The sequence below is a fragment of the Meleagris gallopavo genome, chromosome 2, assembly GCF_905368555.1.
Source record: "Meleagris gallopavo chromosome 2, MGAL_WU_HG_1.1, whole genome shotgun sequence".
NCBI classification, from domain to species: domain Eukaryota; kingdom Metazoa; phylum Chordata; class Aves; order Galliformes; family Phasianidae; genus Meleagris; species Meleagris gallopavo.
The window spans coordinates 10,960,456-11,248,813 of NC_139405.1; the positions used below are offsets into that span (position 1 = coordinate 10,960,456).

The 288,358-nt window shown below is 36.8% G+C and overlaps 1 long non-coding RNA gene and 1 pseudogene across 9 annotated transcripts; one reads left to right on the forward strand and one right to left on the reverse strand.

Moving 5' to 3' along the window:
• Window positions 1-23,643: 23,643 nt before the first annotated feature.
• Window positions 23,644-213,727, reverse strand: LOC116216293 (uncharacterized). Of its 9 annotated transcripts, XR_014881865.1 has the most exons (10): window positions 213,588-213,713; window positions 66,045-66,161; window positions 65,633-65,801; window positions 63,677-63,805; window positions 62,952-63,102; window positions 42,970-43,043; window positions 34,208-34,993; window positions 30,413-30,519; window positions 25,017-28,764; window positions 23,644-24,553 (listed from the first exon to the last, which is right to left on the reverse strand). It is a non-coding gene; the product is annotated as an uncharacterized LOC116216293 (long non-coding RNA). The 9 variants fall into 9 exon arrangements; XR_014881864.1 differs by having other exon boundaries at window positions 25,017-25,232; window positions 28,658-34,993; window positions 213,588-213,727; XR_004158775.2 differs by having other exon boundaries at window positions 30,413-34,993; window positions 213,588-213,719.
• LOC146544864 (uncharacterized) lies at window positions 70,392-159,375 on the forward strand (annotated as a pseudogene).
• Window positions 213,728-288,358: the final 74,631 nt, after the last annotated feature.

Sequence of the window (288,358 nt, forward strand, 5' to 3'; positions counted from 1 at the left end):
GTGGGGGCTTTTTTAAGAGCAAGATCTGTGGGGCTGAAATATTCTGACTTGAAAGAGTGTGGTCAGATGTATGAGAACAGCTCCCTCAGGCTGTCCATCTTCTCCTCATCCTACATCCCTGGTCTGCTGGCATACTTACTTCTTACGGTTCTTCTGTAGCTCACCTGTACAAAAAAAAAAGTCTCAGCTTAAACAAAAGCCAACCAAACGGTTACTGTTGACAGTGTTTATGCTAACCTAGAGCATTTCGACAGGAGCAGGTAGGGCAGTGACTACATTACAGGCACTGGCCAAATGAGGTGGTTTCACTGAGAGCATGGGGGTGGTGGGAGAGGTGATATAGGGTCAGTGCTGCTGCAGCTGACCCAGAAGGGCATGTCTAGTTGCCAGCAATGACTTCATTTTTTTTTTTCAGCTTCAAAGGTGCTTCTAATAATTTTGTCTCAGCAGCCGTAATAGTGACTTCTGTCATCAATCAAAATACTTGCCAATTTTTGTGCTATCTGAAATTCTGAGAAAAAGACAGCATTTTTGAAAGGTCACTTCCACACTAGGGGTGAAATGAAGATTACAAATTCAAAGAGGTTGGCTTCGTCTGTTTCCTTACAGTGTTAATCAATGCTTCAGAATGCATTAATTTTTATGTTAAGGATTAAAAAGTGCTGGTTTGTTTAGAGCTTGGATGTAGTAGGATTTCTGCACAATCCAGCATCTTCCTTTTTCATTCATTCAACAGAATTAAGTAGTTTTAGTCACTGACAGCAGTTTTATTATAGCCAACGAATGCATTCTGTGAAGGCAACTCTTAGTTCCATACAAGAAAGAAACACGCATCACCAATCATAAAACTGAAGATGACTTGATTCTTCATCTGTTTGTTTTTGTTTGCTTGTTTTTCATATTCCCAGCCTGTCAGTTAGCGGTGATAGGACTAAACAAAGACAAGCAAGGAGAGTAAATTAGCTGTGAAGCTGTGTCTGTGTACTTAGTATTTTTTTTCTATCAGATTAATATATGCGCTGTCATGCATCTGCAGTTTCTCAGTTCATTCAGCCATTTTGCCCTACTGAGATGGTTGCATCATTCAAAAAAAGAGAAATGAACAGGTTGCATAGGTGAACCAATATACACAGTTCATATATAGCTTATAGTGTATAAAGTTCAACCTGCAGAACCACTAAGCTACCTTAATAATTTTGAGACAGTGTCATAGCGTGGTGACAATGGAGGTGGGTCTTCTGAAATTTGTAAGTTTCTGGATAAGGTAGAAATCTTCTTCCTGGTGAATTGAAATCTTTATTATTTGAAAATACATTTCAAAAAATCTTGGCTCCATCTGCAAGTTGGTGGAATGAACTGCCTCGTAAGTTAGCCTGGCAGCTACAATAAGTAAGTTCATCAAAAGCTATTTTCTCTAGTAAATTCTGACCTGGTAGTATGAGATACTATTAAAAAGAAATAAAGCTATTTGATGGCTTAAACAATTCAAGTATTTCTCAACACAGAGTAAATCAGATTGACCAGTTTTATGAAATCACTGAGTCCCCTGAACAGCTACTATTTTCTGAGATTGAATATTCAGTTTCAAGAAAAAGTTTATCAGTTTTACAACACACTTAGTGCAATTTTTACATTCAGGCTTATGCAGGCATTGCACAGAGGGCAGGATACAGAAGTAGATAAGGCAAAGACAGACAGAATTTAAGACTCCAAGTTTTGTTTCAAATATTCAGAAGTAATTACATGGCAGAGATTGTGAGTCTGTGGAATAGGCATTTTCTATTACTTATGTGCTGTTTTCTCTTGAAGTAAATTTGAAAAAGACCTTATAAAATGGAACTTTAAAAAAGGAGATCTTCATAACGGGGAAAAGTGTACGCATATTCAAGCATCTCCATAGAATACAACACAAAAAGTATCTTGAATGCTTCCATGGTAAGAAACCTTTGAAAAGAAGGCAGAATCAAGATTTTACCCAAATGCTTTTATTGTCAGTAATGCCTTGATTTGATTCTACCAGCATGTAAATTAATTTAGCTAATAACTTTACAACTTAAATTTCCTTCAAGTGTTTTAGTTTGTCTGACCTTCACAGTCTGTATTAATCTAAAACATGAAAGTTTTTATCCAACAATTTTTTATCTGAGATACAAGACAGACGCGGACATAGTAGAGGTATTCCAGTGGAAGTTCCTAAAGATGTTTAAAGTATTAGACTCTTCTGTCACATGAGAATAAGCTGAAAAGCTGAGGCTGTTCAATATTTAAAACATGCCTGGACATGGCTATGGGCAGTCTGCTCTACCGAACCTCCTCTGAGAGGCAGTTTGGGCTAGTCCCTCATGAGGGACTTCCAATCTCAGCTATCACATTGTTTTTATGGTAACTTGTCCAAAAATACATATTTCTAGATTCTTAACGAAGCAGGAAACACAGTCATATATGCTTTATTATCATTTTGCATTTGGTTAGAGAATAGGATTAGCTTTGAACAAATCAATTGGGCTGCCTAAAAACCACAGGGTTGACAGTAATCCAGCCAGGACTGTTGAAGTTAATATAAAAGTGACAAAGAATGTTACATCCTGTGGCCTCTGTTTTGCCTTCAGATTCAAAACTCTAAACTAAATTTAATTCTTTGCAAGTTATTATGCCCCTTGGTTTGTGTAGGTACCTATTTCTTGCATAGGACTTAAATGTAGAACTCAAAGACTGCGTACATTTTCTTTCCTGTTCTAAATGTTCACAACAAAATTCATAAAACCTTGCTGAATGTTCATAAAAGTAAATCTTTTTTTAATTTACTGAAAACAACACTTTGGTTTGAGTAGTAGAACATAGGGTGGCAATGTTCTGTTTGGTAATAAGTAGTTATTTGCATCTCCCAAAATTAAAGAGATAATTGAAGTTTAGGTAAACTAAACTTCAATCTCTTCAGTGGCTTTGGAATATTTCCCTGTGTTTACTATGATGGTTAATGTTAATGCAGATGTTTAAAACAGAATTTAATTGAAAAATTTAGGAAATGGAGTTGTGTATAAACCATGAAGAGACACTTTATTATGTGAAAGTCATTCTTTTGAGGAAAAAAAAAAAAAAAATCATGACTACAATTATAATTGGATTTTTTTAGCAGTCATCTTGCTGACTGTGACCGAGACCATTTTGTAGCTATGCAAACCATGGCAGATGGTCCTTTCTGATTTCACACCATCTCACAAAGTGCAATATAACCTTCTTAATCAATACCTTGTTAATCCTCATTTGTTACCAATCTGCACAAAAATTTGGCAGTGTTTTTGCTTCCAATGAGCAAAGTTTTTAGATGAAGAAAAAGTGCTGAGATTCATTTATTTTTGGAACATAATTATTTTTAGAATGTACATAGTACATACGTACATAGTAGGACAAAGTACAATATCAGATAGCTGACGCGTGATATATATTCCTATTTTCTTTTCTGCTTTCTTGCATGATAAACTTCTAAGGTTGATACAGTATATTAGTTATTGTAAGTATGCAGCTTTACTGCATAGGATTCTTTATTCCTTATTGCAGAACCTATGTGTAAACTGGTCAAACTTTGGGGATTCTAGAGCACTTTTTTAAATACAATTATTGATAGGTGTGTGTAGTTGTGGCATGTGAGCTAAGTACTGGATCTGCTTAATTATCAATATTTAAATGTTAGAAGTATTCAAGAGATTCTTCCATTTATTTCTAATTTTTGCAGTAAAAGTTATTTCTAGGCTGTTGCAAGAGACAAATGCGATCAGAAATATCTGCTTGTAGATATTATTTCTGTAGTGCTTTTTTCTCTTTTCCCAACACACATTTTAAATATTTGAACTGATTGTGCATAAGACACTCAAAACCTATTTCAGGATGGGATTTTTAGGTCTTTAGTATTGGGAGGTACAGTCAAGTCTTGCTCAGACTCGGTAGAGATTAGCAGTCCATTTCAATTTAGACAACAGTTCCTTATTGTAGTGATCAATATGCCATACAGGTGATGTCAGGTCAAAACTTTCGTAACTCTCCTCTGGTCCATCCATCTTCATAAACACTTTGGTGCAATTACTGCTTCATGTATTCTTTACTGCACAAATGCACTCAGGAAGCACGTCCTGGATTTAAAATATTAGGCTTAAACATAAAACCATGCCATTGAGAGGGGCTTATGGGGAGACGGGGTAAGAAAGTTTCTGTGAACAAGTTGTTATATAAATATGAGCATTACTATTTGTTTTAGTAAAAAGCAATCAGTGCCATTTTGCAAAACCTGTTACTGACTAAAAACATACGTTACCTGAACATTTAAAGGGGAAAAAAAAAAAAATTGAGGAGAAGCTCTTTGATGAAAGTAGTGCACAATTATGATGGTTCCAACTGCTTGCTCACTATTATGGCTGTGTCCAAGAAAGTACTATACACTCCAGCATTAACAAATCAGAAAAAATGAACAAGCAAGCTCTTCAGTCAGCCATGATATGGTCATGATATCATTATTAGAACTATAGACTGGCAAATATTAGAAGTGCATGAAGGTTTGAGACCAGTAAGCAGATAAGCTCCATCCTGCTGCTCTCTCGCTGCTCTTCCTCAAAGGATCAGGAGAAAGAACCCCTTTTCATTGTATTTCAAAGGTTGGGATAAGGTTGAGATCATGAGCAAAACAGACTGAGTGTAGGGAGATTAGTATAATTTGTTCCCTATCGCTAACAGACTTGAACAATCAGAACTGTGCAAGGGGGCCAGTGTTCTTGGGCTGCTCCTGCCAGGGTATCCATGGGCTGCAGCCTTCTGGTGTCATCCACTGCTGCACCACAGGCTACTCTGTGGCTGCATGTGGAGACCTGCTTCACATGGTGCCAGTGGGCTGCAGGGGGACAGCCTGCTCCTCCACGGGCCTTCTCTGGGCTACAGGGTGCTGCTGTCCCCCTTCTGCACTGACCTTGGGGGCTGCAGGGCTGCTTCTCTCTCGTTTCTCCCTCCCTTCAGTCTGCTTTCCCAGAGCACACTCAGTGCAGCTTGTGGCTCAGCTCTGGCAGCAGCAGGTCCCTACTGAAGCAGTTTGAGCTGCTCTGTTGTGCTCACAAGGCTTCTGCTCACAGAAACCAACCCTGTAGCTTCCTCCAAAGAAATCTTGCCCTGTGAGCGCAGTACAACTTGCCACTTTCTAAAAATATTGCTGTATAAAGCAGGGACTTCATATCGAATATTGAAAGAAGCAAGAATCTCTGAGTGTGTGCTCCTGCAATGCCTAAAGTGGCACTGGGGAGCCACAGACAGATGTGGAAGAATGTCTACTTCTCCCAGAGAAGACTTCCTGGGTTTCTAATATATACTGAATCCCAGTCAACCACAAAACCCGTGACCCAGTGCCATGGGGGTTCAGGGAATGGGAATTAAGAATAAAGAGACTTTACTACTACAGAGGGTTCTTAGTGGTTATCCTCCAGATCTTTGAGCAGGTAATGAAGAGCATATGGTCTTCAGTCAAAGATGGGACTGTAGAATCTGATTAGACTGTATTGTTCCTCCAACTATATCTTGCTATTCAGCTATGCCTTTTTAGTTATCTAATGCTGTCAAATTGTATATCTCCCATTTTCTTTTCAGAAAATTATTTTGATTGGCTGAAACAGTCATTGGAAGTATATAAACCTTGGGAATTTCTGAAGACGCTTTATGGAAAAACACAGATGTTTAAAATTTTGCTGTGAAACATCATTAATGACTTATGTAGTATTGGGCTATTGAATTTTGAATTGGGCTTTGAAAATCCTAGATAGGAATTCTTGGACTTCAAATAATGATTTAGAGTGGAGAACTGAAAGAAGGCAGTAAGGTAATCGCATTTTTGAATTATTTAAAGGCTGGGAAATGAAACATTAAGTATATTTCAGGAAAGGAATAATGATATCAGTTTGATAAATTGAAAAAAGTAGACTCATGTCAATTATGAAGTTGAATTAAGATATATAACAGGTATTTAAATAGAGATAAATAACGAAAAATGGAGAAACAGTAGAAAACAGGATAACTGTCTCAGCATCTTGAATAACAGATTATTCTTCAAAAAAGGTAGCAAGGAAGCACAAGCAGACTTTAATGGTATTATTAGGAGTATTATGTGTAAAATGAGCAATTAGTATACTTCCCTTTATTTCACACTGTTAATGGCCTGGCTCCAGCATTTTTGTCATACATCAAAAAGAACAAAGAAAGTAGGGAGGTTAAAACCTTGTAAGACAGAGAACGGAGAACGATTAAATGTTAAAGTGAAGCTGATGATAAGAGGTGTGCTTAGATTGGAGAAAAGACAACTAAAGGAAAGACAAAATTGCTAGAAAATAACAATAAGAATGTTAGAGGAGAAGCATAAATTATTTTGACTTTCAGACAGGACAAGAACAAAATGTGCTCAAACTGCAGCACAAAATGTTCTGTTTAAATATTAGGAAAAATAATTGCCAAATGCTAAAAAAAGTTAGAGTAGTCCTATATATTGCGGTAAAATCCAAATGAGTCTATCTAGAATCTCAGAAAGAAATGTAAATAGTTGTATGGGGCTGCTGAATCATGGCCTGAACCTTTGATTGATCATCTGAGGCGAGCAATGAGTCAGCCATGGGAGCACAGGTGAAGGCAATTCGCCTGTGCTGCAGGAAGGGGTGGAGCCAGTGGGGAAGGATCTCTCTCTGGAGATCTGCTCCATCAGGAGTTCATCTCGCGAGCCCAGGACAGGGTGAGTGGCTTTCTCTCATTTCCTCCAATATAAATTATACTAGCCAAGCTCCTGGATATATATATATCCATCTGTATATCTATTGACTATATGCCATCTGTATATCCATTGATTAAACAATAGTAAACTAATGTCTGTGAGTATTCTTACCAGAGATAGTTGCTAGGTGTGCCTTAATATAAGATTCCATATTGAATGGGATATATCTTGTTGCTATAAAGGGAAGAGTAGCAATTTAATAAGCTAACTTTTATTATAAAATATAAAAGAAGAGAGATGCTCTTTCAGCAAACACTTAAGATTACTTAAGAAAATATTTTAGAATGAGACTGGATGAACACTATGAATCTCAATTTGATGAACCCTATATAAGTTTTGCATGGTCTATTCTAGTTACCTTGGTAAAGCAAACATTATAAAGTTTGTCAACTTTATATAAAAAGTTTAAATTTCCTAATATGTGAGACAAGTTTGAGTTTAAGTGCAACTTGTAAAAACTTTTTTTTCAAGTTATTTTAAAAATGGAGCCTGATTAACTCAATTTATGTTAAGGTTGACCACATGATAATTTCTAACCTCACATTTAATTTCTATTTGAATTGTGTTTATAATTTTTATGGGAACTATGGCTGGAAGTTTTTGCTTCAATTCATTCATTTTATGGAACAGTTCAAACCCTAGCTGTCCCCAAATTACTTACCAAAACAACCAATAAGACTGTATTATTTCTTGAGTATTTAATCCTGATAATTTTACACATCTAGTATCTTAGCTTAAAGAATCTAGTTAAGTATTCACAAAAACGTTATTAGTGTTGTCTATTTTTCCTTTAATGTTGAGAATTCCCTTGCAATTTAGAAGCTGTAGTAGATGCAGTTTTTTGTCAATTGCCTATATGTCAAGCTACTGCTGCCCACATGGCTATAGCAGCACTATGATGATGCCACTTACATGAGCTTATGTAGAAAAGTTTTGGTAGCAGGGGACTTCAGAAGTGGTCACCACTGGCCTGAGGGCAATGCTGGTTGTACCTGTGGAAGAACAGATTTAAGATAGGGGAAAAATGCTGTGTAATAGCAGCTAGGAGAGAGGAGTGAGAAATGTGAGAGAAGCAGTGCTGCGGGCACCAAGTTTGGAGAAAGAGATCAGGAGGTTCTCCAGGCTCAGAGCAGCAGCTCCCTCAGCCCAGAGGAGGCCTGTGGAGGAACAGACTGTCCCCCTGCAGCCCATGGGGAACCAGGAGCAGCCCCAGGCTGGAGCTGCTGCTGTTGAAGTGGAATCCCCAGAGCAGTTCTCATTGCTCTGGTCTGTTAGCAGACTCCCTATGCTCAGTCTGTTTTGCCCATGATGGTAAATTGGTGAGTGATCTTCCTGTCTTTATCTCAACTGTTGAGCCCTTTTTCATCATATTTTCTTCCCCTGCTTCTTTGAGGGGAAGCAGTGAGAGAGCAGCATTATAAGGTCAGACATTTGTTGGTGAAACCACTGCACAGGTGTAGTCATTCAGTAATAGCACTAGCCTATCTTTTCTGTGGTGGGGGGAAAAAAAAACAAACAAAAAAACCCAATTCTCTATGTACAGTTCTTGGCCTCTTTCAGGCAGCCCAAGAGTGAAGTAAGTGTGGAGTGACTGGAACGTTATGCTTTCCTTCCTGACTGCTCCTGGATATGTGTAGCCAGTGAAAGGAGCAGCAGGGAAAGGCAGTAATGTTGATGGGGATACTTGGTGAATTACAGTGCAAGTACCTTCCTTTGTCTAGAGACTGTGAACAAGACCAGGTCTGACCAGCATGTCTTATGGCAAAGATGGCTTTCTTCTCTTCTGGGAGGAGTCTGCTATTTTGATATCTTCAGTGCAGTTTTTCCCTCTGAGTGACTGGGAGATTCTCCTGATTCCTCGATGAAGCCTCTATCTTCCTTTATGACAGTGCTTAACAGTAAAGATTCTTAAGAGAGGTATGTCAGTAATTGTTAAGCAAAGCACACTTTGTCATAAGTTTCTTCTTCCACAAATAATTTATTTTTACTTCTTTTAGAAAATTTTATTGTTAAGACTATGCTAAAAACAGGAAAGCCTCTACCATGCAGTATGAAACAAGAGTAATACTGACTATTGTGCTGGCAGCTAATTTTTCCATTCTATGTCTGAATCACCAGCTTGCCAATTAAAGTCTGACTTGTGAGGCAGAATACTTGAGTGAAAGGATGTGCTGTGGAACTCAAGAGCAGCTGGAGGAAGGAGGGAAGCACGGCTCTGTTAAAATACACTTTGTTCAGGTATCTTTGTTGTTAAACTGAAGTGACAGCTAGTTTGGGCTGCTAGTGTGTAAACAGGTTAGGAAAGTAGGAAGGAAAAGAAAAAGCAATAAGGGATATTCTGACTTGCAGCCTCTTTGAAGTAAAATAAAAATCAGATGTCTTCCATCAGTAGGTGTGCTTAAAAGGAACTTTAAACCTTAATGGGCAATATTTTTCTTCATACTTTCACAGAAAAGAATGGACCAAACAGTTGACAGGGATTTCCGTATGTTTCAAACAGGTAAAGAAACTTTACTAGAAGTTTGGCAAGCTAATGAGAAGGTTTGAGTATAATACAGTGGGAAAGTTTTTCACATAAATTCTGCAACGGTCATTTTGGAGATGCTATCCTGAGAGTTCCAAATATTTGACAACACAATTAAAGAAAAACAGAAAAATCAATACAGGTGTTGAAAAGAGTGTTCTTGGGCTTACAGTAGCATATAGACTAATTTTTATTGTATGTCTTGCTATAGTTCTTCTTAGAAATTTATTAATGACATAGGATTTTTAGATGATAACTAATATTGTTTCTTTATTTCTAATAATACCAGCAACTGGGTATTTTTCAAATCATAGAATCATAAAATGGCTGAAGCTGGCAGGGACCTCTGGAGGTCATCTTGTCCAACCCTCTGCTCAAAAAGATGTGTAGAGCAGGTTACCCAGTACTGCTTCCAAATGGATTTGAATATCTCCAGGAAAGGAGATTCTACAACATCCCTGGATAGCCTGTTCTAGTGCTCTGCCATCTTCACAAGAAGCGTTTCCTGATATTCAGGTGGAACCTCTTATCCTTTTCTTAAATAGTATGTCTTCCTTTAAAAAATTTTATATGAAGGATTATGGAAGTAATGGTCAGATTACATATTAGCCCTGCTTAGAAAAATTAAGTAAAAACTTGTCATTGGTTCCTACGTGGGAATTGGTACATCCAGAGGCTTTCTGCCTCCTTGTTCCTGCAGGACCTTCATCTCTTCATGAATCTGGGTGGCATGTAGACTTCTGTCACCAGGAGTGAAAGGGGGTGGAAGTTCACCAACATTAGTGGATTTCATTCCCTGTGTAGTAAAAATACTAGGGAGAAAATGCTAATGGACATTTACAAGAAGGTAAATCTAAAAAAAATAATACCCTGCAAAAACTGAATTTCTGTAAATGTATGAAGTTGAAGGCTTTCTCAGGATTTGATTTTTCTAAAGAAAATAGCAAGAGTGTGGCTGAGATTAGTTTCAGATGCTCATTATCAACCTTCCTGGTCTGTGTACCAAAACGCTGGAAAATAACTTCAACAGAGGATAGGAAGAAGTGGGGAAGAATAATTCAAGAACAAAGGTAAAAGCAATCATCAAGCAACACACGGTTGTTAGACTACTCTGTTAGGTTAGTTTATTTCAATCTCCTATATCACATTGCAAAGGATTCCATGACATCTCACACTTTATCACTATTCTCAATTATCTGTTGTAGATCAAACAGTTTTTATGCAGGTTAATGTTGATCATCAGTTAATATTTACTCTGTCCCCCTCCCCCCCACTCCCTTCTTTCATTTCTTTTCTTGAAGTGAACTGCAATATAAAATCTTGTGCTTAAAAGAAATAGATATGAATGAGAATGCTTTGCTGTTTTGCTATTGCAGTATCAGACATCTAGGGAGAAGCTCAAGACAGGTGATATGAGATATTTTGACATGAGAAATTATTCTGCCCCTTTGCAAATCTTTTGATATCAGAGAATAGCAATAAATAAGATATGAACTTATTACTGTAGATATGTGAATTAGAATTTGTACTGACACAAGTGAGGAAAAGGAACTTTGTGCAATATGAACGTTTAATTTGTTTTCACATTAGGTGTTTCTGTTGCACTCGCTGAAATTAATGACTGAAGTAATTTCAAGAGAAAGCGTTGTCTCCTTAAAGGACTTTCTGCAATTAGAGAGAATGACAGTGGATAACGTCAACCTTGACTTCAACAAGGCTATTGACAGTGTCTCCCATAATATTCTCATAGGTATGCTTGGGAAGTTTGAGATAGATCAATGGACTGTGAGATGGATTGAGAATTGGCTGCCTGACAGAGATCAGAGCATCACTCTCAGCAGCGTGTAGACTCATTATTGGCCTGTAACCAGTGGTGTTACACAGAGGCTGCTGCTAGGTCAGGTCTTGTTCATCAGTGGCCTGGGTGCAGGGATGGAGTTCACCCTCAGAAAGGTTGCTCATAATAGAAAGCTGGCAGGAGTAGCTGACACGTGTGAAGGTTGTGTTGCCATTCAGTGAGACCTGGACAGAATAAAGAAGTGGGCAAAGTGGAACTGGGTGAGTTTTGACAAGGGCAAGTGTAGACCCATACACCTGGGGAGGAATAACTGCACACGTCAGTACAGTTAAGGGGCTGACCTGCTGGAGAGAAGCTCTGAAGAGAAGGACCTGGGTGTCCTGGTGGATAACAGGCTGACTGTGAGCTAGCAGCATGCTCCTGTGGCTAAGAAGTCCAACAGTATCCTAGGGAGCATTAAAAACAGCGTGGCCAGCAGAGCAAGGGAGGTGATCCTTCCCTCTGCTCTGCACTGGTGAGGATGTATCTGGAGCGCTGTGTGCAGTTCTGGTCTCCCCAGTTACACAAAGACAGGGATCTCCTAGAAGTAGTACAGCGGAGAATCACAGAGATGATTAAGTGCCTGGGACAGCTCCTGTACAAGGAAAGGCTGAGAGACCTGGGGCTGTTAAGACTGGAGGGTCTTGTCAATGATTATAAATCTATCAAATGGATAGGAATTAAGAGAATGGAGCCATGTGGTGCTCAGTGCAGGACAAGGGACAACAGACACAAACTGATACACAGGAATTACCATCTGAACGTGAGAGAACTCCTTTACTTAGAGAATAAGCTTCTCAGTGATGCTGTAGAGTCTGCTCTGGAGATACTTAAAACAAACAAACAAACAAAAAAAACACCCAAATGCTTTCCTCTGCAGCCTATTGTAGGGAACCTGCTTTAGCAGAGGTCTCTTCCAACCTCTGCAATTCTGTAATTCCATGATAAGTGAGAGTTACCTACGATGAATTGATCTGATGTTTGCTGTTTACGAATTAAATGTTGAATTGCATACTTTGTGTAGAAATCTGAACCCAAAATATGGTAAATGATCTGCAGGACTGCTGCAAGTCCCTTCTACTTAATCAAAATTCATTCCATTAGAAGTTTAATTTTTGAAGGTGGCCAATGATCAAGAAATGTAGGAAGCATTACTTTAAGCAGCCACAGCAGATGCCACCTGCTGGCAATTACTGTTTTAATTGACAAGAATGTCATGATTAATGAAGCAAAGAGTATTGTAATGTGATGTGTTACTGTCCTCTAGTATGTCTGAGATGCTAGAGGAAACATCTTTTCTGGTTTTGAATGTCCATCTCAAAAGTGATCACTTATATTCTAATAACAGTGTAATTGCCACATTGGATCAGATCAAATGACCATAGGTGATGTCTCTGACAGTAAAGCAAGGTGGGATAGTGTATGTGTATTCATACATTGTTGTTTCCAAGAATACTCTCCACGTATCAAATGACTTGAACAATAAATATTTTTTATTTAGTGGATATATAACAAAGATATTACATAGGCATATAGAAATGTGAAGGCACGTAATGTATAGCGGGATCTAAAACTTGCATTGTTTCTGTCTTTATGAAAGCTTTGAAGCCACAGCTGTGTTTATCTAAATGAGTGACAACCTCTTTAATGGACTAATTAATGATAAAGGGGATGGGGGCAATGACAAAAATAGAACTTTAATTTAGGCAGTGTCATGGTTTTTTGCCAGGTTCTTTATCAAGGTTGTTATTTTCCCCTTTTTCAGTGGAACAGCATCAATCCTCAACCCAAGAGATTATAGTGAGGCAGGTGGTGGCAGATTTATACCACCTGTCTCCATAATTTCTCTTATTCAACCTCCTTGTGTTGTACAACCTGAGGTGTTGTTTCAAAATGTCTTCAACTTATATGTTGCTATTTGTGCTAATGGAATGTAAAACATATTACAAACTACATCACATTCTTTGTAACTGCAATGCAATTTCTTCTAAAAATGCAAATCAAGGTGTTTTCTTTTTTGTTGTTGTTCTGCGGTGAGTAGAATGTGGTCAGAATTAGGGACTGTATACAGTAAAAAAAAAAAAAAAAAAAGCAGAATGCCCCTCAGGATGTATATTTGGACTGGGTATTTAGAGTTAATAAGAAAAACACTTTGAATTATTCTGGGACCAATGGTACAGTTGTTTTAAAGTGTTTTCTAGGTATACAATAGTACAGTAACTTGATGTTTTCTCTAAGCAGTATATGGAAGATTTTTTTCTAAAAAAGTGGATTTAGGCATCTGTTCACTTTATACTAGCCCTCAATTGTATTTAGGTACTTAGTCTTTATCATGGTAGTTAGCTGCCTATGCCCCACTTCTACAGGCATCTGGTAGAGGCAGTGCGCAGCTTCTGCCTATCGGTTTTTCCATGGTGTAAACTCGAGAAAGAAGAGAACATCTCAGTTTTTGCAGGGCCTGCCTATTTGCAGTAAATTGCTGAATCAGCATTTTCCTTTTCCCTGTCAAATTAAGCTTAATAATGAGTTAGAGTAGCAAATCTGATTCTGAGGTTCAGATTCTGTTCAAATATTGAGAATAGTATAAAAACAGTTTAGTTCCTCTGAATATTCTTGTGTTGCCGTACTTCAGTTGCTTCTAGCAACTTATGTTTGAAGTTGTTACATCGGTATTGAAAAATAAGAATGTTATGTATAAAGAACTTCACAACCAATTTACATATACAGTCCCACTGAGCAACATGTCATTACTGAATTCTCATAAAAATACATCCTGGGCTATTTACAGGATCAACCAAAGTAATTAGCTATATCTGTTGTAATTAGCAGTCAGTCAGTATGTCATCTGAGATAATTATATTGCGATGCAGATAATTTTCTTGAATACCAAATACTACATGGAATTTTGCCTACTAGCAGGAAAGTGTTTTTCCAGATTAAAATTTCAATGACGTCTAGAAAACTAATAACAGACATAGCAGCGATTGAAAAAAATAATGTGAAATTAATTTTAATTCAATGTTTTTGTGTTAGTTATATGATTATAGTAATTCCCCCTTTGTTTGATGTTTTTGAAGCTTTTACTATAGAAAAGTAGCTTAGTTCTTTAAAGACTAATCAAATTATTCTCTTGGTAGCACTTTACTGAAGTCAACAAAGGTACTGCAAGATTGACTATTTTAAAATCTTTCAGGTATGTAATACTGTATATAGTTTGTTTATTGAAGGACAGAGAAAAATAACAGAATTTCCCCTTGGAAATAAAGTTTATATAGCAATAAGCATCTAAAACAACTAATGGGTTCTTACTGGAACACTTACTCAGTTTTTCTGTATAATCTAAGTTTGATTAGATCTCTCTTTCAGTAAAAGATTTTTTTCTTTAACCACAAATTAGATAAATAATTATCAAAGTCACAAGTATTTAATTTCAAGATTTCCAGGCTTGCACTCGGGCCCATCCCAGTAGAAGGGCTGGGACTTGCAGAGAGGCAAGAGGTTGAGCTACAGTGGAATGCAGCTGGAAATGGGCTGCACAAGGACAATGTGGGCTGGAGAAGGAATCTTCCCGTACGAAATTTCTCATCTAGAGAGTCCCCTGTGGTCTTTGACTCATGCTCAGCTAGCTAGAGGGTTCTATCCAGAAATAGTCCTACCTTAATTTATTTGAGCTGTCATGCCTCTGGCTGATGGATGCAGCTTAAATTTAAATATGGTTTATTTTCATGGAGGCTTTCCCAGGTATTCTTAATTCAGAGTTCCTGGTTTTGGAACCAAAGGACTCTATTTTTCTGCCAGCACTCGATGTCTTAAATTAAGCAAGTCAGTTTTTGCCTGGTGAAGACAGACATCTGTGGTCTGAATTCAACATCAAAAAGCAATTCAGCAGGGTGCTACACAATGGTAGAATAAGATGGCCACTGTCTGAGGCAACAGTCAGGTATTTCTGCAGGGCAGTGCAGGGAGTTTATGGTGTACACTGGAAACTTCCATGGTCTACTGTTCACACACAGTGATTCCATGAATTCTTATTTCTCTCAAGAACCAATGTAAAAATTATGCACTTTTGTGCATTCCCAGATGTTGGGTAAGAGCTCTGAGATTAGGTGCCTAACAAAGGAGGAGGTAGAAATTTGCACCTCCTGTTTGGATGTTCCTGCTATGGCTGGCACATAGAGAAACATAAAAGGGAAACACTGGTTCTGAACTGGCCTCCAATTAAGAAAATGTGAATCTGAATCCCAGCTTCTATATATCAAGCTGGTAGTGTAACTATCCAGCTGTGGCAAGACACAAACAAAGAATACAAGAGCCAAAGGGATAGAAGGAGTCAGACAACAGAATGAACATTTCTCCCTTTTTTTTGGGAGAGCTTTGAATAAGAAAGTATATTAATTTTTTATTCCCTATTTATTTGACTCTGCATAATTTTATCCAGTTTCAATATGATTTCATATGTTCTCCCTGGATAGTTGGGTAACTGTGGCAAACTTCTGTGTGATATAAGAATCTGGGTCCAAAGCCATACAAGTTTTGGATACCAAAAGTTCTCCTTTAAGGCTACTATGAAAAAGGTGAGAACCTTTTCTTTCTTGTTAGTCATGCTTTGATGGAGAAAAAATAAATAAATATATATATATATATTTTTTTTCCATCAAAGCATTCCTCATAAGAAACACTATATATATATATATATATATAGTGTATATATAGTGTTTCTTATGAGGAATTAGTATTTGAGTAGGTTCCTGCAAAACATGGAATTGCATAAGCAAGCTACTGCTGAGCACATGTAAACCCTACAAATGCAATCTGAGTATAACACTGACTGTAATATGGGGTTGGTTTTCAGTAGGGAAGAACTTTTTAAATATTAAAGGTCAAACTGAGGTCAGAACTGAGAATTACACAAAGTGTGCAAGCATGAGCATCTGTCTCATAGAATGGGAATCTTCTGTTGTTACTTTAACATATGTATAGGCGTGTACTTCATAGACTTGCTTTTAACTCTTAAACACATCACTGAGAGAGCATGGGGAAACTGAATTGTGCTCAAAAAGCACAGCAGGTTATAAATTATGTAGTAGCCTGATGATATGATCTAGTTAATTTACTTTATGAATAAGCTGCTAACAGTTTGGTCTAAAGAGAGCTGATAACACTATTTGGGGAAAAATCCCAGCATATATGAAATTTCTTATATAAAACTTACTGCTGAGTCTGATAGACCGTTCACAACTATTTGGCTACCAGGGCAGGTCTGAAAGTAATGCCTCCTATTTTATCATGTCAGCCCATGACGTCAGAGGTAGATGTAGGTGGTATGGCAGAAGAGGTTGAATCTACCCACCAGTATTCTGTTATGTGTTGTTGCTGTGACAAATGGCAGCAGAGGGGTGATCTGACATAACGGTGTCTGATGTGGAAGTGCGTATGAAGCAAAGGTGTGGAACTGTATTCCTCCATGTGAAAATAATGGTGCCCATTGACATTCATCAATGCTTGCTAAACACTTAAGGAGACTGCACAGTGGATATGAGCATAGTGAGGTGGTGGGTGCTGCACTTCAGCAATGGTGACAGTGGGTCACCTCTGCTGGTGAAGATTTTGACAAGGGTGACATGCAGGATTTTGTTCATCACTGGTGAAAATGTACAGCTAATGGTGATGACTATGTTGAAAAACATTGTTCTGTAGCTGGTAATATTCTCTATCAAATAGTGTCATTGTTCTTTTGCATCTTTTGTGGCTGTGGAATTAAATAGGAAGCATTGTTTCTGGAGCTACAGATGTATATTCTGTTATGCTGACAGGAATATTCCTTCCATTAGCCTTAATTTTGTCTCTGTAGCATCACACCATACAGCCAGTTAAATCACAGCCTACCAGAGAGTAGACTGACCTTTACCACATCATCTGTGCTTAAATGAGCTTTGGAGGAATTCACAAATGACCTTGTCTGGATTTCTTTTGGGCTCAGTTTGTGAAAAAATATATTCATTCTTGTTTAGGATTCTTTCTAAGAACTGTGGCATATACTTGTATTGTTTTCATTCCATTACCTTTGAAGTGTGATGCTTGATACCAATTGTCTCCACTGTTTGTAGGTGCATCTGCTAGGTCTCATCTCCGATACCTAATGCTGCTATCTGTCTTCTTATATTTTTTTATATTACTCAATTAATGTTTGTGCTTTAAAACCCTCATGGCCTATGTGATGACTCAGAATTTTACTGAGCTTGTGCCGCACATGTGACAGAGAAGCTAGGAATATGACTATAAAGACCCATTACGGTCACTTGCTCTGTAGGCTACCATTCCTCATTCCACAGCAGTGGGACTCATTTAATGAGATGTGAAAAAATTGTTGCACCGATGCAGGCAGTGTAATTGTCAATCTTATAAAATATGGTGATGGTGAAATAGTAGCTAAGCTGGCATAATTCCAGTCCTTCCTCATATATTCACACCACAAGCATTTACAGTGCTTGCCTGCGATTTTCGCTTCTGCCTGCACTATGCTCAGAGCTAGAAAGTGGGTCTGAAATTGATTCCTGTCAAATTTTAATGTTTTGTGAAAAAAAGAATAATGTTAACCTGAAATATTTATATTTGCTATTTATTGTGATTTACTGAATAATGCTTACTATTGAATCTACTGGATATTCATAGAAATAAAATCTTCAGATATTTCATCAAAATTCCAAGACAACAGTTTTTGTTTTCCTTCTTTTTAGCACAAAAATATGAATCTTATGGTGATACACCTTTGTTACAATAATAATGACAGAAAAGTTAAAAAAAACAAAAACAAAAACCTGAGGTCACATATTGCAATGGACAGAGAGGGAAGCAATTTGTACAGTTCCTGTCCAACATCTTGATGCAATTTTTTGCCTCTTGAAGTAAAAGTATTTGTCATGCTTTTCCCGATGAGTGGTTTAATTTATGATAGCACTGGAACCCATTTCTCTATTAATTTGACTTGTAATCTATTGACATTGATGATATTGATTCATGAGGGTTTTTTTTTCAGGTGTGTAATTTTGTGGAGATGATTGGAGTTTATTTTTTTTTTAACTTAAAAATGAATATTCACATATGGGTTCAGAAATGCTCTTTATGCTTTTAACATCATCTGGGCAAATCTAACCCATTTAGAGGGCTAGGTTTCAGATATTATTCATGAAGGCAATAGCTAGAAATTGGCCTGGAATATGAAAGTCATCATTCAGTTTTACAGGCTCAAGAACCAAAGAGATTTTGCCATAGAATATTAAAATAGCATCTCAGTGTTTTGACTTCAACCTCTCTAAATTTCAGTAAGACCTGCATGTCTAATTCATTTATCCTGTTTGCAACCCCCAATCTCTATTAGTTATGTTAATGGTTTAGGAATGAAAACAATATTTTTCAAGAAATGCATTTTCTGTTTACTGCTAACCTAAATGGTTTAAAATCTTCAAGTCAGCTGAATCATGTTATCAGAGATAACTTCGGATGAATAAGAAGCTGTTTTGTTTTATCTTGTCTTGTTTGTTTTGTTTTATATGTGCCAGTCACTGGAATTACTCTTTGAAAGTAATGCAAGAGGTGGATCTGTGATACTGTTACTGAGTGAGAGACCAAGATAAACACATTTTTATCAAATTTTAAAGGAACAAGAGGAGGGGAATATTGCTTGACTCAGTTCCTCAATTCTGAATTGTTATTTCATTTCTTCTGGGAGAATGGAGGAAGCTTTTGACATCCCACCTACTCAAAAATGGTCTCTTATATAAGTATCCCGTAACTTAAAAAAAAAACAAAAACAAAAAAAAAACCACAACAGATTGTGTTTTCTGGTTTTCTAGTTTTCATATGAGACTGCATTATTTGACCTAGTGTAACACAAGGCTAATTTTAAATCTTCTCTACTTTTCAGATTTGGATTGAGTGTTAATTACATTAAGAATGGTGTATGTGTGTGTGTGTTTATATATATAAACATATATACTATATATGTTTTATATGTATTATATATCTGTTCAAGTATGTGTGTGTTTGTTTTCCTATATTGTCATTTCAACCTTGGTAGTTTTGCACTGTGAGTTCTTTTTACATGTGTATCTATTCACATAATAAGCATTCAAACTGTAAATAATGTGGGAAACATCAGATATAGGGAGAATGGTAAGAAAGCAGATTTTTAAGATGGTGAATTGCTTTATTACTGCAGTCTCTTATGAACTTATCTATCTGAATTATATGGATAAAATAGTTGAAAGATTCTCAAAAGCTCAATACCAAAAATTGTTTTTAGCTAAACTGTCATTAAAAAAAAAAAAAAAAAAATTTAGAAATGTTTTTTACATTTTCAAATATAATACAATAAGGATGTATTAGTCAATATGTAAGTAGATGCCTTGTTTTTTTCTATTCTAGAGGCTTCTATTTAATATGTACCGTGATTCACTGTAGTATGAGAGTCCCACATATATGTCAAGAGAGTGTTTGACCTTTGTAAGAGGGACTTATAACATTTGTCACCAAAATGGGTGCTTCTGTGAGGCATAAACTGATCAGTAAGTCAACTCAATTTAGGACTGAACTTTTAGAGGCTTGATTTCTTTCTTTTCTTTTCTTTTGGATTTTTTTCCCCCTGAAAAGTTGATCTCTGGCAAGCCCCAAAAGACTATTTTCTGCATCATTTTTCATCAAAAGCAAAATATCTGGTGTTGCATTAGAAGTTAAGTATCCCTAGAAGCAATGTGAGTGCATTTTTTCATCTGCATATCCTCAAAAGATGGGGAACTTCTAGTATAAAACTTACAGCTACTTTCTAAAACAAAAGTCTGGGTACAAAAGTGGCTTTTGTCTCAAAGTTTGGTAGTTGCCAGCAACGTAATTTACTTTAGGTCTGACAAGGACAAGAGTTGAATTAACTGAAATTGTGAATCTTCCTGATACCTTCTCCATTGCTGTTCACCATTGCTGCAATACTCTGATGCCCCCAGGGGAAAGTCACAATCTAGTGAACCTTAGACAGGAGAGACAGTCCTGAATGCATATAGGACTCTCTTCTCAGAACTTTTTTTAGGAGCTGAAAAAAAATATATATATATATGTCCCAATGGATTCTGACAAAATAAAATAGAAAAATGTTGTGCTTAACAAAAATATTTTTTTTTTTAAGGGGAAATGGTATGGAAAATACTTCCCTCTGACAGAATGGAAAAAAAAATTATGGCAAGAATGAGAAAGTTGAGACTGCTTTGAAACAGAAGAAAATAATGAGCCCAAAGGAAGTAAAAAATATGCAGACATTGAGGGGGAGGGGAGAAAGCAAGCAAATCCATAGCACATTTTGAAGTCCTTTCAGAACAAATGTTGTACAGCTATTCTGCAAGTCTTGATTGAGGAACTTGAATCTTGTCTGGTTGGTGAAATGGTAGGTTTAGTTGTTACAAAAGTCAACTGACATTCATACTGTGTAACTCAGGACTAATGACCATGTAAGACCTCCTAATATATTAATTATTATAGAGCCTCAGACTGTGGAACTTTTTACACAAAGTTAATTATTATCTTGTTAATGAGTGGTCTAATGATAAACAGTGTATAAATTCACTTACTGGGTGGATTTGAGGAGCTAGATACTCATTATATTGCTCAAATTAGAAGTGAATAACCTCTATTTTCCCACAGTTCTTATCCACACTGCTAACTTTAGTGATTGTTTTGCACTGTGAATGTGAATAATTGTAAGCTATTTGCTAACAGATACTTATTAGCTGTGGTTCTGTCCCATCTTGTGTTAAGGCGTTGAAGAATAGTGCCATTCTTGTCTCTCATTTCTGTACACAGAAAACATTTTTCTCTTTCCCTAAATTTTTGCCTCTGACATGAGGAGAGAAGTCTTCACAGCTGTATGACCTCTTTTTATATTCATCACAGGAGAATGTTCAGACACTGGTAAAATAGCAGGCTGACTGTAGAAATGCCTTCTTTTCAAAAGCTGTGGGCCTGCTGCTCTATTTAATCTTTTTAGTATCCAAGAACTGGTTTGTAAACACAGCTTGGTAGATTACAAAGCATTAAGCCTCAGTAATTAAAAGGTATAACAGCATCAAATTCCTCAACAAATAAAAGATAAAACTGGCTTCGTAATTGTAAACCAACTTTTGAACATGGTGATGGAGGAGCAGGACCACATGGCATGAATGCAGATGGATGATAATGTGCCTACAGTTTTTTGGATAAAGGTTATAACGCTGATAACTGGGGAGGTGAAAAAGGTGATAGAGAATCCCACCAGGAATGGTGACCTGAGCTGTCAGAGAGAGGGATGTACTGGATAAAGGTCAGTCCCTGAAAACATCTTAATTTAGAATGGTGGGGATTGGAATGGTGGGGCTTGGATAATTGCATGTCATGGTTCGATGCATCTTAGTGTAGTCACAGACTGAAGTTATAGGCACAGCAGAAAAATGGTAAGCAGCTAGAATCCAAGGATAGTACAAGGTGACGCCACTATCAATAAGCCATTTGAGGAAAAATATAGTTTATTTAAATATCATTCTATAAACTGCCCCCCCACTTAAAAAAAAATAAAAATAAAAATGTAGATACATCTTGCGCTACACACTGGCCCACTGCCTAGACTACTAAAGCAGGAAGAAAGATGTCTTTGTTTCTTACATCATTAGTTTTAGCAGTAAATCTGAAGGATGTTTTTTTAATTAGAAGTAATACATTTTAAACAAGTATTGGGAAAACATTTAAGTCTTTTATTATGCATGTGCAGGAAGTTGCCTTTTTTTGTCCACAACAGTAAGTCATGCTGCTTGCACTGAAGCAGCATAGTGACAGCCTAGGGCTCTGCAATACATTTTACTGCATGGAAACATAACATTTCATAAGCAAAAAATAATGGGCCTCTGCAAGAAATAGACTTGGAGTGAAAAGTGGTATTCTCTGAAGGAATTGTGTGTATGTGCATCTCTGTACACACCCATGTAAATGTGCTATACTTAAGTAGTCTATTTCTGTCCTGCAAAGTAAGCTGAGTTCATTGTGAATGTCTGAGCTTAATGGGGAAACTCTGTTCAGGAAGTCTTTTCCCATTAAAAATAGTAAAAAAATATCACTTCCTCCATGATCAATGGAAGCTTAACAAGAATAAGTTCTTGACATTTATATACTAGATTACAATATTAATATTGCTATTTTGGGAAAACAAACAAACAAAACCCAAACCAAAAAGAAACAACCCAACATAATTCTGCTTGACTCTTTAATCACTGGGTTTACCTCTTTTACTTCTTTTATCTTGTCTGCAAGAACTTAGGGACAGGGACTTGAAATTCTTTATTAGGCTACCTGCTATCAAATTTATCCAAACTCTATACTCTTAAGAGGTTACAGCCAGGCAAAAAATAGTGTTGCCACTAAAGTATTTCAGATAAATATCAGGCTTTCTCTTCTAGTACAAATTGTATTGCAACAAGTATTACTTTCTTTTCATTATCTCACATCAGCCATAGGTTGTTTTCACTTAACTCTACGCATACTTTCAATCTTATCTCCTCGCCACCTAGTGTGAGCATGTTATGTGGAGCAGAGTCAGCCACCTACATGTTCAGTAAAAGGAAAATATGATAACCTTTACATTAAATTAATTCCCTCTGAATCGCCACCATAACATCTCTGACCAGAATTTAGCCTAGACATACTTGGTTGTCAAGGGCACTGTGTGTTTCAGGAAAAGCTATTACAATTGAAAAGCAGCACATCAAAAACCTTTTAGTTTTGGTGGAATTTTACCAGTTGTTAGCACTAATTTTCATGTATTAGAGGCCAGTTGAAATTACTGATGTAAGTAGTGATGATTTTCTTGATGAGAAACTAATAGCACCTTTTAAATTTAATACTAAGGTAGAGAATAACTTAGTTCTCTATTGTAGAAGAACATGCTAAAATTAAAAAAAAAAAAAAAGAAGAAAAATTAATTTGTCAGAGTGTCAAATGCCTATGAATTGTGGAAAGGGAATGTAAACAATTAATTACTACAAATTACTATCAGATTTCGGGATGAAGTTAGATGAATGGAGAAAATGACATCACTGCAAAAGCCTGAAGCAAACTTTCAAATAGCCCCTTTCCTTTATGTGTTTGCCCAGGTATTTTTTGCGGTTTTCTTCTCAGTTTGATAGTACTTATCCTGAATTTTGAAATGAAACAGCAATTTAAGCACACCCACGGCCTGAGCTGCTTGTTGGTATATGTTTGTCTATCCAGATCTGAAGGAATCAGGAGCAAGTAAGTAATAGCTTGTGTAGGGTGTTATTATTATAAGATTACCTGATCTTATTTAACTATCACCTTGCCTTGCACTAGCATAAGAACACTATTTTTTCCACTTCAAACTATTCCTGTCTAATCTTACATGTAGTGTTAAATCTTACAATTTAATTTTGTTACTAATGCACAAATGTTATCCTTCCGCAGTGGTACTGATGGTTCTGCTTAGTATCTTTATTAACTGCGACAACATTAGGTCAAAGAAAAACAGCGAGATCCCCACTGCACACGGTAGATGTCAATGCACAGTCTATCTTGTGTGCAGCTTCTGATTTTCAGGCACTCTGCAGAACTCACTCATACTGTGGGACTTGAATTTTCACTGCCAAGAAACTTATTTTTTTTCCTCAGAAACTCTTTCAAGGATCAAAGCTTCTCAATATTACATTTTCCTTCCCCAAATATTGCCATATGTTGTGCCAAGGTGATGGGTGTAGCAATTTTAATATATATATATTATATATATTTTTTCAAATTCTATACATACTAAATCTTTCTTATTAACCCAAATCAAGTTTATACAAAAGCATACACATAAACTGTACACAGAAGATTAAAACATGTATTTGTGTATAAATTTTCCATAACTAAAAATGCTTAAATTATTTTCTAGCTCTTTTGGAGCAAGGAGGAGTATTTTTATTTATTTGGTGATTTTCCTGGGTTGTCTTCAAATGTGATTTGCCAATCAGTATTTCTGCTTATGTGACGTATCTCTCTTGAGTTGCACTTTCTTTTGGCTAAGCAGTAGATTAATACCTGAACCCTTTCAGTCCTATTTTTGAGCCATATCTTTCCCTTTCAGGAAGGAGGAATGAATAACTTGAAGTTCAAATGCATATTTATTTAACTTATTTCTATGCAGAAGGATCAGCGTAGTAGTCCAGGTCACATGGTGTGCGTTTCCAAGATGCAGCTATGATTGCCTGCCTTGGTACTCTCCCAGCTGAAGATAAACTTGACTTATGAATTTTAAGGGTATAAGCCAGGGTCTGCAGTCTGACATCAGATGACCAATGTACAGTCTTCAGTGTTTTATCCCTAGCAGTTGCAGCTTCTTCTGTAGGCATGCAAAAAGACGCTGTATTAGAGTTCTTTCCCTGATTTCTCACTGTTCAAAAAACTAATAAGAAAACATGACAGAATATATGGCTATACAATGACTGGGATAGTTTTGAAGAGTAGATCAGAAGATTCTAAGTTCTAGAGCTACTACTGGCAGGACAGATAAACTCTTTTTGCCTTAGTTTCCCTGTATAGAATAACAACATGTACCTTTCTCACTGGGGAACTTTAATTAATCAACAACTGTGCATTGCTATATAGAGCAGAGCAATCTGGCATGAGCAGTTTATTCAATGAATTTAGCCTGCTTGCAGATAATCCTTGAGCAGATGGTGTTATTATCAGCCACAGAGGAAAAGAGTTAAAATCACCCCAGCCTGAACAATTCTGCTCTGTTTTATTTCACTTACAGAATCTTTGGGCCCAAGGAAGTATTTCTCAAAAATGAGGAACCTTACCTTTTCAGCTGTCTGAGAACCACTTCAAAAGACAGCACCCATGGGACTGCTGGAGCTCTTCCCGATCCCCAGGGAGACAGATGGAGGAGGCTTCCATACAGTTTGACTGATCGAGGTCCATTGGGATCTGTCCACACTTCAGAAAAGATTTTACCTTAACCAGAAAGCCTTTTTTAAATGTCTTGGATGAAGCCTTCAGATAACGGACAGACTTTCCTTGACATCAGGAAACAAAACATCATTTTGAAGGATAATACGGAGTCAAGTCAGAATGAGTTTTACTTCAAAATATTCAAGAATTCTATCTATCATTCAAGGTAACAATTACATACCACATAAATTCACTGCTTGCTATTCAAGAGAAAAACTGCTTGTAATTAGGTATTTCAAAGCAGTGTTTCTCATTGTTACTTTGCTTTATTTTTTAATTTTTATTCCCCTGGAGACTAATTTAAGGTTTACGTGAATCTTGAGAAAGGAATATTATAAGCCATAATGTTACACTAGTCATTGCCTAGAAGCCACCACTTCTAAACAATGAGCACAAGGCTATATGGTATAGCCTAATTTATATTTATATATTTATTTAGATATTAACAAATGCAATTTTTAGCCTTGCAAACGAACAGTCACCTAATGTTTGACAGCTAGTGGTTGGTGTGATTAATGGGCTGTCAAAGACAGCCTCTGTTCTGATACAGAAAATATACAACTTGATTGCTCACAGCTAGATAACATAAAGGATGTTGCAGTAGGACCATATCTTTAATTTATTAAGTCAGAAATTGGGTTACATTTCCTTGTCTCTATTATTCCTGTCTACAGCAAACCATCTAACCCTTGAAGTACCTAAATCCCACAGATGTCATAAGTATCACAGTCTGATTGCGTGAGAGTTTTAACGTTCTTGGGAGAGACAGTTGGTATCTGCTTGCACTTGAATGTGCGGTGACTGAGATGATGATGCACTTAGTGCCATCTCCTATTTATGACAGTTTAGATGAATTAAATTGTTTGTATTTAAAAGTTATTTGTAGAATTCGTGATGAAATGCTTGGAAGTAAGTTCTTCTTTTAAGTGCTGAACCTAAAAATACCAGAGAAACTTAGAAAAGATGCCTGTGTTAATACCTTAATCTGAAATTTCATCATTTTTCTAATTTAATGGTGCCAAACATAATGGGCACAAAGTCAGAAGTTGGTTTAACAGGAAAGTCGACACAATCGGAATTGATTTGTTCTTAAATGTAACTTGTGCGGCGTGCAGAGCTGGGGGCGATGGACACCATGCTAGATGCATGGAGGTGAATTGTCTGCATCTATTCTATGATCCATCTTATGAATTTTTCAGACAGGTATAGATAGACCTTCAGAAAGCCATGGTACATTGCGCAGATAAGTTGGGTACACAGAAAATTTATAGCGTTTATGAGGAATAGATTACTTGGAAGAAAAGTAACACAAAGCTTAAATGCTTATAAAAATCATGTCAGTTCCTTTTTAGTAGGTTTGTTGTAACTGTAAGTTACTGTACAACTGTACTGCTACTTTAAAACCCACATGAAGTCTCAAGTCATTTCAGTTGTCATATTCATTTTCTTTCTTGTGTTCTTGTTTATTTCTTTTTGCTGTGCGCTCATCATATTCCAAACTTTGTCTTTCTCATTTGGATGTATTAAGAAGCGCTACCTATTTTGAACATTGTTTTTGTTATTCTTCTCTAACTTAGGCTGCTCTAACTCTAAGGTGGGCAAATATGCCAATGCCCGTTCTAATATATGGGTGGAATAGAAGTATGATCTGCTGTCATTGAGAGGAAATGCTAATTTAAGTTAGCATGGGAATTCATCAGAAGGCTTTTATAAGAGGGAGGAAAATAAAATGCCCTCTCAAAGGAATGTTATATTCTGCCTCCAACTGCCACTGCTCTGGCAATGATAACAAAGAGTGCAAATTGTGTGCTGATATGGATGTATAACAGCTGTGTCCCTTGCAGTGAATCACAGTGAATGCATGAGCTCATGTGTAATATCTCAACCAGCTCTTACAGACTTGGTGTAAAACTGAGTTATATTGACTGCACTAACTGAAATGTGCTTGGCTCTTACCAATCATAGCACTGGAAGACTTGTAGTCCTAGTTCTTCCATTTCATTATCTTTCAAAAGCTTTATGCTCACCAAATGAATAAAAGGAATAAACTGAAATATCCCCCGAGAAGTCTCTTGTGGATAACAAAAGTCAGAGGTGTTAGACTTTCTGTAAGCACCAAATGAAATGTATCTGTTTATCTGATTACTAAATGCACGCTGGGAAATTGGAAGGAGTGATCAGCACAGAAGTGAGAGATGCAGATACTACAAGTTAAATTGGAGGAAGATTAAGCAGTTTGTGTATGAGTGAGCACTGAATAGCTAAAAGTATGCACAAAAATTAGGAAAGCAGAATGAGGAGGTGGATGGGCCAGCAAAGGAGACTTGGAGCTATGCTTTGGCTTTATGCAAAATAGAATTTCTCTTCGTGTCCAACACAAGAGGAATATTATCCCTGTGTGAACCTCTGAGTAACATTTATACTTTGCTCACTGGATCACTTAAATAAAGAACTCTGTCACTTATTCAGAACAGCATTAACTTGAGCCACAGGAATTAATGACCTAGATGGCTAAGGATGCCCATTAACTTCTCAGCCAAACCACAATACAGTCACCCCCACTTCCCCAGAACAAAATGCCAAAATCCCCATCAATTTCAGTGGTGACAGGTGTTTCCTTAGCAGACATCTCTGTGTTGCAGAGGGATTGTACCAGCCTGTTTGTACTGAGGAAGATGCCTCCCTCCGTTCTCTTCACATGAAAGCAAGCAACATGGGAGAGGATCATCTGTTTACATAACGAATAAAAGAAGGTGCACAGTCTGGACTCAAAAAGTGAAGACAAATCATGAAAGACATATAACATGTCTAAACAAGAAAAAGGACAGAGGTCAGGAAGACCCATGTCCTGTATTTAACTGGTGCTTTGTGTTCCTTCCTCTCTAAGCAGAGAGGCCTTTAGACATGCTATACCATCTGAAGTCCTTCACTTCTTCTTTCCAACACTGTGTCAGTTTTGCTTGTAAAGCCCCACCACGAAATCACCCTTTTCAATGTAACTTATGATTATTGTCTCCAATTCCTTCTGTAAACTAATATACGAAAGCTTCCATAAAGAAACAAGTTGTACAGCCCTGGCAGCTCAGTGCTGCGGACATTACTAGGAATGAATTGAAGAAAACAGAGAAAACGTGAATGGTTTCAGACTCAACAGCCCTAATTAACAATGTTTGAAAGGGACGTTAACTCAAATATTAAAAATAATCCACTCATATACAAATCTTTGGTGATTGCCATTAATCAGCAAAGAACGCATAAGCTTTCAGAAGGGCTTGTGTTATCCTGCAAGATAGTAGCAGAATCGTGGGCAAGAAAATGAACCTGAGAGAAGTACGGGCCCTTCTCGAGACGCTGCAATGGCATTCTCACACCACAGCACACGCAAAAGAATAATTGAACAACACATTAAAAAAGACTCAGAAGACTGCAAATATTACTGTAAGTTACCATAAGAGAAAGTAAAACTTCAACATTTGTTCTTTCATCTCACCATTCTTTAAAACAACCTGCAAGACAACAGCAGAGTTACAGACTGTCCCAAGTTGGAAGAGACTCATAAGGCTCATCGAGGCCATCTTCGGGCTCCACACAGCATGACTGATTAAAAAGTAAAATAAAGAACAGAAATCAGAAAAATCATGTCAATATGAAAACTCATTAATTAAGTTGTAAGATAGCATTTGGCAATGAGAACGAGTTCAATTACATCAACCACAGAACCAAGAAGGAGGATAAAGAAGAATTTTGTACTTACTTAAAAAAAACACTGAAGACAAGCAAAGCACCTTATCTTCTTTGTCGTTTAGGATTTGAATCTGCTAAAATTTAATTTACATCCTGTCTGATTTATATTCTGGAGTAGTTGTTAATCAGACAAAGCTGTTCCTCTTTCTATGAGAGCTGAGAATAGGGCCTAGGTGTCCCCGGTGGATGCTCAAACTATAGATTCATTTTCATTTTCTGCCTGACGCTCTAAATATTTGAACAACTTGAGCAAGAGTGCAGAGAGAGAGGCACCCTAGAATACTAATTGCCTTTGAACATTCGTTACAAATTGGTCAGTTGTTTGGGAATTCATTTAGAAAGCATGAAAGGTGGATGTTTAAGTCATTCATTAATAAGGAAGGTGAGAGAGGAAGCTGGCTTCCACACTGAAGAGGTTTTTTTTTTTTTTTTTGCTAATCTAAAAACCTAAAGTTGTACCTAAATGCGGAACTTACTGAATATAACCTAAAAAAGAATTTTGGAACATGCAAACTGTGAGAAAGGGCAGCATGTATAAGAAAAAAGAATTAAATTGTATGTAGATCCTGATCTTTATGAACAAACATTTGAGATGTAGTCACGTATGCATACACAAACGTGCTGTAATTTCGATGCAGTAAGTAGACTTTCATTCAGAAAACAAAGTCCATATCACATAGAAGCAAAGGCTAGAATTAAATAAGAGGAGAAACAAAAAACTTGATATTGACAAAAGGGAAAAATTTTAAGTTACTCAAGTAATACAAGCCTCAAGTTGGCATTATTCTGTACAGTCTTGCAACTCTTCATTAGCTACATTCATTTTTGAAAATGCTAACATTAGACTCTTAAGGTCTTGTTGCAGTGCTCAATGCAGATGAGCTGCTCTGTTTGCACTCTAATCTGACCAAAAAAACTGTTCAGTGCTGAATGCAGTTTTACAGGACGGATCTCAAGAGAGTGGAGAAAAGTGTGACGACCATGTCCCTTATCCTGACAGCCACTCTTCTTACAACACAACCTGAGATATAGTTGACTTTCTGGGATGCAAGCACATATGGCAGGGTTCACTTTCATAGACGGAACATCAGAAAAGGTCTAAAGCAGATCATACGGGCCAAGCTTGATACAGTTAAATTCTCAGAAGCTTAAGCAAGCCTAAAGATGCTCAGTGTTCCTCACATGGCTATTTTTGATGACTTTTTTCACCAATATCAGCACTTCTAATTTTGACCAATTTAGCTATTACTACATTTTATCTCCATCAGAAAAGATAGAAAGAAACTGTTGCAGCACCGATGAAGACGGAGTAAATTCAGTCCTAAGAAGATAAAAACATGCATAGGTACTAATTCCAGTTATATAGCAGTTCAGAGGTCTTCTCTGTGCTCCTTGTGATTAACCTGTCTAGTGATACAGGTTTAGGCAGCCGGTCCATGTACTTTATCTTCTGAGAACTATGAGAACACCCAGTGAGTCCCAGCACACCACTTAAAATTACCTGCAACAGCCTGCTTCTGTCAGAGGTTGGAAGCCCGGCCAGCATGACCACATTTCCTCTATTTTCTTTCTGTCAGTCACAGGCCTTCCCTGCCAGAGTCCAGAACACTTCCAAGTAATAAGAGAAGAGTGGAGATCATTTCATCAACTTCTGCACAGATTTCAAGATGATCCATTGTGTATTTTGCACTTCCAAGTAAAACACGGACTAAGAGTAAGGAAGGATTAACCATACAAAACATTTAATGGACATTTTCACCCCGTCACTGAGAGTTTAGCATGTAGATCACTGAAATCTATTTTTACATTTCATGCATAGAACAAAAAAAATTGTTAATTTTTAATTTAAAAATTAAATTCCAATGAGATTATTTACTCTTGAATCTTATTCATTGTGGGATAATAATTAAAAGGGATCACGTGTAATGGGTTTTCTACTGAATATTAAATATTGCTGTCCTAATTTTTCTATTATGTATTGCCATCGAGCCAGTGGTGCTCTACAGGAGTTAGAGATAAAGTTGCTTTGGATTGGATAAAACAAAAACTCAATAGTTTTAAAACAGAATATGAGATATCTTGTCCTGATGTAATTAAAATTTACCTACTAAAGAAGCTGAAAGAAATAAACAGGAACATATTTTTCTATTTCATTTCAAACGCATGGGCCAAAGCTACGCACTGGCTGGGAAGGCTGGAATCGGAGTACTGAGAGAGCTAAATGAATTTTGTTTATTCATTAAAACCCAACAGTCAAGACGCAAACAGAGCATCGTCTGCAAAATTACTGTTAATGGAAGGATCGGCATTAAAATCCATCATTTCCTTGAGACTACTCTCATGAAAAAAGATCCGCTAGATTGCATTACTGATTGTTCTCCTTATTCCTTTCTCATCTAGCTGTGTTACAATCACACTGATTGCAATGGCAGTTGATGTAGATTCATAAAAAACCCAAGAAGGTACATATACATAAAACAAATAGTTGTCCAGAATGTTATAGACTGATATAGCCTTCTTTTCAAAAGCTTTTGGAATTACACACATTCTCCTGAAGACTCGCAACAAACACAGTGACTGTGAAACGCTCATTTAAATTGTGCCATAATCCTGCCTGAGGAATTCAAAGTGTTCAAACCACTTAGAGCGCACAAAAACAAGGGAACTGCTGCTGTGCTGTATGCGTGTGATTTCACATTTAGGAAAAAGATCAGCATCAAGACAGTCTCACTTCTGGAATGTGATTTTTCTAATGCTTCTAATTTTTGTGCATGGGAGAAGATGGGAAGAAAATCAAAGTGTTTATAAGGCAAAGGAAAATAAAATGAAAACTTACTTAGCATCAATACCTACAAACAAAAAGGTTATTTTTAAATCTGCAGGACTAAATGATCACTCCCACGATATAATGAAATCCAGAAAATATATTAAAAACCTAGAGAAGGAATTAGCTGTGAATGTAGTGAAAGCTGAAGAAGATGCCTTGAACACCTTAGCAAATAGTTTCAAGTCAGAAGAAACTTACTTTATTTAACGGAGGAAACATACAATTATTTTCAGTTCTCTCCTTCCATTGTATTAAACAATAACAACAAAATTGCCGTGGACTGTATTAAGTTGTCAGTGAATGACAAACTTTACTTAGCTTAGATTTACTGACTCATATTAGATCCCATATCCTTCTCTTTCTCCATAAAACTGGCAGGCCTACTCTGACAGTAGGCTATGTTAGGTGTATGCATTATTATGCAGTTGCCTTTTTTAAGTTTCGTTTTTGCTGTCGGGAAAAATATTCATGCAAAGTCTTGTGTCAGAGATAAGTTTGATTTTCCCTGCATCCAGGTTCACTGTTCACTACACACAGCATCACAGAGAATCGGCTGCTGGTGTATGTAATTACAATCATGCACAACAGATATGCCATGACACCAATAGTGAGGCATACAATTTTGCTTGTTTCTTTACCATATTAATATGGAAGTCATTGGCAATCAAACGGAAGACAAATGACTCGAAATGAAAGCAGGTCATCGAGAGACAAATCCATTTACTAGAATTTAACAAAATACTACTAAAAAAAGAAAAAAGTATTCTAAGAAAAAAGACACTCGTTAATTTAGAATTTATCTCGCAAAGATGAAAGGATATAAGATTGAAACACTGTTTAGCAATTAAACTTTAAGTTTTTTAATATAATACTTTTAAATTACTTAAAATGCTTCACAATAGATCAAAAACAACAATACCATTTATTATTACCTTCTCACAAAAAATAAAAAATAAATTTCTTCAAGCAAAATACAATTAGTCGAGTGAACTGATTTTTTTAGTTAAACGCTATCCACCTTGGACAAGTAAGGACTAGTAGTCTCCTATCTTGGCTAAATATTCACAAACCAGACCTTTGTAACAGGATGATCTATCTTCCAAGAACAAGAACGGCAGTCTTCTCTATATGGGATAAATAATGGCTCTTCACATTCGTTCACACTTGCTATTTTCAGTCAGAAATTCAGACTTTCCCAACATCTTTAGATTTCAGTGAGAAGTACTACTGACAGATGTTGGAGACATCACACAATTTCAGACCGCCTGGATTGTTAGTTACTGTTTGACAACTTTTAAGCCAAAATGTTCATCTGCTGATGGTACTCAGATATGCACGAACAGGTTTCTCTGTCAACAACACACTAAATTCAAATCCTTATTTTTGTTTTTCACAAAGATCTTTGTGCTTTGTGGGAGTTTTCCTAACTTCTGCTGTCTACTTGCTACCAAAGGATGTCAAGATGCACAAATCCAAATTACCTGCAAGTTTCAGGCTCGGTATTTTTCTTCCCCCCACTTGTTTGTCATTTTTTAATGTGAAGACTTGTAAACTTAGTGCTGTTTTGTCCTCATTGTGTAATCCTAACAGCTTTTCTCTTGAGCATTGAAAAGTGCAGTTTTATCTCCTCTCTCCTCTCCTCTGGCACAAATGTACACAGATGTGCACACACACATGCAAAACTATTTTATTAAGGCTTACAACTGCCTGCATTGACACTTTGGGCAGAAGTTCACACTAACAAATAGTCTGATAAGCAATGACTTGCGATTGCAGCAGCGGCATGTGAAGGTAGTGACAGCTCTGAAGTCTGAAGTGCTGATTGAAAATATGCATTTAAAAGATGCAAACTTCCAAAAAAAGTGACAGTTGCTGTGTTGACAGCAATTGATACAGTGTTAAGCTTACCATCAGAACAGGTTAAACAGCAGGATTTCCAGTTCATTAGACTTTTTTTTTCCCCCCCAAGCTCTTCAATAAATAACCTTTTCTTTCAGTTGGCGACATGGAATATTTGCCCATTTCACTGCTAATAGCAAAAGCAAAAAGCACTTAAAATGTTTTCCAAACCTTGCCACAGGCTGCAGCAGCGGATTGAGACATTCAACCTCCTTCAGACCCCAACTATCCAAGTAACACTCTGTAGACAGAACTTACTGATAGCAACAAGCGGGCTGAAATCCACCAAAGAACTACATATTGCTCCTTGCCTTACTCTATTCAAGTATACATCATGTCCTCACCTTCTTCTCCCTTTGCATTTCCCCAGTACATCTTTGTCCAAAGTAGAAATCACATGCTGTTGCTGAAGCTACACACTACCCCAAGCATCTAGGAAAGTATCTAGGGACTCTGCAGTGCCTATCTGAACCATCGAGCTTCAACTTGAGATCCTCCAGTTTCTTACAAGCTACTCAGACGCCACAATTCTGGCGTAGCAAAGTACCAGATATCGAGATTTTTCCTCACCTTTTTTTTTCCTCTGGGTCACCTTTCTCATCAGAGGGTCTGTCATGTGCAGGCCGTGGAGATGGATCTGCCACTTGCGTCACTCTTCTGATGTCAGAGACCTTCCTAGATTGCACCCTGCACAGGCAGCAGAGCTTTTCACAGTGTGCTTTAGGCCCAACAACAGGGCTTGCTCTTCCTAATTTCCATTGGGTTTCATTGTTTAAGCCCTGAAAACCATGGGTGGACGCTGCATGAAGTGTGAAATCAGCTGTGGTGCTGGAGATGGCTGGAAGGCCATCTTTTAAACACAACTAGAAAGCATTCCAAGAGCTCGGAAGGTTTGCCAGACTCTCTGTGTAAGACATGCTTTCTTATATCTTGTTGATTTTGGAGTGGCAGCTGCTTCAGTTTGTTTTTTCACTTGTGTCTTCAACTGACTTCTGGTAAAACTGTGATTTCTTATTCCCAATGCAGCTCTGAGCTGCTCATCAGTCAGCAGTAGTCGTCAGTGCTAGAATTTGCACACATGTAGCAAATAGGAGAGAATGGAAGTTACAAGACCTATTTCTTTCCATCAAAAACCACTGTCAGTGCGTCACTTGCACGCTGTGGCTGGTTTCTCATGGCCTGGAAAGGCTGTGTCACAGCTGTCATTAGCATGCTGGAGAACAAGCAGTACTCACGTAAGCATTCTGACAAGCTGCCTCTTCTGCAAACGCCAATCAATTGCCTTCCCTGTTGTAATTCAGATTCCTCCAGCCTTGGCAGCAGATATGTAATCCAGTAGATGAGGCATACTAATGGCTGCAGAAGATTTAGTGCAACAAAAGAAAATAACAGTCAGTGTAAAAAGCATTCCCAAGTACTCTCTGCAGCCACACCGAGGAAGCTAACTGTACAAACGGAAAGCCCCCTACTGTCTTTCTCATGTGATAATGAGAATGAAATACTGAAGATGAATATGAGGTGTGCATCAATTTATCTTTTGAGAAAAACAAGGAAAGAGAGGTGTTAGTAATATTTCACCATAAACTATCCAAAATCAAGAAGCACCAAAGCTAAGATGCATTCTTAAAATCCAACAGACAGCTATATCTATGTATTTTAAGTGTTTAGTCTCAAGATTATTTCAATATTTGTCTGAACTTGTTGTACCATATATTTCGTTCAAAATACTAGCTAAACTGTCTACAAGAACGGCATTAAATACAGGATCTGAAATCTTCCTGCATGCATTTCGTGCTTCTGAGTTATTGTCTCACCTTGCATGTCATCGTTACTGTAGTAAATATGCACAAGAGGTTGTCAAAAAATAATATACAGAGGCTAAGGGAACAAAACAGCGCCTACAGAGATGTTCGGCGCAATGGTTTAAATGATCCAGAACAAGGCTGGCGTATAGAATTTAACTCTGAAATAAGACTGTTCTATATATTATTCCCTCTGTCAAAATACTGTATTTCTCAAAAGAATCACAGCTCAAACTTAGAGATGAAAAAGAAGAGATGCTTCAATCCATTAAACTGTTATTATGAAATCGAGGCATTATTATGAAATTGTTTGTAGTAGGTAGAGCTAATACTCTGTCCTATACATTTAGAGCCACATTAAAGAATTTCAAAAGTCTGTGATCTGTACTAGTTTGAATCCTTCTTTTTGAAAATAATTTCATAGGGGTCTCGATATTCCCTCAACAGATGGGAATTTTGGAGGCACAGACAGTGTGCAAAATATTTTGTCAAACTAAGAAAATAACTAATGCCAGGATGCTTTAGGTCAGTGGACACAACCACCTCTGCTCTCAAAGAATTTGCGTGGTTGCACAGTTTTGCTCGGGATAGGGAGTATTTTTCCAAATAAGCAGACGTGGTTCAAGAATTAACACAAGACCAGGATTATCACCCATTGTCAAATTGAGGCAGTTATCCTGCTCTGAAGGCCGCAAGTGTAAAAGCATAGACAAGAGCATAAGAGCATTGCCAGACAACGAACCCAAACAAATATGCTAAAATAGGCATAAATATATATACACACAGATAACAAAAGTAAGGTACTCAGCACCTTTATTTTTCTATGTCGTATCCAATTACTAGAAAATTATGTCAAATGCTAAAACCAACAACATTATTCTCAAGCCTATTTTGTTGGGCACTGTCAAGTACCTACAGTCATCTTCATAATCATAAGATGATGATGTGCACTATACATCACACTGTAGTATTATTCTACTAATTATTGAACTTATTAAAAATTGAGGTGTTCCTTCAGCATGGTTCGGGCATCTCCTCTAGCATATCAATGACACATCCACTCAACCTGGAATAGTAGATCTTCTTATTGATTATGGCAATTTACGAGTAGTTAAAACAAAAATTGTAAACCTGTTCCCTTACCAGTGCAAACACTGCACGTGTGTGCTATAATTTTTGTTGTGTCCTGCCATTCTAATATTATCCAAGATGGGAAAAATAATGGCAAACAAGGGGAAGTTTAAAGCACAAGGTAACGATGCTTCCAGTAGTTACAGGCTGCGAGCAGATCATCACAGAATAGTTACAGAGTCACCAACGCTGGAAAAGACCTAAAAGATCATCCAGTCCAACCATCCACCTATCACCAACAGTTCTCACTAAACCATATCCCTCAACACAAAAACCAAACGTTCCTTGAACACCTCTAGGGTCGGTGACTCCACCACCTCCTTGGACAGCCCATTCCAGTACCTGACCACTCTTTCAGAAAAGTAGCATTTCCTTACATCCAGCCTAAATCTCTCTTGGCACAGCTTGAAGCCATTCCCTCTAGTTCGATCACTAGTTACACGAGAGAAGAGGCCGACCCCCAGCTCACAACAACCTCCCTTCAGGTAGTTATAGAGAGCAATAAGGTCTCCCCTGAGCCTCCTCTTTACCATCCTCAGAAAAATGAAATCCCAACTCCAGAATATGAAAGCTGTGTAAGAAGCTATTTTTTGTCATTTCTGCATGAATCAAAAGTCACCAAAATGTGCAGTGCCAATCAGCAGGACTATTTACATATTTGAATGTAAATTTGCTGAACAGAATAAGCCTGTAACAGGAAAAGATTAAATCACATATTCTGACAGTAATCATTACGAGAGTTGGATTGAAAACGTATATGTGCACATAGCATATATATGTTACGCACAGCTCACACTGAAATAGGGTTGCCTCCTTTTCCTTAGATTGTTAATAACATCAAATATTTGCATGTGAATTAAACGTATTCCAATAACTATTCAATATGGTTCAAAATATCACTACCGCTTAGGTGCGTTAGTATTAACATCTGTTTGCTAATAGCATAAAATTTTAGCTGGTTCCTCAGGACCCGTAGCAATGCAAGCTGCTTCCTTGCCCAGTGAAAAGCACATTCAATTTTGTCTTTTGACAAAGTCCCACAGACTAAAACAACACAGGTTTGTTCTCTGCATTGAAGAGGCTTTGGATTACTATATTCAGATCCCAAAAGCATAGAGTTTGCTTTTAGCCATGGGAAGAATCTCAGACTACACTGCAGATGTCCTTGGAAAATTCTGGATAACAATACTGTTTCTGTCTGTAACTTCTAAGCCAAACTTGGTTCTCATTTACATGCATATGTGCACTTGCAAAGAAGAACACGCCAGTGTTTTCACAACTCAGTTTGTACATACCATTGTTTCCCAATACATAAAATTTTCACTGGTTAAGATGAAGCTAAAAGTAGAATTCATCCTATGACTCAAACGGTCATTTTTCTTCTTCTTTTTGATAGTACGTTTACTAGGCAGTTTCAAGATGTAATCACAACTTTATGGCAGTTGCTGCACAAATAATTTCAGCTGAATAATAGTAACTTTTTCCTAATTTTGCAGGTCCATTTAAACAATGTAATTAACTATACATACGTATATATATACACAGAAGGAATAGCCTTCTATGCCAGATTCAATGCAACACACTGAAATCCACAATGCATCACTGAAAACAAAGCTGCTGTCTAATTCATATTAAAGCACGTAGATAATTTCATACCTAGTTTACCAGAAACCATGCATAACCTTATCCTTTCATGGAGATGTGAAGAAATGGGGGCTGATACAAGGAAATCGCTTGCTATTCTGGAGATCTCAATTGCAGTTACGTTTTCAAATATATTTGCCCCTCCAAACGGGCCTTGATGGAGGTTACTATTCATGTACTCATATACCTTCTAAGATGGATATGCACGCACAGGTGTGTTGAAAGTGCAGCACAGAGGCCCATGGGCATGTTAAAGCTCAAATACGCACGCAAACTTGCTCCTACATGATATTTAAAATGAACACATATATAAGACAAGTAGATACTTACAGGTTTCTTCAACTTGAAGAAATCCACATACTAGTGTCTGATCTTAATTTCTGGTGTTATTTAGATAGCATATCAGAAATTAGATCCACGGGGTTATTGAACAAGTTCTAATGAAAATGCCTGTACTTTTTTTGCTTTTGGCACCATAAGCAATGGGCAACCGTGAAATGTAGGTAGCATATATATGAAGTATAGAACTAGTGGAAAATTTTCTTGATAAAACAGTTTTCCTCTGAAAAATACATATTTGACTAAATTATGTTTTGCAGAAACACTGCTTCCAGAGCAATTCAATAAAATTGTCAAAACTTAATTTCAATTGGGTTGAAAATTTCATTTTTTACCACAGATAGATAAAACATTTTCAAGTGAGTTAACATGGATTTCTACATCCACCTACATAGCCCTAATGTCTCAAGAGAACATATTCTTCTTACAATTTGGGTTCAGGCTGCTACTGGAGTGCACTAACAACGACTTTCTAGTTCAGAACAGACCCACCAGAGGTGCAACATTGCCAGACCTGGTGCTGATCACCGCGGAACAGTTCATTATAGAAGTTAATATCAGAGGCAGCCTGGGCTGCAGCACCCTGGATGAGTTTGTGTTCTTAAGGAAGGTGGGCATGGCAAATATTGGAGTCAGGATCTTGAAATTCAGGAGAGCAACCTTCAGATCGTTTAAGGAATTGCTGGATCAGATCCCCTGGGAAACCAGGGTGGCGAACTGAGAGAAATAAAGGAAAAACATAAAGGAAAAACATAAGCAATGGAATCAGATATAGGTGGCCTGGAAGGAATGTAGGGGTGCTGTTTGGATGTGCAGCAATGCGATCAGGAAAACCAAGGTAAGAGATGTGAAAAACAAGGCTATCTTTAGCTATATTAGGCAGAAGAGACAGGCAAAGGAGAGTATATTTCCGCTGATAACTGAAAAGGGAGAGCTGGACTCAAACATGGAGAAGCTCAGTTACTCAACATGTTGGGCTTGTTTAGCTTGGAGAAGGAAGGTCCTGAGGACACCTCATTGTGGCCTACCAGAACTCAAAGGGAGCTTACAAGCAGGAGCGGGATCAACTTTTACATGGTCTGACACCGATAGGACAAGTGGGAATGTCTTTAAACTAACAGAAGGGAGATTTTGGCTAGATGTTAGAAGTTATTGCTGAGGGGGCGATGAAGCCCTGGCAATGCTGCCCAGAGATGTGGGTGCCCCATCCATGGAGGTGCCCGAGGCTAGGTTGGATAGGCCCCAGACAACCTGAGCTGGTGAGGGGCAACCCTGCCCATGGCTGGGGTTAGAACTTTAGGGACCCTTCCAAACAAAGCCATTTTGTGATTCTACAATTCTATGATCATCATTAAACTAAATGCCCTACTTCTAAGAATTATTGGTAATAGAGACCATAATATGTGCATCAGAATTTAGGAAGTTTCTGCAGCGTAGACTTTTCATCCCGATGCATTTTATAAGTGGATTTATCTATAATAAATCTATGAAACAAATGCATGCAGAAACAGATTTCCGAATTTATTACTTCGTTTAGTTAAGCTTCAGTAAGGTTGCTGAGGTAAAGCTAGTATCAGGACATGGCATATTGTACAGGCTTTCTAGATTTTTCTAAGCAATAAAAATAAGTCATAGAAATGTTTCTTGCTGTGTTGAGAAGGCTTATGGGTAATTACCAGTGCGGCCATTCTCACAAACTTCAGTGTTTTAGGATTACTTCTATATTTCATATTTCTGTACTAACAGGCATCAGCAATAAAAATGTGGAATCCAAAGAAAAATGTAGTAGTCCATAAAAAGAAATTGACATTATCAGTATTATTTGTGAAGCAGTCATACTTTTTGTTGTTTTTTTTTTTTTTTTGTTTTGTTTTGTTTTTCATTTCTAAACATTATAGAGATCCAGCCTGTCAGATCTACAACTTTCAGAGATCTTGTCACAGGACTGTGAATTTCTATCCAAACTACACAAAGAAAGACATAAATCCTATGTAGAAACCTCATTCCTACAACAATCCAGCAAAAAATTGAGACAGCTCTCTCTCATTGTCTTGACCAATTACCCATAAAGGAGAAGACTTTCTTTCTACATACCCATACAGAATCCTTTAATTTTTACCCTTACCCCCTTTTTGGAAAAAATAAGACTTTTCAAACTTTCGTAAGATGTCAAATTATGAAATCTTACACCTCAATATGATGATAAACCAATCTGAGTTTTAAATATTGTCTGAAAATATTTGACAGCTGAAGACTTAAGCTCACTGTTAGAGGTTATCTTCATTTCTAATGCTGTACTTATTTCAAGATGAACCAATAAGTTTTTCTGTTTGTACGCTGCTAAACACTCATCATAATATGTAGTTGTACTTTTAAGATTAAGAAGATTAGAACTATTTAAGGATACCCTATTTATCTTGCTGTCCTTGTAGACAAAGTTATCAGAAGTTATGGATGTCTGCGAATTATCAAAAGAAAAATGTCTGTAATGAGAATTACAGCAAAGACATGTAATGAGTAAGGAAAAGCAATTTAAATTCAATAGAAAAAAAATTAGATTCCATAATGAAAGATGCTGTCATATTATACGATGATACTTTATAATAAAATGACAATATATTTTCGTTTCAGGAGTGATCTGGACCAGGCGGAAATAGAAAATGTTTAAGGAAAACACTGTGTGAACACGATGACTCATCATGTTTCTTTTTGGATAAAGATATAAGCCAAATCTTTATGTAAAAACTGGCAGTTTTCTGTTATTCTTTCAGAAGGGTCTTTAGATTTTAATTTGAGCCACATTATACTAGCATAACTCATTGTTTACAATAACTTAATGATATGGGCAAAATACTTTTTTTTTTTTAATAATTCCAGTTCTTTTTAAAGAAATTGCTCTTTAAAAGCTTAAATAAATGCTTAAATAAATGTCTTAATAGCGCAAGAAAGGATCAAAGAAGTTATACATTCTACCTCACAGCATCCATACTGTAGCTGTTATGGACAAGAGGAAAAGCCTGGCCCTTTGGAGAGAAGCCTGTGTATTATGTATTTTTAAAGGCAATGCTCACTGAAGAAAGAAATTCCCAGAGGCAAGTCATCGCAATACCTTGAAGTCTAGCTAACTTCAGATTATATTATCACGCTTCTCTTAGCTCAAGCTGATGAAAACCACACAAATACTTATCTGTATGCAGAGAATACAGTTTTTTATGCTAATTAGATTAGAAAAGTTTGCATGTGAGCAGGCTAAGGAGAAAGCTAGGAACCTTGCAGGCTTCTCAGCTCAGATGGTGCTCCAGATGAAATTACAGAAAAGTTTGGAATTGCAAGGGAGGAAAATAAGAAACAGGTGCAAATATATATATATTATATAAATATATATATTTGTATATTTTATATATATATTTATATATATTTCAGATCCCCAGAGACATGCTAATTAGTGTTTATGTAGTGCCTCGTGATTCAGTGAGAAAACAGCTACTTCAGAGTGTGGCTGTATTTACCTGTTCCTCTCTAGCTTCCCTCAGGGCAATAGATAAATTAATTTTAAAGAAAAAGAGGAAGGACAACTATTGCTAAAGAATGACTTAATCTTATTTGTAACTCCATTTTAAATCTTCACCACATTAATTGATGTTCTGGATGTGTTCTCTGAAAGTAACGCCTCTTATTTTACTATGCTGGCCCACAGCGTCAGAGGTAAACATTGGTGGGATGGCAGTACAGGCTGAATCGTCCTACTGGTATTCCATTACATTTTGTTGCTGTGCAACAGATGGAAGTAGAGGGGCAGTCTGACAAAATAGTGTCTAACACTGAAGTGTGTATGGAACCAAGGGATGTGATTGAATTCCCAGATAAAGGAAAAAAAACAGCCCCCACCAACACTTCCTGACCACTTAGGAAAACCCAAGAACAAACAATGGATATGAGCAATGGGTGGTACACGTCACCAGGGGTGACAGTGACATGAAAGGTAAGACATGTTCTGGACAGCCATACAGATTTCCCTGAGCACGGCACGCAAGCTCTTGTTCACCACAGGCAAAAACGCACAGCTATCGGTGGTGACTGTGTTTTGTAGCTGAGAATTTGTTCTAATAGTGTTATTGCGGTCTTTCTATCTGTTGTAGTTTCCACTGAAATAAATACAAGGAATTACTTTTAGAGTGACTTACACAGAACGTTAATAATACTGATAAGAAAAAATATCTATATTCTGCGGTCTTCCTGAGACAACTGGGTTTGCTAATAACATTGCAATGTGAAATGTTATGGTCCATGTCATGCAGGAGGTGCCCTGATTCAGGAAAAAACAAACAAACAAACAAACAAAAAAAATCAGCATAAGCCTGCAGCCTTAAAAACCAAAGGTTTTATGAATAAACAAACAACAAAATAGTTTATTACCTTTCTCAGCAATCTGCAAATGAAAACTGCAGTTTGATCACAGATGTTGCGGGCAATGCTGAAGTACCAACCTGCTGAATTCACAGAAACAGTTTAATGTGGTTTTGTTCGCTAAGCAAAGTAGTCTGCAAATAAATAATTGGAGCCCTACCTCAAAGTTTAGCAGAAGAACTAAAAGACATGGTCTGGGCTATACACAGCCTGCTGTGTTTCCTATTCATTTAAGGAACAAGGAGTGTAATTTGCTATTTATCTTTTTCAGTTACTGCTTTTTTATTTCACTGAAGCATAACTATGAAACCAAAATATGTGTTTAGTAATCTGATATGAAAAAAATCAATCATGCTGCAATTATTTGTACCCAGGTATATATATCCAACAATTGTAAAACAAGTAGTTAATTGTGATTAGTTTCTTATATAGTCTGAACACAAGAAATTAAAGTAAATTCTAATGTTTGTCTCAGAATTTTATGCTGGTAAACTACCTTAAAGATCTGCAATTCAATCACATTTGCTGTTCAAATAAACTATGTTATTTAGCTCACAATTATAAACTATGTTGTACACGACTGCATTGTTATCCTAGATTTCCTGCGTGACGAGAATTAATGTAAGCCATTTAAATGCTATTCTTTGCATAAACTATCAGAGTGGGACCCCTAAAATAGGAGACCCATAAGTATCTAAAATAACAATTTCATCTCTCCCCAATGTGACGTTATTGTATATTAAGATGAAAGCCTAGATAGGCATCTAAAATGAACACCTGAGTAACTTTTAGACTTTCTTTGCTAATGATATGTGGAGCATCAGGAAGGAAGTGAGGAAAGATCTTGCTCCCTATATTTTAATAAAGATGTTAAAGTTTTCCCCAGTGTAACAGTGAACAGTCATTTGGTTTAGAAAGTCAACTTCCTGCAATAAAATAAATTCACATTATTAAAATATTTTGGAATTTCTTTATTAAAAAGAAGCTAAATTTGTTAACTTTTACAATCGTTTATGTCATGAGATGACATCTTAGCTACCAATACCAATAAACTTTGCAGACACTGACTTGAGAAATTATGGCTATGGACATAGATGGCTTGGTTGTTTTTAATGTAGTCACATCAGCTAATCTAAAACCATATGCTGAACTATAAAAAGCTCACCTGACTTCATACATTACTAATCTGTGTTGTGTTACTAAAGGTTTTGTTTTGCTTCTTGCAATGAAAGGCCTCAGAACCACTGAATGTAATTTACTAAGATGTCTTTTAAATTTCCCTCATGATCTAGAGCTGGTGATGAGAAAGAAATATGGAGGCTCCACAATTCTTGAGAACCTATAAAACACTGTTCCTACTTTAACATTTATCAATTTTTAACTACTACTACAAGGCTTCAAGCAATCAATTATTACCCAGTTCAGTGAGAGACACAGAGCTGTACCAGATAAACCAGAAATCAATTTTACTGTCTTGTGGCTGGTTTCTAAATACATTTCTCCTTACCACACCTAAAAACGAATGAATCTAGACTATAATTATTGTTATAGTAATTATTCATTACAGACACAGCAGAATTTCCTAATTACTTCAAAGGAAGTTAAAAACTCAAAAATCAGATAACTTTGTTTGTTGAGATCTAAATGTACTGTCCTTTTATTATTCCCCTGAAAAAAACAGAAAAATCTTTTATTTTTATTTCCCAGACTATTGCAGTGAATCTAAGAGATTTCTCATGGTAAAGAGTCTCATAGCTGTTATTATATCATCCTTTTGGACTTCTCTCACCATACAGAAAATATTTTTCGAGCATTAGGCTGCAGTATTCTGTTTATGAACCATGGAAGTTACAATCGTAATTATCAGCATTTTAATGGAATACAGAATGAAACCTTACATGAAATTCAAAGCAAATGCTGAGCTTTTTAAAGAGACAGCGATATGAAAATACAGACTTGCTTCCATGCCAGCCTCTTCCTGTGGATTTTTGTACCTGAGTCTGACTCTGCCTGACATCAGCTGAAATGCTGTGAGCAAATTTGGAGCTTATATAACTTTTAAGACATTATTTTTATACCTTCCCTGCAATTAATGTCGAACAGCAGTAGACAAGTTTTAGTGAAATTTTTCACTCCAGAATCACAGAAAGACACAGAAGGGACCTCTGGGAGTCATCTGGTCAACCACCCTCTGCAATTTAGACTATTTAGATTTGATCGCCCACACAGAGGTAGCTTCTGAGTATCTCCAAGGGTGGAGACTCCACAGCCTCTCTAGACAGCCTTGTCCAGGCCTCGGTCGCTGTCACATTCTGAAATATGGCCTTCTATTTTATCATTATTTTTAAACACCCTCACTTCAGCTATTTGTACACACTGATGAGATTCACCCTCTGAACTTTTTCTTGTCCAGTTCAGATCCAGCTCTAAAACATCTGACAATTCAGTCTCTTCATTAGCCTTGCCTCACCAGTGCTGAGGAGCTAGGAAGAACCACATCCCTTAATCTGTTGGCATACTCCTTCCAGTGCAGCCCAGGATGCCTTTTTTTAATTGCAAGAGTGCATGCCACTTGATGGTCAACTTGATCCCAACAAGGACACTGACAACCTTTTCTGCCAAGCTGCTTTCCAGCTAGGTGCACTTGTTCTTGCAGATTTTTCCACCTTCAGTACAGAACTTCACACTTCTTCTTGTTGAACTACATGTGGGTTCTGTCAGCCTACCTCTCTAGTCTATTGAGGTCCCTTTGTACAGTAGCACGACCCTCTGGCATACCAGTCATGGCTCTAATTTTTGGGTCATCTGCAGACTTGAGAGGGTACACAGCCAAACAATCTGTATAAGTGAACTTTTGGACACTCTCATCCCTTTGACTGCACCACTGATTGCTGGCCTCCAACTAGATTTCATGACACCGATTGCCACCTTCCTGGTCATTCAGACAGCTTTCAGTCCACCTCACAGTCTGCTCATCCAGTCTGCAACTCCTCAGCTTCTTTGTAATTGTACAGAATACGATGTCAAAAGTTAGTTAGAAAATACATAAGCCCACAGGTCTCCTCTCATCTAATAAGCCAGTCCCTTCATTGTTAAGGGTTACAAAGGAATAGCTCCTATGTAAACTGCATATAGAAAAATGAAATGTAGAATATATTCAATCTTTCACAGCATTTTCCACAGCTTTTATGAATGTTGAAATCAAAATGCCCAAGAAATAGATATCACCCCATACAATATTTCTCCTTTGCCTAAAAATTTAGTAATATTAATTTGAATAGTATAAACACCAAATTTCACAAAGCCTGGGAAAGTAATAGATCTCTTCCAAAGCCTGTGAAATACCACCTCTTTTTGATCGTTTTCCTTTCTAATTCTTCGTGTTTCTCATCAGCTGAGTCTGGATACTTTCTAAAGGACAATGACGCTTCCAGGTGTAATGACAGCAAAGGACACCAATGGCAAAGCCCATTTACAACAGCTTGAAACATTTTCCATGGGAATGCGTCACAGGTTCAAAGCCACAGGGCTCTGAACCAGCTTCTTATATAAACTAGGACATGCTCTAATATTTAAGTCTGTCATATCAGGAGATTCATTGCTACTAAAGAGTCATTATCTACTCCAGTAAACTCATAAAGCACATGTTGTTTACCTGCAAATATTCTTACAGTGCTTTCCAGTGAGGACAATGCTGCATTTACCTTTTTCACAAGCTGAGCCATTTGCCTATCAGCAATAATTCATCTGTATGTTCTTTCTACTCAGCTTACGCATTAAAAAACAAAAAACAAACAACAACAACAAAAAACAAAACAAAACAAAAAAAAAACCCACACAACTCCTCTGATCTAACTTGTACAGCTGTGTTTTGAAACTTTGCCATCATATTCCAAAATAAGTTTTTTTTTCTTTATACAATTTGACTTATGGAAACTTTATTAAATAACTAAAATACAGAGACAGAGTAAAGGCCTATTTATTTCTACTCTTCCACATGCACAGAGAAATGGCTTAAAGAGCTCTATATTCTCTGTTCTTTATTGGACTTCATTAAAGTTTAAATTAAATGCTAGGGATTTGTAATTTCATATATAAAATTTATTTTTCCTCCCAGAGAGGTACAATACACTCTATCAAACGTCACATCGTGTGAAAAATAATATCTTTCAGCATGCATAAAACTCACAGCCGATGGCTATAGCTGCATTGTAGTTAGACTATATTATTGCCTACTGCTACCTGAATGGAGCCACTAAGGCTCAGTTTCAGTATAAATAAAGCTGACAACACTGTGACCACATTTTCCAGCCTGGTTACTTTTGTGAAGGGTCTGCATCCTTGAGTACAGAACATAATGCAGAAATATACAAATATGTTTGTGCAAGATTGATAATTTTACACAAGGTTTAATTTCGTTCCAAATCTTCATTTCTGGGGAAAGCTCTTGTGAGAGTTTTATGTTTTTCCTCTTTTGAGTGGTTTACATGGTACGCATGCTGAATCTAGACTTTACTAGAATGCATAACACTGAGTTAAAAGGAAAATCTTACACCATTAAAGTTGGAAGTGAAGCATATAAAATACTAGAGCAGTTTGCTAATTCAATTTTTAAGTACCTCTACTCACTATGAATCCACTACATGCGTGCAGATGTTAACACGCACTCCTTTACAGACATAAAACAACACCAATCAGAGTATGCTCACTTTAAGAGTAGACCCTCCAACTCTAGATTTTATTTGCCTTACACTAAGTGCGTTATCCCACACCTTCGTTTTACACAATTAAAGAAATTTCTATTATTGCTAAGGTGACCAGTTAATAAGTACTCATTTATTTTGCAATACACGCACAAAGATTGTGCACTAACATTTTATACAAGCAACAAAATATCAGAACACTAAGTCTGGAAAAGAAAACTGTTTTGACTCAGTTCTTCAGTCTCCACAAAGCTGCATTTCCTTTATGGTTTACAAGCAACCAGGACCTTAACAACCCCTTCAGACTTTTTTTTTCCTGAGAGCATTAACAGTGACAGTGTCGATTTCTGCAATTCAAACTTTTACTAGAATTACATTAAGAAAAGGTGGCAAATAACAAGAGGCAAAATGCTGTAATTTCAGCGCACCTACAAGCACTGCACATTTACAAAGGGAGACTGAGACTAAAATGCTTGGAACTTCCCAAAGCCCAGACATCAAGGACTGAAATTAAACAAAAGCAGCTCTGTAGAGAGTAGTAGCATGCTTCAATTATCTTAGGACATCGAAAAAAATGCTAAGCAGAAGGAAGTATATTTTCCAAGGTGGACAGAAGCTTTGGCCTGAAGATAAAAGGAAACAGTGCTGTTGTTATTTTGTGTTCCATTAAGAAGCTCTATATTGAGCTACTTGCAGAATCAACAGCTCCAACAAGAAAGTGAAACCAGAAGCATCTTAATTTGATTGAGAGGGATGCTATAACCCTTCTGGTTTTGAGACACTTGTACTTTTGGTTTTGAGATGCTTTGACACTGCATGAAGGATGCCTCCAGAATGTAGGCAGCTTCTAGAGTTTCCCTGACAGCTTATTGATCAGACGCACCCTTTATGATGATCTTACATATCTTTGTAGTATTAAGTACCACACCATCAGTGGAATTCCTTTCCAACACAAGACAATGAGACCAACCTTCATGCAGTCTAAAGAAAAGAGCTAAGCAGAAGCAGAGAGACGCTGGACATAGCAGATAATTTTCAACTGATACGCAGAAGAGTGCTTTAAGGTCAGTGCAATGGAAAGTGTTTTGATTCACACTAAATATATACATCATTTTGGATGTATATTATTAAAATACATTTAAAAAAAAAGAAAAAGCACACATCTGCTTGCAATTACTGTGCAATTGTGCCAATAGACCTAAACCGTCTTAGTCTTGTTACATTAAACGAACTGAAAGATAGTACATGAAGTCACTGGTCTCCTTTGCAAATTCTACCTACTTTCACATTTCCATCATTCTGCAACTTGAACAGGAACATCTGCAGTGTGTACTTTCTAAAGCACAAGGTATTTTCTTTTTTTCTTCATTATCAATTCATTTTTAACCCAACAGCCTTTGAAACAAGCTTTCTGTCATGAATCTCTACTTTCTCAAGTGATAGTGGCGCATACCCTGTTACACTAGGGTTTTTCTGACACACAACAGTGCATGCCCTTGATTTATGACAGTGAAAACACAGTACTGATAGGAAATAAAAATGTGCAAGAATACTGACAGACTACAGAGAAACTTGTAAAATTCAGATATATCTGCGGGGCTGATGGAAACTAAATAATTTACCTATCTAGTTTTCCATGAGCCTTTCTATTCCATGTGTTCAAACATATCTCTGTACCAAGAAATATCTGTATTTTTTGGTTGCTTTTAATCTCCACTGTCAATGAGCCTTTGAAAAGAAGTTTTCCTTCAGCCTATGATATTTATAGGAGGCAGCGAATAAAACAGAAGTGAGGTTTTGTTACACTAACCAGTTAAACTGTTAGTAAATTAAAACACTTTGAAAGCAAAACAAACCAACCAAGAAAGAAGTCCATGCTGGAAGAGCAAAATGATAAAGTGTTCCTATGGTATCAACATCTCAGTAAGAAAGAACTACAAATTCTGTACTTACAGCAGCCCATCCAGTAATATTCAAACTTATTAAAGGTTTGAGAATGGTCAATTCTTTGAAGAGTAAGAAAATCTAAGCATTTTTTGAATAAGCCTAGTAATAAAGTGGATGACAAATATAACCTCTTAAAAGATACACACACTACATTTAAGTTTCTTGGTTTTAAGCAGAATAGAAAAAAGAAATTGGTGTTCTTTAGCCATAAAAAAAAAAAGACGAGTATTGCAGCAACGTGTTGCATAGAAACACCAGTGCAACCAGTGCACTGACAGCACTGGGATGAGAACTTCAGGTGCTTTTTGTTCTGTGAACAGCTCCATACAACCACAGAAAGAATTAACCAGTTGTCCAAGGTATCTTGGTAGCTACAGGAGAATTCAGGCTATCCTCCACAATGTAAAGAAAGGACTAAATTAGATTAGTGAATCCAGAAGTTTAATGTCTTACGCTCAGAAAATTTGGCTCATCTGTGCATACAACTTTTCTGAGGAATAACCAACAGCTCTGACCCCTTAGACACTTCTTAAAATACCTTGGTGCTTCATAATGTATTCCTTGAAAACAAACAAACAAACTTTACAATAGTGCCACAATGTAAAACTTTCCAAAAGCGTGACCTCAGAGGTGCTTTCACATAAAACAGCAATGTAAAGCTGATTTATACCAAAACTCAATGCCTGAATAAAATATCCTGAATAAAAACCACACGCAAAACTCCAAACATGCACTACCAGGATCAGTCTACAGTATGCAGAAATAACATACAGAGTGGCTCACTTAAACTGATTTCTTCCATCTCAGAGCTCCACTGTTTTGCTTTTTCTTTCCTGAGCAGCATTTCCAGAGACTCAGTAAATATACCTTCAGTAGAACTGGTTGAGGAATGTATTTGCTAATAGATGAAAAACCTCAGAAGATCATTTCATGGAGTTAACTTACCATACTGCTGCTTCCTGAGCCTCTAGTAATCTGCCACTGGGATAGATGCACATGATTATGCCACATTAGTTCTTTCTTTATCTTCTCTTTCTCATCAATAACTTAATCCAAGCACCTTCTCCTCTACATATTGCTGTCCGCTGCTCTACTATGTAAGAAGTGTAAGAATCACAGAAGACAGAAACTGGAAATCAGTTTGCAAGGCGGCCCTCAGGTTGAGAGGAATAACAGGAATCTTGTGCAGCTCAAGACAGAACAGCAGGCTAGAGAGTTCCATAGCATAGCACGAGAACGGAACTTGAACTTCCTTTTAAAATATGTTTTCATTTTAAACATTGTCTTGCTCCAATTCATAGGAGGGAGAGTAGATTCTTTTAATATGTATATACCCAGCATGAGATTAAGAAACAACGGTTCAAATCCGTCCAAAGGATTTTGCAACTCTTGTCCAGGACCTGCTTGGACTTGTTCATCTGTGTCCCCAGCAAGCACTGAGATAATAACATAAAAGAATAATCTCTTACAAACATTCTATAGGAAGACATTAAAGAAGAAACACTGAGAACTAAAAGACCTTTGGGCTGGGGAAAAAGGCTAGGTAAAGAGGGTCTTAGTAGATTTAGTTACAATCAGCTCAAAAGACAATTCAGAGATGATATACGATCTTACACACAGTTATGCTGAGAGGATCTGCCAGCTACAGAAGAACCAGCATCCTGAATTCTCAGACAATTTCAGAAGAGACATTACAAACTGGAAGCAAGGATGGTTAACCACTGGCAGCAAATAAAAGAATCTGCTCCACATTTAAACTCTTGATAAGAACAAGGTACCTTGTCTGAAAACCTAGACACCACGTAAACAGACTAATCTGTGCTCAATACAAAAATAACTGGATGAAAATCTACGTTATTCTACAAGGAGACAAGATTGCCTGACTTCATAGGCTCTATGCTTAGTTTCTATTTCATGTTCTTAAAGGAACGTGAGGTTAATGCCAATGGTGTAAGTGATGCCTGCGATATTCAGCCAATTCAGAGCATTTCAAGTAGGATTTAGTGGAACTTTGGTACTTGGAAGAAAAGCAACTGAGAAAAGGGCTAGACCCACAAAGCAGATGGAAAGAAAAAACAGGATGGAGTCCAGGGCTTAAAAAGATCTAAGAAGGAAATATTCATCAGTTTCCTTTCTCTTAACAATATGCTCAGAGACCTCTAGAGAGCTGGAAAAACCTTACCTAGCCAAGCAGGGTATTTTAGTGCTTGTTTTGTTATAAATATCAATAGATCAATCTATTCTTTAAAGTGATCTAGCATTAAATAGTAAAGCAACTAAGCAAACTGTAGAATTATCACAGCCTCTGGACAAAAAACAAATGGACAAAATAGACACACTATTAATAGCATCAATCAATCAGTCTTCATTACACTTGTTTGTCCTGATTTGCTTTCAGTACATTTTATCCATTCTAAATTAGCTGCTCAGTTTTCCAAATGTCACTGCAGTCTCACTCTAAGGGAGCAGCTGCATGAGGTAGAGGCTACCACCCAGCTTGGTGTTCTGTAGAACAATTAATAAGACTTTCCTAAAACAGACCTCATGCTAAGGCAACTGAAGAACAGCAGGTTAAACTGACTATTACCGACAACTTCAGTTAGAGAGACTTTTTCTATGCCTGCCTCTGAGCACAGTGCCAGTCTTCCCAAATGTATGAAAGACCATAATTTATGGTGGTTTGTCGTAGTAGTCATAATTCATTTTAAAGACTTCTAGAATGAGATAAGCATTTTCAAGTCCTCACACCATGCTTTTGAGCTGCTATTAATTAACAAATGCTGAAAATACACACAATTAAAACCAGCGTCAATGACAAAGTGGGAAGTGCCTTGATGACATTCACCTTTATACAAATAGACACAACTGAGATTAGGATTTGAGGCTGAATCCTTCTATGAAGTTTCAGCTTTTGTATAAACTGAATTCAGGCATCCTCTTCCTATATGCAGTCTCAGCTACTTCTATGTGTTAGGACTACCACAGGTGAAGCAGATGTGCATACCATCCTTCCCTTCTGCTGTACTGCTGTCAGATTACAGATGAACAATTTCACAGATACCAAAAATAAAACTAAGATATGAAAAATAACTACAATTGCAAAATTTCACTGAATCTCAGGCTTAATTTAAGTTATATGTTTCTCTTGACTTCATAGAAAGTCTCTCATCATTTTTCCTATGTTAGATTTATGTTCAAGAGTAAGTGTAACAGCTACAGGCAACGGAACCACTACGGCATTTTTTGCATGCCCTGTGTTTAGTACAGCCATGTCACAGAGGAATGAAAGACTCAGTCATGCTCCTTTAACCCATGAGATTTTGCAAGATCAGTATCACTTAAGGTCTTCTTGCTTGAAATTTACAATTTTACAAATTAAAGTTTTAAAAATATCAAGTTTAATTCAAATTTAGATTTATTTACTTTTTTTTTAATTCAGTCGGTCCATCTATGCCTTACCTATGAGTTACTTAATCCTCTACATTTCTCTTCTGATGGCAACTGCGATAGGAATGGGAGTTTTAATAGCATAAAAACTTAGCAGAGAGAGGGATGGCAGATGTGGGACAAATGAAAATGATACTAGTGAGTTACATTCTACTGTTTCCATAAAGTAGTGAAATACCACTATATAAGACACTTCAATAGCATCAGAATATGGCTTTTTTAACTTTTTTTTTTTTTTTTTTAATAAAGTACAGAAAAAGTTCTTAAACAGTTAAACTTACATAGTGGCTCTGAATCCGTTCTTCAGAACGAGATTTATTTTGGGCCTAAATCTATAAAATTAAATAATCAGGGAAAAAGCTGAGAGGTATTTTTACAATGCCTATTTGCTCGGTGAACAAAAGAAAAATCAAGTTAAAAATCAATGATGCTTCCTACTCTCCTAAAAGATAACATGCTGGCAATATACTATTGTATAAAATGGTACTGTCAACTGAATGTGGGGCTCTAATGGCTTTCAGTCTTTGTCATATATCACACATCTTTGGAGTTAACAAAGCAGAACCAAGATCCTAAAATATAGTGTTAAAAATCCTTCTGTCCTCTGCAGATACCTGCCTCAGAGAGAGGTACAAGGAGAAATAAATTTGGAATTGACATTAAGCCAATTCTACTCAAGGCTACATCAACTACACAACACACCTTTGTATACTGGAAATTGCTGATGGAGACTGGAAAATTAGAGGTGGTTTTACATGAAACGTGAAGAAAAATATATAAAGACAGAAAGCAAGGAGTTCTCTGTTGCAACTTTATGATATATACACCAAATAACCATATGATATTAGTTTACCACTCTTAGGAATATGCTAGTAGGAATTAGTACAATGCTACAGGAGTTGGTGTAGCATAAATTGAAAATACCCTCTCTGGAAAGGAAGAGGCTGCACGATGTGCAGAAGTGTTAGTCTCCCAAATAAGAAGAAAAAACCTATTTCGATCTCTGTTTCTACTGGATTGAAGAAAAAACTAAGCTTAATGGAAAAGGTTTTTTTTGTTGTTTTTAAATATAAGAACATATCACTAGTACTTCCAGTGGACAAACACATGTAAATTACCCAACATTTGACAACAAAATGCAGATATTTTCCTCAACTACCACATTTCAGGTGAAAAGATAGTACTTTTGTTCTTATTCTAGAGATCAGAGATGTAGCAGAGGCCATATTTTCACTTCTACTTGCAAAAGCAATATGTTCAACACTTGACATCACGAGATAATGGAACTTCCTTTGTTTCAGTTAGTACTCACCTGAACATCAGGAAACACTTTCTTCTACTGTGAGTGTGACCAAGTCGGCCAGACATATCATGGAATGTCCACCCTTAGAGAAACTTAGAAGCCATCTCATCATAGTTCTGAGCAATCAGCACTCAGTGGTACTGCCTGAGCAGCAGCATGGAGCAGATGACATTCAGTATTTCCCTTCCAACTGTTTTATGATTCTATTACTTGATAACAAGGAAAACAAAAGTATATCAAGATGAAATACTAAGTGGTGATTTCTATAACTACCAGATAAATCCAGAAGAAAAAAAAAAAAAAAAAAAAGCAGAAGGCGAGAGAGTCTTGTACTGACATAGTAACTACTTTCAAGATCTGTTCTGACTTGGCAAAGCCTGGCTCCAGCTGGCTGCTCAACAGTACTTACAACCCTGGTAATTATAGGCCTGTCAGTCTCACTCCAGCACCTGGTAAAATTACAGAGAAGAATTCACTCCAGCACCTGGTAAAATTACAGAGAAGAATTTTCTGCAAGCTACTGAAAAACACCTGGAAGACAATGAAATAACTGGTCACAGCCAACACAAGTTCAGGAGGGTTAAGTTCTGTTTAACCAATTCAATCTCCTTTTATGACAAGGTTACCTACCTATTTGGCTAAGAAAAGCTAGTTGATCTAATCTTTCTGGATTTCAGCAAAATCATCAATACTGTCTCTCTCAGTATCCTACTGGATAAAACATCCAACTAGACAAAATATAAAGGGTTATAATAAATAAGACTGCATCAGTCTGGTGGCCTGGTCACTAGTGTGGTTCTGCAACAGGACCTGAGGAAACAGCACAGAGACGGATCGGGGAGGGTGAGGTCAGCTGTTAAAAAAGTGGGCAGTGGGCATGGAACAGGTTCTCCAGGGGAGTGGGTACAGCCCTGAGCTGCCAGAGCTCACAGGAAGTTTGGACACCTCTCTCAGAAACACAGCTTGGGTTTTTGGTGGTGCTGCATGGAGCCTGGAGTTGGATTATAGGATCACTGTGCATCCCTTCCAGCTTGGGATATTCTGTGGTGTTATTCTTGCTGGGTAAACTCTAACTCCTACAGCACTGGGTGAATACCATTGCTTTCTCACCACGGAACAGTCTAGTAAGGTACTTTCCCTTTTGCAACAGGAATAATTTGCAGGTTTTAAACATCATAAAAATGCACCTGTTCCATTCTGTTTCCAGATCCCAAACAAAGCTTTTTCCAGTTAGTCCTGCATTCCCTCCAAACAACAACTAAGTTTGGTATATTACAATCATTTGGCTTAAAATGCTTCTTCAAGCACAGTTGAATTTCTCTTGCTTTTTACCTGCACTTTAGAAAGAAACAGCAGTGCTAGAGAACTAACAGAATGCATATAACCTGAGACATGCAATTCTCTACATTTGGTTAGTGATGCAGGGGAAAAGAGCTAGAGGAAAACCCAGTCAAAATGGATTGCAAAATAACCAGAATTCTGCTTTATTTGGAACATTGTAAGTCTTCCACCCACCAATTTCCAATAGCAGAGCAGACCTGAGTGCAGGGTATATTTGCTTTTTTGATCTGATCTGCCAAGTCAGGTTTCTATTTGTAAATGAAGTATTTTACACAAAGATGGTACTCTGCCATGAACAGCAAGTACTTGGTTATGTTTTGAGTTGAAAATGAGCAGTCAGCTGGAAAATTCAAATAAAGAATCACTTCAACCAGACTAGATTTTAGGGAATGTAAAAGAAAAAATATATGGAATAAAGAAGTTTCAAACAAGCATACTTATTCTGATGCAAATCCTTGAGCCACAACAGCCACTTAGTACATCTTACAAAAACCCTGAACAGAAAAGCCAATAGAGAAGTTCAACATAGATTAACGTGTCTTCCTTTCTTTTTAAGCAATAGCATTTCAGATCATTATTGCAACCTATTTATATAAAGATCACATCATATTCAAACATATAGAGAACACTAGAAAGGAAGACAGACGTTTTCCCATCAAACTAGGATGATTTCTTAGCATGCACCTATACTACTTAGATTACTTAGGAGTTTTTGTAGACTGTAGAGACATTCCCAGCATATTTGACGTGTGTAATTGTTTTGACTCCTCCCTGACAGTGCATCAAAGAAAACTCGATTATTTTTTCAACATTAACCATCCCAACAATAGCAAATATTTGCTCCACAGAGAAAGTCCATGCATCTTGTCATATGTATACATATTTCACATAGCATGAAGTTATAAACTATACGCATTCTCTCTAGGTTTCTTGTTTACTCCTGTATGAGAATGTCACTAATTAAAAGCAAAAGAATTGCAGATGTAACACACATTCAGCACAAGGTAAGTGGGAATATGGCTGCTGATTTCTTAGCTGCAAAAATACTGTGGTAGTATTTTAATAACTTCACTATAAATTACATTCTTAGAGAACTCATTAAAACAAGTGTTTCACTTCAGTAAGTGATAGTAATGTAATAACCACGCCATGCAAAGAATCTTAGCTCTACCCAGGATAAGTTAGAAAAAATTGCCTAAAATAAGTTAAACTGAATACCCAAAATAAAAGAAAAAGTTTACTCTTCTAAGCTGAAATTACAGGAAAAAAAAAAAAAAGTCCACTGCTGTAAGAAGTACTGCATTAATGTTACTTAAGGTCAAAGTAAAGGATACATTTAATGAGCATTTCAAACACGCATTCTCATCAGGTTATGACCTATTTTCCCAGCTTTTTGTAATAATTGGCTTGAAGGAAAAATGAAAGATTGCCACAATTTATTCAAACTTATCATAACAGCACTGCACTACAGACGTGTCAGTTGTATTTCCTGTTTATATTAAAAACTTTAATTGTCTGTGATATTTCCTTAAACTCGTCTCTGAAAACTTCATTTTCTGGTTTTTGGAAGTTTTAATAACAAAAAAGATCTCAATTACCTCTATTCATACTGAAAGAAAAAGCAGTCTATAACTCTTTTTATGAGTGTAAGATTGGACTGCCCTTCTCAGCCACGTTCCTCTCTAGTAGCCATGCAGACACAGATTACTCACATCTAATGTAGGGAGCAGATTCACAGCCAATTCACAGTATCTACAAAAAATAGCTAGATTTTAAGAGCATTTCTATCTTCAGATGGTTAAAAACACCTTTTAAAGTTCCCAGTTAGCTCTCGTAGTCACACGCACACCATAGCTCAACCTTTTCTAGAATCACTGCAATCTAGCTTCTTTCTGCAGTTTCCTCAACAGCTTTGCAGACTAGCATAGATGAACAAAGCCACATTATTTGGATTTGTTTCTGATACTATCTCAACAGACTTCTGAAAGAGATGAGTTGAACTCACCCAACTGATGAAGAAAATCTCTAGCTACGCAGCACTCCTTCTCAAGAAGCAGTCTAGGTCCAAAAGGTACTCTCTCTTCAGTGGCTGGCCCTTATCTGAGCCTGCGCTGGCTCCATCCTGCATCCACCCCTCTGGGTCACATGGGGAGCATAGGTGCAAACATTGTGCCTGTGCTCCCTGGGCCAGCCACACCCCTTCACCAGATGCTCAATCACCAGTTCAAGCTGCAATCTAAAAGTTTCCTTAAATATCTTAAAAGTGATTGAGTGCACCCTCAGCAAGTTTGCAGACTACACCAAACTGAGTGGTGCAGCTGACACACAGAATCACAGAATAACCAAGGTTGGAAAAGACCTTCAAGATCATCCAGTCCAACCATCCACCTATCACCAATAGTACTCACTAAACCCAGGTCCCTCAACACAAAATCCAAATGTTCCTTAAACACCTCCAGAGTCAATGACTCCACCGTCTCCCTGGGCAGCTCATTCCAGTGCTTGAATAACAGTATGACACAATAAAAGGGACACGATACAAAGGGACGCTGACAAACTTGAAAAGTGGGACCGTGTAAACCTAATGAGTTTCAACAAAGCCAAGTGTAGGATATTGCACTTGGGTTGGAGCAATCCCAGAAATTAGAAGTCTGGGAGAAGAAGTCTGAGAGCAGCCCTACTGAGAAAGACTTGGGTGTTCTGATGGGCAAAAAGCTGGACACAAGCCAGCAGTGTGTGCTTGCAGCCTGGAAGGCCTACGGTGCCCTGGGTTGCATCAAAAGAGGCATGGCCAGCAGGAGAGAGAGGAGATTGCCCCTTTCTATTCTGCTCTTGTGAAGTCTCAGTTGGAGCATTGCATCCAGGCCTGGGGCTCCCAGCAGAGGAAGGATGCACAGCTGTTGCAGCAGGTCCAAAGGAGGGCCATGAAGATGCTAAGAAGGCTGGAGAACCTCTCCTACAAAGATAGGCTGAAGGAGCCGGGCTTTTTCAGTACGGAGAAGAGAAGGCTGCAGGAAGACCTCACTGCAGTCTTCCTGCATTTAAAGGGAAATTATAAAAAGGAGGGAAATAAACTTTTTACATGAGTGGATAGTGATAGGAGAAGGGGAGATTTAGATACTTCAGGAGGAAGTTTTTCATTGAGAGGGTGGGTAGTGAAGTACTGGAACTGTCTGCTCAGAGAGGAGGTGGATGTCTCACCACTGGAGGTATACGAGGCCAGGCTGGACGGGGCCCTGAGCTTGATCTAGTGTTCAGCAATCCCGCCTGTGGCAGGGGATTTGGAACTAGATGATCTTTGAGGTCCCTTCCGACCCAAGCCATTCTACGATTTTATGATTTCTAATGGAGGTAATATTTTAACTTCAGACATAATATTGAATAGCTTTGTATACTGTCTAAAAAACAATATCTGTGATAGAATTTCCTTTCTTTGATAAGTTCCCTTTGAGACGATTGTAATGGAACAGAGCTCTTGTTAGTGCTATCATGTGGAAATATTCCCCAAACACAAGCAAAACACAGCATCTAAAAATTAAGAGGATATTTTAATATCTACTCAGCAGTTAGATATTTTAAAACTTAAAAAGTATCTATGTTGAGCTGTTTGTCCATCCCTTCCCCCTTTTCCATTTAGTAGAGAGAAACAAAGTAGAGAGAGATGAAGTCGAGATATTTAGCTATCTTCTCATCCAGCTTTTCTTAAACTCTCCATATAGAAAGCTGCTGATACTCTAAATCTCCAGGTATTTGTACTGATATTTCAAATGTACAGGCCAGTCATAAAAGCAAATAAACAAAAGCCCCTGAGATAGTGTCAGGGATCTCCTATGATAATGCAGTGGAATTGCTTTTATACTACAGCATGAGACACAGATAAATCATGAGCCCTACATCAGTTTCAGTCTTTACATTAGTAGGAAGTTCTGTAATGTGAAGTCCACACTAATGAAGTCCTATACATCAGTTCCAAATTTTTACCTCTTTTTTTATACTAGGGCTTCATCAGATTTCAGTGAGGCATGTGGGAATTCTTGTTTGGTCAATTAGCCCAGAGCCAGAATCTCTCTAAGTCTCTGGTGTCATTGGATGTGTCTTATGCCAAACAAGAGGAAATATATAATCAAGGTAGAATTAGAATACGTCTGCAGTGATATTCAGGTGTCTAACTTCTTTCCATCCAATTTATTCCAAAGCTGAATTCTGCTGAAGTCTTTACTTCACAGAATCGTAGGGGTTGGAAGGGACCTCTGGAGATCACCTGGTCTGTGCATTCAGGACCACACTCCAGGCTCCTTCACACTGGTCTGAGAATAATCTTTCCTCCATCTCTGTATTTACTAAAATACAGATTAGAGAAGTTTAGTAATGAAACTGAGAAGCCAACAAGCGGAATTATGAGATGGCTGTTGTCAGGATCAAATTAGTATAATGATGGGTGGTTTAGAGAAAGCTGGAGTAGGCTAAAGTTCAAACTCAGAAATTCATCAGGGCTCTGTTATCTGCAGTTCAGACAGAGGGGTATACAATATATCTTGTCAATGAGAATTAAACAGTTTGATGAGGAATTTAAAATTGGCCCATGCTATGCAAAGAGAACATTCTAAAAGGCTTTAAGAATGAGGAAAAAAAACCAGGGATGTGGGGGATAGAGGAACTGTTCCAGGGACACAAAATGAGCTGTTATTCTAATTGTTCTGCTTATTATTCTGTAAACACTGTAGCAAATGTTCTCTGCGGTTATCAAGCATATGTTTTGAATGCATTATGTGAAACAATTAGAAGCACCTGCTTCCTTTTCTATTCATAGAAAAATATCAATATTTATCTTATTCTCGATGTCTTGCCAGAGCTCTCCTTTGACTGTAGTGGATCTTGCTCTGATTGACCTCTTCATACTTAGCTCCCCATTGTCTATGCTGGTTATAGGACTGTTGCTTCTTCTAGCCTTCCTTGCATATTTTCTCTGCGCATCTTCCCACCCCTGTTAAAGAGACTCTGACCCATATAACTTGAGTACACTGACTATATCTTCTGAATTTCCAGAAATGTCTCATCTTGAGGAATCTTTGGGTTTTACAGGTCCAGGGTAACTCTAACATTATGTACAATGAGGTTTATCCCACCAAAGCTTGACTGAGGATTACCCTGATAAAGTCTTACCTGAATTATTTCCATCTCGCCTTAAAGGAGGGGTGGCAGCAGCACAAATGCCAGCACCAGACAGGGCACCACAGAACTCAAAGTGCACAGCAGAAGCAAAAGTACCTCCTGCCTGCATAGCATCACTCTGTGAAGAAGATACTTGCCAGCTTAAAAACAGTAGACCAATCACTATCTGAGGTTAACTATTCTGCAGGGCTTGGCATGTGACTGGCAAAGCAAGAAAATGGGAAGGCAAAGGGTAACCTTATGGGTAAATGAAAAAAGACCTCGCAGTTTATAATGTATTTTATTTTCTTTTTCCGTGGACATGTATATGACCTGCTAACAACAGGCTTTCTTACAGAAAACCTCCCCAAGAAAGGGATATATGGGAAAATCCTAAAGCCCGCTATCATAATGATGATTAATGTGATCCTATGCTCAACGAATACCAACATTCTTTTTATTCCAACACATGCTAGTCAGAACACTTCCAGGATGAAAAAGCAATGTGGAAAAAAAATCAGTACTAACCCCAGGTGGAAATATAAAAAGATCTTAGAAAACTAATGATCTCAAAGAGAATTTCAAACAGCTTCTCCAGCCATCATAATCATCTGATAACATTCTCAGACATTCAAAAATCTGCTAGGCTTTTTTTTTTTTTTTTTTTTTTTAGAGGTTTTGAAATTTGAACATGCTGATCATGAAAATGGGGAAAAGTGTTCATGACTTTTACAGAGAAAAATGAGTATAAAAACACAAATGTCTGTGAAGGAAAAAAAACTCAACAACATTTAGAGTAGCTTTAAACTAATCTGCTTACTTCTGAAATAGCCATTGATTTGCCAGTTTGTCACACAGCTAAAGGAGTGTTTGTTTGACAGCCCATGGGCAGCAGAGCAAAAATGGAACCTTTTATAGGGAAGTTATAAGGGGCAACAATGGCGGAAGGACACCCTGGACACTCCTGCCATCACTCTTCAACAGCGTTATAGACAAAGCTATCAAGTCGATCTACATAATCAATATTTTTACTTTGGCAATTTTAATTTATGATCAAAATAATAGAAATTCAGAAGAGAATATAAAAAATGCAGTATTGCTGCAAAATTAATGAAGGCTTGTTTTGGATCTGTCGTGGCTTGTAATTTATGCCTCTCAAAACTAGAGTGAGTGACAGAAAATCAGTGAGCTCTGGATGCAGCTATTTCCTTAATGCCTTAATAGCTCTGAAATTCCTCCCCTATTACCACCATTCCTTTCCAAACTGTTGGGCTGAACCATCTAACAAAAGAAAAACAACCCTGAAGCCCAGTAACTTCAGATCTTATTGTAAAATTTTAAATAAAAGAGCACACTGCCTCTAAGCCATCAAGAAAAGACAGTTTCCCAGAAGAAAAAACAGCAGTGGCAAAAGCACAGTCAAAATTCAAATCTGGATTAGCACTGTGAAATGTGAGTTTGCATTTCTCATGAATTATCTTTAGTGTCTTGATTTGAAAAAATATATGCTGTGCTAATATGATTATTATTTAAAGTAAAATGATTTTAGTGTCTTAATGTTAGCATATTGAAAAATATTTTCTAATTTTCCTCAAAATCACATTCTTAGTAAATGGAGTGATGTTTCTATTTCCAAAATTGTTATGGAGGGCTAAGTGTGGTCAATCTCCTCAAACGAGGATTAATGAACCTCAGAGCTAAAGATTATCTTTAAAAGTATCTTATTGTTCTTTTATGTTTAAAGACTAGACCATAATCTGAGCAATCAATTTTAGTATATTTTGGCAAAGCCTTCGGTGTAATCTGTTTGGTTTAGAATCGGTCTAGAAGAAATCTTTGGCAATTATGAGAGAGGAAACTTTTTGAATGATGGTTATTATATTAAACTAAGACAACAGCATATGTCCCTGCTCTTGAGACAACAGGATGATGATTTAAAAATTCATCTCATCTACACACGGTACTGTGACAGACTGGAAAAGGTTTGACACAAAGAGGACACAGAGAGTAATTCCTTCCATCACAATGCCATGTAATAATTTATTTTACGTCTCTTCTATCGCTTACCTCTTTTCTCTAGATAAGAAGATAAAACTTACCAATGCAACAACAACTTCAAGCCAGGCATACATGTGGGAGTCTGGTGGATGTTTTCCTACGAGACTGGCATCTAACTCTCGTTTGCTCACATCATTCATACCCAGAACTGCTTGGGTTTCCTACTCCAATTGGGTGACTTAACAATACCGCCTGAAAAAAGATGATTAAAAAATTTCTATGTCATGAATGACTTGCAGTATTCATCTGCAAGGGAAAACAGTTGCAAGGGAAGCAAGAAAAAGTTTCTGATGTTTTGCTAGCATTCTTTTATATCAAATATTCATTTCAATGTTGACACGAGAAATCGTTTTACTGACACTTTGGATGATTCATGTAATTCACTAATAGCTCTCCTATTTGTCAAATAAATAAAACAGTCAACCAGCACAGACAATAACATCTAACTTTTCTTGGAGTAATCAAATCATACTTTAGATTCAAGACAGTGTCACTGTTATGACATTGTTATGCTTAAGTCTCAGGTGGAGAAGATGGAAGTTAAAGGCACTCTGTACCTTGCAGAATACTACATGGTATTACATCAAAACCCACCAGCTTACTGCAGTATTAAGAAAAACACTTTCCACGGATTTCTGATTTTGTTTTTTGCAGAGAGAATAAGGCAGTTCTCGTGATCTGTGAATATTCTACCCATGCTGCAGAATACTGCAGAAGGCAAAATGTCCAATATATGCAGAACACTGAAAATAGAGCTACCTCAGACCTTAAGCAGAAGAGTATCCAATATGTGCAACTATTGATTTTGCAGCCGCAATGTCCTCTAAGCACGAATCCACCTTTATCTTCAGTACGACTACCAAATTCAGGCTGATCAATGTCTGCGTACTGCAAACTGCTGCCGGAAAAAATTAAAAAAAAAAAAAAAAAAGGATAAAAAAGATAATTAAACCAATATTTACACATGTTGCATGTTGTTTGTAGGTTGTGATCATGACAAGCTGAGAAACATGTCAAAAACTGACTACAATTTATGTGGATTTAACAAATCAGATAGTATAAACTATTTAACATAGCAGCTTACCAAGATAACAGTCATCCTCCAGTCTCCAAGGGCAATTTTGGAGTGTCAATTAGTGGTAATTCTAAAGGTATTAGTGGACACAATTCTCAGTGAAAAAAGAAATTTGAAATGTTGTATTGCATACAGATTTACATGCTGATATATGTCAGAACTGCATGTAGATCAAGGGGGAAAAAAAGATAATTCAAGCTTCACTAATTTTTGTATTATTAAGTTTAGTTTATAGTAACTTTCATTAATATTCCAAAGGATTCTAAAAAAAATATATAATTCAGGCACTAAAACCAATTCTGATCTTCACTTTCTAAAAAATTTTTGAAGCTGTACTTTTGTTCTTTGGTTTCCTTTCTGACTTTTGAACTTGCATGACACATTTTCTGAGGTTTCTTTTGCAGCCGTTTCTAAATAAATAGCAAGAGACTCACATATTCCCAGTTCTACAGAAACTATCGCATTAATAAACACATCAAACAACCCGCTATTCATTATGACAAAGTAAGTTTGTTCATAGGTCATAAAATCCCCTCAGAAGTGTCCACATAATGCTGAAGTCTTGTTTAGATTAAGAAATTTAAGTAGATCTGGTAAAATTTTACTTCTTTTGTGTATATCTAGGTATAGACATTTTGAAATTAGCAAGAGCTTAGCTAATGCAGAGAATCTTCTAGTGTCTTTGTCTTCTCCAAAACAGTAATATTTAGCCTTGTAGGTCCATAAAAATATATCTGACAATAAGACGTCATTAGTTCCCCCTTGCTTAATGTGAAAATTTCAGAGAACACATTAAATGAAGTCATCTTCTGCTCTCGCTTACATCCCTTTAACCCCCATTTGAGCACGGTCATATAGCTGACGGGAAAAATGTCCTTTTTGCTAGCATCCATCTGTGGAAGGTTTTTCTGTTTCTTTTTTTTTTTTTTCATTCTATATTTTGTCATTTTGAGCAATAATAGAAACTGAAATCTAGCCTCCTGGTGTACAGTGGCTTAAACATTTGAAATGCTTTTTGCTGGAGGGTGCTGTTAGTGCTTTTGTGCACTGTTTTGGTTTTGTTTTTTTTTTGTCTCCGTACCCGTATCCATTCCTTGCTCTACTGCATAACAAATATTTTTGATGAATACATAGTCAACCTGCAAATTCTCTGGGTTCAATAGTAAAAGCAGCAATGGATTCATAGTTGTGTACACACATTACTGCCTATGTTCATCCACTGAATGTGAAATGTGGTTCTTTTAAGGGATGGCCTTAATATGGTCCTAGTGTGGTGCAAGAGTAAATTGTGTGGGGAAGATATGGGGGTGTACCAGAATCACCTGTACACTCTTTACAGCAGTAGAAATTCTGTCACAGAATAAAATCACCAGATTGAGGGGACTGATCATTTCCTTCAAAACAATCTCTTATTTCATGGTGTAGGGAAAAAAATTTACTATCTCCAGATGGTATAAGCGCCAGTGCCACAGTAATTTGCCTCTGTAGTAGGAGTCTTTGTCCTCCCCTGTACATCTGTGTCAGAAAGTGAGCACAAATTTTTTGTGATCTTTGATCTCCTCATAGAAGAACAAGGAGTTGCAAAGCAGAAACAACATTATCCATTGAATTCCAAAACCAAATGCAAGAACAACAACTTGCCCATACGTTCTCCATGCTTGTTGCACAGCTGCCATGAAGAAATTTAGGATGTTCCTTTCCATGAAGGAGACACTGCAAATATCCCATGCTATAAGGACTGCACATTCTTCTACCACGTGAAAGCATCCAGCTGGTATCTTGGGGCATCACAAATGTTAATTTGTATATAAAACAGCTATGTAGGACATAGGAAGAAAGGAGAACATAAGTGTACCATTTAGATTAAGAAACTAAAATATTTATATATTTAAAAAAAACCATACACACACACAAAAAAACACTTTTCATGTGAAAACAACAATGGTGGACAAATCCCATGTTCTTTTTCAATACAGCATTTTCCTACCAACCTCCATCCCCCAAACCAAAACCAAAACAAGCATTGTTGCTATAAGCTGCATGATATAACAGAACTTGCCAGTCTTCTGTTTTTTGCTGCCTGTGGCTATTGCTTGTTCTCATGCCTGAGAGCAAATAGATGATCCACCAGAACAAGTCACTCAAGAAGTTCTGTTCCTTTCACTGCTAACAGGCCCTGGAACAAATCACATAGAACAAGATTGGAAGTGATGACGGAGACCATATATTTTCAAATATTATTAGGCATCAGGGCAACATCGGGACTCAGACTGCAAACAAAAATACTTTCTTTTCTATGGTGTCTAGTTTGTAACAAGGGCATAAAGACACTTCCTAACTCGTATGTATTTTTCAAAATTCAATACGTTAAAGACATAAACTGTGGTTTAAGTCTACTGCCTTCATGAAGTGAGACTTAGATAAAATTGACATCATCATTTAGCTTGACATCTGGCAGCCTGGGCATGAGCCTCAGCTCCCTGGGCTGGGCCTCAGTAGACGGACAGGAGCCTGGGCTTGAGTGGCTGGAGGAGGTAGCCACACTCCCTCATCACTCTGTAGCTCACTTAACAATATCCATGTACAAATCTTACAGAGAGTATAACAGAAAGAATAACATTAATAACACAAAAGCCCATGCATCCTCAAGAAGTGAAAAGCAATCTTTACAAATGTTACATGCTTTTCTCTGTAGTGTCTGAAAAAATTGCAAGTATCCAAAGCATGAATGAGATTAATAACTTTCTTTTTTTATTTCACTTCATTCTTCCTTGATTGGTCACATGAAATAGCTTCTCTGGTTTGGATACTTTGGCTTGTTTGTGTGAAAACAGAATGTTGAGTCAGAACATGAGAGTTCTCAATGCTGTTCTCAGAGTGAAAAGGCACACGGTCTGTCCAATCTCCCAGGGCACTGCTTCATAGCAATGGGATACCTCTCTGAGTGATTTACTGTTCACCAGTGTGAGCTTTCTTCACAGCTAACAGTTTCAATTTTAAAGCTGGAAATTCCTCTCAGGAAAAATCTCCATGGAGATTTTTAGTATCAGGTTGAAAACCTTGACTCAGACACTATTTTCAATATGTACACGGAATAATGGTGTGGTTTTTTGGAGACCAGATGGATTTCTGTCCTTGAAATCATTCAGGCTGTTCTCAGAGTGAAGCTTCAATCCTAGGTGTAAAAAAATTCACCTAATCTAATAGTTCATTCTGAAGGTATAGAAAGTATGTGTCAGCATGTCCTACTCTGTGCTCACAAGAATAAAATTCAGGCTTGTTTTTTGGCTTTTTTTGTTTGTTTGTTTTGAATTGTTTACACTGCTGTTGGGGGAATTGGTGGGCCGAGGGGAAGGTTTAATGATTCCTTGCTTTAGGTTTGTTCTACTCACCTCCAGGAAGGATTCAGCATCAGACAGTAATGTAACTAAATGGTGGTAAGGTTGATTTATGGTGGAAAAGATCTTGGAAGAAAACCATTTCTTCTTACATGTTTTAGTCTCTCAATATCTGCCATCCCTGTGGGCTGACTTAACATGCAAAATGTGAGCCACTATGAGTTTTATACGCAACTCCCAAAATCTCATCACAAAAAACCTTGTTGCTGAGCTCAGCCTAAAATCAGTTTGGAATCAGTTGTTCATATATACGTCTGAACTATCACTAGTTAACAGTAAGGCCACTGATCCTTCAAGTGTTCTGTTAGGCTACAGACAATAGACTGTGGTTGGAAACAGAACATCTTAGAGCTGTCATATTACACAAATTCCATCTTTTAATCTCAGAATGCTGACAGAAAAAGGTTGTTTCTTTGACCAGCATACTAGGTACATGCAGCCTTGGTTGCTTCATGGACATGTTTAATACTACCTCAAGAGAAGATTAAACGTATGAGACATTGTTTGATATTTTGCTGTAACCAATTTTGTTTCAATTACTGTATCTCATTTTCCAAATGAGAAATAAACCTCCATGAATACAAAGTTTGATTTAAGAAAGAAATTAATCAAAATCAACGAAAATATTTAGAGTTAAATAGATAAAAAAATGTCCAGAAATCAGAATTCTCATTTCTGGAAATTTTTGTTAGTACAGCCACTTGTTCTTTATGGGGAAAAGAAGTTTCTAAGCTGTATATGCTGCACTTGAAAGATAGCTATGTTCTCTTTATCAACGTAAGAACATATAATTTCATTCTGCCAAGCAGGTCAATAGTTTGCCAGTGACAACAGCTACTTACACTGCACTTAAGTTTTACATCTGCACAGTATCACTTTCAAGCTGAAATAATGAAGTCTTGCAAATGTTCTACTATAGTATCCAGTGCAAAACTACCAGTTTTTAACTCACCCATCTCAGGAAATGGAATAGACTGAATTCACTTTATAAATGCAAATACTGGTAATAATGATCTTGAACTTACACGATCCTAACAAGTTATTTATAGCTGGATACCGTTCTTAAAAACCTCCCTTTGAGTGCCAATAGTTTGTAAGCAAACAAATCATTGTCATAATCCTGTCTATGCTTTGACGGAGTTACAAGAGCTCTTGAGATCCAATTCAGCCTAAGTGAAAATCCCTTTACTGGAGGAGATGTTCTGCCTCTGTTTATAAGGTCGGTGGATAGTGATCTCAGCTTTTAGTATGCAAAACCACTTGTCTTAATAACTCTGATATATATTAAAGATCAAAGGTGTTCTTGATAAGTACACTTGAAAAAGATACAGAAGCAAGTCCACTCAAACTTTGCCTTAGAGAAAAAGAATTCCAAAGCAAACAAGCAAACAAGCAAGTAAACAAACAAATGAAAAAACCTACACTATATAATATCCACTTCTGGAACTGTTACTGAGTGAACAGTTTCCTACTCTGAATTAGGAATCTTCTACATTAATTCATTTACATTACTTAACATCAGTTGCTCCAGAAGTAACGCCCCCTGTATATTTCCATGGAAGTAACAATAGATACAAAGACCACCATAACACTATTTAGTAGAGCAAATTCTCAGCTACAGGCATCACCATTAGCCGTGCATTTCACTGTAACAAACGAGCCTACATGCCACGCTTGTAAAAACCTGCATGGTTACCCAGAATGTAAATTGTCTTTCGTGTCACTGTCACCACCGTTGAAAGGCACCACCCACCACCTCACTGTGCTCACATCCACTGTTTGGTCTCCAGAAACATTGTGCCACCATTTATGTTTTACTTAGATTATGCATTTAAATTGTTTACACATTTTTAGCTGTCACGGTGGTCATTTTTAGCTTCTGAAAGGCTGACTGGCTTACACTGAGCTTTAAGATATCTAAGGCCCCAAACACATTTTTCTACTTAAGAGTTTCCAACCTTTTTCTGTAACTTTATTGTTCACTGGGGAATGTGAGGCACAGCAAGTTGTCCAAATGTTCTGGCATTTGAAGTAATGGATTAGTAAATATTTAAACTGTCATGCAAGACTACTACTCTTCATAAATAAAGCATCTCAAAGTGTTTAGATGGACTGTTGTTTAGGACTCACAGGCTGTTCCCTGCCTTTGCCTTGTGAGTGCTTCTGTCATGAAGGATCAGTCCCTCAGCACTCCAATGCCTTCATCACTTTTGCAGTAAATCATATGCTCAATTTTGCCTCCTCCCAAGCAGGGGAGAGACAACACAGTAGTCCACTGTGTGAATGAGAGTTCTGTGGTAAGGAGCTCTGAGTGGAAATGGGCCAAGCTATTTTTACTTCAGTGGATATTATGAATATTCATCCTAGGGCTTAGAGTAGTACCTATGCTATAAATTTACATTCCACCATTCTGCACATCACATCTATATACACCCAAGACCTCTGACCCACATTGGCAACAAGAAAGATGCAGTTTTTCAACCACAGTTATACTGGCCTGTAGATGGGTCTGCCTGTCTCACAAGCAAAACAAACAAACAACAACAAAACAAAAACAAACAATTCTTGTGTGAAAAATCTTGAAGAAGAAGAGATCCAAATTAGGATTTATTGTTACTTCAATCTTAGGCTTTCAAACAATGTTTTAGTAAAAAAAACCTAATTTCTAGCTTCTATTTTAAATTTGGAAGCAATGTTCTTAATTTTGTTTAAATAACTGTCTCTTACGTTCTATTAAATTCTGGCTGTTAGTTTAAAAATAATTATTATCTACAAGTTGCATTTCTGCACTTCTTATGTAAATACTATTTTTGCTGCAGTACAAATGTATAGTTTGCTGAAATTAATGTATACATTTTCCTGATTTATAAGCAATGCACATACATATCAAATACATTGTAAAATCCCAACAGATCATCATAATCCAACGTTAGGAGTCTGTATGGCACTTTGTTCTCAGGAAAGAAACAAATGCATATTTTCTTCTTCAGAGGTTCTCTATCTGGTCGATGGGGTCACACGTAACTAGGAACAATGAAGAAGAAAAGTCTACTGGAAGTAAGGCCTAAGAAGCTGTATTTTTGAATTCACTCATTATTTTTTTACGTCTCAGATGAGAGAAGGCATTGATTTCAGGACTCTTTTTCCACTTCCAATTATTTAAAAAATGTCTAACGAGGTGAAAATACACTTTATAGTGTTAACTGCAGTTTAGCTATTTTCAATATATTCATTCTCCACAATAAATCGAAGAAAGAGAGACAGCTTCATTACATGTAGTATGAAAACACTGCATTGGTACTATTAGATAATATTTGTAATAACTAGATAGTATTTGTAATGTTTTTATAGCATACATTCTTGATACTGATAATACCAAACCTTATCACTCATGTGGCAACACTAAAACCCTTACTAAAACAGGTATGTTTTCCTTAATCTCTTTTGTAAGAAGAGCAATTTCAAGCAACCCTCAGGACACTAGAGCAGACGCTCTCTGTCAAAGCAAGGCTCTCACAGCACTAAGGCAGCTCCCTACCTACTACTGACCCATGCTCACAGGGTAAGTAGAAAGGCAGAAGAGCGTTACGACTGAAATACATGTTACTAGTACCTTAAACAACCTGCATGGTACCAAATGTCTTTCAGGTTCATTAAACTTATTCTGAGAATCAAATGATCACAGTATTGCTCAGGGCTATGTTTTAAATAATACTGACATGCCACAAGATTCAAATGCATGCTCAGTGAGGCTGGTATGTGTGACTAAGCATCTGAAGTCCATTAGCCTCCTGTTTTTCATGTGTAAACATACACAATTCTGTGAATTTACCCCAAAAGTTATTTGTGTGTGTGAGTGAAGACCACATGTGCACGTATCATCACTTGTGTACACACTCTTCTGAAGATATACTGTTTCCTGATCAGCTGCAATTGAAATCCCAACCCATTTCTGTCTTTCAAACAAGTAAAATGGTGAACAGCTATGAAAGCTGTAAGCATCACTTATTATGTTCAGCTGAAAAGTTAACAGCCTAAGAAACAACTAAAGATAGAAAGCTGTGAAACTTCTTTTTTAAACCAGGAAATTGTAATCGACATTTTTGAATCTAATGCTGAAGGCAACTTTTTTGCTCAAAGCTAATGTCACATATGACAGAAACGATGGCAAACAGCAATTTAAGACAGAGAAGTCAAATATTAATACTGAATATTTATAAAGCATTTGCCTGCTTAACTATTTCTTCTTTAAGTATCACTGAAGTACTAAAACACAGTTTAAGGATGCTTTCAGTGTGTCAACAACAACAAAAAGAGAAAAGTGACAGATCTGATTTAGTCTTTAGACATCAAGGCCTCTGTGAAGAGATTACATGTAAGAAGCACAGAGAGAACACTGCACAATTTCATCTGAACTTCAGAACCATGAAGCTCTAGTTTGTAATTTTAGACAAGTAAAAACAACATTTTATTTACTTATAAATTGCTTTTCCATGTTGTTTAAATAAGACAACGAGCAGATCTACATTATTTCCATAAATTCCAATCAAAGTCAGCTTCAGTTCTTTCTTATTTTGTATTTATACGCCATATTTCTGCAAGCAATGCACAACATATTCCTGGGTATTTGATTGTATTATGTTTCATTTGTCATACACATTGCTAGGCCAGTCAGAAACAATTACACAAAATGGTACAGTAACACAGAGGAAACAATGCATCTTTGATGCAACAGTCACATTGCAATAGCATAAATTATCTTTCATATACAAAGTCGATATTTGTCAAGACTTTAGTATTCAAGAGCTTCTATTAGTATTAATAGAATTTAGAAATTCAGAGAACTGTAGCAGTTAATCAAGTTTCCATTACTAAGGTAACCTTGATTTAAGGAAATTACCCTTAAAGCTCTGACGAATCAGCAATTTAGATAAAACTGCTAAGTCAGTAAGTCACTGGTCTGTAACTGGATGCTTAGAGCTGATTTATGGAACAATTTCCATATGTGAATCCTCCTCCTAACACCTTTAAAATTCAAATCTACCTACCAATCCAAACAGTTGTTCATCAGGAGATGAACAATCAGGATAAAGTGAAAATCTCTTAGATGGCCAAAAAAGCAAAAACTAGATGCCTCTTGAATTTAAGTCTCTTAGAAATGGCTCTGTCACACTTGATGTCTAATGATGTGTAATGTGCACAGACAACGTCTATGTATTTTATTAGATTTTAAAATCTATGTCAGAATACTTTGCAAGAAAATCCAAATACAGCATGTCAAACAATTTTGAAATAGGACTCAATAGACAGACCGGAGGTCTCTGTTTGGAAGAAAGAGCAGGGAAGGAAACAGATTTAGCTTCATGACCATAAAGTCTCCACTTTCCTGATTGGATTTTATCAGTGATTTTCAAAAAGCAGAATAAGCCTCTTCCACACATCCCATTTCACATAACAACAACAACAACAACAAACAGAGTAAGAAAATGAGACTATGATTAGATAATGGAAAAGAGGAAAATATCTTTTTTTAGCTGAAATTCAGTGTAACTGGAGTATCAGTAAAACAGAATGCTGAAAAATTACCATCTCAAATAAGATTGAAAGTTTTGTTATCAGAACAGTGAAACAGCAAAGCGAAAAAGAGTGTTGGTAAAAGGTAAGAGAACAAAGTAGAATGGAAACAGTCAGGAACATAATCCACAAGGTAAAGCTCAACTACAGCACTGAGAGTTTAGAATCATACAATCTCTTAAGTTGGAAAAGACCTATAAGGTCTTCAAATTCTTATGACTGAATTTACAACCAAACTGAAAAGTCTACTGAAGATAAGCACAAATAATAATGCTAAAATGAATAACTGCATTCTACAAGAAGGAATCCTCTTCAGCATTCATAACCACACAGCACAATGCATACTTGACAATTTAAAAGCAGGTACTTCTTCCTGTGTGACAAAACCAAAACTACCCAATGAATTTTAAATTTCACGTCTTATAAGAAGACATTATCCCATGCAGGGATTTGGCAAACAGTTTAGCATGATTCTCTTTAGAATCAGATGTATTATTTTTATAAGCAAAAGACATGCATATCTGAGTAGTAATACGCTGTTTCCCATTGTAAGCAGTTCACAACCTGACTTGATGTAAAGATAATATATCTGTAAAAATAACAGACCACTGATTTTTTGAAAAAATCAATTTTAAGCAAATAGGGACCTACACAGTTTCAAGACTAGAGGTAATTGACAATCTATCACATCACTAGATATGCTGTTCTAGATGTTGGTAACCCCCATTACAAAATATCTGCAGTTTATTTATAACCTGATTGTCTAATGTTTGCATCTTTTCCAGTTCTTTTCTGCGATGCTTAAATGGTCATGAGATACATAAGAACCTCGTACGTTCTTAAAGTTTACCTGTAAAAAAATTACAGGTCACAGATCTTACTCATCTTATGAAAAGACACCATTTGGAACTTAGATCAGGTAGTTCTTACTTCTTCTCTGAACATCTCCCACTTAAAGACAAACACTGACACTTGTCATACTTATTTCATATATGGAGATAAATCTGAAATCATACTGGCAGCTTTATCCTTGCTACCATATCTAAGAATTTAATTCACAGTCTTAGTTATGTCACCGAAATAAAAACACAGGCTCAATTGTTAATGTCGTTATTTCATAAAACTTCAGAGTGCTGAACTCCTCCTACAGTTTGTATCTACATTTCAGGTCAGGTCTAGAGAAGTAAGGGACCACTCTGGAGCAGATTAAAGATGTTGTTCACCAGAACAGTGATCATGGAAGTTGGCATTTTGGTTTCTTTCTGGAGAAAGTGAGAATGCTGTTTTGACTTAATTATGACTTATTGTAGTAACAGAGAATTTTCCAGCAGGAACAAAATTTAAAGCTCTGTTTGTCAGCTTCTCCAGCAGTAGGAAATGTCTGTGTGATGCAAACCAGAAGTCCTGTAAAAAATGAGTTGATAGATATGTGGCAGAAAAGCAGAATTTCTGAGTTCTTAAGCCAGTCTGTCTAGACATTGGTCATCCTACAATCCTGAGTATCACTCCTCGCTTCATTAGTCCTGTCATACCTGGATCACTCAAAATGAATCTGAATTTCTTCATTCCTGTCACTGTAGTGTTAAGATTGGTAATGTAACCTAAATTTAACACTGCTGCCTCCACTGGTACTAAATGGAATAGTTAAAGTAGCTTTATACAAGAAGCTTCAGCATCCCTGTAAGAAAAGAACTTGGTTTTCAATTGAAGTTCTATTTTCACATAAAGTGCAGAGTTAATACTCACTCCTTTAAGTTTTATGCTAAATTGATACCTGTCATCTGCTTTGGTCCTTTTTCTAAAGACGTATGAATTTCAGGCTTCGTATGTTCTTTGATTTGTAAAAGAAAAAGGCAAACAAGCAACCCCTCCTTTGAAAGCTACTTCATTTTCACACCTTTGATTAAGAAAGGGTGGAAAGAACATAAATGACTTTCTACAAAGATTTTCAGCATTTTCTGTGTGCATTTCATGTAGAAATAAAGCAAGAACTCTTTTCTGCATGAGATTCTGGCATTTCTTTCTTCACTATTAGTGTCTGCTAAAGGGAATGGAGATGATTAAAAATGAATAAAACAGAAAATTATTCTAGGACGTTCTTTATCTCAGGACAAGTTACATGTGACTTACGGCCAACCATTTTTCAATCCCCAAATCAAACTCATTCTATCTTTTAATGCTATTTCTGGTTATGACATAAAACAGATTTTTAAGTAATTTATTCAGAAAAAAGGAACTATTAAAAATCCTGAATTTTTTTTGCAAAATAAGCATATAGACATAGAAGTCAACTAAAGATGAATAACAATTTAACATCTCCAGTGCCTACACATGACTTATAACTGGTCCACAAAGAAATTCCTATTTAATTTATCATTTACAGGAATACACTCCTATAAATTAATTCAAAAATTATCATTAGTTAATATTTCCTACATGCACTGAAATTGGACTTGTTAAAAGGTGAGAGAAAACATTAGAACTCTCAGGTTTACATGGGAAAGCTTTGATAAAAAGGTAGGAACTGTATTAAAGTGAAAATATATATTAATTAAAGGGAAATGCGAGAGATACGGCAAAGTTCCAGCACACCAACAGGAGTGACAAATTATAACAGATTTTGTGTCACCACATAAGTGTCTGCTTATGCATATATAGGTTAATGACTAAGTACAAAAAGCATTTGTACTTTGAATAAAGTTTCAGAGCAGAGAATTGAATCTTTTAAGTAGCTTTCTTTCCTTTAAAAAAGGCAATTATAATGACACCTTGTGTAATTCAGAAATCACACAATGAAATGAAAAGACTAGACGGTAAATACATAATGTAAAACAAAATTATTAGAGGTGCTACTTAATTTTTTTCACAGGCTGTAAAACTGAACAGATGGTGACTTATCACTAATGTGATCCTGCTAAGTAACTTAGTATGATGTACAGCTCAGTGAAGGTCAGCTAGCATGAGCAGAACTGTTGTTATGACTTAAGGCAACAAAAATATAAGCTTTATAGGAGCACCAGTTTCATGAATGCAAGACAAACACGAGAGCCAACAGATGACAAAAGTCAAGTCAAACACTCTCCACACAGCTCTCATTAACAGAAAAATTCAAACACTTAAAATAAGACATTAGATTCCTTGCCCCTTAAAACTCTTTTATTTGGACTGTTTGAAATTGGGCTAAGTGACAAGGAGTGACGGAACCTAGAGTTTCAGGTAGGGTGTGGTCACAAAGGGGCTTTCAAACAAAACCAATTTGCCTTCAGCCTCTCTCCAAATGAAGCCCTAGATTTTGTCTCTTTCCTGGAACTAATTATAAACCTAACAAGAGGCAAGGGGTGAGTCTAAAACCAAATACCGCAGGCCTGCTCTGCATGAAGAAGTCATAAGGGGACACCTCTTTCTCCAGCCTACCCCCCATTTGGCAGCCCCTTCGTAAGCCGACCCAAGCAGGCCAAAAGTGCTCTCCCCTGAGAACTTAATTTTGTGTAGAGTTGAGGGGCTTAGGTTAAGACTCAGCACAAGGCAAGAAGTATGGCTAGTGTTAGGGGATGTAGACAGACAAAGGCTCTAAGGCTTGGCTGCACAGAACTTTCAAAGGGAAGTGGTAGGCTACAGAAGAGTTTGATTCTAAGGGCTTCTTCAACTTGATAGGAATGGGTAATGTGGACAGAGGCTTTGCCCACTTCAAGGTTTATAGCTGGGAAATAATAGGTCTAAAATATATTCTATATAAGTATCTAAATCAAGATAAGGCGAAGCCTAATTAGTAATACAATGAACGATAATTATGACTTCTACTTATAACTAGATTAACTAATGATAATAACTGCTAAGTCAAAATTAAGCAAAATTTTAATTTTATCTATATTTTAATTCTATTTTTTTTATTTCACTTATATTAACTTTATTTTATACTATTTTAATGTTATTTACATTATTCACAATTAATTATTAAACTTAGAATTAATTAATACTATTAATTTATATGAACTTATATTTTAAAAATTGAAAATGTTAACCATAATCATGGAAGAAAAAAATTTAGTAATATATAAGGATTAAAACGATAAATGATTAGTTATATTAATTTTAATGAAATGATAAAATTTATTTGTTTTCCTTTCATGCTAACTTTATTCTATTCTGTTGATTCTCCTATCTAGTAATTTGTAATTATCTTTTTCATTTTTCAATCCATGCAAGTAATCTAGTACAATGAAATTTGTGGACATCAAGAAAAAAAGAAGGCTATAAACTAAAAGAAAAGTATGTAGGATTTAAAAAAACAACTATTAAGAAAAGTTAATATTAATATACTATTATTAGTAATATAGATAAAAGAGAAGCATAATGTAGTTTAAATAATGGAAAATTAAGACTAGAAGATAAACTAACATATAAATACATGTTTCTATTAATAAAGTTAATTTTAAAGTATTTAAAATTTAAAATTTTAAATGTAAATTTATTTCATTAAATATCTTATAAATAATATATCTTCTATATTTACACTCTCTTGTTTCTCAATTTTTATATTTCTTTTTCCCACCACCACTGAATATCATGATAATATTAAATTACTTATTTTCTGATAATAAGTTTAAAGATTAATATATAATTTATAGCACTCTATATTTAATGAGTTTACATATTATTTTATTAATTTTTTTTTATTTTAATTCTCTTATACTTTTACATTATTATTTATATATTTCTTATTTTACTTATATTTTTTCTTGTATTATAATATTTTTTATAGCAATTATCTTCTAATTACTCTATTATTCTCAGAAGTATAAAAATATTATTTCATTATAATAATTTAATATTTAAATTTGAATGTATACAATTTATAATGAAACACTATATACAAAAGTAATCTTCAATTTATATTAATATAGAATAAAATTATTTTCTATTATATTCAATTTAAGATAATTAAATTAATTAACTTAATTTCAATTTATAATTATACCTAGCAGATATATATAATCAAAAAGTTGTCTTTTCATCTGAATATTCAGATTTTCGATATTCTTGGAATTATCTTATGTAATATTATAGTAGAGTGATGATAGAATAAAAATAGTTATTAATATTTGAAAAAAATATGTAATTTTTATTATATTAAGTAAAAATTTAATTTAATTGATTGCATGATTAATAGATTATAAAGATTGTAAATTATAGAATTATATGAAATATTTATGATAGAATACAAAGTATTAGAAGAACAAAATGATTTAAATAATATAATATAAAATTTCAAAAATCAAAAATTATAAGTTATATCAGTTATTTAAAATGGCATAATAATATTTATAAAATTATAATAATTTATAATTATTAGAATGATTGTATAAAAGAATACAATATATTATTTAATAAAACATCACCAAAGTTAAAAGTATAAATAATTTTGTAATATTTTTTTGTTGTTAATATCTAATTTAGAAATATTTATATGATAAATTTATCAATCTTAAAATTTTTCATTTTAAGAAGTATCAACAAAAACTATATTTAATTTTGTTTATGTTATACAATATTTATAAGCTTGTACTGTATGTTGAAGATATTCATTAGAATAGAATTATACATCTAAAATTAAAATTATATAATGTCAAGTGAAGAAATACTCAAATAATATTTATTATTCATGAATATTCAGCACATAAATAAAGGGTCACTGATATATTTCTCATATAACAATTTTCAGTAACTAAAATAATTTATATATATATAAAATAAATTATGATTTTAATTCTGAAACTTCATTATAATAAGTCTTCAAATAAGAACAAAATTATACAAATTACAAGTCATAGCTTTAGAAGAATGAAATATAAATACTTCAACTAATAAATCTGAAATTTAAGAAATATTAATTATGATTGAGAATCATTCAAATAATAGTAGATATAAATATTTAGCAGTCACAATTTATATAATGAATTATTATTGTGAATAAAAAAAAGGATAAAAAATAAAAAAATTTTCTTACTAATAAAAAATATCAAAATTTTATAATCAATACATTCATCGATTTATAGTTAGTTGTTATAAAATTGGTCAAATATTTAACTTAAGAAAATTTTATAATATAGTTATTTTTTTATTAAATATACTACATTCATAATTTGCGCTTTTTTCTTGAATTGCTTTTCTTTTTAATAAAATCCTCATTGAATAACTATCATTTTTCATTTTCTTAACTATTCATGATTTATAAATTGATGTATTTCTTTGTATGTGTTTTTAGATATAGATTTGTTTAAATACTTGTTTTAAAGTTCTTTGTCAAATAATTTTCTATCTTGCAAGCATATTGAGCTTTCTACTTGAATCTTTTTTTTATTATTGCTTAGAATCTTATTATAATAACTTAATTGTTTTTGTGATATTCTTTGAAATGTTAATTGTATACATCTGTACATTGTATTCACAATATGTTAGACAATGAAGATTAAATATTATCTTAATAAATAGACTGAAAATTGTGTTTTAAATTTAAGAAAATTTATAAAGAAATTTTAGGTTTTCTATGAAATCAAATTTTCACAAGCAGATCAGAATTCTTCAAATTAACACTCAATCTGTTACACAAAATAGTCTCTAGAAGCATTCATTGAATCAAAGAGTTTATTTAAAACCATCTAGAGGAATCATTTGAAATTTATGAAAACAAAAATTATTGAAAAAATCTTTATCATACACTACAGACATTTTTAGCTTAAACATATTTAGTTTATCTCTTGAAATTCAGGTCTCGGTCTATTACAAATTAAATTATGTACAATTAAAATGTAGGACATTAAAATTTTTATGTCATAATTACTTTTTAAAATCTATAGTTTATTTAATAGTTAAATGATTAGTATTCTGACTCTCTGCGTAGAATAGAGGAGTCAGTTAAAACTTATTGTTAGAATTAAACATACAGAAAAATGTACGTTATGTAAATTCAGTACTAGTAATTTTTTATTGTAAATTCTTTATTTTTGAGATTATGATGGCTATGTTTTATAAAGCAATTTCGACCAGATCCTTGTGTTTACCTTGTTCCAACGTATAGTAATTAAATTGTTTAAGTAATATTCTTCGATAGTTTTAGTGATCTAATCAAATTTGTGCATTGGATTTCTACTGTTCATTGAATGACATTTGAAATAAAATGTATTCTTTTTAATTTATTTGGATGTGGTTTGTTGGAATCATAGGAAGTATTAGTGTATATTGGAATTGGAATTTATTTATCATTCTAAATTTCTATAAATACACAATCAAAACGTATCACAATTTATTTAAGTAACTATTCAATATGTTTTACGACATGTAAACTTATAATCATTAAAAATTTAATGAAGTTGTTCAATATTACTTTAAGAATTTTATGAAATCTTTATTAAATTAATAATCTGATAATTAAAAATATAAAATAATAAAAAATGTAGAAATAATTTCATTTAAATTTAAGCATAAAGATTCTTATAAAATATCATCAATAATCATCATAAATCATATTTTATTACATATTCAGCAAAAGAATGAATAATATAATTACACTTAGATTAAGAATGATTTACTCTAATTTTCTGGTCTTAACTGTCGTAACAACTATTCATTCTTGATACTTTATTATACTTATGATTTGTTAAGTGTATTTACATCTATTAATAATCAGATTGTGATAAGTAGATCATATTGCTAAAATAAATAAAAATACATAACATTACACTTCTTGTATTCTTTGATTAATGCTACATGTTTCATACTATATGGAAAAATCAAACTACATATGAAGAGCTTATCACTACAGCTTGACCTAAAACGTCAAATTTGATCTGCACCATTATCCATTTAATTGAATTGTTTAATTTATTAAGTTCTTTTAACTTTATATTACTCAATTTCAAGCACTTGTATTATTTAATATAATTCTTCGCATAAATAAATTATCATGACTATATTCGTATGATTTAATTCTTGATTTGAATAATCATGAACTGTATCTTATTCTCAAAGAGCATTCTTTTTATTCGGAAGATTAGGAATGATATTTATTATTTATTATATGTCTCATAATTGCTTATTTGATAAAATACAGAAATCAGTTAAATAAGCAGTTATACAACATAAAATAAATATAATGAATCATTAATTATTAGTAACATTTAAATATATTATAATAAATCTATAAATTACTTATTATATTAATATATAAATCTTATTTAAATGTAATATGTAATTTAAGTAGATCTATTCTATAAAACAGTACAGTAGATTGATGCAACATTTTTTAGTTAGCAGCGCATCTTTAAAAATTGAGTGTAACTATTATATTATTAGTCGAAAAGAGACTTTCTCAATAAGCGATGAAATTTTTAGTTACATAAATTTTAAAATAAGAAAATCTTATAACATTTATATAAACATAAATTATATATAATATACACTATAAAACAAAACCTTAAAAATTTAATTTAAATTTAAATAAAACTCTATCACAACTTAGCTCTATATATACACTTTAAAAAAAGTACTATTTATATTATACAAATTACAATTTTATCATTAAATATTATCAAATAACAATTTACTATTTAATTTTAATAAATCAGATTATTATATATAACTAATCAGTATATAACAATTATTAAAGTTATTATTACACATTATATTAATAAATTATACAGAAACATTCACATTAATGAATAACTTATTTTATAATCAAATTAATGAAGAAAGTTTTTGAAGAACTTTGATTCAGATTGCTCAACAAATTATACAACAAAATTAAAAATAACAATATAGATGATAAGCTCTTAATTATCATATAAAATAATATCATTTAAACCAAAAATACAACATAACATCTGAAATATTAACAAAAAAATCTATATAAATCAAAAGATTTAAAAAAAAAATATTTAAAGTCCCATTAAATAAAATACAATTATTCATATAATATTATTCTTTTAACATAAATTAAGATCAATATTAAATTTTATTAAATTCTAATATTAAAAAACGAAAGTTTGATCATGATAATATTATAATATAACTTTAATTAATAATAGAAAAAAATTTATTTAAATATCTTATTAGATCAAGTACTTTAATATTAGAAAATATTTATAATCTTTAACTTATTAATATCTTACATTTAGAACTTAATTGAGAATCTAACGTTTAATTTAATACCTAGTCTCTAAATTTTTATGATAAATATTAATTAATCTATTAGATTACATACTGATGTCAATATATGTTATCAAGATATACTGCTAACTAATATTAAAAAAAATTAATCTTACTAAAAAAACTCTATCTTATATTAAATATTCTTTTTATAATCTTAACATCATAAAAGATCAAATTAAATTTTTTGAAGAATCTTGTTGTAAAATAATGGATATAGATTTAAGACAACAGTAATTCCATTAATACTCTTATTCTTGATAAAAATTATATACTTATTTATGATAATAAAATATTATCAAATATATTAAATATTACGGCAAAGTTCCAGCACACCAACAGGAGTGACAAATTATAACAGATTTTGTGTCACCACATAAGTGTCTGCTTATGCATATATAGGTTAATGACTAAGTACAAAAAGCATTTGTACTTTGAATAAAGTTTCAGAGCAGAGAATTGAATCTTTTAAGTAGCTTTCTTTCCTTTAAAAAAGGCAATTATAATGACACCTTGTGTAATTCAGAAATCACACAATGAAATGAAAAGACTAGACGGTAAATACATAATGTAAAACAAAATTATTAGAGGTGCTACTTAATTTTTTTCACAGGCTGTAAAACTGAACAGATGGTGACTTATCACTAATGTGATCCTGCTAAGTAACTTAGTATGATGTACAGCTCAGTGAAGGTCAGCTAGCATGAGCAGAACTGTTGTTATGACTTAAGGCAACAAAAATATAAGCTTTATAGGAGCACCAGTTTCATGAATGCAAGACAAACACGAGAGCCAACAGATGACAAAAGTCAAGTCAAACACTCTCCACACAGCTCTCATTAACAGAAAAATTCAAACACTTAAAATAAGACATTAGATTCCTTGCCCCTTAAAACTCTTTTATTTGGACTGTTTGAAATTGGGCTAAGTGACAAGGAGTGACGGAACCTAGAGTTTCAGGTAGGGTGTGGTCACAAAGGGGCTTTCAAACAAAACCAATTTGCCTTCAGCCTCTCTCCAAATGAAGCCCTAGATTTTGTCTCTTTCCTGGAACTAATTATAAACCTAACAAGAGGCAAGGGGTGAGTCTAAAACCAAATACCGCAGGCCTGCTCTGCATGAAGAAGTCATAAGGGGACACCTCTTTCTCCAGCCTACCCCCCATTTGGCAGCCCCTTCGTAAGCCGACCCAAGCAGGCCAAAAGTGCTCTCCCCTGAGAACTTAATTTTGTGTAGAGTTGAGGGGCTTAGGTTAAGACTCAGCACAAGGCAAGAAGTATGGCTAGTGTTAGGGGATGTAGACAGACAAAGGCTCTAAGGCTTGGCTGCACAGAACTTTCAAAGGGAAGTGGTAGGCTACAGAAGAGTTTGATTCTAAGGGCTTCTTCAACTTGATAGGAATGGGTAATGTGGACAGAGGCTTTGCCCACTTCAAGGTTTATAGCTGGGAAATAAACAAAGCTTGCAGCTGCAATTGGGTGTGACTCTGAAAAAACTCTCAGCAAAAGGGATAATGTGCAGAATTATTCCTAAATTTTCTCAGAACAATCTAATTTTATTCTTTATGAAGACGAACTTCAGCAAAAGTAGAGGAACAGCAGCAAAGAAATGCTTCGATCCTAGCAGCTAATTGCTGTGACCTTTCATTCCATTCTAATTCTTCCTGCAGCATATTTTGAAATGATCAGAGTTTATATTAGAACACTTGTTACAAGGTATACTATTAGCTTACTATGTAGTACTTAATCATCTGTTTATAACGTTAAATGTTGGGATTGCTCTTTCCAAATTTTCCTGCAAGCCTTCATTTCCATACACAGTTATATCAAGGGTTGTTTGGATTTCCTTTCTGGAAGTGGTTAACCTGACTACCAACATTTCCAATTATATTTTTATGCACTTATTTTAGCCCAGATCTAGATTCAGACCTCACTGTGCATTGTTTATTTTGATAGTGTTTAATAATCTAGGAGGCTTTAATACACATGATGAGACTGATCAGAGGCAGAAACTCATAACGCCTTATGAAGAAGGTTGCAACAAGAAAATGGACAAAGGAGACAAAGATGCTGAAGAGAGAACTTCAGTGTCTCCGTAGTTTGTGCACAGCAACATTTTCTAGTTTTTTCTTACTAATAAAAATATGGAGAATGTTCTTCCTGGCCATGACGCACTTGTAATTTACTTTTCACTACCAGCAGTGAATCAGCCCCCCTATTTAGTAAAGGCTACCAAACCATGGGAAACAAAGGTAACAGAATGTCTTCAAGCTGAAACAGCAGGTTTTCTCACAACTTCAGATATCACCAAAATACAGCAAAATTGGTACTTGACATACATCCTGACGTGAAAAAGTAATGCAAGATGCACAGTTCTGTTTTCTGGACAGGAAACAAGTGTGAATCACAGCAGGCAACATGACAGATACTGCAGTGAGGAAAAAACAGTGGTCCAAGAACTCTGTGGCTAGTTTTGATTCTATTGAGACAATGTGAAAACTGAACTCAATGTCAAGAAGCTGCATCAGGAAATTCCTACAAATGATCCAGTATGAAATATACTGTTTACTTATAAATTAGCATAGAATTAACAAGGAAAACCATGAAAGGGGTAATTGCATTTGATTTTAAAATATTAACTAAACCGTAGAAGTAAATCAATCTTTAAACAAGTAATTCATTCTTGCTATTGCTCGTCATGCAGCATCCATTAACTACAATAACAATATGTATATTCTTTTACTGTAAAAATAAATCAGAGGTAAGGGTTCCTCTAGAAATATAATGATAATTTGTCCTCTGATTTACCATCTCATAAGCTCAGTAGTTTGAACCTTTATGAAGATGACCAAGGAGTCAAAGAAGCAAAGGGGCCCCAGTAAACGGATTCCAGGCTGATACAATATATTAGCTATACATAGGTGTTGCACAGATGCAACAAGATCTGAACATCAGAAAATAACAAGTGGTAGATGGTAGCTTCTTACTGATTCCTTCAAGAAGCTGCACTGTACTGAACACCTATACCTGTTCAAGATGTCCTGCCTCCAACAGTATCAACTTGGAAAATGAAGATTTCACAGAGCCCTAGAATAGCAGGCATTTGAAAAACACTAATTACTATATTGCACTGTACAATAAAAGCTTGTTTTCAGACTGAAGGCCTATTCAAAGATCATAGTACCTATTGCTGAATAGTTGTTAACTCTTCTTATTTTTATTTTTTTTATTTTCACTATCCTATCCATGAGGCCTTCTAATATCTCTGAAGTATCAAAGTTTAGTCATAGAGAAAACTCTTACAAGTATTAGTGCTTAAAGCAAACCTAGTTGTTTAATTTTTCCTTTCACTCATTATCATTCCCTCTTCCCACCCTAATACTTGCTTCAGAAATGTAGTAGACATCTCAACAACTCCATGGTAAAGGCAAGAGTTTTAAATTCTAGAAAATGACATCTGATCAGTTTAAATTTCTACAATTTATTGAGCAGACAATACTTTTAAGATTTCTTTCCTTAAGTTTTACCAGTTAGAAAGCTGTTATTGCAGGAAAAATAGAAGTAGAATTAAAAACCCATTAAACTATGACACAGACATGGGAAGTGTGAGCACAAAAAGAAATCAAATGTTTAGTGTTGGTTAAAAATGATCAATGAGGTAGGATCAAAGGCATTTAAATAAATCTTACGTAGTATCTAGGTGGACAGTAATTAGCATTTCTGTAGCAGATGTACCTCATTATTTGAGTCAGTATTTTTTGAGAATTCTAGAAAACAGGAGATGAAGTTGAAAAATGTGCTTAAAAAGTATGCTTTGTTCTTAAATCCCCCCATTTTTCCTATGTTGGCTCTTGATAACCATAACTGATCATACTGTCCTTGACATATTCTCCTGTTAATTGAATTCTGGCTAACCTCCATTACTTCTGTGATCAGAGCAGGTATAAAATGCTGTATGCTTCAGACTGCATTAGATCCCCTTTTGTATTTGCTCATTGATTTTGGCACAATGTTTCCAGCTTATCCATGCCAAGATGCAAAATATATGATACACAGAGTAAACAACTATATGTCAAAAGATGTCTCCAGTTTAGCCTGCATGGGATTTGCTGATCCGAGTGAATGCTGACAAAATCTAAAAAAGGCAAAGATGAAGGGAGCTCAACAAACTCAACAAGCCTAGAGGAAAAGTGAAACAACAAAGTTAACTGGCCTTGTATTGGCTTGGTCCAATCCTTCTTGATTAGATGGAAAAAGTCAACACACAGCAAGTATTCTTGTTTATAGAGGAACAAAAAGTTGCACCACAAACAGCCTGAATTGTAATAGTAATAATTTCTATGTATCTGTGATTTTTTATTTCATGGTCTTCTAACATATACTAATCAAGGCTGCTGACCTAGAAAACTGAGCAAGGAAAATGAGCAGTAAATATGATTGCATGGTTATGCTCAAAAATTATCAAATGGCCGAAGTTACAAAATGGCTTTACTTCTGAATGAACGTAGGCTGAAAAGAATATGGGAATGGACAAAACCTGTAAGACAGGCCTACTCCTTGACTAAGATATTTTAATGATATATTTTTATTTGTTTTAATGCCTACAGTTCTACCTCTGAGAAGTTAGAACAAGACCTGAGATTTCACTGATCTGACTCTTAACATAAAGCAATGGAGGTTTGTTGTTAACAAACTGTAGTTGTACAAAACTATATTTAACAAAGAACTTTACAGTCCTTCCAAAAAGATTTTCTTCCTTTATTTTATGTTACTGCAGCCTACTGAAAAAAATGAAGAGCATTATAAGGATAAACAGACTGTGACAGTTTCTGAATATACTTGAATTACTATGATGAATATACACATAACTCCGTCCTGATCTGAGAGTAAATGTATTTCTTTTCATCATTTATTTTATTTCTATTTCTTCATTTCTTTTCTCTTTCCTCCCTCATCCCACACTGAAACTGAATGTTACCTCCCACCAGTCTTAATAACATGTGATTTTAAGTAACAAAGGTGGACTTCCATCCCCAGCACTATTAATTTTATACATCAATCAGCATTCTCCTGTTGCAGTTGGCACTGGAAAGTTACTAGATTGTTGCAAATAGAAGGGATCTCTATAGACCATATAGGTCAAGGCAACAAAGAATGGAATAACAGCAGGTCACTCATGGCTGTATCCAGGTGGCCTCTGAATATCTCCATAGATGGAGACTCTACAACCTCTGCAGGCAAGCTATGTTTGACCACTCTTATAGTAATTTTATTATTATTTTGTTTAAATTCAATGTCATGTTTTTAAATTTACTTCCATTACCACTTGCTAAGAATTGTAGCACCTTGCTTTCCAACAATATGTTGTAATTTTCATCCTAAATACATTTATAGGCATATGGTTTTTTTTCATATTTTCTAGTATGCAAACACAATCCTGATCAGCTCTTCTTCTACCCTGGTATTTCCCTCGATGTACTTATAATGTAGAATCATATCTTTCCCTCCATCTGTGTTTTGCAAATCAAACAAGCCAAGCTTGTTTACTCTCTTCTTGTGCAATATTCTTTCCTCTCAGTATGCTATTCTGTGCCTACTCCAGTGAATACTGATTGAACTTGTGCATGAAGAGCTGAAATTATATATAATTCCAAATTAATTTGCAGTGTGAAGTAGTACTAACATATAAACTCTTCTAAAAGTCTCTTAACTCATTTATTCTTAATTCATTTATTCTTGGCTGTAAAATGTTAATGTCTAATCTCGACACTGCCTACTGACTTTCATCCAAGTGAGATGATCAGCAAGTGCTCACGTACAAAAGAAAACACAAAAATCAGGTTAATTAATCCTGCTTCTCTAAGAATGTATATTGGAACATACATTCACTTTTTAAATTATACCTGTCCAGCTGTAGATTGCAATGGAACAATTTGAGGAAGGTTTCATGTGCTCCTATCTAGTTTACTTATTTTGCTTCAGTAAATTACTTTGACATGAGAATAAAGGACACCTTTTACAAATTTGTTTAATAACATATTCAAAGTTCTAGAGTCAGTATAAATTCCAATTAAACAAAACATAAAGGTGTTTTCCCTTATTCCTATAATACTTTGGACAACCCCACTAAGGCAACAGATATTTAAAAACACTGATAAATTCAAAAGAAGTTTCTGTGAACTTCCAGTTGCTCCTGCCCACAGCACTTCTCTGTCAACTTATTTTCTGCAGCAGGTGAATTTCAGTAGCATATCGCTGAATGCCATGATTCATTCCCTGTTGTGGATGGTAGCTGTGAATCATCATTTTGAATCATGGTTAATCATCACTTGATAGACCACTGTAAGTGTGCTATGCAGGTAGCAGAGTGGAGCTAGGAAAAGTACACCCAAGACTTCAAGTCCTCTTTATCATCTTACTAATGTCATATGTTCTAGCGGGGAAAAAAAAAATCTATTTGAACCCTATAATTTGTTTGCATTTTACTTCTACTTTACTTTTAACATTAGGTTTACCCAAAACAAACAGATACGTGCCCTTTAATTCCTTCTTATGATACATTTTCTTGGAAATATTTCAAGCCATTGTGCATTTTGCAGAGAATATAGTACATTTTAAAGTAAGAAAATTGATATTTGTCAAATGTAACATACTTTTAATTACGATACACTTATTTCCACACCATGGCTGAAAAGTTCCTGTATATGTAGACGAGTTAATGTGTTAAGATGACATGCAGACACACACTAAATGGTTCTGAACACAAATGTAGAGAATAAGACAGACAAGCTTCTTCCAGAAAAGAAGTGATGATCTCTGTACAAAATTAGAATTACTACTGAATATGTAACTAGTGCCAAAGATTCAATTATTTTCAAACTGACTTCTGAAGACTATTCTAGAATACACAAGAGCTTCTGAAAATTATCAAGTTGTGAGAGTTAATTCAGTGTTTTCTCATCTGTGGTCAGATGGGATGCTGTGGCCTTCTTACAGTGAAAAGATGCACCAGAATTGTGTCATCTTTTTCACATATTCTATAATATGAAACTATCATAATATGAAAATATTATAATATTTCTCAAATATTGCAATATTCTGTACTTGAGGAAATACTTGAAAAGAATTGAATTTTAGGTGCCCCTATTTAGCAGACAAAGCAATATTATAGAGTATTTAGACTTGCTGTGAAAGTCAAGATAAATATTTGCCACAGACTTCAAAATCTTCCTGATGGCAACAAAATACTTGCATGAGTTTCTCTAAATAATGCACACATGTCCAGGCATGCTTAGAAAATTTAATGGATGAAATACAGAAGTAGATGATTATTGCTTCCATATTTTTGCTGATCCCCCTCACTGAATGACCACTAATGTTCTTTAGATCGGGATATTTTACAAGTTTCTGAGATCTTTTACACAGGCTTCACAAAACTGTGCATTTCTAACTCTAACTCCATCAGATAGATAACTTTCAGGCACAATGCCAGCATTACTAAGCCATAGAAATAAAAAAAAGTATGTAAAGAAAAATATATTTAATACTACAACGCTCTTCTATATATTGGATCTAAATTGGCTTATCAATGGAAACCCTGTCTCACAAAAAAAGCATTTTTAGAGTTAACCAGAGTAGATTTGTGAATTCCCATGCAATTAGGACTACTAAGTTGTAATAAAAACAAAACAAAACAAAAACAAACAAACCAACCCCACAGGTTCCATCATTTTAAACCAAAATAACTTTCTTCCATATTCTTTTTAGAGTGGCATTGAGAATCAGCTATATCGATTTGATTAGAGGAATATTTTCATTCCCCTGAGATTGTCATCTTACACATCTCTTACAGAATGAGTCACAGAACTTATCCATTTAGAATTGCAAATGTGGTAGGGGACCTCTTGTCAGTTGACAAACGGGTATAGGCACATTTAAACAAAGAAAGAAAAGATAGAAATTTTCTGTGGAAGAGATGAAACTGCATTCATTTTAATGCCACTGCTTCACTGTTTTGATTTCACTAATTAAGGAACTTTAATGGCTTGTTGGGTGTCTTAGTTCGTACACATCCTCAGAAATGCATCTTGCGTATCCAAAGTAGCAGAAGCCATTTTGGATCATGAAATGTACTCAAGTAGCTGTCAGCATTGCTTAGATGTGAAATTCTGTTGCACAACACAGTGTTTGTGTAGTCAACTTGGAAAAGCAGTGTGAAAATGTTACCTGTTGCACAAACTGAACTTAATTATGCAATAATTGCACAACCAATATACCAAATCTGAAAGAAAACAGCAATTCTTTATACTTACCATGAAAAAATAATGTATTATTCATTCACTTAGTATACCGAAGCACTATTATAGGCATCACCATTTTGCTTTAAAGTACAGTTAGTTAGTTATTAAGTACAGATGCAGATAAAAACTGCTATATTGAAGTTCTGAAACGAACTAATGCAATGAGCACGTGGGACTGACAGTCTAATTCATAGTCAGGTAAAATATGTAGTTATTAAGACTGGGGAGGACTCCAAGGATTCTCATGTCTCCTGTTGCTATTTTCCTCTCATGGTTTACTACAGAGCATTCAGAGAGTTGGTACTGATACATCTGTAGCACTTATAAGTGATGCTACTGCCTCTGTACTGATGCTTCATCTAAATCCTTCCTGCAGTTCATGCATAGCAATACAATATTGTGCTAACTATCTCATCACGGTCAAATTTTATCCTTAAGCCATTGAATAGACTGTTCTGCACTAAATGGGATTTAATGGAAGTCACAACAGGAGCGAAAGCTTACAGAAAGCGGAATAAAAAATACACAATCTTGGAAAAGCAAAGTTATAAACAAATATTGAAAAAATTAACTTATTTGAATACTGTTTTATACTTGTGTCACAGGACAAAACCAACACTTCCACAGTTCTAGTAATATGGTAGCAGTTTATCGTAGGAAGTAGATGATCTTAGAGGCCTATTTCCAACATTAATGATTCTATCCTATGATTCTATTAAACAACTCCCAAAACATTTGCTAATGTACTTTCAGCACACAAGATTTAGTCAGCCTGGTTGAGTGAAACAGAAATGATGAGATATACTCTGAGTGATACTCAGTTAAAATTAGATGCCCTGCATTAATACACATACAACCTCTTCTTAAAGGATCCCATGGTACCTGGAAAGGCCATAGGATGAAGGGCTTGCCAGTGAAGACAGCAACTCATCTTTACAGAGTTTTTTTCTGAAAGTGAAAGTGAAGAAATGAAGTGAAGAAATAACAGCTTTGTGTAACACGTGTAACTGAAACTACATGGCAGATGTGTAGGGCATTATGGAAGTGGCAAAACCACCACTGTGAAGTCAGTATTGACAGCTTACCGGAAAATGTAAGTGGTACCCAAATATGAATTATTCCCTCTGTTGCTACCATCTCTTCCAACATGGATTTATATTTTCCTTCATTTCTGAAAAACTACTGAGTCATAAAGGTTGTCTGTTCATTGGTTCTAAATCTTATGTATATGCTTGCTGTCAAAAGACTTGTTTTAGTCCAGTTTGAGAGAATTTTCCTGCCAAACTGTAATAAAATAGTCAGACTAAAGTAGTAGTAAATGTCATATCACAGATTAAGCATAGAGAACAAAAAAGAGAGGGAAAGCCTCTTAATTCTTCATAAACTTACTGAAAAATCATTTCATTTTGAATAAAGGAAGAAAAATGAGCATGTTTATTAGTTTGTGTGCCTGAGGAAAATGCCTGAACAAACCATGACAATGGACATTTCTCAAACAGATTAAACACTTGATATATACTTAATACAATTTAAGTATTGGAAGTAATTAAATGCTCTTCCATACTCTATTCACTTCTTTTTTCAGATACATAAATATCAATACACTTATAAATAGATTTTTCTATTTATAAGAGAACATGAGTAAATATAAATTACGTCCATCTTCAGATAACTGGAAGGCAGATTCACACAGTCAGCTTTGAACAGTTAGTACATGCCTGAAATTGAGCTTTGTTGCATTTGACCTTTCTCACAGTTGCACAGAAAGGCACTAAGCCATGGATTATTAATTCTTGTGAACAGCGCCCTTAACATGCTACAAACTCCATCTGAGACAGACAAATGGTGAGAAAAGATAAGACAGATATGAGACAAGAAAGACTACTGTAGAGATAAAAACATGTGCAGGTTTCTACTGTCACTTCATGTAAGGAGACTGCTGATATTTTACAGATAGATAGATAAATAGATATACGCTGCATGAAGGAATGTTTTTTAAATTCATTGCTTTAAATCAAATGAGAAGATGGAGTAGGAATAACTTATCAGAGTGATTCAGACCTCTTCAAAATCTTACTTAAGATTTGATGTTTGTGCCCATCTAGCAAAACTCATAGATTCTTTCTGTCACTGCTTTACTAGTTGATAAGGATTGCCAGAGTGACAAAGAAATACTCTGTAAGATCAGCCTCACAAAACCACATAACATATCAAATACTTAAGACATAATTTTATGCTACTGTTTTTATCTCTTCTTAGGAGTATAAGAACTGGATCCTGAAGTACGTATGAAAATTTATGGCTAATTGCTGTTTATATTGTATTGATAATGCCTAGCTTTTTTCACTTACAGGGCTCCATGTGCTTTATATGGATAGTAATTTAACCAGAAGCAGTGACTAAGAGATACACATAGCAAGATGGTTCAATATGACCGTGAGATACAGAACTTGGGTCTTCAGATCCTGGTGTACTGTAAGTATTTGGACAATGGCTCTTTCTCAGGTTACAGGTTGATTGCCCCTTCAAGAAAATCCATTTAGTGTTTTCTTAGAGCAATGTCCTGTCATCAGCAAAAATACTTATTCAATAACATACATGATGTAAAAAGCCAAGGCTTTTTTCACCTGTGTTAGCAAATCTTAGTATAATGTTAAATTCCACACTGAGTATTGGGACTACTGCAAGCAATGTAAGCTGCTGAACGCCCTTTTTCTTTAATAAGATCTACTCAAAACAAAATGTAAATTGCAGAGTTGAATACTTTTTCACCAAACTGATGGAAAAAGGAATTAAGACACACAAAATCAAGAGCAATTTTTAAACTTCACTACACGTCCCTTTTTCCCCTCTTTTTTAAAACACAGTTCTTCGCTCCTTCCAGAAGAGACTGCATGTATGCTACTCATAGAACCTTCTTTAAGTCTGATTTATAATTTAGAAGAAGAACTTAACCCACATAGAAACTGCTTAAAGTATCTTCAATGCAGGATATTTAGATATTTAGATAGATATTTAGAAGACCATTTAGAAGACTAAGAGTAATTTTTTCCTATGCCAGACACTCAGGAGACTACTTTGATTCAATGAGTTGCTGGCTGAGTTGCAAAAAACTCTTATTCCTCAAGTCTCTACCTTTGGTTGAGCACCTTAATCATCCTTATTCAGTTAATAGCCCTGCCATGCAAATTCATCTTCTCATTTTTGATTCTTCACATTTGAGAACTCACCAAGAAAGCACCAACTCTCTATGCACTTGTTTTTTCTTACAGCAATTCAGCATTCCTTTGTTTCTTTACAATATTTTATAATCACTGTAGAAAAAATCCCACAGAAGGTCATGGCAACAGGCTGATACTGCGTGGAGTGTGATTACTCATCCACAGCAGGAAGGAACAGTGAATACCAATTTCATTTCAAATATAATGAAGCTGGCCTCTGAAATCCATCTGATGTATCTACTAATACTAGATAGAGATAGAAATATGAGTCTTCTTCCTCAAGACCTATCATAATCATTTGAATTAGGGTTGTTTAGGGTTTGATAGAGAAAAAGAGGCCAAAAAGGGGAACATGATAACACTTTCAATGACACAACAATCTGCTGGAATGAGGAAGAAAATAATCTTGTTATCCATGCCCACAGTGTATAGGATAAGAAACGAACACTGATTAGACAAAAGACACAGGATACAGTCAGGAGGGGGTTGATTAAAAAATATGTCAGGGTTTTCAATGATAGAGATAATGGACTAATGTCCAAAATTGCCCAGATAAGTGTCAGAGTCACTGAGTTCTGCAATTTCTAAGAAAAAGATAGCCATTCACAGCATTAAGAATGGAAAATCTATCAGGAATGATGAAGTATTCTCATCCTGCACTGGGTGACCTCCTGAAGTCCCTTGCTATCCTATGACTCTATGACTGAGAACTTTCAATTATACAGCATATATTACACTATCAATCTGGTTCAGCATGTATCACAAATTTCCTACGGAAAGATGTATCCATAGACAGCTCTAAGTTTGAAAACCAGAAGTCATTACCTTATACTGACTTTAAAATAAAGCTCTCCTACATTTAAAGCATGAGAGCATTTAGAATGCTTTTCTTTAATAAACTAAAATCAGGTGAGAGGATTGGATAGTTGGAGCACATTCATTTTCCTTTACAGCTGTTAATATTTGTTATCATTAATTTTACTTGACTTTCACAGCACTAAGGCACCTCTGCACTCTGTGCTGTGTTGTCAAGTTATTATTCAGATATTTTACTGACTCCACTGACTATCTTAACAAGCATTAAACAGACTCATTACATATTCTCCATTCAGTTTTACAATCAAGCATCCCAGGATCTTCGTTAAGCTCCAATGCCATTACAGCTGTTGAAGAACTACTTCAGATCCTACACCGCATGACACAGAAATAAGTTGGAGTAAAAGAGAGCACTAGTCACCAATCTTTGATAATATCTTTTTCCAGTTTCTCTTCTGACTATTCTTTTGCTTGTTTCTGATATCAGAACTGAGAAAGGAGACAACACAATGCCACTCTGACAACCTGGTGCTAGCTGGAAGCATGTTTTCTGGAGATCTTTTATCCACCTTACTGTGTGTGTGAGTGCATGTGAACATTCAAGGTGGTTTAAAGAGAACTATTTTAATGAAATGGTTACTGCTGATGACTTTGCTAGCTGTTCAGTTGTTATAGCTTTAGAAAACATTGCATCATTTAGCAAATACAGTAACTAAATGAAAGACAGCTAGTTATATTAAAGAAACAAACCAACACAAATAGCAATAATAATTTAGCTCATAGTATTAATTTATAGCTGGAAAAAATATTTGAAGGTAATGATTGTTAATAAGCCTGTCATTTCAAGCAGAATATTCAATTGTCTTCTAACTCTAATTATTAGCACATTTCAAGATAAATCTTTCCCACTTTTATGGCTATATGGCACCCCAGTACACACCCTGAGCACATCAGATGTCTGATTTAAGTTACCTCAAGCACTTACATACTGCTTTGTACATTATGAAATAAGAAAGATTCTTGGCTGAATATATCGAGTTATTTTTATTAGCACTAGAGACAGCACAGGGAGTCAGCCAGAACTTCAGCCCTAGCAGAATGTTAGCTAATCCTATCAGTGACTGAAGTTGCAGGTGCTGAAACTCCTTGCCCCCCCACTTCTGCTGTGTGAGCCCAACTCTAGCAGGAGCCTAACATTTGATATTTTACCTTTTGGTTTTGAACACTCTATTCATGAGTCCATCTAGTGGATAGTATAAGAAATATTTCTTCATACAAACAGATATATATTGTATGCATATATATAGATAGATAGATGGAAGTGTATATATATAAGTGTGTATCTCTAAATTCTTTTTTTCCTCTAGCCTAGGTGTAACATGTTTTAGAAGAATTAAAAATATGACAGTGTTTGGCATTTATTTGAGTAAAGCCAACTGAAAATACTAAAACATTCATATTTGTATCTTGTTAAGGAGGCACAATCTTCAGCACATGGCTATGGAATCAAAATAAAAACTCCTGTCTTCCACAAGCAGGGAAGTTTTGAAGACTACGGAAACTGCAGAAAACAACAGCTTCCATTTGTGAATGACACTGAACTCCTCCAGTGGTTTGGAACTGTGCAAAGCCTTGTGCAATCTTCCACATAATAGCCTTGAATCCTCCCTAAAAGTTCAGGACTTGTCATATTCAAAGATACAATGGATCACTATAGTCCAGCACTCAAATGGACAAAAGAAGGCCCTCACTAAGGAAACTGCTATAGGCTTTAGCAAGTAGTGCACATTTGTTGGACTGTCTCTCTGACTCCAACAGATTACAAGACGTGATCCCACATAACTATAAAATAACACTTCTCCGTTTCCACTTTCTCAGTTCTCCATTTGCACATACGTGCTGAGTTCACCTCATTTCACAACCTAACAAAATACACTGAATATTAACATATTATACTCATAATTCCTCATTGCTGATCTTAAGCATAAGGCCACTGCTGATTTTTGATATGAAATATTTTAATTTAGTGTGAGAGTTGCATGAAAATTTTCAGTAACTGGTGAAAGAATCTTGTTCTAAATACAGATTTTTTTTTAATAGTTCTTTGTTTCTGTCATTTAAGAAAGAGCAAAAGAAAGCTGTGTGTCAAATTCTGTTTATTATGCCCTAACCTGAACTAAAATCTTTGATTTTTGACATCACGATGAACTGCTGAAACTGTATTCAATATTTCCTTCTCATGTGTGATTTTTGCTTCCATTTCTAACTACAGATCTTGAAATAGAAAATTTATCATCTTTCTTTCATTTTCCTTATGTGCACTTAGTTTTCACTGAGGTTTGAAAGCATTGTGTGAAGAATTTCAGGATTCCTTCACTATTTCCTCAGTGATACAGCTCAGAGCAAGGCTATACAATGACAGAAGCGCTGAATGGAAAGGGGAACAAAGACAGGTGGAGGAAAAGTGGGCATGTTTCTGATCCTTGAAGTGGCTCCTTTATTCCTTCATTCCTCTCATCTTTGGAGCACCCTACAGACAACGCTTTCTGTCAGCCATTGTCCCATGGATGACTTCATTTCTTTTAATGTATATATTTCTTTCAGCAGTAATGTCCAAGATCTATAAATCACTCTACAGTATCAGGCTTAGATCTTTCTTTGTGTATGAAAAAAGATATTGCTACCAATTCTCTGGTCTTGTTTGACCAGACTGAGGAAAAACATTTTACAGCATCACAGATGCAATCAATACACTTTTGTTACAATAAAATGATGGAATCCCTTGCAAAAATGATATGGACTTGTAAATGGGGGGGGGGGGGGGGGGGGGGGGAAATGAACTAAAAGGAATTGAAAATTTACTAATATAAAATATATTCTCATAAAAATGTTCAATTATTTTCACAATTAAAAAAAAATCAAGTACAATAAGTGAAGGATGATGAGGTTTAGATCATCCAAAGTCAACATCGCAACCTTTTGGATTTAAAAATTTTATATTTTATTTGCATATAGTGCCCTTCAGTTAGTCCAGCACAGGCTCTCAAATACAGCTCCTATTCTTATTTTGTGCTTTAAATACATAAAAAGTAATCAATAAAACAAATCCACATTTGACATATGCACAACACTTTTAAAAGCTGTAATGTTTCTCAAAAAAGAGATTTTTTAAAATAGAAGTTAAAAGGAATCGGTGAGATCTTTCACACAGAACAAACAAGCCTGCACTTTCTTTCATACTTTAGAAAATTTACCAAGTTGAGACTGCTTGACTTTTAGAGCTAAAATGTGTGTACATGTGGTGGACTAAAGCAGTCCATGGTGGGGTGGATGATTTGTCATTTCTTGCAGAAGTGACTTGTCTCAAAACAGTTTTCCATTTGACATCTAAGCACTACTTCTGAAACATCTGACGTGAGTTGGTTCAGAGGTATTAGAAAGGAACAGAAATAGTACAATGGTATTTCTTGGCCAACGGTGTGTTTTTCATTACCTATATTCAAATAATTTATCAACTATTAATTAAGAAAACTGCAACACTGATTAAGTCAAGCAACGTTAATTTCCCACACAGGGAAAACAAACAAGAAGTAAGGAAAATAGGAACAGACATTAGAACTGTAATTCCAGTAAAGTTTTTCTACCAGTTTAAAATAAAAGAACAAAAACAAATGAGAAAACATTATACAAAATAGAGTTATCTGACACATACCTGGGCACATATAATCTACTATTTCATTGTCTTTATACTTCATTAAAATTTGCTTGATTCATGCAAATATGCTCTGCTTTGTAGGGAAAAGCTAGTACCACATACAGGTACACGTGGAAGAGATGAGCAAAGACAACCTGAATTGGGTGCTGAAAGCCTTTTAAAGTGATTTAGCAATCAATACAAAACACTTTACCACTTCACAGTTCGCACAACGAACACTGAGATAATTATCACCCCTACTTTACTCTTACACGGACACTATATTTCACATCCTCGACTCTAACTCTTTATGCTTGATTTAAGACTATATCAAACCAGCAGATACAAGATTCATAAGATTTTTCTTTTTTACAAATGACCAGTAAAGCACCTACCTATGAGTAGGATGCTAAGGAAGAGTAGGGAATAAATAAAATGGCATATATACATTCACATATGTGCTACAAATTCAGCCCACAAATCTCAGCTTTACTTATCGTGAAAAATTCTGGAAATAATTGCCACACTACTACAGCTTTATCAGTGCTGGCAGTCCTAGTGTAGATGGCACCCCAGCAGCTGTCAGTAGCATCGTGTCTATTAAAACAGCTCAGTGCCAATCTAATTAACACAGTGCTGGAACAGCTGCTAGCGGTGGAGAGCTGTGAATATTGTAGCACCTCATACACTAATGTCAGTGGAGCTGCAATAGTGGGAATGTTCAGTAAACGATCCCCAGCGCAGAACAAACCTACGCTGGCAGTGATTTGCATTTTCTGTCCTTATTGGACATAATACTTAAGGCAAGGTGTCAAACCCAACTCTGTACAACTAATCTAATTAAAGGCTTCCCATCCTACAAGTTTTCAAATCCCGTGTTTCTGATTACAAATTTCTTCATATAATTGACTTCAGAACTGTACACGATTCCTTGTTACAAAGAGAGTTGTAAGGCAGTGTAACATATGGAATTGTTCAACACTGAAGAAAACTTTGTGAAAAGGCCAAAACTACTCTAGTAATAGGTCCCAAAGGGGTAATACTTCTTTTTACTGTTTCTCAATGAAAGAAGAGAATTCACTTCACAAAAGAGATTAGATTTTAGATTATTACAATGAGGTATGATTGTATATACATGAATCAATAGAGTATGCAGTCTTAAATGTTTGATGCCTCTCCCTTCCATTCAACTGAATTAATAGATGTACTACTATATCACAAGAGAGGCTTTCATGACTTGTCTGAGGGAATCAGTATAATCATTTCTGGCTTAAAAATGGCAATTAAAGAACAAGGCATCAGAATGAGAAAAATAGATTAAATACCAACCAGAAAACGCTTTGTAAAAGAAAAATAAAAGAAATCAGTTGCTGCGTGTTTCTTCTCTAGGGGAATGGCCTCCCCCTGACTGCAACTCATCCATTAAGTAGGGAGTTTAAGGAAAAGACCGGTGCATGCATTCAATGGAGTAGTAGGAGAACCTTTTAATGTTAAGTCATTTCCTCCTTCAGCAGGAAGGACTTGGGAAGATTTCCTCTCTATCTGTGGGATGATACCGTAATTGCATTTCTCAAAGGTAAGCTCATAATAAAGACACAAACAATCCTTAAGGAGAAAAAAAGAATAACATGACAAGGATCCAGAAAGCACTTAGGATAATTCAAATTTGTAGATTTGAATTAAAGGCAGAAAAGATATGCTGGTTGCCAGAAATGAATCAAAACCTTTTCTCTTTGAGTACTACAGAAATATAGCTCTGATTTGAGTATGATCTACCAAAATGAAAACAGATTAAAGACAAACACTGTGTCTTTTCCACTCCTGTACAGTATAACAGGAACTTAGTTATATTTAGATCCTCCTGAGTATTGTCACTGTATAAACATCTGATGACCCTTCAATGTGGATGAAATCTTCACATTATCCCCCATGCACTGCATAACTTAAGTGACCCACTTAAAATATTACCATGAAAATTTTCCACAAGGCAACTCATTCATTTGACAGTGGTTATATGAAATGAGAGTAGAACTCTCATTTATTTTTTTTTGCAGAGAGCACATTCTGAGTCTGTATCTATAATGAGGGACTAAATGACCATTTGTCATTCAGCAAGAGTGAGAAAAGTTCATCTATGGAAAATCTACACCACTGCCTCATCCCCCATCGCCATCATATTGATGGCGAGAATTTCTGGGCACAGCCAAATTTCCATTGTAGTGCTTTAGGAAACGAGAGAGTCTGTCACCAAACACTCAAGCTGCAAGCACAGATGACCTGCTGGCACAGAGTAGAAGGAGAATGTTCAAAGACAGATAGATTTAGGGAAAAACAAAGAGTCCAGGGATGAAAGTTACATCCAGCTTTGTTCTATGTGCAAAAAGGAAGTTTATTACGTGCCCTTTTTATTTCCTCTGTCGCAGGAAGCAAGAAATATTAAAGGACTGAAATTTAAAGACAGATGCTATAAGAAGGTAATTATTTTTCTTTTCCTGGCCCCGTGGAAATCAAGAGCTGTCATTCCACTGAGATTCCTTTTGAAGAGACTTGTTTAATTTGATGTTCTGATTGTTAAGCTACCTCCTGGATAGCAGTAACTATAAAGTCTGAATTCCTGCTTCAATTCCAATTTCTTAGCAGATGCACTGTTTCTAAGAAAAACAAACAAACAAAAACAAAAACAAAAAAAGAACAGGTTCTTAAAGCTCTTCTTCATGTGGATATTTGTCCGCTCTTTTCACTAGATCTAAGTTTTAATCACCGATGTGTCTGTGTAAAAACTCATATATATAAACACATGAAAATATTCTTCTTGGTTATGTTCATACTCACTGAATCTCTTTCTACTGTCTCCCAGAAACAAGGGAACTCCACTTGAGGATGCTCTTGGTCTATGTGGCCTGCAACATTGTCCCCAAACTACACAGAAGATGCAGCCTTTCCATTCAGTATGTAGAATGAGTGGGGAGCTGAATGCTGCTGGACTCTTGGTACCGCAACAACAGAAATATACATATTTCAACCAAGCAGCCTTTTTAAACTATTATTATTGTGATGCCAGAATCAGAATCAAAGTTAAGAAATCCTATCCCTTGAAGACCATACTCCTCAGCCTAATCTTTACTTCTGCTGTGCCAAGATGATGACAAAGTCCATGACCATATACATCATGAAAATGCATCTTTCTATTCCCCTCAGATAAGAAGGCACACCCATTTTTAATTGAAAGCTAATTGACTTTGCTTTGTCATGCTCACAGATTTAAGAAGTAGCAATATCTTCATGCCCTAGACAGAAACAATCAGTTGAAACAGTATTCAAAAAGTTTCTAAAAAATTAATCTAAAACGTGTCACTTTTTTTGTTGTAGTTCAATGATGCCTTAGGGAAAACCACAATAGCTTTAAATAGCCTACCACAATAATACATAAGGCAGGAAATGAAGCAGAACACATATTATGCTGCATCTACATCTGCATCCAACACAGTGTACCATTGCTAAGCAAAGAGAGAAAATTTTACGTATCTATAATTGAGCAGTCATAAATAAAGTATATCCTCATGGTTACTCTGACCAAAAAAAAAGTTTCCTTTATTAGTAAACTTATTCTTTACTAATACACAAAGTATAGGAAAATTCTAACCAAACCCCACATTAAACTATGAAATCTTACACATCAAGAAGAAGACTAAGAAAATTTCATATTTCTGTAACACTCTAATGATTTTGTCATCAATTTCAGTTTCATATTGACATTAATTAAACAGTTAATAATTTTTGCTGTTACTGTTTGCAGTTGAATTCAGCTGTGTTTATAAATACCCAGTAAAAGCATGCATAATTTCCATTTTTAATTTACTATGTTAAAAGATATAACTGCATTTGTTGCATGTGTGATACTGAGCTAACTATATGTCAGACACACTTCCATATAATATAATGAATAAAACAATAAAACATAACAAGAACTATTTTTGTATCTGAGGTACAGTTGGCTACTAGACAGCACAAAACTGTCAAGGAAATAAACAGCCTAAAACCAGTTCTTGGCTTTTCTTTTGGCATACCTAAGTAGAAACACTCTCTGGAAACACCAAGAGTTGATTTAATATTCAATCTTCTGGCTAATCTTTATGGTAAGTCAAAACAAGATAAAACAAGCCTACCTACAAAAATTTGTTCTTGCCTTGTTTGTACCTAGAATAAATATCCCAAATACAAATGTCATGATTCAAAATTAAAGTACAAATGGAGGAATACATAAAGAAAGCTTTTTATTTCTTTGCCACAGGAAGGCAACTAACTAATGGTTTAGTCAGCTGTGTTAACATGAACGAAGGTAAGACATGTTTGTTTATTCTCACTTTCTGAAAATGTTCTAGATTACTTTGGAAAAAAAAAGAAACAAGCTAGAAGTACATTAATATTAAAAAACAGAGCATTCTTATAGTTTTTCTCTTACTAGGCTATGCAGGAATATTCCTTGAACATGAGGGTTTTTTTATTTACTTGGTTTGCCTCTCCCAGAGACATACTTGGAATGAAAGTTTGTTATTAAATTAAATGAGAGGGAAGATAAAAATGAATGCACAGTAAAAAACAAACAAACAAACAAAATCAAGCAGCTCTGGACTCTGCCTCCTATAGGCACTGAATTCAATGTTGAAAGCCACTCTAAAGTAACCAGCAAATAATACTGCTGCAAATGGAGCAATGCAGCAGAACTACTGAAGAACTACGAGACAGTGACAATGGATATGCATTCCAAGGTACAATAAACACCATCTACAAACTTAATACAAGACATCAGTATATGTCATCTTTTCTTTCTATTTGCTTATTTACTCTGAAGCCTGTGTCGAGCTCCTAGCAAAACATCAAGCCCACTTACAGCTCTCGTAACTTAAACCCAGGGGACACAACTGCAAAATGAGAATCACTTAAATAGGAACTACTTCCCTGTGGCCCAAGTCTTACACATACGTGGAAACAAACATACATAGAGACAAAATACAGTTCTTTGAAGAGCCACTGGGATCACACATTTAGATCATGCAAATTGTTGCTCAATATGCTGCCATGAGCCCCAAAATTTTAACAGGAAGTTATGCCAATTCCCTGCACAGCATTTAAGCAAGAGAACACATCAAATAGGTGGATAGGAACAAATCAGAGTCTGCCTGAGACGTGGTTGCATGGAAGCAGCAGGAACTTGGACACTAGCTGTTTTGGAAATTTAAGGAAGAGATTTTGACAGAATAGGCCAGAGATTCAGAGTTTTGATATACAACACTGGCATAGTAGGGTGTACAAAGGCTGCATTAATATCCTATGTCAGCCATACACCATCTTGTCATTTTTCAAACCAGATTTGTGGGACACACAATAGCTCCTCTCCCTAGGTGAAACTAAGAATGCAGAGAGGACAGAATGCACCATGCTCTCCTTTTACTGCGCAGTCTAAATATGGTGAGGGACCACCTAGAGCAAAAAGAACAGTGCAGCACAGTGTTACAAGAAGTCAGAAACTAAGATAAATGCAAAAAAAAAAAAAAAAAAACAACAAAAAAAACCCAGCACTTAACCATCTCACCAATCTGTTCTCAGAAGGTCTAGTCAATATTATCTGCAGTCTTACTCACTGCTTATTAGAGGGATGCTCGTTTATGTACTTACATTGCCTAATCATTGTGCAGCGTTTTGCTCACAAAAGCTCATTCCTACACTTTTCACTCAGGCTGCAAAGTGCATTACTTTTCTTTAATACAATTTTCTATCCCTTCCCTTTTTTTTTTTTTTTTTTAATGTATTACAAAAATTATTCTATAAATAAGAATAGTGTATTCCACTGAGTCATTCCATGAATGGAACAGTCAGCCTCAGGGGAGTGTGAAGGGTTCCCTTTAAGAGACTTCCGAAGAATAGACTTATCTTGCCATAAATTCTTTGTAATTTCCCATTCACAAGGACAAAAAAAATAAAAAAAAATAAAAAAAATCCCCGCTTGTTTAATTCCTTTATTCATGCATCAAAAATTTAACAGAACGGAAAGAATATATTTTGGCTAAATTAGCTGAATGTTGCTTATGGGTTGATCTAATTCTGGGAATGTGTTATGCACATGGCACTAACAGAATATGTTTAACAGTGTCTTGCATCCACTAATACATATTTATTTGCCTATAAGAGCATCATTCTAACAGAATAAGAAAGGGATTCTCAGAAAGGTTTTTTGTGCAAATTCTTAAGCAGTCATCTGCAGACTGATACATAATCGCTCTGTCTCTGCTTACTCAAGAAAAATACAGGACTTGGTGGGTTGGCTGAAATACAAGGTGTCTGGACATGAGCTGCCAAAGATCTGAAAGTTATTTGTGCTCTTGCTGGGGTTTAGTGCATCTTGAGAAGTCTTTTTATATGCTTCCTAGGGACTTATACATGCTTGTACAGCCAGGACACTTTGTGCTAGTCATCTCAGTAAAGAAAGTATTTTCCATGCTGTAAACAACCCCAGAAGCAGTAAAAGAGAAAGCTGTAGATAAATTAGACAGCTGGGATTGAAGACATGGAGCCAAGACCAGTCGGTGTGCACAATTAGCATTCAAACCCCTTGACTTTTGCATGCTAAACATAAGAGACATTGAAGTTTCTTTTGAATTAAAATCTGAAATAAAATATGGAAAAATTGAATGGGCTTTTCTGCAAATATTCTATCTGGATGAAGGAACAATAATTCAACCACGCAATTGTTCATAGAAATAAATATTCCCATAATCACAGCACCTGTATCTGAGAGCACTGTCCAAAGCTCCTTGAACACCAGCAAACGCTGCCATCTTTGAAGACCTCATTTGCACACTAATAGTTTTATCCTCCATGTCCAAAACAGCAGGCAGTACACAGAGCAGGACAATCACTTCACAAAAAATTAAGTTTTTTTACTATAACCTGAACACATTTCATCCAGACATAACAATTACTAAAGATGAAATGAAGTAACACACAAATTAAAAGGTGGCCTTCAGCATAGGGAAATTGTTGTATAACAACCTCAAATTTTCAAATATTGAGAAGATAAATTACTAATAAACTGATGGAAGAGTCTTATCCTACACAGAAGACAACACTACACCTGATAAAATGATCAGGAAAATTACTTCACCTCAGGGAAATGAAGTGACAGTCAATGACTTACAACTGGTGCAGCATAACTGCACATTCTGGAGAGATGGACAGAAAAAATCTAGTGCTAACTAAGCAAACTGAAAAAGAAGAAGAGACAAAGAACTCCAGTTCTTTTAACATTAGTCTTCATCTTAAATGTTTGCTGTCTTCTAGCTCCTTAAGTGCTATTGTTTTGTCATAAAGTTCATTAATGCCACTGAACATTGCCTCCAAATGTGGAAAAGGTTGCAGTAACGAGCAGAGACTTCTATCCTTTGATTGATGATTAAAATAACCTGTCAGTCTGTAAGTACAGAGGCCAAAAACTTTATTTTCTATGATTTCACTTTTCATTAAAGCTGAGATCTTTTTAACAGACCTGCGGCCGCTTAAGTTTGGAAAATAAGACTTCAGCAAAATACTGAACATTCAAAAATGCATGACAGAAATTGCAGTGGAATACTTATCTGATGCTTTCGTGAAATGCATTGATGTGAACTGCATTCTAAAAGACTGCAAAAGATGATTATACATTACATCCCACTATCCAGCACTGCATCTACAGAGGAAGTCAAAAAACAGACTATGTTTAGAAACGAATAAAGCTTGGGGAAAAAAAAGTCTGAACAATTGGCTTTTCATCTGCTTTACTGATGAGTTCTCTACTGTTTTCACTCTTTACAGAAAACTAGAATTTAGAAGAGGTAACTCCTTTTCCATTACTTTTCTTTTTTTTTCCCCCAAAACATTGATGTATCTAAACATTCTTTTTTCCGTTTTTGTAGAATCAGCATGAGTAATTTGTCTCTAAACACAGAAGTCCTTGACAGGTGTAGCAAGAAAACAACATTTGGCTGACTGCTGTAAGCTATCACCTACAATCAAACTTTTTGCATTGCTGATGCAAACAGTCTGAAAGTAAAATTTTCATCACCTCATCCACATTAAAATAGGCAAGGATAGGTTGATACAACTGCCCAGTAATGACAGACATGCCAAATAGTGAATCAGTTATAGACAAGATAAAGTGCTGAAGAATTTTCAGTCTGCTGATTATTTATTAGGATGTGAAGACATAAGCACATACACATGTTGACAAAGCTACATTGGCTTGTGCTTCAGCTAAACTGGGTCATTTTATTTACAGACACACACACACACACACCACACACACCACACACACCACACAGTCAACTCCAAGCTCAAGGCTCTACTGAAGTCAGAAAGAGTTATCACTGGACATAAAAGTCCCACATATAATTTGGCAAGAATATAGGACTGGAATAATAATTTTAAAAATGTAGAAAGCACAAAGAAGAACTGAGAGAGTTTATATGACACTTAAAGTTGTCAACACAAGCAAAGAAACAACGACTACAACACTGTTAAAATGGTTTCTGTCATTTTTAATCTTCACTCTTTGGCTAGAGAGATTTCAATCCTACCAACGAATATTGCCAGACATGCATTTTTTCCCTAGAAATTTTCAAAACTCAGATGTTAGTTCTCTGTTTTGTTTCTAAATGACCCTTACTTGGAAATACACTTGCTTGATCACTAGCTGTGATGTACAGCATATTTCTAGTCCTAGTATATCCCAAATGAATATTAGTTGTTTGGTTTGACTATTGGCTTAAAACACAGAGGTCTTCTGTCTGCACATCTGTCTTTGCTTTAATCACTTCATGAGTCTTATTGAGACACAGGGCTGAGAATAATTTTTCTAAGGCATTTTATATTTCTGGATGAAAAGTAACATTTAAGAACTAAACATTTTATTAAATACTCTTTGCTCTTCTCAGCTAGCACAACACCAGTGCCTGAGCTGCAAGTAGTCCTGGTCAATACTATTCTCAGAACGTTTTGTTCTTTTTTTTTCACCCCCAATCCTCTCCCCCATCCCATTTTGGAGGGTGAGAGAAGTGAGATTGCTTAGATGTCTGTCCAGTTAAACCACAATACCCTAATCATTAAAAATCTTAAATATGGAGTTAGTTTTAAGGAAGCGGTTGCAACAGTTCCAAGGAATACAAGACACGGAATTTAAACGTATTCTGCCCTGATAAATATGTGCATTATTCACAACTGCTATTGAAAAAAAAGTAATCTTTACCCATGATTGCATGTACATTGCTGGTTGATAGTTATCAAGTTACCAATACTTAACTGTTACCAAATGCACTTGTGTGTTTGTACAAAGTTGACTAGACCAGGTCACTGAATAGCAATTACCTCTGTTGTGTTGTTCTTTTATCTAAATTCTATGTCTTCAGTCTTCTGATTTCTAACAGATTCAACATTGATAAAAAAGAAAAGTGCACTTGCAAAGAAGTTTTATTACCATAATTTTCATATTAGGTTGCTAAAAATATAATACCAAAATAACTTGACACTAAGACAAATTTTACTTTTCCAACCTCAGCTTTCACCACAGATAAATTATTTTGAAATAGTGAAGCTGTGTGAAGATTCCCATCCTGGACTTCCTTATCTATATACATTCTGTCCCTCTTATACATACACATATATATCCATCAGGGCAGTTGGTTTCCCCCCTATACTTAGCATAAAAGACCATATATTTCCTGTCACTAAGAGCTCCAAATATTCATGAAATGCAAATCAGGCTCATACCCTCCAATTCCTCATACAACGATGTAAGAGATTTTACATTAGACTACATGTTTTCAATCTGTACTTCAAGATAAGATGATGGCTTTTTCCACAGACCTCCGGCAATACAAAAACCAGTACTAACACACTCTACTAAACACCAAAAGATCCAAGCTGAAAACTGCATTTTTTAATGGATATCACTGACAGCCTGAAGTTTTGTTTCCTGAAAGACATTTGTTCTTCTACCAACAATGTTATTTTCCCATGGAACAAATGTGTTTTAGGTGCTTACTTTTAGTGAATAACTCCAGTTTTGAAGATAGCAACAAAATGATGTTTTTCCTCTTTCCTACTGATATTCCTGACTTTTGTAAGCCTTGGGATTTTATCTCCAGTGCGGGAGAACAATAAAAAACTCCTTGCTTATGAATTTTTTAAATGTGAAATGCAAGTGCAAAATGAATACAACTTTGAACACACATTCTTATACTATGAACGATTACCTGAAGATGTGAGGAGCAAATACACATACTTGCCGCACTTCAGATGACTTCTAGTCATGTCTCACAAAGTCTGTTTCTTTCCTGCTGCTTCAGTTTGTTTTAATCTGCATTCCCTTGGTCATAAGCCTGTTCAATGTATCCTTCTTTCTACTGTAGTTTTTATGTTACTTCAGAAAGGAGGAAAAAATCCTACAAATCTTTTTCTGCTTATCACCAATCATATATCTAGAATTTTCTGTTATTTATATTTATTTCTACAAGTGTTTTTCTTTCCCCCTTTAATTCATATACAGTACTTACCCCATACAAATTACAATTTCCTTTTACAAAGTAATCATTATCCAAAATATTGTTGCTATGATATTTTGATTTATGAAGAAAAGCAGCCTTCAGAAAACTCCACAATGCAAATTTCATGTTTAACTGTCTATGTTATTTAATTATTACCTCAGTTCATTTGCTTCAGGAATTATAAACAAGGATCTATACACTGATTAAAATGACAGTTAAGGTAGATTATCATCACATATCTGTGTGAAACTTTAAGCATTCAGTGTTTTTCATCTACCACAGATAATGTTTTATTTACACGCAATATAACTGAAAATTATTTTTATCATGAAATGTTTCCCTCATACATAGTAAAAAGTACTGAATAAGGCATGTTAAAAAAATGTATAGCCTAATTTTAAGGTCTTTATAGTTTTAGAGATTGTCTACTAAAAAAACATACACAAGTTTTTTGCCTGTGAATACCAGAAATATATGTATTTTTTCCTCAAAAGAAAGCAACACGCCTATCTTCTTACTTGCAGTTGGTATTTGAGGAAGTTTTCTCTTTCTCTTAATAGAAAAGCACGTCTAATTTCAAATCCACAAGTACAATTAATGTAAGGGAGTATGTTTAGCTACAAATTCTTGCAACTCCATTGAAAGATTTCACATAGTATCTTTGTACAGTAACTTTTTTAATGAAAAACTCAGTTTATTAAAATATTGTGTATAGAGATTCTGACTTTATTTCTTAAACTGAATAACTGCTCAAACAATGATTTGAACTATATCTAGTCCAAGAAAACTCACCAAAAAGAAATAAATAATAATAAATAAATAAATAAATAAATAAATAGATCACACTACCAGAACAAGGTCATATTAAAAATGACAACCAGAATGTGTTCAGTTCAGTTCAGACAGCTTTCAGTCTTCCATTTAAGGTTACATATATATAAATACTCTCTTGATTATTTACAGACTTAAGCGCGTGTTTAGACCCCACTACCTCCTCTCAGGTTTGTACATGATTAAAAAACATCTGAACTCCATTTTGAGTAGCACTGCTACTCTGAATCTAGGCTGTTAGTCAGTCTTTTTTCAGATACAGACATTGTAGTATTATCTAAAGGAAATATGAGTCAAAACTGTATGGCTGTATGGGGTCTATTATTACTGATAAATTATAAAGGGTACTGTATGTGTGTTTTCTTATGAGAGTGTAACTGTTTCAATGTGCCTCATTCTATGATACAGAGAACTCCAAATGTAGCTTCAAGCTAAAAAGCTCAGCTATTTGCACACATCCTTATTTTTAACATACCCCAAAACTATAGAGTTGTGAGCAAGAGACATACGGCAGTGTATTCTATAAAGAGCAAGCCAAGCAATTGCCTGCCAACAGACTTGTTACGTTTTACTGCCAGTTCTATAGATGATAAGAAGTTTTAAGGCAAAGGAAAAGTTAAAAAAAAGAGACAGGGAAAATGTAAAAGGGTCAAGTTAACTGGCTTGAAAATTATTTGGTCACCAAGACCAGAGAGAACAAAATGAAGGTGAGTTAATTTGGTAGAAGTCCTGAGGGCACAAACTTGCAACTGCAGTCAGTGGAAGACAGACTGTGGTCAAACATGCATCCCCCTGCTCACTTGCATCCCAGAGCCCTGGAGGCAGGCCTCCTTACAGTAGTGAACATCTACATCTCTGTAGCCCTTCAGTGTCACACGATCCTGCTTCCAGTGTCCATACACTTTCTTTCTCCACCTAAGATCTAGAGGAAGATCCTTGCTCAGAAAATACAGCCTTCTTCCCTATCTGCTTGACTTCCAGTGTTTTGGAATTGCCTATTCCTGTGCTATTTAGAGGGAGTACCAAAAGCAGTCAGTACTGATGGGCCCAAACACCTTCAAAAGCAGATTCCCAGGGGACAATGCTGTTTCCCTGAGCAGTCTGAAGTTTGCTATTCCCATATCCAGGATCAAAATTTTGGTGACAGTTTTCCTCTTATTCCTAAGATTTTAAATTGAAATACATTGTGGTCAATAAGGCCATGAAGGTAGCCTTCAACTGCCACCTCATCCACGAGACCCTCTCTGTTCACAATCAACAAATCTAGGAGGGCATCTTTCCTAGTCGGCTCCCTTAGTACCATTACCAAGATGGGAACAGCTGCTGTGCTCTCCTGGTCCTCTGCTGTGTTAACTGCTGCATACCTATCTGTCTCCTGTGCTCTGGGATGCAAGTGAGTGGGAGAATACACATTTGACTTATGAAGGCTTACGTCTTCCACCAACACCAGTTTCAGGCTTGTATCCTCAGCACTTATGCAAAAATTAGGCGTCCTGGGCACAAAGGGCTGGTGCAAAGAGTGACATGGCCTGATTACAGTAAATGTCAATGCACAGGTTATCTAATGCCTGCTCTCAGAAAAATTACTTTTCACTACATATAAATTAAGAGTGGTGTTTAAAATTCACACTGCAAATTTGATTTTAACTTACTGTAATTCAATAGTCTTTTCATATTAAACAAAATAACAATATACATTTCTTTTCAATGCAGTCAGCAAAGCTTTTCTTGTAAGATGGGTCAAAATTCTATTACAGAAAGACAAGCATTAAATAGTCTGATTACCTCGGATATCCACAGAGCATCTGTGATCAGTAAGGAACTGTGATTAACTGATGAGTGGCAAATATGAATGTATCACACTTCTATAAAATAGCATATTGTAGAAATTCAAATACCTGAGAAATAGCTCAGGCAAAGACAAAGCAATTTACTCATGTTTATATGAACCCCTGCAGAAAACTGCAAACAGAATTGTCACAAGACATAAGTAATGGCTTGCTTATGTTAAATAGCAAACGATTTGACTTAATATTACCTTTCTTGCACCCTTATCCTTGATCTGTTACTGGCATGATTTGCTTACACTTAACTTCAACTCTATAATGACTGTGCTTCTTTAGAGGGTTTCAGTAGATTCAACTCCCAGTGCCATCACCTCCTCATATGATAGGATTTTAACTCTATTAGGATTCACAGCCTATACAACAGCCATGCTTATACATGGCACAGTTTTCATGGATAATCCACATCTGCATATTATATAAGTTATTCATCAAAATACAGTGTGAAACTCTGACCCCATCGAGCCTTACTGGGACAAAATTCTGCCACTAAACTTACATGTATGAGATCCACCTTCAGTAGGTGGTGCAAATTCTACGATAGATAAAGCATGCTAGAGTTCATCTTGTCTTTCAGTTTTTCAGTTCTCTAAATCCAAAGGTAAAATCTGAAAAGGGAATATGTCATACACTGACAAATTAGCCATTATAAAGGATGAAACTGATCATCTTGCCATTTAACTGTGACGTTTCCACAATTTACACATCTCTTGCATAGGAAAAGCACATTTATGAGTTGAGAATGAAACTAAACATTCTTTTCAATTCACTGATGACATTTTCAATTTCTAAAGGTCTTCTTCTATGTTCAAAAATAGTATTACTGAGTCTAAAGAAATATAACAAGGTAAGGCAAACCAGCTGAGGTGGAGCATGAAATTGTATTTCTCAAATATCATTAAGATTGGGTTAACTTTGTACCATTGGCCATTCTTGACTTTAGCCACAAGAGTGGATTCATTTGCTGCTTCTTGGTCAGTAAGTTAAATTTGTTCCTGATGGCTTTCATCATTACTCTACCTAACTATGAAAGGTTAGTTAGTTAAAAGTGATGGGAACAGCTCATAATTCATTTGTGTCAGTTATATATGAATGCTGTGCTTTCCTTCTTCTGACCCAGAAGGAATTTCTGAACAGAAATTCCATTCAGCAGTCACACTCCTATTTACCATTCAATATGGCAATTATATTTTGTCTGCCTTTCTCACAACTATATCTTACCTTGTAGCTAGCATCACAGATGCCTCTATTTTATGAAGGAGAAGGAAAGTCTTTTCTACAAGGTCCTATCCTAGTCTCCAGGTAGTATAAATCTTTTATTTCAAACTTCTCTGAAAGTTTTCTATGTTTCCCACTTATATCTACACAAGTACATTTATATAACTGCATGTAAGTATATATTCATACTTATCCAAACAAAAATTTCCCAACTACACATATGATACATTTTACAAACATCATTTTGCAGATTCTTTATGTTGTCTACAGTATTTAAATGAAAGGACAGCTGGATTTTCATGCAGTGTGCTGATCCTAACTTCCAAGGAAATGTTTCTGCTAGTGAAGACTCACATCAATCAAGATAAGTGGAGGATTTTGCAAAAGATGGAAAATTTAAATCAACATGCCCTTGTTCAACCACTAATTACAGGAATGACCAGTTTACATCACGAAGCCTGCGATTTACAGAAGGTTAAGCAAACTATTTAAGTCACTCTTCCTGGACTAAAAACATGCATATCTAAATGAATAAGAGGAATAGACAAAGCAAGGAAGCAGGTATTTTTTACCACGATTATATGTAAGTTAGATTTATGAATGGTGATAAGATCTGCTAGAATTCCTTTCAATTTTGCTGGGAAGATAAGAAGTGACAGCTGAAAATGTCTCACAGAATCAGAATCACCAAATCACTGAGTGGCCTGGGTTGGAAGGGACCTCAAGGATCATGAATCTCCAACCCCCCCACCTCCCAAGAGAATAAACATTTTGGAGGAAAAAAACAAAAAAAAAAAGTGATTTTCTTACATTTTAATTTCCAGCTAAACAAATCATCAGCAAGTAAAGAATGATGGATATTATTTTCTTAGCGTGTAGCAGTATATATCTTTGAACTCCAGACTCTTGTACAAAGAGCTAAGGCAGAAACATGCATTGCTCTATTTTAATTTGTTCTGGATCAATGTAGGTGAGCACTGAGTATTTCCACTCATTTCATCTTAATTAGGAAGGAAAGAAGGACTAAGACACTTTGCTCATAAATTAAATAAGACTAAATTCAAAACTATTTTTAGATCTGACAAAGTTTGACAAATTTTCCTCTATAGCAAATTTTGAATAGGATTAAGTCCAGAAACACAAGCATAACACAAGACAACCAACTTTCCTACTCAACTTATTCCTCTGAAATTATAGAATACTGTAATTTTTAAATGGGAGTCTAAAAGCATATCATTCCATTTGTCTCTGTTCTTTTTAAAGAGCTTTGTGAAAAGCATAGTTAACTTCTGTTTCATATGTTAATATCATATTAAATTGTCTTATTGCTTTGTGATGTACAGAAACTTTGACAACAGCTTCTCTATTTTATTTCAAATAGTCTTATTGCTTGTAAGCTTGAAAAAGAGGATCTTCCAGTTAAAGAAGTTGATTGCAAGCAGTTTCAGTAATTGAATCCCTAGATATTTGTCTTTATGCTCTGAGGTTTCGTTTAACTTTTAATGGATTTTGAATGCTAAAAATGTTTCATTTAAAGATGTTGCTATAAAACATGTTAGAATTTTCTATTTTTGTCGTGGGATTTTTCTCTAAAATCTTTTAAATTGCTGAGGTTTAAGATGATATTATTACAATAAGAAATACCATAAAACAAATTGAGAAATGAAAAAAAAAATCTACAAAATCGAACTGTTAAGATTGTCAATGTTTTACAGTGTTCACAAGCACTATTTTTTTTTTTAAATTTAAATAATACTACTAGTAACTGGAGGATGTTTTCAGTTGGATGCAAAGCCTTTGTGACCAAAATTTATAAGTCCAAACACTGATCTACCTCAAAGTTAAGAAATCAACAGGTTTACATCTACACAGGAGTCCTGCCACCGAAGTAGATTATCTAACCCTACCACCTATTAAAGAACATCGACATGTTTCTGTGCCTTGCTTTTTTGATGGCACATTCATGAAAAGCTGAAAAATGATAAACTCATGACGCTACATGTGTTTATTGACAGGAACTTTCTTTTTAATAAGCCTGTCTGAGAGGATTCTAAGCTACTCCTACACTCATTTCCTCTGAAGTCAATGTAAACGAATATTTAATGCTAAGGCAATCAACTTCACAAAGAATATGTCCTTAAATCCCTGCATTCTGTTCATCTAATGTTCTGCTTTGGAGTCATAGGAGAAATGGTTGGACAGATGGACGGCTTGTTTTTACTCCTGCTTATTCCACTCAGCTAAGTATGGACAGTCTTGTTTGGTTTGTTGTGTTTTGTTCTTTTTGTGTTGTTTTTTTTTTTTTTTCCCCTGGGAATATGATTTAATCTTTCAAATATCTTTTGCAAAAATAATGGGAAAAATATAACAAGATAGACGGAACATTATTTCTTTCATTGAAGCAAGTTTGTTGCACATGTTTGCACTTGAAAATCTTTGTGTTATACATTGGGATCTTTATAACGTTATATTTTTAATGAGTTTGTGGGATTCTGAAGCAGTCTCATGCCTGCATTCTGCCTTTTCTATACAAAAGATGAGCTGACAAATACACATGTTTAAAGAATCTCTGAAACTACCAGAAAATACATCTATTCTGATCAGAAATATTAGTGAAGGAAACAGAACACTATAGCTTATCCGGAAAACTGCAATAAATATCTGTTTGCTTCTTTAGTTTTAATAGCTCAAGCGTCTTGAGTTCTGCTTGGAAAACAGCATCTCTTATGTCTCACATTTCCAGTCATTCACTCAGAATCATTTCTATGAACAGCACACACTCTCTCACAGTAAATAAATCTCGGAACTATAGCCCGCCCACTTAAAAGCAAACAGATAAATATAACCAACTGACGAGGGTCAGTCAATGACAGTGGCAAACATATCAATGGACACATTTGCTAACCTTAACAATGGAGCACAAGTGTTTGAGCATTCACACCACTTCAGTGCATGTGTAAGTCCCAAAGCTCAGTACAATTACAGAGTCAGATTTACATTAATCTCAGTAATGTACAGTTCACTGCCAAATGAGCACTTAATTCCTGCTTTGGTGTGTACTGTTTGGGCAAGACTGTGAGCTCAATGAACTGGTAGAATCTCTTGAAATATGACCTTGATTTTGTGAGTAACTATCCATCATCATCATTTCACAGAATAAAATTTAGTCTATATTTGTCTTCCATCTGTAATAAGGAGAAAATAATTGTACTTCGCAGGAGGGGTATAAGAATGGAACTGATCCTGTCAGTTCCTATATCTGTATCTTGCTCTATCATTGGAAGAGTTCAATACCTGGAGGAAGGCTAAGCTCGATGTTAACAAAAGGCTTTGGAACTGAAAGTGTAAAGAGCTATTTTTAAAAGATACATTATTCAGCCTTCAACTGTGAAATCCCTGCTGCTGTGTAAAGAAAACATTAATTTTCCTTTAAAAGAACAGTGTGTGGGTTAAACATTTCTGATGGCAGGGCTATGCACTGCCTGTGGCTTTTTAGTACAGATATAAAAACTATCCTAGAATATTGTTTTACACTTTACGAGAAAGCTGGTACTATTTGGCTTAACGAAACACTTATGATGAACTTCGAAGTTCATGTCTACAAATGCACTGTGACACCCGACTTCCTACTGCTACCAGTGTCCAACTCTGAAGTCCCTTGTGTGATCAACAAGATCCAGTAGAGCTCCAACAAAACCTTTAGGCATGTGCAGAAGAATAGCACATATCTCTAGTATTTTTGTCACACAAGTTCCAGCCAAGTCCACAAATTTAGAGTTCTTTTTTTTTCCCCATCCTAATTTGGCAGGCAAGCAACAGCAAACTAAGGAGCTCACGCTCTTTAAAATGCAGTCTGTAAGACAAAGCCAAGGGTAAAGAAATGGTGCTATCCCAAGTTTTAAAACTGCAGTTCTACTTTTAAAGTGTTTATCCAGGGAGACCAGAGTTCAGTTCTTTCTATCTGACAAGGTCAAGTCCAGCACGTCTGATCTCACTAATTACCTGGAATATTACACGTAGCAAAGAACACATAGTCTAAACATTTCTACAAAAGCTGTTCTCATTAGCACAAAATACATAGTTATTGAGACAGCGTGTGCATGGTTCTTGAGCCTAATACTAAAGAGTTACACGTGGAGGAGGAAGCCCTGGGTGCCTGCTTCATTCCCAAAGGCATGATATGTATTCTGCTTGTATGTGGTAAAATACACTAATAGTTCTCAGAACCAAAGGTTTATTCTCCCAGAAAACAAAAAAACAGCAACAACAAAAACTAACTCTGCAACTAGTTTCCATTCTTTTGAAAGTAAAAAGAATAAAATTACAGTCATCTACCTGTAGGAGAATACTATGTGCAGAGCTACTTCTAGAAAGCATTCAGCAAAATATTCAGACTCCTATTTTAGATACGATTTCATATTCAACTTTCTGTTCTCTGTTTTCTTATTAGCAAGTATTTTAAGAATTTTGATTGTTTTTCTAGCTTTTAGGTACTCCTTCCAGAGCTGCACAGGAAACACCAGCACTTAATGTACTCCTGTAAATTTTGCTTCAGCGGAGGGGTCAGGGATGTCACACATATACAGAGCAAATACTGAGACATTCATCTTTCTCTTAATGCTACTCGACAATTTTATTTTTTTTTTTTTTAAATCTATTTAACTTTTACATTGAAGATCCCTGAATTTCCAAGAGACACTCATATCCTATTATCTGGAAATCCTTTTTCATTAAATAGTGGTCTTCCTACTGGGCAGGCTGCTTTCTTCTCCTCCCCTGCTTAATTCAATGAACATCTATCTACTTACCTGAACCTTCACCCTTTATTTATTCTCGACATACAAGAGCAACCCCCAGTATCAATTCACTGTTATTTCCTTGCTGACATGACATATAGTGAACCACGAGTCACAGGAGAGTCAGCATTGCGGCTAAGGGACAGAAATAGCAACTGTTGCTAATTTGCATCTGTTATCAGGCTGATGAACTTATTTGTAGTCACAATGATATCACTGACCTCAGAGGAGAGGAAAAAAAAAAGTCCTGTAAATGCGCATTTACAATTGATGAATACAGTTGTGCAAAACCCTTGGGCATGAACACACTGCAGAGTACCAATGGCCTTTTCCATGAGAAAAACAACAAACAATAAAAACAAGCATTGTGCTACCACGGCTACACTGATGTCTCTACCAGGGATGGCCAATTCAAATTGCTTCCCCATCCTGCCCATGGCCATCTCATGACTTTTTTCAGACTGTAAGTAGTTGGCATTATTTCTTTTTTTAAATATGAGTTTTTCAAGTATTCAGACATATAAAAGAAAAATACAATCAAATTCCAGTCGGTTTCATTTTGTTCTCACAGTGTTTTGTTCTGCATGTTCACAATGTATTTGAACTAGACATGACCTGTCACTGCTAATGCTGGAAAGGTTTGAAAAATGGATGACAGAGAGACAGTCATTCTTCTCTCTGCTGCTGTCTTGCTCCCATTTAGGTACAAAATGACTGCTGATACTATGTACCAAAAATCCTGTCTATTGTTTTATTAATGACTGTATGATCTCTCCTTTTCTGGTCAAATTGGGTATTTCTCTGTCTCAGACTTTGATTATTGCGCTATAATTTCCCCGTAGGTGTCACTCATCTGACAGCATGCATTCAAATTCACTTTCTTTCACATAGAAAAGTCTTGATTCACTTAAAGTATTCATATTTTCCAATCTCTGGAAAAGTAATTGTGTTCCTAAAGTTCAGACATCATCTCATTTCTTTGGGTTGTATGTACCAATTGAGATGGTATACATTATTTTCAGCTATTACTGTGTATTAAACACAAACAATACGCCAACTGCTTGTTCGATTTTTAAGCACTGTCACACTGTATCGCACATATGAATACAAATCAGCAATATAAATTGTCTGAAAGAATGGTATAGCTAATTCCATTACATAAAAGGAGCTTTTTCATTATGGAACTAAAGAAAATTTAATGTCTAGAAAGATTTCTTGAGAACTGCCTAGTAATCATTGTACTCACAAAGAACCTGGTGCACAGTCTTTCTGCTGCTAAAAATCACTCCTTTAAAATCTATCTTATCTGTGTAGCACAGTATGGAAACACACATTGCCACCTGAAACTGGGACCATATGAGCAACCTGATCCAACTCCATCAAATTCAATAGCAGTGATCTCCAGACTTCACTGGGATTTTGCTCAGGTGTGCCTATGGGTCAGACTCTATCAGCGTTTTTGTAAGAGTATACACGAGAGGCTGAGCAATGGGATCTTCTCCATCCACAGCATGGATTTCACTACCAAGGTAAATTTCACTACCAAGGACCACTGCATTTCTCAAGCACTTGGCTACAGTAGTCATTAAACAGAAAAGGACAACATGGGATTTTCAGCGTCACAGTGTATTGTGGTTTAACCCAGCATGTTGTTAAGAACCACACAGTCATTTGCTCACCTGTTCCCAGTGGGATGGAGAAAAGAATAAAAAAAACAAACAAAAAAACCCTCACAAAGTAGATCTCACGTGTTGAGATAGAAATGTTTACTAAGATTTACAAAAGGAGAATAGTTACAACAAATATACATACGAATGCATATAACAAACAATGTTCAAGCAACTGTTCACCACCCACCAACCAACGCCTTGCTAGCCCCTGGGCAGCAGAAATGATGCCTGATGAACTCCACCCCAAATTCTCCTTCTGCATGATGTCATATGGTATGCAATATGCCACTGGCCAGTTCGTCACCTATCCTGATTCTGCCTCCTCTCAGTTCCGTATACCCCCACTCATTGGATAGACAATAGGAGAAACTGAGGAAACAGATGTCTGTGTCTCTGTGCAGCACTGCTCAGCAACAATTGTAAACATTGGTGTATTATCAACATCATTTTTCTCTTAAAAATGTAGCATTGCATCATGCCAGACACTATGAAGAAAAAACTTTGCGAAACTAAGATACAGTGACAAGATGGTTTCCGTTTTTCAGTCTATTATCAGTGCAGCAGCCCTCAAAAATCCCTTTCCTGTAGCTGGCAGATCTGGCCAAATATGAAAATATTGATATCACTTAAGTTTGTAAAATCTGGGACATTCTACTGTTTGTTCTTTAACCATTATCTCTACCAACATGCTTCAGTGGACAGCTATGCGCTGGTTGGTTAGTTTTTAAATCCTAGCCATGCAGCTGCTCACATCACTGATTCACATAATCCTGTATGGGCTGACCCACTGCCTCAGAAACTAGTGGGTCAACTGCCCATATATGCAGCAGATGGCTAAGTCTGAGCTGTGCTTCTCTTTCACACAACACCCCCAAATATATCAAATGAACATGCTACGGCTCTGCTGAAAACATTAAAATGAATATTAAAAAGTATTGGCATAATCAGAGCCCGGCAGGGTTTCACTCTTTACCAATTGCTATGAACAGCAGATATATTTAATCCATGTCTCTGGTTTCTAACCAATTCCTTATCCATCTTAATAATGTATTACCTCACCCATATTTAGAGAACTTTTACAATAATCTGTCAAGGGAAGCTTTGTCAAATAGCTTTCTACAAATCCAGACATATTAGATCTATTAATTTAATAGCTTCGCCATGTAGTAAAAGCAACTACTTCCTTTCTCTGTAGCAGTGAGGGAAAAAAAAAAAAAAAAGCTTCAAATTATTAGCTTAGCTTCACTCTGCTCAGATTATACAACATGAATGCTTCAAAGAACATTTTTTTTAATAAATACTGCCAACTGTCACTTGCAGGAAAACCATGCTTTGCTGGTCAGCGTTCTTACCTCCTACATACAGCATACATTCCCATTGAAGATACAAGCCCATCATCTTAAATAGATCCTTAACACCAGAAAGAGAAAACTGTGGGGAAAAATAGAAAAACACCTTTCGTGCCAAAGAGATCACACTGAGGGAGGTCATTGCTCTCATCTTCTTTCCTTAAAGAACAGACATAGCATAAATCTGGATGGGGCTTTGAGCAACATGGTTTAGTAAACGGTATCCTTGTCTATAGCAGGGGGCTTGGAGCTAGATGATCTTAAAGATCCTGTCCAGCCCAAACTATCAAACCACTCTATGATTCTATGACTCTATGTCTTCCTTTTTTTTTTTTCCTCTTTTTTTTTTTTTCCTCTTTTTTTCTTACAACATATATATTCCAAATTCCTGAACATGCAGAGGAAAATTTTTAACACATTGTCCTTATGTATATTCCGAGTATTGAAAGCATAACTGTAACTCTAAGTACATTACATCTAAAAAAAAAAAAAAAAAAAACCTCAAGACTTTGGAAATTGGACTTTTATTTAATGTTTGCTGAACTATTTTATCAAAAAAAAAAAAAAAGTTGAGATAGTTTGTTTCAAAAGGATAACCAACCTATCCTTGAAAAATTTGTGTTAGCTGAATATTTGGTTAGTTTTAACTAAAAGTAGAGCATCTTGAAGATAAATAGCCAGTTATTTTGTGAATCTGTAATTAGCACGCAACCAGCTGCTGAAAACTGAAATTAATATCAGGCCTTGTAATACTGTTAAGGCTTGATATGTATCAGACGTTGAAAAATATTGAGATTCTTGTTCCCTATGTAAAGTGACAAGACTCAAGGACAGAGCATCCTTTCATCTTGAAAAGCCTGCCATTCATTTTTGCATCACATACAATAACCATTGACTACTGCTAATCCAGATTTTAAGGGGAAATTTTTGCCCTTAAGAAGTTGGTACAGTGATTCAAATTTCAAAGAGATCCAGCACAAACACTGTTTTCTTCTTTGGCTAACTTTGCAAAAAATGTTAAGATGCATCAGTTTAATTTCTGATAAATGAAAGCAGCCAATGCTTGAAATAGTACTGTGGAAATGGCTGGCTGACTGCTCACATGCAGAGTGATAATCAACTATCAAGCCTGAAGGCATTTTAATAACGCTAATACTTTAATGTTGGCTGTTAAACGTAAATGAAGCTTTCTTTTTTACTGCGGAATACAGAAATTTACTTAATGGTTTGACTAGGACTTTCTCTTCTATCTCATATACTCATGCAATTAGATTAAACCAGGAAAATGAGCTATTGGAACATATTAGTCTTTGATGTGGTAAATCCACCTCAAGTCCCTGAAGTAGAAGACATAACTTTGACCCAGCAGTTATATTTCATACAGTTAACTTTAACTATAAAGTCATGTCTTTCTTGTTCACCATTCTTTCAATTCTGCCAAAGAGTTTCAACTTTCTCAGAAATTACTATTATAATAAGTTAATGGCTGAAGTTTTTGTTTGTTTTTTTTTTTATATTGAATGAATTTCCCAATACTTTTTGTAGTTGTTTACTATAATGCATAATTATTTAAATTAATACTGATGTTTATTGTTTATTATTAGGATCCTATACCTTATAGTAGATTTCACCCACTATTTAAAAGAACAGCTTATAGGATTTAAAGGAATAATATAAACAGATCTTTATTTTCCTTTATTAAAAAAAAAAAAAAGAACTTTAGATCATAACAGTTCATGTGAACAACTTTTTATGGGCCTGTATCATCATTTCTTTCCTTCCCATGGGTTGAATAATGTTTTATGCATATTTACTGCTATTAACTACTCAAAACAGTACGAAGAGTTCAATCAAATCACACGTGAGCAAACTTCCTCCTTTAGTCTATGCTACTTCACCTTGAGTCAAGAAAGAAAGTTAGAAAACTCATATTAGAAATAGAATTAATGTCTGAAAGAGGAATTGTAGTGCACTAATGGTCTATATCTGAATAAAGCTGGATGCTTTTTCCACTAACTACTAGTTTTACTCTGGGCGAATCACGTAAGTCTTCACGACACAGCTTTCTCCCTTGTAAAACCGGAGCAAAATGTTGCCTTTGGCTACCAACTCACACTCCAGCTAGGGTGATAACACTTAATGCTAGGAAGCGCCTCTGATCATACAGCCCCAGGAATATAAAAACCTTGATCTCAACTTGGACTTCCAGCTAGTACCAGAAATATAAATAATAAATGTTAATTCAAACAGAGTCCTTGTGTGTTATTATTATTATTTTCAAGTGTTCAGATCAATTTCAATATCACTCTCATTCCACTTGAATAAAACTTTTCTTGGTTTTTAGTTCAATTTATGTTCAAAAACTGTCCGTCATTGTAGTTTTTAATTTGCTCACAAGGGTATTTTACAATCATGAGTCTAAACATGTCCTAAGTTCAAGAAAACAAAAGAAAGCATTTACAATCTTTTAACATTGTTCATCTCTTTTACAGGTGTCTACGTTAGGAAAAAAAAAAAAAAAAGAATCTTCTTAGTTGTCTGCCTCTCATTTGATTCTTCTATCTTAAAGCTTAGCAGGCAGTCTTTCTTTTTTTATAAGACCAACCTCAGTGTTTTGTAATTAAAGTTAATCTTATTTAAACATGCATCATAGAATGCTTTGGGTTGGAAGGAACATTTAAGAACATCTAGTTCCAACCCCCTTGCTATAACCAGGGACACCTCCCTCTAGACCAGGTTGCTTACAGACCCATCCAGCCTGGTCTGTGTCTCACCACCCTCATAGTAAAGAATTTCTTCCTAATATCTAATCTAAATATACCCTCTTCCAGTTTAAAGCAATTTCCCCTTGCCCTGACACTTTCTGTCCTTATAGAAAGACCCCTTGGAGGCCCCCTTCAGGTACTGGCAGGCTGCTATAGGGTCTCCTTGGAGCCTTCTCTCCCCCAGGCTGAAGAGTCCCAGCTCTCTCAGCCTGTCCTTGTAGGGGAGGTGCACCAGCCCTCTGATCTTCGTCATGGCCTGAATATACAGATATATACATCTGAACTGTATACAATCCTACAACTGTATCATCTATAATTTACATGTGGCTAGAAAACTGTAACTTTACAATGTAATAAGCATTTTTATTTTATTTCTTACTCATTAATTGGGAAAGGTCAGCAAGCAGGAGGTATCTGATCTAATACAGAGAAGGCTCATGGGTTTATGCACCAGGAAAAAAAACGTTGACCATATCATTTGTGGACACATTTTAAAAGTGCATACAAGTCTCCTTGTGATTTAACATCATCATCATAAATGCCAACCGTCTGTAAGAACAAATCTCCTAGGCCACAAGTGCACGTAGATCCATAACACATCAAGGAAAGGAGAGACTTGTTCGCAACAACTAATCTCTTAGACCCATACTAGAATGTTAGTCTTTACTTATAAATGAGTCAAGGACTGATGAGATCAATTCAGTTCATTCAGGTTAGATTCTCCTTGGAATCACTTCCTGACAACTTTAACCACTAAATAAACAGAAAAATGTGTGCAGAACAGTTGGTAAATTACATTAAAAAGATAGTTTATTGCTTAACTTTGAGCACCTATCTTTTTCTGAGCATAAACTGGCCTTGTCTGAAATTGAATTCTCTGAAGAAATGCTGAGTACTCTCAGGCATCAATGCAGTGCCAAAATATAAACTACCCACGGAAAGTGTAGTTGCTTCGCTCAAAAATAAATAAGAGAAATACCTTTTTAGAGAAAACGGGAAGCAAATTAAGAACAGACAGACCACTACAGATCTCATTTGTTACATTTTGACCCACAGTAGAAAAATAACTGAAAACAAACACACACACACACACACACACACACACACACACCAAAAAAAAAAAAAAACAAAAACAAAACAAACAAACAAAAAAAAACACCACTTTTTGAAAGACCAAAAAATTAGCCTAAAAAGATCCAAAGATTCCAGGGATTTTTCTTGTTGAAAAGTTCTACATGTCAGCTATTGTGCTAGTTATATCTTTTATAGTAGACAATACATATGCTTCAGAGGAAGCTTGAGGCAAATTACTTGCCCAAGGAATGTTTTTTCCTGGCAGACACAATTAGTTTACTAGATTACATTTGAAACCTTTACATTTAAAGTGTATAGAAATAGTTTCACTTTTGCATCATTCTGCTATTGCTCTACACATTTTGCATGTCAAGAATAAATATAAATAGCAAAGTATGACAGCGCCTGCATCTAATTTGGTCAGATAAAGTTTAAGCAAGAACTCTTCAGATTCCCAGACTAATTGATTCACAAGACAGCACAAGAGAAGCACAAGGTGAATGATATTTGATTTCCAAACAAAAGCTTACATCCAAATCCTGCTCTACTCCACTAATGTAAGAAATAAAAAGCAGAATTTTCCATCTACATCTTCCATCATTTATTTTCTATCTATCTGCAGCAATGGAATCACAGTTTTCTAAAGTACTTTTGAAGTTATGATTTTAGCTGTCACTCATTAGAGCAATTTTATTAGGAATGTATCAAGAGTGCTACGTTAGCAAAGCCTAGCTGCTTTACAAAATGTCAGAAAGAAACCAACAGCAGCAATGGATAGTGAAAACTAAGGCGTGTCCTGAGAGAGCAAGATGAAAAATTAAGGAAAAGACTGCAGTTATTTTCATTTCATGGAATTAATGAAGCCATTGTTGTTTTTTGTTTGTTTGTTTTTAATTTATTTAAAAAAAAATGAAGTCAAAGAAAATATCTGGTTGTGGGAGCAGATTTCCAGAGGTTTGAAGTCGCAACTAAGTTATATTGAGCTTTAAACATTTGGATTTGACTTAATTAACAAAATTTTGCTGTATTATCCACATACAGAAGAAGTCACTTCCAACTACATCAGCCGTCTGACACAGATAAGCATGAATGCATACATATACACACAAACAACTTAAGGTAGAATAGAAGTACACGCAAAGAATGGCACTAAGGTCTTGGCTTCACATCAAAATTCATAAAGAGATTATCCTCCATATCTGTTGTTATCAATTTGCACTATATTGTGATAGCTAAGTCTTAGTATCCCTCCATCCATGTCTATGGGTGCAACAATTCAAGTGTCCCTTAGATGTGTTTGTGTCTCCTGTACAAATACACCTACAGAATGCAATCCTACCTTACCACATAGAACTGCTGTCAACATAAAAACCTAAATGATCTAAATGTTCATCAATACATCAGTTTCAAAATGGAAAAAGGCTGAGGAGGGAAATAGAAAAGAGAGAAAAGCAAACATAAAACACTGTAATACTAGTCTGTGGTTTAGGGCGGGGTGGTGGGGGGGGAAGACACTGAGTTATCTCCTGGAGCTTCAGATTTCTATAAATTTTCAAATATTTTTCACTGATTTCTAAACAAACAAACAAACAAACAAAGATCATCAAGAACCAGAACTATTGCTGAGAAAGCAGAATATTGACATGAAAACAAAGAAATTTCTACTTCACTTCAACAAGATCTTAAGCTATGGAAAGCATTTCTGGATTACAAGTGTGAACCAAACAAATGCTCTGACCTTGCACGACACATGTGAGAAGAAAAAGTCAATTTTAAGATCTTTGACTAAAGCCAATCAATTTGCTATCCTGCTCTTTGTGTGCTTCTGAAGGAAAACTTCCTTGTGAAAAAGACCAGATTAAAAAGTAATAAATAATAAATTATTCATGATCCAGGAATCTTTTAGTGCCAAATATGTATTTTTCTAACGCACAGAGAGAAATCCACTTGACAGCCTACCAAGAATGGAAGAAAGATAACTTAATTGTACTCGGCCTATGCTGTTCTAGAACTGGCCTATGGGAGATTTAACACTTAAATTTGGCACAAAGAACAATTCACGTTTTGCATTTATTCAAGACTTCCTCTGGTTAGGAATACATTTGTTGTTAATAGTTAATTTTTAAAACTCTGTTTGAGATAAGATTTCACAATATGAATTTAAGATGAAGCTGTTGTTTGCTTTTTTTCTTCTTTCAGCAGCTGGGAACTGAAGAAGCCAGTGAATGAGTAGCAGCTAGCTTAGAAATTTGCACTTAAGATAACAAGCAAGCCAAGATTCAATCTACACTGATTCAGATGCCAGAGATATTTGCACTGATGCAGCAGGAAAGCTTGCTATTGGTTTCAGGCTGGTGTTAAGCTATTATTTGAGTTACAGTTACAGAAGAGAGCTCATCCCTAACTAGAGTCCATTGTGATATAGTAGAGAGCACCTGCTAGGAAAAGTCCCAACAAGGGCATACAGAAAGATTTAGTGAACAACTGCAAATTACATACGACAGCTTATGCAGGCTCTCATTCTCTATAGTCACAGTCCAGTGTCACATCCAAAGAGTTACTCAGGGTTGCACAAAGGTTTGGGAATGTTGCACTGTTTTATCTCCTTGTGTCTCAGGATTTTTCCAAAGGCTGTTTCTGTGCTTGCTGAAGGTGTTCAGAAGTTTAAAAGAGCTGGACAATGAACTGGTTGGTCAGCGTACCAACGCAAGATCAATTTCTTTGTGAGAATAAGTAACCCATACAGATCCAATTATGAAAGTCATGGTTATTAAACTGCTTCTGAGTTCAGATGAACAAGCATGTGATACTGAATGAAGCACTTCATCATTTCCTTTTTGTGTCCTAGGCTGATACCACTGCTTATAAATATCGAGTGCATAGTACTAGCCAGATAGAAATCTGTTGCCAGGCAAATCCTAGTCCAAATAAAACTTGTTAAGATCAATGTGGTGTTAAGAAGCAGGAAGTCTTTGATACAGTGCTGGATGTGTGGGGGATCGTTCCACCAATCACACACCAAGGGAACAAAGTTACATTCCCTGTATACATTTGGATAAACTATGTCTACAGTTTTCAGAGAGAGGTCTTCAGCGCTGTTGAATTCTTGATCCCACCCCTCCCTTTCACATATGTTTGGATTGTTAACGATAGGGCTAATCTCCCTTTTAGCAGGCTAGATAAATATGTTGATTTTAAAAGACAAGATTAGCCATTTCTAAGAAATGTTTGCTGCTGCTGCAATTTCCAGATTAAAAATAAAAAAATTCTGCATCAATAGGGAAACTAATTTTTGATGCTGCATATGTCACATTAGTAACAGATAAGTAACAGATAAGTAACAGATGTGATAAAAAGAGACAAAATTTAAGTTCATGGAATTAGATCAAATGCTATGAATCTACATAAAATTTAATTCAATTAATATTTCAGTGTACACTCACACTGTCATTTTAATCACCTCCTCTGGTCCCTTGCCCACATTTCTCACTCACTTGTTCTGTTACTGCTCCTGTTGAGAGCGAATCAGCTGGTTTTCACTGAAGAGAAGTTTGGATGCCAAGTCATCATGATCTGATCGCTGCTCCAAAAGTATATCTGCAGAGCTGCTTCTGACAGTCCTCATGAGGAACAGTGCAAATAAAAGCCAGTCCCTGTTAACTGACTTCAGCAGCAGCAAATGAGTTTTGCTTTGATGTAACTAATATGGCATGAGTAGCATGAGTATCCATAAACATGCAGAGAGTTCACTAGAAGTGTGAATGTCTCTTTAGATAATGATTTCAGAATAAAAAAATGACCTAAAGCATTAAGGAAAAAGAAAGAAAGAAAGGATGCTTTATAATGGACAGTAACTTATGAGAAGGCTCTCTGTGAAAAAGAAGATACTGGTAAAAAGAAAATGTGGAAATAGCTCAAGAGCTGATGCACAATTTCTAAGTGTGCTGATCTGTAGGGCTACATCCTTAGCTGACAGGAATAGGTAGATGCTGAAAGTAGACTCCAGGAACTCTTTGCTTCAAGAAAGATCTCCACTATTGTAATACCAAGCATTAATTCTTAGAGACATTGCTACGTAGTTTACTTTCATCCCCAAGGTAGCTCCCTCAAAGATACTCTTTTATTGCAAGACCATCCATATGGGATTCTCAAGATTTCATAGCATGGTGGGACAAGAGGGACATGAAATATACCTGTTGCCACACTGGCATACACATCAAGGGTTTGTATAGAATATGCTCACTTTCAATATGACAGAGAGATACTAAAAAGGACTTGAGAGTCTGCATTAGGAAAAGTGTAAATGTTTAAGAATAAATTAAATAATGGTGGAAGGGGGCAACCCTTTAATTGTTCAAGTATCTGAATAGCCACATAGATCTGAGTTTTCCTCCAATAAAGTTACATAACAGCCAAAGTTCTGATGCTGATAAAACATAGATGTTTGATTAGCATACATCAGCTTTGTTCAAGCTGTGGTGAGCAGTTGTTTATGTGCCAATAATTAACACATCTGAAAGCTGGTAGGAATAAGCTATTAAGTAAGAAAAGACATATAATGGGAAAGGTTTCAACTTACCATGGTTTTGAATGGTGTCAGAAGGAGAGTTTTTTTGTGTACTCTTTGTTCAGTGTGCTTGTCCTACAAGAATGGTAGTAGTCCTACTGAGCTCTAAAGAGGAGATAAGCCTTTAAAATGCCACTAAATTTGTAGGAACAGATTTTGTTTCTATACCTGGGCACCCATTCACACTAATTCTGCAGTTAATCTAGCAATTTGAAACTAGGAAGAGTTTATACACATTGTTGTTAACATTTGCATGTTTACCTGGTCTTTCGCTATTTGTCTCCAGCAACTGTCCTTTTGAGAAATCACAAGACAGCTATTAAGGTTACAATAGGGAATATTGCATCCTTGCACATCAGACAAACACAATGCAAGTTCAACATTCTTTACAGTGAAAATCAATAGGTCTTATAACAAAGCTAAACCTTCAGCAGTTTCTTATCCAACTCACAAACCCCTTCTGTTCTGCAAATACAAGATGAGTGACAGATAGTACTAAGCTAATTTCAAGAAAACAAGGCAAAAGCAAAAGCCTCAGATGGCCTATTGTTCCTGAAATCACTGACTGAGTAGTTTATTTCTATCACTTCAAAACCAAATGTATCGATAATCTACTGCATCATTATGCAAGCTTATCCTTGCAAGTATGTTAAAATAATTGTGTTAGAATTATTGATGTTGGATTATAAATTTACTTATTTCCCAGTAAGCCATATTTCCTTTTTTCCTTTTTCTTTTTTTTTTTTTTTAAATCTTTTCCTTTGACTTTTCTTTATTACACCCACAGAAAAAGGGCATATCCCCTTCTAAGACTGCAATGAATCACTGTTTTGCCTCCTTATTGTCTTTACACATGTAAGACAAAACTTATTAAAAATTTCTTAAGATTCAATTGCTTTCTGTTTGCACGTGTTCAAGACCTACTGCTGGCAAAAAAAAAAAAAAAAGTACAGTGAGGTGGCTACAGTACAGAACTTTACAGTGTAGACAGTATACTAGCCTCACTGACATTATTTTCAGCAGTTATATTGTCTGAGATTCTATAGTTTTCTCATGAAGAACTGAAGCCAAACATCACTGTTAGCATCTTGTAATAAATTTCTTCTCCATTTACTTTCACTCTACTACAAGACTGCGGAAACTAGTTATTGTGAACACCAATAGAGAAGAAGGATTCCTTATCATTTCTGAATCTTATTCACAAGGAATAATTTTTGTAATCCATGAAGAAGATGTAAGAAGCTTGAACTGATGCTGATATGTTGACTTCACTGCAGTACATATAACTTGATTTATTTAGAATAGTCTTGTGTCAAAGGATGATTACTCACAACTAGATGTTATATATTAATCTAGCCTGTCAGACTCAGAGATGGAATTCAGAAAGAACTGCAGTACCATGAAAACAACATGCCAAGGAAAGTTCTCACTTTTCACTGCATAGTGAAGAACTATGGTTAATATAGCAAGAATTCGTGAAGTAAAACAGATGGCAGAAACATTCTAAGCATTAGGGAGGAAGCCAGAGCAGTAAACACTATAGAGAGATTATTTGTTTTGCATGAGCAGTCATCGCGCTGGTGAGATTTATGGGCCAGATTTTATAAATATCCACTACTATCTTTTTTATTCTATTATTCGTATCTTTATAATAAGACAACAATATGAATATAAACGAATCATAGAATCTTTTGACTTGAAGGGACCACTTAAAGGTCATCTAATCCAACTCCCCTGCAGTGAACAGGGACACCTACAGCTAGATCAGATTGCTCAGAGCCCTGTCCAGGTAGACCTCAAACGTTTCCAGGGATGGAGTATCCACCACCTCTCCAGTTAGTTCCAGTGCCTCACCAACATTATTATAATAAACTTATTTCTTATATCCAGATAGATCTCCTTTCTTTTTGAAATCATTTCCCCTTGTTTAATCACAATAGACTATGCTACAGTGCCTGCCTCCTTCCTTCCTATGGCTCCCCTTTAGACAATGAAAGGATGCTATCAGGTCTTCCTGGACCATTCTCTTCTCCAGGCTGAACAGCCCCAGTTTTCTCAGCCTGTCTTTGCAGGAGAAGTGTTCCATCCCTTGGGTCATTTTTGCGGCCTTCCTCTGGACATGTTCTAACAGGTCCACATCTATCCCCTTCTGAGGGCTCCATATCTGGATGCAGTACTCCAGATGAGGTCTTACCAATGCAGAGCAGAGAGGCAACATCAGTGGCTCTTCCTTTGCCCACTGAGAGAGTTATGCCATTATCAAAAATGACAAAACTGGTCAGGTAAGATTTGCCTTTGGTGAAGCTATCACGTTCCTGTCTTCCATGTGCCTTAGTACAGCTTCCAGGAGGATCTGGTCCAGGATCTTCTTTGGTACAGACATGAGGTTGACAGGCCATCCTCTCTAGTTTTCTTAAAAATTAGTGCTATTTTCCCTTTTTTCCAGTCACCTGACTGCCATGACTTCTCAAACATCCTCCAGAGTGGCTTAGAAACTATGTCAGCCAGTTCTCTCAGTACTCTAGGACGCATTATAGCCCCACAGAGATTATGTCTGGGAAAGAGTGCTTGTCAACTGCCTTGTTAAACTAAAACTTGAACTTTAAAAAAAAAAAAAATCTGTTTTTTTTTTTTAAGTTGTTTCACGATCAAAAAACTAAATCCTAAGAAGTCCATATGGAAGACAAGTGATTTGACCTATGCAGATACAGAAGGGGTGAGGCACATAGGGTGCTCTTCACCAACTTGCTCCCTGACTAGAGAACGTAGTGAGAAGCAGGAATAATCAGAGACTGATAACTTATTAAGTTTCCTGTACACCATTCACTATGCTGCAGTAATATACAACTACAGTTAAAATAGTTTCACTACACCGATAATATGGCTACCATGCACACTAACAAGGGGATAATCAACACTTCTGTTTCCCCAGTAAGTGAGCAGTATTTTAGTTTTTCTGTCTCCAGATAAGTAGGTATAATTGTATTGGAAGCTGGTGCAAATGAAAATCAACATGGTGGTGTTGTAATGTACGATAATTTGAAAAAAAAAAAAAAAAAGTTATAAATCTTTTTTTGTAAACCTCTGATTAGGAACACAGATAAAGATATTAAAGAACAGTAGATTCTACCTATGATTTTTAAGGTCCTCAGAAAGATATTTTAAAACTATTTTATAGTACAAAAGTCACAGAATGGCTTGGATTGGAAGGGATCTTGAAGATCATCTTGTTCTAACACTCAGCCATGGGCAGGTCACCTCCTATCAGACCAGGTTGCCCAGGGTCCCATCCAGCCTAGCCTTGAACACCTCCAGGGATAGGCATCCACTCCCATCACTGTATTCCCTGACAATGAATATCTCCCCATTTTCCTTTAGGCCCCCTTTGATTACTGGAAAACCACATACCCTTCTCTTGACTAAACCCTCATTGAGGGTGCACCCAATCCCACCATCCATGTCACCAGTGAAGATGTCAAATAATAGAAGTCTCAACAATGAAAGACCCACAATGGACATCATTTGTCACTGGTCTCCACCTCAGCATGGAGCATGACAAAAGAAGGCAATAACAGTGCCTTCTAATGGGATACAACCACTATGGAACAATAGCAAATAACAAAGAAGGAAAGTTAGCTCACCCTTTCTGATGACCAATGATAGCTCAAGAGGAATAAGATCTCTATCCAGAAAGATACCGCATCCTTGGCTGCTAACTCTGAAATGAGGATGAGGAGGGCTCCACTCCTTCTGGTCACTCAGGTGCATTGCGTATGCCTGAGTTCCCTGGGTTAGCCACATCTTCTCCCCTGGTGCTCAACCATTGGTTCAGGCTGTGACCTGACAGTTCAACTGCAATGCAGGAGCCATCATTTGCAACTCTTACAGAGCAGCCATCCAGCCAATTCCTTATCCAACTAGTGGTCCACTCATCAAATCTATGTCTCCTCATTTTATAGACAAGCATGCTGTGCAGAACAGTATCAAATACTTTGCAAAAATCCAGGCAGATTACATCTCTGTTTATCTCCCTTTACATTATCATCTTTACCTTTTGTGGCTACTTATCTGAATTACTGCCAAGAAAATTAAATGAATTAGGAAAGGATGATAAATTATTTAAAGCATCAAATTACTCCAGATTTAATTTGAAATGACTTATCTGTGACCATTTCAAAATGCCTCTCAGATACTATCTATAAATGATAGCATCAAGAATGAAGAAAGAAAGAAACAGAGGTTTCAACTAAGATTCAATCTGCTGCTAGAACCTGATTTAGAAAAACCTTTTAGAGAAGTGCTTCATTTGTGTGGAGGGATTTTCTTGTATGTTATGTACCTGAAGTGATCACACATTTAAATCTGCCCATTTAAGTATGAGAGTAACCCCAAGAATTGGGCTTTCAGGCCTCTCTCTATTCTTTTACAGTTCAGTTCAGGTAGTTAGGATTTCCTGCCTCCAACAAAATAATTCAGAATTTCTCCACAGATTCAGGTCAGCATGTGAACAGGCTTGTAACAAGCAGATACCTTCAAACGCAAGGAGCGCCTGACTGAGGAGAGGCTCAGTCTGACCTGCCTTTCAAAGACATTTACTGGTTTCTGCTATGCTGTTTGCATTGACTCCTGTACCATACCAGAAATAACAGAGGAAAATGACAGTCTCAGTGCTGCACAGGCTGAGTGATTTGGCAGAGCTGGAAGGCCTGGGAAGTTTTCAGGCACTAAGTCTACAACATCTGGGAATTTTAGAGAGAAGCATGCTGAAATGTGCATCTGGGCAGGATGGGCAATTGCCTCCGAGCTCCCTCACTTTACTGTAGTACTGCTAGGTAGTCTCCTCTGGTCCTCCTAGTGAGACTGCTGATGCTTCAGCAGGTAGCACTCACAAAATCCAAGCAACCGAGTGCAACAGAGGCAAACACATTCCCTACCTAAAGGTTCTTTTATTTCCACTGCAACAAACTTGCAAAGAATCAGTCTATTTTGGCAGAGTAGGGGCTGGAAAAAGAGCCTTCATCTGATTTTCCAAAACAGGAGAAACCATAAATCATGCTATCTTGTTTCAAAGTGTATTAGAAGGAAGCAGTGATGTATAGTTCAACCTAACACCTTTCACAGTGACTAATATGCAGCTTTCCTGGTGTTCACTAGGATGACTGGTGATAATGATAATGATGAATATCCATGCAAAATATCTGAGGTTTTTGGAAAACAGTTCCCTTTGACTCATTAAACTCACAGGCTTTACTAGCAAGATAACGTGTCAAAAGCTATTTCTGAAAACACAAGCTATTACTTCATTTAAACAAATCAGGATAATTTTAATGACTGAATGTGCCTGGGGATTGCAATTGTAAAGCAAAAGTAATTTTTTTTCTCTTTTAAGACTTGTCTTTATATTAGGCAAGAAAACATGAAGATTGCACTCACTGCAGTCATATCTCAATTTTATAGTCAAAGAATTTTGTGACAGTAATAAATTCTTTGAAAAATTAGTAACGCCAGTACAAAGAACTTCCACTGATATGCTCACCGCATATAGAGAACGATGGGACTTGTAACTTTTAACCTGGAAATGTAAGAAATAAAGTAACTTATTTAGTGTGTAATCTGGACATAAACCAAAATAGACAACATAACAATACACAATCAAATCCGATGCATGGCTACACGGAACAGCAAGCAGCTGTGACTGGCTCAAAACTGAGTTAATGCGTAGGCTGCTTCCTTCACTGAATGGAATCAAGTGGCAGATAGTTAACTTCAGGCATGATGTGTCTCAAATATATTCAAGCTTGAAATATAATGAAACAAGTAACTGGCATTTACCCAAGAACTGGGTAAGAAGTTACTAAATAGATGCACAGAAGTAGGAAGAAGCATAAAGCAAGCATGACAACTAGCAATGCCAGGTGATGGTCTTTTCTCCTGGAGAACTGAAAGAAATTTGGACAACAAATTAACATAAATGCAGAATGAAAGCACAGAAGTAGTATAGTCAGTGTAAAGAATCATACTACAGGGAGAAGAAAAGGAAGAAAAAAACCTATAATGATATCAATAATTGTGTAAAATAGTTTTCTCTAAAAGGAATTGATGGTATTTAGCCTATAAGCTTTTAGCACTATCAAATCAGTCTTTCTGCTCCTGTCTTAGGATAGCTTCTTTAATATTTAGGAAATGCCACTGTCATTTTTTCCCCTCTTCATTATGCTTGCATCAATTATGATTGGTTGCTTGTTGCTAATGTCAGTGTCTGCAGGGGAGAGGAATCATTCTCCCTTCAGTTCCTGTCTGAGGCTGACGAGCGTGAAGAGAGATGGCAGTCTGAGGGACTCTGTAGCATGGAAACATGTCCAGCAAGACAAGAGAAGCAGGGCTGTTCAGTAATCAGCTAGGAGACAAGTGCTGGTGCTTTCATTTTCTCATAAATGGGAAAATAGAGCTATCACTGCTTATATTGTTTCAAACAGAAAATTAGTATTCTTAACGTTAAAATATAGCAACTTTTGTTAATAATTTAAGCATATCTTTACTTGTACAATTGCAGTTGAACAGAAAATTTATCCAAGCTCCACCTACCTTTCGCAGCCTTTTACATATGTATTAATAAAAGCAGGTTTATCAAATAATCTGACAAAACCTAGAGATAACAACAAAACATAATCTGGTTGCACAGCCATTCTTGTTACCCAAATCCTTGTAAAAGCATCATCTGGCTTACAGTCTACCAGCTGAACTATAAAGTTCAAGAAATCCAACTCTTAACAGGGAAATACAAATTTTGTGCATACATTCCTAATACTAACTCGAAGGTCTCTCTCTGCACACAATGACAGTGTCCTCTTTGACCATCCTGCTTGCAAGCCATATCCAAATGCATTTACTGGGTACCAAAATTAATTTGCTGTTCCTGCATAACAGTTTATTCTGTAATACTTGAGGCTGTATTAATGACACTAAATAATATAGAGGTCATGGCTGTGTGCTGACAGAGAAGGGCCCCCTCACTACTTTATGGCTCAAACTTTACATGATACATGATGTCCAAGATAAAAAATTATTTTGTTTCTTAAAGCACACAGGAGATGTGATTTAAACTTCCTGGGTTGGAGTTGTATAATGAGTCACCCAAAATAGATTTTACTCTTTAAGACTTATTCAGAAGCATACAAGCTGAAAATCTGTTTTTATACAACAGAAAGTTTATAATCTTTCGCAAACATTTAAATTACTTCTCTGGATACGTTCTGCATATTGTCTTCCTCTGTTTCACATGTAAGTATTTTTGCCACGCTTTGTGACTTTGCTCAGCAGTTTCTATTTTTAAGTATTCCACACTAGGGTTTTCTTTGCCATGAAGAGCATCAATCTAAAACTATTATAAACATGCCCTGCAATGATAATATCACTTTGCTGTATACGTTTGAATTAACAGAATATTCCAGATAAACTCCCCAACAGCACCTGATTTTGTATAGAAACATTTGATATTGCAAATATGTTTGCTAGATTTTTATATTGTTTTGCTGCAGACTGATGCAAGCAGGTACCAGCTGTTTAGACTATATCTAGAGTGGAGTAGAAAGATTTATTGATTTGCAAAAGTATTAATACAGGTATACAACCTCCACATTGAAGCAGGAGCACAGGAGATGTCAGACCAATGGATAGTTCGTTCCCAAAACATGGCAGCATTCATTGCATGAACTACTAGCTGCTATATGCTTACAGCACAGGCCTGTAATACAATCTGTTGCTGTTAACACAAACATACCAGAAAATACAGACCCTTGATAACATCCCTGATAATTTATCCTACTCAAACTGCAGAGCGGCCACAGCATGTTGTTCACTTCTCTAACAGTTAAACTGGTTTATAAATCCTAGGCTGCATCAAAAGAAGCACTGCCAACAGGTCAAAAGAGGTGATTCTCCCCTAATACTCTGTTCTCATTAGACTACACCCAGTACCATGCTCAGCTCTGGGGCCTCCAGCCTAAGAAAACACTGGGGCTGCTCGAGCAGGTCCAGAGGAGGCCATGAAGATGATCAGATCCTGGAGGATGGAGCAGCTGTCCTATGAAGAAAGGCTGAGAGTGTTGTGGTTTTCCAGCCTGGAGAAGAAGGCTCTGGGAAGACCTCATTGTAGCCTTCCAGTAACTAAAGGGGACCTCCAGGGAAGGTGGAGAGAAACTCTTCATCACAGAGTGTAATGACAGGATGGGGGGGAATGGCTTTAAATTAAAAGAGGGGAGATTCAGGTTAGATGCTAGGAAGAAATTATCTACTCAGAGATTGGTGAGGCCCTAGTACTGCTGCCTACAGCTGTTGGTGCCCCATTCCTGGAGGTGCCCAAGGCCAAGTTGGAGGGGTCCTGGCCAGCCTGAGCTGGTGGGGGAGCAGTCCTGCCCATGGATGAGGGTTGGGGCTGCATGGTCTTTAGGGTCTCTTCCAATACTAACCGTTCTATGTTTCTATGATTCTATAAGTGGGAGAAGTCTCAAGAGTCTCCTCACAATATTTCAGGAAACAACACTGGGACAAGAGTAAATACATGAGCCTTTATTTTTTTTACCAGATCTTACTAAGAAGTTCAGCTATAAACATTTTTTTCCCTGGACGTAGCACTCTCAATCAGTGGAAATCAGCACTCAGAAATATAAAACTTCCAATAAACCTTTTATTGGCCTTAAGTGCATTATGATGTTTTCCCACTTTTATGGAGGAGAAAGATTTTTTTGAAAATTCAGGAGAAAAATAACAACAGCTACAAACTACTAGATATGTCTTATTGGTCAAGGGCATTTTCAGAGAAACAGGCAAACCCAGAATTTTTTTAGTTCATTTAATGCCCTCAAAGGTTAGAAAAAGGAACCAAGTGTTTAAGAATTTTATATTGCACTTAAATGGCTTTTCCCTCAAGATGCAAATCTTCCCTGGAAACACAGACAGAATGCAAAACTTGACAATTGAATGAGGAGCAGGAAGTAAAACATGACAAATAATGTTGCAAAGATGGGAAATAAAATACACAGCCTAGGAGGAGATAAATATATAAAGATTACTGCCACATATATTTACTTCTGGGTAATCTGGAAATGAATAGTTACAGTATTATATAGCTGTTTATATATTTAAATATTTATTTCCTGTTATTTTAAACGATTATAGCAAAATGCAAACAAATGCTTTTTCATGCCATCCTACTAAAATGAATGAAAGTCTTTAAATACCTTTTTTTTGTTTGTTTGTTTACAGGTAGTATTCAGCCTTTACCTTTGGAACTCTTCCTATTTCTAAAGTTACTGTTGTCCTTATTCCCCTTTTTTGATATTTTCTCTCACACTATTTCAAAACTTGCTCTTCTGTTGCAGCTGGAGCAAATTCTACTGAAAGGTTTATCTCAGTCAGATTTCATGGGATGTGAGATGTTTGTGATGCTGCTTTCACTAATTTTTGATAACACAAATAAGAAAAGGAATTTTTAATGTACTCAGAGAATATGCATAGCTCTATAGAAGTTCATTGCTGGATTTTGGAGATCCTTTTTACTTTTTTTTTTTTTTTAAAGCAGATTTTTATCCTGTTAAATTTCAAGTTGATTTTCTTTCTTCTAAGATAAATTCTATAATAATTATTAAAGATTCATGCCAAGCAAGAATCATTTTTCCCCATGCTTACAAAAAACAGTTGTCCCTTAAATGTGCCATATAATTATTCTTCCTTCTTTTTAATTTTTTTTCCCTTTAAAATTGATTTAAATACTTTTAAGTTTGACATCAGCCTTGGAGCTTTTCATAGAAATAAAGATACATAGGTCAGTAGTGTGTCAAAATGACATTTAAATGTCAGGCCAGCACTTATTTTATTGAGATATGAAGTAATGTCTGCCTGTTCACTGAAAAATATTTAAGTCTATTTCAAGTGATCAAAAATAGTTCTTCAATAATGATGCTTCTGAGTGGTTCTAGAAAGAAGTAAAATAGAAAATGAAGTATATTTGATGGGAAGAAATAGTGGGGAATAAAACTGAGGGTTGTCTACTCATCTGACATGAAGTCAACATGACTTCATCTGTAGTTGCACACAGTATTACTAAAGCAAAGAAAAATCAAATCAAGAAACTATTTTTATGAAGCACTGTAGCTCAAAAAAAAAAAAAAAAATCAAATGCCACAAAGCTGGAGATAGATATGACTGATAAGACTTCTTTAACATAGCTGAGCCATCATTGCTCTCACCTATTTGTAAGGAAAAACAGAAGTGGGGGCAGTGACTTTTGTGCCAAGAATCTCGTCAAAATGACTGAGAATCAGGAAGGGAAACACTGCTATCAAAACAGAGATAGATAAGTGAGTCTAAAGACTATTAAGTGAAGGGTCTTGTACGGAGAATATGATGGAACTATGGTGTGATTTTATAATCTCTCAAATGAAGACAGTTTCCTTCATAAATATTAGTTTATGATGACAACAATTTTCTCATTTCTGATCTTCTCAGCAGGAAAGGTAAACTGAAGTACAGCTTCCCAAATTAGTCTGCAGGATTGGTTGAAGTGTCAGAAAATGACGTCCAAGCCCTTACTCTTGGACAACAGCTTTTTTCATCTGCGGTATCCACCATCCCTACCTCCTTCAATTAAATTTTTAAACGTAGGTTTCACACCCAGAGAAAGGCCTTCCTCCCTGGAAGAGGTGCATAGTTTCTCCTTTCTCTTCTAATAACTTTATGTGTGTATGTGCCGGATACATAGGGGTGAGTTCAATTTCCATGGTTAGGACATACTTAATGTGGCTGCTACAGGGCCACTTGAGAGGACATTGACTTGTTCTAGATGAGAAGTGGATACCTGTTTGGTACAAAGAAAATGGGCTGCACTCATTAGCTTATTTCTCCTGCGTAGGTCACAGAACAGCTGTCAGCTAATTACTTTCCCTGCTTGGTAGCCTCAATTGAATTTGAACTAGGAGCCTGTAGGTGAAAAGTTTATAGTCAATTCCAAACCTTATGTCTTTTTTCCCTACTTTATAGGGGTCAGGGAAAGGAGAAGTTGGAAAGTTTACATGCCTTCCTCCTCACGGATTATTATTTTTCACTCCAGAAGTTTGTATTTTAACATTGTTGATTACTTTAAGGACAATTATCTGTATATTTTTTATGATACACAAAAAATGGTCAGAAATTGTAAGCTTGCTATGCTGTACAATAATTTTAAATTATGGTGCAATCTGCATTCATGACGGGTTGTTAGCTGGCAATATATGGGTACATTAACTTACAGGAGGACACTGTCCTTGTAGTCTAGTACACTTATTTTATGCTGGATCTGGCAAATAAAGCAAGAAGATATTAAGCACTGGAGACATTCAAAATCCCCAAAGTGCATTTTTCATCCAGTATTATTTTTCACAAATATGCTTAGCTGACAGCTTGTTTAATATACACTGAATAATATGGGTCATGACATTTGCCAGCAAGTGAGAGAATTCCACCAGCAAACATTTTATGAGGTGCATTATTGTTTAGCATTCACATCATCATAATATTTACACTTTCTTTTTGTTTGGTGAATCACCACGAATTACACTGTGGCATATAGCTTAGCCCTGCATTAGGCACTGTGCAAATGAGAAGCACCAGGAGGTGGAATGTATTCCCAAATAATAAACAATATAAGGGAGAGCACACAGCAGTTTCTCTTCAAAAGGTGCAGGTTCTCCCTTACACTTTTGGTGAATCAGAAGGCTGGCATGAGCACAGAGCCTCTTAGTTACCCCACTAACCCCAGCTTCCTCTGACTAGGGGAATCTCACTAACTCTGAACTCAGGAGGCAATGTGCTGAGATTTAAAAATGTTCAGCCTCAGGTTTACCTGGACTGGTGTTTCTTACATGCAGGTCACTGGGCTAAACCACAATTGTTCTCATGTGATATATGAGACAGGGACTACTTATACTGTCTCCTCTCCAGTGGCAGAACTATCTAAGAAAACATGATGTTATAGCCAAGGATAACTTAAGGAACACACACACATACACACAAACCAAAAAAACTAATGCTTAGTCAAGCATTTCAACATCAGGATTCCAGAGTTCTGCCTTATCACAATGATATACATATCCTAAGATACCTATCTTTCAGTGCCACTCTTGTGGTCTTCTGGGTAATAAGTCAGTTGGAGGCTTTCTCAGGCACAGGATCATGAGATGACAGAATTTTCAATCTTGGGGAAAGCAAGGAAGGTAGTCAGCATAACTGTACTTTGGATGGAAATCTGCCCTTTGAAGGGCAATTTCAGCCTACTGAGGTCAGGGGGTGTTAGCTGACAGCTGGCTGAACATGAGCGAGCAATGTGACCAGGTGGCCACCTGCAGAACTAGGGAAGTGATCATCTCCCTGAACTTGGCACTGGCAAGACTACACTTTGATTACTGTGTTCTGCTTCAAGGCACCTCACTACAAGAAAGATATTCAGTTGCTGGAACACGTTCAGAGAAGAGCAATGAAGCTAGTGAAGGAACTAGAAAACAAGATATATGAGGCTGAGTGGCTGAAGGAACTGGGGTTGTTTAGTGGGGAGATCTCTACTCATTGATCTCTACCTGCCTGAAAAGTGGTTGCAGTGAGTAAGGTGTCAGTCTATTTTCTCAGGTGACAAGTGAAAGTGTGCAAGGAAATGGTTTCAAGTTGTGCCAAGACACGTTTAAACTGGGTATCAGGAATAATTCCTTCATTAAGAGGGTGGTCAAGAATTGGAATGTGCTATCCAGGTCAGTTGTGCAGTTTCCATTCCTGGAAGTATTCAAGAGATGCGTGCATGTGGAACCAAGTTTAGTGATTTGACTTAGGTCAGGCTGATGTTTTGACTTGATGATCTTGAAGTTCTTTTCCAACATAAATGATTATATGACTCTATGACTCTATCTGTTAAGTTAATCACCCTCTTATTTAATTGAAAATAGCTCCATGAAAATTTGTCCATTTTAAAGACTATAAAAAGAAAAAAATGAAACACTTCATTCATAACTTCATAGCCTGTGTTTACCCTACATGCAGACACTCTTATGTGAACACCCATACAACATGTTGCACTCACACTGCCAAGAGCAACACTATGAGGAGATGCTCTCACAGATAAAATGTAATGGAAACTTCTTAATGCTGTGCCCTCTACATGCCAGTACACTAGCAGAACAATCTCTTCCCAGCACTAACTAAAGCAGATTCGGCTTTGGGCTCACAAAGCTATATTGCTCTTGAGAACACTCAAATCAGAATGGAGGTCCCAACAAGAGCTCTATTGCTAAATTCAGAAATGATCACAGACATACAGTATCAGGCTCACCAAAGTGCTACATCAGGAGGTATCCAAAATATTAGAGATAGGGTGAGGAAAACAAAACCTTATTCTGTTTTGTTTGCATGGTTCTAGCTGACATCATATCCACAGTTTTACCATTCTTCTGACAAATAATTCAGAACAGCTGCTTCTTTTATGTAATATTCTTCATTTCTACTCTTTTTTTCCATTAACTTTTGCTACTGTTTGTTTCATATTCCTCTGTGCTATTGCTGGTATACATCCAATGATCAATCATAAAAAAAAACCTCATAATTTTCAAATTCATTTCTCTGGAATTGACCCAGCAGTAGATTTTGAATTTGAGTTGAAGGTAGCTTTTTAAACCCTATTTGCTTCTAACACAACCCCCTTGAGATTGTCCAAAGATAGGAATGAATTGTTTTGCAATGTAAATTAAAACCTAAATTAGTCAGTTTCACACAGCCTGAGATACAACACAACACCACTACAGTTGCTGGTCAGGATGCCGCTGAACACTTGTTTTGGAATCCAGCATACTGCCAATCAGCAATGTTGAAACTAACAAAGATAAAACTCACATTTTTCATGACAAAGAATTTTCCTATCCACTGGTGCTCAGCTGAGTCCTACTGCTCAGACATTGTAAAGTTTGACCCATTTAGGAGAAGACAACAGTTCACACAGTATTTGTTCTGCAAAGCAAACCTCCAAATGAAAACCACAGGTATGTCAAATTTTAGTAGACTACATTTCAAAGATACGTACAAACATTGTGGCTTCTATTACTTCACCCTGCCACATTATCTCATTTTAGAAAGGAAAACATTAGTCCTCTGGTGTTTATTTGCTCTTAAAGATACTGAAAATAGAGATCTAAAAAAAAAAAAAGAATTGTCCTCCGTACACCGTGAAAACTGTCGTGATTGCATTATGTTGACTATTATCATTATCAGCGCCTTATTAGGTTACCAGGAGTGTTGAAGAATATGATCACATATCACTTTCTATTTGTTTAAAGCCTTTTTTCCCTTTTAATTCCCAACCTCCCCTCACCCCCACACACTTATTTTCTAATGCTGATTTATGCGTATATGCACTGAAGCACAGAGAGTAAAACGGGTTGTTGTCCATCCAGCGGCAGAAGCAACAGAGGTGAAAAGAAAATTAAGTCCTCTGGTTACTTCATGGCCACAAAACAACACCAGCACCCTGTCCCAGATTTACTTAAGGCCTACTTGCAGCCATAAAGCCACTTGTATTCCTTCTAACCGCTCTGAGGTGAGGTTTTCTGTCCAAATCAACATTTTGATTTTGAAGTTCTGAAATATCTGTCCTGACATGTGGATGACAAGGAGCTGAAATAACTTGATAAGCATTTGGAGGGCAAATTGAAACCAAAAACTGTGACAATCCATGGGTGGTTAAAACATCTTTATTACTTTATTTGGTGAGCCTATTGATGCTTGGGGACACTAAAGCTGCCTGAATGCTTTCCTCTATTTGAGAAGCTGGTTTGACAGAAAATGACTTTAGGCAATTTTGATGAGAAGCTTAGGTCTTCCTTATATTTTGTCTTTTTTTTTTTTTCTGTGCATACACATGCACACCCTCTGGCTTGTACACAAGAGTCCTCCAACCTTGCCAGTCTCCTTTTTACATTTACATTCTTTCATCCAAATGCCATGGATTCTTCTTACTAAAGATAATCACTGCTAACATTGTAAGTCACCTTGCCTGATCAGGTCACATGGCTCATCCTGCGTCTCTAATTCAAATCAATCTCTGAACTTATATTTTTACTTTTACAGCAGATGTGCAGTGTTGAATTTGTCAGCCATGAATGCATTTTGGATTTTTTTTATTATCTGAATCAAGAACTCAGTTTTCTTTCAACTTTTTTTCTAAAATAATCATGAAAGGAATGAAGCTTTGTGGGTATTGTTCAGAAATTGATTCTTATGCCATATTTCTAACATTACCTTTGAATGCTCTCCTGACTGATATTAGTTACATGGCACAGGAATTTTTTTTTCTTCATCTGGAGGAAACAAATCTTTTTTATTGGAATTTCCATGATAGCATTTAATGCTATAAGAGAATTTTAAAGGTCTTGCTATGGTCAGATATGAAAAAATAATAGCAAGAACAAAGAAGGGGAAATTAAAGCCAAATCTGTTAAAACAAGAAGCACACATTTTAGCGATTAAATTAATAACTACTTTAACATTTTACTGAAGAAAACAGTAGATTTTCTATCTTCAGGTTTCTTCAAGATTGTTTTCCCAGAAGATTTCCTCCTGCAATGAGTGTGTTTCTGGGTCTCAGTAGGAAGACTTGGACAAAATCCCACTGCTTTTATTAAGTGGAAGTCAAACTAGATCCCCCGTTCCCATTAGTAAAGTATGTCTCTCTTAACCAGGGCTTACAGTGCTGTGGCTAGAGAAGAACTTTTCCTGTGTTCTTTGGGCACCAGCACCATTCTGCAGAAGGGCAGGAGAGAGGAGGAAAAGTTGCATGTCAAAGAATCACTGAATGGTTTGCATTAGAAGAGACCTTAAAGATTATCCTGTTCCAACACCCCTCCCACTAGATCAAGTTGCTCAAAGCCCCATCAGCCTGGCCTTGAACACATCCAGTGACTGGGCATCCACAGCTTCTCTCCCTCTGAATAAAGAACTTCTCCCTAATATCTAACCTAAAACTGCCCTTTTAGTTTTAAACAATTTCCTCTTGTTCTGTCACTATCAAACCTTGTAAAAAGTCAGTTAAGATTCCTTTAAATACTGCACCATGGGCAGCCATGCCTTCAGACTCAGAACTGGAGCTTCAGAGAAGCAGGAAAGACTGTGTAAGTGGATAAACTGAGCTTTTTTCTCCACTACAGCCCTATGCCCATGACACCAGATATGTGAATGGGAATAGAGATGCAGAACTGATGAACGGGATCTGGATAGAGATATCAAGCAGGTGACACACCATAGGAGCTGAGGGGACAGTGGTCTGGGACAATATATAAAATGAAAAGAAGACCAGTTTGAAAACTCAGCGTTGCAGAAGGGAGAAAGGACAGAGATTATGACTCCTGAGTCTGGGAACCCTTGTGCTGATTGAGGTTTTTCAGACAGATCCTCATCAGCATCTAACTTCATCATGTAAACACGAGGACTATCATAGACTGCCTGGGCCTGTATTTTCAGTGTGCTGGATTAGCCTCAGCCAGCAGCCTGACTCCTACCCCTCCTCAGCCTTCTCACTCCCCCTTCTCAGCAGGACAGGGAGAGAAAACAAGATGAAAAAGTTCATGAGTGGAGTGTCATGCTTTAACAGCCTGATTGATCTTGTCCTGTTTTACACTGCCTTACCTCTCTAGACCCTTAAATATCAGTCCTTCAAGAAAATCTGGACCAGAAGTTAAGAGTCTGCTCGTTTCCCTTCCTTCTTCAAAGTATGAGGAAACTGGAAAGTGTAAGACCACCAAACTGCAGACTGACAGATATGAGATCCAGTCTCCATACTTTAAGCTTGCTGGACATGAGCTCTGAAATAACTTTAGTAAGTGTCCTCTAATGCCTTATCGTAACCAGTCTCCTTGGGTTTAGTTCCAAACAGGCCTGGGCTCTTTATATGGTATCTTAACTGACTAATGTCTGCATCAGAATAGGCAGTTAATCTTGACTAAAATCAAGAGATTTGCATTAGTACCAACAAGATCTAAATCAAGTAATATCGGCAGAACCCATGCCACAGGAAAATGCAGAGAAATTGAGAGGCTCTCTGCACAAGTGATAAAATTACATAAAAAATTCTGTTCCTTTAACTCATTTCTCACACTGAAAATATTATTGACATAGATTATTTCTTTTTTTTCTTTTTCTAGAAACCCAGATATCCAATTTCTTGTTATAATTTGTCAAACATTAGATTACATTGAATTTGTAGGTTCCTGGAAGTTGATGACTGCCACCAGTGATGAAAAACAGTAAATTCTGTAATTATAGACAATTCATAAATGAAATGCTACAACTAGGAGATGCTTAAAAATTAATGTTGATCTTAACTAACTTTCAGTAGGAAATAATGATTCATAAAAGGTTTTAAGAAAAATGAATGTGTGCAGGGTTTTTAGGTTTTTGTTTAGGTAAAAGATGGTGAAAATATTTGGAGAAAAATGTAAGATGTACATTCTTATCAATCTACTGATTGAAGATCTGATTACACCAAAGAAGCAACTAAAATAAGACAGTAGACATAGAAGAGTGGTTTTAATTTGTTTTGCTATAATATAAATAGAGTAGACAGCAGCACTGCAGAAGAACTCAGTGTTTAACCAGCCTGTTACTGTGTCAGAGGACAGCTTTAAATCCAAATGAAGGGTAGAAGAACTATGATTTTTCCTCAGAATTAGATAAAATATCTCCCTATATCATCCCATCTGAAAAAGGTAGACTATGAAAAACAATTATAAAGATTTTTGCAGATTAAATTCAAAGCAGCTTTTTAACAGAACAATTAGTATTATAATTAAATTATTCATGTAGCTTCCATTGCCAACATTATGAGTAAGATTGCAAATGACTCTATGTGACCCAGGCTGTACTCTTTTACGGACAATTCAGACCTTAACTGTTGGTAAGCTAAGTGCCAATTCAGCCTTTGCACATACTTACCCACCTCCACTCTGTCCTACACAACCAACACTCTTTGTAAGGGAACAGAAGGGAAGACAGCAAGGAGTAGGCAAACAGAGCTCTATTAATTTTTTAAATTAATTTTCCAAAACCTGAGTTCTTTTTACAAATCATCTCAGAGGGTATATCCAAGATAGACTTCCTGAGAGAAAACCAAAATAATAAATCACCAATGCTGAAATTTTCCAAGACCCCACAACTGGCAAATTTCAACTGAAATTTATGACTCATGGAAGTAAATGATTAAGACAGTATTTGTAGACAGACTTTTGTTTCCCCTTTAGGAAAATAAGTATACACACACACACACACACACAGAGCGTTTTGTTTCAGTTCACATATTTCCCTATCTCCTTGTCTTGCTTGTCTTATTTTAAAGGCTTGGCATCCAAAGGTTGTCATGCTGCTTCTTAATAATTTTGACATCTGGTCAGGTCATTTTTCAGAATTAAATGACGCACAGCTTTGATGGTTGTTTTTGTTTGGTTGTGGTTTTTTGTTTGTTTGGTTGGTTGTTTGGTTTGTTTTTTTTGTTTTGTTTTGGTTTTGTTTTGCTTTTCATTTTTTGTCCTAGATAAACTAGTGCTGAAGCTTTTCTATTACACAGGGAATTTTCATACTAAGCTCACCTCTATTCCTCTTTAAGTAAACCACAGTACAACCAGGAACCATCACAGTTTACAATATCACCCATGTCAATAAAATACTTTTGCTCTCAAGAAGCTTAGAAACTGACTAAAAGAAAAATCATACAGTTCTGCATGACTTTTGATTTATGTCTTTTACTAATATACCTATGCAGACATTTATAGGTCATTTGGTAAACTGACATCTCAGGACAAAAACCATCCCCTGTCTAGTAGGCACAGACGCAAACACAACAAGCACCCCTTTTAAACTCAGTTTCTTCTTAGCACTCGAGCCATCTTGAATCTCACAATAAAACTCAGTTCATTAGAAGTAGCATTATAGTCATTCAGCTCTAGATGATATAGTCATGCTTCTCTGATAACACAATATTTTCAAGATACAGTGAATGACAGATTTATTTATAATCCTAAGAGGTTCCAAAAGGAATGTTAAGGACATACTTTAATTTGATTCACATTAGTATTTTTGTACAGGGAGCAGTTCAGGACCCTCCAAAGTGCTGCCACTAAAACCTATTAGTATCCTTGCAGTGTAAGCTGCCATTCACTAGGGGAAAACATCTGTGATCTATTCTTGTAAAATTACTATTTATTTGCAATGCTGTAGATACTTTTCTTTCTGTGCCATTTTTATGCTAATGCTGAAGGCAGAGAGAACAAACTCTGCACTGCTCAGTTTCTCCCCACTGAAGACCGTCCTTCATTTCAGCTGAGAAGAGGACAGCAGCAAGGGAGGGAAGGCAGCTGGGTCTTCTTCAGCATGAGATTATATGCCCCAGGGCACTACCGTGCCCTGACCTTCTAACACAGGGTCACATTGCTGTGTGACAGCCAGGGCAGTTCAGAGACACTGGGCATCTTGACAACACATTTATGAATAGACCAGCTTGTTGCACTTGAAAAAGAAAACCTTTTAAAAGGAAAGGAGAACCTCTCTGTTTCTTGGGTTTGATCTATTTCTAAAAGGGAAACGTAGCATATTAGAAGAGTATGCAAATCCCAGTTTTCTTTTTTAAATGTTAATTAACAGTCAGTGTAACTCACACCATTTATTTGCACCGTGTGACGTTATGTAAAAATCCTTTTCAGTTAATTTATTGTTTGTTACTGATCTCTAGTGCCCTTCAGACACTCTTGAAAATAATTATTTGGGGCTCTATTAAAGTATTTTAATGAATAAAACCCCTGTAGTACTAGTTGATGGCCACCAGTAATATTTTAAACAGGAACAGGCTTGGGGCATTGGGTTTTGCTATTTTTAACATTATTGGAAGTATCTGGAACAAAACTATTAATGAACAAACTTTTTAAAGCTCTCTTAATCTTGGAAGTCAAAAGAAAACTCCATACACTACTTTGTATAGGCACTGTTTTGAAAGGCTCTTGCCTGTTTGCTAGGTTAAATTACAGAAAGCTAGATAAGTAGAACCAGACACAAGAGTTCATCTTTCTACTACTGCAGTGTGTTTTTGAAATCCTTACCACCTGAGATCTCACTGCTCTTGCTGTAAAACAAAGTGATGTTGCTTATATTTTACAGTGTAAATGATATTGCTCTTAGCCTGACTTTCTTTTGACCATGGAAACTTTGATTCCACGAAATTCCTCAATAGAGCTGCACTAATTTGGATTAAGCTGGAGCTCGAGATGAGAGCAGACTGACTATTCCTGTTGGGACACCCATCTAGGAGAAATGGTGTGGGGGAAGAAATAAAGTAAAAAAAAAAAAGAGAAAAGAGAAAAACCACCTTATTTTGGATTCAATTAATGCATTCTCAAAATGGAAAGAATCAATTTGAAAGGAGGCGCTTTAAAACTGGAATTAGAATATCCACACTCCTTATTATGAGGCATTTCTCAAAAACCATTAATGAGAAATAGTTTCTCATAGTGGCAAAGCTTAGCAAAGGTCTGTGGGAAAAGTCAGTCATACAAATCAAAAGTCAGAAATTCTAAATGATCAATAATGCAGCAGCCAGTTTTAGCCTGCTATTTCTTCTTCATCTCTAAATCTGCTCATTTACTGCTGCAAACCATTCTCACTGCATGCTCCTAATAGCAGAAGATCACAGAGTTAATATTACTAGTATAAATTACATTGCAAAACTTCCACTTCACAGTATGTTAGCCATACTCCTTCAGCCACCTCCACCTTCTCTGCTTTCTCTCCTCCCCAATAGTTTGTGCCCATAACAACAGGCAGCTTGAAAATAATATTAAATAGCAGGTGTAGATACACTCAAATTTCAAAACTAGAAGTTTTTGTGAACCTGAATGTTTCTGAACTGCATTCTAGATCAGTATTTTAAAAATGGATGCAAACATATTTCATTATGGCAGGAACAAATAAAATTATTCAAGAGAACATGATTTATTTGCTCTTATTTTCTAGGAAAGAAATAAAAGTATATTTTATTTAACTAAAATGTCTTTGAACTGTTATGTTTACTCATAAAGTCAGTACCTTCTTTGTTAACCTACTGTTTACAAAAAACTTATGTACACATGTACTTAGCAATGATGAACCTAGTCACGTTCTTTTTCTGTGTTGGAAGAAACTGGCATATTCTTAAGAAAGTGTATTAGTAGTGGAGTACCAAACATCTTCATATTGTGATTAATTCTCCATTTTACATCTTAAATATTTTTATCCTGTATTTGTTTAGTCCTATCTCAAGTTAGGTTTGTGAGTGGGTGCTTCAGACCAAATATAAGCCCATATGCTTCACTCTAGTGCAAGAGCACTCTTCTCAGTACAAATCCCCTCCTACTGCCTCTTTTCCATCAACTTCTCAGTGCCTTAGCCTCTCGTGAACTAGACTCCATCAGTAAGTCATTTCACACCCTTCTTCAAGAAGGCTCAGGCTCTGTCACCTTATATATGTGAAACAGCAACAAGATGCCTCCTCCAGATGCTCTCTGAGCTGTCTCACGAGCTAGTCTCCCTATCTCTGGCAATCTCATAAAATGACTTAGATCCTTTTTTATCTCTTTGTTCCCTTTTACCCTCTTTTCTCTTCCTGCTCTTTTTCACCTGATAATGAGTTTGATGGGGTAATGCTCACGAGTCCAGTTGTGTACAAGGCCTTCCCAGAAAAAGTGGTAGAAGACCATATATCACAACGACTCCATTGCAGTGGCGGGCAATCAATGAAAGCACGATAATATCAATAAAATGTGTAGGAAGGTTACGATGTTCATTATTCCTGGGCTGCATCATTGATAAGATGTCAGTGACAAACCACTAGGAGTTACCACAAAGCTGTGACACATTTTCTAAAACTGAGATGCCCAGCTGTTTATCAGTTAAAACCAAAATAAAACAAAAATCAGGCAGACCTCATGGGCACTTGGGAGGGGCTGGTTAAGGAATTAGGTAATTTAGGATTAGCGCTAATCAGTGTTAACACTGCAAACTGTTACAACTCCTGTAAAAGAAGGGCTCATTATGGGCAGAAGTGACAATGAAGGAATTTCCTGCAGCCACGCTTCCAAGACAAAGTGCTTGCATCTAGAAAAATGGAGGGAAGGGCTGCAGAGAGTGTGCTAAAAATATCTGACCATGTTTTCTATATTGAAAAGGGGCTGCTGAATAGAAAACCCTGCAGCATAAGATTTAGTCCTGATGTGCATTTTATGTTGTAGGATTCCAAAATGCAACCTTGCTTCCTTTCTGAAAGACTTCCAGGTTCACCGTAAACAAACCAATTTGCCTATGTACTAAAAAATGCTAAAAGATACAAAATTTCTATGTATAACCAGAGCCAACTTCTGAATTTTCCAGTTGTGAATGGAGAAAGCGTAATTATCATGTGACAATTAAAAAAGGAATGTGACAGCATGTGAATTTGACATCTCTGTCTGTATTCCATGACGATGTCTCTTCTGCTTTGGCACAGTTGACTTTTGATTCAATTTCTGCAAAATTCGGTCTGAAAATACTCTTTTTAACAATCTCCCTGTCTGTGCCATGACGCTCACCCAGCTTCTAAGAAGCAGAGAGACACTTCAACTGTCTCTGTCATGTAGCCATTTTTGGGCTATGCCACATGCACAGAATAAAATAAGATTTTGCAATTTGGCCTGCCTCCCTATTTCAACATTATTTCATCCTCCTTATATACATGTGAATTATGTAGCAGCCTTTAGAAGGTAGCTGAGAGCAAAAACAAATTAGAAAGAAGCTTCCTGAGTCAGGCAGGAAGGAGAGGGTGGCGGGGAGCAAGAGATAGGCTAATGGAGTTGAGAAAAATAAGTGAAGGGCACCAACCACTGCCCTTACTCTTGGTTCTGTGCGAGAACCAAAATGGATGGGAATAAATGACATGACACTGTAATAAGTACTAAGGAGCCTTCTTCTACACGAAGTCATCCAAACTCTATTCCAAGTCCTGTAGTGTACCCTCAATTCAGTTTTACCCACAGTCTATTAGCAGCATTTTGCAGGCTCAAAACAATATTCCAAGATCACTCTTGTGATACCAGTGTTGTCTGTACTACCAGAATATCTTTGACAGTCATTCGGTGGAAGCACAGCTACCAGCAGGTTATGAAACTCCAGAAGGATCCAGTATTTCAAGGATGAACATTCCCAAATAGCAGCATAAGATCTAGGCAGACAAAGAGGCATTTACAGGGCGGGGGGGGGGGGGGGGGGGGGGGAGAAGTCTATGCATTAAAGTGAACCTTGTTTTTCAACACATTTTTTTGTATGGAAAGTTCTCTATGCCATATTAGAAAGACACATTGGGTGACTGAAAGCAAAGGAAACCTGAGAAATACCAACTGACAGCAGTATGCTCAAAAAGCTTTCTTTAAAAGGAAGCTCATAAAATATGTAGCCCAGCTGTTCTTTACTTTCTAATCAGGCTTTCTGATATAATGAAAGTTTATCCAGCATGACACTTTTACATTCATGTCATGCTTCTGGTAAGAAAACAGAAAAAAAGCAAATAATGGGAAAAGAAGATCAACTTAATCCATTTAAGCTTCACTGTGCAGGTGAACTGACGAAATGATATTGAACTAAAATCTGTCAAATTTTAGCCTCTTCAAAAAATATCTTTTAAATAGCAAATATTTATTGAAGATTGCCCCGTATTATTGATGCTGCTAATTAGCTAATGAATCACTCTAGTTGTGCTGCTACTTCTGAAACTTCTATTCCCTTACAGTATAAATAATCATCCTATTGTCCCCATTCATGTGATTATATTTCACGTGTCCTATATTACACATTATGCAGGACTTTCTCCTATAAGAATCAGAAAATGCCTATCAGTCCACAGGACAGACGGTTGTCCTGCTAGCAATAGGTTTGCACAGCATACCAAAGTTTGTCATATACATATGAACATCACCTCACTGACAGCTACCATGAGATATTCAGGGCAATTAGAACGGTGTTATTAGTGGTAATCAAGGATTGACATCACCTCCTGTTCATCCCATATTATTTAATATAAAAAGAATCTGAATTAGATCTATGTTCAGAGTTTGGATTCACATTAAGCTGTGGAAGCAACTATTAATTGAAGATTCTCATTTGGGTACGTTAAAAAAATAAAAAAGAAGAGGCATTTGGGTAGCTGTTCTCACTTATAATGAGAACATATTTTACTCCTAAGGTCAGAAGTGCAATGTGTTCTCTCTTAAGTTACAAAAGTAATGATGTATCAAGTCACCTGAGAGATACAGAGATGAGGGGGAAAAAATGAAGAGCAACGCAGAGAGACACCTATAGGCTTTCTGCTGACTTGCGACAGTCTATTATTGTGCAGCCATTACTAAAATGCCAGGCTGCTAAATAATGTGAAAAATGAAACCACATACTAGAAAGAATTATTTATTGTTTTGGATTGGGAAACAAAAGTTCTTTTGTAGATCAGGCATTTAAAATAACTGTTTTGATATCCAGGGAGTCTCAAGCAATGAGACAGCTTGTCAGTGCTTCCCTTATAGAACACTCATTCCTTAAAAAAACATCACATTTATTGTCAGTTAAAGGGAAAAACGTTTAAATCAACTTGTCTATTTTCGAAATGAAGATCACCAAAAATCAAAACAAAACAAAACATAACATTTTAATAATATCCAACGTCTATTTATGCTTCTTTCTTCACATTTCTTTCTAGAAAAGAAGCACTGTGCATTCCAGAAAAATCCATAAAAAGCACCATGCTACTTTAAGCCTAGTTTACTAATTAGACAATTTTGTCGACTCACAGGCTAGGCAAAGTAGATATGCTAATTTTAAGTTGGAAAGCCATCAGCAGTGTCATTTCCCATTGCTTTCTGGGTAGCGCACCAAAGAGCTGAAAAAGTCTCATGTCTTTTTAGCTCTCATATAGAGCACTCATATAGAACACTCAGATTGTGGTTGTACTTCCACACTCAGAGGCCAAGGAATATGCAGAAATGTGTCTGATTTCACCCCAAAGTGCACAAGTAACCCAAGTCGCATGCTCATTTACAGTTGCAGCAGATCAGACTCCAAAAGAAATTCTTTGCACCTTACTCCATGACATCGATGAGGCTATTTGCAGAGTAAGGGTATGGGCAAATGAGCGAATTTCTGTTGGGTGAACTGCTTTGTCAGCTAAAATGCGTAGAGAAAGGATCAGCATGGGGTTGCTGATGCACTCCGACCTAGTTTAGTCTAAGCAAATTGGTCGAGTGCCCATCTTATATCAAAATATTTTCTGCAGTGACTCACTCACTTATTTAGAAATAGAGTATCTGCTGTTTAATTCATTGACACTGGTGTTCAGACCAGCACTGTCAAAGTCAGTAGGGTTACACAAGTATGAGAAGGGAATTGGGCCAGCAGTGTTTCTGAACTAAAGTGATGGCTAAGACAAAATGAATACAGAAACCTGCATAAAAGCTTGCTCAAGAAAATATTTAAAGAAGCTCTCTGATCTGCCGCCTATCAAGTGGCTTCCACCAGAGAGGCACCAGTTGAACTACTTGTCTTACCATAGGTCAAATCTGTCTCTAAAGGCCAAGTTTGACAGGCTGGCTGCTAGTGCCAAGCCAAGGAATGGAAGGCTGCAGGGCTTTCTCTGCTTCTTGTAGACTGATGACCTTTCTGAAACTTAATACCAAATACAACGTATTGATGTTTGGGAATTGCTCACTATAATTGTATGCTGCAAATTTGTACAAACTTTATACAGTAACTATTCTACTTGCCAAATATGCTATATTATATTTTGTTAAGATCTACACAGTATGAGATAAAGCACAGCACTGTGATGATTAACAAGTGAAGTCCTAACATCTGGTGATTACATGATTTCTTTTTCTCTGGAAAAATCTGCAATCTGCTCCTTATCTGAGTCCCAAGAAAGAAGCAGCAGTGGTTCCAGGAGCATCCCTGTGAAGCTACAGTTCCTGTGGAAGTCCCAAGACAGCTGGCAGCACCGAGTCTCCTGCTGTTTAATCCCCATCTTGCCAGTGCCTCCCCTTCAGTTTCATCCAGCATACTGACTCTAAACATTTGTTGTTGTTGTCATTGTTGTTTTTAAAATGCACAAACAAAAAAGGATCTAAAGAAATTACTTAAAAGCATGGATACAAAAGCAGTACAAAGAGAGATCCTTAAGTAGTAGGTGAAGATGAGGCTCTGAAATCCTTTTTTATTGTCATCTAAGATTTACTGAAACCTCCAGCTAATAAAACATTTCACAGATGACATTTTAGTGAATATGGTATTATTATAATTACACATAACCTCTACTTATGAAATACCAGAATTTCTAGTTTGAGCTACTCTGAACATTTAAGACATTGTGAGAAGGGGAAGAAAATGTCTGATTATTTCTACTTATCTACATCCTTTTATTTTGTCACATAAGAAAAATTTCTTTGTACTATACAGTTATTTGTTAGTTTATTGTGGAGTCCAAATGTCTTCTTTGCATATAATCTAACCTAACCAGATAGGCAAAATAGCCACTCTAGAAAATTAGTATCAATTGAATTAGTAATATCAGCAACATAAAGACATGAGCTAACGTATATCTGTATCAAGCAACAAAGTACTATGTACAGTGCATTCTGCTATCTTTGAGTCGATAAATTCACACGATAGTAAGGTGCTATGAAAGAGTTTGAAAATAGTGTAGCCATCTTTGAGTGGACGTGCATTTGAGGCTATAAATCTTTTGATCAACCCAAAACCAATTAGATCAAATGGACTTAAGCAGGGCTGGTTTATTGAGACACTGTACAAAGCTGCATAGAGCTCCCCGCTACTACTGGTTCTGAGCTATTCTCTGTGTCCTACATTGTAGTGTCCAAAACCTCATTTCTTGCTGTTCATGAATTTTGAAGAAGGAATAGTCTAGGAATAGCGCAAAACTCAAACAAGAAGAAGCCTGTCCCACCTGAGGATTAATATCTATTGCTAATCAGATCTCTGTTGGGTCTTATACAGCTATAATTGTGATCTTCTCATCCTCCTACATGAGATTATATATGCTTCTGCCAAATTAATCGCTCCTAAGACAGAGTGACCTCTCGTCCCCAGTGAGGTGTCAGTGCTAGCAAGGATGGTTGGCAGAAGGAAAGGGGGCATTGCCATTTGCACAAAGGTAATTGTAAAAGTATTTTCTACATTAGGCTTTTTATCACAGTCATGTTCCAGTCTGGGAGAATAAATGCAAGTCAAAGTTTTGGAACAGCCATCAGAAGAGAAATTGTGCTTTTGGCTCTGCAGCATCTTTGTAAGCTTAACATACAGTGAGGAAATAATTTTGCATCTGCAGTAAGTAGTCTCTACAGCTATGGAATTCAGAAATTTTCCCTGCTGAATTTACACAAAGGATCTTACTCAGTTTAGCCTTTAATAGGAACAGTTTTCCTGAGTTGGCGTTTCCTGATATGAATTTGCAAATGCTACTTTCTAACATCATCATGAAAAGAACCCATCCCAAAAACTCTCAAGCAGTATAATTCTATCGCCCATGCACATGTTTATCCAGTAGTCATTTACAAATACAATATCATGGGTCCCAGGTCCACTCCGGCACAGAAAATACTGTCTGGTTTTTTTTTTTTCAATTTCATTTTTCTTGTTTGTTCCTAATAAATAAGGAAGTCAAAGAAGAATTAAAGTGCAAACCAGTACAAAAATAGCCTCATGGTAAACAAGTGAGCTTGAACAATATAAATGATAATCCATCTTACAAGAGTTTTGTTTGTTCAGCTCCTCAAAACAATGTCTGAGAAGGGATATGAACTGTTCCCTATAAAAACATCGGGGCATGTAAACATGAAGTGAGAGAAAAGTTACATAAGTAACAAGTAAAATACTGGCACAAGGACAAATGAACGTAAGTGAGCCATGAATTAAATATAACTAGAAATTAGGATAAGTAGAAGTACTTCTTTCAGGTTGATTTATAAAAATTAAAATAAATTAAAAAAAAAATGTTTTCTAGTTGCTCTGTTTAACCTGAAAAGAAGTATGCCTCTTGCCAAAGTAAATGTGAACGAAAGCACAAATATGAGTACATCTTGGTGTGTATCCCATATCGTTAACCACAGAACTATAAAGGTTTACTTCATCCTACTTGTAAAAAGAAAATGAATATTCTTGTACCTTCTAATTTCTTTAGAATTGATTCTAGATTCTTTGGGTCAAGCTCTTACTGACCTTCCCATAAGGGAAAAGGGTGAGTGTCGGGAGAAAAAGAACGGACTCTGGCACTTTATAAAAGTGATAACAGAGACAGTTTATTGGAAAAAAATACAACTCTTAAATAATATAAAGCATACTTTTGATTGGATGCAGGTGTGAATCATGTGCAACGCCTCCCTAATCGATTGGTTAGTATATGGATGGCACGAGGCAACCACACACCTAAATTTCTACTCTGATTCGTTGGCAATAAGGAACTTTTTACCTCACCCTAAATTGTAACTTCTTGCTCTTTTGCTAATACAGCTCTTGTTGTGCTTATGCATCTCCCTATTCTTGCTGACTCTGTCAAGGACAGTGACAGATTATTGTCAGTAAAACACACACCACAGCATGTAGGCCTTAGCTTAGGCTCACGTAGTCATGTCCTCCACCAACAAAGTATATCTCTGTAGGTGAGTATAAAGCCTACCCCTGGACTCTCGCACCATAAAATTCCACTCTGACCATGGACTTCGCCAAAGCTGAGATCATTTTTTTCCTCTAGGAGGAAAATACTGAATTCATAGAACATCCCGAGTCAGAAGTAACCCACAAGGATTATCAAAGCCAACTCCAGGCTCCACACAGCACCACTCAAATCCAAACTCTACGTCTGAGGGCACTGTCCAAATGCTCCTTGAGTTCTGGCAGCTCAGGGCCATGCCCACTGCCCTCTGGTGCAGAAATTCTCCCTTATCCCCACATACCCATCTCCTGACGTAGCTCCATGCCGTTCCCTCGAACCCTGTTGCTGTCACCAGAGAGCAGAGCTCAGCCTCCTCTGCTCTGGGCTGAGCAAGCCCAGGGCCCTCAGCTGCTCCTAATCCATCTTGCCCTCTGGGCTCTTCACCATCTTCATAGCCCTGCTTTGAACACTCTCTAACAATTTTTCATCCTTCTTATGTTGCAGCACCCAGACTGTACCCAATGCAGATGAGTGCGCACAGCACAGAGCAGAGGGGACAGCCCCTTCCCTCGCCTGGTGGCAGCATTGGGCCTGTTGGCCCTTTGGGCTGCCAGGGGACTCTGCTGGCTCACATTCATCTTGCTGCCACTCAGAGCCCCCAGATCCCTTTCCATGAGGCTGCTCTCCAGCCTCTCGTTCCCCAGTATGTACATAGAGCCAGGGCTGTCCCAACCCAGGTGAAGAATCCAGCATGCGCTCTTCTTCAAGCAGATGCTGACCATCCACAAATTTGTCAAGATCCTGGTGCCAGGTCTCTCTACCCTCGGGGGAGTCATCATTCCTCCCAATTTAGAATCACACACAAATTTACTTAATATTATTATTTCTATATATTTATTGGAGTTATTGATGAAAACATTAAAGAGAACTGCTTCAAAAACGGAGTCCTGCAGAATCCTACTCGTGGCAACTAGGGCAACTGTTAGGTCATAGCCTCCCCTTGCCCAACACAGCCATGTTTTAGTTGTCATGGGACATTCTTAGGGTCAGGCTGCCATGACTTAATCATGTCATGAACCACCTCCTGGATTCCCACTACAAATACTGGGGCCCTGCTAACAGAATACCAATTGCTAACTGACTTGCATCTTGGTGGCAGACTTTTGGCACAAGAAGCAATTGAGGTAGAATCTCCCCTCCCGGGGTAGAAGCTTTTGTGGAGGAGGATGGATCTTCCTCCACCAAAGAAGCTTAGGCTTCTGAGGAGCAGCACTGAACCCAAGCCAAAGGATGCTGATCCACCTGAAGGTGATGTTGAACCCACGGAGGTGGATCTACCTCCACAGGAAGAACCAATGGAGGTGGATTCAACTTCATCAGGGCTGGGCAAGCACTGTAACATCATGCTTGCCTGGAAACGTTGCCACATCCATTGGCAGTGTACTAGATGCTTTCTATTTCCATCTCAACGTTGAAATGTCATCATCTGCCAGAGAGACTCTGTATCAGCTGCTGCTCCCTATCACTCTTCCTTCCCATTCTCATCCTTCCCAAGACCCCTCAACCTCTTCTTTCCTGAGTTCTGAGGAAAAGTGAACAACTTGGATAGACACTGGAGTCCTCTGAGCTGCTGTGCTGGGACAACAGGAGGAGTTCAGCAAATGGCCCCGAGCTTCCTGTAGCCTCCAGGAGAGCTCTGAGAAAGAAAGCAGGATTAGGACTGGTGTCCTCTGAGCTGCTGGGATGGGACAACAAGCCTCAAGCTCCCTGCAGTATCCTGGTGAGCACTGAGAAAGAGGGCAGGACAGGGACTGGTGTCTGCTGTGTCGTTGTGTGGAAAGCCTCTGTCCCTGCAGCCTCCAGAAGGTGTCAGAGAAGCTACAGAGGCTGCTGTTCCTGTGGAGAAGACAATGACTTTCGTTTGGACAGAATAAAGGGCTGAAGTTCAACAGGAAAGTCCATTCCAGTTGCTCCATATAGACTTTTTTTCCAAGACAGGACAATAAACATCTCAAAGGGACAATACAAAATAATAATAATAAGGTAAAAACAGTAAGTGCCTCTCCATTTTTGGTACTTCAGAATCTGCCCCGAGACTTTGTGCTCTCCTGCTTTTCCCAGCGCAGAACACCTTTGCCCTTTGGAGTGAGGTCCCTGCCCAGGGTCTTAGGGATAGGGACAAGCCTAGGCACAGCCTTTGCTCAGCACTGGGCACTGGAGGCAAAGGGAGCATGGAGGCAGTAGAGGTGCCACTGCCTCTGGCTGCAGGGCAGTACTGAAGGGTAGAAAAAGGCCTCAGCAACATCTGCACCAACTGCCAGGTGCCCATTGAAAAATTAAAATAGCAAAAATTTCACCTTGACATACAAAAGAAGTTTTAGAGACGTTGTGCACCACGAAGGCAGGCCAAGTTCTCATTTCCCCTACTATGAAGTATGTTTCCTTAACAGCTAGAGTAATCACCTTTCTTGACAAATTTTTCTTAAATTTGTCTCTTTATTACCCACCTATTTGTAAACTGTCATAAATGGTTTTTAACAATGACTGAGTTCTTCAAATTTTTAAAATTATTCACAAACTTGTCCAAGAAATAACTCTTGTTCAGCAGACTGTTTGTAAAATGTATATTTATCTGGAACTGAAAATTCATGCTATGCAGCTAATTGGCCTTCACAGAGGGCTTAAGCAGGCCTGAAGGGTGCCTAGGGCTTGTGCCAGCTCTCAGCACTGGGATTCATTTCCCCAAATTGAATTTACATTTCTAAATTCCGTGGACTATTTCATCTGGAATTCAAATCTCCCTCTATACATTGCTCTCTCTCCTCCAACTTCCTATCAGCATCTCAGCACAATATTTGTTTGTTTTGATCACTTCTCTCCTAGAATAATAAATACACTCTCACTCCCTCACTGTGGTAAAGCGTACTTAAAAATGTGTCTTTAATTCAGTTCAGAATGAAGAGAGCCAGCAAAAAGAGTATAAAGAAAATGTGCTTTCCACTTAGATTTCTTGTCAGATATTAATTTTCAGTTTTACTCCAGTAAACTCAATTTTCTTCATAAAACTTTTAGGTTGAAATTTTTATTTCTGCATGCACTGTACGTTGTTTAATTGTACAATATTTAGACCTCTCAAATGCAAAGAGATTTAGCCAGTATCGTATATGACTATGATTCTTCCAATATCAATTTCATTTATGGATAATACCACATTAGGTTACAATAAAAATGTAAGGTAGATAATTTATTTAAAAAACGAAGGGAACCTGTTTGTTTCTGTAACATCACTGATCACTCACTGCCTTCAGATAAAAACTGTAACTTTTTAATGCTAAGGGACAATATATGTCCTGTAAGAATGATTTTTGACATCTCTCAGTCGCCATTCTCATCAATACTTAGAAAATTAATTTGTCAATATCTTTTCAGGAAAATGTAAAAACTTTTAATTGACAAAGCCTTGCTAAGACTATTTCGGTCATAATATTTTTGAAGAGTCCTGGATGGTCTTTGGAAAATCTATCATCCTCTGAACATCCTATTTCTTCAGTGTACTACCAATGTTATTAAAATTTGAGTGACAATATTGGAAGAGATTTTCACTCAACTGGACATTAGACAAACTTCAGACTGACATTTAGAAGTATCCACTCTCAGCTATGAGAACAAGCATTATTAAGAACAAAAGAACAATCAGAGGTTCTGTTGGCCACAAACGTATGAAACTACTGTAGCAAAAGCTATTAAGGATTTCATTTAAAAAACAAACAAACAACTAACACATCTGAATTCTGCATAATTATGTAGACTAGGATCAGGCAAATTTATAAAACTGTAGGTAATATCAACTTTTCAGCAATGAATCTATATGCCAAGAAGTAGTGCGCTGCTTACGGATACCTTACTTTTCAAGACAAACTTGATGAATAGCAAATCTTTTAAGTCCTGCCTCGCATTAAATATCTGCTCTTAATAGTGGCACTTTAAGGGATGAGCCACAACTAGAAATTTAAATCACCTGAGCAAAGCAATTACTGAGAAAGGGTATGCCATGTAGAGAGCATCTGGACTCTACCTCATTTTATTTCTGGAGCTGACGAGAGCTGCAATCTGTTACTTAGTTAAACCCAGCAGATTAATGACTTAACAAATTAGAGATGCTGTATACTGCATTAAAGTCACAACCAAGTTATTTGGATCCCTTACCTATTAAATCAAATCTATAACTTAGCAAACCATATCACTTGCAAAAAGCATTCCCTGATCAACCATGCTGGGATGCTAATCAATATCATTAGTCTAGCCAAGGACTTCACTGTACTAAGGTCACACAGAATAGCTAAGACACTGCAAACAGTTATGAGTGGACGAATTGCTTTGGTGTAAATATACCCTCTGTATAAACACCCTTGTACTCCATTTGTTATCAGAATGTACTATTCCTAGGGGTATGTGAAGAAATATATGAAACTTTCACCGGTGACAGCTTAGAACATTATAATACAGACTATGAATCTTAAGCAATCATTGGTTTGAAACCCAATTTCACTGTACAGCATTATGAGTTATCAGAGAAAAGTATCAGAACTTGCCATGAGGTTTCAGAATTAATCTTGAGTTATCAGAACACAGCATCATGAGTAGTCAGAGAAGGTAAAACACTTTACAGGTTAAGGTCTCTTCCATATAGTGCAATGAGTCTGCTGAGATGAACCCTTGTATGCCCTACACCTACTCATACAAGGGACGTGGAATTCACTTGAATATAATGAGGACATTTCCACAAATTTCACCTGGAAAAATAGGATTCCTGTCAAAGGAAAGGCAATAAGATTGCAAAACTATTCATTTGTAAATAAAAATCCAGATAGAAGCCAGCCCTCCAAGGCTGTTTATGCTGTGAACATACACTATTTCCCCACGAAGCTGTGGTGATGCCCTCAAAGCCATTGTTCTCTCTGTGGTCACTTTGTTGTACTACAGCTGCTGTGGTGTGGGTCTGTGCAATTACTGAGCTGACCCAGAGCTTTACAAGTACTAACAAGCCTGTCTGTGCGAACAAACAGTATCACTACCCATTTTAGGATGTCCAAGAGAGCTGAGGAACAGGAACACATTACCAATTTCAGTGGCTATGGTTCTAACAGCTTACAGCTAACGAACCCAGCTGCCTCACAGCATCCTGTGAACTCCCACACAACTTCACCTGAGGCACGCAGGTCAGGACCACATACATTATATAGGAAAACAAACACAGTGCTAAGAGAGACAGATACATACAAAACATGAATTGTAGGGCACACACTAGACTAGAAGCTCCTCATAGCCCTCCCAAGAAATGCTACACACAGGGCATATGTAGCTTATTACTCTTACTGGAGGCTAGGCCCTTGATTAAGTACTGTAAGGCAAGAAACCTCTGGGCAGTCAGAAGTCAATTTGCTAAGTTTCTACCTAGGATGAATTGCTAGCTAGAGTGGGTGCATCTTTACATTTGCATTGCATCCCACATATATCAGCAAATAAACAAGAAGAGTACTCATCATCACATTTTGAATGTGACTATCTCAGTTGTGGCTATGTTGCAAGGCAGGCACAGAACTTTATTTCTGATGCTACCCTTAAGACTTTGTCTTCTGGAATTGAGCAGAGATTTATCTGTTTGTTAGATCACCTGTTTGTGTATTTGAAGATGTCTGCGTTGTAATTCCGGCAGTTTGGGCACTGACTCAAGTGGCAGAGATGCACTTTTATAACACAGAGAGAGATGAGGCCAAAGGAAAGGGACTCAAGCACTCATGCTGTCACGTCTGATCTTCAGAAGTACTTTAAGGCCACTTACCTTGCCAGCAAGGAACAAGTGTGACAAACAGATATTCACAGTAACCAAGCATTTGCACCAACAGAACCCCTTTATTAGGAAGGCTGATCCAGGTGAAGCAGAATTAAACTCTTTTTATGAAAGTTTTTCAGTCCCACAGATACAAGTATACCAAAAACCAATCTGGGATTTACTAGCACTTCTTGTGAAGTACCATCTAGGTTGTTTAGGAAGGCAACAAAGATATCACAGCAAATTGTTATCATTTTGGAATACTAACTTCCACCTTTTATCTTCTATGCTATTTTAGTCTCAAGTAGACAAGATTTGACTGTGCCACTTACGCTAAGATTTATCACTATCACATTCTCTTAGCAATTTCTTCCATGCACCTTCAGAATATTAAAAACTGAACAGGCAGAAAAGTCTGCTCCAGATCCATATGCAAGCAGATACCTTGCAGTATCTCATTTGACCCCTGATGGAAATACTGAAGCTTCAAACTTCACTCATAAGATGGTCAAAGTCACTTCTCATGAACAAGGAGAGCAGAAAGCAGTAATTCCAGCAGTAATAACATCAACCCCTAACTGGATTCAGCCCTGCCACATAAACAGTAGATTAGGGAAACATACTTTCATTATCAAAATCTATCACTTATTTCAGAGGGAGTGATATCTCCACCCAAGACTTCTGTGAAGCTTTTAATTATATGCTGTTGCATTAAATACAATACCCTCCTCAGTGCTATTGGCCTGGATATGCTTAAATGGACTCGTGCAACAAACCTTAGGGAATTTGGCTATGCCTAACGAGAACTCTTAGAATTATAGATTCATGCATGGCACCAAGCACCTCTGTCTAGTTGTGTCTGAATCATATGATCACCCTTACAGAGTTTGGCCATGCCCAATGAGAACTCTTAGAACTAACTTACAGAATAGCACTCTTTATTAGAGCAACAGATTACAGACTCCAAGATAAAAATGTTCTACAAAGCACTCAGTTATCTGAAGGATTCATTTTTCATTATTTTTAACCTAACGCAGTTTTTTCCAAATAATGACAAATTCACTGATCCTGGATGTAAATGCAGGCAAGAAAGCTTTGACACATAGGATGTGTATAAACACATTTTTTCACAGTTATTAGATATCATAATACCATAGGAGACAAAATACGTTTATATGACACTTTATGCAAGGAAATTAAATATTTAAAAACTGCCTTTCAGGGAAGCTCTGAAATTACCAATCAAATAAACAGGAAAGGATTAATTATATCATTTATTCTTAAGAGAAAGTTGCTATTGAATAGATTATGATACTTTATTCCTTAAATATTTGGGAGTTCTTCCATGCTTTTCAAATTGGCCTAGGGAAATGAAATCATCAGGTGAGAGTTGCTTAGAAGTTCTGTTACACATCATACAGTTATTCTGCAGTGGTTCTATTTTATTAATGTACTGTACTACTATTTCAAAAGAAAGCTATGACATGGGAAAAAAAAATATTATATATATATATATATATATTGATCTCCAACCTCTTCTGGTCAAGAAGGAAGAGAGTTGAGCACTCAGCTCAGGATAAAAAGCCAGATAAATAGTAGATACAGTGTATTTCACAAAGGTTCTTGAGATATTGAACACACACAGTAAGGAATATAAAAGAATTATTTCACAACTTATTGGTTTCTTTAACAACCCATGTAATGATGGAAATAGCTTTTTCACTCTGTATTAACATAAGCATTGATCCTTGTACTTTTCTCTTTCCTTCTATTTTCCCTACACAACTTTAAGATGAAAATGCACCTGAGAAAAAAGATGCACATGAATTTATTGTCAGGTTCAGCAAATGGCAGCCTGTATAGCTCACGTTAGGACCAGATCTAATACAAATGTGATCATCTCCCCAATAGAACTAGTCAACAATGGAAGAGTCCAGTAAGACAATAATGTATGTTGCAATAGAGCCAGGGTTTTTCATGTCTAATTCAGTATTTCTACCACAGTTCTTTATGTAGAAGTGTGGCTTTACCCCCATGGTTATCTCACAAGATACTTTATATAATATTATATATAATAATATTTACATATAATATAATAATAATTATATATATATATATATATATATAAAATAATTTATATAATATATCAGTAACCTTAATCTCTTCTATATACTTTTTAAAGCTGCCCTCTACAGCTAGGTGAAATCTTGATCTGAAGGTTAAATCTCTCAATTATGTTCACTGTGGAACCAAATAAAAAGTCATAAAGATTCCTCCTAATATAGTGGTTCTATACAAATACGTGTTCTGTTTTGTGGTTAAAACTGAGCAAGTAAATAGTTTGATTTTTGTTTCAGTACAGTTACTCAAAATATAATATTGCTTTCTAAGTTACTAAATGCTTAAAAAGGTGTATTAGACAGTCTTAGGTCCTAGCTAAGCTGCTTTACGTTATTTCTAAAGGAAAAAATATAAATTTGAATAATTTAATATATACATATATATACACATACGTATACACTTGTGTAAACAAGTAGCCATATTTATATTTGGACATTTAGAACTCTGCATTTGAACAAAAAAGAAACTTTAAAGCAGACAATTCACTAGTTCTGAATATATGCAATTTCATATTGATTTGATTTTCTAGGCAATATACTTGAGTCACTGGTTTTTGCATTTGATTTAGCAGATGGTAATTTTGATTCCACATATTGAAGTACATGGCATGGTAGGTGAAATGCCTGATAAGTAGGGATTTCAACTGAGTAAGAAGCATATTTCATTTCACAGTTGACTTTCTATTTAAAACATCCTTGCACAAAGGAGGAAAAAAAGTGCTTTAACAGGTATTGATTTCACTAACTGTGCTTCCCATGTACTGCAAGTTATGGTGAATATTTTAACTGTTTCCTCATATTTTTTGAATATATTTCAGTATGTTCTTAATATAATTTTTTATTTCTGAACCAAACATCATATCCTCCCTGACTTTTACTTGTGACCATCCTTAAGAGTGGAACCTCTTTTCATAGCTTGCTCTGTCTACTCCAGACATTTAGAGTCAGACTGGAGACAGCTACTTAATACCTAGTACAAGTGGCTAATTTTCAATTCCCACCCAGGTTATACCTCTGATTTTCTTCTCCTGTTCACTTGCTTCTATTTTAGAAAAGCTATTTCCACTGTTAACTAACTTGACCTTAGTAACCTTTCCTTATTGAGAGATTTTGACAGGTCTCACCATTACCATGCTCTTTTGAATGCTCTATACATATATATTTTTTTCCTTCACTACCTTTTTCACTCTTGTGTTCATTTCTAGCCTCCATCAGAATAAGAGGTTAAATATGGAGTTAGATGTAACTGGATCCCATCTCCCTGAAATAAACTGAGGAATAGAAGGAGTATTTAGGGAGACAGTAGTCTATCCTGAGGCTTGTGACAGAATGCCAAAGAGACTGTAATGTCTAGGACTTCAGAGAAAGAGGGAGTCTTAGAGAAGGGAAAAAAAAGAAGAAAAAAAAAAAGCAATAATAATAAGAAAAAGAAAGCAGTAGGGCATGAAACTTCACTTAAGGGAGATCACTGAAGAGACATTGAGTCAAAGGTCACGAACCCTCTGTCTGTATCAAGAAGACATAGACTGGAAGGAGACCTCTCCAACGGAACAAGAAAAGATTATTTATAAGCCCAGAAGCAGTGGAAAACATTAAAAAATGCTTTCAAGTAAACAGGAGAGAAATATTAAATACTTCCTTTAACCTCCTCAAAATGTATTAACATTGCTGCTGGCAGAAATTACACAGCCTAGTATAATAGACAAGCTCACTTCAAGCTATTTCATGAGCCAGATACAAGGTTTTCTCAGTCTTATATAACAATTATACATTATATAAAAATAGAAGTGCTTGTATTCTGGTTGATCCAATGTATCTAGAACCCCATCCAAGGGTTCTGGTCCCTTCAGAGAGACAACAGCATCTCCCAGTTTAATATCATCAGCAAACTTATTAAGGATGCATTCAGCTCCTGCATCCTGCCTTGATAAAATTGTTGAATAGAACCAGCCCTAGACTGAGCCTGAGGCTCAGTTATAGCCTTACAATAACCACCACTCAGATGTAACCACATCCTCTACAACCCTCTGAGCTATGCCATCCTCTGTCAGTTTATCGCACAACATAGGGTGAGCCTGTTTATCCCACAACTGGACAATTCATCCAGAAGGATGCCATGAGGGATGATATCAAAAGCCTTACTAAAATCCAGCAAGATTACATTCACTGCCTTCCCTTCATCCACTAATGAGGTGACTTTACCATAGGTGATTTTCCCTTCATGAACCCATGCTGACTATCCCTCACAACAGCTTTGTTCTGTGAATGCCTATAAACAGCACCCAGGATAACATTCACCACAAGTTTTCCAGGTGCTAAGGTTAGACTAACAGGTCTGCAGTTTCCTGGATCTTTTCTCAATAACAGACTTCCACAACAGAATCTGCTATCAGTTCCCATAATCCTCATCTAGAGGTTCTCTACCATGTCATCCCAAATGGCAAGGACTATACAGTCTAATTTCTCACTTATGTACAGTGCAAAACCTTCACCTGCTCTGTCCTTCCTCAACAGCCGACAGCTCTCCTTTCCAGCAGTCCAGTGCTGGGTCTCATCCCACCAAGTCTCGCTAATACCAATGATATCATAACTGTAGGAAAGGATTGAAACTTCCAGTTCATCCTGTTTATTCCTCATAGTCCATGCACTGGTGTACAAGCATTTCAGATGTGCTCCTAAAGCTTCGGTGCTCCTTGGAGCAGCATAGATGTTCCTATTTGTGTTGCTGCCCTCAGACGGTACCATCCCATCTCTTGGTTTAACCTTAGTGCTACTAATGGTAATCCCCTACTCTTCCTCTATCAATCCTTGTTTAAAACATTAGGAACCTTGGCCCTGGAAAGTAAATTTTTTATGAAGCTCTCAGTGCAAATAATTATGAGTTGGAAGAAAAACAAAACCCATGACAACTAAAATAGAAAATGAGCTTAAAACAAATGGAGATTTTGTTCTTTTGGGTTAAATACTATGCTTGTATAACCTGCAATCCTATCTACACTATCATTTCACAGAGAGATAAAAAATAAAACATTTCATTAGACTACAGGAGTAAAAATCTGAAAAAAGCTTCAGATCTTGGTTTACAAAGGCATCTAAAGACTGAGTAGGTACATAGGAAAAACAGGAACAAGTGATTTCCTATCTCCCCTTTAAATTCTGAAGTGGCATGCGTTGACTTTTAAAGTCTCACTAGTCTCACTGTCTCACTAGTCTCACTGCCTAGCTGCAGTTTTCAGTATTGAAGTCCTTTGGAGAACACAGGCAAACACACTTAAGTCTGTTTTCAAAATGAAATGCTCATATTCGTGGTTTGCAATTTTTACCTTGTTTGTTCCAAAGCAAAGATTGTTCAGCTTCAAATCAGAGTTTAAAATAGTACATTCGAGTTGGAGAAATCTGTGTAAATAAACAGAACCATGAAGTAATACAAGTTTTTCTGAAATTTCCACCAGGAAATAAAGAAAAACAGCCCTAATTAATACAGAAAAAAATTAGGCACATTTTCTCCAGTTACATTCTATTGGATAAAATTATGCAAGATGACAGTGAAATTATAAAAATGCATACCTGGAGTCTAATTCCACACTTCCATGTTTATTCTGTATTCTGTATGCATGGTCTATATGAAGTATAGCCCTCTGTTTTCATCATTTTGTGATATATTTTTCATAATGATTACTTTCAACAGCAGTTTCTGACATCTTTCAAGGTTAATACTGTTAATGGAACATATACCATGCTTGGATCTAACAGGCTGTGCCCTAAGCCCCAAGCAGAACCAAAGCTGGATCTGTGTTCCCAGCAGGCACATGCACACAGATCACACATAAACACCACATGTAAACACATATATAACTGCAGTCACACAGATGACAGACCAGACACTCAAGAGTACTCACTGGAACACAGACTGACCAGCCCACTATTTATACAGTCAGCCCATTTTATTCCCTTACCCCTCTATTTTTCCACACTTGTTTCTCCCCAAATTCTTTAAACAACTCCCTTTTCTCACCTTTGCTTCCTCCTCTGATTATTTCATACTAAGTCTTGGGCAATCACAAACTCTTTTTCTCCTGCCACAGTGCATCCCATATCCACTGATGTGCTGGAGAGTATTCAAGCAGGGTATTTGGACTCCCTCTCCTGCCCTTGCCTCTCCAAACTGTGCCAGAGATGGTGTGCCACCCACACTGTGGATGTGCCAAAGAGCTTTTATCACATAACTTATCAAATACTTTAAATAAATCTATATGTAACATGAATTGCAATTACATAACTGGTTTGACAACACAGCTACAAAGATCCTGTAGAGAACTCTACTATAAATAGAAGTCAGATCTACCTTGACAGGAAAATTATTTAATTTTGTTTCTTTACTGCATTCATATTCTAAAAGCTGGATTAGATGGAGAAGTATTTAAACTGTCAAAAATACAAATAGAAGTTATGCACAATAAGACATGTACATTACTCTTCTATCACTGGAAGGCTTTGATACTGTGCTACCTTGACATTCACAGCAATGACAGTACAGTGCAGCATACCTAGGTTTTCAGAATTTCACATTTTGAATTGCCTCTCTCAGCACACTCAGTGAGGTCAGCATGTTTTCAGCTTAAATACTGCTCTTCCATATTTGTGATTAATGAATTTCAGTTTAGTGTTCATTCCATCATCTACCTAAAGTTTTAACCTGTCACCAAATCAATAAAGCCCTTCCAGAGTTCATTATTCAACTTTCAAGTGCTTTTCCTTCCTTATCATTTCTTCTCCTGTTCTCCTTAGGTATATTAAGCACTTTGCTGTAAAGCATCTAGTATAAGATAGAAGTATTTTTCAAAGTTTATGTTTAAACTACCTCTCTTTACAATACAAAGTTAAATTTGCTGGAGTTGCAAATGGCATTAATTCAAAAGAATTATGTGTTCAGTTAGATGAACCAGATCCACTATAGACATATCAGACATGATCACAGATATTCTTTCATAATTAAGCAGTTATTGTGACATATTTCTGTGTTGGGTCACTACTTCAGTTTATAGTCTGTTACTAGGCTACATCCATATTGACTACCTGGTTTAAAGAAGACACAAGAATTTCATCCTTGCATAAAACATTTAATCTCAAATAGATTATTCTGCACTGATACTAAATTTGTATAAAGAAGTATATTTATACTAATATATATATATATATATATATATATATATATATATGAAATCCTAAACCCACCATCAAGAGAGTATACCACATCTTTGTAATGATTAATGGCTCTGCTAAATTTGGTGCTGGGAGTCAGCACAACAGCACTGCATGAATATCTTCAGCCAGTGAGGCACACTATGTTTAGTCTCATTCATCATAATTAGCTTTAGCAATTTCAACATTATAATAAAGGCTATGGAATTGATTTTAGTTGTTTATTTATTTTAGAGAAAATATTTTCCATTTGTCATCATCATTTCTGCTTCGCACTTGACCTTTTTACCAAAATGTGCACAATCAGTCCTTTTCATCCTATACTTATTCAATAATTACTTTTGCTCATGGTTTATGTTTTGCCCAACTGCTGAGTAACAAACAGACAGCAGGATGACTCATCGAAATGATGCACAGCTGTTATGTCGTTTAAGGAGATGTCTGAAAGAAAAGATGCAAGATGGCCTGCCTGCCTGTCTTCTATCACCTTCTCTAGTCTGTGGATCTGCATATCATAATCAGAGATTATAATCAAGAGAAACTTCAGTTTCTACTGCTGAAGGAAGCAATGAGTTGAGCCCATGTCAGGAATGACCGATACTGCTTTAAAAGCTGCTTCTTTCTTTGTTAGCTGCAGCAATCAAGTTAAGAAAATTAATAATCTGTCTATACATGCTATCACTTCCTTAAGAAATGAAACAAACCAAACAAAATCAAACAACAACAACAACAATCAAAAAACAAGAGAAATGTCCCAGAGAAATCCATGTTAGCAACCACAGGACATGTTGTGTAGGCAAGTGTTATCATTAAGAAGTGCTACACAGGATAGGTACGAAAAAAGATATATATAGGAAGGAATAAATTTTGCATAGACTGTACCTCAAATACAAGGTTGTAAAAAAAGTTTGCCAATAAGCATTTTGCAAAGAGAAGCAACTAACATCCTACATATAAATGATCGGTATTGACCTGCCATCCCTCCTTACTAACTCAAAACTGATAATTAGACTTCTTGTCAAAGTAACAATTCTTACCAACTGAAAAAGACAATAAGCAGGAAAAAAAATATATCTGTAAAGTGGTTTAAATATGTGCCCAGAAGAACCTTTCAAAGATTAGATTGTAAAGAAACATAGAACACTATAAGCAGATAAAGTTACAGAAGCACTGCAAGCAATGCAGTCTTGCTCTTATTCAATATACATGGAGAATACTGATAGTGGAACTCAATTATGAACGACAGAGAAAAGTACTGAAAATTAATTTGAATAAAATGAAGGCCATTGATCACTGTCAACAACACTGAAAAGCCAAGGAAAAAAAAAAAAAAAAAGAAGAAGAAAAACCCCAACCAACCAGCTCAGCACATTTGGGGAGATAATAGAAAAGTAGAATAATAAGTCTGCTTTTATAGCTATTTGTGTCAAATAGAAATCAGACAATATAAGCCAGGTAGGGAAGAACCAGCCTAACCACAAATGGATTGGCAAATAAGGAAGTTAATAAATGAGTATTCTTTCCCAAATCTGACAAGTAATGAGAACTGCAACCAGTGTATTCATCAGGCAACATATTGTTCATAAAAGGGATACATAATTTGAAGAAATAACAGCTACACTGTGCAATAAAGAGTTTGAAAAAGAGCAAGCTCAGAGCAGTGCAATGGTATCAAAATTATAAAAAAAAAAAAAGTAAAATAAAAAGTAGAATCTTCTTCTAGAAAAAAAATGCATTATAAATGTTTTCCAGCTTCTTATTAGAAGTATTGCTTGAAACTTCTACCTGGCAAATTAATCTACTAGCCACTGACATGGATGCTGAACAGAGCTGTTCAGATACAACTTTTATTGATATCAAATTGAGGGACAGAGGACAGAGAATTTGCAGAGCATGAAGAATTTTACCAGAAACTGTTGATAAAGGAGTTTTCTCTGCACCTCAATTTCACCAGAACAGGAAAGTTAACTTGTATTTTATGCCCTCAGCATGAATTATAAAAAAAGAAGGATCTATTATCCAGCTCAAATAAAGGGAAATCTTGCAACTAGCCCTCACCATTATTCCTGATTTCTTATTCTTCTCATTTGCGCAAATCTGCTTTCATCAGAATGACTTTTATTATTCTGAATTATTTATAAGTAAAATGCTGAATCATAAAATTTCGGTAACTTAATCTTTAAGTTAATGTGAAGCAGATTAATGATATACCATTTTAGAACATTGTTTTTTTAAAATTCAGCTGAGGTTAGATAACAGAAAAACCTCTCATATGCTCTAGAATGGCACATTCCAACACTCCACCAACAAGTACGTGGCCTACCAGTGGAGTCCCACCTGCAGTGGAAAGAGCACAGCACCTCCAAACTGCAGCTACCACAAATACATGCTGCGTGTCAGTCTGCATGTTGAGAGTATTTATACTTCCACACTTGTTCCACTGAAATCTGTCAGCCTCTGTCAGGGCAGAAGTGTCTCCTAGCCAACTCTGGGTGACAGAAAGCCACAAGCAGACGTTATCTCTCAGGTTCAGCGCGGCACATTGCACCATGCCCACTGGAGTGCAATGACAGATGACCACACAAACATTTAAAACATTCTGCTCACTTTTACATTCTTAGATGATTATTCTCTCGTTAATTCTTTTACTTATTTATCAGTGCTACAGGAGAAAAAATGGCTGTACTTGATCTTAAAAACATAGGCTTAGAAGGCCTTAAATTCCAGAATGAAGTAGAAATGAACAACGTTGTGTATGTTTAGAAAAATCCACTGCTGTTGTCCTCCTTATGCCTTCAGTATGTCTTTCCTTTGTCCTAAAACTTTAACCTGCAAGGCTGCAAGGCTGAAGGATACGTGGTGCTCAGTAATCACTAAACAAAATGTTTTTTAATTTTTTAAAATTATATTCTGATGAATATTACTTGTCAAAGCTTTGGCTATCAAAGGATAGAATTCTACATTTTAGAACTACTAACATACCTAAAATTCAGGGGTCAACAGAGCCCAAGGAGGCAAGATTACAATTAGTAACTTCACACAAACTGTTCTAAAAATATTGCTTTAGATTTTTAGGCAGTGTTTAATTTTCCTTCTCCACATTCTAAAAGGACTTACAGATTTCAACTGTGCAGATTTTAGGGACAAGATTAGTTTTACATAGATTTGATTGTGGTGATTAGAATTTATATTTACCACTCCTCTATAAGACATAGGTTTGACTTTACAAACCAAGAGATATATCTGCTAATACAAATATTTGCTAAAATGCATCAAACACCAGAACTTTTCATTTATGTGCAAATTGTGTTGAACAGGTCTTTTAAAAGTAGTCCCAAGAAAACTGCATTAGCTCTGTTTTGTGCTTTTTTGCTTGGGTTGTTGGTTTTGTTTTTTTTTTTCTTTTGTAGTTTATTTGTTTTGTTTTGTTTTGTTTTTTATATGTGGTTAGTTTTGCACTTTGAGCAAAAGATTCTGGAAGGATTATTATAATACAAGCACTTTCTACTTTCAAAAAAAAAAAAAAATTTAGATTCTCAAGTGAACATAAAGACAAGCAAGCGAAAAACTTTGCTGAAATTATCTACAAAAGAGAGCAGGTTTAAATGAAAACATAAATCTTTTTTCAGATCCATGGGAAATTTGGCCCCAGATTAAAGATAGCTCCAAGTAATTCCAAAACAAGAGCAAAAAAATCCCCACAAATCTCTATGAAGGAAAAGCCATCTTGTAAATACTGTTTTCAGAGAGGTCAGTATTAAGGAAAGTTTGAGTAAAAGATATGTATTATGAAATATATTGATGGCTGTAGTACAGCAATCTGTAAGTGATAAAACCATAAGTAGTCCTATAAAATTCTCTCAGAAGTACCAATGAATAAAAACTTAATACTATACCACATTCCCAAGCATTCTACTGCAGAACAATGTATATTTCATCCCTGGCTCTCCAACCTGCCTTTCACAAATGATATCAGATCACTGCAGCAGCAGTGAGAATGGAAAATGAAAATGAGTTGCAAAAGATGATTCAAATCATTAATAGTAGAAAAAAAGAAACATGACCTACATTTGACACGTTTCAGTTCACTCACTCTATGACACCATCTGCTCCCAAATTGTTACAAGAATATTTTTCTGAAACCCTTTACTGAAACCAGTATTCATGTGCTTCCAGCAGTTCAAACATGAAAGGAACTAGAGAAGAAAATCTCATATTTTTTGTTACTTTTGAAAATAACCTTAGAAAACTTTTAACATAATTTATATGTAACATCTGTAGAAGATGAATCACCTCAAAGAGAGATAAAGGGGGGTTGTAGAAGACAAGCAACTGGCCCCAGTCAATCCTTTCACTTGACACGAAGAATGCACACTATCCATGAGACTTCATCAGCTTCTATTTAAAGATTTTCAAATATTGGATATACACTCCTTCTCTATTCCACATTAAAGAGAAATATACACAATATATGTGTTTATTTTTGGAAGCTGCACCCTTCAGAAGCTGCTGAGAGGAACGAAACTTTCAAAGGAGATCCTTACATAAATTTAGCATCTCGCAGATAAAATGAACAAACAGAGAAATTACTTTTTTCATGGCTTTCATTTGAGATTTCTACAGACAAAGCTGATGAACAGTAACTCCACATTTTTTACCATTCATTCTGGAAGGCTACTCATGGCCAATATGCACTCAGTCCAGACAAGTTGCAAAAACAGAATCCTCAGCCTTCCTGAAGCAGCCCTACTTGCTGACACCACGATGAAAAAGAACTCAATCATATTCATTCATCTACTGCACTCCTACATTTCTTAAACCTGCTGATAGGGTTCTAGGATAAGATAGCAGAATGAATGTGCATTTTAACACTGAAAAGTGTTTTGACCTTTCCATTATTCTCTAAATCCTTTCTTCCTAGTTTTCATGCTACCAGTTGCCTTGGTTTTGTTTTATGGAATAGAAGCTCAATCATTTCTAACTCTATCATCATTGAGCAAGTCCTGGTGTAAAAAGACTGAGTTTTATTATTTGCTCATTTTGTAAAAATATCAACTGAAGAGGTAGGGGCTTCATTCCAGCCTCACTTCTATTTGTTTTCCAGCATGACAGTGAAATTGCCTTCATTACTTCTAAGCACCGCCAAAGAAATCAAAAAGTTTGAAACATATCCTAACAGTCTAACCTCTTGGTTACTGGAATACTTATTTTGTCAGAAAGGTGTACCTATATGAATGGTGCACTGGATATTTAATTTTTACTGAACTGGAACTCTACCTTGCTGTACTAGAGGTCTTTCCCTCATACTTGCAGATTCGCAAGTTTGAGGCAACAGATTCAGAGTTTAAGGCAACAAAAATATCCTCATTTGGCCAAATGTTCAATAATCTCCTTGTTAGTGCACACAAAGTCTACAGTCACACTGTATTCATTAGGACGGCTAATGTCTCATCAGCACTTCTATTATAAATCTTGATCTAGAAATTCATTCCCAAATGAAACATGACTGATGTATCAGCTCAATACCTCAAAGTTTTTTATAAAAAAAGTTGAAGCATAGTTTGGCTATTTTTCAAATACAAAAAAAAGAAAAACAAATAAAAAACAAAACTAAGTTCTCGTTGTTTTCACATACAGCAAAAAAATATTCTGTCTTTGATAATGAGACAATCATTTCAGATTGTCTCTGTTTACTACATTCAGTGTAAGTTGTGACATAGGTGGAATGCGAGGTGCTAGAGAAAAAAATTTCCATGTTAGGAAAAAGACACAGATATCACTGCAAAATGAGGGAAAAGCTGAGCTCATTATAAGAGTCTGAAGCAATACTGTATTGAGATGAAAGCTGTGGACAGATTTCTCAGTCATACTTTTGACTTGCATAGGTGGCAAATCTCATGCATGAATCTGATATTTGTAGTTCATTCTGCGTGATACAGAATATTTCTGCATTTCAGATTGGGTTGATTATATGCAACCCAGACAAAAATGAGCTGGTAGATTATAGCCATTACAAGACTTCTTATTTCAGGAAGAAGATGACTTTAAACTGTTCAGCCAGAAGTCTTGGAAGACTCAGTTTCATTCAACCAGGCTTACTGAAGAACATTCTAGATCAATGCAATCAAAGAGAATGCGAGCAGAGGTCTCCCTTCTAATTCCAGTCTGCAAGAAAACCACAAGAAGAGCTACTGACATTTGCTTTAAAGCATGTTTGGAGACAAGTTTCTCTGTTTTTGACAAAGAATCAAACTGTCCCACTTAAAGACCAGTTAAAGAAATCAACCTATTTATTCTTTTGATAGTAACTTTTGCCCAACCCATGTAGCTTGACTGTCTTTCTCTGGCAGGTGAAGCCCTACTGAGGAAACTGATTGACAGATGGTATATTCCCAGAGTGAGATAAACATGTCTGGTAGTTCTTCTTTGGCACTTATCATTAAAAGTAAAATAAAATATAAAATGAAATACAAAAGAAAACAAAATGACTGTGGTGGTTGTCTAGAAAACCTTTCTAGTCAGAAGGCCTTCTAGCTCTACCAAACAGCATGTTCCCTGCAACTAAGGAGGCCAACCTGCTGACAGAGAACACAGTTGTAAATACCTTTCAGAAACCTGCTACTTTTGAGGCTGCAGATGCAATCCAGTTTAAAACATGCACAAAATCACAAGGTCTTGAAATTCACTGAGGCAGCAGCTTTCCGACTGACAAACGACCTGCTGGTAGGTCATGGAGCCTACAGGGATCACTTCTTTAGTTACTCCTGCCTGGTCTTTGGAGCATTTTCTGCTACAGCATGTGTTCTGCTACCTGGAATCTCAGCTTTTCTCTTTCTGCTACCAGAAAGAAGGCGTTTTTGTTGTTGTTGTTGTTGTTTTGTTTGTTTATTTTCTTCTTGTTTGTTTTGTTTGTTTTTTAAAAGTCACTTTCTATTTTCTCTGCATTATTGCCAACAGCAGGGTTTTACAATGGCCCTGACAAATTTTGCAGGTTCAGTTGAAAAAGAGTTAACTCTTTTAGCTACTTCATTTCATTCTTGATACAAGTTGCATCAATTAACTCACAGACAGGTGATCATCTTATTAGAAAATCTGTTCTAGCAACTTCTTGCAAGACAAATTAGTAGTGGATGATGTAACAAAGACAACACATTGTTTTTGCCAGGTATAAAAAGAAAAATAAATAGATTATACATAAAGAAACCACCCTCATTAACAGAAAAAAAAGTGAAGTGTCAGTGAAATGGACAACATGAAATCAGAGAAGATTTGAAATTTATCTGAGACCTCCAAGTTAGGGGTCCCACAGAACCTTAAATAGAAGACAGAAGAGTGCCCTTGGCACTGCTCTGTATGCACACAGGAGTCCTCTAACTGCATCTACAGAAAGCAGGCAAGCAGCAATTTCAGAATGTCAGGCAATTTTAAAATACAAAAATTTATTCTGAACTTTATCAATACACATTCACTCTATCATTTGATATGGTGATAAAATGTATTTTTCAGAGTGCATTAATTATATGAAGAGTAGAGATCTGTGAAAATATGCCATTGCTGCTCTCAAAGATGTTGGCTGTTCTGAGCACTGCCTGTGGAGCGGCTTTACATGCACTGACTTTAGAGAGGGATTTTTAGAGGATGAGTTATTTTCTTGCAAACTGAAAGAGGCCCTTATAAACACTGGAAACAAAATTGTCTTCCCCATGTTTATAATACCGGTTCCCAGCTAGAACAGAACAGAATGGTTGAAAAGCTCACCATGCTTAAGTGAGAAGGCATGGAAGAACAGACAAGAAAACCAGCAAAGGCAGAATAACAAAGAAGCACTGGCGGAGGTTGCCAACAAGTGGGGCAGAAGGGAGCAATTGGAACAGAAACCTCTGCCAAAAGCAAGAATCAAAATGCGGTCAGACAACAGCTCGGCAATTTAGCAGAAGAAATGCATTCTTCATCCCTCCCTATTGCCAGATCTGCAGACAGGATGACTTCATGCTCCAGGTTTCTCTGTTAACTCAAGTGGCTAACATCTGTGCTACTGACCTGAGAATGCTGACAGTTAGGTGTTACATGAAAACATTGAGCAGTGCAGAAATGCCTGCTCATGCTTGTATAATCCAATACCAACCAACTGCAAAATTCCCATCAATCTCCAACCCTAATTACATTTTGCTTCTATGATCATAATGAATTCAATATTTTGGTACAGGCCTACTGGAAGAAGTATTGGTTGATTTGAATTTCCCACCTGTCATTTCCCTTTAGTTGAGAGCATGCTCATTATGGTTGGCTGAACTTAGCTTAAAGCATCCAAAAAAGGTGACAGAGAAGTTCAAGAGACACACAGGTCTTAATCTGGCTGCATAGCTCTAAGAGTCTAACAGCCATCTGAGAGGCAGTCTGGTGCCTAAGCTTAGGCAACAAAAGTAAGCCTAGAGACAATTAAGATCCAAGACCACATTAAAAATTCTAGTAAGCATTTTGCAATCAGTGCACACTAAATAGTCACCAAAGGGAAGTAGTACCATGACTGAAATGACAAAAACAAAAAGCTGAAGTAATTTTTTGACTATTTTTGCTAAAATACCAACATGTAACCAAGATAATCTCCTGAGACAGCATCCAGATCCTTGAGCGAATGACATATATTTCACACTTAAGTTTTGTATTTTGTGCATAACAGTATGTAATATACCGTGATTTTATTCTACAACCTTAAAGAATTTCACAGACATTAACTAATTACTCCTGACAATACTCCTCTGAGATAGATGTGAATGTTTAATTTGCATTTAACAGGTGGGGAATCTGAGGCAGAAAAGCACAGTCCTGACTCACACCATTGTAAGTCCACTGAAAAATAAATTACTATTAACCAAAGGAGTCCAAGGCTCAGACTAAATAATCGTCAAAGTTTAGAGATGGACATTTCCAGTGATATTCTATATATCTATAATATCTATAATTCTATAATATCACAGTAACTTCTCTAGTTCCCATGTGAAATCTTTCAGCAAGGGATCATTTCTTTGCTAAGCAGTTATCGGAAACCTAACACAATATAAGCCCTTGTTAATCAGGGCTTAGGGGTTAAACATAGTAAAAACACAGCAAACACTTTTCAGCTGGGTCTGTTCAGAAGACTTCTGATTGCTGTGCCTTCCATGGCAGACACTGCTGAGGACGTGACATCTCCACCAGAAGTGCTGGCTGGGAGCAGCTGAGAAGGCCTGGCAGCCTCCCCGAGATGCAGGCAGCAGCAGGGACACACACTATTCCGGCCAGCAAGGCAGGACTTTCCCTCGCTCTCAGCTCTCTCCCTGCCAGCTTCTCATGTTCTTTGTCTCCTTCACTCCCCAAGCAGTGAGAGCCCACTGGAGCAGACTATCTCCAAACATAGCAGCAAGAAATACAGAGCAATTGCTTATGGAGACAAATGAGGCTTTCCACTTTGGAGCATACATAACTCAGTTCCCAATATAAAAATTTAAAACGTTAAAAATACATTGCTTCAGCCTGATTCAGGACTTCATTTTTTGAGCAACATAAAGGGAAATGATCATTTTAGTCAACAATCAATTCAGAAAAATCTCATTGCTTTTAATTTGAAGGGATCTGAAATGGATCTGAAAGGGAATCTGAAAGAGATCCCCACATCTCCTGCTGTCTTTTTGGATCACACATCTCCCTGGGAGAGGGGCTGCTCTCATTCTGGGCCGGCAGCTTTGTAACAGGGGCAGTCCAAACACCAGCTCTGATATACCTCAGGAGCCAGACAAAAGCATAATTTTTTATTTACTCCCAGTAAGTAAATGGTAAACATTTTCTGCAAGATCAAGGTATGTGGAAAATGGCCGTTAAGCTGATTGCCAGATTTTGGATCAGGTCAACTACTAATGTTGTAGAATGAAAGGATTAAAGACAACCTAGGGGAGAAAAATACAGAAAAAAAATAAAAACTCCAATTTTATAAGGGGAAGTTCATTTTACTGTCCTAATAAAAGTCAACAGCAGTCAACAAACAGTATCCAGCTACGTAGATAATTGCTCATGTACAGCTACGGTAGAGCTCTATGAGGCTTCTTATGGCAGAATTTTCCCAGTTTGGTCTTATAACTGGAGTGACATCTAATCTATCCACCGAGGCCACTGCAGTTCCTATGTTTCAAAATTAGCGTTAAAAAATAAAAAAAATCTAAGAACAATTCTAAGATATAGCTGCCTGGAAAATAAGAATGAACATGAACTTGAGGTGAAGCTGGGAGGGGCAGGCAGGGAAGATGGATTAAGCAAATGGAATTCCACCCACTATATAACAGCAACTGAAAAGTAGGAGTAAATTTTAAACTTAATTTATGTGCATCAGCACAACTTAAAATAGACACCTTTCCTCATATCCTCATCTCTCTGTAGCAGGGGTTGTTCTCATTCCAAGCATGCAGCTGGTAACAGAAATGGCTTAAACACCATACTGCAATGTATCTCGGGGGCCTATAAACAGTGTGAGATTTTTTTTTCTTCTAGCTTTCTTGAAAGATGGCATGGCTCTAGGTAAATAATATCCCTCTAGTAAATACTTTCTGTGGGGAAAAAAAAAAAAAAAAAAGGCATGTGGAAAATGGTCATTGTGTACGTTCACTTTTCTTGTTTGTATTTTGGAAAGCAGAGAATGACAGGCTTATTTACTCATGATTCATCCCTCCGGAGCAAAATGCAAGCGAACGACTGCTTGATTCCTGTTCAGAAATGTAAAGATACTTCAAGGTATAGAAATATTTAATGTAAATATTGAAGGGAACAAACCCTCATGTCATCATGATTATAGCTGATCTGATGTGGCAATTCTGGAATTTAATACAATGTATCAAGACACAGTACACAATAGAGCCTGTGATATAAATATCCAATTTTAGCAGATGTTCTCTTTGCTACATTCACACTTCTTACTATGCCCTGAGATATTTATGGAAGATTCACTTCCACTGAAACCCTGGGTAAGAGGTGATACATAGCACTAGGATATGCAGCACCATAAAACCACCTCTGCAAGCTGACTAAATTCTGCGAAAAAGACCCGCTGGAATAAGCACTGTATATGGAAAAAAGGTGATAGATGTCAGTGAAAACTGCAAGAAAACTACTGTTTGCATACATCATTCCCTGTGGTTAAATCTAGCACATAAAATGGCTATACACTGGGGGAAAAAAAGCAAAGCAATAGTCAGATCAGAAAGATGAAACACAGCTTCAAAGTTCTTGGGAAAGATGAGAGCAAAGCAAGCTTCTTATGGTTGACTGAGAATGGATGGAGTAACAGATGTGTTGTCAAAGAATTCACAGCCTGTATTGAAAAGCAGCACATTGCTCTTAGAGACCTGTGTACAGAACCTATGAGGAATAAAGTTTACACAGCTATGTCTGGATGTCTAGTTTTGTTTGAAAACAATAAAGAGACAAATGTTTCTCTTGTACCAGGGTGACAAAAGACTTGATATGAATGCAAATTAAGTGGTTTGTGAGAAAATAAAGATGGAAGGGTGAAGAATGACCATATATAAACTTAGTTAATAATACAGTGCTGAAATTTAAAAAATAGAAATAACTGAAATTTTAACTTGTTCTAAATTAATAATCACTAACAGAATTTGCAGCTGGGAAATTGTTTAGATGGATGTTGCTTTAATAAACTGTATTGACTGCCCAGATTAGTAGGGGCTAGGCCTGTGGAATGTCATCAGAAAAGACCTATCTAAGACGTTCTGTGGCTCAAATTCTCCTCCTATCTCCAACGTTTTCAGGATTGTTTCATCTGGTCCAGTTTCCAGTCACTATTATGGGGAGTGAGAAATGTTAGTGGGTTAGAAACCAGAAGAAGAATAAATATACAGTGAATTAGATGGGCTCAAAACCACTAAAGATTTTTGAAAAACCAGACTTTAAATTATTACCTTCTGAAATCTCTTTACTGATCTGTGGAAAATTAGTGGTGGTCTTATACCAGCTCCTAGCAATGATCAAAATATCATCTTTACGCTGGTAACTTTATAAGAAATGGCTAAAGAAAAAAGCTGTGAAACAGTGTTAACTAACTTCTTCAACGAGGACTTTTTCTAAAGGTTAACCAAGCAAATAATTTGTTGTAATTTGCCCATCAGGCTTTGTATATTTTTTTTACTCCTTTTGAAATTTGCACAAATAAGTTATTTTGCAATCTGACAACAAAAGGGAATTTATTTGATAACCCTCCTAATTTCTGAGCTATGATTTCATGACATTTTAAGAATTCATCATTCGAGTCGATGACACTTGGAAACTGAGCATTATTGACTGATTCTTTGTACATATTTTGAGAGGAAGAGAAAGAAAATTCTGGCTTGGTGGAAAAGAAAACATAAAGTAAAAACTAACACACAAACGAAAAACCTTACCATGCCATTCTACTACCATTTACCTCTTCTACAGGTATGCAAATAAAGCCATGAATAAGAAATTTTCTAGCAAATGTAAAATTCAATGTTTTATTGAATTCTCATAAAACCATTAGGTATAGTGCCATAGGGCAAACTGATAGAGAGTAAAAAGACAGGAATTGCAAGATGGCTGAAATAACAAATGAATATAAGTGGTACAGTTTCTTCTTAGGAGCTAACTGAAATTATCAGCAAAGTCCCTCTGAGAAGGATCTCAAGATCACTTCAATTTACTCATTTATTCAATTAATTCAACACAAAACATCAGAATTGGCTTCTAAAACTCGTATAGGACACTATCAATGACTGTTGTAGCCACTACTAGTAGAAATATACAGATACCATGCAAAGAAATACCATGGAGACTAAAGGAACAAAGTGGAATGAAATTCAATAAGTTCACACATTTTGGAACTAATTGGAAATATCAGTCAGGAGTTAGTGACAGAGGATGAAGGAGATCAATATACAAGATTCAGATGAACTATGCTTGTGGATTTCCACAGCGAAGCAGCAACAGACACAATAGTGTCTACAGCCACAACTATGACCATAAGCTCAACAGAAACAGTGACTGAGTTGATGTGGCATCCATACCACTTAACATTACACATCCAGTGGCTCAATTTTAGCCTGAAACAGATAGCACTAATTCTCAGGGAAAGCTCCAAACAAATGTTCAGATCCAGGTCTATTCCCAAATGCAACTTTGAGAAATTCATGCCACGCCAATGCCTCTGCATTAATGGACATAAGCAGTACCCTGCTACTTGTGTTGAAGGAAGGAGGATGGATCTGGACTATTTTATTTCTTAGTGAAGTCTTGGTCACTATTTCGAATAGTCAAAGGGAAGCCTGCCTCATTGTGCAAGGCACTGATGTTAAATCCTAAACGATATAGACTTCTGGCTCCTCGGGTCTAGGAAAGATGAACACAAACTGGGGCAAGTTCCAAGGTGGTTACGAGAATGCCCGTTATGTGAAGGAAAATCAAAAGAATCCAGCTTATTCAGCCTACCCTCTTAAAGGCTGTGACCAACTGTAACTTTCATCTGTGAATACCCACCGATATTCGAAAGGAAGGGAACAAACTGTAGAAGACCAGATTTCACAGTCTACTGGCCTTGTGGATTCTTCTTTCCTTGGATTCAGACTCAAAATCTTGGACTATTAAAATATCAAAGAAAAGCTGTATGCTGCTTTCCAAGTTGTGGTTTACCACTGACATCTTGGTATATGCAAAAAGGTGAAGATTTCTAAATGGATGAAGAACTATACTTCATAACTTTGTTTCTTGGTCACAGTGCAACTATTCACTGCAAAAATATTGATCATCCAAGCAAGAGATTAAGCTTCTCTGGGGCATCTCAAAGCCTATGCAATGAACTCCCACTGCAATTACAAAACACCCCCAGCCTTCACTGCCTTCTGCTTCAGTGCTGAAAGTGTGAAGCATAATTTTACAGATAAAGAATATAATGTATTAATTTCTTTGGCATTAAAAAATGTAAATAAGAATTTACTATGTAGATAAATCTTATATGAAATAATGAATCAAGCAAGAAAGAGGACTATCACTTGTAACGGAACTGTGACATAATAGTTGCATCTGGCCTAGACTTTCTACTTCAGACAATGAGAAAAGAAGTATGGTAATTTTACTGGATGGTCAAATATGAGAGGTGCAGAGAAATAACCAAATAATATACAATTTTGTTGTACATATTCCTGTAAAAATTTAGGCAGGCACACTGTATAATTAGTATAGTCAGTAAGGAGAGATTTCTGCTGTTTTATCTTTGCATGGTTCCCTTAAATAAAAACAAAATATCTCACAGATGAGTCCTGTGAGCTCTTTTCGTCAAGTATATCTTTCTGCAAAGCATCTTTATTAGTGAATGAATGAATAAACAAATCCTTAACAAGCAAGACAGAAAACAGATATAAAACAGATAATTGGCTATCTCAATTTAGTTTACTTCACTTTTATTTAGTGTCCGACTATGAAAAAAAAAACATACAAAAAAAGCCCATAAGAAAAAAAGAAAAAGACACACTTGAGTTCTGTGGGAAAACGAAGGAACAAGTACAACACCATGTTCACCAATGACAGGAGATAAAGAAAACAATAAAAATACTATCATTAGAATAAAGGCAAGGAAATACCTTCAGTGATGCAATTTTCTATGGTTTTATATAAATCAGTATTGTTTTAAATGTTTATACCAGCTAATTCTACTAATAGTACCGCAGTAATGACTAAACAACTCATTTTTGGTTAGTTGGTTGGTTATTTTTTTCCAGATAGGAAAGAAGGAAGAAATGAAAGACATTCTATTTGGAAAGGAGTAACTGAAATAGCAAGGGTTTCTTTCTAGATAGCAGTAGCATGACTTGATATAGATTTATTGGCATAACTGTTAAAAATGTTTGGAAAATAATTTAAAACATTGTTTTAAAAAGTAAAGGGTGCAAAATTAAATTCTGATCACTCATTATATTCTTCCTGTGGGGTACCACATTACACTGGCAAGGAAATCAAAAGAAAACCAGAACTATGCACTCTCAGTGGCTAGAATTGTTTTAATCATTATGTACTCGCTTTGCATGACAAGGAATCACTGTGAATGGAACAGAGCTGCAGTTAAAAAAAAAAAAAAAAAGAGAGAAATCTCTGCTAATCTTTTCAATTTTTCAGAAAACAGAGACTAATGTTTTAGTATGACCTGTAAACTTCCTAGCTAGATTGAGATGAAAAGCTTTCAAAATGTGATATGTTTTACTCCACTATCTCATGTCTTGCTTTCCTCAAACACCCGCAGAGGCTGAAATGTCTCCATTCTTTGTCTGCCCTCTGAAAATGCAGATATACTTGATCATGTATACATACTTACTCATAAACACAGTCTACACACATAGTACCTAACCTAGACACTGAAAACTGCACAGCCTTAATTTTTATCCAGGTTCAAAACCCCACTAAAGGTTTTTTGATACAAAACCTGTGTATTCCATGGCCATCACCTGAGAGCTGATTACATATTTGAAAAGGATGAAGCTAAATTAAAACAGTTTTTGTTTAAAAAAAAGTTTTAATGGAAAATATGTTAAAAATATATTGATCCCTAATAGTAACTTGGATAGGGTTTAACTGGCCACAGAGATCTTTCTAAACCTAATAAAACTGGAAGAATATGAAAAACCTTGAGGGAAATAACGGGACTAGATTAAACCTTGAAGGAAGACTGACTGAATTTCACAAACTGCAATGTACAGATGTGTGCACCTCAGGCTTTTCTAGTCTTGCAGTTTAGTCTAGATGAGATATGCTGCAAGCTCAAACTTGTACAAACTTTATATAAAAAAAGAAGGGTTAAAATACAGATTTCAAATCGTATGAGTGTAATATTTGGCAGAGAGAAATGCTATGCAGACTTAAAATTCAGCAGACCATAGACAATTCTTGATTCTATAAATTTTAACAGGCATGTAATTGTGTCATCTGTATAGGTATTTGAAGTCTTGCTTTCACTTTAAACAATGTAAATCCCCAAAATACTATTATAACCTTATTATCTACTCTGCCTGTTTGTTTTCCATCACTTTCAGCACTGCAAGCCTCCCATTAATTCAAGCATAACTGTAACAGCTTTTGAATAGTGATAAATACCCTTATGTTAGTCTTTGTGAAAATGGTATACCCAATTGCACTTTGCCTACAAATAATGAACTTCTTAATGATAATAACCTATTACTAACACAGAACTCTCCACTTGAATGAAACTTTATGAATATTAACTGAGACAAACTCCATACCTGGAAGGCTTGACTATTTAAAATAAGAAAGACAATATTCCTTTCTTACAAGCCATAAAGGCATAAGAATCAGCTGAAAGAATTGCGGTTCAAGCCAATTAAGGACAGTCATGCTTTTGCCAGTATCTCTGGCTTTGAAACACCAAAAAGGAAAAACATCCTGAAATCCTGCCGTGGTAATCTCTTATATAAAAATTCTGATTAAGAAGTAGTCAAGAATTTAGGGAATTTTGATTTTGACCTTATTTCAATACCTCTTATTTACTGAAGACATACTTCAATTGATTTCAATTACAATTCTCACTGGAACAATCAGGAACTATTGTTCTATTTGTAATAAGAATATCAGTACCTGCTATGCAATTATTTTTAATTCAAAAGCATTTGCAAACAACATCAGGTAATCTAGAAAGAATTTTAAGTACTGATTTAATAGACCTCAGAAACAGATTTTCACTTTCAGGAGAGAAAACTAATTGTCCTTTGGACTACTTGCTGCTGCAGACTTGTAGGTGACCACTTAACAACACATCATCAGGATATTACATTATCACAAAAAATAGGAGCAGACAGAAAGCAGAGGAGGTGACAGTGATTACCTTTGTGAAAGGCAGCAGTGAAATCAAGAAGAATAAGCTAAAGGCATGCGTCTTACATTGATCAAGGAGCAGCTCATTAGGACCGCTGCTTCATACCACTTCTGAGGTAGGAAAGGGCATAAGGCAGATAAAGACTCAAGGGAAGAGATGCAGAGAACATCAATGCAGCACAGGGGTTTTGGAGATAACGGAAACAAAATAGGAACAAAATCACCTGAGGATCAGGTGGGAGCTAGATTAGTTTTGTGAATATAAGATACCACAAGAGCACGATTTAGGCAGCATACAGTTAAGAGCCTCCAACATCAGCAAGGAGCAGAAGAAACGGAGGGAGAGATTCTTACGGCAGGTTTGAAATAGAACATCCATGGCAAAAAAAGAAAGGTTTGAAGATGATGCTGGGCACTTGAAAATAGAAAGGGATGTCTGAAACTCTGTATTAATTCCCCATAGAAATACCTCTTTTGTCACATTATAATCTAATTCCTGGTGGTGGTGATTTTTTTGTTTGTTAGTTTAATTTTAGCATATAATTGGGCTGCCTTAGAAGGAGGATGACAATCTGGAAAAGGATTCGGACAGTTTTCTCTGAACGCATTGTCTCTTTTTCTCAACCTCAGTAAGGAAATAATCAAGCAAAGCTATTCAGCACTACTTGTGGCCTTGAAATTCTGCAATGGTGCAAACCAGGAAACCATAATTCCAGAGAAATATAGAAGTCTATGAATATTAAAATCAACAAAAGAGCATATAAGTATGGAACTTAAAACACAACTGGCTGAGTATTCTGGTTGTTTCTAATAAGAAATCCATCTGTTGGTTCCCTTGATTCAAGAAATGAGTCCTATGAGGTAATGGACCCCCTTGAAATGCCCTTCCCGTGACAGGAAACCTGAAGTGACCACCTTCCATAACAAATCAAAAGAAACAGAACTGTTTTCCAGCCTACAGCTAGGGAAGTTATATCCAAAAAGTAAGGCTCTGGGACACACATCTTGATGCAGCTGGCAGACACTAGACAAAATTCTGAACATTTCCAGATCTTGTCCATGTCTTGGCATTATAATGTCAGAAATCAGAGTTTAATTTCGTCTCTCAGAACAGTCTGTAAAAATCTCTATTGCATATACCTCCCTATAAAGAGTTTTCTCACTCATATTTAGAAATTTTCTCCAGGATGAAGGAAATGCAGAGAAAAAGAAGAGGCACCTTCATGACCACAGTAATAAAACCAATCCATAAATTCAAAATTTTTGATCAAATATTAAAATAAAAACCTAAAATTCATAACCAGAACTAATTTCAAGTTCAATATTAACATGTAACTGGCTTTATTTGGAACAATACTTAAACGAGATCTCTACAATCTTATTGTGACAAAGATAATCTTCACCTGTCATCTTATATTAAAATAAAGACTGGATTATGCTCTTTTGATCAATATCCTCACTGCTTTTAATTAAAATGGAATGAGAAGGCATGGGGACTCATTTAAATAATATCTGAATTAGGTATTAAAAGACTCAAATACAGTATACCTAGTAGCACCTATATTACAAGCAAAATTTTGGAGAAAGAGTTAAAATAGAGAAGCATATAGCTTTCCAAGGCATCTATGATGCTTGGAATCTCTACTACTGCCAAAGCTTCAAAGACAAGCTTTGCACTGACGTTCTATATAAAGGCAAACACTTCACTAAAAGCATATGTGAAGGGAAAGGCTGTTATCTAGTGATAACTAGCTATGACATCACGCATAATGGAAATCACTGGAGAATTTTATTGGAGCCAGGCATAATTTCACCTCTTTGACAATTTTCCTGAATTGCATCCATTTTGTAACAGAAACAGCCATGAACAACTTAAAAATAAACATTCCCATTTGATTGAGTGAGTAGTACCAGTACCTCCTAAAGACTTTTGATGCTGGATAAAGCCAAGGCACTGTACAGCATGGCATGGATCCCTGGACAGCACAGAAGTCATTTTTGCCAAAGGTACAGTTTGAATGTGCTTCCAGGGAAGCTCAAGTTGCATTAGAGAAGAAAGCAAAAGGCTTTGGGCTATGTAAATCTATGTACAAGGATACACAGAGAGCAGAGCCCATGGTCCCCAGCACTCAGACAATTTAAGGAAAATTGAAAATAAGTAAGTTGGTAAAATAAAAAATTGTTTAATTTATAGATTGTCATTACCATTTCATGCCAGATGAGAAACACAATGAGCTCATAGGTGAGATGTTGCCATTTGTCAAAAACAGGTCATACGAGAACCATTATTTTACTATTGTTCCCTTGGAAGCATTATCAGTAAGAGCCTGGGACTCTGGATTTAATTAAGCACCCCTATAACTTAGTTCTGATGGGCTTTTTCCTTTCCATTCATAAAACACCCCTGGAGGTCAGTTGAATATGGGTGATATGAAACATGGAAATCTTTCAAGGGACAAGGAAACATGGAAACAACATTCTCTACAAAATAGCACTTTTTCTTAGCACTTCACCAACGAGATCACCAAACAGACATGCTTAATGCACTATGTTTGCCAGATTAGCATGGTGAAGTCAATGAAAATCAGCAGCTGAAACGGCTTATAGGAAATTTGAAAATAAAATAGCACATATAAAATGTCATCCCACAAACATCTAGCATTTATGGTACCTCAAACTCAATACTTCCTTCCAGTTTAGCTGGAAGGTGGACTGAGCGCAAAAGATGATAAGCAACAGTGACATGAAGGCTAACACCATGTCACAACAGAAGTACCTCAGCATAATGTGTCAAAATGAGGCATTTGTCCTTGGGAGATACACAGTGATCTAGTTTTATATAAATACATTTATATATTTCTAGATATCTTTACATACATTTCTACGAACTGCAATGTACACAAATTGACTTTAAATACATACACACTACTGAATAAACATACCACATCTGTAAGCACACCATATGATCTCAATCAAGCATTTCAAACAGCCCAGAGGGATGTGAACATCACTGGAAACTCTAGGAAGTCAAATGCTTTTCTTTCATAATCCTTTAGAAAACATGAAGCATGGGCACATTATGTAACAAATGTGAATCCACGTGAAATCTAAAAAGTCTGCTTTTGCCATCTCTGATAGAGCTTTTCAGCAGAAGTTGTGGAAGAGGCCCTTGGCATATAACCCCTTTTGCAAGCTGGTGGACAGAGGTTGTCCTCTCCAGGGCTTGGCCAGACTTCGTGCCAGTGGGGTCCTCACCTCCAGGTCACACCTATCTGGATCAGGTCTCTGTCACAGCTAGTTTGTTTCTACATTCCCTCTGGCTGCAGAACACTCTTCTCTCTGAATTTGTGACTCTACAAACCTCCAGGATTACATTTAAAGGTTAGTTAACAGGCTTTTTGTTAGAAGTGTTGCTATCACTTGCATTTATAGTTTAATCCATCAACAGACTCTTGTTTCAACCTTCTCATTTTATAGCTAGCATCTTGCCACAGAAGAGAGATCACAGCTAAAGCTATGAGTTTTGTAACAACAAATCAAAAACACTACTAAAGGAAAACAATCAAACCACGTACGTGATTCATTATGCATGTTTCACTAGGACTAGATCACAGAATTGCAGATATGAAAATATAGTATTTCTGAAACAGTTGCCAAAAGTTCTTCTAAAATCTTGGAAATATTTGAGGAAACAACATTTAATTAATAGAATTAGTGGAAGAAAGTATTTCATTTTGTTATGCAGAAGAAATTATAACTGAAGGATAAATGAAATTGTAGTATCTAGGAAGGAGGTAAGTGTCTAAAAATGTTGGAAGTCAGGTGAAATAACCTAAGAGACTTCAATCACGTATTTGAAGTAAGCTCTACAGGACAGTGATGTGTTTCATCATGGCAATTCTTGTGAAAATCAGAAGCAACACACATTCTTATCCATCTTTAGAAAGTATTATCATGCTCTGAGCTCTGTTACTCAATGAAATGCCTGCTACAAGTTATCAGATAAATCTAAATCCATCATCACCTTATGCATCCATACTACAGACTCTCCTCACAACTTTTGAGAAACATACTTTCTTCCCTAACTCTGAAACAGATAAAACAGATTTGTATCAGCCAGCTGTAAAATGTTTATGCTTGGTTAAAATTACGTCGTACTTGAGCACATAGAAAACACAGGAATTGCCATATCTGATCAGCTCAGTGATCCATCTCACCCGTTGTCTTGCCTCAAGCTCTTCCCAGTACCTGAAGGGAGCATAATGAAGTTGTTTTTAAAAGGGTGCTTGTTTTCATTGCGCCTAGTGTGCCCCATATGCCATTACCTAGAAGCAAATAGGCTCTTCATCTTATTCAAATTACAGACTGGAGAAGATACAGTGATTATTTAGAACCTGCAAAATTTCATGAGTTAAAAAACAGGCTGGTAAAAAATTTGTTTGAATAAAGTAGGCAGAAACTTGGCTGTACTGAGATCATTTGAATTACAGTCAGCTTTGGATCTGCTCCAAAACATCAAACTTGGAAACTTCAAAAGCAATTCTTCTTTTCCTTAATTAGGTTTTAAATATAGACAGCCACCTAACAAACTAATAATATTTTAGAGTAAGTTCTTAAGTATATTTTCAACTTATATTTTACTGTTGGTTTCTGGAAAACAAAAAAATATGAAAATAGTTTTGAAGCAGACAGAAAGTTCTAGTGATGAGTCCATAACAGGAGATTGCAGCTATATGTTGACCTCTTTTTTAATAGAAGAAATATCCTCAGAAGATTTCTTTGCTTTTTAGTGACACCCCTTTTGCAATACAAGTCGGACTTCAAGTAGGGACATATTCAGGTTTCATGCATGACATGACTGAAGATTAAATTGTTGCTTTGACAACATTAAGAAAAGAAAGTCAAATCAGGCATATATTTAAAAGCTTTTTATACTTGAATGTGTCACATGAATTTCAGCTTTCAGAATGGCAGAATCTATCCAGAGCATGCATTTCTTGGGCGATATAAGAAATCATGAAATAATCTAAAGATTGTTTAAATAATTTCAAGAGGCACAGAATCTTGCTCTTTCTTGAGTCAACTTAGAGGCTGCAACTTGCATGTATAAGACTAGGATAAAGCAGCTCCCAAAATTCAGAAATCTGTCACTTCTCTTCCCCCTTCTCTTGTCCCAGTCCCAAGGAAAAGCAAATGCAAGATGTTTGAAGAGAACTCTAGCTCTAACAAGGCCTTCTAGACCCTGGACTGTAGATGAAATACAGAGAGAAAACCTGAACTGTACCTAATGCCTCCCATACATGGATGAAAAGATGTAAATAGGTCCCAAAAGCTATGCACTCAGTAGACTTTTTTAAACTTAAAATCCTAAAATCTAAATGGCAAAGTAGTTATTCAAGCTTAAGAAAGCCAGTAAAAACAATTTCAGAAGAGAAGCCATGCTGAACAGTACAGGTTTACATGAGTTACTTGTTACTGGTGGTTTACAGATACTCTCCCACATCTCCATCAATACGAGGCAGAGGCACGCCTTGCCTCACCACAATCTAGACCAGGCCCCACAACAGTACCAAGGCTACTGCAATCATCATTGCTTCTCAAGCCTTCCTGACTACCTTTGGGAGCCTGCTGTACCTTTTGTGAGCATATACTGCATAGTGAATGGGCATCTACCAGAATCACAATTAAAGTAACGAACTAAAAAAAGACTACAAACTTATCCAGCTTGGAACACAAAGATTTCTGCTATCCAAGCTGCATCCTGAGGTACTGAACTATCTCAGTAGGATGTCTGTGTTCTTTATTATTGTAATTTGTTAGCTCTCAGAGAAGAAAAATCTACAATACATTCTGTACTAAATCATGTAAGTGAAACATTCTATACTGATGAAATAAATTATGATCTGCATACATGGGTCCTTATTCCTGAAAGAGGGAGATGTAAGAATAACCTGTAATTTTCTTAATTGCTAACTGAAGAGAGTTATAAAGAAATAGATGATTTCTGTATTAGAGCAAGTGGTATGAATCTTACAAATAAATGAATATGTTCTGTTAAGATTACGAAAAAAAAAGTGCATTTTTAGATCTTAAAGTAGAAGAATGTGTTTTTTTTGCTCTCTAAATCATATATATTTGAACACACCTCAGAATCCACATAAAAACATATAATCACAGAACGGTCTGGGTTGGAAAGGGCCTAAAGATCATCTAGTTCCAGCCCTCTGTCACAGGCACAGTTGCCAGGCACTAGATCAAGCACTAGATCAGGTTGCCCAGGCACCATCCAACGCAACCTTGAATGCCTCTAGAGATGGGGCATCCACCTCTCCCTGAGCAGTCTGTTTCAGTGCCTCACCACCCTCTCTGGAGAAAACTTCCCCCTACAGAGTCTAAATCTCCCTTCCTTTAGTTAAAAACCATTCCCGCTTGTCCTATCACTATCTATCCATGTAAAAAATTCATTTCCCTTTTGTTTATAATCTCTCTTTAAATAATAAAAGGTTTCCCTGGAGCCTTCTCTTCTCCAGACTGAACAAGCCCAGCTCCATCAGTCTGTCTCCATAAGAGGTGCACTCCAGTCCTCTGGGCAGCCTTATCGCCTCTTTTGGACCACCTTCAACAACTCCACAAGAATAAATGTATTTAAGACCTGTAGAAATTTTCAGAAATGGTCTAAACTAACAACACGTACATTTCACCTTCCTTCAGTACCAAGTCTGCTTCCAGTACCTGGAGTTTTGATTCTAGTTTATTTTTTTAGGAAAGTGTTGAAGTAAATATTTAATCAAGCCAGTGAAAGAGATAATCTGTCAAGAATACACTTCTGGAAGACAGAAAGAGATTGACAGTGCGTCAGTACTGACAGCAGAATTTAAATTTTCCTCTTCAAAAAGAATTTAGTACATATATCACCTTCCATACACTACATACACTTGTTTTAACAGAGTGGCAACCCTCATCCAGAAGGAAAGGCATTAGAAGAATCTTGTCCCCAGACTAACTCTGACCTAACAATTTAAAGATTAGACTCAGACCTAACAACTTAAAGATTTAAAATGCACAGCATCTTGAACAGAAGCAAGCAGCAGATGGGAAACCATTATGAATCATAAGTGCAGCAAACCATTGCAACTGCCAGAAGGAGGTAAGCAACCATAACAACAACCTAATTTGTTTTCCATATATCGAGCTTTAACGGTAAGCTGAGTCAAGAAAAACAGACAAATCCAAAAGAATGGAAATATTTAAGAATAATATCTTTAGGACAGCTTATATCTTGAAGGAAGAAGCTCAGATTTTGAAAGGAGTCAATAATATTTTTGTTCTTTACAAAAGGGCTTTCACACTCACAAGGAAGTACTAAGTAAATAGAAGAAATATTAGAAAACCCCAAATGATAGAATAATAATAGAAACAATACAAAACAATAATAGAAAATCTCAAACCCATAGGCAAATCAATGGTAAAACTCAATACAATGAGCAGCTGACCAAAAGGAACCTCTCTTCTGGTGTGGATTTAACAGTTACTGAAAACCAGAAAAACAAACTTATTTCTTACAAATGGCCTAGCACTGTCTAAAATAAAAAAATAATAAAATAAAAAATTGTACAGTGTATGTACTGTTTGGTGACTCAGTTTTAGCTGGAAGAGCCTAAAGTCATCTTTAACGAGTTTGCCTAAACGGTATTTGAAATTGAGGAAGAATCCCGAAAGTAGCACAAATTTATTTACTTATTTTTTTTATTTTCAGTTTCTTTTATTTCATACCATCAAAAGAGCTTTCTTCTCTAATTTAGTCACTGGGTGGCCTGGCCATAATTATGATCAATAGTTTATGTTTGGTATCTGTTGTGATTTCTGGAAAGGGCTTGAACTATTTTGAAAACTACTGATCCATCATCATTTACTTTACTAACACCCATTAAAAGTAATTTTACCCTAATTTACATTCCATTACTGGGTCAATCAAAATGCATAGTGTCCAAATTGGGAGAGAGTCTGATTTTATGATATCTATTATTTGAAATTTAATGTAAAGGACAAGAAATACATTCTCATATATTTGCTCTGAGACAACTGAAATCACTTGTTCATACAACCCTCCTCTGTACTCTGTGGTACCAAAGACATATTTATCTTCAGGGAGTTTTATCCAACTTGCATTTCACAGCCTGAATTATTTACTGTGATTTAGTATGATGTATTCTGTACCTAATAAACCATTTAATTCAAATAATTATTAGATTATTCAACTAAAATTGGAGTGGATAACAGTGTATGGATTCCTTCACTGAACACATCCTCTCTGTAACAGTTTTCCAGAGCAATGTCATTTGAACTAATCACTTTTCAGTGTAATTGCTAAGTAACCGTAAATTATTAAAAACTACATTAAGTGAGTAAACATGACATAAAATGATCTGCACTGGAAGGGCAGGTATTATTTTCAAGGATGAAAAGGCAAGAATACTGTTTCCTTCAGCAAGCTGGTCAGGTAGAACAATCACCAGTGGGCTATGGAGCATCCATCTTTGAAACAAAAAACTAGAATTAAATACAATATTTCAAAAATGATTCCAAAATTAGCCTATAGACTCTGTGAAAAGAGTAAAAAAGACCAAAGAAAGACCTGAGCTAGTAACTTTTCTCTCCCATATACTTATTCTAGCAGTAGATAACAATAGGTTCCAAAAATAAGTAGAGATTGCAGTCTAATAGCAATTAACTGTAGCAAGATGAGGATGCTCTTCATACCCCCTTAGTCCTGAAAGTGCTTTGTTCTCTGAAGTGTTAAAAATCAGCATCATCATCAGGTGCTACTTCTGAAAATTTTTGGTAAGAACAGGACTTTAACTCCAGAAATAAATCATTATGAATACACAGAAGGAACCTATCAAAGTTATCCTCAGAAACTACTGCGTGCAAACTATTTTTCCCTCTATTTTAAAGTTCCTCAGACTTTGTTATGGTTGATATCTCTCCTTCAAAGCTCAATTTTGACCGTCTTGTTGGCCTTAACTATGAATTTAATTCCCTGTGGCTGCTAAATCCCAGCTGTGATATCAGTTAGGAGGAAGCTGTATCAAGGATAATGCAGAACTACAGCACTGTAACTTTTTGGAGATGTCTGTGATAAAAATGAATGCCAAGTATGCCAAAGAACCACTGTACTCCTAAATACTCAGAAAACTTTTAGTTAGCATTACAAAACTAAACAAAAAGTGTATTTAAAATTAATTGCTTTATGGTTATACACGTCCAGAGACTAAAAACACATTGTGATGTTTTCTTATTTAAGCAGACTGTGACAAATCCAAGAGTGGGTGATTAGAGCTCACATATATGCGACATCTAGAGCAGAGAACAGAAGGTTTGGAAGACTATTAATTGATCATCTGGTAAATTAGCATTTGCATGAAACAAATCCAGAATTGTGATCCACATCTAAGACACCTTCCTATTTCCTAATAGGAGAATATGGCTAGAGAAAGAATGCCCCCAGGCAAACACACTATTGCCTGAACTAACAGATATAGCTCTGGACTAAAATCAGGCTTTCAAAATAAAAGCTGTAAGGTTGAGTCAGCGAGCAAAGTCGCACATTTTTAGGCCAGAAGAGATCATCAGTCTGGTCTGACATTTGATATCATAGAGGTACAGTAGTTTACACACTACTGAAAGGTTTCCCTTCCCTTGATTCTGCAGGACAAGAAATAACCTTTCTAGTATGCCTGTCGATGTTTGGCTATTAAAGACAAAAATTGGCTTTCTCTAGCTCATGGCAGCTACTGCCACCTTATAGCTGTTGCAGGAATAGAGATTTGTGCATTTACTTGACAGTAGTCAAACATTTGTGCACTGACTTGACACATCAAAATTTAGAAACGCTCTTACAGGCTTCAGAAAAAAAGAGAACTTGGAAATATTTTCAATACATTCTGTAGAGGCTCGCTCCCACGAACAACACAGTCCAGAGTTAGTCAAGAAAACCCTAAACTCTCCCCTCTATGAATCCATCTGTCCTTTCCCCAGCTGTCTTCCTTCTGTTTGGAATCGAATTATTTAATAAACCTCAAAATTCCAAGTACAAATGCTACAGCAGAAAAGATAAACAAAAAAGAAAAGGCATCAAAAATGACTCTAACAAAATATAAATTATCAAAACATAGATAAAAAAGAAGAGAAATACAGTTATTTTGGGTGCTGACCAACAAAGGTCAATATGATTATACCAAAGACTAATTAGGCTTACTAGAACCTTGGTTACAGGCTACCCTTATAAGAATGGAGAAATGAAAATAGAGTGGAGGAAAAGCTAAGTGGCAGTGGAAGAGTTCAGAAATTCTGGCTTATGATAACTCATCCACTTTTTTGTTGTATCTGATTATAGGCAGGAAAATCTCATAACTTTTGAATGGTGCAGATGTTAATCATCTAATTTGTAGGTGAGTACTTGAGGCTTTCTTGGATCAAAGTGTCTTTACATCTCTTTAAACCAACAAAAATATATGGCAATTTCTTAGTTAAGGTTGTACTAGAATGCCAAATTAGCACTAAAAAATTAATCAATGCTTCTGTGAACAGTAACTAGGATGAAACTCTTCACATAAAAGCTACACATTAGGTGACAAAAAGGGAGTCTTACCTAGGAATTCTCACAAATAAAACAGCACATGACAATTCAGACTGCTTTAAATACTATTAAACAAAAGATACACCATGCTCAGAGGAAGAAATTAGGAGACAGGGAAGCAACAGACTGGGGGATCAGCTTTGTGTATATATCTCATTCTAATACTGACTTGTTATCACTTTTTTGAAGTAGCTTATTATATATGCTCCAACTTCCCCATAAAAACATCCATCATTTTATTTCTCTTTGAAATGTTACTTAAGAGATCAAATTGACCTTCTGAGTTGATAGAAAGAAAGCATTGTACTGTAAATCTGATAATCACATTTAATTTCAACGACAGTGTCGTACCTTTGCTCTGCTACTTTTTTACTAGTGAACTGTGGGAAAGTAACTTTTATGTCACATTTCCCTAGAAAGAGTAAGAAGTACTAAAATAAATATCTCTAACCAGTAATTCCTACCTGGATCTTTGTCCACTATAGCCTATTATCGCAGTGTTTCAGGTGCACATTATTTTCTGCTTGAGGGATGATGACAGTGGCATGATGTATGGGGAATCCATGTAAATAATTAATTGAGTCTTTTACTCTGCTGATATGGCTTACGCTGAGAAGGGAGGAGATGGATTCATTAATTGTTTTCTACTCTTGCATTTCAAGAGCAGCACCCTGCGATCATCTGATTGCAGCTGTGACTTGATATCAACTGCAGTATAAATACAACTGAGAAGCAGCCATTAATGTTAAGACGGATAAGATGGAAAATCATGGCTACCCAAGACAAGCAAGTTTCTCTCCACTATTCAAACAAAAAGTTAACCTTGTGTTTAGAGTGTATCTTTCTAGAAAAAGTTTTTTCCCACACCTTCCAATGATATTGATCTAATTTATGTCCTTTTATGTCCCAGTGCAAGTAAAACAGAAGCAACATTCACGCGAACTTATAACAACAACAGTAGGTTCAAAATCACAATATTTGCCGTGCCTCTTCCATTATGTAGTCAAGAGAAATACATTATGATAGAGACCCTAAAGACTCATGTAAAAGTATATTATTTTAGCCATAAAGTGATTACTCATTATTCATAAAAAGATTTAAATTTAAAATTATATTTGCTATAATGAGAAGAAAATAAGAATGGGGTTTTGGGAATTTTTCTCCATTATGGGAAGACAGTCTTACAGATTAAATCTGCTGCTGACAAAGACAGAATTTAACCTAAGAATGTCTGATGCCAGCTGGAAGAACTGCATGCACCCATAGATGAGAACTGTCAACACTGCTTACATTGATAAGGTCAGACAGATTTCATAGCTGTTTGTATTGAGTGGTTTGTTGTTGATTTTGTTGATATTTTTAAACCATCTTTGCATTTTGGAAGCTACTCTAAACAGAACAAGAGCAATTTTAGGAAACAGTTGATCTGCTTGAGTGTAGGACAGATCCACAGAGAGATCTGGATAGGGTGGACCAACAAGCCATGTCTAATCACAAGAATTCAATAAGGCCAAAATCTGAGTGCTACTCTTGGTTTATAACAACCCCAGGAGCTGGAAGAAGAGTGGCTGGAAAGCTGCCCAGCAGAAAAGGACCTAGAGGTGCTGGCACAATTAGGGCATAGCTTAATGATGGACTTAGTAATGTTAGATTGATGGCTGGATTTGATGACCTGAACGGTCTTTTCCAACCTAAATTATTTCAGATTCTCTGATTTTGTCTTCAATACTAATCAGCTTAGCATATTTACAGTAATGTGAACAACAGTCCCTTTAGTACCTTCATAACAAATCAGCCTAACTGTAAGGCAGAACAAAATCAGATATTCCTAAAAGCTTATTTTTCTATCCAAATCACAAGTTGTTCCTGCACTCTCCTAGGAACTTTTTTTCTGGAAAGAAATTGAAAAATCTCATAGCAGTATTATTCAAAGTTACAACTCTTAGTCCAAAAAATAAAAAAAAGGAGCTATAACAATGGACATTAAGTGGATGAAATAAATTCTTCCCCCTACATTCAGTCTCCCCCATGTAAAAATCTATTATCCTAACTGTGGAGAGAAAGGACTCTAAGGTCCTCTGAAAATGCTTGATACCTAAATCGTGCTGAACAACAATAATTCCTGAAAAAGCCAGACATTCAGCTTGCATGTTTTCAGTTGAAATTACGCTCCTAGTTGCTTGGAAGGCATTTGAGAAATCTGACTATATTAGGTGACTATCCTTATGAAAACAAATGAGATACATACAGCTCAGTTGAGATCTGGATAGATGAGTCTACCTTTGTTCCATTAACCATTTCCTTTCCGTCATTGCTTAAAAATGAGAGCTATTATGTTTTTTATCATAGATATAGAGTTAGCATCGCAATATAGAATCCTTACTTATAATATGGAATTCAGTAGACAAAGTGTTCTTTCACATAAAAATGCACAAATCTTTCTTCAGATAAAGTGCTATCCTTATTGGTTAAACGCACACAGCTCTAAAAACATTTATGAGTGTGGCAAAGTAAAGCACCAGCATCACTAACCTCCAGGAAAAGTGTGAGATAGCAGAACTGCACACATTAAGAGTATATAGTCTAGAAACCATTTGGAAGGAACAGGTGTAGTCAAAAGCAGAGAGGTGAAAACGCATAATGAAATGCATGCCATTGTACCCTTTGATCTGTCAATAAAAGCAGTTCAATCAGAATACCATTACTGGCTTAATACTGCCTTTCAGACAATCACCACAGGTTTGCAGTTCCACTGCGCCAAAAACAACATGAGTTTCTGATAGCACTTGGACTTACTTGCATGATTGCTGAGTACTCTGCCCACATGATATCCAAAGAGGTTTTACTCAGGCAGAAGTACAGACAGCCAACGTTGAGGCTACCACAGAAATATCTCCTGCACATGCAGGGCATTGACAGATTACCTCCAGTAAGATCTCGCAGCTCTCTGGAGACAGCCTCACAAGTCTCAAGAGTAAAGTGGAAGTAAGAAAAAAAAAGTTTTGTTTATTTTGACATGAGAGGAAAAGAAATAAAAGCAGGATTCACAGACTTCAACAGTCTTAAGAAAAATAACAACAAACAACTCCCACTCAAGCATCCAAGAATATTGTGACTAGATGACCCAAATCTTTTGTACACAGAGAGTACCAAAAAAACTGGTTACATGTGATGCTTGCAAAAACTACAGGTTTTATAAACACAGCTCAGCACAACCAACTATTTTTCTTCTCCCCAAAATTCTGAAATTGTTTCTAAATACAAAATCACAGATTGGCTGAGATTTGAATGCAAATCATGTTGTTCTAGTCTTGCTCAAGCAGAGCCAACTACTGCCTCTTGCTCAGGACCACATCCAGATTGCTTTTGAGTATCTCCAAGGAGGGATAGACTCCCTAGGCAACCTACTCCATCACTCAGTCACCCACACAGGAAAAATGTGTTCATTTTGCAACACACATTTTTCAGTTTGTGCCCATTGCCTCTTGTCCTGTCACTGGATATCACAGCAAAGAACCTGGCTTCATCCTCTTTGTACACTCTACATTAATGCAATTCCTCCAATGCTTTTTCTTTTCCAGGCTGAACAGCCCAGAACTCAGCCTTTCCTCACTGGAGAGGTGTTCAAGTCCCTTAATCATGTTCATGGTCCTTTTTTGGGCTCTCTCCAGTACGTTCATGTCTCTCTTGTCCACTAGGACCCCAGGTTCTTTTATGCTTTCCAGTTAGGTGGCCCCCAGCACGTCCTGGTGCATGAAGTTGTTCTTCCTCAGGTGCAGGATTTTGCACTTCTGTTTGCTGAACATTTTGAGGTTGCCCTCATCCCATTACTCCAGACTGTCAAGGTTCCTCTAGATGGAGGAACCATCCACTTCTCACATTTTTGCGTCACCTTACTCTTCCTTATAGTCTGGTAAGAAGTAGGACCAGTCTTTTTTCATAACTGTAAGAATAGTCATTTCTCAACTTTCATGATTCTCAATTCAAGAGAACTCACACAAGACCTGTTCTATAATCCCTCTTAAAGTCTGGTCTTACTTAAGAAAACATTAATTTACAAGTCTTCCCTTTTTATCCCAGTGGGGCAGGATTTCTTTGAAAGTTTTTAGTTTGCCATTTCTACAAGCCATGCTATTCTGAACGGATTCAGACATTGCTTTACTTCTTCCTTTGGCTACTGCAGTATCTGCTCCATTGTCCACGTTTCTTACTTTTCTTGTAACTATATATTCTAATTATACATTATTACATTGCATTTAATTCTAATTAAATCAAATATGATGACAGGAGAAATATGACCATATCTCCTCAAATGCTTCTAAGTATTTTCAAAATACAGATTATCATTTCTGCTCCTCCCTTTCATTATCACGGACAACCTCCATGTATTATTATTTGTCCTCGGACTATTCTCTAAAACTCATGCACTGTTCTTACAGAACTTCTTTTCCCATCACTGTGTTTTCACATGCCATGACACAGTTAAGACCATTATCATTAAAGTGTCTCACCTTTTTTCCAGATTGTTTCTTTCACATTGTTGAACCTTAGTGGAAGAGAGATAGGCAAATTTCTATTTTACTTCTGGTCATATTATCATTATCAACACCACTTTTCTCTCTTTTCCCAATCTCTACCACATACCATTTGATGAGCTTTGTTTCTGAATAACAGTAAATAAATTGTCATGTGCCATTAAAATTTGCAAAGAAAGACAGCTTGAACAGAAAGTAACCACTTATAAAAATCATCATTTAGTTTATATAGTAGTTAATAACTGCAAGCTTTTCAATCCTTCCTTCTAGATTCAGGCTGTCAGTTTTCTATCCCATGTGGTTACACCTGTACTGAAAAACTTAAAATGTAACTCAGAAAACACCCACAAATGATAACAGTAAAGACATGTTCTCAAATTTTTCCAGTCAGTTGAAGCCAACCAATACAAATATGATTAAAGAGATTAAAGAGTATTCTGCCACTGCTGAAGCTTGTTATTAATACCAGGATATTTTCTCAGAAACAATGAACTGCTAAAAATAAAGTCATGAGGAAGTACATCACAAAGCAGTGTTTTCAAAGGCATTAAGGGAGTAGTATTTGTTTCTTCCCCACCTCATCCATGCATATCTTTAAAAACTTCTCACTGAAGTTTAAAATATTCAGCACTTTCATAGCAAAAGTATAACAGTCCCAGGAATCTGATAACTAAGCTTTATTTCAGAAGTTATCCAAGATATTATATTGCATGTGGCTACAAAAACTTTTGTTTCTGCAAGAAAGGCATGGACAAGAAATCTAAGAAGTTACAAAACAATGAATTGAACTACATTATTACTTAGTCTCCTTCTATCATTTACACTCAGCAAAGTCCTGTTTACTGTTGCAGTATGAAACTGCAGAGAGTTCATTCATTTGTATGTGTAGAGAGTAGGACAGGATATGTTCCTATAAACAGTGTTTTTCCTTTTTCTTTCTTTTTTTTTTTTTTTTTTTCAAACGAAAGAGTAAAATAACTTGAGATAGTTGCTCACAAGTCCTGAAAATGACATGATTTTATAACCAAGACATTTCAAGTTTGGATATGTATTCTGAAGCAGATGGTAAGACCTGAAAGAAGATGAAGAACTGGGATTCAGTCACAGCTAAATGTTCTGAAAATGAATGCAGATTATAGTACAAAAAGTACAAAAGGTGGTGGAGATTGATATATCAATCCTATCTATTTTAAAGCGAATTCACGCAAGAGGTACACAAACTTAAGCATAGGACTTCACAGTCACAAAGTAAGTGTCATTTAAAAGAGCTGTAGGTTCTCTTCTCACTTTTCCATGAATGGGTATCAATTTGTGGTTAAGCAACAGTAGTAACTGGTGGGCAAGTTCCTAAGCAGTCTCTTTGAGTTTAACATCTGCCGAAAATTCCTAAAAGCCTCCTCAGGCATCAGCACCAAGACAAAATGCCCTGATGCTACCTTGACGTTGTTAATGAAAGCTCAAATTTCTTCAATTAATGCAGTTTCAAGTATCTTATTCAGCATTCTTCCAATAATCTACACAAAATCCTACATATTCCAGTTAAATTGCTGATGATTCATAATCAAAAAGCACCATAAATATAGAAATTTTGAGTAACTTAAAGAGTCTAATGATGAGTTTCAACTTGCAGTCCCAGAAATGAATAGAGATACAATTGGAAAGATGCAAGTTTCTGTACAATAAGCATTACTGCTACATGTTGGAAGCTCATTAGGTGTCGACAACACAGAGGTATTGTGCTGCTACTGTGCCTGACTACATTGAGGGAGTACCATGCAGCTTGAAGGTGTGAAGCTCTGGTATTCCAACTAAAAAGAAATTCACCAGTCTTCAAATGGGTTCTGCAAAAGAAGAGAACACTCCAAATTCCATAGAAGTAATATTAATGTGAAGTGTATAATTATAATGAGTCAGTCATTATCTCCTACAGTAGGATTTTTATACTGCCATTAGCAGTTACTACAGTGCCCTAGAAGGTCTCTCTTGGTAGATACAGAGGGGATCATCTAGTTTTGTTCATTACTTCATATCTGTCTTTTGAATGTTTTCACAAGCTTCAAAGTAAAGGCAATAATAAATATCATAAAGAAAGAGATACAATTTTCCTTGATTTTGTGCATCTTCATTGATACTCATTAGAAAAAATGTTTTTCTACAAAATTTATCAAATGTTGCCTGCTTTATAATTAAAGATTCTCTAAAAATATTGCTGATTTTACTACATGTTTGGAGGCAAACTCTTAATTCTCAACAGCTGACATAACCAACACTCAGCATTTTATTCTAACCGTTCTAATTTTAAAGATCAAATACAAGTTTATGAAATGTATGAAGTTGGATATTCAATTCCTTTTTAAGTCAAAACTGACAAAAAACAAATTCCAAGCATATTTCATAAAAAAGTATTGTGTGTTTAACAGCTTGTCGTAACCTTAAAAAACGACTGGCAGATTGCGTTAAAACATTAGGAAAAATACGTGAATAGCAGTAACGAGTACTGAGATTCTTCACTCCAAAAAGAAGTCAATGTGAGGAAAGATTTGGGGCAGAAAACAAGAATTCTGCTCCTTCCTCAGGTGTGCACCTTCACTAAAGAGGAAATGAGTGAATGCTCACTTCAAAAGAGATGCGTTTAAGCACAACCTGAATTTTTCTATATTGTACTATTCCATACTGTTCTTAGTCCCAGTGGTTGGGATATGACGGTGTCTAGGGAATTCCTCGAACAGGTCAGGGCAGGGCAGTTGGAGCGAGCCCTAGCATCAGGCATCTCGCTGGGAGAGGGATGACACCAGGCATGGGGACCCACGGATGGGGACCTGGAGCCCTTTTCTTCCCCCCTCCCCCCAGATCTCCAGGAATGCTAACAAGTTTTCATAATCTTTACTCCCCACCAAAAGGTTAATGACCTTTAACAATCTCCTAATGGCACCATCAGGAAAAACAAAAGGCCTTTTGTAAACATATACTTTAAACAAGGCACATCTTTACTTCAACAGAAACGAAGAGAGCACGGAGTGATTCAAAACTACTTTTTAACACAACGTGAAGCTGATGTGATACCGTACTAAACTCAGAAAGCAATTTGCTGTGATTCCGTTTCATACGACAAGTAGATTTAGTTTTTTAGCCTTTGGTAGGTAAACACATCCCGGGCATTTCATTAAGACAAGAGTAAGAGACATCAGTAGTAAAGCAAGGAAATAAGTGTTGTTATTGGACCTGAACATATGTAATTTAAATTATCTGAAAATCACTTACGTTAAAGAGAAAATGTCACTCGTCATTTCTGCTTCCTACTGTGGTGGTTTCACCTCGCTGGGCAGCTCAACTCCACCATGCTGCTTTCTCAATTCCCCCTTCTCAGAACCACAGGGGGAGAAAATACAAGGAAATATCTTGGCAGATGGGTAGAGATGAGGACGGGGAAGTCATTCGCCAGTTACCATCACGAACAAAACAGACACAGTGTAAAGGAGATTAATGTAATTTGTTACTAATAGACTAGAGCAGAGAGAAACTAAAAGCAGACTAAAACAGTATCTCAGCACTCATCTTCTTCCACCTCCTCCTGAGCAGTGTGAAAAGACAGGGGAACGAGGCTGCATCATCCCTAGTGCTCCTCCGTGAGCAACCTCTGCCCCTGCTCCACGTGGGCTTTGTCCCACGGGATGCTGTATTTCCCTCACGGATGCCATGTGAGCTTCCCAGTGGCCGCAGCTCTCCAAGCACTGCTCCAGCATGGCTCCGTGCCACTGCCCACCCTGCAGGCTCTGCACCAGTACAGCCCCACGGGCAGCAGCATTCCCAGCCCTCCTGCCCCACCGCGGGTTGCAGCTCCTGCGGAGGGATCAGGCATCATCTGCTGCTGCTGCATGCGGAGATCTGGTGCCCGTGGGCTGCAGGATAGCCTGCTCTTCTACGGGCCTTCCCTGGGCTGCAGGGAGCTGCTGCAGTCCTTCTGCATTGACCTTACGGGCTGCAGGGCTGCTCCTCTCCCACTCCACACTCCTCTCAGCTGCTGTAGCACAGCAATTTTTCCCTCCCTTCAGTCTGCCCACCGAAGCTGCTCCTCTCTGACACGGTGCAGTGCTGGGCTCTGCTCACGCAGGCCCCCGCTACCTAAACCTTGTCATGTAAGCACAACATATCTACCACACCAGTTAGCCACCAGTAAGAACTGATGTCCTATTTGTAGGAGACAAGACCTGATTTCTACTAGAACATTTCAATGAATCATCCAGACCTCAAAAATCCCCACTGTATCTGCTTGCTGTTTTCCAGCAGATTTCTTTCACGCAAATACTCCCTTCACAGTAAAGGTCCTCTGTTTCCATGAACTCTATATTAGATTTCAGCATTGTTGTTTGAGCTGCCCTCAAAAATAAATCCTTCAAAGCCTTTTCAGTCCTCATCTCCCTATTCCTCTCCTGATTGTCTCTCTGTTCCCTCTTGCAGTCTCTCCTTTGATGGATCAGTCTTCTATTGTAAATCTGATTATTTCTGCAGTGTAGCACAGACATTGCCAACCTGACTTTAAACAAACTAACTCCCATAGTCAATCATACCATAACAACACTGAGCTCTGCTCAGGCTGATTTTGTTCTCTCCACTTCATGTTTTCATACTTGCCATACTTGGGATTTTGCTTTTAAAGAAAGTTCATTAAAATTTCTTAAGCAAGACAATATTATTTTTCTTTCCCTCTCAAAGGACTCTTGGGATGTAAAGGGGCATTATAAGTGTAAAGTGTTTAGTTCACCCTGGTTATAGCATAGATGCAAAACCAGAATTCCTGCAATGTTATTGTACGTGGACTCTTTCCACAACAGTTTCTCCCATCCTCACCAAAGAAGTTTAGGAACATTTCTTACTTCTAGTTTAAATCTACATTTAAAATTATTTGAAACAAAGCCTCAGGCCTCAGTTTTTCAGCTTGAGACCAATTATGTCTGTATTAATGAGCTCTATAACCGCCTTATGTGTAACATAGCTTTCAAACCTGTATACCTTTTAAAATTATTTAAATCATGTATTAAACTTACAGAAATGTTCCATGGATTCTGCTTGCATGTACCAGAAAATACTTTTTGCTAAAATTACTTAAGCTGTATTTCTTACTTAACAAGGTAGTCTAAAAGTCAAATATTTGCGGACAATCATTATTTTTTTTTAATTAAGAGATTCTGCTTCTCAACAAACAAACCTGGGGTGTAAAAATGACACATTTTTATTATAATAATAATTATAAGACTCACAGTTTTATAAGGAAGACTGATTCACGTCTCTTATTTCTATCATTAGGTTCTCCTTCCAACACTTACTAGAGCCTGTAGGGATACGGGAATGACCAAGGTCCAAGATTGTTCATGATAGACAGAACACAGAACTCTTTGCTTTATACACAGCCACTTTGGTCCACTTATTTCTCGTGATAAGTAGGAAGAAAAAAAATCCTTAAAAAAAAAAAAAAATACTAATCACACACACCCCAAAAATCCACAGAACAAAACACCTAGCTTGATTTTGAAAACATGTTTGGAAGTTAAATGAATATATATATATATTCACATACACACACTCTTTAGTAAGTGTTAATCTGAAATTCAAATGTAAAACATGGCAATTACACACAATGATCACTTTAGCTGTCCTAAAAATCAAAACTACTTGTAAATCATCTTGATTTTAAGATGCAGAAGCTAAATAGTTAATCAAGATCCTTACATAGTATCTCTGAGACACCATTTCTTTTAGAAAAAGAAAGCCATGAACTGCTAAGCAATCAAAGCATTTTTCCCAAATTTACTACACTCATTATCTTAAGCAAAGTGTTTGATCTCTGCTCACAAATTAGAGTGGCTTTAAAGAAGCTTGATCTCTTATTAAGAGGGCAGTAACTCAGATCCATATTCCCTTCTGTTTTTCTGTAGTTTTCAGCAGCTCTGGCTAAAACCCGGCAAAAATTCACAGAAAACAAAAGAGCTATCTGCAGAAAGCCTAAGTTCCTACAGAGTTAGATATTTTTTGAATTGCCACTTGACATTTTATATTTTCTAGCAAAAACGGAAAAGTGTGAAGTTCTGTTCTTAGCTATAGTGCTGAAATTTGGGAGAAATTCAACTGTTTTCAAAGCAATATCCCTGGAATTACATTGGTTCAGAAGCTTGTTATTTGAAATTCTGCTACTACATTTATTCCTGGTCATCCCCATAGCAGAAGATGCTGCTATGTTGAAAAAACCTTCTAAATTGGTATAGAACTCTATGAGACATCAGTTGCTGCATCTGAAATTACACACACTTACATACAAAGGTGAGTATTTGCCAGATTTTCCACTCTGAGAAGTGAAAAATGTGAAAAATGTTCTCATGGTATTCCGTCGTGATGCACAAGGGTTGCTCTGAAAGCAATGCCTCCAATGTTATGATGGCAGCCCACAGATGCTGGTGGTATGGCAGTAGATGTTGAACCTTCCCGCCAACATTCCAATACTTTTTGCTGCTGTGTGACAGATGGCAGCAGAGAGGCACAATGGCATCTGACATGGAAGTGCAGATGAAGTAAAGGTGTGTTATTTACTTATTTCATGCAGAAAAAAAATGGCTCCCACAGACATTCATTTAATGCCAGCTGGACATTTCTGGAGACCAGTGAATGTGAGTGCAGTGAGGCAGTAGGTGACGCATTTCAGCAGAATGGTAACAGTGATCACCTCTGCTGGTACACATTTGTACAAGCACAGCATGAAAGCTCTTGTTCATCACTGGCAATAATGCACACCTAGTGGTGGTGACTATGTTGAAAAATGGTGTTTTGTAGCTGAAAATTTGCTCTATTCAAATAGTTTTATCCTGCTCTTTGTACCTGTTCTTAGAAGTTTCCATGGAAATAAATAGGAGGCATTACTTACAGAGCAGCTACACATTCTGTCATGGTTGCATATCTTCTGTACTCTCCATAGTTTCTGGCTATTCCTTTGAAGAACCTGTGCTGGTCAGGTACACTCTGCATATGATATTAAAATAATATTTTTCCTGACTTTCCTATTAATCAAGAGATATTGAAGTGGTGAATCTATGAAAGTCAGAAGCAAAAAAAATAGCAAACCAAGACAGGCACAACTGTACTTCAGAATTATCACTGAGTATGAAGCATTCTCAAATTCTTCAAAGTCATATTCAAGTTTTCTTCTATGTACAGCTCTGTCTGGCAATGATAAAAAAAAGTGTACTGCTGTAAGAGGTTATGAACTTTTGCACTTAAATGAGTTAATAGCCTTCAAAATCCCTACTCACTACTACATAAAACTCAGAGTTTAAGAACACTACAGTGAAAGCATTCAAAGTGGAGAAACATAGAGCTAAGTTTTAATTAAACGAACAGATCTAATGATACCTATCCAAGGTCAAAATCTGGCTCAGTGTGAAGCTAGGTTTCTTTTCACTTCAGTGAGATGGAGGTCTTAATTCTCCATCTTCTTGAACTGAACATTTTTCTGTATACAAAGTGAAAAAATGTTAACAGTGTATTTTTGCAAGCGTAAAAGATTTCGAGAGGCACCCAGCAATGAGAAACAGCATTTAGAGCAAAGGATTCCAAGGGGATTTCATTGGCAGACTACACTAGATGTATTAATCATGTTTTTTCATGAATGGCCTTCCAAAGAAATTCAACTTGTATTTTATTACTTACAGTCCAACCATACAATGCTGTTTAAAACCTATTGCCAGCACGTGACATTAAAATGCAAGTTCCATCGTTTCCTTTCCAAATATTCTTAAAAGATTTTGATGGAAATCACTGCATCTCAAAAGAAAAGCGAAACAAAGGCCTTACTTTTAGAAGTATATGGTTTTATGGAGGGGAAAATTTTTTTCCTATTATTCACTTTATTTATTTATTTCCTCAGGAAAACATCAGGCAATGAGTCATAGCTTCTAGGTTTAGGCATGTGCTTAATACTGTGTAAGTACTGACAAAGTGCTCTGTAGTGCTGCTGTCAAAGTTCTGTTTCATGATTCTGGCTTTAGCAGTATCCTCCAAACAGAGAACAGAGCCATTTTGTCTTGCTTTCCTCAGCTTTGGGAGAGTGACTTTTCTCTTGGTACATGAGGTTTTCACCTAATGAAAACATCAGAACCCTGCTCACAGAGCAAAGCAAGCATATCCTGTTCTCTCCCCCTTCTTCTGACATGCAGTCTCACTAAATAGACAATAAAATCTCAATCATTTGCTAGCATTCATGAATGCATAGTTTTTTCACTTATCCACTGATTTCAGCAATGCTTTTGACAAGCTTCACTTAAAAGGTACCTGCACTGGGAGCAATTATGATTGATCAGCCTCAAACCCACTTCTGTCTGGGACTAAATGGCCATAGCTACAGGCTTTAGGTCATGGTAGGGCTGACCTATGTGAGCGGCGGAAGAAATGTTTTCCTGCTCATAGAAGCATGGGCTAAGAAGCCAGTCTAAATATATGATGGAAGTAGGAGGCAGGAATAAGAAAGGCTTCTTGAGGACAGACATTATTGGAGTAGCAAGCTTGATATTTGAGAAAAATGCCTGATGGCTCTCTCTCGTATTCAGAAAAACAGAACTTATTTATAAAACAAACACTGAATTTGCACCAAAAATATTGCACACTTGTGTTACCCAATTTTCCACCTACACAGAGTGTTCTTGCAAAATCTTTAATTTTGACTAGCGGTTCAGGTTAGCGGAGTGGTGGTAGCAAATTCAGGTTCTGTTGGTATTTACAAACCGTCTCCAACATGACGAGATAGAGCTGTCAATAGCACTTAATCAATGCCTTCCTCAATACTAGAAAAGAGATTTCCTAAGCTTATATAAGAAGACTACCAAAATATAAACAAAATTTTCTGAAGTTGTTATCAAATCTGCATTGTTGCATTTGCAAATCAGCGCAGGTTTGCACAGATATGTTAGCATTTTCACGTGCAAGGATCTTTTATCAGACCACAGCCATAGTGTGCCACATTTAGGGAATAAAATGTGCTATTCTTCCAAGTAAAGATGATTTCTGAAATATGAGCAAATCAAATACGATTCACAGAGGACACCATGGCAAATGCTGTGCAAAAAGAAAATAATGATTGGGTGAAGCCTTTAACACTGAATGAAAACACACACTCCACCTGAAAGGTATGATTAAATTCATAGAGTGGTTTGGGGGCTCAGTTCATTTTTTTCTTCAGCTGCATTGGTCTTTTACTTTACTAAATCTGGATATATAGGATGGAAAAAAAAGTCAGAGTGCGTTATAAATAAAGAACTAAAGTTAGGAGAGCTGATAAAATATGAATACCATTTCAAGTAGCTTAATGTGTCATAGCTGCATAATAGAAAAGGGAGTGAAGTGCCCTACTCCAAAGGGAGCATGTGCCCCTGCTGCTTAGCAGTAGGTTTGAAAGAGGCTGTAAAGGGAGCACAAGTGGAAAATTCCCCCACTGGCTGCTTTCCAAAGCAGCATTCAGTTTATAAAAAATATGATGTTTTATTTGATACTGAGTGCGTGGCTTGGGCTCTTGGTGTTTTGTTCTGTTGGTTTTTATTCCTACAGAAAAGCAATTGGGAAACAGAGTGGGATACCAGAGCTCTGTATGTTTTGCCTTTCCCATCCCCACTCCCAGCCATTCTTTTATTATTTTTAGCCTCTCATCAAATCTGTAAAATGCCTTCTTCATACAACAGTCAGTCACATGTGTGACAGATAACATGAAAGTGCATTTCTGTGATCTTTCCTAGTCTCAGAGAAAAACAGGAGCCTAGTAACCAGGGTCTGCTAAATGCTGATACCTTGATTCAGTGTAGCTCTGGTAAGCCTGCCATCTTCCATCTCCAAGAGAATCACTGAATTAAATTTACATTAAAGATGGCTGCAGGACTGACACAGGGGTCATATTAGCATTTTCACTCTGGTAAGTTGGTCAGCAGAACATTTCTGCACCATGAAAATTATTCCAGTACTCTATTGTTAGGAATTAAACATTTATGAGAAATTTTGTAAGAGCATATTAGGAAAAATGAGCTGGTAAGAAGTACAATAAGGGCAGAGCAGTATCCATACATAGATCTGAGAAAGAAAAGCAAATTGGATTCTTTTTATCACAAAATGAAAGTGGACACCGATAAAGCAGCAGGAATATGAGTGAAAAGAGTACTCTATTTACTAGAAGAGACACAACAAAGGTAATTGTGACAAATGTGTTTAATCCCTCCTGCTATTTTGTACTCACTGAGCTCTTTACTGATACAGATTCTTGCATTAGATTCAGTTTCTCATAGAGTAGATAAATATAATAGGCCAGAATCTCCATCTTTAGATGAGCATAGCATGCAGAGCTACTTGGACTTTATACTCTCGAGATTGAAGAATCATCATAAAACAGATGAGGGACTAATTGACATTTATTCTGTACTTGAAAGAAAACCAAGAACCGTATGCTAAAAAGTATCAGCTGGGAAAAGATATTATATAGAAAACACTACCTCACAGCTTTATGTGTGCAGGAGGAATGAAAAAGAACCAGCAAGAATTGACGCGCGACAATGGAATAACAATGGCTCTTGCAGACCATTAATATCTATTTGCCTGTACTCTAGATGATTCCATATGGAGGAGAACGACCAAATAAAAGCACTTAGCAATCTAATAAGCGCTAATAAACACATTTCTTGGCTCTGAACAATAAATATAAGATCAGGAATGAATACTATTACCTTTAAAGGAGATTTGGATGCCCTGCATTGTTGTGGTTTTTTCTTTCTCATAAGACTGGTTTCTAGGAAAGAAAAAAAAAACACAAAAATGTTATTAGCAAACTAACAGCAACATACTAAGTTAATTTCAAACATTGGTCTTCTCCATTCTCGAATTTAAAAAATTGAGTGTAATGGTGGTTTCCAATTGAGAATCTGACTCTGTATACACTAGCTCTTGGCTTACATTTTTACCTCAGCTGCCCATACGTAAAATGAGAAACGACTCACTTTTTGATACTTCAAAGTTTTAAGAAAATACTTCACATAAAGAATGTAAGATTATATAATATTTGGAAAGGAGATCATTAGACTTTTTGAGAAAAGTTCCTAGTTGCATCCTGAAAGAAAAGGATGACTTCTGGCAACAGGAGAGGCAAATGAAAGTAAATGCTCTCAGACACAAAGCAACAGAACTGAAATAGAGCTATTCCCATTGGATATACACTGCCAGTTCCTGGAATATCTTTTGCATTATGCAGTCAATCCATCAAAGAATCTATTGGTTAAACAGTGTGCTAAAACACAAACGTAGAAGAACCGTATGTATAGGAAAAAAAAAAAAAGTTTTTGAAAAAAACTTTCTAATCTCTGTTCCAGCCAAGAAGCTCTTTAAAACACGTCTCTGATCTTAACAGTAACGTGCCAACTTCCAAACTAAAGTAATGTATCTGAAATGAATGACTGGCTTGAAATAAACCTCTGTGTTCCTGGAAGAGCACAAAAACTACACAATGTGCCTGTACCTAAATCCTTGGTAAGCTTTGAAAAATCATTTTATTTAGCTTACAGTGTAGTTCTGTTCTCCTTGTGTTTAGTGTGTTTTTTTATCCTAGGGGTAGGTGAGTAATGTTGGGTGGAGTTTTTGTGGTCTTATTCCCATTGTGTTCCCATAAAGATTTACCTTAGAATATTCATACTTTATTTTTCTAGGGGATGGTCAGGTATTCTTGGTTTTTGTTATTGTTGTTGTTGTTTTACACCTTTAACATTTTCAAATGATTATTCCTCTCGGCTCACATTTGTATCCTTTGAGACCCCTGCCGGCCCAAAGTCTGAATCAGGTTTGAATATACAAATACCCAAAGACTTTTAAAAGTATTTGACACAAACCACCATTACTTATGCATGCACAATTTCATCCTGAAATGAGAAGACGTTTTAGTTTGAACTGGGTCTATTTCTTGCTGATGGAAAAAAATTGCAAGGTAAGACAGCATCATATTCACAGCACAAGAAAATTGCTGTTGAGTGCTAGAAATGCTCTCACACCCAGCAGTCATGACACTGCTCCAAACCTGGGGAAGCAAAGCCACCTCTCTGCAGTGTTTACCTTCTGGGACTAGCTGATAACTGACCCAATCCTTGGCACAAACTAGAGGATGCTAAAAACTGCTCTAACTTACACCTGAGTGCCCACTGCTCTGACAGCCTGCTGCAGCAGCAAGGACTGGCAGGGCTTGAAGCTATTTAGGCTGTGTCCCTTTTCTTCTCTGAATACCTCTCACAGCAAGAATACACAGTAGAATAAAAAAGCCTCGAGTCTTCATCAGGAAATCTCTCCCCACTGAAGAAAACCCCTAGGGCCTCGTTCATGGTTGTTGAGGCTGTTTTTGACAGCTGCATAAGAAGGATATGGCCAAAATATGCCAACATCAAATGTGCTTGCAGCCTTCTACTAAGGGGCAGCAGCTGTTCTGCAGAAAAGCAAGACATAAAGCAACACTTCAATGGGAGGCAAGTAAAACATTTTAAATATGGACGTATTATTTCCATTTTAGCATAATGATCAAAAAGATCTATAATATGACCTAACAAATGTTCTTAAGTTCTTTTGAATGAGTCAAGTTTGAAAATAGGGTAGAGTTTATTTTTGTACTTTTTAATTTATATTTTTATAGGTACCACAAATATCACCCATTTGGTTTACGCTACTCATTACTTATCTATAATCTTAGAAAGACGAATTATGACTTTAACAATTAAGGTTAGACTTTCAGCTGAATTGTTCCCAAACGAACCATTATGACTGATTTTTGCAGTTTCCCCTTTTTGTATTAGCATGCAGGTTTTCACAGAGCACAGCCAAACCTTCAGGTTGCAAATAGATATGTAAGCATGAACACGTGCATAGAGGATACAACAGCAAATCTTTCCATTCTGTTTGAAAGTGTTTGACATTGCCTGTTGCCAAAAAAAAAAAAACCCTCAAACTAGAGTTTCCAGAACTTTCATAATCCTTGTACTATGAACTACTCCACTTCTCATGACCTGTGGAGTACGGAGAAAAACGGTTGAAAAGCACGAGTAACATTCACTGCACCCTGGTGATCTCAAGGACCAGTCACCTAGGGAGGAGCTGACCCAGCAAGAGATTATGTCAGCGAACACATAATGTTAAGTATACACTGGAGCGGGGACATGAACCCATTTCTCCCAGAGAATATAGTCATTAGGTTGCAGTAGTATTTTTCTCCCCAGCCCAATACATTATTACTTAAACTGAAAGGAGAGGAAAAAAGTATGACTACATCAGTCGGACACCTGCCACTGCAGAGTAGCAAGCAGTTACAGCATCCACACGCAAAATGGCAGCAGATGCTTTAACTTCTGGCAAAGAGGCTTTCACTATTACTGCGTATTTCTGCAGCAGGGTTTCAGAAGGTACTTTCTTTTACCCTTTCTCCTACCAGCAGGTGGAAATCAGGAGATAGATGCTGTCCTGCTCTACACAGTTTGTTAACATTGCTCCTGAGAGGATCAGAGTTTCAACCATATTCCCCACTTCAGCACATTGTGCTGGTAAGCCTGAGCTTTTAAAGCACTGCTTTTTGTGCATCAAGCTACTCACCTCCATTATATAGACAGCTCCAGCACTTAAGTCAGCACCATTGCATACATCAGTCAAAAAAAGCACTTTAGAATCAAATCTGCAGTATTGGTTGAGCTTTGTCACTCTCCCCACCGCACACCAAAATGAACAAAGTGGATTTAAAGCAATTAGGGGTGTGACCACTCTGTGTCTCTCTGTGAAATAATATCAGTAATAATTCCTCCCTCCTTCCTACTATATTTTTCAAAAGATCACGCTGCACAACCTGAAACATTTGTCACAAGCCATAGAAAATTATGTCTTCCTGAATTTGTTAGTCAAACCACAGAAGTTCTGAAAAAGAAATAGTCTTTGTTCTTATGCAGGCTACAAACTAAAGTCTGCTTACAATATCACTCTCCAAGGTTTCAAGTAAGATCTTTTGATCTTTCAGCAGGTGCCTTGTATAATCTCATAATGCTAATGGTTTTAGGCAGTGACAAACAGCAAACTGTGCCTGACTCAGCAGTCTCTCACATTCTATACATATCACCCCAATGAAAAATACAGCATTTCCCTGCTAGCTGTTCCTTTCAAATTTAGATTGTGCCTTTAAGTAAAAAGGCACTGAGGAGCAGCTCCGAGTGAAAATAAATAAATAAATTTTTACACAGAAGTCATCACACTGATGACTCTTCAGCACCTGCAAACAAAAAATCAAAACTCACGCAAAGAAAACAGATATACATTGCCCCAGAGGCATAGGTCAGAGTTTGACAGTAGGGTAGTTTATATGAGCAGGAAAACAGTATGTAGAAGGTTTCAGTAGAATTGTTAATTCACTTAGAGCATCTGGGTGCCTAATCACAATCTGAATCAGAATTTAAAGCACCATAACAGCCCTGCCAAAAAGGACCTGACAATACTGGTGGATGGTAAGCTGGACATGAGCCAGCAAGATGCCCTTGCAGCCCAGAAAGCCAACCACATCCAGGGCTGCATCCAAATAAGTGCAGCCAGCAGGGCAAGAGAAGTGATTCTGCCCCCTATTCTGTGCCCCTCATCCAGATCACTGCATCCAGACGTGGAGTCCTCACTGTAGGATAGACATGAACTTGATGGAATGCATCCAGAGGAGGGACACAAAAATGATCCAAGGGATGGAAGGATGGAACACTTCTCCAAGGACGGGATGAGAGAGCTGGGGCTGTGCAGCCTGGAGAAGAGAAAGCTCCTGGGAGATTTGATAGTGTGGCCTTTCAGTATCTAAAAACTCAGAAATAAGGGGATGGATACTTTAGCAGGGCTTGTTGTGACAAGACAAGGGGAAATAATTTTGAACTAGAACAGGGAATTTTTAGATTGGATATAAGGGAGAAACTTTTTAAGGTGGTGTTACGCTGGAACTGTTTGCCCAGAGAGGTGGTGAAAAAACTGAATATTTACCTCACAGCTAAATTGTCTGCAATCTTTACTTCACATTCAAATGCTCTGAAGCACTTTAAATAGATCACAATATATTAAGCGCTCATCTTAACCTCTTCAAAACAACAAAGCAAGCAGCTCCAAAGACTAGCAATGTCATAAGAAATTCAGCAGACTGTAGACAAATTCTTCTGGATTTATATTTTTCTACTTCCCTATAGGAGGAAATTTTAAGAATGGAATTCAAATACTGTATTAAAGGAATTCTAACAAGTATGAGAGAGCTAAACCCAAGATGAAAATTAGTTTAACACAATTTCATAGAAAAATGAAAAAAAAAAAAATTCAATGGAGTCTGGAATTTAAAGATAATCTTTAACCCCAGTTTTTAAACAAGTGAGAGGATAAGAAAGAGACTCATTCTTGCATCCTGTCTAACAATTGTCAATTCTTCAGGTGGTTTAGAAATATTTTTGTTTTCTCACTTTAAACAAGGCCCTCAGCTTTGCTGTTTTAGTGATGTCTCCCCTAAATCTTTCTCTTTTTTTCACTGTTCTGATTGAAAGTATTTGCACATAGTCTTTGCATTTTACAGACTAGGTATGCCAAGAGATTCTACAGCTCAGTGGCAACTCTAGTCATTCATCCCATGGCTCTGGTTTTCCTCACACATATATCACTTTTATAGCACCATAATCTCACTGACTTCAGTGGAGATACTCCTGATTTACACTTCTATTGCAGAGTCAAGTCACATAGTTCCTGTAGAGCTTGTTAGGCTGTGGGCATACCACAGTGTGGACCACAGTGGAGTAAATGTCTTTCTCTGTCAAAGTCAAAGCAAGGGACATACCACATCGGGTTCAGCATCCAAGTGAGGATAAACATGCACTGCCCGTGGACATTTTATTGTGTGATCTGTGTGGAAATGCAATCCCCCTTCACTCTCCTACAAATCACACATCTTCTATGCTAGACATAACATCTGTGCCTGCCCAGGCTGAACACATCTGCTACTGCAGAGAATCCCACCAGGTGCACGAATGTTTCTCAATGCCAGCCATTTTGTCAGTGGAGGATCCCCAGAACCGATAACAGTTGACACTATCAAAAAATAAACAATTGTCTGAACACTACAGCTACTATCACACTATGTATAATCTCAGTGAAAACTCAGAGTTTAGGATTTTCATAGGATTTATTGACAGCAAAATGAAGACTTACAATATATATGGGGTGCTGTCAGTCAGCAGAATTTGAAGCCTGTTAAAAGAAAAAGGTCTTTCTACTAACTGAAATAAGTGAGCACTAAAAAGTCTTTCAACCAGAAGAAATGTGTTGAGTGAGGTCTAAAATGGCAACACAGGATCCCAGGACCTGAGAAATTAATTCTTCAGGAAATTAATGAAGATAATCTGGGTAAATATGAGTAGAAACGTATGGTATGAAAGCCTTTTTATTTTAGATAACAGACAAGAAGAAAGTGAGCCTGAGAGACCTGTTTGAGACCAAAGAAAAGGAGGAGAATTCAAGACAGAGTGTGCCCAGGGTGAGCAGGACTATGCTGTTACCTTCCCAAAGTCTTTTCACATGTCTGTTCTCAAAGACAGTTCTCCAACTGGGGCTTTGTGGATTCAGCTCTGAGCTAAAGCATCTGAGACAAATCTCAATCTTATATAACAGTTTAGAGGAAAGATTGCTTTCAGATGCATTTTAACCTCACATTTTCTTACTTTACGCCTCCTTTTTCCAACAGCCTTTTCAACTTTGTAGTCAAGAGTTTCTCTCTCATTTTAATCTTAACTACTGTTTACAGTAGACTCAAGTAAATCTGACAGTCTCAAGACACATGGTTTTTATGAAAATGACAAATCCAAGGAAATTGGTGGAGTTGACAAACCCTTTGGGCAATCGGCAGTGAAAGCTACATTTGGCAATCCCAGAAGCTTGTCTGTGCCTCCTGCTAGCTTGCAACAGTCAGTTTGAGAGAGATACTGCAAGTTACCATATAAAATAGATGTTTCCTCTAGCAGATTTTATTCAGTACATTTTAGTAAAGCTGAGACAGTGGGGAAGCAAAATCTTTGCTCTTCCAGTATATATTTAGCTCAGACACTCCCAACTTCTGCATCCCACTTTCTCCTGCTAAGGGAAGTTGGTTTCCTTTCTTTTGGTACTGCATTTTCCTAAATTGCATCTGAATGACTGACTGACTAAAACAGTCCGTACAGGAAGATACCAGCATTAGGGGCATAAAGTATATTACTTTGTTTATATAGCACCAAGCCGTTTTCCTGAGTATTCATGGATTTATTTATTTATTCAGATTTTCAGATCTTTAGATCTTCAGTGGAAGAAAAACTACTGAAGAGATGGCATACCAAGAGATATTTGTTAAAGGAGAACAGCAGACTTTGAGAACAGCAGACTTTAAGAACAGTAGGAATAATGGCACAATATGTGGGATTCTGTAGTTTCAATTAGCAGTAGGACAACAACAGATTTAAATAAGATTTGTAATTTGCAGTTACGTCTTCTATGTCAAGACAACTACAATTCTTCAGTATTACAATATGTCAGTTACTGTTCAACTACCCTTAACTCTACAGACCTTAACCTTAACGAACATTGAATCTTAATATTCAGAAACCACATCTGGAAAAGCAGTACCTCTTGTTTTCTTTTAGTCTAGCCAGAAAACAACATATTTCATGTTTTTCCATTTCCCTGTTTGAGCTATCTTCAGTATTGTTATTTTAAAACAGCTACCAGTTTCAGTCTCTTTACATCTGTCAGCCCATGATCCCGCACCCTCTAACTCTCTCTCATCCATAACCACAGATGCCTCGCATCCTCTGAATGCAAATGACAGATTTTTAGTGGTTCTCATGTATATTAAAACATTGCCTTGATATCATGCCCCTTCCTGTTTGCTGAAATTTTTTATTAAAAGCCACTCACATTCTCTGGGAAAGACTAACATTTAAAGCTACCATAGAGACTATAAACAAATGGGTGGTGTAGAACAACATTTTACTACAACTATCTTACAAATTGATTTTGTTTCTAGGTTAAGTGAATCAAAATGTTAAGATTTCCTGTTTATCAGATTTTACCTCTTTTTTTTTTTTTTTTATGAACACATGCACTGCCTCCATTTCATCACTTAGAGGACTCCTGAGAATGTTCCTTTTATAAGTAGGTCATCTATTTGCTATGAACCATAAGCTCAGAATACAATCACCAACTATACCACAAAGCTGAGTGGTGTTATTTATTTCCCAAACGAGCCGGTCAGAAGCATACATACTTAAAATAGTAACACCTAGTAAAAAAAAAAAAAGAAATTGTTTGGTGAAAAGCTTCAAAACCCACCAGTTTGTTATAAGTGTGTGACAACCACAATGAAAAAGGTAACTGTGAATAAGTGGAAAATGCTATGTAGGTGAATTTTCATTTTCAGCACAGAAGACTGTTATCATGATACTCTTCCTACTGCTGCTGCAAAGCAATTCACTGCATACAGCTTCATTCATGGTTTTCTAACACTACTTCTTAAGGAAAGCATCCATTGAGAAAGTCAACAAAAAATAACTTTAAGAGGAAAAGCTATAAAAGCTCCAGATTAAAGTGAGTCATCCTACAAATATCTCAAAAATCAGTCTATACAAAACTTTTGAATAAACCTTTGTGGAAGTGTGTTTCGCTACCAATTAACGTAATCTGATGAAATTTGAAATACAGAAGTATCAAGAAATGTGCTTGCACTCTCCACTTTCTGCACACATGTACTAAACAGCAGCAAGATAATAGAATGGCTTAAAAAAATAGCCTTTTTTTTTTTTTTCTCTCAGGGAGTCCATATTATCTCATGATTTGAATTACATCTACATATTAGAAATGTTGTAACATTTCTAAAGCCCTGTGGCTTAGCTAATTGTGTATGTTCTTTTTGTTTGTTTGTTTTGAGAGAGATTAGTAATATAGTAACTCCTCGTTTCTGTCAGTTGTGATATTTTACATCTGGTGATTAATTTTTATGAATTGAATAGAACAATCAGCATGTGTCATTACAAGGCTTGAAGCAGGCAGGCTCTGAAAGGATTAAAATTCCTTTTAAATTATCAGTGAGGGAAGCTCAGCAGCTTCCAGAGAAGACAGCCATTTGAAGTCCCAAATGCATAACTGGGATCAGATTTTCATCTGGTGTAGATCATCACAAGACTGCTGAAGACTCTTTACCTCAGCCAAGCATCTGCTGCCAGAAGTTTTCCAAAAACCATCCACACTTCTTCTACATGCATAATTGGGTTGGCTGTTAAGCAGGAGTGGATATACTCCTTATGCTCCCATTTCTACTTGGAGCAGCCATGATGAGAGGCTAGCTAGCTTCATCTTAGATAGGTACAATTGTTTCTGCTCTCAGTTCAATTTGGGCGCTCAGAAGTGAGCGCTGAAAAGGGAAAAGACTGTTTGGGCTCACAACTCCTATTACATTTTCCTAACCAGAGAGCACTGTGCTTCCCACCTGCCGCTTACTGCAGGGAGATGCCAGGAACATAACCAGAGCACAAAGCCCAAATGCAAGCAGAGCACCTCCCATCCTTTGCTTAAAGACCAGGAACAAAATGGGTGCACCCTATTTTATCTGCTTTCTGAATCCACTCCTAGAGGAAAACAGATATTTTGCAAAATGTCAAAAGGAGACATGCTAATTCGCTGATTGCTGGTGCCAAGAGGAATAGGATGCAGCAGAACCAGCAACAAATGGAGCAGCTTTTCTCTGACACCTCATCTGCTATTGCTGAAAGCAGGAAAATACGGCCAACAGTCTTCAGAAAAAGATAATACATTCTCAATTACTGCTTACACCCAAGCTTAAGAGAACCTCCTGATACACTCTCTACAGACTTTTCTACTCCTTAGTTAAATGCAATAAGCTTACTCTAGCCCAATTAGCCTTTGTTAATAGAAAAAAAGTTGGAGGAATTATACATCAGTTATACCTTCTCTTGCCATACATTTGAGTAAGCGTACTTGCTTCTCTCACTTCTACTGAAAGGCAAACAATAAAACAAACAATATAGATTACTAGAAAAATAATAAAGAGTAGAAAAAAAGACGAGATAAAACATTGTTATGTCTCTATATATACCTACAGAGTGCCAGTATCTTGAATAATGTAGGCAGCTCTGGTCCTCCTTTTCCAAAAGGCTGCAGTAGAAATGGAAAGCATCAAAACACTGTGAGCATGGTACACTTTCTACATAAGGGAAGGATAAATGGGCTACAATACTACAGTCTGAAAGAGAGATTATGTCCAAAGAGAGTTTGTGATAGCAGTCATCGCTTGTGGCAGAACTAACAGGAACTAGCAGTTCATCGTCTCTCTCACCACAGGGCATCAGTGAGGCCAGCAGGCAGCAGGAGGTGCCCAAACAAATAGAAGGAGCTGACTGATCACACAACAGGTGTGCCTGGAAGACACACAACATGGGCTGCAGGAAGTACTTACCCCATAATGATGTGGATACTGTAGTCTTTCCATAGTAAAATTTATATGGGGCTGTTAATACAGAGATTAGGAAGATTCTGAGGAAGTGCCACTATATGCATGTTCAGTTTTTATACTCTTCACTAAATACTTGCTATAAGCTTCTGTTTAAGATAGGACAGTGGACTATATGTACTTCTGTGTGGACCAACAGCTACCATTATTAGGCATCTTATCCGCCCCTCTGATTATTACCCTTTATTGATAGTTCAGGCTGGCAGTGATGGGATCACTGATAGAAGCCTGAGGATTATAAAAAATGATTTTAGGAGACTGGGGAAGTTAGTTGATGGAGTGGGCATACAAGTAGTGTTTGCCAGTATTCCCTTGGTGGCAGGGACAAACACTGAGATGACCAGGAAAAGCCATCTTATAAATGCATGGCTGAGAGGCTGGTGCAGGCGCAAAAATTTTGGGTTCTTTGATCACGGGGTGGTCTACTCGGCACCTGGCCCGAGGTCTGCTGATGGGAATTGCCTGTCTCCAAAAGGGAGACGGATACTTGCCCAGGAGCTGGCAGGACTTGTAGAGAGAGCTTTAAACTAGATAGGAAAGGGGAAGGGGATAAAGCCAGGCCTACTAGAGATCAGCCTGGGGAAGTGGTGTTGGGATTAGGTGAGAGGCGAGGGGCTCAGCTGAGGTGCGTCTACACTAAGGCACGCAGCATGGACAACAAGCAAGAAGAGTTGGAAGCCATTGCGCAGCAGGCAAACTATGACCTAGTTGCCATAATGGAAACGTGGTGGGATTGCTCCCATGACTGGAGCACTGCAACGGATGCTACAAACTCTTCAGGAAGGATAGGCAAGGAAGGCAGGGTGGCGGTGTGGCTCTCTACGTTAGGGAATGCTTTTATGCTACTGAGATTGTGACTGGGGATGATAACGTTGAATCCCTTTGGGTAAAGATCAGAGGAAGGGCTGACAAGACAGGCACCCTGGTGGGCATCTGTTATAGACCTCCAAACCAGGATGAAGAGACTGATGAGGTATTCTATAAGCAGCTGGCACGAGCTGCACAGTCGCCAGCCCTTGCCCTCATGGGGGACTTTAACTTCTCTGACATGCTGGGAGTACAGCACAGCACAGAAAAAGCAGTCTAGGAGGTTTCTGGAATGCATAGAGGATAACTTCCTTATGCAGCTGGTCAGAGAGCCCACGAGAGGAACTGCCCCACTAGACCTGCTGTTCACAAACAGGGAAGGTCTGGTGGGAGATGTGGAGGTTGGAGGCTGTCTTGGACAGAGTGACCATGAAATGATAGATTTCTCGATTTATGGTGGAGCCATGGAGCCTGGAGGGGGAATAGTAAAACTGCTACCTTGGACTTCAGGAGGGCGGACTTTGAATTGTTCAAGAGACTAATAGGGGGAGTCCCCTGGCATTCAGTCTTAGCGAGTAAAGGGGTCCAAGAGAGCTGGTTGCTCTTCAAGAAGGAATTCTTAAGGGCGCAGGAGCAGGCAGTCCCCCTGAGCTGCAAAATGAGCCGGCGGGGAAGAAGACCGGCGTGAATGAATAGGGAGCTATTCTTGAGGCTCCGGGAGAAAAAGAGAATCTACCGCCTGTGGAAAGAGGGACAGGCAACTCAGAATGAATACAAGGAAGTCGTTAGGATGTGTAGAGGTGAAATCAGAAAGGCAAAAGCCCAGCTTGAATTTAACCTGGCCGCTGGGGTGAAAAGGAATAAGAAACTCTTTTATAAATACATTAACAGTAAGAGGAGGACAAAGGAGAATATCCACTCTTTGCTGGATGAGGCTGGGAATGTGACCACTGAGGATAAGGAAAAGGCGGAGGTTCTGAATGCCTTCTTTACATCTGTCTTTAAAAGTCAGACCAGTTATCCTCAGGATACACAGGCCAGATGAGGAGAGGCTGAAGGAGCTGGGAATGTTCAGCCTGGAGGAGGATCAGGGGAGACCTCATTGCTCTCTATAATTTCCTGAAGGGAGGTTGTAATGAGCTGGGGGTCAGCCTCTTCTCTCATGTCATTCATGATAGGACGAGAGGGAATGGTTTCAAGCTATGGCAGGGGAGATTCAAGCTGGACATTAGGAAGTATTACTTTTCAGAAAGGGTGGTCAGGCACTGGAATGGACTGCCCAGGGAGGTGGTGGAGTCACCGACCCTGGGAGTGTTCAAGGAAAGACTGGATGTTGTGTTGAGGGACATGGTTTAGTGGGAGCTATTGGTAATAGGTGAATGGTTGGACTGGATGATCCTTTAGGTCTTTTCCAACCTTGGTGATTCTATGATTCTATCTTAGCTGAGCATCACTCCCAAATGTTCCAAGTCAAGGAAAGCAATTGCTAAAAATATAGTAATTTACTGATGGATTGGTTTGGGCTTGAGTTAATTTCTTTTTAAGAGAGAGAGGAAGTGAGAGGAAAGAATAAACCTTCATCTTCGTTCTGCAGTTGAAATTGTGCTAATAATTTTGTAAGATGGAGTAGCAATTTTTGGAGGATAAACCTTCACGTCGAACAATGATGTATCAGAGTATTACAGCCTTTCCATATTCTTCTAAAACTTTTGGAGGTAATTCCTTTGAATATCCATTCTCTGCTAAGTGAATGTAAATGTAAGAGTAAACACATGATAGTGCAGTTCAAGTAATTTTCACATACAAGTTTTATGTCATTCTGTTATTCTCAATAGGGTCACCATTAAGCAACCTGCACTTTCAAAATCAGTGAAGTATTTTGTGTTCAGAATGATGCAACTCCTTTTCAAATGGAGTAGTCCTCTTTCCACTTAGAGAACGATGAGTATCATGATGCATCCAATATTCTTCTGGCACCAAGTGTACTTGTGAACAGCACCAACTCCTTTCTTGAGTTGCAATCACAGATACTAGCCAGCCAGCAAGCACTACAGTAAGCAGTCATCCTACAACACTGCAGAAGATAATCAAAACGTCCACATCCTACTGAAAACTGCTACAGTAATTGAGGACTCTGGGCTAGATCCTTTCCTTTTGTAATTGCAAACATTTGATTTACTCACTGAAGTGCCTTTGGTTCACACCAGCTGAGAAACGGAACCTTCCTTGAGTTTCCCACTGTAGCTTATTCAAGGTAATGAATGATTCAAGAGCGAGAACATGCACACACTTTGTAAAATAAGCTTTTTTTTTAAGTAAAGATGCTACACTTTGATGCTAGTCAATTTGGTGCAATATATTTTAATTTTCCAGCTAAAATCTCCATAAATTAAGTTCCCATTGTTAAAATTCACTGTCACAAGAAAAAACACTTTTTATCTAAGTGGTGTACTGGAAATTTAGAAAATCTTATGCTGAAAATATTTTCTCCCAGATGTGTCAAACCAAAGAGTTTCAATTCCATACTAAAAATTGTAGCTCATTAAATATATATATAATCGCAGAAAGAATTAAGAAACTGGAAAATGTTTAAGAGATCAAATACCTCAGAAATGTATCTTTAAAGAAAATATGGTATCTACTTTCTCATTAAAAAAAAAAATAACAGCCACCCCAAAGCAAAACAAAACAAAACAAAAAACACTAAATTCCATAATTATAAAGGAGAAGCAACAAGAAAACTTAAAAGAGCAAGCTATTATGCATTAAAGGGTCCAGAAAGTCTTCTTGGTGTTCAGTTACTAAGGATACTAACAGAGTTTTATTTCATTAGTAACTGATGGTAAATTTACCTTCGAAATTGATCACATTTGAGCTTAGACAGCTCCACAACATCGAGTATTGACACATTACTGTTTTTGCCAAAAGAGATCCAGAAGACTGCCTTATTACATGATTAACTGTATCTCCTTCAAGTTATCATCAGTACTTTGCAAACTGAAAATTCCTTTGTGAGCTGAAAGTCCAGTACCACTCTTGGGTAGCATTTTCATCTATTTTGAAATGACTTCAGATGACAGTGAGGCCATTCTCTGGACTCTACCATGATAAATTTGGTGCAGAAGCAAAAGGATCTTTATACCAGCATTGTGGCTGGGATTTTTGCAGGGTCCAGTCAACATGTTTGAAGGCTGTGGCATTCCCAAGGCTTTCTCAGATTAAATCATCACATCACAGCCTTAAAGATCTGGGAAACTACAGCTACAATGTGGCAACTCCTTACTATAAAACAAGTTGAAGCCTGGGATTAAATGCTTGAAACAGTTTTCTTATACATAGCTAATTTTCAATACATACCCAGCAGCTCCTGTAAAACTTGTTCATTCTCACAGCTTGACAGGAACATTTTCTGAGTAAGGGCTACTCAGAATGGCCCTTTTTTACAATCTCATTTGTATACTCAAAACGTGATGATGACAAATATTGGTTTCTGTTCCAAAGATCTTACATTGTACACACATGCTGATTAAAGGTAATTTTTGTTTGACCTCAAAAGAAACAGTGTTATATCAGTACATCCATGTTTAAATCCTTTCATTGAAGTACTGGCTCATCAAGAAACCATTCATTTAAGCAAATCTATTCTTGGTCTGTTCTCATGTACTTTAGAGAAATCTAAAGAATTCTAGCTTGTTTCAGTCACTGGAAATGCCACGTTGGATCAGCAACTTTTCTTCCAGCTATGCTTGGTAGTACATGTAGAGGGAGTGTGGGAAGGTGGAGGCAGTCCAACTCTTTTGGTGCCAATTAGACGTTTGCAGCTCTGTTCTGACTGCTTTCTACAGTCTGACTAGGACAGAATGCCCTAGACAGAATGACAAAGGGAAAAATGTTATCCCAATATGTGGAAATATGTTCTCTATACATTAACACTTCTACAGTTACTTGCATTCATTTCTTCCTTGTTTAAAAAACAGAGTGAAAACAGTCCTACAGATGGTGGAAAATATACAGAAAATAAAACAAAACAAAATGGTTCACTTCTTGATAACACTTCTCCCTTCAGTATTGAGCGTGAAGATGCTTTACACTTCTGGCTCCAGAGACAGTAATAAGAGCTCTGAGTGCCTAGAAATTCCTTATTCTGAGAGCATGATTACAATAGCTTGCAAAAACAGAGATTGCTATCAGTACTTAGGAGAGTGATACACACAATCTCTCTTTAAAACTCTAAGTAATGGTACTTATTTTACCTTTTCTAGTTCATGAAAAATCTACTTCTTCAGATTTACAACAAAGCAAAACAATATAAGGAAAAGAGCAGAAAAAAAGAGAGGGGAAAAAAAAACAAAACACTCTTGCCTGTTAAAAGAAACCATATGTCACAAGTGCTGGAAGACTGTGTATCTTGCACTATAATCATAAGGGAGGGAAGATCCTTGAGGGGAAAAAAAAAAAAAAGGACTTAATCTTCATTTAAAAAAAAAATCCACTTTCAAAGCCTTTGTGTATTGATAACAAGTTTTTTCAAGGTCTAACTGCAGCATACAATAAGAGTCCCACTGGGATACTACTTGGCATCATTTTGCTGGGGTATGTTCTGATCTACCACTAAACAAACCCTCTTTAGCTCCCAGTTGACCTACAAACTTAATTGTATCATTGTCCCAGCGAGGATAACTCACTGAGGCTGCAAACCTAACCTCTTTCACTGCCTCCTTCACTGTTGCTTTTCTGTTTAAAAGTCTCAAATGCTGACTAGAGGTTCCAACTAACACTAATGAAATTTGAGTTTACATTTTCCTCTAACCACAATAAACATAGACTGACTCAGCAACATAAAGATGAATTTTAACTGAATCAATTTTAAAAGGTACAAAAATCCACTCACGTTATTCACAATAGGGCTGAGAAAAACATTTTCATAAAAATGTGAATGCCTAAGGATTAGATTAGAATTCTATCAAAGAGGGAGAAAATGGGGGGAAACAAAACAAGTAAAATCACTTTAAAAATAATAGTAAAAATGAAACTTTTGAACTTTGTCTCAGAGCATTTTAAAATGAAAGATTATTTTTTTTTTAAGTGACACTTTTATAAGGGAGAAGAAACATTTTCTACTTTAAGTTTAGATTAAGTAGGCTGAGCAAATGTGAAAGCTTCTTATTCCCACTTTTGATTTGGAAATGGAAAGCTGGATCATTTTCATTACCTTATTTAATTATTTGGAAGCAATTTTACCCACCAGTCCTATATTTCACCTTTATTTTTAGTTCCACTAGTATAGCAAAATGTCAATTAGTTTTCTATGCCTTTTTGCACATGAAATTTGAAATCAGTTTAAAAGCCTTCCTTCCTTTTTTTTTTTTTTCCTGGCATGTCACTATTTCTGTTTGTATAATTGTTTCATGTTTCTCAAATAAGCATTTCATAAAGTGCAATGTAAGTATTTTCAGCACAGTCTAAGTTTCCTTTCTAGTATTTCAGCATAAATAATCTTGATGAATTAAATTAATTAGCTTGATAAATCAACTGGACCTATATTTTCTATCTGTGATCAGCCAGCTAACCTGCATGAGAGAAAATAACTTGAGAGTGCTTAAGTCTGACTGATGTCACATTTCTAATGCAACTAAAGAAGACTGCATTGAGGTGTTAAGAAACTCGTTAATAACAAAACATCTTAGAGAAAGTGAGACTGTGGCTACATAATCTTCACTGAATTTTCTCAGCATCTCAGAATGCAAAATATTAGAGATATGTTGCAATACAGTTTTACAAAAGTGGCTGCACAGAAACTTACAGGCATTGAGTCAGTAGCAGAGATGTTACCTGCCCTCCCTTTTTCTTACACGATATATGGCAAGGACACAGTGATAGAAGCGTACTAGTTCTGCCACAGTCCCAGAGATGAAATTTTCTTTCTTTCCTAAGCAGGAAAGGAAGGAAACATGATACCAGTGAACTGCAAAACAGACTAGTGACTTAAGCAAAACAACATGTACTAAAAAAAATGAAATATGAACTCTTAGTAAGCAATAGATAACTTTTTTTTTGTTTGTTTAATGACTAATTATCTTTTCTATACTTGCTCTGCACTCCAGGTGAAAATCTGCCTGTTCTAGGCTGACTGGATCAGGCTGGACCATGCAGTTCAGAACTGCAGCAGGTCTGGTTTCCCTACCAATCTGCTCAATTTCTCCTCTAAGCTCTCTTCTATGCTCTTCTGTTGAGAATAAAGGGAGTCCACATGTAGATATGCATATACATGTATACATTTTGCTGACACTAGCAACAGTCAATAGTAGAAATGCAATATTGTGCTTCAAAGCTGCACAAAAAACTCACTGCAAAGATGGGTGGGATTTCCTTCAGATACACCTACATTAATATTTTGTTTCAGAATTGGAGTTCGATTATGAAGTAAATTGCATGGTTATCTGCACATACTATATTTTAATTTATACCACAGAGTTATCTTGGTGCATACAATTTTCATTTCTTGCAAATGAAGCCAAGCTGAAGTGAGACCACAAATAATGAGATCCCATCGTGAACAGGGAAGCAAAATTCCAAACCAATAATGCAGGTTGCACTTTCCCCAAGTCCTCCTGCAGAAGCAGAAGGCTCCCTAAATGCTGAATATTGAAATGCCCATGAAGTGCTTCTCCTGCTCTGTGAAGTCACAGTGCTATGAAATACTCCAGGTATACAATTCTACTTACTTGAGAAGACAAGGTTTTTCTGAGAGAGGTAGTTGCAGTATCAGGACTACAGTAACCATCTTTCTTGTAGAGAAATCCTGTTAACCCCCTTTGCTTCCCAGAAATTGCTGCAACTATTTATTAACTCTATTTCTCCCTTGACAATATCTCAGCCTTGAGGACACAGTAACAGGCACACGGCAACACAAAGCAAAATTCAAAAAAATGCATAGACGAATGTAGGAAAACATAACTGAGGTAGCTCCGACAGAATGGTGTTTAGAGACCTTCTAGTGTCAGCTGGGATGGAAGAGCTCCTTTTCAAACTCACAGGCCCTACAGGGCACCAACCCCTAATTCAGAGACTGTTGGCAACAGAGGCACTATGCCTGCATCACTGACATCACACAGCAGTAAACCAGCTGAACGCACTCTGCACTGCTGCACTGCTCACATATAAAACAAAATAAGGCTTTGCATGTGTTCCTTCATTGTCTGAGTAGGACATAAGGATTCAGCAGCACAGGAATCTGTTGTTTCTACCAGACCAGGCAATTAAATGCAACAAATAACCTTGCCCCTGCCACTATCTCTGATGGGTCCAATTGTGGAAGCATCATGCAAACCTCCCCCACAGTCTCCAAAGAATTACTCCAGTGGATGATAATTTTAAGTAAAAATTGTCTCTCTGTAAAAAAGAAACAGAATAATTTCCAAATAGCACTAGAAAAAAAAAATCAAACAAATTCTGAAGTACTTGAAAACCAGAATTATAAGATGAAGGGCTATCCAGAAGCATATTTGGATGAGAAACAGTATTCACTACAAGTCTTTTCCCATCCTTCTCAGCATCAGATAATTATACTGATTTTGGAGGGAGGGAGGGAGGAAGAGAGGAATCTTGAGACATATTTCATCCATCAGATCATATTTCACAGATTTTGGCCACACAACTTTATGAACAAATGGTGGCAGGATAAATATTGTCAGTTCTTTTGAGGAAGGAGAAGTTATCCAGTTTGGGGAAAGAGATCTGACCAGCTTGATCTATGTGGTAGGAAAATTCACTGCACAGTTTGTAAGCAGTCCTTATAATCCTGTTCCCTACACAAATCACAGAATAACACTAAGAGCAACTCGAGAGGTAGCACTCATTAGTTCCACTCAGTCAGATACACAATGCTCTACCATGCTAAGGTTGAGGATAACTGATCAAACCAAAATTGCATTGATCACATAGTGGTGGATTGCACACTCCTGAGATACATGAGACAGATGAAGAGTATAATCAAGATACTAAATTTTAGTAAAGCCAAATTCTAGCTCTTCAGAGAGAAGCCTAGACAGGCTCAAGCAGTGGGCCCAGGTGAATCTCATGAGGTACAACATAGTCAAATGCAAGACCTCACACCTGGGTCGAAGCAGCTCCCACTATCAGTACAAGCTAGATGTCAAAAGGATTAGAGCATAACCCTGCTGAAAAGGACTTGGCAGTACTGATGGATGACAAGCTGAACATCAGCCAGCCAGTATGCCTTCACAGCCCAGAAAGCCAACTGTATCCTGGGCTGCATCCAAAGAAGCGTGACCAGCAGAGCAGGGGAGGTGATCCTGCCCCTCTGCTCTGCACTGTGAGACCTCTCCCGAAATACTGCATCCAGTAGAGATGTGGACCTGTTGGAGTGCAGCCAGAGGAGGGCACAAGTGACTCAAGGGATGGAACACTTCTACAAGAACAGGCTGAGAGCACTGGAGATGGCTCAGGTAGACTTGTTAGTGGCCTTTCAGTATCTTAAGAGGAGCTACAACAAAGAAGGGGACAGATTCTTTAGCAGGGTTTGTTGTGATAGGACAAAGAGAAATAGTTTCAAACTACAAGAGGAGGATTTTGATTGGATATAAAGAAGTTTTTTGTTCGTTTGTTTGTTTTGCAACAAGGGGCGAGGGCCCTCTGGAACAGGCTGCCCAGAGAAGCAGTAGAAGCTGAATCCCTGCAGACATTCAAGATGAGACTGAAACCAGGCTCTAAGCAATATGATCTAGCTCCCCTGTTCATTGCAGGGGAGTTGGACTAGATGATCTTAAAGTTCCCTTGCAACTCAAACGATTCTATGATGAAAATGAAAGATGATTATGATAACCCCCATAGAGCATAAAAGGACTTCTGGCCCCTTTCTTTCTTGATATAACGGGATCCACAAATTCATTTCATATAAATTGAGATAGTTCCACCACCTAACCTAGAGACATGCTGATTTTCCATCAGCAATGCAGCATGTCACGTAAACCTTTTTTCAAGGAGAAACACCAAACCAGGAAATCAACCTCTGAGGCTCAAATTTTCATTCTGTGCATAACTATGTCTTTAGCATACAATTAAATGGAGGCTTGAACTGAAAAACAGCTCATTCTGTCATTCTTGTTTGAAAACAGGTCCTGTCTTAGGTCAGGTGATGAGATTTCTCTATATAGAAGAACACAATCAGAAGTCTTCAAAAACTTTTTCTAAAACTATTCTTCAAAATACGTTGCCTCTGTCTTATCCCAAACTACAAAATTATTTGATTGGTTTAGTTTCTGTTTCCTGAATGGATAGGTAACGTGAAATATTATGCTTTAAAGTTGCAAATACACCTAGGAAGCACTTGAAACATAATGACACATTTATGAAGAGAAAGGAAAGGCTGACAAATAGGCTTGTAGTTTTATTGGCGTAATGCCATCAACAAACAACAGTATAAAAGATTGCTCTCCTTGTGAGGACAGCTCAAAGAAGAGCTGCCCCATGAAGCTCTGACTCAGCCTTCAGAAACGTTGGGAGATTCAGCTGGTCAGTGCCATGTACAAATCCAAGTATGTCAACTACTGAACTGTGGTCCACTACTATAGAGCATAACCCTTCTTTCACGCTTCTTTTAACAGATGACCTAAAAATCAATCCTTTTTGACTTACTTTACATGAGAAACCAGCTAATTTTGCAAATACTACCTTGTGAACACATTATCCTGAATTGAAAAACAACATAGAATTAATTACTTACCTTGCAACAAAATTACCACAGAGAGATTAAAAATACAATGTGCTCCAAAATAAGAACACAAAAACTAGCTTCACCCACAAAACTGACTGAAATTGCCACTGAGAGAACACAGCTGGGGCGGGAACAGCAGTTCATAAAAGGTCATCTCAATTCTTCAGATCCATTAGTCACACATGAGATTCCTCACAGAGCCAGGCACAAACTCACAGAAGCTAACTAGATGTGACAGAAACCTATGAGCTGCCTCACTAGTACTCAGCAGACCTGGAATTGGGGCTTTACAGAGTAATCAGCTGGAACTATCTCTGACCATCCTACTACTCCCAATTTTTGTAGAATGGTAGCCATAAAGAGACTAAAACGGAAGTTCTTGCATAGTCTCAGCTATTAGAGCTACATTAGCTTTGATAATGATTTTCTCCCAGTCTTTAATTTTGCTTCCTTGATTATGAAGACCATCTGTTCATAGCAAATGCTAGACTCTTCTTCGTCTTGGGTTCATCTACCTCTCCCAGCTAACATAAGCACAGTTACATTACTTGAAAGCAGTTGCGTTATTTAGAAGCTTAAACCAACTGGTTTTGTTATATGCCAGATGCACTGTGGTACACAACAGGTAATCACTCAAAAGAGAGCCGCTTTTGAAATTGTGAACCTTATCTAATTTACAATGATATTTCAGGAAACTCCAAATGATTTTTTAAAATTTTTATAATGTGAGATTTCATAGATGTAAGTGAAGCTTCAAAAAGATGAATTCCGGCAGAAAAGAAATAAAGGCAATATAAAGGCTAGTAAAGTCTGAAGGCATCCTGCCAATGAGCTAGTGGAATAAGAGTGAAAGCAACTTTACCAGGAACCTTAGGCTAGCCTCATTATTAGGCAGCTTCATTTTGATCTGTAGAACAAAATACAATTCCACTGCATTGAAAAAAAAAAATGATTTAGTGCTTTTCTGCAATTTACAAGTATATAAAAGGGCTACATTCTGGGATTTGGATGACTCCAAGGGCACAGCATTGATTTGCTCATAGTATGAGAAAAGTGTGCCTCTGGTAAATCTTTCCTGTCGATCATACAGAAACTTGCATATAGATACTTTGCAGACTCAATAGATAAGAAAGCATAAATACATTTGGAACTGGAGGTGACCCAAAAGAAATTTCATTCCCATTCTGCAAGGTTTGACAGACACGAGTTTGAACTAATAACCAGTTAGAACCATAGGAAAAGAACAAAAAATGTTGCTTCATTATAGTTTTGTTACCTTTTCAAAACCTGAGCTTGTGAGATATTATTTATTATCTTGCAGTGCTAGCAGCACGCATTGAAACATCGCAAAATTTAAAAAGATTAACAAATAGCATTTATCTTAATAGTAAATATATATTAAAATAAAATGAAGAATTCTGCACAGAATGTAATTTTTTTATTATTTATTTTAATTGGAAGCTAAAGGGAAGCACCACAAAAGAAAGAAGGTGCTTGAGGATAAGGCATTAAGGACCTGACACCTCAGTTAATTAAAACCTTGCCTGAGTAACGAGTGTAATATCAAGACCTCATTAGTCCCAATTTCATTCAGGTAGGCAATCACCATGACAGGACCATCAGAATTGCTTTCTTCCTCTTTTTTTTGTTTTTTATTTTTTTAACATTTTAAAGCTTAAAGCCAAGGGTATAAGAAGCGGAGAAAATATTTGTATTTCACTGAATTTTATCTCTCTACATGAGGATGTTGGCAGTGATGCCACATGGCACTACTCCCTGCTTCCATGAAGGGCTGATGAGGAAATACATTTCCAGCCACACTTCTCGCAGTCCCACCTGTCCAAGAATAAAGTCAGGCAGTAAAACGAGGTACAGAGAATGAAAACACAGCCAAAGGCACTTGTGCCAAATAGCCTGTTTTGTTGTTGTTTTTTTTTTTTCCTCAGCATACCCTTCCTCACTAAGAAAGGTAAGAACTGAAGAATAGACATTTGGATAAAAGTATATATTTCTACTAACCAAAGAGTTTAACTCAAATGTCTTAGCACACCTTTAGCCTTACACTACATATTGTAAGTTAATTCATCCCTCTTCAAAATTTGTACCTGTTCTCCATTATTATAAATGGTTTTGTCCTGCTTTAACAGGAAATCTCTATCCCAATACCAAGAGATTAGCCTCTGTACTACACAAGCATCCTGAAGAAATTGGTTAACAACGATGATCAAAGGGCTGGAGCAGCTCTCCTATGAAGATAGGCTGAAGGAACTGGGTTTATTCAGCCTGGAAAAGAGAAGGCTGTGGGAAGACCACATTGCAGCCTTCCAATATTTAAAGGGAGTTTATAGATGTGAGGGAAATAAACTTTATACATGGGTAGGTGTGATAGGACAATAGGGAATGATTTTAAGCTAGAGGGAAGACTTAGATTACACGTCAGGGGGAAGTTTTTACTGAGAGAGAAGTGAGGTGCTGGAACAGGCTGCCCAGAGAGGCTGTGGATGCCCCATCCCCTGGAGGTGCTTAAGGCCAGGTTGGATGTGGCCCTGGGCAGCCTGGTCTAGTACTTGACCTAGGCAACCCTGCCTGCAGCAGGGGGGTTGGAACTTGATGATCCTTGAGGTCCTTTCCAACTCAAGCCATTCTATGATCCTATGATTTTAAACTTTGTGTGTTCACATGTCATCTCTGTTCTTTTCTTCAAGATCTCTTGAAGCAGCAGATGTTGCTGCTCTAATTACAGGACATGCAAATTTAATTAAAATGAAGGTTTATTGGAGCTCCCATACAGAAATACATAGAGAATTTCTACTAATTTCTGCTTCTGAGGGAGCACTGTCATTTTGGGAACAAATCTTCCTCTCCATTAACTCATCTTTTAAGAATACATCCCAGACTATTTCTTTGTTCTCATACACTGTCTGTTAGCTAAGGCAGAAAATACTCTTGTTTCTAAAGTATTAACATTTCGGAAACATGAGGCTTGCAGCTATTTCAACACAATTTTTCTGATAACATTTCAAGTGATAATGGATAAACTCTCACTTCTTTTTACTGGTGTCAAGAAGGTGGGATGTCAGGGTAGAACACTCAAGGAATAACATACACAGAAAAAACTGTAAAAGTAGTAGTTCACGGTGCCATATTCTACAGAACAATAAAAAAGTTAAGCTATTTCAACTAGAGAATAATTCAGCATTCACTTAATTCAGTAGTGTATAAGCACTTCATGTTGCTATTTAGAAATATATTTCATGATTACAGACTATGGCATACATATCAAAAGTCATACAGTAACTAAAAGAATTTTAGTTACTGGTTTATAAGGCTTATAAACTTAGGCATAGATCTCTTGTATTTATCTTATCTATACTAGCTGCTTAATGGCTGAAATATCCAAGAAGAGCCACAAACAATATACACATACACACACAGATGGGAGAAGAAAACCAGAAAACAGCAATAAGCAATATTCTAACATGGAGCTTAATTTCCATCCTCAAGTCTACAAATCTAAGGTGTTCAACTAATGTCTGTGTCCTGTCTGTGTCAGCAACTTCAAGGTGCTCAGCTTTGTTACCAGCTGAACCTGCAAAGGGAAAAACAGACACAGCCCTCAGCCTGGGTCCCTGCAGCTGAAGAAGAAGGCAGCCATGCACTTTGCTCTTAACTTCGCTTAACTATATAACATGTTCCTCAGACTGGAAAATGTTTGTGGATCTTGTGGAGGATTTGCAACAGTAGTAGCATCAAGAATTGTTGGGTTTTTTTTGTTGTTGTTGTTTTAATAATCCATTTATGTTCATTGGATTCAACTCAAATATCTCCATTTTCCATCAAATATCTCAATTTTCCTACTAGTTGTACAGAAAATTACTTGTTTGTTTTTTAAGTAATGCTTCTGAGTGTTACAGAGTAAAGATCAGATTTCTAAACATTCTCTATGACACAGAAAAATTAAACATCAAAAGACACTGTGGCATGAATTTCTAGGCTTAGATTCCCTATAGGAGATAACAATTTCCATGTTCTGACTATATTTCTGTATAGGACAGTACAAAACACCCATGCTATTAATTGTCAACTGAATCTTGTAGTAGCCACAGTTAATCATCTAAATGCATTTCAAAATTTCCTAGTTTATTACTGTGCTTGCAACAAAACATATTTTCATGTTTAACAATTTCTGCTTAAATTGTGGCCTAGGTTGACCATGGGCAAGGACATCTTCCACTAGACCAGGTTGTTAAATATATATATATATACACACATACACACACACACGCACACACTGTTGTGAAAACACAGATATAGCAGTAACTAAAGAAATAATTAACTGCAAACTAATAAGCACTGATTTCTCCCCAGTAGATCTACTTCTTACAGAAGTTGCTTGGATGAACATTTTGGGATGAAATGACTGTTTTGGTGTGAATATAAAATGAAATCACAAACTGTTTCTTTCCAGTGCTTGGACAATAGAGAACAAAGACAAAGTTTGCCGGTCTAAGTCATATGCAAAATACATTAGTTACAGCCAAAGACTTTACCAGAATTGAAATTTATCACTGTATTCGCTCCAATAGGCAGGCCATAGTGAGAACGGACCCAGTTAACTCAGTTACTGGATATCAATTTAGTCAATAACCTATATGATTCAGAGTTCTCCACAGTAATAGAGACCCAATGACCCTTAAAAGAAATATTCTCTGTAATAATTTAGAACTGACAAAAAATAGCTTCAATATGAGCTTTCTCTATCATAAAAAAAAAAAAAAAGATTAACTGAACTGACAATTTTAAAGAAAATTCTTCAACTCTATAAAAAGAAACTACTTAAATGGCATAACATTTTTTTCTCACAAATTCAGCATAGAAGGATTAATCAACTGTTTCTGAATTGATATGTTTAAAATTCCAGTTTTTAAACACTTATAATAAAAACTGAAACATTTCAATCAAATCAAAATTAGAAAAGCGATTAAATGTTATTTTATGAACTCCAGTGTTAAAAATGTGAAATATAACATTTCCAAATAGTGTAAAATTTACTGCTAACCAATTTTGGTCGCAGTTGCACCTTTTGCTCCAGCACTACATTTGACCGAACATTCCATGCCTCACAAGGTTCACAAAACACAAAAACTGGTCTGGTTGCTTTCTGAGAGAGCTGTTACAAATGAGATGAAAATGAAGAGCTGAGCACGACTCAGGGGCAACAGTCTGAGCACCTATGGTTGTTGTCAAAACATTGCTTTGGATAGAAAATACTCTTGAACTTAAATTCTCATGCTTTGGGACAGTGTTTTCTATCAGATGGGATGGATAAAGCTCCCCGCATTCTCCTACATAGCTCATTTAATGCTTCAGAAGATATGCAGATTTGGCTCTTCCTGACACCAAAAAAACACCTTAAACTTTCCCTTTTCCTCATAATCAGCCACCATGCCTCTATCCAGTTGGGTAGTAAATACCAAACATGGTAAAAACAAGGTTACCTACAGTAGCTGATCTCACCTCTTTTTAACACTTTCCTATCACTCTCTAGATTGGTACATTAGCATGCCCATAGTCTGCCACACAGAGTGCAAATTAATCATGGGTAGCACATGGATCCATCCCACAAAGCCTTGGCCAGTAAGTATGATTACTATGTGAGGAAATAGCCATCTAAGAGAAGAAAGAGACACTTCCAGTAAAAAAGAAAAAACTTTTCTTTTTACTTCTTCTTTAAGTACAGGTATCAAGTGCCAGCTAGCACTGGAACAGGCTGCCCAGAGAGGTTGTGGAGTCTCCTTCTCTGGAGATATTCAAGTCTCGCCTGGACGCCTACCTGTTCGACCTGGTGTAGGGAACCTGCTTTGGCAGGGGAGTTGGTCTCGATGATCTCTAGAGGTCCCTTCCAACCCCTACAATTCTGTGATTCTGTGATTCTAGCAGGATGACGTGGAATAATACAAGTCTCGATAGACTCAGCCTGAGGAGCCCATTGGTTCTGTGGCATCTAAGTGGAGACCATGGAGGAAAGCAGTACAGCCTTACAAAATTGAGGCACCCAAAGTGAAACTCATGGAACACTCTTACTTGCCAAGGAGAGCTGAGAAGGAAGTCAGAGACCAGCTCCCCAACTTGCTCTGCCTGTTCAGAGTGCTCAGGGCAGCCAGCAGTACCCAGGCCAAGGACACCCAGTTGCAGGACACACGCAAGCAGCACACATTCTTGCCCATAAAAGTGTTTTATACCAGAATGACATAATCTGGCAAGTTAATTATTGTTCTTTACTTTGAAAAAAAAAAATAAAAATTATTAACTAGGAATAGGGAAAATTGCCCTCCACAAAACATGCTACACACATGATTACCACACAAATAGTTGAGAAACAGCTGAGTCATACAAGAGATCAAAATGTCCATAATAAAGGAAGCCCAATTACTACGCCTCTTGAGGTTTTCTAGCTTACAATGATCTGACTGAATCTTTGCTCAAGTAGGTGGATTTTGATCCTTCCAGCTGCCTCACATTCTGGACCTCAGCAGCTTGGCTCTCTTGTCATTAGTAGCAGGATTGAGTACTCCACTTCTAAATTTCTCAAACTTACATTCAATCCAAGAACAAAAAATAAAATATACAATATTATTTTTTATATTAATTAAACAAAAAAAATTTGTATGTTGCAAGAAAAAAAAACACTAAGTAAATTCAATTTAAAATTCAACAAGGGAGGAATAGGTAAGCATAAGGAACAGAGACATTCAAAGTTAAAAGCCTGACTGTAATGAAGAAGCATTAATAAGCCTTTCTGCTTCTGTTAGCGTTCACAGCACGACACTGTTCTTTAAATGAGGAGCTCACTACAAGGAGCATAACTCATCTGTAACAAAATCAGGCACTAGCAGATGACAATATACATTTGCACTGTCTCAAAAAATAAAAATAAATAAATAATTTTATTTTTTTAAATTTATTTTTGTAGCATCTAATTGCCAGACCATTATTCTGAGTTCAAAACATGCAAATCCATTCAGAAAATGCTTTACTCAGTGATCTGGTATGTGTAAATCTCGTGAAAATGAAAACCTGTTTCCTTTCTTAGTTGCTAACTAAACTTCATAATATGTTGTTTATCTTGATTTACTTTTTCCTATTTGACATTCATTATTTCTCATCATTCATCTCAGTTTGTTCATGTCCACTTAACAATCGTCATCCAACATTATTCAGCTTCATTTGCATCTCATCTGCTTGACAGTCATCATCTGACATTTGTCATCTTCATTTTTTTAGCAATAATTTCCCTGACATTGTTCTTCCAAGATTCATCACTGCTTTGAATTTCCTATTTTTTCCAATATTGTCAGAATTTCTATCAATAATCATCAAAAGCAACCACATTAGTTATTCTCATATGCTTCAAAACCAGCTTTTTAATTCCAGGAGATTCCACAGAAAGCATTGCCCTTTGCCCCTACTTCACCATTATGAATACTATTTCCTATTTTTACTTTGTCAGTAAAAAAAAATGTGTGGTATTTTATTTATAGATGTGTACATATATGTAAATAAGTAAATAAATACACATAAAAAAATGTTGTTTTTCCTGTAAGGAATACACATCTAAAACTCAAATAATTTATCTCTTGACCTTCACACCTCAGAATAGAGAGGCTGCCAATCAACAGTACTGTATTTAGAAATACAAAACATTTCAGTGTTTTTAAACAGAGGAGGAATACATTTAATAATTCATTATTCTCTCCTGCGTTAGCATTTTTGAAAATAAGTAACTAGTAAATACTTTGTAATAAATACATAGGCAACTATAACATCTTTACTACTTTTGAATTTTTTTCAAGTATTTCATGTTTTTCATAAATAACTTCTTAGAAAATACTCATGTTTTTCATCTGAAGATAATGATAGGATTCTTGCACGTTTCTTATTCCTCAGTCAAGATAACCTAAGTATTTTGTGGACAAAATAACCTGTTTGTATCATGCAGACTGTAACTCTGATTCAGATGTCTGATGTACATTTGAAAGCATGTAAAAGAGTTTCCAATATTCTCTTAAATATGCTTCTGTGGACAGTTTGCAGATTAATTTGCTCACAACTTACCCGCAGAAGGTGACCATGGAAAACAAATAAATAATTTACAAGATGTGAAGTTATTATAACTGCTTCATAAACTCTTCCAAATATTGCAAATCTGTCTCGCCTAAAGGCAACCATTACAATTGGTATCATTTATTCTAGCCAAAGACTTGGTCAAAGGTTTCAGAAGTTGTATTTCAAGGTTTTTTCTGATTAGAGGTCACCCAATGTACTTAAATGAAGGAAAGCTGGAAAATAAGATACCACTCAGACCTCTTCAAATATGATCACCACTGCTCTTAGATATTTAGTTTCATGTCACATACACAAGGTTCTTGTCATAAGAATAAGATTAGCTGTAAAATCACTACTTTTTCAGCTGAGTGACACCAACCTTCAAGCAAATATAGATAGGCTAGATATTGTCCTCCCCCCTTGCATTACCTTTTGCAGCTCCCCCCCTCCTTACGTATGGATTTCTTCTTTGCCTTTTGATATGTTGTAGCTTGCTGTGCCACAATCCGAGCTCAGGTACCACCTCCTTGCTCTCCCGTTTTCCTCACACAGGTTTCAAATGTTCCACTTTCCCCTTCCCATTGTAGCAAGGCCATATAAAACTCTTCTTTTGCTGACTACTTTTGCCTTTTTAGCAGTCCCACCAGGGTATCTGTACACCAATTCCAATGGTTTATAGCAAGGAAAATGTTTTGATTAAATTCTGGAAGACAAGCCAAGATGGAACACTTCTTCAAGCCCTGTTTCTTCAGTCTGTGTTTCCTTCGTTCTTGTTCTTAGCTCTATGAATATAATGGGTCTGTTGCCGGTACAGGCCAAAATAGACCCATGGAAAGTAAAAAAAATACAGATTGGGAAATTGCAGCCTAAACGATATCACATTTTCAAACTTCTCATTTGAATTCAGCTCAGTCTCTTTCCTTTCAATTATGCCAACAACACATAAAAACTGGCCCCATAATATCTATTTATTCATCACAGAGTTAGTAGAGAAACTGTATTTTGTATAAAGATTTTAAAACATATCATATTGCTAGGATGTAATTTTGCAACCACATCATGTCCATCAGCTGTCACAGGATAACATTTGCAACATTATTGAAATCAACTGGTGAATGTGTATTTCTAATTTTTTAGGGAAGACTAGTTTAAGTAAGATTAGTCCTTTATTACCTATAAAATCAAGTTTTTTAAGCCCATGGTAAGCTGGCCCATAAAATAGGAGGCATGAGTGTCACCTGGAATAGACTCAGCTGTATTTCCATTACCACATATCACCTTGCTAAACCCCAAAAATTTCATAACAATTCTTTTATTTCAAGAACTTGAAAAAAGCATTTATTTTTGAAAATCTGGATGAATCCTACAGTCAGTTTTGAGCAGATCAACCACCACTTCCCCTAATTCTGACCAGAAACGACAGGAAGGTGAGAAATTATTTTTATGCCACAAGTAAAAGCAAATTGTTCTGTCCTATTTATTTTTTCCTTAACCGAATGCATGAATATAAAATATGCACTGTGATATTATTCAGCCTCACACTTCCATCTTCACTTTATTTTCTATCATTAGTTATCCTTATCTTGGAATTCATGCATTTCTTCTAGAGGGAGATTCATTACAGATGTTTCAAGAAAGTTATCAAAGAGCATGACTCACTATATTATTTGAAAGGCGATAAAGAGCTTTAGAAAACAAATAACAAAAACTTCCTACAGACAAGATCTGTTACCATGTGAAATAATCTTCCATGATAGGCAGTAGAAATGTCATTATTTGAGATGCAAAAAAGTAGACCAGCACAAGTGTTAGAAAATGCAATATATTAAATAATCCTTCGTTATTAAGAGCAGGTTTGACATAGAACCTTGGGGTCCCCACTGCTTAAATTAGGACATGCTCTAGAAATGTGTCATTGTGTATTTAAAAAGGATTCCCAAACACTTCACTTTCTTTGCATCCACCCCCTCAAACATGGGTGGGCTGTTGCTATGTTTAGTTTTCTGGGTTTTTAAAACGTGTTAGAAACGTGTACCAAATGGATAAATTCATGTGAATCTGTAAATTAATCTATGGGGACTCACAGGCAGCATACACAATTTGCTAATTTGTGCAAGACAGGATGGGTGTTTAGTGTGTGCAAAAAGGGTATATGTTTTGGTTTTTATATTAATATCTCTGTAATTAGCAAGCATTTCTCCCTCAAGCGAATCGAATCAAAGAGCTCATGGATCAACAAGTGTCCCAGTGGATGATGACAACCCTTTGTCTAAGAGGGATTTCTCTTTTTTCTTTCCTTCTTTTTTCTTTTTTTGTTTAATGACTCTTACTCTAAGCCAGTGTAATTTGAATTTCAATTCAAGCACTTTGTGGTTTTTTTTCTTCTTTTTTTTTTTTTTTTTTTTTTTAGCTTTTTAGAATAGATTTCATACATTTACAACTAATTTCTAGAACAACAGAAAACCACGCATATCCAGCTGCACAGGAAGTATCTTCCTCAAATCAAACACAAATATCCTATTCTGGATGGTTTCTGATGCTTGAGCACTTGTTTTTCAAAGCACTATCTCCAGGGAAGTGATACAGCATGCAGAGCTTTCAAAGAAGCAGAGCTTCAAATGAAAGCTAACAGGTGCTGAGCTCTCCACCCACTAGGAACTTGTTAATCCAAGCTAAACTCCTTTCTAGCTCAACACCTCCCACAAGGAAAAGCAAGATTTCTTGCTCCCCTCAAGCTTGCCTGTGTACGAATTTGTATCAAGGGCAGTCTGTGTGATCTCACAAGTGCTAGCAATATTTATGAGCAACCACTGTTCCAAAGAAGGCTATATAATTATCAATCTGGTTTAGTGTAATCAACTTTTAGAACTGGCTTTGGTGCTGGCATAGTTCAGGTCACCACCACTGTTCAAAGCTGCACTTATACTGATAGCTGTACCATAGCATTTAAAATGTACAATAGCATTTAGGTAAATTACATCTCATTACACATCATACACATCAGAGTCTGGCTGGAGACCTGTAACCAGTGGTGTCCCCCAGGGGTCTGTGCTGGGTCCGGTCTTGTTCAACATCTTCATCAATGACCTTGATGAGGGGATAGTGGCCACCCTCAGCAAGTTTGCTGATGATACGAAGTTGGGAGGATTGGCTGACACGCCTGAAGGCTGTGCTGCCATTCAGCGAGACCTGGACAGGCTGGAGAGCTGGGCAGTAAGAAACCAGATGAGGTTCAACAAAAGCAAGTGTAGGGTCTTACACCTAGGGAGGAATAATTGCATGCACCAATACAGGCTGGGGGATGAGCTGCTGGAGAGGAGCTCTGCAGAGAGGGACCTGGGCATCCTGGTGGACGACAGGTTGGCCATGAGCCAGCAGTGTGCCCTCGTGGCCAAAAAGGCCAATGGCATTCTGGGGTGCATTAAGAAGAGCGTGTCCAGCAGGTCGAGGGAGGTGATCCTCCCCCTCTACTCTGCCCTGGTAAGGCCTCATCTGGAGTACTGTGTCCAGTTCTGGGCTCCCCAGTACAAAAAAGACAGGGATCTCTTGGAAAGAGTCCAGCGGAGGGCCACAAAGATGGTGAAGGGCCTGGAGCATCTCCCCTATGAAGAAAGGCTAGGTAAACTGGGTCTGTTTAGCCTTGAGAAAAGAAGACTGAGAGGGGACCTGATCCAGGTTTATAAATATCTGAGGTGTGGCGGCCATAGTGGTGAGGCCAGTCTCTTTTCAGTGGTACGTGGAGACAGGACGAGGGGAAACGGACATAAGCTGCAGCATAGGAAGTTTCGCACGAATGTGCGTAAGAACTTCTTCACGGTGAGGGTGACGGAGCACTGGAACAGGCTGCCCAGGGAGGTTGTGGAGTCTCCTTCTCTGGAGATATTCAAGTCTCGCCTGGACGCCTACCTGTGCGACCTGGTGTAGGGAACCTGCTTTGGCAGGGGGTTGGTCTCGATGATCTCTAGAGGTCCCTTCCAACCCCTACAATTCTGTGATTCTGTGATTCTGTGATTCCTACACTCAGTGAGAGAGCAATTCTTTCATTTCTAGACTCTTGACACAGACTTCAAACAGTTCAAGCTGGAAACTAGTGCCCAGAGGGTTCCCAAAATCTGAAGGACTGTTTAACTTCCATTGCAGTATGAGTGCCTATATAATGAACAGCTACCCTGACATGCAGCTCTGTTACAGAAAGAAAAAGCATGTCAGGAGAGCAGATATGACTGGATACTATTCAGAGATATCTGGAGTTGCAAGCCTTAGAAAGACAGATAAGTGTCACTTTACAACATTTATGTTGTTATAAGATTTAATACCCGCTGTGACAACATTCACTGTAGCTTCCTAAGTTTGTCTTTGATCATACCTAAAGCAGTGGTTTGGTAAACAGATCCAATATTTCAAATGAATCCTTAATTTTTTGTGTGTGTTATTTATTCTAACTCTAACACAAGAGCGGGGTTTAAGGAAGTCCCTGTGGCAGACTGTTGTGTACAGGCTGTGTCCTGATGTCCTCACCCAGCACGACTGTGACTGGTGAAAACGCTGGCCAAATTTATTAGGGTAAATTGAATTTCACAAGGCCTCAAGAAGTGTCTACTTCAGCCAGCACTCCTCATTTGCTGTCACCCACTGTTCCTCACTGGCAGGGTATGATGAATCTGACGTTCGAGCACTGTCACTCGAGACTGTAGCTCCTCCAGCCCCAAAATACACTTTCTCCCTAAGCTTCCCAAACCTTTTTCAAAAGCTATGCTTAAGATTTTTGAGATTTAGAGTATAATCCAGTGTGAGGAGGAAGAAGAAAGACACGATTCATGCCTTATCAGGCAGATTAGCTATTCCTACAAATAAAAAATAGAGCGAGAAGTAGTTTTCATTCCACTGTCACTGAAACCCCACTCACTGATGTGAGACTCCATTATCTTCACATCCTTCAGTCTGTGCCTGTGCTGCATTCAGACATTTGCCTTGATCACTGCTTATTAGATTATATCCCCAAAATAATAATAGTAATAATAATAAATTGCTTTACAGCCTATTTCTAAAGCAGAAGCAGAGCACAGAATTTGGAAACCTTTCAAGTAACACATTTTGTTTGAATTTTTATGAAGGTTTTTTTGATCACATTTCATTTAGCAGCGCTGTTTGTGAGCCAGGCACAACAGTGCCGAAGAGGAAACAAAGCACATTTGTAGTTTTCATTTTGGGAAACCCCAGAAAGAGGTTAGGAATAAAACAAACATCTGAATTGCCTCTGACTGTATAGAGATGCTTTGTGAAGAATAAGAAAGAGCAATATATGGACTTGACAGGGAATAATGTGCTATTCCATCACTCTGTGATGTGTTAAAGTGCTGGAGCTCAAAACAACAACAAAAAAAGCAAACAGGCAGCAGCAGAAGAGACCCTGTATTTAGCTAAAAACAGACAAACAAAGGAAAAACAAAAACTACAGTGATGAGAATGAAAGGTTAATATTTATATTTAACATGTTGCTGGGAGTCACATTGTTTTTAGAGTACACGAACTGCCCAAGGAAATCACTGCCATGAAGTATCCACACAGCATCACCTCTCTGACCCCCGATTGACAACAACCTCTAACTAGCTACAGCTAATTGGTATTTAGTTATAGTTACAAAGCCAGGAACAAACAAAAGCATAAGCCTGAAAAATGCCTGTTCATGAAATGGCACTGCAGCAAACACATTACACATTGGTATGGAGAATGGATGTTACCTTTTCTGAAAGAGATCAGTGTTTGTAGGCTTTAAGAGCTTTAATTTCACATGAATTGAGCCTCATGTTGCACAAAAATTTCTCGTCACAATCCAAAACAGAGGAGGTCTTCATATACACCTATTTCTCAACTTTAACACTTCATAAAAAGGGGGGAAAATGCCATAATCCAGATTTTTTCCATCTCCAAAGACCAGATTGGTGGTCTGTTTAAGCCACTGGGTAACTACAAGAGCAGTAGTTACTGAGACATTTAAATATGCTGTATTTATGCAGCTTAAAACAGCATGGTAACCATTATAAAGATTTATAGCTATAATCATACTAATGCTTGAAAGCATGAAGCTTTTGACAAAAAGTTGTTTCATAAAAATGCTTGATGGTACTTGTTCACAGCTATGACTCCTTGTATTTGCATTTATTAATAGAGAGGTTTTTTTTTGAGAGTTAACATTCAGATTTTGGATGTCTGTGCATATTCCTGTTGTTTCATGCTACCTGCTCAGTCAGCATCATCTTAATAGTGTTGACCAGAGTTTCAAGATACCCTAGAATCAGCAGAAATTCAGTTGAATTTTAGAAATGTATTGATCTCTGACACACTCAGAGTAGGCAAACTGGAACGGGGTATTGGTCTTGGCTCAATGAGCTTTTTTACACAAGTCCTCAAGTTGCTACCACATCAAGTTAAATCAGCTGAGACTCAAGTCACTACATATTTACCACCTGACAATAACACTAAGTTCTGTCCTACCTCCACAGCAACAATTTTCCAACCTGTGTAGTTCACGATGAAATCCAACACACAAACCTCCCAGAGCTCTTTCAGTTTGGGTTAGTCCTCAGCTGACACCAATCTCGCAAAGTTTGTATCAGAGGAAAGAACACATTTCTTCTGAAGCATTACACAAAGGTAACGTTCACTTCTGCTTACTACAGAATGCAGAAAGCATGTGCACCCCATTACATATACAGGCAAGTAGAAGGCCCTTCACACTCCCGAGAGAGCAGCTGTTCTGCAGTTATCACAGAAAACCCTCAAACCTTGCAAAACTTCCACTGCTATGCCATTTTTTAGAAACAAAAAATTAAAAATATATATGGATACATGTATACATTACTCTTTGTGAGTTAATGAGTTAAACCACTTAATTTACATAAGCATAAACTATGAAATTCTATCCTATATAGAGCGGAACTAAAGTTTTACTACTTCCTGAGATCCTGCTTTGGTTGTATTTCTGTATTAATTTACCTCAATATTTGAAAACAATAACTTCAGTCTTTATTACACAAACAATAAATCCTAAGAGTCTCTTAGCTGATGTTAAACAAGTCTTTAGCATGGCCCTACAGCTTATGCAGTCACTTTCACTAAGATGTTACAAGGGAAAAACATTTGCAAAATTTCAGAGAAATGGCAGTTCACTTTGGTGAAAGTTTACATGAGGCACAGCAGCACACAGGCAGGAGCTTTGAGGTCTTAATCACGCAGGCATAGAAACACCAGAATGCCTTCAGTGTAAACTCTCTATGCCAATCCAGCTGCCTGGATCGGCATTTGTCTTGTCTCTTGATTTTGTTTTGTTGTGTTTTGTTGTTTGTTTTTTTTTCCCCCCGAAGGATCTCTGAAATATCAGGAGCATTAATAAAAAGGAAAGCTTGTGTAGTACCACATATATAAGCTCTACAACCCTAATTGGGTGCCAAACTTGAAAGTGCATCCTTGCACACACAAATGCATTCTGCACATTGCATGAGCCAAAGCCAGTATAGCAATTTTTACTCTTTCTCCTTGCCTCTTTGTTTTGGTACAGCGTTATGAATAATTCCAAAATGTCTGGTTTGTTAATATTTTTCAATACAAAATTAATGTTAATAGCAGCAGGCTCATAACCTTGAAAACTGTGGAGACATTTACACTGTTCCACTTAGCTTTAGTTTGGATTGATAGTAGCTATATGATTCCTCCTAAGAAGCTAATGAGCTCCTGTAACACCAAGTGAAAAAGAAACATGAACTGGAAAAGAGCTGCTCTTTGGTTTCTCATCGTTCCCGTTGCCAAGGAAACAGCTTCCCTGTCAATGGATGGCATGGGGTCTGACCAGCTGCTTCCTTCCAAGACTAGCTCCCTAACATCACAAGGTTGCACTGAACAGAGCAGGAATAGAACAAAAACACATCTCTTAAAGAAAAAAAAAAAAAAAAAAAAAAAAAAAGGCAGTTGAAAGTAAATTCGCTGGAATTATGGATTTTCTAATTATGTCTTTTTGAAAATGGCACCACAAAAACGGTCTTTTAGAGACATCACCAATTCCAGATCCTGACAAAACATGGCCAGTAGGGAATTCCTTGCCATTTTTTATAGGATTAAACGCAGTCTCATTGTCTTGTCTGTGCTCCAAGTCAAATAATTGCATTCTGGATAACATACTTAAATTTCTGCTGCCACTTAAACACAACAAGAAAGTTTTCATCTTTTCCTTTCGTAAAGTAAAAGGGGTCATTTCATGCAACACAAATGCCCAGGAGTACTGATACACACCCAATAAAAACAAGCAAACCTATAATTTAATAGCAATAATCAAGTCTGCTACACTAAAGTCTATAATATGCATTCTCTTTAAGCACACCATAGTTTTGTTTTTTTTTAAAAAAAAAAACAATAACAGACTTTAATAACAAAAAATTTTAAAAAGTAGAGACGTAATAACTCACTGGAGTTTTTTGAAACTTCTAAAATATGTAGTTAAATTTAGGTGCTGACATTTCTTCAGGTCTCCACTCACTCATAACATGGAATATACATTCAGTTTCTTCTGGAAATACCCATTACATGTTCTTTTTAAAAGGCAATTTTCCTTTTGCTACATTGCATTTTGCCTTGGCCAACAAGTATGGCCAGTGGTATAAGACAAGTCCTTTTCTGATCCCACCACTGGGATCTTAGGCACACAGCACTGGCAGAATTTGAGCCAATGTTTCTTTTCCTAGCATTTGCCAGATGGTGCCAAGCCATCACAAAAACTCACAACTTGCAAAAAATGCAGCATGCAAAAGGAATGATTGAAAATAATCTATCACCAAATAAATAAATTTATATTCTGTGACTCATCTCCAATATTATTCGTGTTTACAATTTCCTTTTGTTCTTAGTGTTTAAATCACTTGAAGTGTAAGAATTACTATTATAATTTGTCCAATATGAATTTTGGCTGTTTGTTTCTTAGCTTTTTTCCCCAAAGATCCCCTGCCTTGCTTTCATTTATCCTGGGGTAAGAAATGATAGAGAGGTGGTCTAGACTTACATAATTGTCAGCAGGATCACAGCCTGTTCCTGGTTTTCTCTTCCTCTACTGTGATATACTCTGTTCTTTAACTAGGCACACGATGAGATGTAATTTGAATTTATAGCATGGAAAAAAATCCCAGAGCATATTACAAACTCATCTGCCAACTGCACACAGCAATGGTTCCTTTCATTTTTGAAACTCAACCACTTCTGTTGGGAAGCACGCTGACTTCTAATGGCATCACAACTGTTTGAGAAGGAAAATAAGATAGGCACCATATCCGGCCATAACATCCAAGTGATTTTCAAGCTGATCTCTGTTCCTCTAGTCCTTCTTAGAGCACTTCCCATTGGCATGAATGTATTGTGCAAATCTCTTCTCCAGTTGTTTTTAAACATTCTCCCAACTCTTATTTGGAAAGCAGAGGCTGCAAGTTTTGTATTTGACACTGTATGGCAAAGCCACATTCAGACAGACTAAAAAGTCACATCTTACTGGAAAGAAAAGGGAAAAAGAAGATAAAGGAATATAAATTTGTGGAGTATTATGAGAGAACAACAAAAGCTATGAGATTACTCATGTCTGCAGACCTTCTAGAACACATTTATTAACTATCCACAAAATCCTATAGCATTTGTCCTCAATTCAACAATTAACTGCAGGAAATGTTATTGAAGTCCCAGTGAAACCAATTAAAAGGTGTTCCTAAACTGAGGCTCTAGTCACAATTAAGTTTCGTAAGACTTTCCCATACACTCAACTTTTATTAAAAAAAAAAAAAAAAAAAAAAAACACACCAGAAATGACATTTTATTCCCACTTTGGCAGATGAATCACTCTGGCATACAAACGGACCCTTTGATCTATGACCACAGCAGACCAAAGCAGGAAGCTTGTAGGAATCTTCTACAGTCAGATGAGGCTTTTTGTGTATGCCTGTCAATGCTTCCTTAGTTGCTCTCATGGCATGCAGGGAGAACTCAGCTGCATGAAAGAAAAGATTTTGCAAGCATAGTTGCATTTCTAATACACAGAACCAGCAATCCCACAATTTCTGATTTGGTTAAGTTACATCTAATTGTAGAAGTGATGAAAAAAAAACTAAATGATGTTCTTCACCTGAGGAAGGGACAATTTGAGTATGTGAGGTTAAGGAATTAGCTGAGGAAGAAACAATGCAGAGAAACTATGCACTGGAGATTAAAAAAGAAAAAAAAAAACACAGAACAAACCACCCATTTCTACAGCAAAAATCTACCACACTTGGCAAGAAGGAATCAATCACTTACTGGCAGTAGAAAGACGCAAAAAGATGTTGTTCCACTATCAGCAAGACACTTGTGCTACAGAGGGATTGTCACCAAGAAAAGCAGAGCCAACAACTTTCCATTATACTGAGTTATGGTACCACAGGAAAACCCAGCTACTTGCAGTCCTGACTGCAAGTGACAGAAACTAAGTCTACCTAAGCCTGCAGAAAACCCAAGCAGCTTGCAGTCCCTGACAGCTCCTCTAGTAAGGCCTTGATCTGTATTCATGCAAGAAAGCAAACATACACATGGACAAACACACACTTGTCCTCGTAGCTGAAACCCTAATCTCCCTATACTATTCCCCTGCTGCCACACTCAGACTTGTTTTTATTTAAATACTAAAGGTGTGAAAGTGGTGGCAAACAAACAAGTAAGGCTGCAGCGTTCAGTTGTTGCTGCTGCCTCTTCACTTGTTTTTTAAGGGAGACGGTTACAGGACTAGGTATGAAACCATCTGTTTATGTTCCACAATTTCTTCATTAAAAATATAAGATAGAAAGAAAGCCAAATCACACACCAATTTTTTGGTTGTATAGGGAATTAGAAAAAAAGATCAAATTAAGCAACTCACCTCTACTCATATCTGAGACCATTCCTGAGGCCATGGTATAAAACAGAAGTAGGAAGGGATTCCTTAATATTTTCAAACAAACCTTTTGCGAGAGTTAATAAAGAACCTACTTGCTAAAAAATACTGTATCATCCATTTCAAAGAAATTAAGTATGTAATGGTAATTTTTGTCAAGCTTTTACCAACCCATAAATAATACTTTAACAGTTTCAAAATTCAGCCAGCTCTTTTCTGTTAGGCAATTTGTGCAATTTGCAAAATTCTCATTCTTCCAATACTGAAGTGAAGTGCATTACTTATTCCAACCTAATAGGTTGGGAAAGCAAACGATGATTAAAAAAGCAATGGCAATTCATCACTTACTAAAGATTCTGGCTGGATATTTTATCATTAACTTTACTATAGCTAAGTATACTGCAACAGAGATTATCGTATTTTCTCTTACTATAAATGCATTTATCAGCTAATAGCTATGTTACTATTCCAGTTAAAACCCACACAATATATGTGGCAACAAAAATAACAAATAAAAAAATATAACTCTAATACCACCCCGAAGAACCTTCGTGAAAGACTAATGATAAGGAACACCTTCATCCCTACTTTTACTACAAGAGTAACATAATGAATATTTATGAATGAATGAATATCTTTTCAAGACCTCAGTTATTGAGGAAAATAGGGCTCTATTCTGACTCGTAGATGAATTCCCATTATCTCAAATTTTAAAAGCAAAAAAAAAAAGACTTTCAACCTTCACTCTTTAAGCTTAAATACCTCATAAACTTTTCTACTAGGCATATGTGAATCAGCTTTGAGTTAATAAGAATGGCCTAAATACAACAACTTATCTTGAGATCAAATCCATACTGAATCTTTTTTGAGGCTCAGAATATTTTATTTTCACTTTCTTATAGCTATTCTTATTGTAGATTTGTCCCCAAAGGATTATGTTGTCATGAATTTCTATTCTCAAAATATGTTCCATGCTGGAGAAAATTAAGAAGTCCCAGGAGAAGTTCTGCTGTGTGATTTCTATGTGAATTTTATATAGCCTGCGGGTTTGATTAAAAGCTGAAAACACAAGGTGTTAAATGGTCAGAGCTTCCAATTCCACACTGCAGAATTGAAAGAAAGGACACGTATCACTGTCATTCACATGCTATTACCATCCCCTTTGGATCAGGTTTGGCAGTTCCTTAGGACCAGAAAGCTGACTATACAATCTGCCAGCTAATTTCCAACCCCAAATAAAGCTTATGCTGCAGATAATTGCGGCTGGATATTAACATCAGTTACTTTGCATTCATCAACAGTCACATTATCAGAAGAAGAAAAGGAAATTAGCCCTTGCATTAGTACAATCTAGCAAAGTATATGTTCTCTCATCATGAGATAGCTGAACTCTCAAATTTTCTCATCAGACTTGGCCCTTAGCACATTCCTGCCCTGCACACTATAGCTAACACAAGCCTATTTCTAAAACTACAGAAGATTATAAATCTTTCCCAGCAAGCCTAGTGTGATTGCAAATTGAAGTCTTCATCCAGTGCTTTGATCTCCAAGGTCACTGAAGTTTAGATGGAGTTGCATCACAGCAAGACACTCACCTGTACCAGAGGCCCAGATCCAGCATAATTTTTTCTGCTAGAGCTTTCTTTATACTTCTCTCAAACTCTATTCAATGTCTAGAGGTATCTTACAAGGTTCTGATTAACCAGGAGCAGCATAAGCAGACCCTTTCTTTCCTTTATAGCAATTTCTTATTTCACTTCTTCTGTTTACAAAGCATACCAAGAAGAACAAGAACAGCTTTTACAGGTACTTCAATCAGAAAAGGAAAGTTCAGGAGAGTGTACACCCCGCAGTGAGTGATACAAGCAAGCCGGTAACAACAGACAAGGAGAAGGATGAGGTACTTAACGAATTTTGGCTCCTTGGTGGTGGGGCACTGGCAATACTGATCCATCTTACTCTGTCATATACCACCATACACTCAGAATAAGCCATAATACAGAAATGACAACCACTGGTACGGAACAATGAAACAAAGCATAATTTACTGTCACATCATCCAAGGAGAAATACTTTTTGTAGAGAAATTGAAGACTCAAATTTAATTGACTCATTCCATAATCAGAACAGGAAGGAGAGAAGAGAGAATAAGAGGGAAAAGAGAATAAGAGGGGAAAAAATGAAATAAAAGGTAGAAGAGAACTCTGCTTATAAGTGAAACATTCAAAATACAGCAGAGCTAAGGAGAATTGACACAGCTAAGGATCTTGCACAAAGATAAGGTAAGGAAGAAGAAAAGCCCTTCTAGTTAAGATATTTTGAGCTATTTCAAAGATTATTTCTGGACTTGAAAAAGACAAATATCCACTTCTCATAGAGACAGAAAAGTTTATTAATATACTGTGAAGTACAGTTCATCTGCATGCATATACTATCTCTCTATTCACTAATTTGCTTGGTGTAGTTAAGCTGTCTTTCACTGAGGGAGGCAAAGATGTATTGGTATTGGTAATGTAACATTCACAAGACAGAGCAGCATCTCATTTTTTCCATTATCTGTGGTAGAATAAAAAATATAAATAATGCAGAGATGTGGCACACTTCTGCAAGGCACAGAATAGCATTGAGTGAGACAGATGTGCTGAGCATTGTTACTCAGCAGAACAAACAATATGTATGGGAAATTGTATGCTTTCTGGTAGAGTGCTTCCCTCATTCATTTCTATTGCAGACAGAGTTGTACTCCTTCGCTTCCTCTCCATTCACTCAAAAAATCAGTTGAGTGGAGGGTGGCAACTTAGACTGTCAAGTGAATGGAACTGGAATAAGAGGAGAGTTCTGGTACTTCAGTGTAGTATGATTGCTAACTTTATTTGTGAGGAGCACCTCACAGAACAACACTTAACATTAGCATGTGCACACTGAATACTGCAATATATTGTCAGACCAGAGCTGGCTTTAAATTTGCTATCTGGGTGCTAGAAACAAAGCTGTCATTTTGTTAGAGAGCTCTGGAGGAGTTACTTTACCATTCTCTTCTAAAGAGACAGAACCCAAGATGTGCAGGAAGACATCAAGAGGCTGCAAGTCTATTCAAATATCAAGCAAGCGGGTCCTTTTCATAAATAGAGAATTTATTAACATGCATAAGACATACAGTTGACAAATATATGATTATTTCCATTACAGTAGCATCTAAAGAGGCCTCCAGCTGAGATAAGGACTCCCAGCTGTGCTAAACACTATGAAGGCACACAGCAAAAGACAGGACCCCTTCAGAAATGCTTGCAACATACTGTGCAACTGTTCTGCCAGTTCTGCTTGTCAGTAATACTGCACTTGAAGAACTGTATTTCACACCTGTGTTTTTGAGCAATGACTTAAGGATTTCACGTAAAGATACTGGCTTGCAAATCTGATGCTATATTACACCTGACAGATTCCCAGTAACTGAATTTTGACAGTGCATTAGTTAAACACAAGGAAAGTCTAAAATTGCTCTACTTCCTTAATGTAGTATTAAATACTGTAACAGTAATTCAAGTGCTAGTTACCCTATTTTGCTTTACACACTTGTATGTCAATCTTCTATAACAAACTATGGGATGACTCAAACATCTACAATATTTCCCCTGGTGTTCAGTATTTTATTACATAGATGCCAATTATGTTCAAGTGGCAGCCTGAACAAGCCCAAACAGTCATCTATTACATGAATTGTTCCATTGATTCCTATACTACAGCGGGTTATGCTTTCATATATCACATTGAATAGGATTTGTTTTCAGAGACACTGGGGGTAAACTACTGGTGAAAGTGCTTTCACAGGTTATAGGCACCAGCACTGTGCTCACCCTTTACCAGGGTTTGAATAATAGACCTTCCACTCCACCACAACCCCCTTTGCCTTTTTTCTTTTGAAGCAAACTTAGCTATGAAAAAAGAACAAAAACAAAAAAAGGAGAACAAATTACAAAATACAGTAATAGCCATTATGCTCAACACTATTTAACATGACAGAGTTAAAGAAAGGAGCTTGGAAATAATGTAGGATGAATAGCAGGTTATCCCCTGAAAATACTTAGTTCATGGGGCACTCAATAAATGAAAGCACAGAGTTCTTGCAGATGAATACAATGCGTGATCTAGGAATACACATGTGGAAATCAGAATAATGCTCTGGAGATTAAATGCTCTACCTTTAAAAAGAAAACTTTCTGAACTGTTTCATTAAGGTGAGATGCAACATTTCTAAACCACAGGTAAGTGTCACAGTCAAAGCAACATGAAAAATATGAACCACTCTTAAATCATGAAAAATAATCAATCACCTACAAGACATTTGTTCTTATAACACTTTAATTTATCATTCAGAAATGCCATGGTACTACTTTTAACAACACAGCTGCTGTCCACTGCTTCCTTGGAACAAACATGAATTCCAGAGCTGCAGGTCATAAGTAGGAAAGAAGCCCAAGTAGGCAGGAGTGCTGGGGACATACTGCACAATCACACCTTTCCTACCATTAAAAACATTGAAGCAACTGGTAGCCTTCAAGGGAAGAAAACAGAATTTATTTCTGTTTTCAAATAACTTTCAAATTGGGAGTTTCTCTTCCAGATAGAGTATGACAGAATCTACCTTCAAAGAGATCTACAAGAGAAATATCTCCTCTTCCTTAGAGATGAATCTCCATCTGTCAACTGTAACCTCAATATCATCTTGACCTGTTAGCAGTGGGAAAATGGATCCATGGGCCACTCTTTGTAGGTCTTTACATTAGTACCTTGTGCAATTGATTCCTATCTGAAATGTGAAGCAACTTTGGCTCCACCCAAGTAAACTACAGATTATATGTCAAAGAGATTAGGAGATTGGACTAACTGCAGACCCTTGATGTCCCTCCACAGCAAAGGAAAACAGAAAGATAAATACCACAGAGCTCACTGGAAGGATGGCATCAAGAATATGAAGTCCTTGTATGAGCTGCCTTCTGCCATTTTAATGGAGACACAGTTTTTGGGTTAAAATTGAGATTGTAGTGGAATAAGTAAGAGTCATGAAAATGGTGCAGGATTGTGGACAGCATTTTTATTTTCTACTCAGGAGTGTTACACATTATGTCTGTAGCCTGTAAGCCTGATGGGTAAGAAACTATAACTTATTCATTGCCTTTTTTTTTTTCCCCCCTGATTAGACTGTCAGACTTCACTAGAATGACATATTTAGCTTTAAAATAACATATTGAAGGAAAAAAACAAAGTGTACTTTGGAAGGACTTAGACTACAGAGGTGAAGGCTACTACTGAATATCAAATATTACCAAAGTTTTCTCCAATGTTTTCTTCACATCTTTGCAGATTTCATCTGTATTGCTTATACTACAGTATCCACAGAACTCTCATGTGTGTCCTATAGTCACCTAACAGCTGTTTATTTTCAGTCTTAATCTTGCTTTTAAATAGGAAAAAAAAAAATTAATCTCATGTCCATCCAGTTTCCTTCTCTGTTTCTCAAGCTAAACTTTGTCTTCTCAACATCAGTATTTACTTAGCTTTTCCTTACTGAGTTAATCTCTAGGTCTAACAGGTGCTTCCCTGCTGTTTCTTCAGAATTTATTGCTTCATCTCCACTAGCTATTCTGCCACAAATTATTTTCTGCCTGTCTTTTTCCTCACAGCTTTATTCTGCCTTAGCCCATTGTACCAATAATTCTATTGGTATCTTTTTCATCTAGAAATGCCTTTGAGCTTGGTCGGTGCCAGCAAGCCCAGCATTCACAGCAGGGAAACATTTTGTCCCACAGAGGAGAGGCCAGTGTTGCTCAGCATTACCTTGTAACAGCTCATCTAGTGCATGCAAGAGATCTAAGGAATGTATGTCTGCTTACCATTTTAATTCTCTGAGAATCATAAATGGAACACAATTTTGTTAGATCCTTTCAAGAGAGATCACAAACTCTGGATGTTACCGCAAATACGTTGGTCACAACTGCACCAGGAGAGCTGACAAACACACTCATACAGGCTCCACAGGGCCAAGATACCATCACGTACTCCTGTTTCAAGTTATGTGGCAATTATTTTTTGTTTTACTGATAATCATTGTAAACTACAATATGACAGACTAAGTACTGAAATAAAACCATAAAAGTCCAGGTATTGAAATGCTAACTATACTTTATTCACGTTATTTCTTACACCTGGTGAAGCCCAAGCTCTGTTGTGCATACTTCAGACACATAGAGCTGTCTCTTGCTGGAAGGGCTACGATGGGCAGCATACAGAAACTAGTAGTCACAGGGCATTTGCTTCTCCAAAGAATATCTACTGTGATTAAGTAAACCACTTAAAATCAATCTTTTGCAAGAAGTCACCGAGAGCTATATAGCTAAAATACCTTTGGCTGCGGAGGAAAATACGTATGTAAAGAACTTGAAACTGTATTTAACTGTGGTCTGAAAATTAGTGGATCTAATGTGAAGAAATGTTGAGCACCTATAAGTTCAGTGAAAGTCAACAAAAAGCAGTGTTTCACTTTAAAAAAAAACAACAACAACAACACTATTTCATAGTGGTTGGACAGGCTGCCAACAATTGGTAGGTACTTCTGCCTTTAAACTCTCATGTGAATTTCCAATCTGTAGAACAGGAACTTCCTCATGACTTTAAACTATAGGCTAATTTGAAGATAAAAATCAGCATTTATAAGCTACTCAGACACTGTATTGAGGAGCATCATAGAGATACCCATGGGATTATTAATAGTTTTTCTTCATAGCATATACATTCATTAATAAATAACCAAGCACTGTTCACCTTGTGTATCAGCAGAGAAAGAGGTCCTTTGGGAGGTGTGATAAAAGACTGACTCATATCAAATAGGCACAAGAGGGCCATATTACACTAGCCAGGATAGTTTCTTCTTACAAAAAGTTGCAAAATTGGGATAAAAATGTATGGAAATAATATTCACTTCTGGGAAAAACAAATCTTTTGAATTGTAGTTCTTGACTTGCTCTAATTTGGACCTTCTTGCTTCAACTTTGTGTATCAAGATACCCCCAGGGAACTTGATGATGGCTTAGTTTGTTCTGAAGATATAATGAAACATTTAAAAAAGTGTAGTAACATTGCTTTCGTGCCCTCTAATTAAGAGGTTGTGCTAACTAAGGAATTCTTTTAAATATAGCATATAGTCCTAACGTGAATATAACAGAGACTTTCTATAAACTATGTCTGTAAAAATATGTAAAAGTATTTATTCTGCATGCCAGGGGAAAAAAAAAAATAAAGGAACAGAAACAACTATCATATAGTCAAATGCTGTAACACAATTCAGTGCTTATTGAAGAATTCTTTCAGAGTTCTATAATTACACCAGACTTCAACAATGTGAAGATACTAATTTACGTTTTAGATATATAACAATATACGATAAAAAAAAAAAGGAGAAATAATAAATAAAGAACAACTCAGCCTCATATAATACGGTTTTTGATGAGCGACCAAGTCATGCAACCAAGTATATGATTTATGATCATAGAAAGTACTGGGCTAGATTATTTTGAAATATTCATCCACAAAACATACCTAGAGTAAATACAGATGCCTCCAAAAGTCTGAAATACAGTTAAGTGTTACTAAGAGGGAATTAAGATTATTTTTTTCCCCCACATACGACTTACAGACAAGCACAAAACAACACATGGCTGCAAAGTTGCATATCCGACACGTCCATTACTGAAAGTCATGTTAAAAGTCAACAAACTTTCTCCCACAGCTCAGGAGTGAAATATTCACATAAATGTAAAAGATCAACATCTGTAATCAGGAAGCACCAGCACCTTTGAATAACAGGAATTCAACATGCACAGAAATAGTGTGATGTGAACCAGCTACCTTCAGAAATGCAGACACCTGTGCCTAGGTTCAATCAGCGTGTTGGCTTACACAAATTAACCAGGAGTGGTGTGGCATAACAATTATATGGCAAATCCCACACACGCTCTGCAGAACAGATTTGTTTTGCTGAAAATTCTATTAAAGTCATTGTTCATTAACATGCAGAGACAGCTTCCTTGACGATTATCTTAATTACTTGAGAGTAATACAAGAAGGCAGGACTCCACAAGTACTTTACTCAAGAATACCTGCATGGGATGCCAGCAGGAGGAAGGTTTGGAGTTGGTGGGATAGAAGTGTTTTACTTACTGTAAGGGGATTTGATGCAAATAAAAATGGAGCTCCACTTACAGAGCACTCTGAGTTCTGTTTGTTGGGGTTAATAACATATCTAGGGCATCTAAGAAAACTTACAGGTGCTATACATTAGTATTTCTAGGATTAGAGCATTAAATAGAGCATACAAATGCTATGCTATTATTAGTACACAGTATATAGCTATTTGCTATTAGTATTTTATTTATTTATTTATTTTAGGAATGCATCTTCTGGTTTCACATTCATTTATATATCTACAGAGGTTACCTTTGTCATATAAAACTGATTTAGGGAGGAACTGGCTTTTCCAAATGATCAGCTATATGGCAAGAATACAACTTCTTCACCAATTATTTCTCTCCTCCTGAAATTTGAGGGAGCTAATGAAAGCAGAAACTCACATACATCTTCCCCAAAAGAAACATCAGAAGCAAGGAGTCGAGAACAGTTCACAGGAAGTCGTAGTTCAAAATTCATGTGTATAAAGTGTTCTTAACAGTAGAAAGTATTTCATTATTTTTTTTTTTATAAAGAGAAAGTTCTTCTTTGAGCAAGTTTCACAGCATGTAATTCAACGTCTGTTTCAAAAATGACAAGCAAAGCAAACAAAATTCTCCACTGTTAGAAGAATACTGTAAGTTGTAGACCCCAGAGAAAACAAGTCTCCAGAGTATCCAAGAACCAATTCTATACAAAATCCTCCACTCTCCATTAGCCAGTTTGAATGTGGCACTTCCTTCCCCTCCTTTCAAACTCAGCTTTTTATCCATGTTGGCAAAAATAAAAGCTTGAAGACTGCCTCCTGCACTGCCTAGCCCTCTATTCCTAACTGTATTACCATGACAAAAAAAAAAAAAAAAAAAAAAAAGAAGAGCCCTTATGATTCCTCCTACATAGAGGTACAGGGAGGAAAAACTTGTTAATTGGCAGTGACATCATTTGCTAGAAAGTGATTCACTCTTCATGAAACAGCAGGGAAAAATAAATTTACTCCTAACCACCCCAAAGCTCTTTCAGTGAATCAGTGTGTGGCAGAAATGATAGTAGGAGACGTAAATCCTTTCTCTATTTTAGAAAGACAAGGATTGTGTAATGAGCTAGAGTGCATAGAGCAAAATTACCATATACTGTCACTGAAATATATTTCCCCTGTGGTTTTGCCAAAAAAGGTATGAAAGTGGGATAGAAAATAAAGCAAGTGCTGTTAGAGGCAGCAAGTGGATTAGTACACATCATCAGCAATTTGTGACCAGTTTACAAAACAGTGACTGACAGCATCAGAAGATAAGGCCTTTAGTATTCCCTCTGAAGCCACTCTACTCCCAAAGCATAGCCACCACCTGAATACATTGCAATATTTCCATAAGTTAAGTTGCCTACAACATGCTGAAGAAACTAAGAAAGTTTTAACACATGAAGGATAAAGGTTCCATATCTCTTTGAACTCTGCGGGGCCCTCGAGGAAAGAAAAACAAACAACAATGAATGAAATCACTGTCTACTTTTTCTACAGATTTCTTCAACCATAACTGCTATTTCCATTTATATTTTAGAGGTGCCTATGATGCGCAGATCTTTGTGGGCAAATGTATAGGATCTTTCCTTGACACATTCTACAACTAATTGAAATGCGGGACTTTCAGGCTGATGCCTTTTTCTGTCCATGGGTCAAAGCATTGCAATCTCAAAATAAATTAGGCATGAGAACCACACAACAGGAGATAACCTCCCTAAAAAATGGTCATATATGAAGATAAATTTAACTTCAGCAAGAGTTACCACATGCTGAAACAGGTGATATTTATCTAGTTTGGGAGAGAAGACAAGCCTGAAGTTCCATTTCTGTACTGAAGAGAAAGAAAAAAAGACTTAAATGGCTGTAGATAAAGTAGTCTACAGCCTTCCTTTTAGCTCATAATAGTGTATAAATCATCATGACGTACAGAGCCTATACACAAAAGAACAAATCAGAGTAGTCTCTGCCATCAGTACCTGGGCAACACAACGTCAAATTCTATGATCCCAACAAGCTATTAAGCTGACATTGTTCAAAAAGTTTCCAGAACTTATAATTCTAACAAATCTGGGCACTATTTCAAGCAAGCTGGACCTTAAATACAGTCTTGCCTCAGAAATCAAATGAATTTTATTCTTTCATGCAATTCTGATGGAAAAACACAGCTGTACTGACAGTTCCTGCCATGATTCAATGTCCTTTTTGGAGCACCTCATAGAAAAGCTGGCAGAAAGCCCAAGCACTGCAAGAAAATAAATGAAATGTATCTTCCTGTTTCCATCCAATTCTGAAAATGGCACTTGTACTGCGGCAAGCGATAAGTCAACCCTTACTCCTACACTTCTTTTAATCAAGAACCAATTTTAACAACGTACGGTTTATGAAATAATTGCTTCAGCACAATCTTGTACAAAATTTTAAGCTTCAGCAGAAAAATGAAATCAAAGCTCTATTTAAATACATGTGTAAGTAAAAGAAGCCTAAAACCCACTGAAATTAACCTGAGATTAACTATTCAAACTAAGCCTCTTGTTGTACTGGAAGCAGAAGTGCTTAGCTCTTCAACCATGCTAGTAAATCTGCACAGGATAGCTCCATTCGTATAGCATACCCAGGGGATGTAAGCTTTTAAGTGCTCAACCCGCTGCACTACACCATGCCCTACCCAGTGCAGGATTGCTGCACTGTACTTTTGAAGGCCTTTCTGAGTTCATACTCAGAATCTCTTTATTTCAATCAGACAAAAAAAAAAATTGCTACAAAAAAAAAAAAGCTTATGTTTGTTCACATCGTTTTTCGAAGTTATAATAATGGGTATTCTTTTAGCATATCATAGTATTTATTCAATTGTACTAAAAAGTAAACCCAATAAATAATTTTGAAGCATTCCCATAATACTCATTTTACTATTACAAAGAAGCACAGCCTTTCTGATCAATAATGGATAAAAAGGAGAAGTAAACCAATTAACATCTCTTCTAAAAAATAAAATAACTTCCCTCACAGTATACCTCTCCCTCTACTCTCAGAGTAAAGCAGAAATACTATTTTTGTCACACTGCTATTGTGGATTTTTTTTTTTTTTTTTTTTTTTTTTTTAACTGGTGTTACCAGGGTAGAGTAAACCACTAAATCTAGACTTAGGGTTTGGGAAGTTCTTAGAGTTTTTATTTATTTTTTCCACTACACTTTTCATAGCTCAACATTAAAACCAACAGAAAACAAAACCTGTCCTAGAGGATGTAGCACTTCTTAAGTGCTCAGAAAGATTGTTCAAATTAAATAATAACAACTTGGAAAAATGCAGAGATGGCATCCTTTGATGAGTTAACTTCTATGCTAATATAATAGCTCAACAGCAGGGCTCCTAGGCAGTACAAGAGACCTATTTAAACATAATAGCTCAACAAAATAAAAAGTAAAAATATAATAGCACACACTGCCATATACCTTTCCATACCCTACATTAAGCAGAAGATAAAGTCGTTTATAAATTGTTTTCACCTGAATAAACAGTGTTTTCTAGAGGACTGGTTGAATGGCTCTACAGGTCTCTTGTCACTCTCCTGCTTTGTGTCTGTACTTGTGACCCTCTCCAGAATTGTCAAAATTTTCAAAAACAACTTTTACAGGCTCCCCGTCCAAAACATCTCCACTCCTGGCTAACTTGGCTGCCTGCTCAGCTCTGCTCATCAACAAACCCTTCATCTTGCATCTCACGAACAGTTCTTCTTCTGAACAGTTCCTGCTGTACCGTGCCTCAGCCCGGGATCCCCATGGGGATCCTACCAATGGTGGGGAGGAGAAGAAGAGTGGAGTGGTAGCTCGCTTATACATTACAGAATGAGAAATAATTCAAATTTTCACTTTGCTTCATGATCATGTGGAGTTTTACATTTTGTCTTCATCAGCTGCAGGAAAATCACAGCTTCATGATCATTGTGCTTGTTACCTCAATCCCTCATTATTAGAATGTACCACAATATACCTATTATTTTGATATTTATCATTAATTTCTGATTGCAAGTCTTAATTGTAACTTCAACGTTAGCTTTATTGGAAGTGTCAGGCCCTATGCAGATATAACAGAGCCAGAGGCAGAATAACCAAAGGAAAATTCATCAGGAGATTCCACAGTACAGCAAATCACCTTTTCAACAAGGGCTTTATTTCAGGATTTTGGCTCAGCTCAAATTGAAAACAACACAAATTAAAAATAAACAGGAAAAAGCAATACAAAACTACAATAACAGCAAGTAGGCTGTTCCTTCCAGAGTCATTTTATAAGCAAGATACTTGATAACCACAAATCACAACATCTGGGCAGCCCGTCCCCATCCTTGATCAGCCTCTCCACTAAGAAATTTTTCCTGATCTAAACCCTCCACAGGTTCAATTTGAGGCTGTTAGCATGCTAGAAAATATTAATTAGCAGTTACAAAATCAGACACTGAGTCAGAGGTTTATTTTATACTAAAAAATGAAATAGAACAAAGAAAACAATCACCATCAGATCAATACTCAACTTCAGATTTGGACACAATTCAAAAGCACATTTAACACAATGAAAGCATACACCTACAAAATTATACAGTCAATCACCATGATTAAGAGTTATTTGTATCATCCTACCATTAAACGCTGTGCTATTCCAGTGAAGGAATCTGAAAGTTTCATGAGCAGAACACTAGTGTAAATGTCTATTTAAGCCAAAAATACTACTGTAAAATGATGCAGATGATATTACTAGAAGGCTCAGTGTCTTTACACTCATTAAACAACATGGCAACTACAGTTTTCCTATATTTCAGAAATTCTACATCCTATTAGTTATACTAACACTATCTTGTCTTAGTACATCTAAGTAGTGGATAACTTCATTTAAATAACAAATGGAATGTTGGACACAGTTAACTATGATTCCCTGAGCAGCCTCTGAAGTTACATCCTAAAATCCAGCCAGCTGGTACTTTTTTGTTTAAGGGTATCTCAACTACATAAAAACAAGGTCTGGCAACTGCTACTTAGAAGTGCTAAATCATCCCAGGATCATATGAAATATAAACTGGAGTTTGGCTTACGGATACATTTTAAAAATGCATACTGAACAGGAATTCAAAGTGTATTACTAAGATTACAAAAACGTTTAAGTTGTAATAGGATTGTCTTCTTTCTATTAAACTATATTCCTGATGATCCCCAGACTACCTGAATCAGATCATGTACTACAGACTTAATATTTTTATTATCCACTTGGCGTACAGTTGCAGCTGTTCCAATGCTAAGTCAACTTAGCACACAGGCAAAGTCAGTGCAGGGACATGGAATATGTGCAGTATTTCTTAAATAAGTTTGATAATGGCTTTCTTAGCACACCATGACTATTTTCATTTTTGACTAAAGAGTGCCTTTAAAATCCACTATGAACAGGCTGTTTCGCTCAAAAAGAAAGTATCAGATCAAGTAAGCTTGTCCATTCCAAAATTTAAGAAACTACAACCTATGTGAATCCACACAATTATAATCATTTGTGCCCCTATACACTATTTAGGAGAAAGTCTTTAAAAACAGTCACAATAACCACGGAAAAACTAGGGAGACAGAAGTGGTCTGATCATACAAAAATTGTACAGAACTCTGGACAATTGATGTCAAAGCAAAAAACAGCTGTCCTTTCACAAGGAGGAAAATAAACATGGCTTCCCAGCACGCTTGCTGGCAACAGACAACCAAGCTCCCATCAATAACAATAACATCCCAAAGAAGGAGGACACATCTTACCCAATATAACATTTTCCATTGACAGTGGTAATACATCATTTTATTTGTTATGCTGACTGTTCCTGCATCGTTTAAGCTACAGGGAGCAGAGGTAAGACAAATCCCCACTTTAAAAACATTGCCCCAGTTTTCAAGTAATCACAAGAGAGTCTATTTCAATAGACTAATTAAGATAAGTTGGAAGATCCCAAGGTCCAATTTTGCTAAAAAAAACTAAAAGTAATATTTTGATATGCATATATTTTTTTAAATAAAATGAAAACTGCTTCAGTGTTCTGATCATTTCTATTCCATTTCTTACTCATGAACAAATGAGTGGGTTGATATTCAGTATGTTCTTTGCTAGTCTATTCTGTCCTCAATCTGTACACAGTTCCTGTTCATCCAGAAGAAAAATGGATCAGACAGGAAAAAAAAAGCAAAACAAAAAATGACAGGCATTTGTAAATGACTGCTTCCAAGTTCAGTATCACTTGGCACTATTAACCAATTCCATTTAATAGAAAGAAACTCTTTTCTGCTTATCATTTGATTTCCAGTATCATCCTTTTGTTTTCAAGGCTGGACTTGCCTTTTGCTTCTGCAAAGAATCCTATAACTGGCAGTAAAACTTCTGGATCTTACTCATGGCCCCCTATTCTGTTATGTGAGGGCCTGTGCAAAGCTGCAATCTCCTTTACATGTAATTGCCTTGGATAAACTAAATATTAATCTATGGGAGGATCATCCTACTGATTTCTTGTTTAATCCTTCTAATTTCAACAGGAGTTCCTACACGATATATTCAGTCATTTTATCTTCTTTCAGAAGGCTTCTCCAAAGTCACTACATGCTAGAATTATTGCTCTAAATAGAGATGTTTCTATATGTGCAAATGGATGGTTTATATAAAAGTATACATCAATAAACAATGCTTAAAAATGCACGCACAGGCTTACAGTTCCGATAGAAAACACTAATGTAGCCATACATTGAAGAAGACTTCCTTTATGTACTTTTTATATGAACACCCAAATCATACATATTAAATACACATACATGTAATTTCTTTGTCCTGTAAAAGGTATTCCCCTCCCCTGTTTCCCCCTGCACCTAAACAGTAGCTAGTAAAATATGTTATCTTCACTGATTTGCAAAAGCTATTTTTCCCAGCTTGGTTCTTAAGCTGCACACTGCACCCTGTAAAAAAAATGTTTAGCCTGATTTACAAAATCTATTTCTCTCCTTGGGCCTTTAAGCTGTTGTTGCAGATGTGATAAAGGTGTTCTCATTCAAACTCTCATTGTTTCTGGGCCCCTTGTCACCTGCTTTTATTTTTCTTCTACTTTCTTTCCATCTTTTTTTTTTTTTTTTTTTTGCACAGACACAGGTAGTTTTCCATCTGAGCTGATTCTGCATAATATGAGACATTTTAACATGACATCTGGCCCACAGCCATGAGCTAGTAAGTAATCGCCAAGTCACATACTTTGGCCAAGAAGTAAATTTGATCAGAAAGCACCTTAAGAAAACCAGACAAATATCAGCTTAGCATTTTTTTTTTTTTTTAATATAAGGAGAATTTGAAAACATATTTGCTTACCTTTAATTCTGTATTACAGAATTAGAAAGTCTTTTGAGTCGGAAGAGACCCTTAAAGGCTGTCTAGTCCAAATCCCTCGCAATGAACAGGAACACCTACAACTAGATCAGGTTGCTCAGACTCGCAGCCAGCCTGATATTGAATGTCCCCAAAGACAGGGCATCCACTACCTGTCCAGGCAACCTGTTCCAGTACAAGATTGGATATAAGTCTTCCTTATATCCAATCTAAATCTCTCCTCCTTTAGTCTGAAAGCTTCTGGTCTCATGGGAACTGTCCCTACCCATAGCACAGGGGGTTGAAATTAAACGATCTTAAAGATCCCTTCCAACATAAATCATTCTATGAGTCTATGAAACCATTTCCCTTTGTCTTATCACAAGTCTTGTTAAAAAAATCTCTCCCCTTCATTCTTATGGTCCACCTTGAGATACTGATAGGCCATTATCAGGTTTCCCTGGAGCCTTCTCTTCCCCAGGCAGAACAGCCCCAGCTCTCTCAGCCTGTCCTTGCAGGGGAAATGTTCCATCCTTTTTGTCACTTTTGTGGCACTCCTCTGTATGCGTTCCAACAGGTCCATGTCTCTCATGTACTGAGGACTCCACATCCGGATGCAATAATCCAGGTGAATCCTCACCAATACAGAGCAGAGGGGCAGGATCACCTCCCTCAACCTACTGGCCACATTTCTCTGTATGCAGCTCATGGTATGGTTGGCTTTCTAGGCTGCAAAGGTACATTGCTGGCACCATGTCCAGCTTGCCATCCTTAAGTCTTTTTCAGAAGGGCTGTACTCTATCCTTTTGTTTTCCGGCTTGTATAGATAGTGGGCATCACCACAACCCAGGTGCAAGACCTTGCACTTGACTATGTTGAACTTCATGAGATTCACCTGGGCCCACCGCTCAGGCCTGTCTAGGTTTCACTGAATGGTAACCCATCCCTCAGGCATGTTGACTGCACCCCACAGGTTGGTGTCATTTGCAAACTTGCTAAGAGTGCACACAATCCCTACTTATTCCTGAGTGACACCACCACCAGTCACCATCTGGACAATAAGCTACTGGCCACCACTCTCTGGGTATGATCTCACAACCAATTGTGCAACGCTTCATAAATTTGCATATCATAGAATCATCATAGAATCATTAAGTCAGAAAAGACCTTCAAGATCACCAAGTCCAACCATCAACCTGGCCTACAAAGTCCAAGTCTATTTTCACAACCAAAACTCTTCCTCTCTCAGCACTTCCTATATCCACCAAGAAGATCTGTGTGAAAGCCCAAACACACTTGAACTCAGTTTAAACCTCCCAGGCATTTGGTTTTTGTTGTTGTTGTTTGTTTGTTTTCTTAAGCAGCCTTATGTTATTGTATCAGTTCCTTTTGGAGAAAAATGACATACAGATTCAAAAGTCTACCACCGTTATGAACAACTATTACAGTGTTTCCAGTAACTCCTGTAAATTATAGCTGAGGTGTCATTTAGCTGGAAGCTCACAATGCTAAAGAAACCATGAAACAGTGCAGTCTATAGCAAACAACAATTTCAACAACTACTGAAATCCCAGAGAAAAAAAAAAAGATCAATAATCCTCAAATGAACTAATTTCTGTTCAAAATGATAAACTGTTGTATGCAACAGTAAATTAAAAAGCTTTCCTAGAGATTAAATTTCAAGTTCAATCAGATTTACATATATTTAAATATAATCCAATTTAGATTTATGTACTCACGATCATTTTCTTCTCTTAAGCTATAATTGCTCTTTAATAGTCTGCTGTTCATTGGCTTAAATTACAAACCCAGTGTTATACAATTTGCATCAACCCAGTGGTCACATGCCCCTGTTGCTTCTCCTCTGCTCTGACCTGGTGATCAGGGGAGTGTGTTGGCACCCAGGGAGATGAACCCACTTCTTCACGAATGTGACTGCCTTACAACTAACAGACCTCATGATATGGTACTTCAAAGTGAATGCTAAAACCATTAAAAAAAAAAAAAAAGCAATAGAGCAATTCATGATGGATTTATTTTTTAATACTACATTCTAGGCTCTCTCCTACTATGTCAAAAACTCCAATGCTCAAGATGCTTTGCCATTTAAGAAAAATAGCGTTCAAGTATTAATGTGGGGCATATCTGTACAGCTGCAGAAGACTAACTAGCTGCGTAAGTCAGTTTAACTGCACTGCACAGTGGTTGTAGTTCTTTAAAATCCACACAAGATGGTATCAACTATGAACTGGGCTGTGCCTAACCCATCTCAATGGAGGCAATGACTACATGCATCTCATGTCTCAGACCTACGAGCACTTTCAACATCACAGCATTTTATGGTTTCCTTTGAAAGAAATACACACAGCTCCTCCATTTCAGTCATGCTTCATTATAAATAAATAAATAAGCAGAACAAAAAACCAAATCCCCCAATATTTTCACAGGAAGACTCTTCTCAAAAACATGAAAGCTGCCTGTGAATAGAGCATGCTACTCGAAGCTTATTTGCCCTTTAGTGTTGTTTTTGTTTTTTTTTTTTTTTTTTTTTTTGGAAGAAAAACATGATACTATTGAATGTATTTTAGATTTACTTATGTCATGTTAATTACTCATGTGATTTATGCCCATGAAATTCATGGGTATCTGTAATTGTGCAATGCTGAAGTAGAATGCGGCATAAAAATGACAAAAATCAGAAAGCTAACATAAAACAACTAGTCTCTCGTAAATGTATTTCAATTAAAAGTTTACTCAAAGCACACATTTTTTTTATCTGATAGATCTACTTCCACTGTAACCTCATATGAGATAATAAATGTTAGTGTAAGTATTTTTTTTTAATATCTGCACTCATTAATATATTCTACTTGAAAGGAATATAGTAGTTCATACAGAGTTCAAATGAATATGGTATGATTTTGTAAAAAGTATCTTTTCTTTGAGTGTTGCCACTTACTGCATCACTTCAACATGAATTAAACATGAATTCATGATAAAATCATCAAAATGCAAAAACAAAGAGATGGTAGAAGGATCAAAGGCACCTTCTAGTTGCTAGAGAAACCAAAACAGCAAATGAATTTGAAGTACACAGTACTCGCACAATCTCCCAGGACAAATGCACACGAAGTGCATGAAAAAACTCTTCGTCTATGTGCTCCAGCAGCAAAAATGGAATGAACAGACATCAAATTCATTAATATTATGCTCAGACAGGTCATCAGTTGTTGAATTAGTTGGTAGCCCTTCTGAAAGGAGTTGCAGTAGGTAACTGTGAAGAAGTTAACATTGTCTCTGTGCAAGTTGAGTAGAAGAAATTCAGATTTAAGATTTGAAGAGAACTATTAACCAGAAACGCATCATTTGCATCATTTTTGGGAGCCCAGACGAAACTATATTAAAGATTTGAGATTCACAGAATGTGAATATGGAGCGCAGCCTTCTAGGCTGCATATTCAAAAACCATCAGACAAAAAATAAGCATAATATAGTACTGAATTTTTCCTCAGTTCTCACTCCACATTTTTGTCTGCTATGTTAGCTAGCTCATAGAGCCTCCAAAGATGGTGGCTGTAATATTATTTTATGTAATATGGAATCTGTCCAGTCTACTTACTCATTTCACAAAGATGACAGACAAAATAGCATATGATAATGACTTTCAGTCACAGCTGCTTTGTTGAGATTTGAAAAGGGAAAGGCTCCATATCAATTACTGGTTCCCTGAAAAATCACATCCTTCAAGGAATAAGAATTGTCTCCTTTGTTAGCTACTCCAATTTTCTGATTAGTAACGATAGTTTTCTTTTAAACATAGGTAAGAGAAGCAGCAAAGCAGTACCAGTGCAGTGGGACTTGTTACAAGGCAACCGGCAGTAGAGTTGCTCTGAGGGAACCCAAAACCCACTAGTTACCCAACATCACATCATAGAAACTCCTCTGCACATATTAGTAGGATAGATGTTGGTATCACCGCAAAGAGTGAGGTCATCACTGTGGGGACAGGAAGAGTGCATGCCCCTCTTGCCTAATGCTTGCAGGCAGACCTTGCTCTTAGGATGGATTTTGTTTTCCTTCTCGTGTGCAACCCCTGACACTCAGGAGCTGTTCTTTATTTTAAAGCAATAAGGACGAGTAACATGACTTGATGACCTTCGTGGGTCCCTTCCAAATCAGAATATTATATGACTCTACGATTATATAAGAAGTTTCAAGGCAGAGAAGAACCTTATGCAAACATTTTTGAAGTTCACCTTACTATAACCTGTGCAGTATCCTTGAAGGACTGCACAGAGCTAGCCCTGGCATATTCGTCATTCCGCTCTTGTCACTGCACTTGATTGAATGTTTTTTCAGGAGGCAGAGATTAAAATGAACCAGAACTAATTGGAGGTATATTTAATGAAAGCATCATCATTGTAATGAGTATACAACTGCTACACTAATGCTGAATAATGTTTAAGCTACTGAACAACTCCATATTGTTTCACCTAATGGGATTCACCGATTACCAAATAATTAATTCAGCTCTATAATTTTGCAACATGTGGAAATGTGAAACCCACTCATGAATTAATTAATGCTCAAGTCAATAAAAGAGACAAGTGACTGGGACTTACTACTGTTTCTCCAGAAATAAGTCAGGGTATTATCACTTACTTTGAGCCATGCAAGACTGGTCTTGGTTCTTCAAGCATTTGGTCTAGTTATTACATTGTAATCATTTGTAATATGAGTCTGGTAGACATGGACAAACACCCAGCAGCTCAAGCTGCTCTATAGCTTTTTCTCATCTTCAGTCATGCTGATGAATCCTGTTTCACAGCATCAAATCCCCCTTGTTCACATTCTCATCATCCTCCCCACCTTGATACATATCCTTTTAGATTTCCTGGTCTTCTGGTTAACATGTTAAATATGACACCATGATACTCCTTACTTCCTATTTTCCTTTTTATCTCTTACACAGGCTTTTGGCACATTTGTTGCGAATGCTGCTTAAAGAGCCAGGAAAGCAAACAGCCTAATGGATCATTTTTCCAAATGCATTATTCAAATTGTTTTTTGTTTGTTTTAAGGAAGGAAATCAGCTACAGTCACAAGTCACATTGTGTATATCCTCACTCCTAGAAATGCCTCTGGAATCAACCTTATTCCTGAAACCACTCTAACTTGAATGGAATTTGGTGTAAATGGAACAAGTTTTCCCCATGTGGTTAAGGCCCTAGATATCCTCCTCAGACCTCTTTTACCCTACATAATTCACTGATAGGCAGTATCTCTTCTCACAAATAATTACAAACAATTACTACTAGGACCTATGTATGGTCTTACAGATCTGGCAAGTATGACTACAAGGACTGGTAAGGTTCTTACAAAACCAGACAACAAATTTATATGAAAGTAGGGACATCAATATTATTCTTTAAGTAGGATGAGGCAAAACCTGTAAGATTTCTCATTCAGGTAAAGCAGTGCTCTGATTAGACTTTCAACTATTTGTAAACATACAGAAAGGAACAAGCAGCAGTCTTATATTCAGCACTTATGGCAAATAATAGGGATTTTCCATATGCAGTTTCTGACTTATGCAGATCTCAAAACACAAACATACTAATAACATCAGGTTTTCTCTTTCCCCCTTACGCATGAAACTTGTGCTGCACAAAAACCAGGTCTCAGCTCTTGATGGCACTGCCTTCACTGGCCCATGTCAGAGGAAAGAGCACAAACAACCTCATGTTTTCTTCAAGGTAGATGATTTGTCATGGTGGGGTTGGGTAGGAGAGCAGGTTACTGAAGTGCAATAGATGCCCTCATGGCATAATGTTGTATTTTGTTCACTGTGAGGCCTGGAGTGCCCTGAAACAAGGTCCAGTTCCACCACTTACTCCACTCTCTCACCCCATCATCTACAACCTGTGTGTTTAGAATCGGTCTCTACTTATTCATTGCTTATGGATGTTGAACCATTTTGGATGAACGTTAAGGTGTACACCAGCCCTTGAGCAGTAGGAACTAAATACTCAGCACAGCTCAGTGGTACAAAAAAAAAATTTTGCATCTGAGCCCCAGCATTAAAAGCCTATTAAGCAGAAAGTCATTACACACATTTCAAAGTCCGAAGTTATAGCCTTGTTCTTTCTAACCACGTAAGACAAAAAACTTTCAAGCATTTGAGTTCCTCATTTAGTCACACAAGTCCTGCAAAGAAATGAACTGGAGACATTTGCTAGTGTTCTTTATTTCCCCCTCTAAAGTTTCTCAAGGAAATTCAGGAAAAATTTCAAGCTGTCTTAGAAGCCTTATGGATGGAAAAGAAATGAAAGAATCCTGAAAACTGCCCTCCTCCAGCCCTTCAACACTAAAAAAAAATAAAAAGCCATTCTGTTCTCATATACATCAGCAATTTCCCTTAATTAACATACGGACCTCATCAAACAGAAACCTGAAAAGTTAAAACAAGTTAACTGTGGCAAAGCTGAGATAACGCAGCAATCAGCACTACATGAAAATTAAGATAAAAATTTCAACATTGTGTATGAATACTGCACAAAAACATGATTATTTGCAACCTATTTTAATAAAAGAAATTCAGTGCCCAAAAAAACTCCAACATAAGCTAAGTTTTACTCATGTATGACCTGCATCTTACAAGAAAAGTAAGATTAGACAGATCTCCCCTCAGATTTTAAAATATTGCTAAGGTTTTCGAGCGTCAGATAGTTTGACACTTATTTTTTCATTTCTAACATCTCATCAGACCTAGACCACAAACAGATAAGCAGCATAATAGGTGGCAAAAAAACATCTAGAAGGTGAGATAACTCCAAAGGAGTGGAGTTGGCTATGGCAGATAGCCATTAAATTGGCAAAAGAAGTGAAAATGGAAATAATCAACTCTAACCTCACCTAGAGAGCAGAAAGTATGTCAGAGCATGTCTGGTCTTCATGACTGCCCTGGGCTGCACTGACACCACATCAAAAAGGGAGCAAATGGAAATATCTGAGGTTTACCTTTATTCTTCTAACTGAGAGATTATATACATCTTCCCAATTCCTGCCTTGTACACTGGCCATACAAATTTTGAAACAATTGTTTTGTAAGAACTCTTAAGCATCTAGAGAAGAAGGAAATGAGAACACTATCAGATGTTACTTGATGAGGTCCCTAGAGAGGCCACAAGCATCTTGGGTTATACAAGAATTCCTCCAAAAACAAATGGCCCCTGAAAATATTTTCAGTACAAATAGACTGTATCTGAAAAGCAAAGATTACTATATCCATCATAAAACTGAAGATGAGGTACTCAGTAGTTTACATGAAGAATTTGAGGTATCTCTAAGAAAAGCAAGTGATATTCCTGTCTCCATAAGACTCAAAACTATTCTAAAAATATTAGTAATTCCGTTGCTTATCTGATGCTTTTTTCCTACATAGTACAATATAAATTGTACTAATAAATAGAAGTATATTAATTTACTGTTTAATTAACTGTTTGAATGAAATTCTAAAAATACTGCTCTAAAAGGCAAATAATTGTCCCACAGAAGTGTGTAAATTCATCCTACCTAACACAACCTTTCTCATCTGGACCCACATATTTCCTAAACCAGTGACTTATTTCCTCTCAGTCCATGATATTTATGGCAGGGGTCTAGGATAGGTAATGAATGTAATATATAGATCTAGAAAGCTGTTCCAAGGTAGAGAGGTGAAATAGCTCACACACAGGGTCAGGGACACGTGAAAGGGATTCAAGGTTCCTCATTATCGGTAATTTAGAGTCAAATTCAAAGTACATGGAAATCAGTGGACATCCTTCAACTGATCTTAGTTTTTATGTCTAGTCAAATTCCATGAGAAAGAAGGCAGCAGGCTAATTCACAACAAGAATTTGCTTTTGGAGTTTCTGATTGCTTAAGGAAAATAAATAGCCAGTGCTTGACTAATATAATTATTCATCAGATACAGAACATTACAATCCAGCTCTACTGGCATCTTGGCATAGATCAGAATTAGCCCACACTCTCTGATGAGACACCCATCTTCTTCAAGTGCAGGGAGATTATGAACAGTCCTTCCTCCAACACGATAATTGCCTAGAACACTGCACTAAATACACACAGCTACCAAGCCCTGTGGTTTCCTCCCAGGAGATATTACCTCTGCTGTCTGATTCACTTAAGCACACATTTACTGTGTGTGTGTCTGTGTGCTGCATGCCCATGTGTGAGGTTTCGATCTTATTAATTCTATCACAGTCATGAAATATTTACTGCAATAGAGAGGCACTGAGAAGGTCAGAGGCTTTCATTCACTTCAGCAGACTTCAGTGCCATGTAACACTGATTTATTTAAAATAATTTACGTCTAACTTTTTGTTTGCTGAGGAAAAAGGAGTAATTTCATTTCCCATGACAACTTGCTCAAATACATTCTAATCCTCTCTCTACTTTCTCTCTTCATTTGCACACATGCTCTCTCCCACTTGAGCTGCATTCCCATCCTGGGTAGATCGGTGGTATAAGGCTGGAACTATTCTGGACAGAGAGTAAGTTCTGCTTTTCACTTAAACCACATACCTGAAACTTCATATTTCTTGTCATTTAGTCTCTGATGCTTTGCCAATGAGGCCCCAATAAAATAGCAGCCATGTAATGTATTTTAATGAGTTGCACAAGAAGGACACTACCTTCGTTTAAAGGAAGTGACATTCACTCCATATGAATTAAGTCTCCTATATTGGGCAGTATTTTATGTCTTCGCTGGTATAAATTAGAAAAGCATCATTAATTCCATGGTAATCGTAACTATAATGGATAATACAATATAAATAATTAAAGTAGGGAAGTATCTTTGCTTTGTTTTAATTACAGATATAACTAGAATTATGTTGATTTATGTCAGGCAGTTCTGGACTGACTTTTTCCACAAAGAAGAAATAATATATATTTATAAAGATTAATAATTTAACATCCTTCCAACTAAAAGTGGTGATTTCCTGTACCAAAATTCAGGTATTAAAGACAAAACAGCAAGGACTGTGTCTTTGGTACAATAATATGAAGGTAGAAGCAAATGCATTTGATGACATTCTTTTTGACCTCTTAACAACTAATGTGGGGAACAGCCTGCAGCAGACTTAAGGCATAGAAAATTTCACATCCATGACTCTGCAGTTTGGTAAAGGTAAAAAGAAAAGATTTATAGGGAACCTGACACACAGTTTTAAAGATATACGTTTCTCTCAGTCCCCTGCGACAGAAAGAAAATCTCCAGGCTGCTTGTACTGAGGAGACAGGAGAAAAAAAAACAACTTTCAGGCAATCTTCCATGTGTGATTTGCAAGTTTTAAAGGATAAAATTTTATTTCATTTCTTCTGTCTTTTATGTATCCTATTGAATAATACTTCAGAAATTCTGTCTCTCCAAATAATCCTCACAATAACACACGGTAAATTAAAATCACATCAAGGCTGGAATAACAATTTTTTTGGTTTTTGTTGGCTTATCCCTCTTACTAGTTTTATTTTGAAAGCAAGTTATTAGAGCAAATTATGATTCAATACATTGACATTCAATTTAAGGAATAAATTATTTTTCTTATTTCTCTTCCACTAAAATATTGTTCTCTAATACAGTGTTTGCACTGGTTTGTGACCATCTTAAATAAGTCAGGTAAAAAATATCTTACCAGCTGAAATAGCAGATAAAATATGATTTAGGAAATCGAGGCTAGTGGTGAAGTACCTGAAAGAGTCAGACAATATCCTAGAAGATGAACCAATCTTAATTCTTTGGAGAGGAAATAGTAAGCAACTGCTTTCTTTATGACCATTCATTGTTAACAGTTCCCTGCACGAACTCACTTCCAAACAGGACCAATGTGTTACTTAAGAAGTAAAATGATACTTCACAATTACATAGCAACTTCATCACTTCTCCTCATAACGTCTTTCCAGACAACCCTTTGAAAAGTCTGATTCATTCACTACTTTCACGTGCCTATAGCTTTTTCTTGGAACTCTTGGGTTAATAATAATTAGAAATAATTTCTAATCATTTCTATTGAGAAATAATATTGCTTGTTCATATTGAATCCCACAAGAACATTTTACGTTTCCAACCACCCTTCATTTTGGTGAAAGTAAGAGAAAGCAGTATCTAGAGTAGCATTATAAGAGGGAAAGTATAATAATTTTGGAAGTACATCATACATAAATCAGAAAATGAAAACACCATTGTGCAAATTCTTTGAGGAAAAATATTTGGAATTACTACAGGAAAGAAATATTTCTTTGTTGAATATAGCAAAACAGGAGTTAAGATAATGAAGAGTATCTTTGTAAAGCTTCGTGAGATTTTTACATTTTTAGTGAAGTCCAAAATATTCACTTACTAAAAAAATCAATAGGAATACAAATAAACGGAATTGTACCCAATAAAGCTGCAGCATTGATTACCTTAATAACTGTAAGCCTCTGCAGACTTCTGTATCTGAAGGAAATCTGTTCCTTCCCAGCTGTGTATATACTGCATTTATTTGTTCCATTCACCTTGATCATGATAAGGAGAATTAAACTTTCTGCTCATAAATGAAAGATTAAAACAATTGTTTGCATTTGTTTGGTGAAAGTACTCCTGCGATAAGTCCTACCTTCACACAATGAAGGGTTAAATTGCATTTATCCTAGAACACTAAGCTTTTTTTTTCTTTTGAATTTCTTTAAACTTTCTACACTGTATGCTGAGCTATAACTTTTAATGAATTATACCTCTGATTACCAATGAGACATAATAATGATTTTGGATACAGTATACTCAATATGCATCTTATTTCTACACATGGAGAAATGAAGATACAGACCTGCATGGATTCATTTATTTGCAGTTACATGTGAGTAGCTCCAAAATAATGAGTAGAACCTGTTTTACGCATCAAATCAAATTTGGGATCAAGTGCACTCTCAGCAGGTTTGTGAATGACACCAAGCTGTGGTCGACAAGCAATAGGATACCATTCAGAGGGACCTACATAGGATGGAGCAGTGGGCCAAGGAGAGCCTCACGAGGTTCAACAAAGTCAAGTGCAAGGTCTTGTACCTGGGTTGCAGCAACCCCCGCTATCAATACAAGTTGGATGATGAAAGGATAGAACATAGGTCCTGCCAAAAAGGACTTGGAGGTACTGGTGGATGGCAAGCTGGACACAAGCCAATAGTGTGCACTCGTAGCCTAGAAAACCAACCATACCCTGGGCCGCATTCAAATTAGCATGGCCAGCCGGCCCAGGGAGGTGACCCTGCCCCTCTACTCTGCACTGGCAAATTTTCACCTGGAATACTGCATCCAGATGCGGAGTCCTCAGTGCAGGGAGAGGTAGACCCATTAACGTACATCCAGAGAAGGGCCACAAAATTTATTCAAGGGAAGGAACAACTCTGTGAGGACAACCTGAGAGAATCAAAGGCTGCATAGAGGCTTGATGGCGGTTTCAATATCTAAAGGGAGGCTTATAACACTGAATCTTCAGTAGTATCTGTTGTGATAGGACAGAGGGAAACATTTCCAAACTAGGAGGAGATTTAAACTGGACATAAAGTTTTGTTTTGTTTTTGTGAAGCACTGGAACAAGCTGCTCAGGGAAGTGGCAGACACCTCTGGGAGTTGGACTAGATGATCTTTAAGGGTCCATTCCAACTCAAACAACTCCCTGATTCTATGACATTTTTAGGAAACCTGTTGTGGAAGTCACCAAAGACAATATGTAAAATTTATGTACTATTTCTCCATTGTATCCAAGATGAATTTGATGAATTTACCAGTAGTATGAAGCTTCTGTTTCTCCATACCATTACTGTCTTTCAGTTTCTGTCTCAGCCAGTTAAATACCACGGATAAGCTATTAATGTATTTAGGCTGAGTGATTTGCCACTGAACCTATGCTTCAAGCATAGAGGGATTTTATTGTTGTTTTTCTTTTTTTAAAGTGTTGGCTTTTTTTTTTTTTTCCTTTTTAAAAAGATTTGTTCATTTACACAGAGTGTCTGGGATCTTTTCTGGGTCATCTCCAAGCTACCGTGTATTTGATTTATTTTTCTTTGAGGTCTGACTTCTAGTCTAATTTTACCTTGCATTTTCAAGCAAGTTCCTGCTGTGTGATTCCAATTTAAATCAATATCTAAACTCTATGGAATTAACTGCTTTTGCAAATGTAACCTTTTGTGACAGAATATCTGCATGCACTCTGAGGTGAATTCAGTGAAAATAAAATATATGCAAAATTTACAGAGAGTGACTAAAAGAAAGCAAGAACGATTTAAGTCTCTAACTACCCCATGGGTTTCTACAAACGGTCTAGCTCATGTTGACTCAGAGATGCTAGAGACAGCCAGTGCTTGAAGCACTGTGGTACCAGCTAGAAAAAGTGATGCACCCATGCTGTTCAGCAAAAACTCATGAGATCCTCATTTATTGAGTGCGGAATGCATCTCACAAGATTTCCCACAGCGAGGAAAATCCTTCAGCTAATACATATTTTTACAGACTGCATTAATTAAACACTGCTATTCAAAACGTGTTGGCTTTCCTTTTGATAGCTCAATGTTCATCACCCTGTATTACAAAAAATAATAAGCAGGTGAAACCAATTTACTTAGAGCATTTACACTGTCCTACCTTGGGTAGAAACAGGCATAATTAGCTCTTTATGTGAGAGTCATGTAGTAAATACCTCGGTCCCATGACTTTTCACACCGTCCATAACAATCTTTACTGAAATGCTGCTAAACTGGGGACATAGCAAGGAGTTAATTCCAAGTATTAGCAAATTATTTCTTTAAAGAACCACTTGTTACTTTCTTTTGTTTAATGAAAAAACTGTTCTAGAAAGGCACTAGTGAAAGTGAGGTCATCACCCATTCTGATCAGCCTGCTGGAGGGAGACTTTTCAGAGCGGCCAGCATTTCATTTTATCGCGCTGAGCATCAGACACTAAAGCAGCATTTCCAGACAGGCCAGGCACTTTCATCTAAAAAGAGCCTCTGCCCACTCAGGTGCCTGCAGTTAGACAGTCGACCACTTTGGAGGCTGCTTCTGGAACACCACAGTTTCTCCTGCTGGTGACCTCATCCCTGCCCATAGAAGTCCAATCAAAGGAATACACAATTCAAACCTCAAAGTTTTTCACCTTGGCTGACTTTCAGATCAGAAACACTCCTTTTCTAGCCTGAAACATGAACAAAACATTTGCAGGGCCTACTTGTGGCTTTAGGGACATCTCCTGGAAAAAGCCCTGAGCAGGACCCCTCCAGGGCAATGTAATTACAACACAACCCTAACAGGGTGAGAAGTGGAAACCTGAGTTACTGCTGCCTGAAGAGAGTGAAGTTTTTCTCTGTCAGTCTTGCAGTCAGAAATCTGCTCAGTTTGGCAGGGAAGATGGCAAGGCACTCTTATTATCACTCCCTCCAGTAAGGTAACTGGAAGGAACTAGCTATTTCCTTCACCCAGGAGGTACATTGCCATTGCTTAGCGGGGTGTAACAAGGGAAGGGAAGGATAGAAGGATAGGACAGGTAAACATCTGATTTTCCTTCCTCCCACACCTAAGGGAAAGGCTCAGACCAAATGATCACTGACAATATCTATGGGGAAGGAAACAAAATGAAACAAGATGCTGGCTTTTCAGTTAATTACATTTTAGGTTTCAATGCCTCTTACCCTTCCAAAAAAGGAAACCTGAGCTGCCATCTTCCTCTGGGGCACTGTTATTATTCTTTTTCAGACCAATATTTGCAGCTACCTTCAACCCAAGGAAGCATCAGTTGTTTTCAGATGTACAAACAAGTTTAATAAAGGTCCCAGCAAGACTCAAACCATGGTTGACTTGTCACACCTCCAGCCCCCTAGGCTGTGTTTTGTTATTGATCTGTTTATTGTTTCTGCTGAGTGAACACTGTCAATCCACCTATGTCAGAATCCAGCCTGCAGCATGGAGCAGACACTGTTATTACTATTTAAGTGATAAATGAGATATGCATTTTAACCAACATGTTTTTGAAGCAAGAATTTTTTTTAAAGCACCAATATGTAGAAAAATCAACAAGTCCCTTCCTTTTTGTTTCTTTCTACAACCAGTTAATCAGTTTTACTGAGCTCCAAGTAGAAATACTCATATTTAAAAAAAAAGTTACTATTAAACTTTGGTATTTTGAGTGAACCTCTTCAGAATAAATGTTATACAATTAAAAAAAAAAAAAGAAAACGAAAATCCAAGACCAGCTTAGGTCTGTGGAAGTCTTACTATAGATTTTTTAAGAGTGCTTTTTATAAAAGCTTGGAAAAACAAAAAGACCTAGCCTAATCTCTGTTAGAGCACTGCTTGCCAGTTCTGTCCATCACACCTGGGGGCAGTGATATCTTGAATCTTTCTGCCGTGCACAGACAGGGAAAGGCTTGGTCCTGGCTAGTTGCAAATTCTTTCCATCCTGGAAGCTGCTGAGAAGAAACACATTCCAGTCCCTGAAATAGCTGACATGCTGCCCAGACAGCTCATCCTCCCCAAAAAACGCTAGGAAGTAATTATGTGGATTTTTTTTCCCCCCTCAAAAAACTCCATTGTCCACCCTGGACCAGTGAGTCATGGACTGGCTTGCAGAAGCGTGAATGAGGCTGAATAGCTTCAGGGAAGCTACTCACCCATAGCTGAATAAACAGGTAAAACTACAAGCCTTGCTGGAATTAATGGATTAGGAAGGGCCTGGAGATTGTTTTTGAATTATTATTTCTTCTTTGGCCAGAAGGTCCTGGACTTTCTGTGTAGTTCTGTCATCTTACTGAAAGGCTCTACAGAGCATTTTTTTTTTTTGGTCATCATGAAGATGATGATGGCTAAGACATAAGAAAAAACGAAGTTTGCTTACATTTGAGGAACATTCACTGACTTTGTTATGATGAAGAACAAAACTCATGGGAGAAAATTTTTAATCTCCCAAACACCATGCCCTGTGCTTAATGAGATAATAAAAGAAAAAAAAAAGACAAACCATCCTTGGTATTTCAAAGGAATGTCAACCTTGGTCTACTGGAATTGATGAGATCTCTTGACATCAACCAGTGATGATTCAGACTTCAATTCATAATGCTACAAATTACCATTACAAAGTCTGTGTTTGGTTTTGGTGTGGTCCTTAGCAATGCAGGTGCCCTTACTCTGAGGTTTTAAAAACGGAATAGGAGAACTAAGTAACATTCTCCTTATATAAAGATCCATCATGAAAATATGAGAGGTAACCTCACCTACAGTCTTACCCAAATTGCTAAGAGCATATTATCGTACAATTAAAATTTGGAGGACACAAGAATTTGTTTTGAATTCATTTCTCACAGTGGTCTGAGTTATGACTCATATAAAGAACATTTACAAGTGTTAATGAATGAGATTGTGCCCATACAGTTTCAATATGGTAATGCCAAGTCACTGCTGATAGATATATTAAAATTAAAAAAAAAAAGTAAGAGATTTGTCAGAGACCAAGAGGAAAAAAAAATTGTATAAATGCTTTTTCAACTAGCTACTTCTTCTCTTGTTTAGAAATAAACGTTAATGTCAATCTAAAGCACTTTAAACTTTTAGATTTATTTTTTGCTGAGATAGTAACTTCTCTTTAACATGCCTTCCAGTGTCAGTTCACACTGACAAAAAACATTAGTATTTCCCTCTTTAAGGATGCACTCAAGTGAGATGACATGAAAACCTTTGTGTCAACTGATGACACCTCCTACAGCAAGAGTCCATGTCTTTGCCCAACACCAGGCATGGCAAGCTGGAGGGGCCTCCAAAGCTGGGCTGTGAAGCAAGGGGGGCTTCTGCACAAGAGGAAAGAAAGTTGTAATCTGACCTTACTGTGCTTTCAAAAGGCACCTTTGCACATTAGGTAGAGCTAATCTATTGCTCAGTGCTAACCACGATCACTAGGGTTGCAAATGTTTGATCCCAAGATTTAGAATCTATGGTAGTTGCACAGCAAGAAAATTCACTCCATACAAATTCATTCACCCCAAATCATGACAGACCAGTGCTTCCCTCACCTTTTATACTCAAACTGTACAACATGCTCAATTCTTCCATCCTGTGGGTACTCGTTTTATCTTAAAATAAAACAAGATAAACAGGCTTTTATTTAACCTCGAGTTGACACGTCCGTTAAAGCTTATGGTATATCATTCTTCCTGGGGCTGAAAAAGTAGCAAGTGCTCACCAGCTTAGACAAGCAAACTAAATTTGAAAGTGCTTCTTCCACTCAAATTTGACTCAATTCAGTTATTGCCAAGGCTGCTACACAACACACATGATCCGAGTAAATAAACCGAAAATGAAAGAAGAATCAATCTTAAAAATTGTTATCATTTAATATGTCCTGTATATCTTGTTTAATAGAAAAATCAGATATAACAAAAGGCTGATAAAAACTTTTCCCTCCTCAAGCAGTCCTACTCCAGCTTTTAAAGTGTATGATTCACTTTAAAACTTTTTTTTTTTTTTTTTTAAGAGAAGAAATACACTGAGACAATCCCAGAAGATTGCTTATAGAGAAAGGAAAACATGAAAAATACTAACAGCTTCTGAGTGTCCTTATAGCCCTAAAAGCTGCCAGTATATCTACTGGTCCCAGATATGGAATGGGGTCTGTGACCAGATTGATTTCTTTTGGGCAGGAAGGATAAAAGCATTTTTTAAAGCTGCAAATAGCATTCCACAAGACAAGAACAGAAAACATGAATCGTTGAACACGAACAACCCCTGAGTGTCAGAAAAGTTTATTTCCAAACAACCCTGTTTTCATAGCTTTGTGATAATGAAGAATAACAGTTTCTTTATATATGTATTTTTATATATATATATTCTTAATTCTATATACTATATATATAAAAAGACATCACACTGTATTTTGAATAGGAAGCAGAACAAAACCCAGTTTGCACACAGTGAAAGGAAGATGTCATAGTTTATCCAAGATCTGGCACGTATGTGACCATCGACTTCCCTACAGCACATCCTTTGAATGTGATTGTCCCTCACACCTCTTTTAGAGGCACTGGAAGCAAGATGAAGAGAGAGTAAGCAACACTGCCCTCTCCATGCATGCTGGAGGGCAACACTGAACCAGTCACAGGGGCAGGGCAGGTTCAGAATTTCTTATCACATCCTAAAAGTTTTCCCCTTCATGTTTCCTTGGTATGGGGCATTTCTGCCCGAGGTTTAATAGTATCAGCCCCTTCCCACCTCTCATTGGATAGTTGTCTCCCTGGAGAAATTCTACACTAACAGTGAAAGTTTATTCTGCCAGGCCATTTGGATCGTGCATTAAAGCCAAGAAGGCAAACAAATCGTACCTCTGTACCTTCCGAAACTTCCAAGAACTTCCACCTGTGCTATAGAAAAACACCTGTTTCTCTTGTGAGATCAAAGTGAATAATCTTCACCTGTGATTAGTCCGCTCTTGTTGGGGACCGCTACATATAACCATGCTGCCCAACCTAGACTTCTTCTCCAGCACCTCCATTTCTTGCAGCAATCTTTCACAGGCAGGAGCAAGCAGATGGAGAAAACCTGCCTGAAGACATTTCCAGCAGAAGTGAAGGAGCTTCTGGGAGGGAGGTGGAACAAAGTGACTCTCTGCTGGGAGTAACTGTCTTGAGAAGAACAATTGTGGGAGCAGGAAAGTCTTATAGATGTGAGAAAATGAACTCATCTGTTTGGGAATTATTACCTTCAGGGAAGGGCTGGAGCAAGTTAAAGAGGATGGGAGGGCTAGATCCAGACTCCTGTTTTCAAGGTTCATTTCTCATACACTTCATCAGAAGTTTGGTTCACTGAGCTGCTAAAATGTGTTTCTGTCTTACAATATCCCAGAAACACTAAAGCAAAGCAGCATTACATACTGCAATAACTAGTATATCTATTTCTCTCTCAAACAATTCACAGCTAGGGATTTGACACAGCATACTTTAAAAACATATTTGTCATCAGTGATCTATTAAGCCCTCTATCTGCAGCAAACTAATGAGAATTTTTTAAAATTATGCCAGTTAGCAGCTACACAAAGAACTACAGACAGTAAGGATTATACCCCAAGGTGTATTCACATATATAACACGTGTTGTTTGGATTAGACAGCACAACAGGAAAAAATTTACTGAGACATTATGGCACCAAACCCAAATTATATCATTTTCTAAGACAATCATTGAGAGGGTTAGTCTTTTCCCATAGATATAAAAAGAAAACCTTACACTAATTTTCATAAAAAATAGGATTAGTCCTTGTGTCATTGTAATACTCAAGACAAGAAAATCACCTTGTTTATGGTTATAAATAAAAACACATGGATCTCAGCAGCCACAAAAGAACCAAAACAGAACTGAAAAATCAAGGGACTTGTGCCAGGGCAAGTAAAGAAGGGGGAAGCAGAGCAGGCAAACCATTGATACAGTACCAGAAAGCTGACAGCAAGATATGTATATAATGAGGCTGGAGAAAATGGCCTTTTGTCTGCCAAGTGCATGGATAGATCAGGAAGAAAACCTCTCAAGCAAACTGCTTCTAATTCTCCCATTCTCCAAGGAGGGCTCGCTGCTCCACAGCCGTGCATCACACAGAGACAAAGTGGTAAGTCTAAGCCAAATATGTTAGGAAAAGTCAGAGGCTGGTGGAACAGAGACCAAAATGCAACGCTGGGAGGTGACCCCTATGAGCAGCCATCCCTTTGGAGCTGGCATAGAGGTCAGCTGGAAGGCTGCTCTACAGGCAGTGCACCTGCTGCTCCCATGTGAGACCCCACATCCTGCTTTGCACACTGTCACCCCTGTCACCAGACAGAAGGGCAGCAACTGCTTCTTTTCAGAGAAGGGAACTACTAAGCACAGATATACAGTTTATTCCACCAGGCAATGTTTAATCTTGTTTTTACTTTTAAATTGATGTTGCTTTGCTTGTAGAACTACCCTGTGGGTAGCTTGAGAGAGTTGGAAAGCAAGCAGAACACACATAGAATTATTCATGGTTACATTCAATTACTGTGTATCATTTTATTCTGATAACCCAGTGCAATAATCTAACCACCAGTTAAGCTCAGTATTTGAGTCAATTTCCTGGCAGCAGAAGAGACCCTCTCTCTCAAAAGAAAAAAAAAAATTCTATCTGAGGTGGCTCAGACTGTACTTATCATAGACATAGATGGTACCTGCTCTGTATGGAAAGCTCAGTTATTAATATTACAAGCACATTTCTGACAAGTATCAAATACTAACTTGGTCCTAAAGTAATTAAAATCTACTATTTAATTTTATTATTCCATTATTGAATGATATTATCTTTTAATTGTGCATCTAATTAGGTCTGGCACCTGCTCTGTTACGTTATTAAAAAATAATATGAAATTAAAATATCTTCTTCCGGCCACAGAGATTGTCCACAAATCTTTCATCACCAAGCTCTGTCTAGCAGCTTCCACACCGTTGCTCAAAAGCAACATTTCCATTTCACTTGTTCTTCTTCAGTTAGATTGACTGAATTGCTTTTCATTTTTTTGTGGGATGTCATTGTGTGAAATGGTTTATGACCACATAAAGATGACAGAAGTTGGTGTTCCCTGGTTTACAGCTGAGAGGAGGGCAGCAAGAAATCTTAAATTCTCCAGTGTTATATAAAAATCATGGAAAGATTTGCAGCCTCC